Genomic DNA, 236,868 nt, shown 5'->3' with positions numbered 1-236,868 from the left:
TTTAAACAGTATGTGAACTAGTATTGAAGATTTTGAAACACTTAGTAATAATGAGCAATGCAATAAGAATGTAGAAAAAAAGTATGATAGGAAGTCTCAAAAAACTTGTTTGATTGTTTTTTATTTGTCAGACATGGGCAAATATATGTCTGTATAATAAATGTCTGGGTGTTTGTGTGTACTTGCTGATTTTGATAAATATATGATATGATAAAACATGTCCATTGTGAAAAATCACGAGGTCTAGCTATGAAAGATCCTCAAATTAACTTTGAATATTGTTACTATTAAGATTATAATAGGCGCAAGTTGATGATGCTGCCATGAACATAAATCTGCATTTATGCAAAGTTAAAAAGGAGCTCCTCTACTTCCTGTCGGTTAGCCATGCGCATGTCTGTGATTCCTGAATTTCAATCAGATTAAGTTATGGGTTAAACTTTCATTGTGATTGGTTGATTTGGGTACTAAATGTGCGCTGTATTATAAAAACATAAACATGTGGTGTCCATTCTAATGGCCACAGGGTCTGAAGGGGTTAACAACAGGCTAGTGAGATCTTGTGAGTGTAAGTATAATTTTTGACCACTTGGTGGCAATGTCCCCAAACTGCTCAATGCCAAGAAATGAACATTATTCTGCCCTCACTAAAGTGTCTCTCTTCCCTAAGTTAGACAGATAAACTCTTTCCAACACATAGGTGGGGAAACACATGTGGTGGGAAAATGCTGCTGTATTCCACACCACGATGAATATGTTGAAACTACAGAAAGGTGTTATGGTTTGTCTTTGTTTGTTCACTTTATTGTTTGTTTTTTAGGCCTATCTGTTCTGCTCGTGTCTATTTCCAGGTTGTGTTTCTCCCTGTTTGTCACTATTTGCCTAGTAAGTTTAACAAAGAACATAATTGAATCAAAACAGAATGCTTTCTACATAGGAACTATGACCAATAGCAAATATAAAACATTAACATATGATCCAGAACAAACATACACAGTCTTTATATATTTCTTGTGAATAAAATAATTCAGATGCTACATCCCATTCAACCTACTTTTATCTGAGTGTTTACATAACTTTTTTTCTTTCTGGGCACATATGAATAATGTGCTCTGTCAACCCGATCTCACCGGCCACAGCAGTTCGTTCGAATTTTACGAGGTGGCTAATTCGTACGAATTCATACGACCTCACACCTCACTCGTACGAATTGGTACGATTATTTGCTAAATCGTAGGATTTTAAATTTTCCTATGACCGAATGACCCACGCCCACCCCCGCCCCTAAACCTAACCGTCACTTGTTTTAGACCAATCGTAAGAATTCGTACGAATTCATCCGAATCAGTAACATTTTATTTACTCGTAGTAAGCATTGGTCTATCTATCTATCTAGATTGGCTCTGTTGATATATTCTAAAAAACAGAAACAGTTGCGGCCACAAGAGGGCTTTCCATGACCACTATAATTCGCATATTGTCTGGCAGATTCCCTTTTCACATTGTGAAATAGCTCTTCATTGTTAGTAACAATTAATAGTATAATAGTAATTAATAGTGTGTGTGTGTGTGTGTGTGTGGCTTGGTTTATTATGCATTGTGGGAACCGAATGTCCCCACAAGGATAGTATAACCTGAGATCACCTCCATTGTGGGGACCAGCCAGCGGTCCCCAAGAGGGGAATGGGTTAATAAACATACTAAATTATATATTTTTGAAAATGTAAAAATGCAGAATGTCTCCTGTGATGGGTAGGTTTAGGGATAGGGGCAGTGTAAGGGGATAGAATATACAGTTTGTACAGTATAAAAACCATTACGCCTATGGAATGTCCTCACAAGGAGTGTGTGTGTGTGTGTGTGTGTGTGTGTGTGCTTGTTTATGTGATTTATGAGGACACAAATTTGTATAATGACATGCGTATTACACTGGTATTACAACTTAAACCTGGTTTTAAGGACATTTCATCAGTCCTCGTAATTAAAATAGCTTAAAAAATAAACAAAAACACAACGTTTTATTAAAAATGTAAAAATGCAGAATGTTTCCTGTGATGGGTTTAGGGATAGGGGCAGTGTAAGGGGATAGAATATACAGTTTGTATATGTTTTGTTCTTTTAAAGCTTTCATCTTTTAAATCTTTACTTTTTGCAAAAGAAAAGTGTATGCATACGTTTGTTTAATTTCTTAGTCTGTTTTTGTCTTTATGCATCTCCCTCCAGTCAATGATGAAAGCAAACTTCTAAAGAGGGAAAGAGAAGAGCAGACATGTGATTTGTTTAGTCTTCTCTCTTTTAAGTTTTATAGAGATGAAGTGATGGAGATCTCATCTCTCAGATGTCAGGATGATGTAATTGCTTTTAAACGTATTAATATGATGTCTGCGGCTTGTTTTATTCATAATACAGTCCAAATGTCTCATTCACTGTCTGTGTGTATCTGGTAAAAGTGACTTTTTGTTTAGCCGACTTGATCTGTTTTATATGATATGGCTTACCATGTATCTCTGTTTTATTGCATAGCATATACTGTATAGCCATGGAGTGCATGTCAGTGTGTATTCCGTCTGTGAGGACAATGAGTTGGCATTCAAATGTTTGCACACTGCACACGCAAGAACGTTTGCATAAATAAAACAGTGATTGTGCTATAGGGATAAATGATCAACTCCAGCCACAACAAATGGCATGATTGTACCATGTGACTCTTTTAGGTTGTGGATCTGTGTTTCATTTGCAGCTTCAAACTGCATTACCACTTTAAATGGATGCACATTTGCTGTGTGTATTTCTGCTGATATTACCTCAATGATCTGCTTCCCCCATTGTCAGTGCTTCTGATGAGTATCCAAGGCTTTTCTGGTGAGTTAAATCTTCCGCAAGACTGACTCCTTGGTGACTGGTTCAAAGCTGCTGACATACCAGGCTTTTGTTTTCCACTCACTGCACAGTGCCTGCTCCAGGCACCCATATTAAACCCAATTAAACCACAATTTCTCAAGCTAATTTGAGCAGGGCACTCAGCAGAAAGCTGCAATAGTGGAGGCACAGGGGTTCTATCCCCCTTTTTTTTTGGTTGAGTGAAATTGCTTTTGATGTTCTTGCATGTGGCTGTACTTCTTCTTTATGATTTCTGCTGATGTAGACGTTATTGAAGTTCCAGTTTCAGCATCCTGTATGACTCAAGTGCTGTTTTCCCTTTACTTAGATTCTACAATCTGGAGAAGAGGGTCTTGTCCTCAGATTAAATGGATTTCTGTGCATATCTTCTACCTCTGGATATGAAACATGAACATAGCAACTGTACCACAGTAAATGGACCTTCTTCTTTTAGCACACTTTTTTTTTTAATTGCTACAAATTTCACAAATAAAATGGCAATCAACACATTGACTTATACGTGAAATGTTGAAGTAGAAAGACTGAAATAGTATATTCTTGTAAAACATATAGGCTACTCCAATAATCGCCTAATTTACAACCAAATGTTTTTTTTTTTTTTTTTACAGTGCACCACTACGGAATTACAGTAATACATTTCCTCATTCTGCATTAATGTTGCGGCTTCAATTAAATTACAGTTATTTATTTGAAAGTGTGTAGATGAATATTATTGCATTTCGAGTTTTAGTTTGTAGGAGTTTCAAATTAATAACTATTTAAAATAATAAACCAATTTTTGGAACATCTGATCTGATCCTTTAAGAAAGAAAGAAAACCGAATAACCGAATAGCCTTCATAATTCAGTGGCTCAAGGCTAATTTCCCAAAGCTTGTCAGTCTGTCTCACTCTCTGTCTGTGTCTCTCCCATGACCTGTCCATGACAGGCAAGATCTCTTTGGTGGACAGCCAAAAGAGAAAGAGAAAGAAGAGCCTGGAGCCCGCATGCCGACATGTTATTGTTCATCCTGGCCAGGGAACAAGGTTGAGGAAGGCTGCAATTCCCTGCCTGCCAAAAGGCTTTGACCAACAACCCACACCCTGTCAGCCGTTTCCTGTGTTACTTAATAATAATAACTGGCCCATGCCAAAACTCTAGTTTGGACAAACAGACAATAGGGCCTCTGTCAGGTTGTTCATCACCTAAACACCTTTGTTTGACACTCCCACTAATATTACAGACCTGTACCAGGTCAAATGCTGGCAGAGGTTATTTACATCTAACCAGATGCACAGGAAAAAAACATATAAGCAGCATATGAATTAAACACTCTATACACAAAGGACTGCATACTTTTCCCCTTACTTATTTTTCACATTCAAAAGTTCAAATTACAAAAGTATAAAAAAGTGAAGAAAACAGATGAAAATGTTGCCAAAATAGGGAAAAAGTTGTTCATTAATGCTTTATATTTCAGTATAATTTTAGGTATTTTAATGGTTTGAATTAATTAATTTATATTCCAAGATTTAAAATATTCTAGTTTCAGTTTTAGTATAGTTAAGGAATCCACTGAGGAACCAAGAGAACAACAGTTTGTATTTTCTTCTAAATTAAGCAAGATCTCACACTTCTCAGGAAGAGGAAGGAAGCACCGCATTAGCCCAGTGTGTCTGCCACTTGTTGGTTCTCGTAAAGCAAACAAAAATAAATACAGTAAACTATACCACAACGTTTAAAAAGAAATTCTCTGCCAGTGTAAATGCTTTCCTGTTTGGACAACAGTATGAGGAGAGCAACTGCAAGGCCCTCAGCGATAGGCTCGTGCTAATCTTACATGGGCTTACATTGGAAACAGGAGTCACGGTTTGCTCATCGCTAATGAGGCTCATTTGGAGAATGTTTGTCAGTGTGGCCGCACTATGACGCAGTTGGCTCTTTAAAACACTGCGTTTGTGACTGTGACCTGTAACATCTGTGTGAGTTTCCCGTTAGTAATGTGACCGCTCAAATTCATAATGAGTTTTTTTAAGAGTGCACCAAACTATTTTCAAAGTCAACATGCTTTATCTAAGTTGTATTTGGGCATGCTTCCGTTCTCCCACGTTTATACTGTCTGTCATGGGGACAGTGGCTCACAGAGACCAGATACCATGACGACGCTCTTCAGTAACCATATACAGTGTAAACACTGCTGGTAGTGTTTACAACACAATGAGTCTCTAAAGCAGTGATAAGAAACAGTGGCAGTTATTATGTACCACATACATTTTTTCATAAATTCATTTTATAATAATTCTGCAAAAAAAGAAGAAGTGCATTATTGAAAAATAAAAGGTTTAAAAAAAAGCTTTTTTAATGTTATGATACATACCGTTAAATTCACCAAAGAATCCAGAAAAACAATGTAGGGCCTAACTGAGTTTCCACAAAAATGTTAAGCAGCACAAGTTACTGATTTCAACATTGATAATAATAATAAGAAGAAACGTTTCCTTGAGAACAAAATGAGCATATTAGAATGATTTCTGATGGACCATGTGACCTACCTCTTACTGTGACATAGGCAAAATAAAAAAATGTCACATATAGTCTGTGTGGGCGCCATCTCAGAGTCAGACAGCTGCCTTCTAAAAACCAGCATCCTTAGAAACGCTTGGAACATCATAGAACGTCAGTGGAGAAAGGCATAGTTCATCATAACATAGTAATATACATCATATACATAATTCACCCGCTACATTGCTAAATCTACACGATTTCATACCAACAGAAAAATATACAGGGATAGGCTTCTCATGAGACGCCCCTGCTTCACAGCAGTTAATGATATGCTAAGACCGCCAGCGCGGTGTTGTGATTGGTTATAATATGTTTGTGACGTACAGTTTCAAACTGCGTTTTTGAGACTCTTTGGTAAACTGAAAATACTCACCAATGGTGTTGATTGATGAATTTGCGCATGGTTTGTCTTAAAGAAAATGCTTCTCCGCTCCTCGTGAATCATTTGCCTTTATGTATAGCATTTTTTTGAGTAAAGAAAAAACAAAGAAGTTCTTTATTTACCCTTGCAAACAAGCAGAGAAGGTCCAATTTGCGTGCAGCACTTCATTCACAATAGAGGCGGGGTGGAGTTATTTGGTTTGACCAACCCGATCTCACGGCAATTTGTACAAATTCATACGACCTCACTCGTACTAATTCGTACGATTTTTGCTAAATCGTATATTTATGCGTTGCCCAATTTGTATAAATTCGTACGAATTACCTATCCCTGACCCCGCCCCTAAACATAACCGTTACTGGGGTTTAGACAAATCATACGAATTTATACGAGTGAGGTCGTACGAATTAGCCACATTTTACTCACTCGTACGAATTGGTCGTGAGATAGCGTTGGTTTGACCGACAGTCTGAGGATCCAATGGAGTTACGAGGTTAAATCGCAAGTTCTTTTAAATACTTTTATTGGTTAAATATTTACAAAACCCACAGATGTAAAGTGTGACCAATAGTATAAAATAAAAACAATAAAAATGACAAAATACGGAGATACAAGCTTATGCCCGACAGCAACAATATTATAATTTATAAAGCAATTCTCGTACAGAGTTTTAGCATTTAAATGAAAAAATAATAACAATGATTATAACCATAATAACAATAATAATAGCCTATATATTTCTCCTTGTTGAAATTGTGCCTTTTTAATGACTGCCCTGCACACATATGCATGTGTATGCACAGGTAATGCATTAGCCGTCTATTTTGTCACACTGACTATTGAAATGATTGTCTGTGGTAATTGACAGTGATATCACAGATGCTGCAAATGGAGCTTAACCCAGAACATCCCTGGGATTCTAATTGTCATTTGTGAGTAAACAGACAATATTTAAGAACAGTTTGCTCTAGGACATGGTGATAAACATACTATATACTTTATGTTAACATTGTTGTTGGCCTGAAGCAAATATCCACCTAACTGCTTCATGATCCTGAGCAATTATAAACAGCGATCAGAACGCTTAGTACAGGGCGAGCGGCTCATGGTGTGAGATATTCAAGGGTGTGAGGGGCTTCGTGGAACAGGACACTGAAACCACATAGGGAGAGGGAGAGATTGAGTTGCCCCTGCCTGACACTGACCTTTGCAGGCTATGGCTTATAGTGCTAACTCAGATCGGCTGGTGCGGACACACGGGGTCCGGCTGTCATCCATCTGACTTTGAGATATCACACTTAATGAAAAGAGTGGTTGAAAGAACAAGAGAGACAGGGAAACAGAAACAGAGGGCAATGCACTGTGAGATAGGGAATGGGTGGTGCCTTAGCCGGTTCTGGCTAGTTTCGTGCGTAATGCTGCCTGGGTGCCTGTGTGGGAGAAGTGCTGATGACTCATGTAATCCTCATGCTCGGGCCTGTCCCTGGATGCTGAGCGTGTGTGTGGAAGTGTGAGGAAACACAAGCTGTTGCACTTGGTGCTGTGCCAGTGGCCACTCTAGTGTGTTTTACCCTTGTTGACCAATTATACACCCTCTCTGGTTATGCGTGGGTTATGCAAACTCTGGGAAAAGAGGATTAATCAGTTATTATTGTGTTGACTGAAAATCATTATGGATTATTTCAGAAACATTTGAAGCTTTTTCCAACAGATCCAATAATATGGCTCTCCCTCTCATATTAATTCTGAAGTCACCATGAAATCAAAATTGATGCATGATGCATCTTCTTCTTTGTCCTAGCGTGTGTCCCATATTTGCTCAAGGTCCGCTTTTTCACATGCCTTTCGCCACTTGGCTCGATCCAGGGCATCATCAGGGGCGATATTGACGGCGTGCAATTTTTATTTCATGGTGACTTCAGAGTGAATATGAGAGGGAGAGCCATATATTATGCATGATGCATGTTCATGGTTTTATTGTCATTTAATTCACAAGTGCATGTTATTTCAAAAATATCTGCACTCTCAGAAAAAAAGGTAGGCTATACAAAAGCTGTCACTGGGGCGGTACCTTTTTAAAAAAAAGGTACATTTTTGTACCTAAGTGTACATACTAGTGCCTAAAAGGAACAAAAGTGTACCTTTTTAAAAGGTACCGCCCCAGTGACAGCTTTTGTACCCTTTTTCCTGAGAGTGCGCAGTCAAAATGTAATAACTCGCTCTTCCTCTGAAACAGAAGAATTCATATAATGATTAACCTTTTATGATCCAATCTATTCCCAATATAAAAATCAAAGTAATGAGATTGAGACACACAGTAAGTCAAAATTATGAAAAGAATTTTGTCATACTTTTTTACTTTTTTATCTAATAGTTTTGACATTTTTAATGTCAAATGTGTAATGACATTATACTTTTTTTTTTTGGGGGGGGGGGGGGGGCTTTTTTATTTATTTATTTAAACCATTAAGATTAATAAAAACAACAACAAATGTCAAATTCTGAAAGGAGATTGGTTTATAAATGGCCAATCCTATAGGCTTTTTGTTAATAGGCATCCTTCTTCGAGGTTTAGGCATTTTGAGGGTCCAAAATAGGGAATGTGAAGCACTTTAAAAATATATTGTTCATGTCTGAGTAATATTCCCTCCAGTGGCTTTTCTCTCTTAATATGGTCAGGATATTTCCGGTTCCGTAGTCGTTTTGGCCAGGCAAAGACAACAGGGGAATGTGAATGGTATTTGGGCCAAGATTTAGCAGCACTGGCGGACTACCAATAGTTCCTTTGGTGTTAGATGCCTGTTTAATAGCTTTTTCTTAAGAAGTTGCCCTTCCGTGCTGATCATGGTTTTGCTGTTTATGATAGGTTAAGTCAAGACATGAGTGTTTGTTTAAAAAACTGTTAGATGCCAGCTCTCTGTCTTTTATTGTGGATCCATGAAGCACAATGCCAACACTGGCATTGCAAAACACAGCACTTGAGTCCCGGAATCAGGCTGTCATAAAAGACGATTACCGTTAACCTTACATCTTCCTGAAAACGGCCTCCAGCAGGCATTATTAAAAGGTGCCATTTGTAAGTATGTGAACTAACAAATGCAGAGTTATTAGATTAAGCTGCATAGTTGTGGTTTTGGAATGACTGAGGCCTGTGGTTTGAGTGGTTGTGAAGGTCAGTAAGTTCAGTTCCAATTTCCTTTTAAAACTTTTAAAACGGTTTCAATGTCACCCTTGATGAAAGTTTTTGGTAAAAAAATAACAACAAAAAACACTGACTTGCTGACTACTTTGACAATATGTTCAAATGCTGAATCTCTACACGCAGATGCAAATGATATTAAAAACAAGTCCTTTAATTAAACTGGAATCTCCTGCCAAAGACATTCCCCTGTGGCCAGATTTGACTGCAGTGCCCGGATGTCATTACACAACCACTATTATAGCAACAGTGCTAATGTTTCTGAGAATTGTGTCAAAGGTTTGTGTTGCTGAGTATGCATGTTGACATTTTATATATTCGAGTTTATTCAGTTCACAAAATATGACAACACAGTTTTGCAAATAAACAATGAAACAAGCAGTTTAACATAGGCTAAACATATTTATCAAAACCTTTAAAATGCATGCATATTCAGTTACACTATCATTGTTCATTTTTTCCACTCGCTTGGCTAAAACAAACAAGTTAATACGTCAGTCTAAACGTACAGTCTGCACTGAATGTCTGATATGTCATGTCTAAGTTATTGTAGTGAATTTGGTCAACTTAAATTAATTAATATAACGGCTACAGATGATCCCTTTGTTTAAGAAGTGTCTTAATGCATTTTCTTGTTTCAGACTTTTCTCATAGGCAAAAATAAAACGATGATGACTGCATTACAACATTTGATCAATAATTCATGGTCAGAGTATAAAAGTTAAATGAAGTTTGGTAATGCGCTGTGTAGGTCTGCTGGAGCACATCAAGTCATCTGCTCCAGGGACAAATGTTGTCATATCCGACAAGATGAAGACTCGGGCCCCACAGTGCTGAGTTAAGCAAAGCACGCAGGAAGGGCCGAAAACAAAGCACAACATTCTTTACTTCATACAGCACACTGAGGTAAATGCTATTTTATTTTTGAAAACATCTTCACAGCTGCTTCCTTTGATTTTTTGCCATTCAATAATCCTTACGTTCAGTTACATTGTGTTACTGTTTGTTTTGTTGCATGACGTCATTCTCTACAGAGATAAAAGCTGAAAGCTTATAAAATATGAAATAATGAAGTGATGATTCTATACACACAATAAATCTGTGCAGTTTAGCCACAATGAATGTTAATATCTGTTAACATGGCAATCCTGATCTCTATTTTGAACATTTATTGAGTTTGACTGCAAATTGCATAACGTCAGTGCAAACAGCACAGTAAATGAAATGCCTTCATGTGTAAAACTACTTCATTTTCATTTATTTTATTGCTCTTAGTGCTTACTTCACCTCTGCTTTGAAGTTTTATGGACTTGAAAATGGACAGCAAATAAACAGACTGGCAGTGTAGTCAGAAAGTGATGGATGTCGGTCTCTACGGAGACGATTATATTTTAGAAGTTTGTTTGTTTATTGTTTATTTATTAATTGACATTTTATTTGATATAGCTACTATGTTTTCCAGATCAATTTATTGAATTTAAAACATTTAATGTATTTCATAATAATACAAGCATAATAAACACTGACTTTATTATGTAAAAAAACTTTTTTAAACCACATACTCTATCATGTATTTGCACAAATTTGTCTCCAATTCAAAGGAGTACAGTAATGTCTGTGTCAGTATGGGTTCTCAGTGTTAAGTGGGTTTCCTCTTTTAAATCAGCTATGGCTCCAGGAGTGTGTAGGGGAGGGAACTCTTTATCCTTCAGACAGACCAGCTGACGGGACCTTTGACCTGAGATAAATTTACTTTTCCCATTGTTAGGATTGATAAAGTACACTCAGCTTGTGTTAAAGAGGGCAGGGCTCTCAATCCAATGCTTCCTTTTCCCTGTCAAAAGGTCATTTTGTGCTCTATATGCAAGACTCCGGAGAACTCTCTGCTTATTTTTATGACATGTTCCTGGCGTCTCCTTCTCCACATTTCCCAACCTCCTTGACCCAGTCATAACTGTGCCAGCCTGAGAAAGACAAGTATCCTGTTTCGCGCCAGACTCACAATGAATGCCAAGTACCAGGCATTCCACAAGATTATTGCAACAATGGCACATTTTTGGGGGGTCTCTGGTGGCCAAATAATATGTCACTACAGTACTTGGTATTTTGGAAATCCCTTTGTCTGACTCGCTTGTTTTCCACCAAGACTGCAATGAAGGTTCAACAGCAAACCAGAAAGAGAGTAAATAGAGTGCATGTGAATGTGTGTGTTGAATTTTGTTTTACTCAGAGAATGCTAAAATGAGTTCCTAGTTATGTTATCTAAAAAATCCTCAGCAATTTAGCAATTATCATTCCTTTCCAGCTATGAAAAGTAGAAAATGTTGAAAACGGATATTTATAATTATCGTTTTACTGGAAAGCCTAAAAATGAATTCCCAAAAAATGAATTCCCAAACTTATCTTAGTTTTACATATAAAAAAGACACAAAGATGAGTTTTACTGGATAGATGGCTATGCTATGGACAATGTAATACTATTAATGACATCAGTCTTTTAAACAATCATGTGGATATTACCTAAGTCATGGCATAGTTATAGAAGAATTTGTTATGTTAATATATTTAATGACACCCATTAGAGCACCATTGTGATGACACTATAATTATTCAGAATTCTAAGAGTCAAGTGAGTTTTTGTCACGACAATACAGTACAGTCATTTAAAGTGTTCGCAACAAGAACACTGTGTATCAAATGGCCATTTAACAACACACTGTCAAACAGTATTTTCAAATGTACAATATCCATCTCCATTTGCTTTCAAGTAAACACAAAATACAATGCAACCAAATGTGAACCCATGTTTTGTTCTCTAGCAAATAGGCCTAGTATATTGATTTAATACTAACACTATACTATTCTATTCTATTCTATTCTTATATATAAAAAAACTTGCTATGTGTAGTCACACTGGTATAGTGTTGCCCTTTTGTTGGTTTGATTGCTTGTATTGTTCTCATTTGTAAGTCACTTTGGATAAAAGCGTCTGCTAAATGATTAAATGTAAAAGTACATTTTTAGTAAAGGATATTGGGTAATTGCTCTAGGTCAAAAGTTTGGGGTCTGATTGTTTTCTTAATTTCATTCTTTGATGCATAGAGTTAAAAAATTAGATTTTTATTTATTTATTTAAAATAGATTTTTTTGTAACAATGTATAATTCTTCGCTCTCATGTTACTGTCAATTTAATGTATTCTTGCTGAATAAACAAAATAATTTATTTTAAAAATATCTTACTGACCCCAAACGAATGGTAGGCCTAGTGTTTTTTTATATATATGTTTTGTTTTTGTTAGTTTGTTTCAGGGGGTGAGGTCAAGTCATCTTGCATCGGACACCAGAATCACCACCAGACTTTAGGGTTCCCATCCAAAATCCCAGTTTAAACCCTACAAAATGTGCATCCCGTGGTAAAATCTAAAAGTCTACTGATTTTATAGTCTATTGTTTTACAGGGGCCTGGTTTCACAGACCGGGCTTAGATTAAGCCAGATTAAGCTTTAGTTCAATTAGGACATTTGAGGAGCTTTTATAAACGTGCCCTAGTAAAAAATATTATACTGGTGTTGTGTGTGAATCTTGAGACAAAATGGCACATTTACACATTATACATTTTGAGAATTGTCAGTCAGTGCAAATTGCTTTCAGTTAAAACAGCTCAAACATGTATTTTAGTCTGGGACCAAGTTTAAGTCTGTGAAACCACCGTGGGAATGGTCAGGTAGAAAAAAAACTCTTTAGGTTGAAATTACACAACTCTATGAGATAAACATTGCGCACTTATGTCGTCAGCATTCTCATCCATAATTACTAGCATTTTCAAAGCTAGTGGCATGTTGGCGAAATAGCAGTTGAAGGCGTTTCTCCAGGGAGGCAGCTCGGGTGATGTCATCTCCGTATGCGGGACATGATGAGCGCGCTATAAAGAGCAAGCCGTCACTACAAACTCCTCACTCTCTCTTCTCGGTCACACTCACAGCCATCAAAGCTGCTCAACTCGGTCGAGTTGGCGACTCCAGCGCTGCTAAACAACACAATTGCCGCAAGATGTCGACCGACATGTACTCAGAATCTCGCCGGGTCTGCCCTTCGATCCACGGCAACAAGTTTGACACAGCGAGCCGCAAGCGGGCAGTGGCGAACATCTTCGAGAACGTCAACCAGGACGCGCTCATGAGACTCTTCCAGAAAACGGGAGACATGAAAGCCGAGGAGAGAGTGAGAAGCATATTCTCCTTCGCGCAAGACCCCGAAGAGACGGCCAGAGCTCTGATGGCCCTCAAGCAGAGGAAGAAGGACAAGTTCCTGCGGATCGCGGGGATGCTGCGACACTTTCTGAAGCTGCGTTGAGCGTTTCCACGCGGTGACTCGCGGCTGCAGGGTCGTTCATTTCAGACCGCCGGTGTCATTTACAACCTGGCGATGACGGACACGTCCAGAGTGGACGAGAAAGGACCACACGGACATGAAGGAAAGCCTCGTCAATGACACGAGCCCATTGAGACAACTCAAGACATGAAGGACGGGACGCACAATATCTGGAGCTGTGGAGGAGCTCAGTGTGAAGGAGTCCCCTCGTGCATCATACCATGAAGACGCGCGAAAATGTTTCTCGTGAACTATGCATTTTAAAAATGGACTTTTTCACGTATTACTGCACCTTATAGGTGTATTTGTTGGAGCACAAGAACTGTGATAAGAGACAGAAGTTATTGCCTGAAAACTGCCTATAAATATTATGCCTTGTCTCTATGCCACTTTGATATTGTGATACGTGTTTTAACACTCAATGGCCACTTATTTATTTGTCACAATGTTATAATAACACCAGTTAATGCATTTTTCACAATATTATTTTTCATTATTTGTATAATAAATTATTAACTAAACGGTGATTCTTCTCTTTCTTGACTTTACATGTGGTTTTAAAATGACTGACATGGTTATTTTGTTATACAATGCTTGGGGTGGAGTTAGGTGATTTACAGTCAGGTCTCTGGGGTGCTTAATTGTTCATTGTTTTAGGCACTTTCTATTTAAAATTATTATTATTATTTTTTAAATTGGGGGTCCTCCTGGAGTTGTTCCCAAATTTAACTTAAATAGATACGGCCTTGTTTGCAGTTAAGGTCCCATATATTTACTCTACAAAATCAAGTTTGACACATTGATGTGTGAAATCTGAAAACTACAGCTATTGCTGCAAAGCGTAACCCACAATCCCACAATTTCAGTTGTGCAGTACAAAAGATAATATAAACAATACAACTTTTATTAGATATCGTATTACACTTCTTTTCTTTTTACTTTCACTTTTTGTGAAATAAGGCTGAAATAAGGATGGACGGTCACACCTGTCACTCATCACTTGGCCTGGTACATTTTCATCCAGGATCGTCTCTTTGCATTGCAGCTTAGACCAGCGTGAACCAGTTTCTGGTTGATTCAGCCATTTGTTAAAGGTGTATTGCATTACCATGGTGTGTAGATAAGAAGCTTTAACAGGGGCTCATCTCTTTAGATCTTTCTCTGCCAGTCTTTTTGATAATTTGATACATTGAAAAAAGTTGCTGCCTTAAATTTTTAAGTATAACCAACTTGGATGTTTAAGTCATTTAAACTTAAATGACATAAAACTGACTTTTAAAAATTAATTGAATATCGTATAATTTATGAGAAAAGTAAAAAATTGCTTAACTTATTTTGGTGAGTTAAAGCAATGTAAAACATGTTGTCATAACTTATTGATCATATCATTTTTTACAGTGTAGCGATAAGTAGTTTAGCACATTCAGGTGCTTTGTCAGACTTTTGGCATGGTTTAGGATTAGGGCTGCAAGAGGGGAAGATCAGTGGATGCCTGTTAATCTTAATGCTCTGATCAGTCGCCGTATACTGGCTCAAACCAGTTCTGATGGGCTGGGAATGCGTCACCTGACATCTGACTACCTTGCGGTCGTGTAAGGTCTAGACAACAGAGAGCTCAACCCCCTACCTTTGCTTCATCGCTTCCAAGAGGGAGTTCCCTATGTAAACATTTACCTGCCAAAGGTGAATGTGGTGAAGACGAACACACACACACACACTTAAAGATGATTGTTACAGGCGGTGTAAAGTGTGAGCTATTATTAAAACCTTTTGAACTAGACCAGCTGGGAGTTTAATAAACTAATGACATTCAACATGACATTGTTAGAACGCATGATGCAATGTGCTTAAGAGTTATTTGCTGTCAGCTTGCAGCATCCAACTTTCCGTTTAAGCAAATCACTCTTTTTTTTCAATTTGTCTGTCAGCATTCATTTCTTTGTTTTTTCCTTTTACGGTAACATGCTTGTTTAGGTATACTACTGCTAAATATTGAAGCCAATTGTCCTGTCTTGTGTGCTGTATGATATGCTTGACACAAGATTGTCCTCTTTCTCCCACCCATTTCCTGTCTTTCACTGTGTTCAGAACAAGGAACTTTGAAGTGAATAGACTGCGTGGAAGCATGTGTATGTGTGTGTGCGTTTCTATAGTGACAAAAGAAGGAAGCAAGGTAGAACTGACAGCAAAGCTGCTTTTATCAGTTTACACTGGACTCATGCCTGTCCAGTACAAACTGGTTCAGAGACTGACAAGTGATAAAAGAACAAAACTGCTTATGGTGTTGCATCAGAAAAGTGAAAAGAAAAAGGTTAATTTAGGTGAACAAGAAAAAGTGGCATTTTATGGACTTAAAGTAAAGTCCACTGTTCTGTTCTGAGTTTTTTTTTTTTTTTGTTCCAGTATAAATGAATGTCCCAGGTCAATTTGGTGTTGACATGGTTTCCAGATAGTGGAAGTAGTGCAAGTGGAATATTTGAATGTTTGCATTAACATATTATTTATTTAACCTGTTAACTGTCACCCCATTTTTTCAGCATAGATCTGAACTTAAATGGTTGTTATTCATGAATGCTTTGGAATACAGAAATAGATTATATTACATCTGATGCAGATGTGGTGTAGAAAAGTTATAGTAGTTTACGTTTACTGTAAAGCAAAAGTACTGAACTAAATTTTTTTATTATTATTTTAACTAAATATTTTGGACTCTAAAGTTGCTAGAAAATCAAAGTCATTTGTCTAACCAAGTTGTGCACCAAATTTGAAGTCGAACCACTAAATGATTTAAAGTACCATTAATGCAATGTCCAATTGCATTACCACAAGCGGTTTGTCGTGCTTGTCTCACATTAGCAATTGCTCCAGCTGCCTCGTTCCGCTCCAACGGCTTTTGTAACGTTAATAAATCTTTAATACATGACCGGTAATCCATGAATATGAATTCTGCCCGAGTCCCGTCATATTCTCCACCGGCTGTAGAGATGAAGACAACAACTCCCATGATTCCGCGAAATCAAGGCGTCATCAAGCTATGCCTTTGTTTTGAATAAACGACCTCTAGTGGTGAAAAATTACATAGTGTTCCTTTAAGCTTTCGAATTACCCAATATATGATTACTAAAAAAAATGTGATGGGTAAAAAAGTCCATAAAAAATAGCACGGCAAGTGTACACTGACAGGCGATACCAAGTCACATTAAATTCTCAAGTTTATATGTTTTTAGCCTATTGTTTTTTAAATAATAACCAATACCAATAAAAACAATTGTATCTTTAATTTATTAACAGCTGTTGTTTGGCTTTTATATATATATATATATATATATATATATGTTTTTTGTTTTTTTGTTTTTTATAGTCACCTATTTTTTTCAATATTAGTCAGAAATCCTCCAGGTGAAGTTCTCAGCGTGTCCACCTTTTTACTGAAGTGACTGTTCACTTAAAAGTGCATCTGATAACTAGGTGATCTAAAATAGTGATGTCAGCGTGGTTGAGTTTGTAATTAGTCTGTCCATTTCCAGCAGTTTAACCCTATCAGGGAATTTTGTTGACTGAAAATTACTGTTTAAAAGTGCTTGATTTTTCATCTGTATTTTGTGGTTATCTTTTAATATATCTCTGGTTTGATTTTTGTACTTTTGATTATTTAGATCTGAGAGAACAGGGTATTATTGTCACATATTATTGTCACAGACACATATTGTCCTCCGGGGTTTAATGGATTTCTGCATGCGCACGTAATTTCAGTTTGCAATTGCAAGAGTTTTTCCAAAATACTGTATACCTTTAGGCTGAGAATGTAACATCTGGGTGTAACATTCAAATTTGTTCCTAAGTTGGCAAGCATGCCATCGGCTATTTTTGTTTTAGATAAAGCTGCGAACAGTATAAAAGTGATTCCATTTAATGTCTTCTGAAACAAATGCGGTTGTCAGAAAAGCAGAACCAGACAGCTTCACCCAGACGCGTCTGTACACATTTCCCTCAGCTGAGTAAGAAGTCTAGTTTCTGTCATGTCACCAGCCCAGCTCAGCTGCTGACAGAGCTTACACACGAATGTTCATTTAATGCTCATTGTGACCAGGTTCCTCTATTGGCATCAAATACCCTATAATGAAAGTGGTGAAGGGAAACATCCACCACACCTCAGCCGTCCAACAGACGTCAAGCAGGATGAGAAATGCTTGTTTTACAGGAAAGAAGGGGTTGCAAGTGAGGCAGGCATGAAGTGGTGTGTTCAGACTGCTTTCCGCTACGCATGCGGACATGATTCTCTGTTTCCTAAAAGCACATACTTTATCTGTAAGTCACTTCAAGCCTAGATGGCGCTGAGTGAGAGATGGCCCACAATGTTGATGAAAAGCCCATTGTTACCAATGTATGAATCAATTCTTTGTGTTTGTTTGTATGTGTATGTCTACATTTGTGCGTATATGTGGTACGTCAGTGCAGTATATTATATCTGACCCCTACAGCCCCGACGTCACTCGAGACCAGCTCTGCTGACTTGTGTTGACGCAAAGTCCACATCCCAAGCAAAATATTTGGGACATTTCAGACATATTTCTGCAATTTCCTGTACACTTATATCCATCAAAAGTGATGATTTGATGATTTTTGCTGTCGATAAATGAACATGTAAAATAAAAAACAAGTGTACAAGACCATGTTTTTGAGAATGAAGGAAACAGTTTAAGCCTATCTAAATGACTAAGTGACACAATCTTAAATCCCATACATACTCTGTTCAAAAGTTTGGGGTCATTTAAATATAATTGTCTTATATAATTGAAAATACTGTGTATCTGCTACTGTTGATGTTGGAAAGTGTTATTTTCGAAAATGAATATACCTCGCATTTCATTATTATTTTTTAACTCTTTTCTCTGAATTGTTTTTGAGGAGACACTGTAAAAGCAACCCTTTGTCACACACAAGATAAATCTTGAGAGAACATTTTACTAAAGAAACATTGTCCTCCGGTCTTCTATTATGATGTTCTAATCGTATTAAGTGTTTGTCTGTGTTAAATCTGCAGGCTGAGAAAATAATATCTGTGAGTAATATCAAAATGTATTCTTAACCTCAAATGCTCTTGGCTTTTTTTCTTTCTATGGAGCAATATGAACTATAAAAAATGATTTCAACTAAAAAGGACTACTGTGTACAAAAATGACAAATGATTTCTTTCAGATTTAGCTTAAGCACAAAATATATTTTTTAACTTAAATTTTAAAATTGTAAGTACTTGAACTAAATTACCTTCCAGCTAAATCCGAAAGAATAATAATTTGCAGCCTGCAATAATTTACATTCACTGTCCCATATTGCACTTTAACCTTGAGTTTCTCCAGGACCTCGGATAGACTCAGTCATCAAATGCGTTCTCTCTGGAGGGGATCTCCTCTCTATTGTTCTCTATCTGTCGTGTGTGTTCTGGACAGAGGAGTGAAGCCTCTTCCTGTGTGGCTCTTCTGGCTGCCCCGGGCAGGGCGGCTGTCTCGGCCCGCAGACTCTCTGTCTCGTTGCAGTTCCACTGGCCGGCCTTGCCATTGTTCTATCCCTCCTCTCCTTTGTCCTGCTCCCCTCTCCACCTCTCTCCCCACTCCCTATGTCCTCCTTTTTCTCTGCAGGTGTTGAGAAGGAAGCCCTCTCAATACCACACAATGGCAGAACAGCCCTCCTATTTATATATCCATTTCTCTGCTTATTTATTTATTCTCCTGGGTATTTTTGGAGTGCTGTTAATTGTGCTCAGAAGAAGTGAATAATGGGCTTATAATTACTTCATATAGAGAGACAAACAACTTTTATATAGTTGGTTATATTGCAACCATTTAGAGACTTTTTCTTAGAAATTAACAATATATTGGCGGTTACTGTATAGCTATGTGTCATTTTGATAAATGTCATACAGATAAATGTATGAATTTTTAATGTTAGGTATTGGTCCTCTACATAAAATGTATTTAAACAGATGTATTATTTGTAGTTAGCCCACATTTGATCAACACAATATTAATTTGTTCAACAAACACATTTAATAATTGCTAGTGAGCAAAAACGTTTTCTGCAGATGTATTCCATATATATATATACATATATTATACATACATACAGGTGAAACTCGAAAAATTTGAGTATCGTGCAAAATTTCATTTATTTCAGTAATTCAACTTAAAAGGTGAAACTAATAGACTCATTGGCAAAGTGACATATTTCAAGCCTTTATTTATATATATGTATGTATATATATATATATATATATATATATATTTAGTGTCATTTGAAGCATGTAGGGATCTAGACTCTTAGGAAAAATGGTTCAATTGGCTCTTGACTCAATTTTAAATGGTTCTGAAGAAATTTCTTAAATTAAACTGAAGAAATCACATATGACGTAAGAGCTCTTGATAATATTATTAAGAGTTACTAATACTTAGCCTACCTGTATTACACAGAATGAAGGAGTATAGAGTTAGACACGTCACAAAATGTTTCAGTGTTTCATCAAGGCGAATGAGGTAACAGTCTGTTTCAAAACTGATGACAGGCTAAACATCGTCAGAATGGTGTCTTAATCTTTTAAAGACTTTTAAGCTTTAATCTTGTGGTTGTTGGCAAAGTGCACTGTGTCAACCGTGCGTGTGTCAGACATAAAGATGTTGGAGTCTTCACTAAACACGTTTTCTGTTGACAGACAGTCAGTGTCTATAGTGGCTTAGTTAGACAGAATACTAGAATCCTGGTTAAATCACAGATGTCATCACATCATGATTAAACAAATCAGCGAGGCTGTTCTTTGGCCCTTGTTACGTGGCTTGTTCAATGACTCATTGAGAGTTGTCTGGGGAACCTGGTAAATGCTGTGCTACTTATTTATCTACAGTAAATGATTTAATAGTATGTCTGTAGTCATCTCAAAGTCTGAGAATGCTTCTTCAGAAATTTACCTGCCATTATCTGACTCATGAGTCATTTTGCGTGAGGTGTTTCCCTGAGAGGCCTCTTTAAAATAAAATAAAAAGTCACGCAAAATATAACAAAACATGAGATTTTGTCAAATTATTTTATTTACTCAGGGAAAACACGTCATACTCATACATTCAGATAATTGTAGATAGAGAGAACAGTGCATTACAGAAATGTCAGTACAGGTGTGTTTTAATGCCTTAAGGAATATTTGCTTGAAACACTGACAATCGTGTATTTCATAATCGAGTTCTTGGCTACAAAGTTTTCTCAAACAAAAGGTGCGACTTCTGTAGAACTACACAGCTGGGCTCTGTTTAATATACTGTAAGAGGTTGATAAGAGAAACGCATGCTGATAAGATCCTAATATACAAGGTTTGAACCAATGACTGGGCAGGAAGTGAAAGGAGCCTGGCGTTGTCACCTTTTTCCAGTCAGTCTCTCGCCACATTGAGGCCCTGCAAATGCTCTTAACTTCCTATACATGATGTTATCGCACCTAGTCATGGGAAGGACTCATTGTTGTAGATTCAGGTAAAGCGTTTATGATAAAATCACAAAGAAAAGCTATCATAAATTATGTCTGCTATTGTGGGCCTGCCTTTGTGAAGTGCTCGGCCGTTTCCTCAGTATGTCCTCGGAAAGATGTAATCAGTGTTGATACTGAATCGGAGTTACTCTTCTCTATAAACTCTCACTCCCGTCCCTTTCCAGAATCATCTGCCTTTTCTTGCATGTAGTTCTATGTCTTTTATATAACTTGTGATATTTTAAGGAACAGGGGGTTATTATTTTGCTCATTCCATCCATCTGGGCTTTTTATCACTGCTTCTGCGTTTATTCTCACATCGAAAAATCGGTCCAAATAGATAGTGAGGAGAGAAGAGAGAAAGCAGTAAGAATGCAAAAGATGAGATGGATGAAGTAGTATGTCGGGTGATGATGGTGAGGTGGCAGGACAAGGAGGCCACATGATGGGAGTATGACCACTGTAGTGGGAAGGATTAGAATGGGTAACCAATGGCAAATGAGCCAGGTCACATCAGGGGCACCAATAAAACAATGTGACCTAAATAGACACCAGCTGACTAACTCCTCATATTTGTAACTGGAATGGAACATCTTGAAAGCATCTCACACAGGTCTAGTTAGATTACGGTTTCAAACTAAACAGACTCACTTTTTTCAACATTACTGTGAACTTCTGGAAAAAAGAAAGGACAGATTAAAAAGGTCATTTGCATCTAATTTCTCCACTCTTCTGTGTAGCTCAAACAGAGCATTGTACTACAGCAAAGTCAGGTTCAATTCCCATGGAATGTAAGAACTGATAAAATGTATGCTTATTAATTGTAGTTTGAGTTGCATTGTTTACAAGCCACGTACTGTAAAATATATACATGCAAAATTGTTTCTGTCTCAAACAGAAAAGCATGGTGCTAGCAACGGCAAGGTCATTGGTTCGATTCCTGGGGAAAGCATGAACTGAAAATGCATTGTCAGTCACCTTGGATTAAAAGAAAAATACGTAAAAATAGGGCCCAATGTATTGTGCTAATATGAAGGAATTTTCCATATTGAATTTGCGCAGTTGTTTTCCACGTCTTTCATCGCATTGTATTTTGTTTTAGGGTTAAAGGAAATGTCCGAAAAACTTTATTGTTATCTATAAGTAAAGCTTTTACGAAACATTGTTGTTAATTGAATAAAGCTAAAATAAAATACAATTAATGAAAAAAACTAAACAGAATTTTTAAATGTTGCATAAAACCTCAAAAATTACTAACTGAAAAATAAAAGTAAAACTGAAATAAAAGTGAAATAAAAATACAAAAACTAAAAAATTACAATATTACTAAAAATTAAACTAGTTACTTAAAAGCTTGAAATAATACTGAAAATATAAATATACAATTTTAACAGTATATAAATAATAAAACAACACTGTAATGGACGGTTTTAGTTGACAAATAAGCACATGCACTAAAAGTCATGAAGTGTATATAAAATGGAGTTGAGGATTTCACACGTCTTAAATTATCAAAATGTTTTTAACAATTTTGGCCATAGATTGTTTTTGAAAAATATACACAACGTAACTCTCCTGTCATTCACAATAACATTACTGATTGCATAAGTCTGCAGCGCCTTGGTTTAGTTTACTTTTTGTTCAGTGCTTGGGAAGAGTTCCAGCATAACAAAGCCCTGCATTGACTCCTATTATAACATAACATTAACAGAAAAGACCACACTGAAATGATCAAGTGTCAAAACAACCGACGCAGCCCCACACCCCATGACACTTTTGGAGCCATCCGAGATCCAAGACATCTGGCTGTATTTCTATAGTGGCAGCATCAATATAAGTGAATGCTGGTGCTCTGGGCCTGTGAAAGAACTGGTCTCAAACCTGTTCAGCTTAACCACAGCCAGATCAGTCCAGAAAGAGTAGAAACGAGAGCACATGGGTTTAATGCTGCCGCCTGGTATCTAAAGCCATTAAGCAGCTCAGCTCTCCGAGCCGTGCACTGTCAACTCCACTTCACACCCAACCTTTGCTGCGATGTGCACGGTCAGCATGAAACCAGTTGCTTTTTCATACTTTTGGTGGGTTTGTTTGGTGTAACTCAAATAAATATGAAACATTTTGGAATCTGTTTTGTGCAAAATGCAGTTTGTGAGACTGGCCAGCTTTAGGTTTCTTCCAATGGCCTCTAGGCTAGTGAAATCTGCTCATGACTGAAGCTTGAGGTCACCTGAACACTCGGCCTTACCTCTGCATTCCTGCTGGAACCTGATTAGCTGGTTTTGAATAACCTCTCTTTATGCTGAGATTATTTGAGGTATCAATTTTAGAGAGAGAGGTAATAGTAAAGATACAATTATATCCTATACATCTCAGCATAAGTTGCTCGGCAGAACTGTAAGATCCTTACTATCCAATAGAAAACAAAACAAAAAATGCTAAACTAGACAAAGTTTAGTTGTGTACTAAATCACTCCATGCCCTTCAGAGAGAGTGTAAAGAGAATTAGTTTTTTTTTTAAGTATCTGGCTCTGATCCGGTAGGGGCCAAAAATAGTGTCTTAAGATTATTTATCGACTTTTTTGCTCTTTTGTATAGCTACCCAACTGAATGTGCCAAAAAGACAAGAGCTATTTGTTTATGTAGACTGCTTCTCCTTCAGCTAAGGGCAGCCAGGCACGTGGCGTCTGCTAAGAGCATCCCGTGTGTGTGTGTGTGTGTGTGTGTGTGTGTGTGTGTGTGTGTGTGTGTGTGTGTGTGTGTGTGTAGAGGAGGATGAAACATTAAGCATGCTTAGCTCAGGTCCTGCATGCACTTTCTAAAATTGTTTTTGTGGACCCGTAAAGGAATGTGTACACAAACAGAAGAGAAAGGAGGGAATTAATTTTGCAGGCATTCCAAAATAAGACTGATCTTTCGTCTAATTGGCCTGAATCCTTGGTCTTGAATGCTCTAGTTTTTGTGTGTGTGTGTGTGTTTATTTTATTTTTTGGTTGCTATTGTTACTCAGTGATGATCTTTGTAACATTATTTTGTTCTATTCTGCTCAAACTTACGCGTTCTGTGCAAATAAATGAAAACACACTTGTTGCTTTTTTATTTTATTTGGGAAATGGTCAGGGGAGCCATCTAGTGGATAATCAGTGAAACACACAAACATTATGTATTTTGCATCAATATGTAGGTTATACTTAATAAAAACAATTTGTCCATTTGGAATTTTGTGTACACTTTAAATAAATAAAAAACACCAGTATTGTAGTATTCTCCTTCCTCATCTTGTTTGAAGCTCTCTTGTTGTATAGAGTAAAATAACTCCAAAAAAAGAAGAAAAAAAAGAAAAGAAAAACACTTTCAGAAATGAAATTCAGAATGAGAGATGAAACTGTTCAATTTCACAAGACCATTTCTGACTAAAAGTGATATGAAGGCATGTGATATATATATGTGTTGAATATGTTTGTGATACTACCATCTTGTGGTGAAGTGTTGCATACACAAGAGTTGTGTCAGGTCAAAGGGGTCAAGGTTTTGAAGGCTTGGTCCAGTTAGATGAAGTTTCTATTTTGTCAAAATACACAGATATTTTTTTTAAATGGCAGTCAGTGCGCTTTGCATTTGTCTTCGTCCACAGATAAATTCTAATTATACATATTTTTGTCCTACATTTAATAAAAATCGTTCATTCCTTTCAGGAGTTATAACCATTTTAATAAATTATGCCATGTCTAATACTTTTAGTTGCTGGTATGTGTGATTAAAAATTCAACATGTTTTTGATAATTAAAGGGACCCCAGAGAATCTTTCTGCACTAGTTTTATTTTAATTAGCTGAAAATCCTTTTCATAAAACTTAAAACGGCCAAGAAAAAAAAAATGGAATAGCACATGGCCTATAGATTTGAGCCCACTTAAAGTAATAAGTAAATGAATAGTTCACCCAAAAATGAAAATTATCCCATAATTTACTCACCCTCAAGCCATCCTAATGGTGTAAGACTTTCTTCAGCCGAACACAATCAGAGTTAGAAATATCAATAAAAAATATAAATATATGAATATCCTGGCTCTTCTCAACATTGTAATAGCATTGAATAGTGTCAGAGTTTTGAAGCTCCAAAAAGCGCATTCATCCATCATAAAAGTAGGCCTAATCCATACGACACAAGTGGGTTAAAAAAATGCCTTCTTAAATAAAGCAATGGCTTTTTGTATGAAACTATCCATATAAACCATATGCATTAGGGGTGTAACGATACACATATTCGTATTGATTCGTTCGGTACGAGGCTGGATTGTGGTTGGTTAATTTTTACTGACGGTGCGACCAAAATTTTGTTAGCACCACCACAACGTTGCCCAACATCAAATGGCAAACGTATTTGAAAGCGGAACGAAACTGCGCTACTCGTTTGTGCTTAAAGAACCGTTTATTGGTTTGGACACCATTGTCAGTGCTGTGCAGCGCGAGCCGACCTCGGCGACATACAGCGCTAAAGAGATCCAGTAAAGAAAGCATTTGAATTCGCCACAGAAGTAATAACATCGCTGCGACATCTAAGCATTACAATTTCTCTGTTATTACCTACAGTATTAGATCAATCTCTATTAGATCAATCTCTATTAGATCAAAGAGATCTAAGCTTAGCCTATGCAACGCCTACGTCATTCGTCGGGTCAACTTACTTAAGATGAACTATGATGCTATTTTCTTCTAGATCTGCTGTACAGCAGGAACACACTTTGTTGCATTATTTTCCTGTTATCACTGTAAAGCTGCTTTGAAACAATCTGTGCTGTAAAAAGCGCTATACATAATAAAGGTGACTTGACATGACTTGATTTGAGAGGTCACGACTCTCTCGTGAATGCGCGTTCGGCCGTTGCCAGAAGCCAGTGATTAAAGTTTATAAAGATTTAAATACGGATATTTTACAAAACAAAAACCCATCGCTTCATTTCAGACTGCATTTATGTGCATAATCGTATGGATTACTTTTATGATTGATGGATGCGCTTTCTTGAACTTCAAAAACTCTGACATTATTCAATGCCATTACAAAGCTGGAAAGAGCCAGGATATTTTTAATATAACTCTGATTGTGTTCAGCTGAAAGAAGAAACTGGCTTGAGGGTGAGTAAATTATGGTATCATTTTTATTTTTGAGTTAACTAATTCTTTAAATAATGAAAAAAAGAAAAAGCTTATTCTGTATAGGTCCTGAGAAATTTTAAATGGCCATTTTGTGGCAAAACTTTTGAAGGCACATCCTTTCTAAAATTTCATGACAATCTTTTATTTACAACAACAATTTACAAACTTTTATTTTACTAAAATAAAATGAAGGAGTTACAGGGATGTTTTCAAGGGGTCAAGGTTTGACTTGTTAGCATGTCCTATGACTAAATGAGATTTGCAAGCAAAAAATATTAAAAAAAATGAAAACGGTTTAATTGTTTACAAAGAATTCTTGTACGGTTTTCCCCCAGAAGGCAGAAAACCTAGGACTAAGTAATTTTTTCATAAATGGCAAAACCTTTTTTGCAGGGGAAAAAAAATATGTGAAAAGTAAAAATCAAATTGTGCTCATTACAGCTCAAACACCTTATGTTTCGAGAAAATATGTGCATATATTCACATATCAATGCTTGAGTAGTGCTTGGAATTTGGGACCATCCTACCCAGTTTGCATCCCTGTGCTTTACATGCTGTGACGCCCCGAGACATTTGAGGGCAGAAAAACAAGATGATGAAGGTCAGTGGTTACTGAACATTTCATGTCAAAAATCCATTCCCAGTAAAATAAACAGAAGTTTTTATCCATCTTTCGGTTTGACCTTAGCTCACTTCCAGCACTGCAGCTCTTCAACCCCCAGTCCATCTGTCTCCTACCATTAATCTCAGCTTCATTTTGCCCTCAGCAACGAGACATAATTGTACATCCTCCCCCTGGTTCGGGTCACCTAATCAGGGCAGCACTCTAAAACCTCCTACATCTTCACATCTCACTTCCACTTCCATTCTCTCTCTGCACGAAACTATAGTGAGATGACATGACTGCGTAAGTGGCCACATGACAACAATCAACGACTTGACAGCAATATAAGAATTATTCTATGACTATTAAGGGTTTGTTTTTGTAAAGGTAATTTTTGTCTTTTTAGCTCAGTTAGACAATTAAAACCAGGTTTTGCGTCAGGACCCATTGTACATTAGGCAACCCTATGTTGTCAAACCATGTTTATTCTTGTGCAAGTGAACCTGTATTTAAAAGTCTAGGTCTATATATGTTCTCTTACCTTGCTTATTTTTTTTAAAGAGGATGCCAACTAGTTTCTACAAAGTGATGAATTTGTGCCAAAATATATTGTTAACAACAAAAGATACAGGAGGCATTTTTTTGTACAGTATTTATATTTACTATGCTGGTTAGTGTATACTACCGTTCTAAAGTTTGGGGTCATTGTGTGTGTTTTTTATCACATTAATACTTTTACTAAGCAAGGACGAATTAAATTGATCAAAAGTGGCAGTAAAGACAGTCATTACTTTACAAAATATTTATATTCCTAATAAATGCTGTTAATAATAAGAAAATGCTGCTATAATAAGAAATGTTATGTTTTTTATTGTAATGATAATTTACATAATTAATGTCTTTGCTTGGTGAGCATAAGGGACTTCTTTCTAAGTCAATAAAAAAATCTAACACTGTAAAAAAAAATGCTGCCTTAAATTTGTATTTACAATCAACTTGTTTAATCAACTTTAAGTCATTTCAACTAAAATTACATTCAACTGAATTGCTTGAATCTTGTATAACTTTGAAAAAGTTGAAAATGTATTGTAAAAATGTATTGTCATCACTTATTGATCATATATATTTTTTACAGTGCACCAAATTCTAAAGATTTTAACTAGATGGAACATTTGTCACTTAGGAAGTCACTTGTAACAAAAGTCCACTGAGTTGCAGTGAGTACTCAGGTACAATTTTATTAACCAAAACGTGAACAAATTCAAAACAGACTAGACTAGACTAGACTAGACTAGACTAGACTACTCGACTCACCAAACAATGGGTTACACGGACAAAGCAAGACAAGAGACAATGGTAACAGCTATATATGCACAAAGAAGACCAATGATTAACAAGACACACCTGTGAATAATCAAACAATGAACCAATGACAAACAGGGCAGAGTATCACATGACAAGACAAACCAACAAAAACACAACACAGGAGGCTTGTTCGACTTGACCCGGCGCTGCACAGACCGATCGGTTTATGACATCAAAGTACCGCGAGAGCGATTCAAAAGCACAAGGAGCCGTCTGCTCTCTAATCGCTCCCGCGGTACTTTGATGTCATGAACCGATCGGTCTGTGCAGCGCTGGTTCAAGTCGAACAAGCCTATGAACTAAGGGAAGCACATGACAAGATCACATGAGGGCAAGGGAAACACATGACTTGGAAACCAGCCCGGTCTCACCCCAAAACGTCATATACTGACGGGTCTTGACCATACGTCAACGTACGACGAAAAGGGTACCCCTATAACGTCAATATGAGACGCAGACATAAGCGCACCAGCAGCGCCTCCTAGCGGTACCCTAACGCATACCTAAACCCAACCATACCCGAATCGTCACACATGGACGTTAAAGGGTACCCTTTTCGTCGTATGTTGCCGTATGGTCAAGAACCGTCAGTATGTGACGTTTTGGGGTGAGACTGTGTTATGGAAACAGGAACTTATTTACAAAATAAAAGACATGAAACATAAAACAAAACCAACCGTGCATCACTTATGCTCACACAGGCTGCATTTTATTTGTTTAAAAATAAAGTAAAAACATTCATATTGATTTGACTTATTATTTTGTTATTATTACAATTACAATTTATTTTTTCCTGTCAGAACACATCAGATAAGTTTTGGGCTGCAATCACGAGTCGAAGGCCACTGATCTAAAGATGCAAACTAAAGACTTCCTCTGGACTGGCCATTTTGCACCAAGAAGGGCAGCCTTTCTGCATGACAGCGAGTGAAGCAAGGCCAACAATCTTGATGTATTCCCCAGGGCCCGATAACTATCAGAGACCATTAGCTTTTAACCATCGGCTTGCATAAATCATGCATTCATTTAAACCACCTGGCTTATCGAATGCATGCATTTGAGAGTGGCACAGCAGTAAATGGCATGCATTTACTGTAACTGCAGGGTTTTTTTGTTTGTGGGGAGAAAACATGAAACTCAATTAAGCCTCACACAAGGGCATGCAGAGAATGTAAAATGGGCTGTGTATAAAAAGCATCTGTTTTTTATCCATTCTATCCATTCACCTGTCCAATTGCATAACTTACTGATTTTCCTTTTTGATCGTCACTTCTGCTGGTAAAAAGTGGCTAGTAGGCGGCTAGAAGAATATATTTGCACGTAGTGTTGGGGATAATGTTTCGGATAATAATCTAGTCTCCTGGTGATTAATTATAACAGTAATTCATCCATTCACTCATCTGTCCATTAGCTTCACTTTCTGATTTTCCCTCTAGATCTTTAATTCTGCTTATTAAAATACCATAGCACAGGCAGGCAGATGAACACTTTCTTCAGTTTGCACATAGTGCTGGGGGATAATGTTTCAGATAATAATCCAGTCTCCTGTTGATTAATTATAAAAATAAGAGGATTTCGTTCCAGACGCAGAATACCGGGATAAGATCGAAAGGAAGTCTCAAGTTCTTTCTCTGCAGTGTTAACGCTACAGGGATAGCCTATTTTTTTTTAGAGATTGATTGCCTCAGGTTAGACTTAAGCTTGTGGTAATCATGCCTCAAATTTCTGTTTACTGGTAATAATTGAACCTGCTCCAAACTGTGAGAATGCTTGATTTGTATTTTTGCTCCAAACAAGTCCGAATTCAGATAATATCTACTTGTAACCTCAGAAACAGGTCAGCAATTGGCTATTGGATTTTTGAGAGCTGGAGAAATGTCAGGTCACTGCAAAGTGTCTATAGCAGTGTGTAGAACGGTAGCTGTTTCTTCTCATTCTTTTCGTCTCTCACATTCTCACTGTGTATTTTTTAAAAATCCCTCTGACAGAGTAGCAGCATTACCTCTAAATCATCGTCCCATGAATAGCAAACAAAGAGTTGACATAAAATCATTACGGAAACACTGTTTGCTTGTGCTTCTTGTATCTGTTTGTAGTACAATTCCAGGCAGTCCAGAGGCAACAAAGCAAACGGTCAAGACAGCAAATCTCTGCGGGAAAGAAAGGAGTTGACTCTAAATGTCTACAATCATCACCTTTTGCTTGTACACTACTATCACTAACTGTGTGACATGTTGTTGAATTGCACCCGCGATCCTTGTGCAATCTATTTTCCGTGATCTGTCTGCTTGAGAAATGGCTTGTTTTGTGTGGTAACTGTAGTGGGACAAAATGGATCGGCTCAGCATGATATCAGTTATTATTAGAGTATTCAGTTTGTGATAATGAGGCACTTTGTTCATAGAGCAAATAATCATAGCAACTTAAACTGGTTCTCTGAAACAGTTAATAATTCAGCACACATGTCTCACTTTAAGAAAGATGACCTTTTGTTGGTAATATTAAACATAATGACTTTCTGCCATACATTATCACATTGCACAGTCTAGACTTCATTTAATAGCATATTAATAAGCATCATGCTCGCTCTTCTTTAGTATCACATTCTCTGAAGATCCTGTGGCACAAGTTGTGTTAAAATAACTCAGATTTTTGACAGAGAACCTTGCATTTGATTTTCTGTGCTAAACAGAAATTGATAAATAGCTTTAGCTTGCTAGTATGGCAGTGTCAAAGTGCTTCATTTGAGTTTTTTTGACCTTTTGACTGACACCAGACCTTTTCAAAAAGTGTTCACAGAAGATCAATACTTTGTCATTGTTTTTATCCTTGTCACTGCATAGAATACTTGCATTGTGGCTGTGATACAGTACATGAGTCAGTGAACCACATCTGTATTTATCTAGAGGATGAAGTGCACATTATGGTCAATTCAGAATGTTGTTAGAAATAATTGTGAACATCCATACACCCAAACGTGGATAATTTAGTGCATGTAATTTATGTTTAAAAAAAAAAAAAAAAGTATTCAATATTACAAGCAAAACTGCAAATAAACCTGACAACCAGTGATCATAATGCATTCTTGTTGCATTGAAAGAGCAGCTTTGATATTTTATTCCATGGGTAAAAAGTCATACGAAATACGAAAGGCTGACGTGAGGGTGGGTAGATGATGACAGATTTTTTTGTGTAAAACGACTGACAAAATGTACACCTTTTTCTTTAATTCTTATGATAATAATAATAATAAAATTGTATAATAATTCTATACAATAATCATGCAACGGAAGTTTCAAAGATGCACATCTTTTTTAGAAGTTGCATTTAAAATCCACTTGGCTCAAAACAAAGTCAGGTTGAATGGGCATGATGCTTCTGGCCCTGCTGGCACTTTTGGAGTTAGTGTAAAATGCTCTGTTCAATGGGTTCCACTGAGAATAAAGTGGGGAACAGCCAGATGGGCCCCTACAGCACATAAATCAAGATTAATGGCCATGCACTATTGACTGCCAGATCCATCCATTATTTAAATTATGAAAAGCCACAAATCAATTGGCTCTATGTAGGGGGAGGGAAGAGGCTATAACACCACCACACATGCTTTTTATTCCTTTTGGATGTATAACGTTTCAACAAGATTTATTTGCAGGTGTATAACATGAGGAGTTTTGCTATTGCAGCAGCAAAATAGATAGGAAACTCTTTCCTTGCATGTTAAAGGGGTGGTATATCGCCCTTTTCACAAGATGTAAAATAAGTCTTTGATGTCCCCAGAGTGTGTATGTTAAGTTTTAGCTCAAAATACCACACAGATATTTTTATATAGCATGTAAAAGTTAACACACAGTTTTTGTGTCTGTCCCTTTAAATGCAAATTAGTTGCTGCTCCCGACACAGAGGGCGGAGCTACAACAACTTGTGTCCTTTTACCTCACACACACATGCACTGCAAATTTAAACAAACTTTTAACCTTTTATGTTCAAACCGGAGCCAGACACTGATGGAGAGACTCAAGTAGGCCTTGAAGTGACAACATGTAAAATGCAACAGGACATTTCTGAATGGTTAGTTGATGCATTTATGTAGGCTAGTTTATGTGTAGTTATAGTCAATGATTAGCATATTCTGTCATGATAATCTATAAATCGCGTTCCTGGGGGCAGGGTTTATGTACATTTTAGGGTTGGTGATCTCACTAACCCAGGAGGAATGTCAAGTAGCCCTACCAGCCGTTTTGTTGTAGTCCTTAAAAAGCAATTTCTTTAAAAGCAAATATCTCCCTTTGCTTTGAACTTTGAGCGTTGTAACTTTACAGATGTTGCTTATAGGAACATTACACACCAACTAAAGTTAGAAAAGTTAAATCATAATCAACCACCCCTTTAAAGTGTAGTCAATTATTTTATCCCTTAAAACTCGTCTTTGATCACCAAAATGACGTGTTATTTCCTTGAAATTTGTTTATGCCTTAGCTGGAATGTAACCCTTGCCTCATTTAGTATATGCGCGGTTCTATGAATATGCAAATTGGCCCCGGCTCCACCACTCACTCAAACCATCTCAGAGATCAACTCGTTGAGGATCATACATTGACGTGATTGGTTACAAGGTTGGACAAAACCGTGTTTTTAAGACTTTCTTTGGTTCATAAGGAGAAAATACTCAGCAATGGTGTTGACTTGTGAATTTGCACATGGTTTGATGACATGGGTTTATTATATTATTTTATAATGTGTCCTGGGTTGCCCTTATAATGTTAGTATGTTTTTTAGATAGAAAATAGTCATAATTTAGAAACAAAAGGCATTTTTCCTAGCCCAGTTTTAGCCTCTGATTTGAACGCTCTGTTTGAAGGGGCGTGTCTGTGTGAGACTTCAGTGTAACCGGCCACTGCTGTGATTGGCTGACATGCTTGCATATGAAATAGCTACTTATTACATGTGAAACTCTCTCGAATACGTTTACTACAGTTATTATACGTTTTTACTATTACAGCTATCGAGATGAACAAATCGTCAGAAGTTTTTAAAGTATTTAGATCTATTCCCATCACATAAAATGTTGCCGTGATGAGCATTGCGCAAGCAGATGAGTCTGTTGTTGATCGCGAGAATGAAGATCTTATCATTGCAACGCAGTTTCTGCACTCTCTCTGCTTTCCCCAATGCAAACACGATGATGTAAATACAGTAAGAGCTTCATGTGCAGTGTAACACCGTCATTGATTTCATAACGAGTTTGGCAAGTGTCAGATAAACTCGATCGCGCTGTGTCCATGAGAAAATGAGCTAGGAAGTAGGAACGCGTGCGCGCGATTCCTACAAAGATTGTTCTTTGATCGCTTTCTGTATATAATTTATTCACAATTTAAATACGATTATTTTCATCCTACTAAAAGAAACGATGTGAAGTTGATATTTTAGTCACTGGCTTGACTTACTGAGGCATAAACAGCAGTATTGAACGATTTGAGAGAAAGATTACCTGTCTAAACTTGAACAATTACACATCAGAAATTGTTGCTCGGCTCGATCGATTTATTTTCAGACGTTAGTCGAGGCCAGCTCTGTAGTGATCCAAGTTGAGGAAACAGTCGTCGGTGAAATGTGTGCCGCAAAAAACTTTGGGGAGTTGTGTCAGCGCATTTCCAGAGGAAAAGAAATGAATCCACTGGTTCTTCTGGGGCTTGGATGAAGGAACTAAAAAAAGGCTTCGGTGTTCATTTGTACATCCAATTATTGAGCAATTATTATACTTCGCTCGCTCAAAAGCCATGATATCTCCGTGGACAAACTAAAGTCGCGCGCACGCGTTCTGGGTCATTCTACAGAAACGTCCACTTTTGGTATGGCAAGATGTCTTAAAATTTATTTCTTTTTCTAACATTTAAACTTACACCACATTATTAGATTACCCTTTGACTTTATGAATATGCATAAATTACAGCTTAATGATTTTTTATATTTTTTGTACATTTATTTAAAGACCGCATGTACCATTTTTTTTGTCACTGGTGTTACCTTACTTTTTTGGCAATATTAAAGGTTTTTATGACATATTATTTCAATTTTTTTTTCAGCACATGTAGACAGAGCTAGCGAAAAATAATAATAATGCAACAAATAAGGAGATTATGTTTTATTTATTTTAATCAGGTTTGTTAAAAGTGTGCTTGAATGAGGTTAGTTCATCTGCGCTACCATCTACTTGCTATAACAATAAAAAATATTAGAAAACCAGTTAAAATCAAGTTAAAATCAAGTAATGATGCAATCCTTTAAATCTTAACTTTTGAGTGTAGCAGAATAAAATGGATGTAACATTATTACTATGTCACATGTGACATTGCATTTAATGTGACAGAAAAAAAGACAGTAACACCAGTGACACAATAAAGTTTATCTATAAATGGAAGTCACTGGTGTTACCGGTGTTACCCATAAGAAAGGTGACACCAGTGACAGTAACACCAGTGACAATTTTCATGAAAAATTAATTTTACAAAATGGCTGCTGCAAGGAAACAAACCACATGTTGTCAATCATGGTATACTAACTAAATTAAGTAGTTTAATCAATTTGTATTCTAGTTTTTTTACAATTACCTAACAGTAAAGAAGGTCATACCAGTGACTTCAACTAAAAGCTTCATATGAAATCATGAGATAAATGAGAAGATTTCTGATAACTGAAAAGAGACAGTGGATCTACCATAGGCTTTTCTTCATAGATATTCAGGAAATTGGAAGAAGGAAGTCAAGTGATGTCATCAGTGTGATTTTTATTTCAAAATAAGAGATTTTTGTTTAACGGTAACACCAGTGACACAACTCCAGGGGACCATACTTTCATTATAAATTTTATAATATTTATTCAGCATTTTTTTATATATATATCATTCACATAATATGTTTGATAGTTATGTATACATTATTGTATTTTAAATGGTGTAAAAATCTGTTATTGACCTCAAAATACAGCATTTTCCCTCTGTACATGACTGTGGGGACGGGCACTTCTGTGGTGCTTGAAATTCTATATAATTAATAAAAATCAAATATTGCCACATTGATGGCTCAAGACGGTGTAATTGTTCAAATAACATATTGTTTTATTTTAAAATGTAAAAAAAATTTGAACCCTAAAGTGTTTTTTAAGTGTAATATTTCTGTAAAGGCTAGGGACAGAAAAATGGACATTTTCATAGAATGACCCTTCTACTGCCTAGCTCATTTTCTCATGGACGGGAAATATTCTCTGGGCGGGCAAAGCAGAGAAAGGGGAGGTAACATTTCCTCCGTATGACGTCATACGGAGGAGATTCAAGATCAGCCAACCCGATCTCACGGCAATTCGTACGAATTTTACGAGGTGGCTAATTCGTACCAATTCATACGACCTCACTCGTACGAATTTGTACGTTTTTTGCTAAATCGTACATATTTTACGATTTGCCAAAATCGTATGAATTCATACGAATGACCTACCCCTGACCCCGCCCCTAAACCCAACCGTCACATGGGTTTAGACAAATCGTACAAATTTGTACGAGTGAGGTCGTACAAATTCGTACGAATTAGCCACCTTTTAATCACTCGTACAAATTCGTACGAATTGGTCGTGAGATAGCGTTGGATCAGCCCGATTGAGCTTCCACTTTTTCAAAGGCAGAGAAAGATAGCAAAAGCTCGATTTACACCGATTGAAATTTCTAGAAACTTGGGGACCATATACAGGCTAGGGGTACTCATATTAATGTTAAAAAACCTCAAAAAGTGAAAATTTCATGTCATGGGACCTTTAAGGCATATTGAAAACAAAAACAAAAAACACATAGACATACAGTATAAACAATATGAAAACCTTGATTTTCACCACAGGGGGACTTTAAAATATGCCTAAAATTTTGCAATTGTTAACGTTTTCTAACCAATCTAACCATTACAAATTACTGTCATGAGTATACGTTTTTGTAATTAAGTTGATTTGGTCATATAAGAATTTTGACTTTTTTTTTGTTTGTACAAAAATATCTATATTTTGCTTTAAAGCCTCCAGTCATAAATCTCACCTTATATGAATATGACCTAACAGTATGTTATTGTGTGTGTGTGCACCTGTAAATCCCTGATGTTGTACATGGACAATTGTTAATGAATGATTTCAAAATCAATGATCCTGCATCAGAGTCTGCATCAAGTTTTATAGCCCGGCAAACTGCACTTAATCCCTCTCACGGTCATTTAAATCACTAATTCTGACTGGTATTGTGATGTGTAAAACAAAACCATCTGAAAAGCGAATGCGTTTACCATGCGTTCAAAGGCAGAAATCACTGTTCCCAGAACTATGAGTCAAGCAAATGCGAGAAAAAAAAAAAAAAAAAAAAAAACAGTGTGGTGGACCAACACTTGGGTTTTTGCCCCGCCATCTCATTTAGCACGCATTTCCTCTTCGCTGCTAGATTATGCTGAATCTTCAAAACATGATTAGGATGCTTGTGACACAACATTCCTCATCTTGATCTGCATTGCAATTGCTCTGCCTTTCTTCTTCTCTCTCGCTGCAGCTATTAATTTCACAGTCAGAGTAGATAAAGAACCCCAGTTCCCAACCAATCATTATGCTTGTAAAGTGCTAGTTTGGGGACACTAGAATAAAATGAAATGAAACAAACAAAATGGTGTCTCTCTTCTCTACTCCGTAATACATGTGACCAGTTAGTGATCAAACACACATGGTAGAAAGGAAATGGGACTGACTGATCCTCATTAAATATGTCCTCATTAAATATGTTCCTCATGATTTATGTCCTCAGGAATATAAAATCAGGGGGGCTATTGGCATCAAAGGGAGGCTGGACTGAACAGTCTCTTTAATGTCTGTTTGTAATTCACTTCCAAGGATATTGAAGGCTTAATGTCATTAGTTGATGCATATTTCCCCTTTTTCTACTGACGCATGTGGTTTCATCTAACTTTTCAAACTGGAGATAATTTTTAATATTTAAATAGCATTTTACTTCTGACTATCTTATTGAAAAGACTAGCTTAGCAGGCTGGTGTGTGCTATAATGCTGGTGTTGTGCTGGTCATAGCAATGAGTCGCAGTGAGGCTGCTTGACCACGGAAGTCTCATCAGGGTCAATGGTCTCTTTTCCCTTCATGTTCTTCGAGAGTGAATTTAAATGCTGTTTCCTTTATAATTCGCCTTCAGCGCGTAAAATTGTATTTCAATTACTTAGGCTTGAGATCAGTGGAAAGGTGTTTTAAGTTGCAGCCTTTGAAGTGAGAGCTCAGATATGTGGGTATCAGCACAGTCCCGTTAGAATTTTAAAACCCCACCCCATCCTCCCACACTAGAAGAGAGAAATGAGAGACACATCAGCCTATGGAGCACTGCAGGGTTCGTTGAGACTCAATGTCACCCATGACTAACTGTAGCATAGCCGAAGATGCTTTACATTCAATCTCTCAGAAAAACTGATTGTTTCTGCTTTACTGGGGATTGTTTGCTTGCATTTTATTTTGGCCTTTGTATTGCTCTTTAAATACATTTAAATTAAACGTGTGCTTTTTTATTTTAGGTTGGACACACTTATTATCTCTTGCATTTCACACTTTAACTTGTATTTTTTTTTGGAAAACTTTGAAAATCAACTCAGTTGTCTCTGAAAAGGTAAAGCTAAATTGTAGAACAGTTACATGGCAATACTTTACAGTTCGGTTAGCTTCTTCCATTTGTTAACATTTGTGACCCTGGACCACAAAACCAGTCACAAGGGTCAATTTTTGAAATTGAGATTTATACAGTACATAATCTGAAAGCTGAATAAATAAGTTGATATATGGGTTGATAGGACAATATTTGGCCGAGATACAACTATATGAAAATCTGGAATCTAAGGGTGCAAAAAAAGCGCCTTTAAAGTTGTCCATTTATGTCCACGCTTTTGCTGCATTCACTCACAATTTTTTTTTTATATATATATATTTACAGTTGGATATTTACAAAATATCTTCATGGAACATGATCTTTACTTAATATGATATAATGATTTTTGGCATAAAAGAAAAATTGATAATGTTGACCCATACAATGTATTGTTGGCTATTGCCACAAATATACCCGTGCTACTTGTTACTGGTTTTGTGGTCCAGGGTCACATTTGTTAACGCATTAGGTATGAACTGAAAATAAACAATACTTTTACATTGATTCATTTTGGTATTAATCTTTACATATACATACTGTACATGTTTTTAGCATTTCAAGTTGTATGAATTAGCATTAGTTGTAGCTAATTTAGCATAGCATACATTAGCATAGCATTAACCATGAATTACCAATCCTATATACTGTGTGTGTGTGTGTGTGTGTGTGTGTGTGTGTGTGTGTGTGTGTGTGTGTGTGTGTGTGTGTGTATAAATGCTGTTAGTGTAACCTTCCTGGTCTAAGTAAAGGACGGTTGTAAAGCATAAACATTGTTTAAAATAAAACCTTTAAGGTGTAAGGCTGAAACTGGTTGAGGAAGTGAGGGGTTGTAGGTAATGGAACTTTAACTGGACTTCTTCAGCCGTGACTTTTTAAAGGTCAGCGCAAGCGCGTTAAGAAGTCCCTGAGGATTGTCAGTACACAGAGACATCTTTGTTCTTGCCTTCTATAAGAAGACATGCATTTATATTTCTATTGAGTCCAATTTTGAGAGCGTGTGCTGAAAGCTTATCTGTAAAAGATGTATTAGCTGATCCTGCTGCATGTATAGACTTGTAATTTCAAAACTATTTCTAAATCAATCTCCCTGTGTTGCTCTCTGTGATCCCTACAGCAAACAAATAGGCAAACAACCAAAACTTTAAAATCATGTGACCACCTTCTCCCACCAAAATGCCCACAATTTACAGAGAAAAACTTGCTCTTGATCAGATCACAATAACCAAACCCCTGCTCCACATCACTTGTTCATGTTATTCAAGCAAACATTGCCCACAGTTCTCAGACAAAATTAAATTCACACCAGTGGTCCTTTGTCACAGAAAATAAACACTAATGTGAATCAATTTCATTCCTGCACACTAATTTAGGAGTCGTAATTACTGCTTTCCTCTGTGGTTTCCAACCGAATACAAGAGCCTCCCTGGCACTGGTTTATTAGCACAGCATTTGGCATTGAGGCCACATCAAGAGAATAACTCCAGATGTGCTTTTGTTGCCTGGCGACGGAGATTATGTCACTAAAACCTGACAATTCTGACAGTGAGCCACATTTTCTTTACAGTTTTCCGATTAAAAATTTAGAAAATAGTTTTGAAAGGAAAATCATATTAATATATTCATATAGAGGATCTAATAAATACTGTACATTCAATCATTTTTTTTTGTAAAGCTTCTATTTCAGAGATGTCTTGCTGGCTATTTTAGCATAATTAAATTGTTTTGTTATTTGTATATATTCAATATTCCTAATTTATTGAGATATAACAACAAGCAGTTTGTTTCTGAGGTTTCCATTATGGCCCAGGCTCCTAGTGTGATATCAATAACAAAAGTATCAATGGGCCGATCTCTCCCTAGAGGCTCGCTGGTTCCAGCACGAGCGATCTGCATGCTCCATATTAATCCATCCCAGTTTCCGCTGGATCAGAGTGGAGTATAAGTGTGTGGATCAGCTGAGCCGTGCCCTCCATGCAGCCTGCTTGTATAGGTCATCACCAATGTTTGATGCAATTATCTGCCAGCAGGAAGGAAGTGGGGTGCAGGGAATGGTTAAAAGCCCAAATGTCAAGTGATTCCACAGCGAGATGATGTCTATGAACCTGCGGACAGAGAAGCAAAAACCTTCCCTATGAAGCCTCCTGAGAGAACTTGTCACCTGTCCAACAAGTTTTATTTCACACAAGAACTGCGCTGTTACTGAGACTTTGAATAGCAAAGCTAAGAAACAAAAAGGTCTGATTATTTACGACAACATTTGCTTTTTGTGGTACCCTGTGTTGTGCCATGCTACCAGTCAGTGACATCTGGTAAAAGGAACATCCAATTTGTTTCATAATGTGTGTAAAGGGTAACTTATACTTCAGTAATTGCTGAATCATTCAGCTGATGACTCTGTGCTCAGGATTGCGATTGATCTCAGATATGATTAATGGAATAGTCTGCTTCCTAATAAAGTGTTTCCCTAGGTTCTGTCTCATTTGTTATCACTCTGCACTACTTATTCTAAGCTGCCGGAAGTAGAGAACAGTGTCTGTGAACTCTCAGTCATAAATCAGTTTGTGTTTACATTTACTGGAAAATGAATTGGTTTCAATTATACTATCACTAAGTAAAATATGGTAAAAATCATCACAGTGGCATCCATAAAAACAACATTATCTTAATCACTGGCAATAAAGTTTAGTGCACTCTGATGGAGCAGGGGTGATCACTTACAATTTAGCATGACACAACCCTCTAGGAATTCCAATTTTTTGCCACACTTTATTTATTTATTTTGTCATTTTGTATATGCGTGTGCGAGAGAGAGAGAGAGAGAGAGAGAGAGAGAGAGAGAGAGAGAGAGAGAGAGAGAGAGAGAGAGAGAGAGAGAGAGAGAGAGAGAGAGAGAGAGAGAGAGAGAGAGAGAGAGAGAGAGCCTAAGATGCTAATGGCAGAAACAGTGCCAGGTTTTGAAAATGTTCAGTGCTACATAATTTCTGCCTGCAAAAGTCCACAGAGATCAGTAGCGATTCTATGCATGTGAGTGGATTTAGAACAAGGAATCACAGATGAACAAAACATTTAAGTATATAAGCTTAGAATTAGTGGTTTAGATATTTGGTATAGGATTTGTTAAAACGGTTCTTTTGCGCCGATGCATGTTGCGGTAGCGCCGTGATATCTGGCTATAATATGTCATATTGCCTAGAACATGCTCTCACACGTTTATTCACACGTAACATTTTGGGAGGAGTAAAATTTACATACGAAATGGTTTCAACAACCACTTGCAGACTTGTCCAGTTGCGTCTGGAATGCGGCCCAGACCACCTTCTGATGTGGTTTGAGCGATCGGATATAAATTCGTCTCGAATGCGTTTTTGAGGGCATTTAGGCTACACCTGGTCTACATCGGATCTGAGAAAACGCATTAAGTGACCAGGTGTAAACAGGCCTACAGTATGTAGTGCTAAAAAAAGTGACATTATTTTAATTGTATTTTATGTATGTTATCAATTGCCCATTGACAGCATCACAAAAAAGCTTACATCAGTACCACTGAAAAAAAAGAATTCCTCTTTTTCTTTTTCTCTCTCTCACACACACTTTCATCTTCATGTCAAGCTGACATTTCTTTGGTGATGTGCAGGAGGAACATTATAAGTGTGTGAAAATCCATCTTTGACTCTCTCCTCACCTCTGTTCTCATCACACATAGAAAAAGCCTCACTTCCCAACCCCCTCTACGGGCATGTCTTTTAAACTGCAGTCAGGGAAAAACCCACCAATGTCAAATCACCACCACAATGGCACTTACTAGCTTCCTGGCATCATAACTCATTATAAGTCTTTTCCTGACACAAAGCTGCTGCCTGACGGGCTGTGTAAAGTAAAGGCTGACGTAAATGTCAATCAAAACGATTACTGAAACAACCTTCATGTCAAATAGAGCTGGGTGAGTGGCCCTGACCAGCTATAACCTATTGCATAACGACATCCTAGATTAAAGAGCGCAAGCAGACCATCTATGGGACAAAGTGTACGTGCGTTGTGGACCCACCTAGGTGCATATTACTAGCGCGCTCTTTAAATAACAAAATAAGTATAGCGCCATAGACCTTAGACCAGGTTTCAGTTGGTCAATGGCGCAGTCTATTTCAGTTGCCTCAAAATAGCAACGCGCCAACAATGCGCCTGAACACACCTCGTTTTCAGACCAGCACGCCCATGGTCGCACAAATGGGCGCAAATGCATTTGCTATTAAACAACATGGCGCAGGACGTGAAAATTATAACTGCGTCAGGCTGAAACTAGCAAAAAACACTTGCATTGATGTGTCTGAATTATAGCTTAATGCTAAAGTAGTTCCAGGCAGATCTTGACCGCATTACAGTTCCATATCACTTCACCAAATTATTACAGTTCTATTAAAGGTCCTACAGCAAAAGAACCAAAACAAACAAATACACTGACAGTCAAAAAAGAAAAGAAAAGAAGAAGATGAAAAATTGGAGAAGATGATACTTAGTTTGGAATCATTATTCATAGTTTTCCCAGCAGATAAATCCTCTACTTTAGAAGAAGTTACTCATGTTCCCTTGGGTCTACTATTGAAATCAATCATCAGTATTTGGCTCTGATATAGCAGTATGGTGTGCAACCTTTTAGAAACAATGGGTATTTATGGATGTTTATTTAAACATAAAAAAACATCTTTATAATATCACACTCAAATATTTCTCACATTGCTCTAAGGTCATGCCTCCTTATTTAAAGGCATAGTTCACCCAAAAATGAAAATTCTGTCATCATTTACTCATCCTCAAGTCGTTCCAAACCTGTGTGAGTTTATTTCTTCTGCTGAACACAAAAGAAGAATATGTAACCAAACAGTTGATGGGACCCTTTGTATGGAAAGAAATACTATGGAAGTCAATGGGGACCATCAACTGTTTGGTTACTGAAATCCTTCAAAATATCTTTTTTTATGTTCAGCAGAAGAAAGAAATTCGTGCAAGTTTGGAACAACTTGAGGGTGAGTAAATGATGACTGAATTTAAATTTTTGGGTGAACTATCCCTATAAGAATCATTGGCATCACAAATTTTGAAAACGTTGAAGTTGTTTCTGCAGGCATAATTGTACATTAGCAATGCATCGTAACCTGACATTGCCTGACCACTCAGCTGAATCTGATATTTTGTTTCAACTGCAAACAGATCCAGCAACAGGTTCTGAACCTGGCCGCAGTCATGTGTCGTAGCAAGGTTAACAGGGGTCAGTGCATGTATTGTCTCCTCTCACATCTGAAGACCACCTGATACTTGACGCAGTCTGTTAAAAAGGTCTGATAGCTCATATCAGCTATCCAACGTGAGAGTGAATGCCAGCCGGTCAGCTAAAAGCATGTCGAGATGTCCTTTCCACATCACTGCTGGGGACAGTAACACGGCACTGGTGGTGAGAGGAACTGGGCTCTGGGGCCTTTGTCCTATATTATACAGAGGTTATGACCCATCTCTATTTGAAAAAACAAAACAAAAAAACAGCTGTAACTTCAGAGATGTGTCTTGTTCATCTAGGCTATGCCTCTGAAAAGAGCAAATAAGTAACAGTTGTAAATTATACTCGATTGCGTTAGAAAAATTTAGATGCAAAAGACAAACTTCTGGAGTTAATTTACTATCATTTAGATACAATTAGTTTTGTTAAAATATTTTAATAATATTTATTAAAAAAAATCTGTCTTTTTGTCATTTTTTAAATGTTGTAATTTTTTTAATGTCTATATTGTTTATTGTTTTCATAATTGTTTATTTCAGTTTAAGTTTTATTCATTTAAGTACATCAAGTTAAACTAAATGAAAATGATAATTGTTGCTTTGCCAACCAGATGAAATAAAATGTACATTTTTTAAATAATATAATTTTTTTTATTTCAATAACGTTTTTTATTTTTTATTATTATTATTGTTTTAGTTACGGTAACTGTAATAACCTTGGGATATGTAATTCTTAATCTCGTGTAACTGGAAGAAAACGTAGCCATGTTTAGTGTCGGGTTAAGCTGTGCAATCTAATAGTAACTTAATTGTTGTATTCCATATTGTTGATGTGTTGGATTGAATGTCTATATCTTGATTGTAACCTTAGGAAAGAGTGATAAATATTGCTTTGTTTTTGACCCCTGCAGAATTAAACAGAGTTAGTGTTTAAAAGTGCTTTGTTAAGCTAAGGGCAGAAAACTATTGATAAGCAGCCTGATTACATTTGGCAATTCTATCCAGAATTGTGATAGGTTTATTTTAATGTTTACTAAGCAGAAACAGAAATACAAAATATTCTAGCCACAGATTGAATCAATCACATCTCTAAGTGAAACAAGCCATTATAATAGCCTCCGTTATTTGAACAGATATAATTTTCTTTTCCATAATGGTTCAATATTGTGGCAAGGGAAAAAAGACAGCTGCTGTAAAGTGGTAATTTGAAAAAGAAAGTTGCAGGGAGGACTAAATGTGAATGTGAATGGATGTGACCTAAATCTATTACAATAACACGCTGTAATATATATATATATATATATCTGTGTATCATAACTGTATTTCATGTCATTTATAATGTGGCTCCTTAATGGCCCATGTCCTCCCCTTTATTGCTGATGCGGATCCACTGAAAAAACCCATTTAGTTCACAACATTGCACTTAGACAGTGTACTCTCTCACTGTTGAGTGGAAAAATAACAACCATTCAAGAGTAATCCGTGCCAAATGCCATGATCCTCTCTTATGCATCATATTGCAATTAGAGGATATTTATTTGTTTGATATAAGTAAGGAATAATTGACGACAGACAGTTGTATTATTAGAAAAATAATGCACACCCGTAATGTGGCTAAGACTGTCAATGTCTTTGTGTGTTTTGGGTCTTTTGCTGTAAGGACCTTTGAAAGAACTGTAATAATTTGGTGAAGTGATATGGAACTGTAATACGGTCAAGATCTGCCTGGAACTACTTTAGCTGTGCATTTACTGAAAAATAATTGCACACCTTAGAACGTTTGTCAACTGATCAGAATCAAACATTCAACAGCCCCGCAGTATAAAACATGTAAATGGAGCCAATATTTGTTATGCATCAGTTAAATAGCTTTTAATAACTGAAGCATGAGCATATGGCATCTACACACTGTGCACTAATGATTAAATCTCTCTTAATTTCAGCCAATTTGTGTGAAATTCATAATCATCCTGCAATCATGACAGCCTGATAACTTATTTTTGTGTCACTGTATAAATGTACAGTATCTGCAGAGTATTGGAGAGAATCATGTATAAATGAAGGATTGCCACAGAAGAACCATGGTAAATCTTTGAGAAATGGAGTATCCGTCACTGCAGGGTTATAAATTAAAGGCGGATTTCATATTAATGAAGATCATTTCCTCTTTCACAGGAGACGAAGATGTAAAGCTTGCCCATATATGATGAGGCACAATTTTATTCATAGAATATTATATCCATGGGAGTGATATTACAGCAGGTCAGGTGCATCTGATGTTAATCCTAGCTCTATCATTTATAAATTAGATCCATTTTAAATGTTAACCCCTGTGAATGTCCAGCAGAGCTCATTTACAACAAACTGCAAATGCCTTTCACCTGTGATTAAGGGTCAATGACCCGCTAGAGAGCACTAAGTCAAAGATCATTTTACATTATATATTTTATATTATATATGTGTGTAATATCCAATGCCTATAGCTCTGCCTTGGACTGCCAGCAACCAACCTTTTTATATGAGCTGTAATATCCATCCATCCATCCATCCACCCCACCCATCCATCCAAATAAGCTTATAACAGTGCAATAACTATACGTGAAAAAAATCAGGATGCAACTTTAGGGGTGTAGTTATAGTATTTTTTTTATTAAAATCTGAATATTTACTTATCCCCCTTAATGTCTGTGGTGGTTATGGCCCTGACTCTAATGTCTTCATTTCATTAAGGATGAATGAAAGTAGAACTAGATGTGGGTGTGATAGATAGATGTAGACACATGATGACATTCCAATTTTTGCAACATACAATGTAATATGCACAGACTAAGTTCATACTACATTTTGATGCGAGTAGACCTTCATTTTTATCCTGAAAGAATGACTGATGTATTTTGTCTCGAAGATGCAGAACTCAATAAGTCATACGAGTGCATTATTAAAGTCTAGAGAACATAAAACCTTTGTACTGTTGTTGCACTATGCTCAACGTTCATCTAAACGCATACAGTAAATGGGTTGAAGCAGTGGCGTATAGCGCATGTAGGGTATATATGCACGTGTATGGGCCCGGGCGGATTTACATATATAATGTTTGATCACCACCAGCAGAGTAAAAGAAGCTCAATCTGACAGCTGAAACTTGCACACAAATTATACAATGGAGGATTATGGCCCTCATAATTTAAAAAAAATGTTTGATAATATTTACCTTTTAGGTGAATCTGTTCTTGAATGCTGTGAATGGAATACTTGACTAGACAGATAGTTTGACCTTGATTTGAAGGCCTCTGGTCCTCTCCTCTGATCTCTCGCTATTATGCAGTTGCGATAGCAGTTTGTGAATGTCTTGTGCTCTTCCTCAATTAGACCTGAAATGAACTGGGAAATGTTATACAGAAGACCCACTGCAGCTTGAGTTTGTGTAAGACTGATCCCGCAGAGATGAAGGAAAGGAGAATGAGGAGAAGGAAGAGCGGTTGCACTCTGGAGTCGCTGCTGGCCTTTGAACTGATGAATAATGGATGAACAGATGAATTTATTCTCTGAAGCTTGAAGAAAAGTTTCATAGTACAAGCTGAATGTTTTTTCCTCAGTGATTAAGAGTGAGTAATGTACAGCTTATGAAATCAGTAAGTGGAAGTCTAATGGAAAATTTTGGGAGTTTCGCACACATGATTTAGTTGGTAGTGTTGAACTTTCGTGAACTGCCAATGTTGGGTTTGCAGTAATCTAAAAAGTGTTTAATGAATGATGAAATCATGATGACTAAGTTGAATTGATTTAAAAACATGTTCATAAACTGCAATACTATAATTAATTCAAAGTAAAATAACTGAAATATATAATGATCAACTAAATAAACATATTAGTTTTTGTTCCATTGTTTTGCACAAATCTGTTGAGTAAATTATTCAATTACTCATTCATAAAACTGGCTTTGAATATGCATACTTCCCAAATATTTACAGTAGTAGGCAAAAAACAGTTTGTGTCCAAGATCATAAAAAAATAATATGGACACTTTTAACTGTCTCACAGTTATTACTGTACTTATTTAAAAAATGTACCCACTCAGCGAGCACGTGATTTTGGATATAGCCAAAGTCACGTTTCTTTCCAGAATCAGTTAATTTAAACAAATCGGTTGAATGAAGGACTCAGTCAATTGTGCAGAAATCGTAAGGGTGTTCCAGGGACTGAAACTAATTTATTTATACTGTGTAAAGTCATTTTAAATACGGTATTAATACAATAACTTATTTGAAATGCAAACCTTGTTCTATACAGTTATATCTTGATTATGTATGCACAATTTCCAGACAAGCTTCCCTGCTTTTCATCACAATCAGCAACAAGTGAATACATGGTCAGTTCTTTAATTACACAATTTAATAATTACATTTAAAATCAGCTTCATATTATCGTCATGCAGAACATTTCATCCGGAATAAATTGTGGTCTGGTGGAGCATTAAAAAGATTATTAATTCATGTCAGAAAGCCACAGCACATATTATCCTTAACATTGAGGATGAATTAGCTCCCTGCGCTTCCTCACATCGGGAAATTGCAGTGCCGTGTTGATGGGGTTAGGAGTCACGGACGGTCACAAAAAGCTTGGGGGAACAGGGGTTAAATTAAGTCGCCTTTCCAGGAAGGTGGCCCCGAGCTGGGGATATGGGTGCCAGAGTATACGGCTCTGGCTCTCTGGAGCTTTGTGATGCTGACTGGCACAAGTGCGGCAGAAACATTGCTCCGATTTAGCCTCTGACTGCAGGCCTTGACTGGTGGTGAACTAACATGCACTGACAGACATTCCACCCCCTCTGCCCACAGCATAGTAATGTCAGAGCAAGCACGAGAGAGATGGAGCTGTTTACAAACACGCACTCTAAAAGCAAATAACCACTCTAGTGCCGCAGCGAATAGATGCACATGGCAGCGTGGGGGACGGGCCAAGGGCCGGATTTACCTCATATTGTGACATACGCAAAATACATTTTTGGGCCCCACCCCAACCCCGGTAGCTGACATACATACTAATATCTGACTGAACTAAATAAACTAAAATGATGAAATATGGAGATACTAGTTTTACGGTATTTAAATTGTATTAATTTATATAGTAAATGTCTTAATTAATGTGTTTTACCATTAGTGAAGAAAAAAAAGAAGTTTTTCCTCATTGTAATTGGGCCCCCCTGGAAGTGCGAGCATAGACACGTGCCTAGAATGCCTATGCCGGGCCGGATGGATGTACCTTGACAACCTGGATGTCTCCCACTGGCTAAAGCCTGGGCTTCAGCCATGCTGGTGCTAACGGGAACAGACAGCAGCTAATCTATTCTGCTCTCTCCTCATTCACAAACCTACTCTATATGACTCATTCCATTTATGTTCGTGACTGTGTATGAGCATTAAGGTTAGTTGTTAACAGTGCTTGAAGAGGGAGAAAATAAGTGCCAGAGGTTCCCCCTCGGTTGAAATCGAGCTCCAGGAGTGGGGGGGGGGGGGGGGGGGGGATGTTGGACCTTCAACATGCGAGAGAAGTGCCTGTACACATAGGTGTGGGCAATTTTCAGGTGCCTTGAGGCAGTTTATCTGATCGGACCGAATACATTTCTTATCATATATGGAGATTGTAACCAGGTTTGTGTTCAGGGAAGTATAGGAGGCGGGAACCTGCAAATGTTTAACATAATCTTTAATCCAAAAATAGCTTTTCGTCAACTTGCGAACCCCCTGCAGTTCTCTTACAAACCCTGCCCTATAATCTGTTATTTATTTATAAATTCCAGAAATTATGCGTAAAAGAATGTATTAATGCGTTGTTAATTGGGATTCATTTTTCTTCTGATGCTTTTTATCGATTTTTATTGTAATGCCCAAAATCAATTTGCAAAAAGGAGGAATTATAATAGCATTAAAGTTTTAAATTAACTTTCATTTACAGTGGAGAAGGTTTTTCCCTGATAGCTGGGCCAGTAATTCCTAATTTTTTACTTGCCTTGTATCACATACGTATGATATGTTTATTTCTGGCAATGCATTTTCATTATTTGCTAAAAATATTTATAATTTCCATTAAACATTCCTTTTTTCTTTACAAACCTGGAAAAGTATATAAAGCTATAAAGCAACTCCATGAATTCATAAACACACATCCTTATAATTAGCCGTGCACTAGAGCAAGAATAGACACTTTCCATCTTGTTTTCATATATTCAACATCTTCACATGCAGTTATTTAGTAGTGAAAACCGGAAGATTGTTTTCGGAAGATTGTTGATCTCATGTACATCTACAAAAACATTTGATCTCTTCACTGAGTGGATGTTCTTAGAAAACACAAATGTGGAAAAACGGATATCCCTGATCGTTTCATGCCTCCAATGGATCTGCTTTTCCAGTGCAACGACACAGAACAGGGGCTTGGAGGATTAGATTATTTATGGCTCTGGTGAGCTGCGGTCTATGGGGCCTAAAAGGCACTTACCTGTATACCAAAAATAACAATCAGGCGGACGTAGATAGCTCTGCCATCCTTTAAGCAAACCCGAGTGAAACTGAAAGCACATCAAAGCTTTCACATTGAACTTAGGGATGAGTTATATATCTTCTTCTTTTTTCAGGCCAGTCCCTGGACTCTGTTGGGGTGGACAGAGCTGCTTTATTACACACTGTCATTTGCTCACATTAACATCACCCCACAGACAGATCCCTTTTGGGAGCATTCCCCATTTACATTCCATTATTTAAATTTCCTCATGAGCAGAATTAATGACTCAGGCCTTCTGATGAGGTGCCGCTGTTGCCGGCATCACTTAATTAGAATAATCTATCTCTACGGGTCAGGATGCATGAAAGGGGAGCACAGCAATGGAACGTTTCATTAGAAAAGTTCATTATCAAATAAATGGCTTTGACTCGCAGAGAGACTGAAAGTGCAGAGGTGCTTGGGATGAACATGGTTGTCTGAATATCTGTGCTTTGAGAGGGAAAGAAGGACAAAAAGCACAACAGCTGTTTGAATTTTTTTTGTACACATTTTTTTATCTAAGGTAAAGTATATGAAGCATAGTGGGATTGTGCCAGGCAATTTCATGTCATGCTGCAGCTTAATTGGTGTCGGAAATGGGACGTCTGAATGTTAATTACATTTTATGAAGGCCTGTGCTCACTGCAGAGTGAATTATGAACCTGTGTCATTCATTGCAGTTCAAATCGGGAAATAATGATGTCCCAAAGAGAAATGACCCACTGAGCATATAAAAAAAGAATATCTACTGTAAATGTCTTAATAATGAGTGAAGGTGAAAATCAAAACACTGTATCAGAAGTGATTTTAAGTGTCTTTTATTTTTTTTAGACACAGTAGATCACATGACCCAGAGCACAAAGAGGGAGAGAACAAGAGGTTGCTCTCTTTAAAGGGAACACACACTAGTTCCAATGAAACAATGCATAAATGAATTCTTCCATCTTTGCGACAGAGCAGTGATTATTTGTGCACTGAATTGTTCTTGGTTAATAATAAAATCTTTAATTATATACATTATGACCGATTACATCCGACCACACTTGGCTAAATAATATGTTATGTTTTGCTCAAGAGATCTGGCTTTGATAAAGTGTTATGTCATGTGTCAAATATATTTAGCTTTTTCCTGATTGTATGAAGGGACAAACTTCTTTCTATAAAGAGTAAAATAATGAAGGAATAATGTACAGTACATTAACATACACATTTTTGAGTTGATATTGGTTGAAATAATTCTATTAGCTCAATTGCAGAGACAATAGAGAAACCGAGTAAAGGATTGATGGATTCCAAAACTACCGTTATGGAGAAATATTTGACAGTTGACAACAATTCACCAATCAGAATCAAGTATTCCAGAGAGTCATAAATTAATACATTTTTAAAGTAAACTGCCATTTTTACTCTTAAAAAAACAAAGAATAGAAATGCAGAAAGTGCAAATTAATAATGATCATTGAATAATTATATTTAGTATCTTTTAAAATACGTTATTAATAATAACAATAATTTTCAAGTATTATTAGAATATTATTAAAAACCAATTATTACAGTATGTGTGTACACATCTTCTAACCTGTTTTCACAGTGGCATGTAAAAAGAAACAGGCATGTAAAATAAGTGATGGATAATGAAGGATTCGCTGCTTGATCTGTGTTTTCTGGTCTTCTTTTGAAGACTTATAACTTCATTTTGTCCAAAACTTCAAAAACGTATTAAAAACCAGACCAGAAATCCAAATAGGCTCACATTAGCTTACAAATATTCTCAAATGCCCATTCATCAAACAGCTATCTACAGATCACACATACACATACAACAAACACATCTAGTAAAGTTTTGTTTCTGTAGAACCCTGCCCCGAATGCCCATATTTTTAGGCCAAAAACACATAGATATTTGTATAACGTGTATTGTTTGCACACAAACAACAAATAGTGCATAAAAATGAGAGACATAAAAGTAAAATTGTGGACAATAGTTTCTATAGAGTGCATTCTCTTTTTACGTTAATTTTTGTTATGATTTTAACGATTAATTTGGCAGATTTTTCGATGGATATTGCTTAGCTGAGAAAGTGACCACAAGTACGGTATTCAGTCATGCACACAACAACTGACTGAGTTTAGCTATATAAACTTCTGGCGCAATAACAGAATAAGTACCAGATGGGTGTCACTGGATGAAGTCACATCTCCTCCAGAGATTCAGAGCCTGATGTCTGTGTTTGAGTCATGAGGAGGAGAGCTGCTGTAGAGGAGGCTGGGAGGTAGAGAAAGGGTTCGGGATGACTAAAGGCTGACTTTAAGAGGATCTTTAATCTTCTTTTGCAGTCAAGTTGAGAGTAAGACAACAGAGTTAAAGAAGGAGAGAGAGAGAGAGAGAGAGAGAGAGAGAGAGAGAGAGAGAGAGAGAGAGAGAGAGAGAGAGAGAGAGAGAGAGAGAGAGAGAGAGAGAGAGAGAGAGAGAGAGAGAGAGAGAGAGAGAGAGAGAGAGAGAGAGAGAGAGAAAGAGAGAGAAAAGAGAGAAGGGAGGACAGAATAGAGGCAGAAAATCCCGGGCAAGCTGATCACAGCTTGTCTGACATCAATCCAATCATCTAGTTTTTCCCACTGGCTCACTGGACACACAGCTGATTTTTTAGGCTAAAAAGAGAAAAAGAAAGTTCAGAAGGTCAGATGATACCTTATAATGCTCATCACTGTAGAAACCTTTGAATTTTCACCTATCCAACCCTGTAATCTAATCGGAAAGCTCAAGGACAACGTTTTAGATATCCGCTTTAGGGCTTGGTGTTCAATCCCGTGTCTCTATCAGACAGGTTTAAAAGCTAACGTCAAAACACAGTACATGTACCCCGCACTCAAAACAAAAGTACCCATCCATTTCTCGCTGTAATGACAGGGCTGGGAAAATCTGTAAAAATTTCACTGGAACAAAAGATAATAATGTGCTGTGTAAAAACATGAGGGTGTTATGTCATTACACATTACCATAACCCGAACTCTAATGCTTTACACCAGTGCAGCTATAGGGAGAGAGAGAAAAAATAGATCTTGCAGTAAAATATAAGGGGGAAATTTAGCTTGAGGTCTGTAATTTGCCAGCAGAATCATTTCTATATCCTGTAAACCATGTTCACGTCTTATTAAATATTTACAATGAAATATTGACAAGTGGCTTTTACCCTTGAAAAGGACAAATCTTCAAAAGTAACAGCAAAACGGTGGAAAATTGGTGATATTTGTCTTTTAGTTGTCAAAACATATTCTATTGCTCAGACGGTTTTACACGGTAAAACTTGAATCAGGTTAGCAATTCAAGGATCAAGCCATAGCCATTAAATGTTGTCATTTAGTTCAGGTCGCTTATAAACTAAGTAGAATTTGTCGAATCTTGCAAGTTTCAAATAAGAAGTTTCAAGAAAAGCTGAAAGCTCAAGAACATTCTATAAAGTTAGAGATTTGTGGCAAAAATATTTCAGTTATCAAGAAGGAAAGGCTGTAAATACCCAGATGTTGCTTAGAACAGGTAGTTGTTCAAAACTTTCCACACAAGCAAGATAAAGACTTGGTAGGGAAGCCAGAAAATCAGAAATGAGTTGTAAGAGCTATTAAGACTGAAGTTAATGCGCACCAGTAGACTATATCAAGAGCTCTGCAGAACACTTCTGAATGGAGGTGATGGTGAAGCTATTACTCAGAAAGAACCATGTCAAACGATACGGATTGTGTCTGAGCTGCAATGTGAGGGATACAACTGATTCAATGATCAACAGCCCTCTAAACCTTAAAGAGGAATGGATGGTGAAAAACCCTTACCATGAATTCAAGCTTGCAGGACAATGACCTTAAACAATAGATCAGATTAACACTGGAATGGCTCAGAAAAATGCTACAAAAGTCTGATGTCAATCCAACTAATATGTAAATCTGTATTTGAAAACACAATAAACTGTTATTGCTTTGGATAAAAGCATTTACTAAGTGACTGAATGTGAAAGTAACCACTTTAAAACACCCATGTTTTTTTTTAAATAATGTGTAATTTTTCCAGTTCCTTGAAATGAAAGTATCAAGAAGAGACTCGATAAAGGTTCTGATTTATAGTGCACCGTATGTGATTTGTAACCAAAAACCAAAGCAGAAATAACATGTAGATGGCTCATTATGTTGAATTAAGCACACAATTAGAGTAACGCTAGAACTGATCGCATGGAGCAATGACAGCGAGAGCACTAACTGCAGCCCTAATCTTTGACGCGCTCCACTATTGTTACCACATGAGCCAAAGAACGCACACAAAATCCCTTGCGAAAACACCACTTCATGTGACATTTCGAAGGACTCTGCTGAGGTTCAGGTCACTTGATACAGTGAGAGGGAGAGGACTGTTTATCTTTGCCATAGTAATGAAATACCCCAGATGCCTCTTCAAAGGGCAATTTGCATTCCAGGCCTCAGCACTAAAACCATCCTTCATTTCCAAATGCCAGGACTCAGAGGATTATACACATAAATTCTGTAGCACACAATCTTTTTAAAACAGCCCAGTAAAATCTAGGAAGACCCTTACCCCCAGTTGTCTAAAGTAAATGAAAAGCCTTCAATCAAGACTCCCTCTTTGACCATCACTTGAGTGGCTTATTGTTTCATAATTGCTTGAATGCAGTAAAACTTTGGCATTCATATTATAATTTTGTTTGTTATTTCCTCAGAAACTTTTCTTTCACAATAAAACAAAATGAATGTATGCATTAAGCATTACAGCATATCTTTATATTTGACTGTTTTCATATAATAGTTAGATACAGGCAGGTGAATTGTTATCTATTATATATCTAGTAATCCTGAAAACATTGATTGCCTTGTTCAGGTGTGTTTAATTAGGGTTGGAGCTAAACTCTGGACAGTGGCCCTCCAGGAACGGAGTTGCCTATCCCTGGTTTAAGGTATTCGCATGGTTGCCTGTGACCATAGAAGAGCAGATCTGTCATTCTACACAAAGACCCACTGACATTAAGAAGAAAGTCCTAAAGTCATATAAGGATGCAAAAAAATGATGCCTGAGCAAGTAGCATAAACTGCCAGTAGTACATTTTACCTAAAAAAAATATCTGTAATGCACCCTTAAAGCAGAACAAAGCAAAAACATTGAATGGGCAATAGGTCATTGGATATCATTCAACAACAACAACAACAACAAAAAAAAAAAAATTCATAACACAAAACATGTATTTTTGTATTAATTTGCGAGTTGCTGTCAGCGGGCAAAAATAATCCAAGCACTGAAATGCATTTTTTTTTTTTATTTTTTTTTTTAAACTCTTGTCTTTTAAGACAAAAGTAAGCTTTATCTTATTTCAGATATGTTTCTGATTACTAAACAGGTCAAGCTCACAAGCTGAAATTTGTTCTGCAGAAGACAAACTGTAGGCCTACCTTCATCATGATGTTTTCATACAGCATTTGAACTGGTTGCCTTTCCACTTAAAATAGCTGTACAAAACATGCCATCCGTAGTTAATAATTTACAGTTCTCACATCCCAAATTAAGCAAAACGAGGTAGCCTGGAGCAAAATATTACATAATAATCTTCACAGCTTTAGGTCCCACGTTCAAACTAAATTGCTGTTGCCAAACCAACGCTGACCTCCATCCACCTTCTCCCTCCTACCTTCCCTTCCCTTCTTCCCTCCCTCCAGTGTTATTTTCAAGTGCTGAGCTTAAGTACAACGTAATGGTCCGATTTACACCCGTGCAGTGTTTTATGGTTCTACCTTGCAGAGTAATTGAGATTCTGAACAAATACATTTAACAATTTTATACTTTAGTTTCGTGAAGAAAATAAAGTGTTAAATGAAACAAACATTTCATAAAATTTCACAGTGACACAGTACATTTGATCCTGAGACCCTTTCAATTCCATGGACTGACACAGGGTCATTCATGTGTGATTTCAATAACACAGACCTCTGTATGAGCAGGACTCGGGTAGCAGGACCCTGAAAGTAAATGAGTTGCAGTTGTGGTGATTCATTCTTCTCCTAAGGCAATGCTCAAGCAGCTTCCCTATTAAGCTTCTGAGTGGAGGGTGGGTGTCTCAGGATAGAGACATCAAAGAGTCATGGTCTGATCTTCTGCAATCGCAGCTGTGATGTAAAATGGAGGAAGCACTTGGGGCATACAATTTGCATTGACGTTGTGGGATTGTGTATGCTAAATTCTGTTCTTCATGCGTAGGGTCCTCAGAATGGATCTGCCCACTATAGTGATTTTACAGTAATTTACAGTACATAATAAAAGTAGTTAAAACTTATTTTTTAAATGAAAGATTTATTGAGTCAATTTCTGTCGTGGCAACTCTGAGTGTTTGACACGGTAATGGATATGACAATGTTTGATATGTTAGATCTGCTACGTTGCTGCTGTAGGTTATTGCTGTTGCTGCAGAGCAAGTACAGGACTTGCTGCTGCCAATACACACACGACACGCTGCTGTGAGCATGACAGACATGCAGCTGCTGTACAATATAGCATATATGAATTACCCATAGCAGATCTATACAGGTGGAGCTGGGGAAGGTGGAGGGTTTCTGAAAGCGCGCTGCAACTGCTACAGCAAATGCTGAGTATCTGAAGGTTAAGCAGAGAGCTCATTGGCTACAGCAGGAAGCAAATAGCTGTGCCCTATAAAAAGGAATGATGTGACTGCAAGCAGATCGAGTAAAACACCTATCAGCCTGCACCATCTAGAGTTTCATGACAGAACTTTGTTTTTAATAGAAATTCAGCTTTGGGTTAAATGAAGAGGCTGATGGCAATCTACAGGCAAACATTAAATGTAACAGTTTAATATGAACAATAAATTATAAACAAAAGATAAACTTTTTGGCCCCAAAAAGAATCATTCAGTGAAATGTGAAAATAACCTTTCTTCTTTTCTTAGCATGAAAAAACATTTAAAGAATTGAAAACACCATTTTCACTACAGGACAAGCAGTTGAATGGATTGGATGAGAGCAAAAATGGAAATTCTGTCATTATTTACTCACTGTCATGTTGTTCTAACCTGTATGGCTTGCTTCTGTGAAAAAAGAAGTCAAAGACTCTCCACACAATGAAAGTCAATGTGGGCTAATGATGTTTTGGACTCCACTGACTTACCTTTTATTTCTTCAAAATACCTTCATTTGTGTTCCACAGAAGTAATAAACAACATGAGGGCGAGTAAATGCTATACTATCCCAAGAGAGTTGATCAAAGTCACTATTAAACATTTGTATTCACCACATCGTAATTTGTCAAGACAAGAAGCAAATTAGTTAAGTGGAGAAGAAAATTATTGTTAAATGTATCAAATTAATTTCAATCTCTCAAAAGGCGATACTCATCTGACATGATATAAATCAAGTCAAAGCAACTGGGATATACATTTATGTTAATTAAAAAAAAAAACTTTTTACTGTGATATAATTTTGGGATTATTTGGACTTAAGCGCAATGTAAGACTGAGAAAAAAATACTACTAAATTCACACACCGCTTCTGTCTCTGTTTTTATCCTCTGTCACACATAATAAGTCCTCATCTTGTCTCATCACAATATGAAGCCAAAAGCAAACAATTTTGTTTGAAGACTGTCTTAGGCTATTTGTTCAGACTGTAACAAAATCAATACTTCATGTTTTATCGCTGCTTGGAGTGTAGACATGTTTATTTTACACAGAAAAATCAAGATTACCCTAGGGAGCTTACTTCTTGTGTGAGACAAACAAATCAGCCAAGATGGTGTTTGGAAAATGGGGCAAGCAAGATTGAAGGCAAATAGCTTGTTGCAGACAGGATGAGACTGGAATCAAAGAGCTGTCAGGTGGCTGAGCGCACGGAGACATATCTTCCCGGCTGTAAGGTTGCTGAGCAGGAGAATTGTAGGGGGAATGAGATGACGGACAGGAGAGGGACCAGGGTGAAAGGATTTCATTAACCAGCAGGGTTAAAAGTGGCGGTTGGGGTAGAGGAACATTGATGAGAAGTTCATAAGGGAGGCATTTTATTGTATACTGTTCAGTTTAATGTACTGAACATCAGCTTTAATAACTTCAGCTTAAAAGCAATGGGGACAGACGAGATTCCTAATAGATTTGGCACTTTCATAATCTTTAAATTGTCGTTTGCGACAGCTAGTAAATTGAGATTTGTAGTCGCCATGTATGTTCTTTTTATTTAAAGGTATGGTAGGCAAGGAGAGGCTAGCAACAGCAAGCTAGCATAAGATCAAAGCACATAGCATTACAATAATAATGATTGTAAACAACTTGTAAACAAAACTTGTACCACGCTTGTACCAACTTGTACGACAAACTTGCTCTGACTTGTACCACCTGACTGCTGCCGATTCATTTCCATGAAAATTGCGCATAATTGCGAGTCAGGGGACATTAACAGCTCTGAGTAGAATGTCACGGGTTGCCTTCTCTTAAACATAGCATGAAGGCAGCATAAGCTCATTGGGTCACATTCACTAATAATTGCGTGGATTATTTCGTATTTGTTCGCACAGGAGAAAAATCTCCACCTAATTCACAACACACACACATGAATTTGTTCTTAACATCATTCTGATGTTAGTGAATTTGGAATATTCTAAATGATCGGCCGGGTGCAAAAGCTCAGTAATTTGCATAAAACACGCCCAAACCATCTCCATATAAGGGCTTTCCACACACGCTTTCGCCACTCTCTTCAAACTTGCCGCTGTTTGCAGACGCGCTCTCGCCCGATCCTCGAGCAGCGTCAAATGTGCCATTCTCACCAGTACTCACAATAAACACCTTTTATACAGACCCAGATTACAGACCTCTCATTAGCCAGCTCGCAGCTGAACACATAATGCAGATTTTCCTACGCTTTAATATGATGGAATGCATTTAAATGAAAATGAAAATAATTGTATTACCTAATTTTCTATGGGTTATATAATACAGTTAATGAAACATACTTCAATATAAATATAGTCGTGTTAGGATGAAATATAACTTCTTAACACGATTATAAGGCAGTACAGAGTAAGTGCTTTTTGCGTACGTGTGGTGTTAGTTATATTTTTTCGTACATTTGAATCAATTTTATTACGAAATTTCTGGTGAATCGTGATTTGTTCTTAAAAACGTCCAGACGCACATTTCACGCACACATTTGTGCGTACGCATGCTTAGTGAATGAGATCCATTGTTTTGGTTCAGGAGGAACTGTAAATGGTGGCTGCTGTTTGTTTGTGGTGCTCAGTGACTGTCGGTCTACAACTCTGCATAGCTTCATGGAACACGCTGTTGATGTCTGATGTCTGCGCGAGCAGGGTGCGCGGAGGTACCAAAATACATACAGTACATTGACAGGCAGGTAGGACATCCTATATATATATATATATATATTTTTTTTTTTTTTCTATAATTGTCATTGTTACTGTTTTCTACAGTTGATATAATGTGATGAAAGACTGACAAGCAAGGCAGCTGCTTTCTGATAGACTCATTAAATCTGTATTATTAGGTCTAACAATATAAATGCAACCTAAAAGATAATCAACTGTCCATTTTGTCATTAATATAAATATACAATATAAAAAAAAAATTCTACATGCATATGTTTTATTTATTATTTAGAACTATTAATTTGCATTAATATTTAACTATTATTATAAGTTTAATAAAATGTGTGTGTTAAAATTAGTTTTGGCTGCGGTATAGAATCGATAATCGTGAAATTTGTTTATTGGTACCAACTACTGTAAGTCTGGTAACAAATGTGACTAAAAGCTGTAAAAATACACCACATACAAACTACAGACTGATTAAAAACTGAATGTTGGTGGAAAGGATTACAATGAATGGACAACATTATGGTGATATTAATATTTTGTACTGTAGAGCAACAAATATTTTCCATAAGAATGTTGTTAGTTCTTAGACATACTTTATGACAAAGGACATGAACACCGTGGGAGTGCAGTTACCAGTTATCAATTTTTAGTGAAACCTGTCAAAACACCAATCAGAAGTGCTGTACACTGCATAAGAGAAAGAGTGATTGTTGATGGGATTGGAGGAAGGTGTGATTTTGCATGTAGGAAGCATGCTGTTGCTGTGCACATGCTTTGATGGTGGGACACTGACGGATGGTGCTACAGGAGTGTAGTGATGTCATGGTAATGAGCCTGTCGGCCGGGCTTGACCTATTGATACTGGAGTTGAGGAGTCTTTTTCTTCTTTCTTATTCTGTCCATATCCTATAGCCTCTATGTCCTTTCTTCATCATCGGTCCTCTCTGTGTTAATCAGAAAATCACATGTAAGCCTACATAGAACCCTGGTATCATTGGCCACTTGCTTATGTGTGTGTAATGTACTCTGAACCTTCCATTTGATGGGGGGGGGGGGGGGATACAATATATAATATTTTTATGTGTGTGTTTGTGTGTGTATTATTACACACTCACCAGCCACTTTATTACCTTGCTAGTTCCTTCAGAACTGCCTTAATTTTTCGTGGCATTGTTGCCTTTGCTTTTGGCTTGCTTAGTTGGAGACATTATTATTGATCTGCCTTAAGGTGGACGATGACACATTTTTTCTTCTAGAAACAAACTTTGTCGTATTATTTTCATGTTATCACTGTAAAACTGCTTTGATACAATCTGTATTGTAAACAGCGATATATAAATAAAGGTGATTTGACTTGAGTTGTCATATATTCAACAAGGTGCTGGAAACATTCCTCTGAGATTCAGGTGAGGAATCGTAGATGAGGTCTGAGATGAGGTCCGACATGATCGCATCATGCAACTGCAGCAGATTTGTATTTATATATGCAATTGTGTGTGTATTATATATATATATAATACACACACAATTGCATGTATAAATACAAATTTGCTACAGCTGCATGATGCGATCATATCACACACACTAGAGATAATACATTCATCAGCAATGCCATGCCCTCAAATAAACCTAAGAAATGTGTTCCTCTAAATTAAAATACTCCAATGAAGAGTGGATAATCCAGAGCTGAATTTAATTACTCAATATAAGGTTGATCTCAATTTGGCAGGGGAAACATATTTGGCTTGTTGGCTAAGAGTGTGTTTGATTGCATGGAGAAAGGAAGAGGGCAGGGGGGTTCATTTAGTCTGTTGGAGGACATGCAGTGTGTGTCTATTGATCAGCAGCTTTATCAGTACTCTTCAGTACTGAAATAGACCTCTGTGTTCAGCTCAGGTCATGACCAAATATCTGATACAATTTCCTGTGTGTAAGTAGCTTTAGTCTTTTTTTTCCTGTCAACCACTGCAATGATCAGTGGTTTATGGAAATCATTTTCAACCGTCCGGCGCCTCAGGAGAGGGAAGGAGTGCCCCACCAACGCTGTTTACAGTGGAGGTGGGCAGCTGTTGACCTTAACTGGGGATGTCGTCGGACGGTGGAAGGAATACTTCGAGGATCTCCTCAATCCCACCGTCACGTCTTCCATTGAGGAAGCAGAGGCTGAGGGCTCAGAGGTGGACTCGTCCATCACCCAAGCTGAAGTCACCGGGGTAGTCAAGAAACTCCTCGGTGGCAAGGCACCGGGAGTGGATGAGATCCGCCCTGAGTACCTCAAGTCTCTGTATGTTGCGGGGCTGTCGTGGCTGACACGTCTCTGCAGCATCGCGTGGCAGTCGGGGACAGTACCTCTGGGATGGCAGACCGGGGTGGTGGTCCCTCTTTATAAGAAGGGGGACCGGAGGGTGTGTTCCAACTACAGGGGGATCACACTTCTCAGCCTCCCCGGGAAAGTCTATGCCGGGGTACTGGAGAGGAGAATACGGCCGATAGTAGAACCTCGGATTCAGGAGGAACAGTGCGGTTTTCATCCCGGCCGTGGAACACTGGACCAGCTCTATACCCTCTACAGGGTGCTGGGGGGTTCATGGGAGTTTTCTTTTGCTTCAAATTTACTGACTTAATACACTTATTGATTTAAATTATGATTTCATCGTATAATTTAATGTTTAATAAATTATTTTGGATTTAAAGGGGTCATGACATGAGAAACCAAATTTGCTTTGATCTTTTGGTATATAAGAGGTCTTTGTACCATTAAAATGTCCTGCAAGTTTCATAGCTTAAGACTTCCTCCCCATTATAAACGAATCCTTTATTTAATCAAGCTTTAAATACAGCTCGTTCTGGATCCATGGTAAGAAGTGACGTCACGGTACGAAGTGACGTACCAGCGTTTGCATATAGACCGCCTCCAGCACAAGACAACTACGCTTTAAGCGCAAGACAACTACGCTCATTTCGTATCGTTGTCGCGCCCGCGCGCTGCGCGCCTCACAAGTGTTCAGTCGACGGACAGCGAGTGGGTCTCTGTGTACAGGGAAATTACGATGCCATGTGCTGTTCCTGGCTGTGGACAAACAACATCTTTGAATACGCTGCGAAAGATCCAGTCGTCAGGGAAAAATGGATGCACTTTATTTTTTGCGGACGTCTCAGTCACGGCAGTGTTAGTTTAAGCGTTTGTTCTATACATTTGAAGGATGACACTTTTGAGAACAAATCCCAAAATGATGCTCGCTTTGCCAGAAAACTGTTGCTCAAAGATAAGTCCGTGCCGACTATTCTGGGCTCAACAACGACGACGCAAACTGTAAGTAATGTATTTAAAACTTTAAACTACTTTTTAAATACGCTGAATCCGCAAATGTTCTGGCTGGGGGTGTTAATAATTGATGCAAAGGCACTGACGTTAGCCAATCATAACAGTGGGCGTTAACACTGAACTCTTAAAGGGGAAACACCCCCAAAACAGACTTTTTGAATCAGAGGATGAGAAACAGGGTGGGAAAAGGTCATAAATCACTACATTTTAAAAGTTTTTTGTAAAAAAAACTATAGTAATACTATAATTGCACCTAAGGGAACATAATAATAATAAAAAAAAAAAAAACATGTCATGACCCCTTTAACTAAACAAACGGTGTGGTCTCCCCTATGTCATTGCTACTGTGAGCCAGGTAGCCGTGACACCAACCAATCCACATGTGCTTTGTGGATTTGGAGAAGGCATTCGACTGTGTCCCTCGAGGTGTCCTGTGGACGGTGCTCCGGGAGTATGGGGTCCAGGGTTCTTTGCTAAGGGCTGTCCGGTCCCTGTACGACCGAAGCAGGAGCTTGGTTCGCATTGCTGGCAGTAAGTCAGACTTCTTCCCAGTGCATGTTGGACTCCGGCAGGGCTGCCCTTTGTCGCCGGTTCTGTTCATAATTTTTATGGATTTTTAATTTTTCTAGGCACAGCCAGGGGCCGGAGGGTGTTGGGCTTGGGTACCACATGATTTTGTCTCTGCTCTTTGCGTATGATGTTGTTGTGCTGGCCCCTTCAGACCAGGACCTTCAGCATGCACTGGGACGGTTTGCAGCCGAGTGTGAAGCGGCTGGGATGAGAATCAGCACCTCCAAATCTGAGGCCATGGTCCTCAGTCGGAAAAGGGTGGCCTGCCCACTTCAGGTTGGTGGAGAGTTCCTGCCTCAAGTGGAGGAGTTTAAGTATCTTGGGGTCTTGTTCACGAGTGAGGGAAGGATGGAACGGGAGATTGACAGACGGATCGGTGCAGCTTCTGCAGTAATGCGGTCGATGTACCGGTCTGTCGTGGTGAAGAAAATGCTGAGCCGCAAGGCGAAGCTCTCGATTTACCGGTCAATCTACGTTCCTACTCTCACCTATGGTCATGAGCTTTGGGTCATGACCGAAAGGACAAGATCCCGGATACAGGCGGCCGAAATGAGCTTTCTCCGCAGAGTGGCTGGGCGATCCCTTAGAGATAGGGTGAGAAGTTCGGTCACTCGGGAGGAGCTCAGAGTAGAGCCGCTGCTCCTCCACATCGAGAGGGGTCAGCTGAGGTGGCTCGGGCATCTGTTCCGGATGCCTCCTGGACGCCTTCCCGGGAAGACTATGTCTCCCGGCTGGCCTGGGAACTCCTCGGTGTCCCCCTGGAAGAGCTGGAGGAAGTGTCTAGGGAGAGGGAAGTCTGGGCATCTCTGCTTAGACTGCTGCCCCTGCGACCCGGCCCCGGATAAGAGGAAGAAAATGGATGGATTTTCAACAAGTTATTTGCCACAGGAAAAAATACTTAGTTTCAATATGCTACTCGAGTTTTGATTCCGAGTTAAAAATCAACAAGCAAATATATTGATGTTAGAGCCAAAACATTTTTTCAAATTTGGGCCTTACAGAAGCTTAAATCTTTTTTTATCTTTTTATGACCTAGAGACTGGTCTTCATTTCAATAAGGCTTGATTGTTGTAATGCCCAACATATGCTGGTTGTGGAAGAGGGAGCACCCCTGTCTTAGCACATGTACACTGGCTACCGGTCAAATTTTGAATTGATTATAAAGTTTTAACTTTTGTATTTAAAGCCTTGCATGGCCTGGCTTCAGTTTGCATAACAGATCTTATTTGTCCCTACCCCCACAGGAGATCTCTTAGATCTTCTTCTGATAAGTTATTATCTGTTCCGTTTCTCGCTTGAAATCCAAAGGTGACGGAGCCTTTTCTGTATTAAAGCTGTGCAACTCTCTACCTCAATCTGTTAGATTTTCCACTTCACTACCTGCATTCAAATCGTATCTCTTTTCTCAGGCCTATTCATAACTCGGCTGTGTTGGCTTTGTTTCAGGTCTTGTTTTATTGATTGATACCATTGGCTATTGTGGGGTTTCATTTTAAATGTTCACCTGTCTTAAAGATTAATATGTTCAATCTATTTATTTTTAACCATTGTAGTTATGATTATTTGTTATCTTTTTATTGTTTATTTTGAAGCACCGTGGTCAGCTTTCATGTTGTATTAAAGTGCTACAGTATATAAATAAAAATGACCTTGACCTAGCCAAATTTTGTCTTTTCCAAAAATTAAATTTCTCACCCTCATGTTGCTCCAAATCTGTATGACTTACTTTCTTACGTGGAACACGAAAGAAGATATTTTAAAACAAATACACGTGGGAATGTGTATTGATATGTACGGTAGGGCCCTATGAAATTCATAGTTTTTTCCCAAACTCTTGTGTTTTATTTTTTCTGGATTTCATTTTAATGGTTTAATAATAAAAAAGAAAAAAAAGAATGGATAATCAATTGATTCCATGAAACTTTAACAATTCATTATTGACTAAAATTAACAATATTTGTGTTTTTTCCTTCAGAATTTCTGTGTTGTCTATTTTTAGTTTTTCACATTCTGTTTTATGATTCAACACAAATTTAATATTAAAAACTGTGATTATCAAATTAATGCATTTGAAATATAAAACTTAATTTAATTAATCTTTTAAAAAGTAATCAAATGAATGAAAAATTCCTTTAATGTTGTGGCAAACACAACAGATGTTTTCAGTTTTAAATAATAATATGGATGAAAAATTGTGATATTCCTTTAAAATAATGTTTTAATTAACTGTATTATAATTATCGTTATTAGTTTGAGTACATTCTACTTCACAATAGTAATATATCTTAATTTCTTCAAGTTAAACCGAACATGTATTTTAGTGGGTTGTATAAACTGAGTTTTTGTGTAGCTTACATCAATAGTTTTATTAAATGAAATGGTGAAATGCTGGTAAAGTGACTCTCAAAGCAGCTCAGGAGATGAAGTTCATGTCTTCAGTGAGATGGCAGATGGTAAAAACACCATGAATGTCACAACGAAACTGTCGCTCCTTCCCACAGAGACAATCTTTCTGATCTTTCTGCAGTTTAATATTCACAGACACTAGTCAATATTGTGATTAAATTCTGTTCTACTTTCATTCACCCAAATTTTGCCAAATTCTCTAACATTCTAGGTATTTTCACACTTCAAATAGTTAACCCTGGGTCATTATAAACCCCGGGTAAACTGAATCCTGGGTAATCTTGCGTCGAACTGCTCATATTTTACTCGGGGGTTAATCCTGGGTATTCGTAAACTGCCGTTTCACATTGTACATTCCTATTGCCGACTGTACTATCGAGTTTATACTGAATGGATACTTGGGACTATAAAGGTAAGAATTAAAGGGTCTCTTCTTCACTCAAATTGTCATGTTTTCTGTCAGCATTTGACATTTTCCCTCTGAAACACTGAATTGACTCTTTATATACTACTGTACGTGCAGTGTTTCCGTGACTGTGCAAAGCACGCAAATATGTACTCGATTGGTTGTCTGTTTCGAAGCGTCTAGCTTTAACATTTTAAACACCACATCGTTTCACCCTGTACAAGTTTCATAACCCCGGGTAAAAAGCGGAGCTAACCCTGATTCTAAATGACAAATGTAAAACATTACAGCGCAGTGTGAAAAGCCCTTCTGTGTTATATGGTAAAAATTATTTTTATAACTGGATTCCGACATTTCTTCAGCATTACAGGGCAGACTATATGTGCCAATGTCCAGCTCTGTTTGGTTGGTTATACATTTTTGTGTGTCAATATGTATTTGTGTGTCAATCTGTGAACTAGTTGAGGTGGTCCACTTAAAACAAACCACCTGAATACAGATCAGCAGACAGAGAACAGAACACCCCCAAAACATATGCTACTGGACCACAGGATAGAGAACACATCCAATATGATGATGAAAAGGCTGGACATCTGACAGCTACATGTATGTAGATGGAGTCAAGCTGGACTTTTTAAAGGACTTAAAGATATAAAATAGCTTCTTTATAGATTATTTTGAGGAGAACGGTTGAAGGATTTTTCTTAGTGATGTACTGTAGAGCTGACTGAGAGTGAAGTCTTAATGCTAACTCAAATCTCAATTTTGGATGAGCTCCTAATGTTTGCACAGCTAATGACCCGCATGTGTGTGTAAACAGAGGAACTGGGGTCAGCACCAAAATTATAGAGTAATTCATTCAAATACGCTTGGAGCAGAGTGTTGAAAGAAGGGGGAAGCTCCAAACAAAAAGATTAACTGACAATTCAAAGCACTGAAAGCACAAGACTCATAAAGACAAGAATACAGTAGATTTAAAGCAAGCCTTATTCACGGGTATATCAATGGGAACAAAAACTCCACTTTAAGGATCAATAAATTCAAGAGCAATCCAAAATGCCCTGGAGCCTATCACCACTTCCAGGAAATCTATTTAGTACACTAAACTATTGAGTTTAGTTGGTAACATTTTATTTCAATACTCCACCTTAGACATTCTACTAACTATAAATAACTTTGCAACAACATGTCAACTAGCAATCAATAGAGTATTAGTAATCTGTCTGTTTAATATCTGCTATCACTTTATTTTGATCCCCCAACATACAGTCTACTGACTATTAGTAACTTTTCAAGTACATGTCAAATCTACCCTAACCTAACAGTCTACTAATACTCTGAGAGTTAGTTGACATTTAGTTGCAAATTAATTAGAATTAGTTGACATGTAGTAACAAAGTTAGTTATATTTAGTTAAATGTCTAAGGTGGACATTCTAAATGAAGTGTAACGGTTTAGTCTTCTTTTGTATCATCATCATCATCATCATCATCATCATCATCACCAAACCTACTGTGACAATTATAATATCTCACGTTCATTGATAGACATCGAACGGAAAACAAACACAAACACAATGGACTCTATATGCAGAGAGTGCCTATGTAGATCTGCTAAAACCAAATATAATATTTGTTAAAAATGTTCATATTTCAATTAACTGTTGATCACAACTAATTATATTATAATATAATGCATATATGTTTTTAACTATAATAAACATACCTTTTAGTTAATTATATTAAAATAAAAAGTTTTATTTTTAAGGTCCAGGAGCTTTAAATACTATGTGGATTATAGTATTTCTGGGTCTTGTGACATTTCCTTAAGGTTTAATTTTGTGATTAATTTTCCTCACTATTTCCACACACTGCTCCGGACCAGAATTTGCAGTGGCAATAAGTCTAGCTGTGGAAGCGACTGAGTCACACATTCACTGTTGAATTTAATAAAACAAATAAACAAGCAGGAGCTGCCTAATGGTTAGATAGTCAGACTGGTAACCCAAAGGTTTGATTCTCAATGCCCACAATCGCTCCCGAGTGCCAGAGCAAAAATAGCTGCCCACTGCTCCGGTTGTGTGTGTCCATGTTATGCAGTGTTGTGGGTGTGTGTGTGTGTGTGTGTGTGTGTGTGTGTGTGTGTGTGTGTGTGTGTGTGTGTGTGTGTGTGTGTGTGTGTGTACTACTCACTGCTCCTAATGTGTGCGCACTAACTTGGATGGGTTAAATGCAGAGGGCAAATTCCGAGTATGGTTTACCTTCCTTGGCCTTGACCTATTGATGGTTTACCATACTTGGCCTTGACATATCACATTCAATTTCACTTTCACTTAAGAGTACACATTTCACATTTGCACTTACTTATTTTGGTGCTTGGAGCCCTGCAGGTGTGCATGATACTGTGCCACTGAATTCAGTGTGACACTGCAGACATCACATGTGTAGCAGCGTTTTAGACCTACACAGAAAACAGACACAAACCAGTTTGTGTGATTAGCAAGTACAAAAATTCAAATGCACATAACCTAACATGGCAACCAAGAAGATGTGAAATATCATCACGTATGTCATTCTATGACATTATCTTTATAAAGTTTACTTTAGAGGACAAAATATAATCTTATATTTTGTTATATTTGGGTTGTGGCATTAACAAAAAAAACAAAACAAGCACTCTCTTTTTGTCCACGACCTCTCCACCATGCTAAGCTAAAAGCAGAGTGGTCAATAAACCCTTATCATGTCATTCCCGAGGACAGAAGGACTAACTGTGGAATGAGATAACACTGGTCTCTATCTCTCTCAGTCAGCAGAGGCTCACACGGGTCACTGCTCAGCTGTGTTTCGCAGTTCTGCCTGATCAACTCTCCTGATTACCGTACCCTGAGGGAATGTGTGTGTGCGCGTGTGTGTGTGGAGAGAATCAATTATAGAGACATAAATATAGAAATGCCAAGCCTTTTTTATTTATTTATTTGAGTTTTTAAGAACTACTATGCATATACACATGGAAGGTCTCTCCATGAAAAGAGATCAATGTCGAGGGAGGGGGGACCATTTGAGGAGAGGAGGCTCCTGTGGTCTCTTGTGTGTGAGTCTGTGTCAAGTGACATTATAAATAATTGAGAATACCATGTGGCTTGTAATGCAGTTTGGGATACTGATGTTGTCGCACCTGTAAGGGCGAGAGAGGGGAAGCCAGGACCCGGGTTGCTCTAATGCAGCTATGAAGGAATATGAGAAGAGTGAAACTTGGCTGAAATTAAACAATACCTCATATTATTATTCAGTGTTGGGGAAGCTGCTCATAATTTTAAGTATAGTTCATAAACCGATAGATGACACTATTACATTTAGCAATTACAGCACTTATTAGGTTAAACACATCTAAATTAGAATGACAGCATTACATTGAAATAAACTTGAAGATAAGTACAACTAAGAAAGCTAATTTAGTACTAATTCACACAAATACTGTATAGTGTCAAATACTCTAAACAGCATTTACAAAATATTTTGCTTCAAAAAACAACCCTGAATGTGTGGATGAAGAAAATATTCAGGGAATAAAATATATCGGTGAATTGATTTAAAAAAAAAATGAATGTATTCTTTCTTATTGTGAATAATTTATTCGATCAGTGAATTGTATTTATTTACATAAACTGTGAAAAGTTATCCACTATTTATTTATAAAACATAGCCTACATATATATATATATAAAGTATATATGACAGAGGACAGAGCAAGTTTGATTATTGCCTCAGCTCACTTTGCTATACAGTAAAACATGGCAAAAATACAATAATATAGCATTCTGTCACATCACAGTTATACTTGTGGGCACAAATGGTCACTATACTAAAAATGTGGTTGAGTAAGTAGCATCACTACTTATAGTTTGTTACTCCTCTGTCTGCAGTCTACCCGTTTTGTGTTGACTTTGGACAGCAAAAAGCTTGTGACTAACATGACACAGAAACACGTTGGCTCTCCATCAGTGGCGCTTCCTGCCTGCGCCCCCCGTTATGGATTAAGCGTCCCGTGTAATTGCCGTCATGTTGCACTAATGATATTGTAGCTGAAAAATGGCTTTTGCAATCTCCTCCACCAAATTGAGTTAAACCCATAAACAACGTTTGGAGGAGAAGGGCATGCAGAAATTTGTGTCTTACTGTTGATTCGCCATCATGCTTAATTTTACTCGTTCTCATTCATCTTGAGTGTGCTGTTGATATGCACTTGCTGTGTATTACAGCAGGTTAGCCAAAAAAACAAAACAAAAACCTGACACTGACAGACCGGGAACAAAGCCTTCCTTGAGCCCGTCTCAGTTATACCCAAGAGTCTGATTATTTCTGCCACTGGGCAGCCAGCAGGTGTTTTTAAAAGTTGCTAATCATATCAGCAACAGTGAAACTGAAAAGCACAGCAAGAAATGTCCTATCCCTCCACAACCGTTATAAAATATTTTTTGACTTCAGCAGTTTAACATTTGTACAATGTGCCTATGGTTTGTCTCAAACGGATGGCCCATAAAGAATCTGCAGATTTTGGGATTCTTTCCCAAAAGTGTCTTTCCGCTGAGTTCTGGGTACCGATACAGTCTAGTCTGCTGATGACCATATTATTTACAACTACAGTCAGTGTATTTTATTGGTGGGATAATAAAACCCCTCATTATACACACACACACACACACACACACACGCACGCACACGCACACGCACACGCACACGCACACGCACGCACGCACGCACGCACGCACGCACGCACACACTCCAGGATACTGACATTGAGAGGATGTGGCGGAACCGTGTATCTTGTGGTGACTCCCAGCTGGCCTTTTGACAGGCCGCCTCACACACGCTTTTTGAAAAGGTGAAATAATGGAGCACCGCCCAGGCATCCATCAATGTTGGCCATCAGTTCCGCTTGTCGTGCTGCCCACGGAACACATGAGCAATGAAGAGTCGACCAGTGCGTAACTCCTATGAAGTCTCTCTCATCTTTGTCGCCATTGTCTCAGATTTATTACTGTTAGCACAGAACATCTTCCAAGTGGGAATAGAAGAACCACAGGTGGAATAAATTACCTGAGATTGAATGTGGCCTCTTTGCTCTCCCAGTTTACAGCTGGTTATAAATACAATACACACACTTTCACTCACTTCCTTACTAGAAATGTAAGGAAAGGATTTTTGCATACGTTACATTTTGACCATTTGGCTGAGAATGTTATTCAGAATAAAAATGTGAAGAAGATGGAATGGAACCAACAGCTTGCAGAATTCCTGGGGCACAATAAAGTTTAATGATGCCTTCAGGGATATTATCACCTCAGGCTTCTCGTCTCGTCAGGACAGGGATCATAACACTACTGAACTGGGACACTTACTGAGATCCCCATCTGTCGATCCTATAGTTTATCGAACTTAAACTACTTAGAATAATAGTTGGACTATTAGTTACTAACCATTACGCACACACGCAACACACACACACACACACACACACACACACACACACGCACGCACGTACGCACGCACATATATATTTTAATTACTATTTTACTTCCACATGCTCTCTCCACTCTTGCCTCTACATATCTGGTAATGGTAATGCAGTACAGGACAAGCTCTCTGGCAAGTTGAACATTTATGAGCTTTAAGGCAACACTGGTTCATCTATTTTTACCTCCAGGCATCTGCCTGCCTGATGGTACAGTACAGACTCTCTCACTGAGCCAGGAGGCCCAATATGATATAGGGAGAAATGAGAACAGAAAGATTTTTAAGATTGTGCTTACATAATTGTACATGGGCAGTGATTCATGCATGAGCATAAGGACAGAGGTCAAATTCAAAACATCCCATAATGATCAGCACTATGATTATCGAGCACTAACCTGTCAGACATGCTTGAATCAGCATGTTTTTACTGTGAATGAACAATGTTTATGCCACAAAGTTCCATGTGATTACATCATTAGCTCTGCTGTGTGGATTTAAATATGGGCAAAAATATGCTGAACAACAATGAATGAGAAAAATATGCCCATATTTGTACAGCGGCAGACAGATGGCATCTAAGTGGTGGGTAATTCAGCAAACGTTGATTCACTTCTGCTGCAGAAAAAAACACATCAACCATATCAAATTGAAAAAGCCCAGGGCTAGTGCCCATATTTAGCAGTGCAAATATAATACAACAATTCATTTAGCATCTTACCTGATTATTCAAATAGGCTACTAATAATTACAGTCCCTCAATTATGTGGTAAAATCACCTTATATTTACCCAAAATATAAAATTCAGTCATCATTTACCTGTATGACTTTCTATTTTCTGCTGTCCATTGAAGTATGGTTTGTTAGGATAGGAAAATATTTGGCCGAGATACAGTACAACTATTTGAATATCTGGAATCTGAGGGTGCCAAAAAAACGAAACATTGAGAAAATCGCCTTTAAAGTTGTCCATTTATGTCCGCGATTGTAAGGTGAATAGAAATAAGATCACAGAAATAAATGTTTTATATATTTACGGTAGGAAATGTCCAAGTGGATGCTGCACTGGTGGTGGTTGAGGAGAGATCCCCTGATATGATTGTAAAGCGCTTTGGGTGTGCAGTAGTACATATGAAACAATATATATAAATGCCTCTAATAAAAAAAAAAAAAAAAAAAAAAAAAACGATCTCTACTTAATATCCTAGTGATTTTTGGCATAAAATAAAAAATTATAATTTTGACCCATACAATGCATTGTTGGCTATATTGCCACAAATATACCGGTGCGACTTGTGACTGATCCAGGGTCACATATTAGCTATAGTGTATATTTTTCTAAAAGTGTAAAAACAGTTAAAATATTTTTACAAATATTTTCTTTTGAGTTTCACAGACATACATTTTTTTGTTCCAAAAGACAAAAAAACAAAACAAAAGGATAAGTGAATGATGACAGAATTAAATTGTTTGGATGAACTTTTTTTTTTTAAACAGTTCGAGGGGGTATGTCTTAAATGAGATATTTTTCTAAGACAAATAATATTATATAATTATAATATATATTTTCTAGAAACATAATGTAAGGCTTTTTTTAAGAGTAAGATTTACCAAAATAATTTAAGAAACAACATTAACTTCTTGACAAAAACAAAGTATAATTTCAACCAAGACTAGATAATACAGCTAACATGTCACCTTAGCATGAAAACGCATTATTCACCAACGCTCCTCGATCGGTTTCAGAGTGGCACGTGAGGCCAATCATAGACTGAAGCACTAGGCAGGAAGAATGTAATTGCACAGTCCTTCGGAGTGAAGATGCTGATTACCAGACGAGCCAAATTATATCTCCAATCTTGTCTTTCCAATTAACCAGCAGGACAGTGTTAGGATATATGGAACTTGTCACAGGCACTGCCTGATTAGCTTGGTGATGACACTAAAAGAAACTCAGAGAAAATAGCCATAATCACTTCTGAAATCAGATAATTTTGCATTATATCAGCATTCTCTGTTATAATGAGGACAGCTAAGCAGACTTGATTGATAAAGTGTGTGAAACTAAAGCTCTTCTCCTCAAAGGCAAATCAAAGCATCAACATTTATTCCAGTCATTGTGTTGCTAAATATATGGCAATAATAAAACAACCGTCTAAAAACACGACGAAAAGCAAGTTACCATGCTGTTTTGTTAAAAATGTGGTGAAAACCTCAGTTGGATGTTACATATTTGATGGTTTTGTGGAATATGATGTTGCATTGCAACTATTATACTTTGAGTAAATAGAGAATATGTATGTATTTTTTGCAGTAATTTATATTTTGAGAACAAAAAATGTTGTCAGCATTAAGACTGCAACATGATAGCTGTGTGAGACTGATAAATCTGAAAAAAGAGGCCACTATGCATAATTCCAACACATTGCAATGACGGCTCAAATCACAAGGGCTTCCTCCACTCTCTATCAGAGTGTTGTGGAAGAGGAAAATAATCCCCATTTGCTGCCTCTTCTTCAAAATGACTATGGATTGGCCCTCTAATGAGTTGGGTTTTTGTTCAGTGTTAAGTGTTAAAAGGACGTGTTGGATGAGTGCGAGTGTGAAAATAGCAACTACACACTCATATATGAGGAAAACGACTCAGAGTGAAGAGCAAAAGAGGAAGAGACAGAAAATGAGGTCTGCTCTTCAGTTCACTGCAGAAAAACTCAAATGTGACAGGCTTTAGACACCCATTACTGCACACCACAAACACCTCACTGTACTGATGTAGTTTAGTCCAAGAGCAGGACACATTTCTGTGCACTGAATATGAACGTACAAACAAAATTGGGTCCTAAAAAGCCAACAAGGATTAAATGAAAATATAACCTAAAAGGAGGGGATAAAAGGGAGGAAAACACCTGCACAGTAACAGTAATAGCAAAAAAAAAAAAAAAAAAGTTATAAAATACACAAGTGAATCAATCGACAGCTACCCGCTAGAAATTATGATTTTCAAATATCATGCATTAAATAATAGCATTATATTGTATTTTTGTCCTTATATATTATTTCTCCCTATATATTTACCGTAAATAACTTCTGATCAGTACATCATGAAGAAGATATGACCTCCAAAAGGCCTGTGAATTATATAATATATGTCATGAATGTGTATATTATAATTGATTTATTTATCTATACTCCAGACAACTTATTTTAACCCATTTAACTGAAATACATGTATTTCAATCAATTAATATCGTATGTATTAAATCACTTCTATTTATTTATTTTCCTTATCATTTTTTTAATATATTTTGATCAGTACATCATGCTTGCTAGTTACAAAGAAGTGATGACTCCAAAATTATTTGGCAGTGCATCATAAACTGTATAACCGCACCAATCCCTGCATACAGTTGAAGTTCATAGTTGTAAAAAACTTTGTGTATTTGTTATAATGTTGAACTGGCACCCAGATGGAGTGCACCACCTGAATACTGGCCCCTTTTCTACAGAGCAGGAGAACCTCTTGATGTTTACCCTTCTTAAAACCGGCAGAACACAGAGGTAACGGGTAGCCCTCCCTTTGTGTACTTTAAATAGAGAGGTGCTGCAATTCAAAGCCGCAGGAAGAGAAAACGTGCGTTGCACTCACAGATACACACACACATTGATGAGAAACCACGCAGGCATAGTGCTCAACAGAAAATCTATGAATATTTCATGATGTTGCGGTCTTCAAAGTGTGACTGCTGCCTCCCTCTCTGATGTTCTGAACAGCAGACAACACTCAAAGGATGCCCGGGACAGATAAATGCAAAGAGAGGAAAAGGAAGAAAAGTCTAAGGCAAGCAGACAGAAGGAGAAAAAACAAACATGGGATGGATACTGAAAGAGAGACAGAGGCAAGTGTTGTAGGTGTTAACGCTTTGTGTGAAAGATGAGCCTGCCACCAGCAGCTCCCAGCCCGATGAATTAGGCAGCAAGTTCTCCTGCAACATTTCCCTCTCTGCCAAATAACACTCTCTCTCTCTCTCCGGCCGTTAGGGTGATTTGCCACATCATTACTAATTGATAATCACGTTGGAGAGAAGCCATCAGAGGCGTACTCCCAAACGGTGCGGTGTCTGCGCTGACATTTCCTGGCTGGAGTAATGACTAGGTGACATTAGAGGGAGACCTTGCAGGGCAGACCGTGAGAGCAAGCAGCCGAGGGGAAAATTGCAGAGATGGTTGGCCCCATCCATTTTTCCCTCCTTAACCCAGTGAAAAGGACATGTGTATGAAATTATGTATGACAGTTGTGGTGCAGTATACAGACTGGCTATTTCTACAGGTTCATTTTGGTCCAGGCCTGCCTGATACACAAATGACAGTGTGTGCCAGTGAATGCTATAACTGAAAGCATCAGAAGTAATAACTGAAAGACAAATGGATAAATAGGGAAGACTGGGAATAATGGTTGTAACACCATCAGTTTAAACCAATTTCAACTGAAAGAAGTTGTAATTCACAGAGTATTCTGGGTGAAATGTTCACTTGCGATCAGGTTAATGGTAAATGACAGAACTGATATCATCTGAATCAGCAGGTTGTCTGGTTTCATTTGACATTTTAACACTAAAAACTTTCAGCTACCGTTCAAAATTGCGGGGTCAGTAAAATCTTAATGCTTTTGCAAGAAGTGTCTAATGATCACCAAGGCTGCATTGGTTTGATCAATACTATTTTTACTGTATTTTTGTGAAATATTATTGCAGAACTACCTTTTATATCGATGCATTTAAAAATGCAGTTATTCCTGTGATGGCAAAGCTAAATAAGCAGCCACTATTTTAGTCTTTAGTGTCACATGATCCTCTGATGAATAGAAAGTTTGTTTATTTGAAATAAAAATCTTTTGTAAAAATATAAATGTCTTTACTGTAAACTTTGGTCAATTGAATGCATCTCTGCTGAATAAAAGTATTGTTAAAAAACGCACTGAACTCAAATTTTGAATGGTAGAGTAAAAAAAAAAAAAAGACTTATCAGGTCTCAGAAGAAGTTAAAGTAATACTACTTTCCCCATTTACTTTAACTGGACCCACAAATGTCATTTGCAAAATGGGACCGTGTAAGCCGACATTTGATACAACTGTGAAAGTGAATAACATGCACACACTATCTGTTATGATTTTTCCAATCTCTTTGCGGATTTAGAATAAAACGTTCCCTAAATGTCTCTTTAATATTTTTTATGAAATGCGGTGGATAAATGTGGGAAAATTTAATTAAAGTTTGATATAAATAGAGCAAAGATTACTTACAGATGAAGTGAAAGCACTGAAAGGTGTTACAAAAATCCCCTCCCCCACTGTAAAGTATTACCTACTGTACGTACAACAAACAGATATACAATAAAATATAAAACCCGTTCATTATGTGATCTTGGAAAGTGTGAATAACTTCTAATCTTCTCAAAAAGTAAAAATATCCAGTTAATTTTCTCATTCAGAACTCAACCTAATTGTTTTTCTATTTTAATTTTGTGCTGACAGAGTCAAAGTAATAGTCACTGAGCCTGGCCTAGTCTCCAGTGTGTCTTCCATTAACAAGGAATCTCTGAATCCACCATCCATCACTCTAAGCTGGGGATAACCTTCAATCCAAACAAACTAAACCCAACATCAGCTCAGTCTCACAGCGGCAATCTCTCCAAAGCTTTGAGCTGTACCGGAGTGAGTCCTGTAGCTCTAATGAGTGGAAACATCCAATGTTAACAGTTCTGCTAGGCAGTGGAATCCCTTGCAGCAGTGGCCGCTGGCCTGGACTCTCTCGCTCAGCAGAGAACAGTTATTTGTAATTGTTATTGACATAATGCGAGCCATGAGACAATGGGAGATCACACTCTTCATCCCCTAGAAATTAATAGCCTGTATCGGAGTCTCTGGACGCACAAACCTATTGCTTTTATTCTCTTGGAGCCCAAGCTAGAGATGAGGCAAGGGAAGTAAAAGACACATTGAGAGGAAGTTTTATTGTATTATGTGAGCGGTTTCATTAATCTATCAATGAAGTGAGCCCCACGGCACCAACTATCGCTCTGAGCTGGGAATAGCCTTCAATAAAAAACAAAGTGATATAACATGAGCAACAGAGGTTTGTGACCTCACAATTTGGCATTGAGCTCTCATTCTTTGAGTAACAAAGAGGTCATATAAAAAGTCACACAACTCTGAATTCCTTCTTCAAGAGAAATACAGGTTACTTTTAAAGACATCACAGCATCAAAGGAAAATGAGCTGACATTTGTGACATTTCTGTGCTGCATGTTTAAAAAAAAAAAAAAAAACGTAATACTGAAACAGAAAACATGATGTAAAAATTATTATGAAATACTTCAGCTTATGCACTACTTCTAGGTCACTATTCAAAAAAGTATTGTGACATCGATCAGATGATGGCCAGATGCTCTATATTTCTGGGGCGGGTTATTTCAATGAAATTGAAATGTAAATCAGTAATGTAAAACACACTAAGAAAGAGTTAGTGAAAACCACATTGAAAATATTTGCATTCAACCCATTTCTCCATGAACATCAATATCCATATGGCAACGTACCTAGTCATTTCAAGCCTAATTATATGACAGTGTGTAATTTCACATAACCAATACATTTCCAGTCAGCTGCACTACCCATTATCATCAACATGCTCATTCACAGGACAGAAAAGCAATAACGTATCTTTTATCATTCAATTCAGTGCCTGAGCCTGTAATGAACTAACAGCAAAAGTAATCATGCAGCCATAAACAGCAATTAAGACAGGGTTCAAACGTCAGGACAGGGTTTAAACGTACCTTTCATCTCTCCCATGTCTAAAGTCTTCCCTAGTTGTTCCAGCAGGTCTGCACGTGCTGCGTTCTTCTTGTGCTTTTTGCCATCGTAGTGTTGCTGTGCCATTCCAGGGTTGTTGAACCAAGCATTACACAGCTGACAGTAGCGATCCGAATCCCGGTGCTGACGGGTCGAGCTCACAGGTGAAGTTTCTGAGGAGGGTGTTTTCACTGGACTAGGTGGCACCTCTGAAGAAACAAAACAAGACAAGGCTTATAATGGAATTGTCATTTAATATTATTTATTTTATATTTGGTGTATTAAGACTTCGAATTTGAGCGCAATAGCAAAATATGCTGAGGGAAGGTGCGTTTAGTAAGTCTGCAGAGGTTTGGCAACCAAGGACAAGATGGTAAATTCTGTATATTGCTATATAAAACTTTAGTCAGTGGCAGAGAGTCCGTGCTCTGTGTGACACACCCCTACATATTATAGGAGAGATTCACTGAAGGTTGCAGGAGACAACTTTTTTCTCCACATTTTCACTACACTCTCTGTACATCAAGTTTTATGTTGGACAAATTGAGGAAAAAATACTGGTCAATAAGATTTCTTGGCCATGAACCTGTACTTTTAATTTTTTTGGCATGTTTTTTTTTTTTTCAGTTAGCCTTTAGGTTTGATTTGCATTGAGAGATGATCTTATGGAAAGTACCCCATGTCAATCTCTAAGTATGGTGAAGGGTATGTGATGATGTGGGGCTATTTTAATTCCAAAGGCCAAGGGAACTTTATCAGGATGCATAGTATCCTGGATCCATGAAATAACTGGCCTTTAAAAAGAAAAATCTGCCTGCCTCTATGGGAATTTAACATGGGGTGTCCTGACTTATGCACCCTGTATTTTAAGGAAGAACATTTATTTATTTACAATACATTATTATATTCACAAAGAAAATTGGTGTCCTTAAAGGTTGGATTTTTCCTAAAAAAAAATTAATTAAGGCATTAAGATAAATTTCTAAAAGATTATTTTTTATTTCTCTTTTTAGTCAACTTCAGCATGGGTGTGTTCCCTTATTCTAGGCACTGTATATATATATATATATATATTATATATATTATATAAACGTTTTAAATTGTCTTTAATATACTTTTGATTAAAAAAAAGTATTTGTGAGCTTAAGACTTTTTTCAAAATAATTAAAAAATCTTACCAACCCCAAACTTATGAAAAGTAGTGTAAATATTATTTTATTATATTAGCCATTTTTCACTTGAAACATTACTGTCTCCGTCGGTTAACTGCATGCCAGAAAAAAAGTGATTTAGTCTTTCTTGTTATTTTGGAGACTTAATGTAAATAATAATGTAAATAATTAATGTATAATAATACACATTTGTTGCAAAAGACTTCTGGAGGAAGAAAAAAAAGCCTATAGGCATCATATATAAACAAAGTTGTTAAAAGAAGTGAGGGTCAGAGAATGTTTTACTGTTTGTACTTCTTTGTTTTGAATAGCTCACATCACGAGGGGCAGACTATCGGTCTTAAAGCATGTAATGTTGCCATTTCTTATGCAATTACCCACTGGCACTGAACTTTGTTTTATTTACTTGCCAAAGCCAAATCTTACACTCAATTGGCACTTGAAGAATGTGATTTTAGACCCTGGTTTCACTCCATATAGCTTGAGGATGTTTGGACCTCTGTCTCCATAAGTACATGCCCAGAAAGCAAAAGAGAAACTCGCATAAATTATTCCCAGCTGTGTACGTACATTTTACTGCTTGGATAACCCAATGAAACAAACAATTTGTGTTTTATTCGTGTTCACCACTGACTAGTTGGAAACTACTAATCAAAAGTTATTTCTGATCTTGACAGCAACAACACAATTACTGAGATTGTATCTGTCCTTCTGTTTAGATGTGTATTCTGCTATACAACTAACAAGCCGTTGTCATTGACTTTAACAGGATGGTGAAGCTTTGCATTGATTGACCCACAACACCACACACAAAGCCAAGCTTCTTTACTCATTTTGCTGTAAGCTTTTATGCATTCCTATGCATGAATGTCACCATCACATCATCATCAGTTTTAACACCTCAGTGGCTGTCCACTCTGCCATAGACAATGTTTACAAAAGCTCTGTTCACCATTGACATCACATCCTATTATTCAGCAGAGGAGACAATTGGAGAGAATAGACCACTTTGTGTCTCAGTTTGTCAGTGTGCATAGGTGTCATTGAGGGGTGACAGTGATCTGACCCAGTATCTTTTCCAGAGTTTCAACAATTCAACATAGACTTACACGGAACTTAAAGGGAATAAAGTAAGTAGTCATTTACTAGTTAAGTTACAAATTATGGTGGAGTAAATCGAACTCTGTTCTTCAGCCAGCAGCCGTATCACCTTGTAGCTCAAGACAGGACATTTATACCCTGCCAAAATGCGTCTAGTCCTTCAGTCGGGTTTTCACTCTTCTTTCACTTTCTTTCGAGCGTGGTTGATAAAAGTATAATGCATGCTTTAGTTGGGTCACAAAATTTAATTTAGGCAATTAACAACCACTGCTGCAAAACTGAAATGTGATACTGTAAATTAAAAAGCTATGAGATGAAAATTTAATGAAGATAAATGAGCTGCCACAAGAGAGGGCGACAGTACATGAGCAAGCAACTTCATTTCAATAAAGCTTAATTTAGTTTATTTTTAACTGACAGTGATTCTGTTATGAAATGTTGCAGGGCCTATCAGTTCATGTCACTTTAAAAACACAAAGCATTTGGATTAAAGCCATTAAATTAATTAGTCCTTTTTCAACTGTGTACGTGAGTGTTCGCAACTCTTCCTTTAGAGTATGCAAACAAGCATTTGTATGTGTGGCAAAGCTAAGCTGTTTATGAAGAACAAATGTTGCCTTGACAAACCAAATGTTAAAAGTGCAACAGGCAAATACAAATTTAATATAAAAAGTGACAGGAAAATAATGCACATAATGTGTAAAACTCCCTTAAGCCCTGGCTGCAGTTATTGGAGTATCTGACAGACTCTTGCAGTGTAACACTATGGATATTAGCAGAATACGGCACTGAAACATTGGAGTATTGATTTACAAGCTCAGGGGTTTACAGAATGACATCCATCAAAAGGAAAAACAGGAAAGTTTCTAGTTTCCATAACAAGCACAAGAGCATCTCTGTACAATATAACCCCATTTCATTTTACCAGATGTGTCTCTAGTATGTTTATGGCTTTTTTTTTATACAGGGTCAGCGAGCTTTTTGACATTATTTACTAAATTACTTGCACTAGTACTGTTGTGTTCATTGTTCCCTTTGAGTCGTGTGTCACGTAATGTGAAACTTATAGTTTATAGTGTTGTTTTAAGTGTCACTTTCACTTTGTTTTGTGTGGAATATAATATGTGGAGCTGAATGTCTTGATTCATTGTTTTATGTGTGTACTCAAAATGCCATATACTGCACAGATCCTCATTATAAAACACTGTTTGTGAGCAATGCATAGCCTACTTGTGTGACAGTTTACTTATTTGAAGAAATATTGTGAAGTATTATTACAATTTCAAATGTATTTTTATTCCTGTGATGGCAAAGCTGAATTTTCAGCATCATTACTCCGATCACATGACACTTCAGAAATCATGCTAAGCTTATTTGGTGCTCAAGAAACGTTTCTAATTATTATCAAAGATGTGCTTGTTTAATATTTTTGTGGAAACTATGATACATTCTTTTTCAGGATTCTTTGAGAAATAGAAAGTTTAGGAGAACAGCACTTATTGGAAATTCTTTACTGTCACTTTTGATCAATTGAATGCATCCCTGCTGAATAAAAGTATTAAAAATCCGTAGCATATATATACAGTCTACACTGCTGTTCATAAGGATGAAGTTGGTGGTGTGAGGTCTATCTGGAAATATCACGCTGGGCATATTTAAGCATATTAGATGAGCCCCCACAAAAGTGATAAAGGATAAATTAATATATTCCCAGGGAATGTCTCCAATAACACCATCACTCACCATCACTAGTCTCCCAATGCAGACAGCAGTGTCTCGCCCAATGTAATTACGGCAACCCGACTTCTGCCTTAACACTCCGTCTGTATTGCCTAAATTAAATTTCGTGCCACAGGCCTGTGACACTTAAGTCATTCATTACTGCCATCTCAGTTTTACTTAATGTTCTCTTGGTCACTACGGGTGGCCTCAACCTTGTTCTTAACCGTAATTCCTCGCTCTGTTTTTGGTATGAAACTAGATCTTTTACATTATTTTAGAGTATCATTAGCACCTTACTATTCACTCCCCCCACTGTGCCTCTCATTGCCAAGCTCAGGAAGGAGCGATGAGCATGTCTGAACCACAAAAGGTGGATATACCTCCATTCTTCCATTTATTTGCCGCCCTTTGCCTTCTGCAGCATAAAAGCACTTTAAAATCACTTAGAAGGCTCCTGAGTATCCCTAGCTAAGGATAGGCTATATATAACAGGAATGTAATTAGGGACAGAGGAGGGGATATCGGGTCAAGAATAGTGAAAACCTTTGTGCTAAAGAAAACCTTCATAATGCAGTGATTGAAATCACTTCAAGTTTCTTACACTACAAAGATTCATTTCAGGGCCGCTGCAGCTGTAAAAAGATTCACCGGCAATGCGTTTCTGTCTTCTTTATAACAAACAATACTCTGACACCAGCAGGCAGGAGATTTGAAACATTAATGAGATTCTGTGGGAGGAAATAGCAGAGAAACTTCAGGTAATTCCAGGTGACAGTTCAGGCAATAAGGGAAGAGTCATCTATCAGGAGATTTACTGCAGGCACAAAGACAGCTGCAAGATTTGGGTGACATAAAGATGGAGAGGGACATTCTGAGAGATCATTCATCCAAGCACAAGTCATATGCACAAAACTTTGTTAGGTTGAATTCTAGGAGACAATTGTTGCGCCCACACGTCTGCACATCTTTATCACATTCAGTTTGTGGGGGAAAACATGCAAAATATCCGATATGTTTAATAAACGAACATGCAAGGAGCAGGGGATGCGTACAACTATGTGAATGATCCTTTGTCAAACTTTACAGGAGCAGATTCCATAATAGATATGAGGTTTATGCTGCCTTCATGTGTTACTAGAATTAACGTAAATTCGTAGGGACTCAGAAGTTGCACAAGTCGTAATTTCCAAGTCAATGTTGTTAATACAAATACGTATAACCAATTGATGTAAATTGTATATTTGTAACAGACAAAACATGAAACGCCAACATTTCATTGTGCGTACAGTAAGGCTACATTTTTGTAAATGTCTTATTTACATTCTAACTACATACATTATATTTCACCCAAATACACAACTCGTGCAAAAGCCTTGTCAACATCTTTAGCGTGCAGAAAATGGCATGAACCACCGAATGTGCATTCCGCATGCAATCTTATCCTAATGCAATGAAGGTATACAGCTTGAGAGATTCCATTTCTGGATCAACCAGAACAGGATCAAGGCCTTTTCTTTTCTTTTTTTTCTTTTTAAATCCTTGCAGTTATCTGCTTTCCTCTCTAAGTCCTTACTGGAGTTTCTGTACAATTTTCTCACTGCAGAATCTCATCCTGTTCCCTGCATTATACAGTAGAAGACAGGATTAATTTTTTACCAAATATTTGGAATATTTTACAACGTGAAAAGGTCTTAAAAATAAAGAAAATTGAAAGCTTCTTGAAGACACTGGAATACTTAAAAAGAAATTGTAAATAATAATTTATAGTATAATTAGGTAGCAAGCACAATAAACTGCTGTATATCTAGTCTAGACACACATATGCATGAACAAAATAGAATTTCCCTATATTTACAAGAGGCAAAAACATTCAGTAACGGGAAGCATAGACAAACAGACCTGATGGCAAAACACCCTGCTGAGTAACTTGATAAGATGGATGTAGTTAGAAGCCTCAAATGTCATGTATAAAGACAGATGTACATGCAGGTCAATAATACATGCGGCCTTCCAGTGGTTTCTCATTTGTCTTAATGAATTCAGAAGAGGAGGGGGAGAAAGAGACAGAATGTTTTGTGTTATTGGCTGATATCCGGCTAAAACAACAGTGTTTCCCAGGAGATGAGCTTGGCTCAGGGTCAGTGGCTTCACTCAGCCGCGTCACTTTCTGTTATGCAGAAATCAATAAGGGTTGCCTGTGAACGACCTGGTTTTATTTCAACACTGTGGTAGAGCCACTGAGATCAAAACCCATCACACAATACATGTTTACTTCATAAAAGTATCTTCATCAAGCATGAATTAATTGTGAGCACGTTTTTTTATTTTTAATTGATCTATTCAATTATTTAAAGATACATTCAAATGTAATTAAATGTAATACACATCTATGACGAACATAATGTTTTTAATTTCTAAAATTATGTTGCCAAGTCTCAATGTCTAAGTGGTGACCAGAGATTGTGATTTTAAAAGATTTAAAAAAAGAAACACTATAAAAAAAACTTTGGCATACATAATGTCGCAATAAATACATTGTCGTGTTTCTTTAGAAATAAATAACGGACAAATGGAGTCTTTAAACGCTTCAGATGTAAAGTTTTTCGCTGTCAAAGTGACGCCAAAATGAATGGGAGTCAATGGAATGCTAACAGCAGGTGATGCTTGGTAGCCAATGCCGGCCCCCGGGGAAGCTTCGGTTTCCGGCTGATGGATTACTCCCTTGGTTCCTCCATCGTCCGCGGCTGTTCCTCGCTGTGTTGCGGGTCGTGCGGGTGGCCACGAGCGTCAGATTCGCGCGCCGGATTTCGGGATGTAGGGGATTTGACTATTGGTTTCTGCGGTCGCCATTCATTATGTTTATATGCACGCCTTTTGTTTTAATCGGACTGAATTTCCGATTGGTGAATCTGAATGTAGTGTTTACATGAACGCTAAACAAGTGATCGGTTGATGTGCGTTTTAGCATTGTGAAGCAGAATGCATGACCTGCAAAGCTGGCACGTACGTGTCAGTGTCAAATAATGTAATAATGTAGGTGTAGTGAATGGCGACTGTGGAAAGCAGGAGCCGAGTCCCAGACATTTTGGGAGATCTCGAAGTCTGGTCTGGTGCGCGGGTCTGAAGCGCGGATAGTGGTGGAGCGGGAGGAGGACGGAGCAGCTGCTGCAGCGGAGGAGCGAGACCAGTTTGGCGGTCGGGAGGAAGAGCCCGGACAATCCCGGGCCGGACATGTCCGGGAACAAGAGGACGTATGGTCACCCCTACTACAGAGCTTTCTCCACAGAGCAAGAGCCTGTTAACTTAGCTTAAAAAAAAAGATGGCTGACACTGTACATTCTGTGAGTGAAATCCCACCCACTATGGGCCGATTGAAAACATGCGGAACAGCTCCTTCTACTGGCTGTAGTTTTTAGCCTCTGGCCAGGAAATACTCAGATGACGCAAAACAACGATTTTTGCGTCATAGGAAGATTTTTTTCTAGACAAAAAAAATACATAAATATCTCGTCTCAGGGGGACATGAGGCAGGGACGCATGGTAATTCGAAAATAGTACAGGTTTTCTATTGTTTGTATCAATATCAATATTAGCTTAATGCTAATCGGTGAAGTATCCCTTTAATGCTTGACAGTTACTATATTACTCAACATTTTTTAGAGTAATTAAATCAAAATTGAAAATGGTCTAAACATTTTTCATAAATTAAAACAACATGAATACAAAGATTACATTTCTAAGAATGTCACACTTGCGTTTCCTTTTTAAAAAATCCTTTAAGACATCATCATTTGTCATTGATCAGGAACAGACTTTGAGGAAGTCCTTGTCTACATTTCTAATCTAAAAAACAATAAACCACTCATTCAAACATCACCTTCTTAATGTCTTTCTCTCAAAAACACTTCTGTGAAAACACTTTGACATCAGCAGTTTTTGGCTACTGTGAACGAACTTTGAGGAGACACCGCAACATGTTTACAGTTTGTCCCCAGATTGTCAGGGCACTGCAAAGCTTACGGAGTTTAAAGAGAACTCCTCTCTGCTCAGTTAAGCTGGGCCTGAGCTCGTCTGTCTCAGTATGCCACATGTCAGAGGGATTGATGGTCTGCCTCAATCCCCTCAGAGTGGGACACAAGCCTCGTCTGTCTCAAGCCATCAGACGCAGATGGCACAGCTAATGATGGCATCAGTCAGTGACAGGAAACATGGGAGGAACAAGCAGAGAGAGAGAGCAAAGGAAAAATCAAGACTACAGTAGCAATTCATTTTAAGCCAGACATGCTACATGGCCTTGTATTCAAAATCAGACTGTGAAAAAACTGAACCACTGAATATTAAATTAACATGGCACACAAGACCATTAAACAATAATACCCACCATTAGGGTTGATAAGTAAAGGATAAATATGCAATCAGTCTGTCATTATTGCAAAATTATCCCATTCAGGGGTGAGCAGGTCAATGGGTTTATTTTGAATGCAATTTTAATTATTTCAAATGATTATTAAAATGAGTATACACTTATAATTAATAATAATAATTTGTTTTTGTTTTCAAATGTATTTTATTATAATTATTAAAATTATCAAATTAATGTAATAATAAAAATACCCCTAAATAATAATACTAATTATTCCACTAACTGCACAGCCAATACATGGGCATGACATTTCTGAGACCACGGGAGTCCTGATCAACCTGTCAGTTTTTATTCAGTGCAAAGATTTCCCAGATGAATGGTCAGTTATGTTGTGTTGCTATGGACAACAACATGGAACAATCAGAATCAAGTACCCCACAGTGATTTTCATCCACCAGTCTGCCTTGTACGCCCATTAGATTACATCAGTTTGATACACAGAGTGGACAGACTGCGACTCCATCTCAAGCGTTACAATTGTGTAATTGATCCTAAACACTGGATGTGATGTGGTAAGCCTCCTAACTATGCCATATGTGGCACAGCTGTCCATTGAAGAGTGTAATTAATAAACACATTGGGCATTTGGCGGCACAGCCAGTAGGAAAGCTGGTGAGTAATGGATGCTGAACAGAACTGAGAGCCAATGCAGTCTCTCTCCATTGGCTGAAATAGAAATGACACACGAAGCTCCTCTCTACTGTACTGTATTTCCTTTGTGTGTCCTCCTACAGGCAGATGATTTCTGAGAGCCCACTGATCCCCGAGTGTTTCCAGCTCATTCTCGACACAATCTCACACCGCTATTGTGCTCTAAACAGGTCAGAAACCTAACATGCACAGCAAAGCACTGCATGATAGAAGCATAATGCAAGAATGAACACAGACATAAACACAAATATGCAGACAGTGTGATGACTATTCTCAAACACACTGCTTTCAGTTGGCTGCTTCCATAAAGCTCCTTTTATAAAGCCGCAGACAGAAACATAGACCTTCTTCCTCCTTATTTTTAGGTCAATTACCCCTGTAGGCAAGTAGGCGGTGAGCACTGATGTGCAGTGCAAGGCTGAGAGTGTCCGGCTCTTTCAAACGCCTGCCCTGATCCTCCAGCAACACACAGCCTTCTCCGACTGATCTCTTCATATATAAGCACCCTCCCAGAGAACTTGTTAATGCTGTGTGTGTGTGTTGGTGTGTGTGTGTGTGTGTGTGTGTGTTGGTGTGCTTGTGTGTGTTGGTGTGCGTGTGTGTGTTGGTGTGCGTGTGTGTGTTGGTGTGCGTGTGTGTGTTGGTGTGTGCGTGTGTGTGTGTGCGTGTGTGTTGGTGTGCGTGAGTGTGTGTGTTGCGCTTACCTTTGGCTGTTATGGCAGGCTGTTCGCCCAGCAGAAGTTTGAGCCTTTTAGCATGGATCTTGCCTTGGTAATGAGACTGCGCTACCACAGCTGAAGTAAAGGACATGTTACACAGCGTACAGCACTTGTTCTTATCCACATCTCCCTCCTCACTGCCCTGCAACACATCAGACACATTTAGAAAGGTCAGAAGGTCAGAAAGAGCAAGGGCATGGGGTTGAAAGAGGAAATCAAGAGCCTAGATTTATTTATTTTTCCTCACAGCAGTTTTTTCTTCTAACCTCGAAGTCAAACCCCCCAGCAACGCTTGAGGGTAAATATGTAGCAAATATAACAAAGTGAAGAATGAAAGCAGGAGGGGAGAACATGTCTCGGCTACTTTGGGATTGCTTATGTGGTTCCTGGTGGGATGCAAATGGAGGTGATTTTACAGTAATAGGGCCAGTTTGATTGAACCATCACAGGCAGAATTTGAAGACCTCACCCACTGCCTGCAGTAAGATCTATTACACATTTTATACCAAATAGAAGATGTGAAATCTGTGAAGCCATTTCATGACTGAGTTCATTTTCTCAGCGGTACATTCATCAGTATACTGTATGTTTAGGCTGGAGATCCAATAGAATTCACTTTTAGGGATGCATAATTTCTGGCCTATGCCAAAAAGACAGCAACTAAATATGGTAGATATTAAACCTCTATATGATTTTCTCTACAAAAATAAAAATAAACAAGGCATCCCAACATAATAAAGTACAGTATGAAAAATGGATACTAATTTTGAGATTGGTTAAAGATGTCACTAATATAAGAATAATAAATTGAGCACCAAATCAGCATACAATGATCACAGTATTTTGGGGTAAGTAGGTTTTAAAATAATAATTATTATTATTATTAGTAAGTGTTTTAATTAAATTAAATTGTTTAAAAGTGACAGTTAAGACATTTATATATGTTACAAAAGATTTATATTTCAAATAAATGCTGTTCTTTTGAACTTTCTATTCATTAAAAATGCTAAAAGTATCACAGGTCCCACAAAAATATCAAGCAGCAAAAACATTATTAATAATTGAGGACCAATAATAAATAGATCACCAAATAAGAATGATTTCTGGAGAATAAGGACTGGAGTTATGGCTGCTGAAAATTTTGCTTTGCCATCACATGAATAAATTACATTTTAAAATATATTCAAATTTTAATAATATATCACAATATTACTGTTTCTACGTATTTGTGATGAAAGAAATGCAGCCTTGGTAAGCATACAAAAAAAAAATCTTAATTAAACACATTTATCTTATCAGATGATAACTGATACGCTACCAATATTGTCCATCCCTAATCATTTTACAAATTAACTTACCGTATGCCCTCCACCCCTGACAGATACACCAACTAATACCTTGGATACTGGAATGGCTCCAACATCCCAAGAATAGAATTAAGACACCAAACCTGATGTGATGTCTTTCTTGTTTTGTTTGTCATGCCAACTCAAAGGTCTACTCTTCTCTTCCTTTCCCTAAAACATTGTAATTTTGTAAAGCTTCCTTCCACTGTGAACTTTGTTAGTCTTTGGCCTTGTTGGATGTTCCTTACAGGCGTTGTAGCTGTTAACTGTAATTACAGGGAGAGACTTTATATTGATGGTAATCAAAAACAATGGTTGCCCTACAGCTCAGTTTCCAGCTCTATGAATAAAACAAGGAGCTTATTTACATAAATTTTCCAGCAATTTTGTTCCATTGCCACGGAGCCTTGGACTATAGGAAGGGTAAACTGGTGTGACACACGTGTAGTGAAAACAGTCTTAGGTTGTGCCTGGAGGCATTCTTACACAAGCATGCAAACACACAAACTCACTCTGTCTGAGCAGGAAACACATCTCCTTAAATTGCAGAGATGAAGAGACTGCATTTAGAACTGTAATGACAATCTGAAGTACTAGAAAAGAGAGTGAGACAGGAAGAAGGTCAGAAGTATTTTCTATACGCATGCAGATAGTATACTGGACACACATCACAAAACATACTGCATCTGCAATGTTGGTGTTGTCCAAAGTATATTCTTTGACTTATGATGTATTAAAAACCACCATGGAAATTAATTAACCATAAGAAACGACTTTCTTGGTTTCTATAGCACTTACACTTAAAAAAGAGCCTTCAGGCTCACAGGCTTATCATCAATAAAAAAAAACTTTGAAGCTATTTTTCTCCATTCTAATAGCTACTGCATGTTGCCTCTGAATTCAGTATTGTTTACTTCATTTAATATACTGGTTTTGCACACTGTCTAGCAGGGAACTATGCACTTAGACTCGAGATTGGTCTGTAGAAAAGCATTGTCTTCTCTGTTTGTAAGTATCATGGAAGCCAAGCACCCTCAGTGCTAATGGAGGATGCTGAAAAGACAGCACACACAAAATCAGCACTTCTCCAAATGACCTTGCTCTGTGCACTGTACATTCAAGTTTATCCATTTATCCATATATATACCTCAGCTGCTCTGAAAAGCAGAATCTCCCACACGAGTCCTCGTACAGTGCATTCGGTCTGTGTTGCAGCGACATTCAATTCATAATACAGCAAAATGAAATCATTAGCAAAATAAAAACAATGACTTTCCATTAAAAGCAAATTTGATAAAGAATACGGGTGTTAATGACTGTCATCTGCAAAGGTGTTGGAAAGTCAACACGTTGCAAATTTGCATTGGCTCAAAGTTTAATTGTTAAATTACGGTGTATGATTGTTTTAGACACACAATGGTGCAAATTACCATTGCATAGCAAATTTGCATTGGTTAAGAGCATTTTAATTGCTAAAACAATTTTAGATATTGCAAAAATATTAAGTTTGAATTTAAGATAAAATTAAAGGTACAGTAAGTGATTTCTGAGAAACATTGTTGAACACTGTTGATATTTGAAATCAACCCAAACAAACATTGCTTTCATTGCTGCGCTCCTAAAAAGCATGAATACACAATGCAAGAGTGGATGTCTCTTTATCATAGCAGAAGCATTGCAAAATAATTGTTTGCAAAAAATAAAGCGAACATGACTAATGAACATGTCAAGAACAAAAAAAATGAACATACTGTACACAAGAGTGCATTGTTTGTCTAGAGCTTGTATGCTGCTGGCGACTAACAATGACACTCAAAGCCAATGCTATTCATATGGAGCAGAAACAACACAACCTCTGCGTCTGTTTTTAGGCCTTCCCACTTTGGTCTCTCCAGCGCTGGAAAGCTTTTCTAATATTAATGCAGGTCCTAAAAGCTTTTGCCTGATCATAACCCCTTTTTTCCAGTGATATTCCTCTGACAATTTCTCTTTTGTAATGTCTCTCAGCCATCTCTCTTTCTACAGTCCTTCTTCAAATCTCCCTCTTGTTCACTCTCTCTCCTCCCCCATCATGAGTGGATATGCCCCCTACTGCTGATGGTGTTTGGTCCGATCCACTTTCAACAGCATTCTTCAAAAATCACTTACTTAATTTAGCAGTTTTTAATTGCATATTAAAGGTGAAGACTTTATGAAAGTGACTTTTACTTAAAGGCAGGGTAGGCAGGTTTTTTCCAAAAAACTTTTTCCAAAATTTGTTTAAACTGTCTTTAAATACCAAACCATAATTAAAATGCAAGTACTCTGAAAAGGAGAGTATAAAAATCGAGTGTCAGTAGTCCTCTCAGGGCTGCAATAAACACAGCTACTTATTTCCATTCGGAACAAATGAAATGATTGGCTGGGCGACTGTCACTCTCCCTCGCTACCATGACTACCACCCGTGCTGCTACAGGAGCTGCCCACATGCATGCACCCGTTTGACTCGAGCTAGGAAAAATCACAATTATGGCAGAGAAAGAGCAGTCAAAATTCCCAGTACCTGAATATACAGTCAGCGAAGGCAAACAAGGCAAAAAAAGGAAGACAGTATTCGACCCCTGACCTGTCGTTGAGCCGACGATGCGGTACTTGTCTCCGGAGTGTAGTCCTCATCAGAGCCAACAGTGCTTTCATCGTGGAAGCGCTTGCATGCAAAACACTGTATGTGTTATGAATCTTACACGAAATTGACCTTCATCACAGTGTAACTGATGGTAATGGGAAAACGTGTATCAATGCAACCTGTTTTTAGCTTTGTCTTATGTTACTAGCTCGTTACCTGTAGATTCTAAAAATCATGCTTCCACCATAATTGTTGAATCACGGAAGCTACACCTGATATCTTGCCAAGAGATTTATTATTTGAACATGTGTCATGTGTCAGACAGAGAGAAACTCAGGCATATAAGAATAAGGCTACATGAGAGAAGGTCTTCATTCTAGATTTCTCCATTCCCCATTATTCTATCTTCTCACCCCATCATGCTAGATGTAAATGGTTCCTGGGTTTCTCCTCCCTTACCCCATAATCTCTAAGTTTCCTCCTTCCTCTCACCCCCTCATCATGCCTTAATGTTTCTCTGAAGTGGTACAGTAAGATCTAGCTTATATACATCACAGAACTTCCATGTAAGGTAACAAAACATGTTACTTTGAGCTTCTTAAAATTGGAACGTATATGTCATATGGACACGTCATGCTTCAACATGTCACACTCCACTTCCATATTAAGAACTATCCTTGTTGTTTCCTTTGGTGATATACTTGCATCAGTGGAAACATTCCTTTCCCTGCAAAGAACATGTTACATAGCACACATACCTCTAAGCAAAATATAGCCCTACCAGCTCTCTGCTCAGTACACATGTACAAACATAGTCTGACTTCACAAAATACATTATGAAATTATAAAGAAAATTAATAAAGAAAAATAATACTACAAAATAACATTAAACAGTCAAATTTTCAGTCTTCATTACCGAATCAAACTCAATATATTTTAAACTTTACCAGTATCGATATGCTAGCTTGATAGGGAGTTCTAACAGCCATGTAAGTTGTTTATATTCATAATGATAAAGTTAGGTATTTTATTACATGTGATTCTGACATGATGTCACTACATGCACTGCGCTCCTCTCCGCTCGGCGCTGGTAAACTCGTCTTCCAGCTGAGCGGTCGGCATCACGCGTTCATGTGTTTTGGGGGCGTGGCTTTGGAAGGAGCCCAGAAGGCAGGGGGTGGAAGAGAGAATGGAATAAGTAGCTGTGCTTTATTGCAGCCCAACAGACACACTCGATTTGTATACACTCTTTTTCAGACTACTTGCATTTTAATTATGTATTGGTATATTAACCCTTTGACCACCTTGCCACCTTGTTTAATAAAGGGGAATTGGACTTATCAGTCATTAATATTGTTGTGCAGAAAAATATATATACTTATACCGTTACACAGGTCATTAGCGACCCTATACAAATGTAAAAAAAAAAAAAAAAAAGGGAAACTTGGGTATTCTTTTATAATTGTATTATGTTTTACTTGTCATATAGTTTATAATGAATTTATTGAGGAATACTAAAGGTGGTTGATGTCTAACTTTAAAAATAAATGCTTATATCCAAGCATCAAATCCAGAGTCAAAGGCAAAGATTCACAAATACAGTATGTATGTGCATGAACAATATTGTTAGTATGTTGTAAAGAAAAATGACATACAGGAATCTTCTATAAGAAAACGCAACACAAAAACCCCTGACTCAGCTGTATCCTTCCAGATTTAATCTCCAATGTGATTTGTCAGATATGTGCGGCTCACTTATTCTAAAGCCATGTACAAAGCTGAAGATAATTACACATCTGAATATACGTCTACACAGCAATTCACAGCCTGTCACTTAGAAAGACGCATTGCTACCCAGCAAAACGGATTTGTGTCTTTTTCATTCATGCAATAAAATAATCTTTTTTTTTATCTGAAAGCAGTAAATTCATTTTTCTGTCAACACAAAACACTGTTGTCTTCCACAGAGCTTTACTATAATAACTATATTATTGCAACTTCAATTGCTGAAAACAATCAGGGTATAAAATGTGTGCATCGTCAGAAGACTGTTATATAGACTGTTAAAACGCTACTTTCCCTTCTTTGTGAATTTTTTGTAGATTTGTAAAATTCTGTAAAACTGTACATTTGCTATGTCATTAGCAAAGAAAGTAAAAGTTAACTTTTTTAACACTATAAAATCTCAATGTTAAAGATTTAAGGAATAATGTGTAATTTTTAATGTCACTAGATTCACCATTGTTCAGACAAAACTGGGCTGATTCATCAGCAGAGCACTCTTCAGAGGAAGCAACAAGCAAATGTCTTACTTATTGTTGTCCCTACATATTACAGTGGGAGATGAGAGAATATTTTATACTGCACACATTACTAACTGAAAATAAACAAAAACTGCATGTCTAAGAAATGCAACTATGACCTGGGAAGAACGCCCTCTATCATTATTTTTCTACTCACGATTAATGCTTTGTAAATGCTTGTTTTCTAATGCAGCCCATTTACACACAACAATTAAGCTTCTTTGCATTCAACAATCATCAGCTTCAGCGATGCTAATCTTTTCCCATGAATAACCTTCGTCAACTCTACTCAGTTTAGAGCATTTTTCCATTTTGGGTTTTAGCTAATGATAGAGACAGCTGAGAGGAGACCGAAAATAAAGGAGAGAGACTAAAACCAGTACATGACACATGAGCAAAAGTTTTGCGTTCCCCCAAGAAACTTTATACAAAAGGTTTTGAGAACAAGTTTGCGAACACAAAGTTTCTCCTTTTTTCCTCCCATCCCGTCATTTTTCCTCCACCATGACCCTTTGGGGGCTCTGTAACATTTCCTTTCAACAACAAAATCAGTTTTCTTCCTTTCATGATAATCTGTATAATTATTTAGAAAGCAAAATGAGGTTTCGATTCAATTCATTTTATTGGAATGACGGAAAAAAAAGAATGCGTTGCCAAAGCATAAAGCCTCTCATGCAACAAATGTGAATCCATTAATCCATATTAGGTTAATGTACTACCCTTAGATCCTCAGAGCTCTTCTATTGAGAGGGACTTACATGTTTTTGCAAATGTTCCAACTTTTGTTAATGGCCCTGCTATTGTTAATGGTCTTGTTTTTATTACTGGTGTCGGTTGACACTTCATTTTACAGTATAGTATCATTTTTCATACTCTTAAATGAACTTCACTTTGTTCTTCATGCTGTTGTTCACTCATTTCTGACAACTGCTGAGAATAAAATCATGGCAAAATCGAACTACACCGTTGCCTTTTCTCCAATGGATGCATAATGTTGGTTAAAGGGATAGTTCACCCAAAAATGAATTTACTCACCCTCAAGCCATTCTACACTGTAAAAGAAATGTTGCTGCCGTAAATTTTTACGTATAATAAACTTGGATGTTTACTTAAATTGCATTAAACTGACTTTAAAAATGTGTTTAATCTTGTATAACATAAAAAGTTTTCAAATTGCTTAACTTATTTTGAGGAGTTAAAGTAATGTAAAAATATATGTTGTTATAACTTATTAATCATGTAATTTTTTACAATGTAGGTATATATGACTTTCTTATTTTAAACGAAAATAATCGGACTTTAAAAAAATGTCCTGGCTCTTCCAAGCTTTAAAATAGCAGTGAATGGAGGATATGATTTTGAAAGCCAAAAAAGAGCACCCGATATCCTGCATAAAAGTACTCCACAATGCTCCGGGGGGTTAATAAAGGCCTTCTGAAGGGGGAAAAAATGTGTTATCAACTAAAATAACTAGCTTCCGACAGACGGCCGTACGCATCGAAAGAGTAACCCCTGACTTGACTCACGACATATTGACGAACGCGAAAGAGCATAGGATATAGCAAACCAAAACACCGGTCACGAATTAGAAGTCTAAATTTTGAATTTTTAAAGAGAAATGTCAGAGGAGATTGAGTTTGTTGCCCAGCCCTGTGTTTGTTTGAACCACGAGAGGTGTCAAAGCTTGCGCTACTCCAACATCCTACATCATACATCAAGTGTTACTCTTCTGGGGCAAGTCGACTTGTGTAGGCCGTCTGCCGGAAGCTAGTTATTTTAGTTGAAAAAGTTATAAATATGGATATTTTTCTTACACAAACGAATCGCTTCAGAAGGTCTTTATTAATGGAGTCGAATGGATTACTTTTATGATGGATGGATTTTTTTGGGCTTCAAAATATCATCCTCCATTCAATGCCATTATAAAGCTTGGAAGAGCCTTTTTTGATACATCTACAATTGTATTTGTCTGAAAGAAGAAAGTCATATACACCTAGGCTTGAGGGTGAGTAAATAATGGGGTATTTTTTTATTTTAGGTGAACTATCCCTTTAACATTTAAGACACTGACTCATGTATACCCTTGTGCAGATCTTGGTACAAACTTTCCATTAAGTTCATTTTGCGGTTGCCCACATACTCCAGCATGTCCATCTTACTGTGTCAAGGGTCATATTGAGATCATATAACTCAAACTGAGTTTAGAGTTTGAAAGCTAAAATCAGTTTGTTTAATATTTTAGTGCTTAATTTGTGCAATAGGCCTGCATTTTGCATATCTCAAAACTATTGTATAAAGTCGATTCAAAGTGACAAATGACTGCCTATTGCCCAACTAAGCAGAGACAGAACTGTTAGAGTCTGACAGGGTTCATCAGGGCTTTGATGGAATAATCAGGAAGCTGATAACCATCTGATTGGAACAGCAGAACCAGCCTGTGGGGAAAAAAGATGCTGAATTTGTAATAGCTGTTCAAAAACCAAGACGAGAGAAGGATATATGCATGTTGACAGAGGATCAGCAAGTCCCTCACTGATAAAAAATATTTTGTGGTGAAGTAAATACTATAGAAAAAAAAAACAATGTAATTTACATGAAAAAGTTAGTTCAGGCAAGAATAAAAAAAAACTACCAGTAAGTAAATTCTATATTATAACTCAATTCAATCGTGTAGAAATGAAAGCGTAAATATCAACGTTATAAAATTACTCAACTTTTATGATACTGGTGTTCCCAGAATGCATGTATGTGTACATACATACACATACATACATTATAAAACTGGCTGAATATAAAACTGCCACAAATAAAAAAATATTAAAATGAAAAACCATATAACAATATATATATATATATATATATATATATATATATATATATATATATATATATATATATATATATATATATATATATTGTTATACGGTTGTTAATTTTCATTTTAATATTTTTTTTTTGTGGCAGTTTTATATTCAGCCAGTTTTATAATGTATGTATGCATGTATGTATTTACAGTATATATATATATATATATATATATATATATATATGCAGATTAAATGTTTATTTATTTATTTGTATTACTTGTGGCAGTTTCATTTATTTAAAACATATAAAACTGTCACAAGGGCAATGGCAATGATGTATTGGTAACAATGTAAAAAATGCATGACAAAAAACACATAGCATCATATCCTAAATAAACATAGTTCCACGCCACCATAAGAGCAACAATACACCTCCAAACAAAATGCAAAAATGCTTTTACCCTTCGCACATTTCTTTCAAAAGCTACACTCTATGCTATTTTCTCTGTTTTTATTATTTTTAGGTTTTAGATATTGAGGCATGTGTGCCTCTAAGAAAAAAAAAATTGTGAACAATGAAAGACCTCAGTTCAGCAGTGTGTCTGAGGCTCGCAGGCAGTAGCAGCTGGTGAAAGTGCTCTGGGGGCTTTGCGGAGATTGCTTTAGTGTAAAAACCTTTTGAGGTTTAATTCGGTTTACACAATATATATAATTCTACAGTTGTTAAGCATTGCTATTCCTTCATGGTATCAGAATCCTCAAAACCAATGTCACAAGAACAATGTGCTTTTAACTGGATATTCATAATGATTATTCACTTATATTTCTTGTTGTATACATGTTTCTTCCAGCAAGAATGGAACAGAACACACACACACACACACACAAAAGGTCAGAGATCCCATGACTCAATCTGCTCTGCGTCTCCATGAGAACCGGATGCCATGCCAACCATGACAAGCACAGTGCTGTCAGTTCACATCGCATCAGTCAGGTTCCAGCAGATACTTAAAATCACTGTAGTTCTTACAAATTAATCCCTTAAGGTTTAGGTTCAAACTTGTGTCACGTACATCAGCGTCTTGAACCAGTTAAAGTTGAAATACTATACCAAGATACTAGAAAACTGATGGACAATTTGTGTTAGGGTCGCTAAGTACCGGTAGCGACGCTACTAACTTAACCAATTTTTTTTGTAATTACTATTAAAACAGTGTAGCTTTTCAATTAGCTAACTACTTTTTCTAGCAAGTAGCAGTGTAGCACAACCAAAAGTTACATTCCAACTGAAGAACCTGCAATGCATTGAAGCAGCGCAGCATCACAAACTAAATGTGCATTACCGCCATGTGCCATCTATTGTTATATCACGCATCTTGAGGCATTAAGTTGACTGAGATGACTGAGATGATTATGTTAAGGACATACAGAAGTGGGTTGTTATTTCACATAAATCGACTAGTAAAGGTTACACTTTTGTATGTAGTTTATGCAAACCAAAGATTAAAACTCTGTCTCTGTCTGCGTTGAATACTTCAAGTAGGCCTACATACAGGTGAATAATAGCCTTTACAAAAGTCCTGCCTGATAATTCATCAATTTGAATTGATTGATTATCCTCTGTACCAAATGTCTACTTCTGATTTAATTACAATGATGACTTGCAATCTTTTAATCTGTTCCACAACAGTTTTGTAAACCAAAAAAAAAAAAAAAAAGTTTAAAAAAAAAAAACTCTAACATTGTGTTTTGCGCCATTACACTGTAAAAAAAATCCCGTATTTTTTACGGAATAATGCTGGCAACTTTGGTTGCCAGAACAATTCTGTAAAAAATACATTAAAACTGTAATCACCTTTACGGAGCAGCATGTAAGTTTTACATTTTAAACAGGTATATTTAACAATGGATTTCAGCAATATTGACATGGCCATAAAGTTATTGAACAAATTCCTTCAGTAAGAATTGAAGACACCTGATGTTAACAAGCAGAATCACTGAAGGAGAAAACCATAATTAAAGTCACCATTATGGATATCAGTGTGTGTTTTAGTTGGGCTCTTTACCCTTAAATTATTAACATTAAGTTTTGTTTGGCTGCTGTACATGAGTTATAACAGCAGATGATGAACAAAGAGAAAAGGTAATCTGATGGTGTTGGTTGTGTATTAACATAATCATTATTTCACAATCATTTAACCTGAATCACTGAACTCATATGAGTTAGGTTTATTTTATCAATTTTAGCTGCATAATATGTTTAGCCTTTTCAATGAAATTCAAATAATCAAATCAATAAAAATACAAATAAAAAATTATGTATCCATATTAAAAAATGTTTTGGCAACACAGACATCAAGATTTAGCGTATGAATCTCAGCAATGGTGACAAACAGATCACCTCTGATCATAAGCTCATTATTTATTCATGCAGCAATGCATGATGGGAGCCATGAGTGAGTTTTGATTGGTAAAACCCAGAATGCACTGCAACATGCTTTATAAATGTCACCATTGTTGAGATACACAGGCTGATTATTGATGTCTGTGTGTCTCTTTTTTGAACTAGAGACACTTTTTAGAAATTATTTGGATTACATTGTAAAAGTGAATAGTATTATGGTGTTCAATGACGGTACCACTATAGATAATAAAGTAACCTAACTCATGAATTGGACTCTATATGAGTTCAGTGATTCAGGTCAAATGATTGTGAAATAATGATTATGTTTAAACACAACCAACACCATCAGATCACCTTTTCTCTTTGTTCATCATCTGCTGTTATAACTCATGTACAGCAGCCAAACAAAACTTAATGTTAATAATTTAAGGGTAAAGAGCCCAACTAAAACACACACTGATCTCCATAATGGTGACTTTAATTATGGTTTTCTCCTTCAGTGATTCTGCTTGTTAACATCAGGTGTCTTCAATTCTTACTGAAGGAATTTGTTCAATAACTTTATGGCCATGTCAATATTGCTGAAATCCATTGTTAAATATACCAGTTTAAAATGTAAAACTTACATGCTGCTCCGTAAAGGTGATTACAGTTTTAATGTATTTTTTACAGAATTGTTCTGGCAACCAAAGTTGCCAGCATTATTCCGTAAAAAATACAGGATTTTTTTTTTACAGTGTATGCTGCATATGCTAACGAGTTTAACAAAGTTTAAAACTTTCTTCATTATCAATTATTCAGTTCACATTCACATGTCATTTGTAAGACGGTGTGCTGTAGTATTACTGAAAAATTATGATCCTAACCTTTCAGAGGTGTCAAGTAACGAAGTACAAATACTTCGTTACATTACTTAAGTAGAAATTTTGGGTATCTATACTTTACTTGAGTAATTATTTTTCAGCCGACTTTTTACTTCTACTCCTTACATTTTCACACAATTATCTGTACTTTCTACTCCTTACTTTTTAAAAATAGCCTCGTTACTCCTATTTCATTTCTGCTTGTTTTCATTCCGGCTTGTCGTCGTTCAAAAAATGGGCAATTATACAATAGATCTGAGTCCCGCCTCCTGAACACACATCGCTAAACTGATTGGCTTTGTGTTTTCTTTCTAACTTGTGAGAGGCTGTCCGCGCGGCGCGCTGTAGTTACATTTTGTTGTGCGAAGCGGCACAACTCCAACTGAAGGAAACCTACTGTAGATGCGGTAAGCGAGGGAGAAATTAATCAACAGTTTTGTGCTCAAGAATACGGGGCAAATCGCGTCAAATATTGCTTTGGGGACAGCCGTTTTTACAATATTGCCTACTGTATGACAATCGCGGGATAAGTGGCAAACATAATCGTTAGTGTGTGTGTGTGCGCGCGTGTGTGTGAGAGAGAGAAGAGAGAGAGTGTGTGCGTGTGTGTGAGAGGGAGACTGAGTGTGCGTGTGTGTGTGGGAGAGAGAGAGAGAGAGTGTGTGTGTGTGTGTGAGAGAGAGAGAGATAGTGTGTGTGTGTGAGAGAGAGAGAGGAGAGAGAGTGTGTGTGTGAGAGAGAAGAGAGAGAGTGTGGAGAGAGAGAAGAGAGAGAGTGAGTGTGTGTGTGTGTGTGTGTGTGTGTGTGTGTGTGAGAGAGAGAGTGAGAGAGTGCATGCGTGTGTGTGTGTGTGTGTGAGAGAGAGAGAGAGAGAGAGAGAGAGAGAGAGAGAGAGAGAGAGAGAGAGTGTGTGTGTGTGCGCGCAACCATTATAGTGTCAAAATATCCCCACAAAGATGGCAATATCCGGAATCCTTATATGCGGCTGAAACAGGTAGCCTAGTGCCTCACAAGTTTTTCAACATTTACATTTTAATATATATAACATTATAGTCATTATGGCCTTAGAATTTTTTTTTTGGGATGCACTATAGGCCCCTTTTGTCCTTAATGGCATTTTTTGCCTTGCATTACTTTTACTTTTATACTTTAAGTAGTTTTAAAATCCAGTACTTTTACACTTTTACTTGAGTAAAAAGCTTGAGTTGATACTTCAACTTCTACAGAAGTCATTTTAAACCCTAGTATCTGTACTTCTACTTGAGTAATGAATGTGAATACTTTTGACACCTCTGTAACCTTTACCTCCATAGCAGGTTGTCAAATCTCAGTTGGCCAGACAATCTTATCTTTTTATTCTTTTTAAAATATATGAGGACAAAAGAGGCGTTCGATGCGTCTTGACACACAGCAAGTGGATAGAGCATTGTTTCTCAAAATAAAAGTTTGTCAACAAAACTACTAAAACTATATGACAAGTGAGTCAAATCAAAGCGTGTTGTTATTGTTAACTAAATCTATTAAACATATATTTCTTTAAATAAAATATTAGATGTAAACTTAAATGAAAATGAGACATTATCCCCTGGCAACTAACAGAAATACCTTTAATTTGAAGTAATACAATTAAATTAAAGCTAAACAGAAATGTTAAACAAAAGTATTAAAAATGACAAAAGCACATCACAAAATTACTAAAAAAATCAAAACTAAAATGAGAAATGAAAATACACAACTAAAGATAACTCAAATATAGTATATAAATAATACTAAAATAACACTGATCAGAAATTATAACTACTGACTTTACTACAAATATAAATGTATGAATGCAACAGAAGAGCAGGTCTAAACGAAGCCAATGTTATGCTTTATTCTCTGCACACACCCCATCAAGTCATTTCCATTTTTAATAACTTTAAAAAACACATTGTGAGTATTGATGCAATTGGAACCCTGATTACCCATTTATTAAATTAGTTCTGCTAATACACAAAACAGCATACGAATGAAACCTAAACTCAAATGTAAATGCAGGACACTAAACTGCTATAATCAGCCTCATGCTGTCCGGACATTCCACACACAGTCACTGATCTGTCACTAACTGAGTGACACAAAGACTAGAACAAAAGCTGTAGATCGAGGCTCGAGTTCCAGCTCACTTTCTACTCTCAACTTTCTTTCTGGTCCTCCACACGCTCTCCGCCTGCCTCCTCTCCCCTGGAAACTGGAGCCCCAGCAGGGGTTGATTTAAATCACGGCTAATTAAATAGGAGTAAGTATCCAATGGGCTATTCGATCAGTGCAGAAGTTGTCCCAGGCTGCTAATTGTATCCTCCACCACGGCCCCTGCATAGAGTTACAGCGCTGGAGACTTGGGGAGAGATTTTTAGAGTGTCCTTAGGGGACCAATGTAGCTATTAGTAGCTGCTGCCGACAGCTGATTTGTGTTAAGCAGATGGATGTGGTCAGTGATCTCCTGTACGATCTGCTGCCGCTTTATTAGGCGTTGAGAGAGCAAAGGACAGCTTGTTAGAACTTGGCTGCTCAATGACTTTTAATGCAGGTGGATTTTGCTTCTACACACTGGTCAAGGGCCAGTTTACTCTAACACAATCGCTCTGAGAAAAGAGAGGGGAGAAGGGAAAAAAAGAAACCTAAAGAAAATGCAGGCAGCACTTTGTGTGTAGCACTGACTGACAGGTACGGTTGGACAGCTTGACCATATAATTAAATAAGTAAGTTAATTATTGGCATTTCAACATTACACTTAACATTTAAACTGTAGAAAAGTTCTTGCGTGTTTTTTGTTTTTAAAGAATGGCTTAGGGTGATTGATGAGACCAAGAAAAAAAGTGATTGATGAGATCAAGAAAAAAAGTGATTGATGAGATCAAGAAAATCATTAGATCCGAACAAGTAAAACTGCTGGCACAAAACTTTCAGGTGTTTTTCTTTTTTCTTGCTGCAGTCTCAAAAAACATTACAACAATATCTGTGAGCAGCATACACACAACAGCCTTGTAAAGTTCATTGATCTATAAATATCAGAAAGGGCAATGTAGTGGAAAAATAATTGCTTTCAGTTCAACTCTACTCCCTCAGTCCCACTGTGAAAAGTGCTGATTTTGACTGAACGCCTTCCGACTCCTGAGTTTTCACGTTTTTAGGTTAATGACAGCGAAAAGGTAATCACAAAAAATTCCACATCATGCCATTTTTTTATATTGATTTTCAAAAGTACATTAACTGATAAGTGATAAGAGAGCGTAAGAGGATTAACTCAAAATTTAAGTGGGAAAAATGTGAAAGTTTAGGGTAAATTAATTAACTCAAACTAAGACTTAATTTAACAGTTCACTCTCCCCACAAATAAATATATATATGGTTTATATTCACGTGCTACAGCAAATTCCAAGTCTTCTGGAGTCATATGATTGTTTGAAAACAACCCTGAAAGGTTCTCACACCTTGCTCATTTGGAGCGACTGTTTTGTAACCTGGCGGATTTTCTTTCTTAGCCCGGTTTCGTTTGGGCATATATAAATAAGGCAATCATGCTCGGATTCACACCAAAATATCATGTACAAATCAGCTGAAGGAGGTTGTCTTGCCCTGATTAAAAACCACCTCTAGAGCGCAATCCAACTTAATGAACCAACAAACCAAGCTATATCATAATTTGTAATGTAAAATGCATTACGTAAAAAGCAGCAATGTCTAATTCTGTGGGTGAGCACATTAATTATCGCAGTTCAAAAAACCAAAGAGCACCTCTTCATCTTAAAATGTAATCTACAGGTCTGAAAACACCCTAACTTGGTCTCATAAATGTAGTTTTTTTTTTTTTTTTGCACGGCCTATCTTTTCCCTCAGAAAAAAAATGCTAGGTTTTGGCCTTTGATTTGTATTCATTGACAATACATGTCCGTATTTCTACTTCATTAACATCAGCTTCAGTGAGTAATGGCTCATTAAAATGTGCTGTCCAACTTGCAAAAAGTCTAGTTTGTCGGCAGCCTATTGATACACGACATGGAGATCGATGACTATTTGAATGTCTGTTCGTTGTTACTATCGATCTGATACAAGCTAAGTGTTAAAGTTCAGTCGAAAGAGCAGCACATGGTCTTTTGAAATCTGGCCATTGAAGTTGGATGTTCCCTACACAATAATGGTATACTAATCACCTTCATTACGGCTGCGAGTAAGTGCAGTTCTCTGCCAGTGTCCTCACCTCAATGCCTCGTCTAATGATGTATTCAATTACTGTGACCATATGGAATATCAATGAAACATACAGTATACAGCGTTCAATATCATTTAATTCTAACTGCATCCCATAGCCGATGGCTAAGATTTTGCAATCTCTGACTCTCACATAAACATTTAGATGTGCATTTGCCCTCCTGTGGTGAGAGCTTTGTTGGTCTGTTTGGAGGCAGTCTAAATAACATGACATCTGCAAAAACCACAGGCATTGTATACATTCTCTGCACATCAGAGAGTGCAAAAAGGCTGATCCCAGCAACATTCACACAACCTTATGCTTGTGAACGCCTCGTGTTGTGTGAATAGCCCTATAACACTGCAATAAAGAGACTCTCCTACTGAGAGAAGAACTGCAGACTGACTATCATCTCAGTGAGACTCATCTCAGAGGATGGCTGAAGTTGAGAGTTAAGTTAGACTTGAATGAAACTTTCCTGTTTATTCGTTTCTTGAATTTAACTTGCCTTCTTTCAAAATCTACAAACCCAAGCTTAAACACAGCAACACCTTTTAACTCAGTGACAATTCAACACAAAACCAGATCAAAACATCACACTTGCCAAGCTGTTGTCTCCTTATGATGATAAGATGGACTGACGTGCTACAACTCTTGAGTCACCACCACACCACTTATATTCATACATAAACAGGGCACCACCAGTCATAAGAACTCAAAGACAAGCAAACAGCAGGGTTGCCAGAGCTCTCCTATAATCTCTGCAAATACACTTGATTTTAGGGAAACTAGCTATGATTTCACTCATAAACAATAAAATATTCCCAGCTATAAACATTAAATAAAAATAACTTTTGGTTTTATTTTTAAGGTGTTGGTTGTGTAGATCTTGTGGTTTTTAAATGAAAGAACATGTCCTACAAATAATGCCTTCATAATAATTATAATATATATCTATACACTCCAGATATATTCCATGGTAGTAAATGTGATATAATAACAGCAAAACTGTCCACAGATGCAGGGTGCTTTTCTTTGTCATTAAAATGCATTCCTGATTTATTAAAATGTATAATAAATTAACAAAAATAATGATTTTTGTGATATGCATCTTGACTACACAAGAAAACTTGAGTCTATTTAATTAAATGTTTGGATCTGTGAACAAAATAAAGTGTTTTAATGGCTGGGGTTCATGAAGCACATTACTGTGAAAAAGGTTAGCTGTGGAGAGCAATGGCTAGCCTAGAAAGCTCATGAAAAGAAAATGTTCCACACACTGATCTTTTCAAAGAATGGTTCAGGGCAAGAGGTACTATAGCTATAATGTGAATATATGCTGAAGAAGAAAAAAAAAACAAGAGCAGTCATTTATGAACACAAAATATGCGTGTAATTTCTAAAAACAATACTCACATCATCTGTTCTGAGCTTCTTAGCTGGGCATCCCCCATCTACTGGATGTAGCATGTAATATAGCCGCACTTTGTTCGCATGTTTCCGGCTCTGAAAGAGAAGAGTGGGGGGTGGGGGTGTTATTAATTTAGTACACAATCACTTTGTTCTGCAAATCACAGTATTGTAAGAGAATAAGAATGCTGTCTTAAATCAAACTGAAAGATCTGTGCATTTTAATTATCCTTATAAAGTTCTATATTTCACGCTTCACCTATCTGAGTTTACAATCCTTGGACAGACTAGAACATTTATGAATTGTGAAGAAAAACTAGAAAGTAAAAAAAAAAAAATTACCATAGAAGAGAGTACTGGAGCAGACAGAGAGAAGCGATTGGCAGCGCCCATCATATGCACAGGCCAATAAATAATTACTGTGGTTGGCGTTAAGTGAGTGTGGAGCCACAAATCACAAACCCATCAATTACTTGGATTTGACAGCCCAGCTTTCAGAGTGGGCCAAATCAATTCACGGCTCAGTTTACCTGAAAATGATGTTGTTTGACAAGAGTGTAATTGAACTTCATCCTCAACACAAAGGCAAGAGGCAAAGTGTGCAAAAGAAGGACAGAGTGGCACTGATAAATCTGCATTGAAATCCACTCATTTCCTCTTAAAGAAGTAAAAGATTTCCTGTCTGCTTTTCCTAGACTTATAAAAAAAAATGACACATGGACCTGGATGAAACAGATCTGACGAATCAGATGAATGTGGTTAAAAATATGATATGTCACCTTGTGTTTGAAGATTGCCTGAGAGAATCTTATTAGCCCAGTCCTCCTATTTCTCCCCTCAAGAGAGTAAATGTGAAAAAAGACATGGAGAGATCGAAAGAGACAGATGGAACTGAGAATTATTGAGAATGATGCAGCACCTGGACAAACATACATATTTCTCTTCAACAACAATTCTATCCATCATTTCCTTTCAGTTTGCCATAACACCAGCAAACACTAAATATGCAAATTTGTCTGTATAGACTTGCCTGTCAGTGTTTAAATCAGGAGCTATCAATATATTTTGAAAGAAAAAAAAAAAGAATATGTATTGTTGTTCTGTTTTCTTTTATTCAGCAATGATGTGTTGTATTGATCAAAAGCGACAGTAAAAAAAAATATTTTAAATATAATTTTTGTGACATCGTAAATGCTTTTTTTCTGAACTTTCTATTTATCAGAGAATCCTGAAAGGCACAACGGTTTTCTACAGAGCCCTTAAAGTGACATGGTGATGGGGAAAATATTAGATGGGAGGAATAAATATAATTGAGTGATTTTGCATTCGCTCGCAACATTTCTCTTCCCTTCTCATTTTTGGGAAGAAGAAGAAGAAAAAAAAAGAAGAAGTAGTAGTTTGAGATGAACTGCTTTACAGCCACACTCCTCAGCAACAAATAGTGGGTTGCATTTGAAGAAATGACACTTGTGGACTAATCTGACCCGAAGTATACTGTTAAGTACTTTTGATTCCAGTCCTTATGGGAGTCTTGGGTAAGGTTATTGCATGATGGAGGTAGACTAAACTAGTCTCGAAGAGTGAAGTAAACTCAGATTGGGGTTGAACTGTCACAGCAATAGATTTAGAGAGCCACAATTTAGCTCCAAGCACAAAAAGCACATGATGTTCCAAACCCCACTGTCATTTGGCCAGAGGAAAACATCAAGATCTACTCATGGGTAAGCACAGGGGGAAAATAAATGGCAAATAGAGAAAGCTTTCAAGACTCATTACTGTAAAAGGACCCACACTCCACTGGTAAAGGACTGTTGGCGGAGACGTGTCTCCTTCAGGGTTTGCGTTATGTTTTCATATCAAAAGTGAGTTAAAGAGTAGATGGCCCAATCAATACTGAGGGCTGTTCCATGCACCGCAGTTTTACCTAAAACATCATATTCTTACCTCAAAGTTTGCGGCTAACATAATGACGCTGCAGTTTCTAAAACTCACTAATTTACCTTTTTAAACAAGTAGTGTAGTTGTTGGAAAATATTCTCATTTTCCAAGGGGGCTTTTTTTAATGGATTCATCAAGGGAAAAGCAGAAGCACCTTTAGAAATAACAACAGTCTGCATGCCATAAGGATGCACAAATTAAAACCAGTCAAAGACTGTTTGGTAGCACATAGACACTTCCATGCTGAGACACATTTTAGAAGAAGCCCGATGGCAACCGAGCACTGAGTTGAATTTTGTCTTGTATATTTTTCAATCTGACAATGTAATTCAAAGGAAAAATGGTTCATAAGGAAAAGACTAATTTATTCAACATTAAATCCTGCTCATGCTGTGAACTGTTCTTAAGTTGTTCTGGGGTTTTGTCAATAGTGATTTACTGCATGGCTAGCTTGGTAGAGTTTTGACTCCTAGAAGAAAGACAGAATTATGTCATTACCACCATAGGGGGTAATGTTTATGCACATCATACACTATGGCAATTCAAAGTGCTTTACAGAAAGTAGTTAAAATAATGACAAAATTAAAACAAGGAAAATTAAAACAGTTATAAAATGAATTAAGAGAGTAAAAAGATGATAAATAGATAAACTTCTCATCTGGCAAAACACAGGTGTATCACAACTCCCAGTTTTACTTTCCCATGGTGATTACACTGTGTATAGTATAACAAATAAAATAAAATAACAAACAGGGCAGGATTTATGCATAGGCATTCTACCTAGGCATGTGCATATGCTCACACGTCCGGGGCGATTACACATTTATTATTTCACTATATGAACCACTGTAAGATAGCCTAATTTCTTTATATATTAATTAAATGTAAAATATTGGTCACTGTCGGGCAGGAACCGTGTATCTCCTTTATAATTTTTTTTCTCCATAAATCATAACTATTGGTCACCATTCACGTCTGTCAGTGGGTTTTGTAAATATTTAACCAATGAAAAGTATTTTAAAGATCTTGCGACTAAACCTTGTAACTTCATTGGCTCCTCAAACTGAAAGGCAAACCTCATAACTCTTGAATTGAGTTCTGCATGCAGTTTGGACCGTCTCTGCTTGTTTGCAAGGCCAAATAAAATAACTGTTTGTTTGAATAAGAATGTATTCTTTACTAAAGAAACACACACACACACACACACACACACACACGCACACACACACACACACACACACACTATATGGTTATATATATAATATGGTGATTATTATGGTTCAATTCTCACTATTAACACACTATTAAATACTTATTTTGCCTCAAACTCCTAATTACTGCTTATTAATAGTTAGTAAGGTAGTTGTAGATTCATTTTCATGTAGACTATCTGCAGCCTCAAAGCTATCAGTCATCAGTTGTAAACCGTCACATCAACCTGTGTTGCTTTTAAGGAATGTAGAACAATCATGCAAAATAAGGCATTAATATGTGATTTATAAGTATTAGAATAACACTAAAATAACTTTTCCTCTTCGGTCGCCCTACAGGTTGGAAGCGGAATTGTCCATTACCGCTGTCGTAAAAAAATGAGCCAACCGCAACCTACTGTCGCACGCACACTCGCTGTTTATCTAGCATCGGCTTTGGAATGAACGATGTCCACAGGCAAGGTAAAGTATGTTGCATGATTTCATTAAAAAGTGTGATGTATTGCGACATCAGAAATGAAGAAAAACTAAATAATGACTATTGTAACGTAAAGCAAGTCAAATTTGTAGTTTTCTTAGGTCTCATTCGAACTACAGAAGCGTGACCCGGTCTGGCAAACTTACATAGTGTGGCTATAGCAGATATAGGGCTGCAAAGTGAATCCAGAAGTGCCTTTCATCCTGTTACGACTTGATGAACCACTGCTACAGTTTTGGAAACATTATTTTAAGGTAAAAAAAAAAATCTTTAGTGTTGCTTTAATAAACAGCCAATATCCTAGTGATATGCATGCTAATAAGCAAGTGCAACTAATTAATAGTGAGAATGGGACCCAAAGACTAATGTTTCATATACTGTATTTGAGGAGCGGAGAAGAGTATCTTCTAGCATTTTCTGTCGACTCATAGCCAGTACAGTCTTAAACAGCATGTGTGTAGCAGTTTATCTTTTATAACATGAGGTTTTGGACAAGTCAAATAACAGAAAAAACGAATCATACACAGCTACAATAAACTTTATAAGTAAGTTGAGGGGAAAAAAGACTTACTGCCTCAGGTTATTCTAATGACAGAAAAAAGCACAGTCTATGTCTGACATTCGCTAGTCAAAACCTTCATAACTTCATGAGGTTGATTTTGGTCAAATGTTAATTATACAAATCACACATGCAAGAATATGATGATGCAAATATAATACCACAATCTAAACTTTGGCTATAGTGTTTAAATTGTTTTTAAAAAATAAAGTTTTTCCATTTCCTCAAAAGTATTTTGGTCCCAAATTTCTTGTCTATAAAAAAAAATGTTTTGCCTATGCCTCAGCATGAGATAAATCCAGCCCTGAAAATACCAAAAGTTACACCATTTTCCAACACTACTTCTAAAGGTATACCAATATATATATAAAAATGTGTTTAGTTGTAAAAATCCAACAGATGGTGCTGAAAAATACATTTACAGCTATAAATTTAAATTGCCGGTAGCCATCTGCATCAAATAAACTGGGTTGACAACATGCCACAGATACACTGCATATTCTATTCCAAAGCACTACAAATCTTCCCTATTTAGCCTTCAGTTGCTTAGTCATTTTACCATGTTTAGACTCAGAGATGGGGAGCAGGAAGACAGAATGCCAGGAAACAGAGAGGGATTTCGGTTTCAAGCCAAAACTACCTTGCACAGGCATCTGCACCATGCTGACGGAAGATTGGTAGACAACACCTCTGATGGTGGTACAGCACCTCCGTAGATTACAATGAGGGAAAAAAACAAAAAACAACAAAAAATAGGACAGGCTTTTATTGCTTCTTATTGTTCTTCTTGTAACATTATTTAGTGAAAACCTTTCAAACAAACCCTCAGACATATATATGAACACCCTCCAACAAGGTATTTATAGAAAAGAGAAACATGAATCTTGTTGTTATTATTAAAAGGAAAAACATAACCTGAATGTGTATGAACTCAGTACTACTGGGGGGAAAACAGCCTCGAAATAATGAACAGACAAAATGGCATTAGCATAAATACAAGACAAACCAAATACTTCTTTACTGGTAGTAAAAATACTGAGCATCAAACAGTAAGACATTCTGAAAACATGGTGCAGAATCTAATCAGGGATTAAAGTGTGGAAAAGTGAGTTCATTAGCAATCAGTTTTTGTCTTGGGTATGAAAGACTTTCTGTTAGACCCAAGGACTCTTCACATGATATGTGTTCATGTTTTTCTGACAGGCCCTCATCCATATTTCATTAGAGTTTCACAAGCCTTTGTTCTGTCCATTAACACTTTCATCTTCCAATTTGTTTGCCGCTCCTCCCTCCTTCTAAGAGAAAGCATCAGTAAAGACGATGAAGAATTTTGCTACGGCTTTAGTTTTTGCCAGATAATCTGCAAGATTCTCAAGCATAACAACCCATTGCTTAAATCACATGAAGATTTAAAAAGCATTTACTTTCCTGAATGGATGTATTGTGCTTTGTTTCTTCAACAATACAATGTAAATTTCATGCCAATTAAAAAACAAATCTGTCACTCACTAACAATTATTTTGGTAATAGAGTAATCAGTAGATTATTTGGACGATTAATCAAGCAATCAGTTCTATTTTTATTACCACAATAAAATCTAAGTGAACAATAACTATTAAAATGACTTAAAATACATACTGTAGGTATAATTCCAATGAGGCAATACTATTTGGTTCAAATAAAGTATTAAAAGCAATGGAGACAGTTTTTGCGCATTTACAGGTCACCTGACGCGGTGTGTTTGGACAGAACACGAGACCGATTTCTTTATTAAATTCATAAAAGAATTACAGGAATACTGGATTCTAAACCTCAAAGAAATGCCCCGATCAAGACCTCAAAGCAGATACGAGGGAGAAACACCCAGAAACACTCACAAGTATAAGGGTCTTTCCTTGCCATTAATAATTGGATAACACACCTACATCTCCTTCGATTAATAATAATGGCTAGTGCGGTGGCTGGGATATACATAAACCTACCAACGTCCGTTGCCATGATTTTTGGAATGAATTATCGTGAGGGGGGAAAAAAAAAATGACGGCATAACATCGGTTAATGGAAACGGAGTCATTTCGCAAATGGAATGTAATGGAAACGCGTCCACTGTTAAAATACATAATATAAACAATCAACTTAAGTACATTACGTATTATAACAAATGCCTTTCAGAGGGTGCCAATGGCCTGGTGATTGTTGTTGTAACACATACAGCATGATCAAATCCTTGTTTAATAGAGTGGTGCAGGTAGGGCGTCACTTTGTAGGCCAACAGGCAGTTAGCATCACACTGGTTCCCTTGACTAAAACCCAATAGGATTTTTCTATAGGCTTTTGGATTAGACCAAAAAACAAGCTCAGTGATCAACAAAGGTTTATGATACTTGCACATTTTGTCCATCAAGATCATTTTCAAAGATGCAGTCGCCAGAAGTAAAAAGCTAAAAGGTATAAACAAACTACACCATGGTCCCACGACTTCAACGTCACCACCTAAGCTTCCGTTCAGTTTTTATATACAAATGTTTTCCCAGAAAGTTTTAGAATAGTTTATAAGAACACAATTAGAAGCATAACGAGGCTGTAAAAGCGGACTGAGCCTACCTGTTCGGCGTGATGGCGTTTATTCTCCTCGACAGCCTCTGTAGTCCCACTTAACCACAACCTCCTTTTTCAAGACACGTTACTGCCTAAAAAAAAAAAAAAATCACGAGTGGGATAGGCTAATATCGGTGTATTTTATGTCATAGAATAAAACGTGAAAGGGTCTTGAACTTGTGTTCACCACAGACCTTATTTCAGGCATTTAACCAAAATCCCATTGACTTCGGGACGATGGAACCAGAAGTGCTAAAATGGTAACTCGCTTCCACGTTTTGGCCTACAAAGTGATGTCATATCTGCACCGCTCTATATTGGCCAAACAACATTTTTAATTCAAATGTCCGCTTAATGATTAACATTTGGCCACTTCTTTATGTTAGAAATGCTACAGCCACTGTAGTTTTTTTTAACAAGAACATGTGGACATCAAAACAGCTTGAGTAAGGGTTTCAACTTTTATTTTGAAATCGCGATGGTCAACAGTTTGCATATTTAGAGACATATCAATGCATTCTCATGTGTTGGCTTAGATTTATAAATGATTAACGTTACAAATCTGGTGGAATAGCGCACTTTTACCTAGATGAACGTTATAAGAAAATCAAGATGCAGAGAGAGATAGAGTCTGTCAGCCGAGCTGCTGAGATTTAAATGATAACAGTCCGAAATGTTCCACTTTTTTCACAACAGCACAATTCTATATTATGATTTAAAATATCATGCAGCCTTTGAAAATCATCTAATAATGCGGTTCATGGATTCTCATTTGTGGAATGTGCCACTTCGGGCATTTTGACGGTTGATCGACACAGACAAATCAAGGATTTTTTTTTTTAAATCAAGGAATAGTGACAGCCCTAATATTCATACAAAAGTTGGGGGGTTTATGGACTGTTTTTGCTCTTAATCTAAATGACCAAAAACCGTTTCACACTGCAAACAGTAAATCTCCCACTGTTATGGCTAGTTTTGCCTCTAATGCTAATCAGTGACAGAAACAAACATGCATTAAGAACATATAATTCTAAAATTCATCAAGTTCAGCTCATCCGGCCAACACATTTCCCCATTAATGTTTTGCTAGGCTAAGTCCTTTAAAATGGAATAAATAAATAAAATAATAAATAAAAAGAGAGAAACAAATAATAATAGAGATGTTTGATGATACTTCAAATTAGCCTGGTTCTACCAGACTCTCGACTCTCATTTGTACAGAGAGTCTGGCCACTCTCCATTGACGAGCGTTAACTTCCTTGAAGGCGGGTACTCTGTTGAAGTTTAAAACTATTGAATCTGCCCAGAGTTACTCTGGATCTCATCTGCCATAACCAATCGCTAACGTTTTGGTCGTGACGTATGTCAACTCAAACTAGCGCACAACCTCATCGTTCTCAGCCACTCCCTCTGTTCGCTGATTGGACCTGCAAAAAATTGATCGGAGAAAACCCAAGAATATACCCCAATCCCAGACCTAGTACTGAAGGAAAATGAAGCAGAAGTACGTAGGAGGGCGGAGTCAGGCTAACTGCAAATGTGTTTAACAATATTAATATTGCATCACAGAAGAAAAAAGCTTTGTCCTGAAAAGTTACCATAGTTCTTGCTGTTTTGGCATGCTTCTGTCGCGAGCGACAATGCAGGTGACAATAGGATACAGAGATATAGTGGCTAGCATAGTTCAAGTTTGTTGGTTGGATTCCCGGAGATGTTCTTTTAGCTGCTGGAGGATGTTGGCATGGTCAAGGCCTTTCCTCTATATAGGTCAGCCCTCCATTTAGCTTGGTCTAGCGCTGCCTTGGTCCAGGAGTTATTTGGTTTGCTGGAATCTATCAGATCTCTTTTTTTTTTCATTATACCTGTTTGGGTCTACTAGCAGTGTGGGCACCCTCTTTAAGCAAACAGTGCAGAATTGCGTGGGGTATCCGGGTGACACGCCTAGACCAAATGGAGGCAAATTTACCTAGAGGCAAATCATTTTTAATATTACTAATAAGCTTTCCTGTAGCTCAAACAGTCGAGCGTTAGCACTTCGATTCCCAGGGAAAGCAAGAACTGATAAGAATGTAAAATGTGTACTTTGAAATGCAATGCAAGTCGCTTTGGATAAAAGCATCAGCCAAATGTATAAAAATGTAAAAATTTAATAATAAACTATTTGTAATGAAAAACCTCTTAAACACTATAAAACAACCTCTATAAAAGTGACTTGTCTGCCCTTATATTACCTCATTTTTAACGTAGGCTACGGATAATAATAGTAACATTAATAATGAATATATGAATATCAGAATGTCATATTTCTAGAGCTTTAGTATCCTAACTGCATGGCAATTTTTATAGTGGTGGTGCTGTGTTTTGAAAAGCTTGCAATAACCGTTGTGTACAGTTTACCTCAACACTTCAGTTTACGTGGAGCTATTCGATCAGGTTTCAGGTTCACCACAAAGCCTTTAATGTTCGCATATCATGTTGCGCTTGAGTCGAATTCATACGAGTCAAGCGACTTGTGTTGGTTATCTCTCAAATAAAGTGGCAAAACAAGTTTGTCAGTGCTGTGCGGGAAACGGTCCAGCTGCTCACACGCTGCGACTGCTGGATGCGCACGCAGTTTAATCAGGTAGCAGTTTATCGCTTGGCTTTTGGTCTTTCTTTCCCAGGCGTGCCATAATAACAGCGATTAACATGTGGGGGTGTGGTTTATGGCAATCTGCCCAGCGGGAAAAGTTAGGGTGTTCCAAATGGCCATGTCAATCTACTCCACAGCCAATTACGGGCCCCCTGCTTACTCTGGCCCTGAGGCTTCAGCCCTGCCTTGTCCGATAGTTAATGTGGCCCTGAATGTGTGGTGCATTTATCCTTTCTGGAGTAAATAAATAAATAAATAAAAGGTTATCAGGTTGGCTTGACAAACATGCTTTATATACTGTAGCTGCCTTTATTTTTTTCATTTCATTGCTGAAAACAGTCATATCAGCTTACAATGGATTCATTATACTGTAAAAGTGCAATATTAACTACAGTACTTCACCCACAAACTGACTGTGCCTTTTTCAGACGAAAAAAAAAAAGAAAAATGTTGAATTTGAAACACTGGGATGTAAAAAAATAAATAAATCATGTTGAATGGTTAGCCTCATGTAATTTTATTCTAACTTGTTCTAATTACCACTATCTGAAGAAGCCCCTCACAGAGAAATGATTTCTTCTCTTTATACGACTCTAGCGGTTATTAGGCCAACAAGAACATCCTGATTTAGCCAACTGCACAGGAGCTAATTGAGGCAGCTAAATTTAGAGTCAAATTTAAAGACATTGCTGATCCTCACTTAGATAATAACAGAGTAGATGTGTTTAATAGAGTTGCTGAATCAAAGTCAGACCTCTCAAAAAAATTCACATGTAAGGCAGCCTATATCTTTTAACATGAGGGCATTAACCCATGACATATTTCCTGACATTTTGGATGTTGGACTGATTGTGAATGTTTTGGATCACACACTGTAGACAGTTTCCACCTCAAAATTAAAAATGGCAAAAAGATAAGTTTAAAATAAGAAAAATAAAGCAACATTATAATCATATATAAAGTCACATTTACATCATATATGGTCACATTTTGTGATATACATTTTTTTCTTCTTCTTACATTTGCGGCAGAAGCAGGCTTATTTAAACACACAATGAAACTATTATAAAAAATGTTGGGGTCGGAAAGATTTATTAATGTTTTTGAAAAAAGACTTATGCTCACCGAGGGGGGGACTAATATTGTCAAATATTTACGAAATATGTATTATTATTATATAAATAACTTATATTTTAATATATATTTTAAAAGCAATTTATTCCTGTAATGGCAAAGCTGAATTTTCAGCAGCCATTACAGTCTTCAGTAATAGTTCATTGTATATGTTGATTTGTTGAAAACACTTGTCCTCTTTTCTTTTCTCTTTTGTTTTGGAACCCATGATTAAAAATGTCCAGATGTCTTTAATGAACAGTTCAAAAGAACAGCATTAATTTGATATATAAATCTTTACTAACATTACAAATGTCTTTACTGTCACTTATTATCATTTTAGTGCATCTTTGCTCAATAAAAATATTCATTTCTTTCAAAACAAAATCTTATTGACCCCAAGCTTTTGAAAAGTTTACACACACACACACACACACACACACACACACAGAGAAAGGATCACAGAAAAATGCCGAAGCATAAAACTCGGTTGACCACCATTTATTCGCATTAATGTGGATGAGGTGTAATTCTTTCCACATTCATTTTGTAAATGGTAGTCAATGATGTATTTTTTTCTATGAGGAAATTTTACATAAATTCTGTAGAATGTATTTTGATCATCTGCATAGGTCTTGTTGTGTGTCAGGTTAGATGGGGGGAAAATCAACTAGCTTCCAAACAATACATAGTTGTGACTGATTGCTGTGTCGATCTATGCACATTAATAGTTACGTACAGCAAGAATAATTCACCTGTGATTATTGTCCTATTAGTCCTAAGTGTGAATCAGGGGTCTCATCAGAAACAAACTCACATATACCATTCCAATCTTGTAGAGTAGGGTCCAGGACAACGACAGGCCGGTTTGTCCTTGAACACTGATAATATCGCCATGACCAAGCATAAGTAAGGCCTGCGGTCTTCCCACTCTCCGTTATGCGGCTCATACATATGTAAGATTAAAGAAATCTGATTGGAATTGCATGGAGGAAACACATAAGCCAAGGGCACACAAACAGACAGTAAGAGAGAGAGACAACAAAAAGAAATCAAATAGCATAGCGCATCACAGAGATTACACCCAATGGGAGACACAGGCCACAGACCTCGCTTACTGCTTAAAAGACGGCAGATAACTTTTGTTTGCTTTAGGCATTGCATACCTATTGTCAGTGGATATGTAGGAAAAAAAATAAATCTTTAATTTCCTTTTATACCAAAAGCTTGGATTTAACATTAAGAAGATGTTTTCCTGCAGCTCAGCAATATTTCGATCACTTCTATCACACATGTACTTGTGATATTCTCAGTCTTTGGTAATACACATGAAAAGGAATGGAATAGCATTGAGCACATAAAGGAACCTACCGGTGCCTTGAGGACCTTTAAAATGGAATCCAATTCTGTAAGGGCTGTTCCTGTCAATGATTGTCTTTCTGCATTATTAATGTCCCTTTTAATACAGCTGATGTTAATTTGTTCAGTTCAAATGTCTGGATTTTCTCTCCCTCCTCCAATCTGTCTCTTTCTCTCTGTCTGTCGTTGGCTCTCTTTCGTTCTTTCAGTCTTTTATGTTTCAGGGGTGAGGATTAAAAGCTCATCGCAAAGAGAAAAAAAATTGTGCCTCAGCATAATTTCTAAAACCATGACCTGAGCGCTAAAGCCTCTGTAGATGTTTCAACTCTACAGTTCAGATCCAATAAAATGAGCTCCAGGGCAATTTCAATGGAAACAGATTTTTTTTTTCTATATAGAATCTAATGCCTACGCTTTTTGCACCTTATTAGTTCAGGAAAAATGTCTAAGTTTATTTTGAATGACATAAAGGATTGAGTAGACTATGTGCATACTTCAAATATGTGTCATTTGTAATTGTTACAGAATGCAGACGGAGAGGATGATGGGTGATAAACAGGGTATAGAATAACAAGTGGTGAGAATAATGGAAATTACGGTGGGTGACGAGGCAGATGAACACAGGAGGGAATGGAGACACTGTGGACTACTGAAGATAGTCCACAATGTGAAAACGAGACCGGACGATGAGCTGGGGTGAGGGGTCTGGATTTATAGAGGCAGTGATGAGGGTGATGATGAGATGCAGGTGTGAGTGATTGGGAATGACGTGCAGGTGGGAACCAAGGAGAGTGATGGGAGATGTAGTGCAGATCTGTGACAGTAATATGTTTCAGTTTATTGATCGCCATTGGAGTGTACTTGAGACATACCCTTTACGTTCACAGTATATATTTAATTTCAAAAGCATGCTGGTAGGGATGCACCGATATGAAGATATTGGCTGATACAGATAACCGATAATTATTTATATTCGAAACCCGATAACCGATATATTGGCCAATAAATCTAAATCCAAATTTTTGTATAATTTTTGAGAGCCTGATTACAAAAACAAAAGTCTCATCAGTAAAAGCCATGTCCCAGGCACACAAATATAATGTTCTTATTATGATTTTATGTATGATTTTATCTGTATTTGACAGATTTGTGCTGCACATGTTGCACTGAACTGTATTTTCTATTGTCCTTTTTTTGCATATTTCATCATTCAAACAATTTAAAACCATCATGGCAAACAGTGCGCATCTAAAGTGTCTCAGCTGAAGGAAATAATCCATTATTTATTGCCTGTAATATATCGGCCAAATTTGCTTTTGGCCCGATAACAATAACATTGATTAAACCTTGACAGAGATCTGACGATACCGATATGATGTCCGATATACATGCTGGTACTCCTCCTTACTGCATCTATTAAAATCACGATACAATGTTTTTTTAAATAGAGATCACTATACTTTCCCTCTCTCTGCCACTTTAAAAATGCAGCATCATAAAAAAGGTGATATTTGCTGGGCTATAAATAAACACCAATTCTACACTTCTTCTGTATGTTCTCAAGCACTTTTCAAAGCCTCTTATAAAGACTTATTAATTCCATTTCATTAATAAGTCAGACATGTGGCTCTCTAAAGTGGCGGTTAAAATACTAATGTTTTCTAAACTATGGATAAACGTGGATACCTGAGCTCGCATTCAATACACTTTGGAGTTTGTCTGAAGTGAGACAGCAAGAGAAAAAAAAAACTCTCCTCCACAAATCTGGGTCTCCACACAAAATTACAGTTCCTACTGCATGTCTTTCCACATTAGGAGCATGACAGCATTTTTCATTTAATGCCTGTGGAGGTTTGCAAAATTTAAGCCAAAATCATCTAAAAGATTTTACCTCTTTAGCAGCTTTTAGCAATTTACCCAGCTGTCTCAGATGCACTATGGACAGCCTTTTTCCACCGGATAATAAATTAGTAATGCACCTAAATTAATTTTTTACAAAAACACCGAAACCGTAATCGAAAATAGAAACCGAAAATAAAATTTCTGTAATTACATTTTGGGTAATTTAACCTTTCATTGTATTTAACCAGAAGTGGTAAAATTATTTAAGCAATTAATTAAGCAATGAGCATGCCTCTCAATATTTCAGGCGAACAAATTTTACACATTGCTACTCTACCATTTTTGGCGATGAAGTGCATTCACACAGTGTGAACTCTGACACAGTCAAAACGTATCAGAGTAAACAATTTCTGTCAGTGACTGAACCCAAAAGGCCAAATATAAATATATTATTTTTTTTGCCGTTCCGCTCAAATAATTTCGTTTGCTGAATTTTCGGTGCATTACTAAGTGAAATTGTACTAGTTCTTATGCCTGAGCTTTGCTTGACATGACAGTCAGAAGTTATAGTGAATACGATTCATTTAAATCAATTCACACACATGGCATTTGTAAATAAAATCATTTTTGATGGACAGAGAAAAGAAGGTGGTCACTCGTTCGAGACCAAAAGGTTTTAAGGGGTCCATAGGAAGCACATTTTTCTGGTCAAAAAAACAACTATTAAGTTGAAATGCATGGAATGGTTGTAGATTGGCCATTGGCTCAGTCACTAGCACCAAGCACCCATTTGGGGAGGGGGGCTAGATCGTTCAGTCCTCATGGGACAATCTAACTGAATTACATGCTCACACAAAACAAAACCAGAAGGAATATTTTACACTGACCAGCAAACTATCTTCGTGTCGTACTCCATGCCTGTCTGGGCAAATACATTATGTTCCCGCCCGGGCCAGTTCAGGTTACAGCTCTGTTGACGAGTGGCCATATAACTCACAGTTCAGTGACCACAGGGAAACACTCTGCAATACAGCTAAGCTGCTATTCCTCACAACACAGATCAGAGGACATGCACACAGAACCTTCTATGAGCAATCACAGAAAATGTCCAGAAAGCAGGCTAACAGTGTGGAAGCTGTATTTACTAGTTACTACTATCATTGTGTCCTTGAACAAGGCACTTAACCTCTGGTGGCTCCAGAGGGATTTTCCCTATGATAAGTACACTTTGGATAAAACAAAGCATCTAAAATGACTAACATCAAACAAACAAAAAGGCAGAGAGAGATTTATATACAAGCAGACAGAATGTAGACAGAAACCTGGTCTCACCTCGTAATGTGCCACTCTCTGAGACTCTGAGATGAGCTGAGCGCTGCACACTTTGCAGTAACTGTCTGTGAAAAGGCCTTGATCCACCTCTGTTGACTTCATCTAGACAAAAAAAAATGATTTTAATATTGTTATATTTAAGCACTTTATTATACACAATACATACACTTTCATCACTAGGCACAAATTAATTGGAATATGATAGAAGTTGAATCGAAACCACTGCACAGCTATTATAGACGTACTTTAGGGAAAAACAGTGCACTGTCATGAAAATATGTCGCATGAATTATTCATGAAGACATGTTGTTTCTGTCACTTTAATTATTTCAGCATGCGTCACATATTAAAACACTGAGGAAGCACAAGGTCATGACATGTCTCTATTGAGCTGCTTTTCACTCCCAGAACGGATTTTAAACAGACTGGAGCGGTTTTAGTGCAACAGATGTGATTTTCATCTGACGAAATCTGCATTTTAAATGTAGACGAGGGAGACACATACCCGTTTACACCTGGTGTTTTATCCAGTCTCTTTTGTCCACTTTCAACCACTTATGTCCTAATTTCTTCGAGGGGAGGGTCTATGGATGGGTAAATGTATGGGCTTTTGTAGGGCTGGGCGATAAAACGATAACGAGAATTATCGCGATATAATTTCTCGATAAAACGATATCAAGAGTTCGATAAATGTTCGATAATGTTTATGCGCCAAAAGCGGAACGAAACTTATTTGATCCGCGCACCACACGGACCGTTTATCCGCTCGGCTCAAAGTCCAGACGGCAGCGCGAGCTCACTGAGCAGACGCGGTTTACTCTGATCCATAGACATCATATAGATAGTCTCAGCCTCAGACACGGAACGTTGGCTAAACGTCTGATGCATATGGTACACTTAACTGGAAACACTTCAGCAATGTCGAAGTCGTCATCTGATTGGTTGAATTTTATCGGATTTCCGGGGGGCGCGAGTGTCACGTTTATTTTCGGTCCGCCGGGAAACAAAGCGCAGACGTGTGATTGCGGAAGAAAAACTGTTGTGTTTACATGAGTGACAATGAGCATTTATCAAGATCAGCTAAACGTAGAAAGTATGCGAGGTTCACCGCATAGACTCTTTAAGAGATGTCGAGGAGTTTTGTTTGAGGCATTTAGTGGAGACTTGTTGCACGGCGGTCTGTTGTTGTGGGGATATTCCCACGCCCCAAAACGTGACGCTGATCGAAACGAACTGCAATTGGTTGTTTGACATGTCGGTCAAACAGCCTTATGGGCGGGCCTTGGCCAAAGAAAGCTGCTATGAATTCCAGACCTTCAGCCGTCAGTCTGAAGGTCTGGCTACGCGAGACTATCATATAGATAGACGCCCTATCGACCAATACTGCCTACTGGCGTGGTCGAGCCGCCATCTTAGACCGGTCACCCGCTCCACTCAGTGTAATCAGAGCCCGTCTACGGAGAGCCTGTTCACTCCCTATTAAGTCCTATTGTACCAAATTTTGGTTGTAGTTCCACCAGAGTTCCACTGGGGGCGATCACCCCCGAGTGCAAAATGAACGGGAGTCTATGGGGCTAGACGGCTAAATTTGTCCCTTTCAGCCGATTGCCGTTGAGAAATCTCAAATTTGATGGTAGGTTTGGCAAGTTCAACATAGGTTATAGGTCGAAAATTGAATGAACGAGTACTTATGTCCTTTCGATTTCTTACAGGTTGAGTTGTTGTTGCCCATAACACACTAGCATTCTGCTAATGAACGCTGATTGGTCAGTGAATGACTGGTTACGACCAGAGATACCGCTTGATGGCATCATGGCATCCGAAGCGGGAACAGAATGTCTTCTAGCAGAAACTCTTCTAGCACGTGTGTTTACCTGTGTCAGCTGTGCTGGCGATGCCTCGAGAGAAAAGAAAGTGCAGAGCACGAAAGCACCACAGTGACTGAAGGATTGCCGTAAAGCAGTATCTCTGGTCGTACGATGTGTATGACGTCATTGACATTTTGAAAGACTTTTTAAAGCAAATAAGTGACTCTAAAAAATCTAACACCCAGCAATGTGCAATTTCTTTGCATCTCCTTTCGAATACAACATTCAAATTACTAGACAAAAAATTATATCTTGAGAAAGGTGGATTTTGAGGGGTATAGCTCCATAGACCTCCATTCATTCTGCACTCGTCCTGTGAGCGCCCTCATATGGAATCAGAGTGGAACTGCAACCAGTCAGAAGCCGGAAGTGTAGCGAGAGTGAACCTTCTCCCCTTATTAGACATTCTCTGGTGTAATCTGTATGGCAGGTGCAATGAGCTGTGCAATCATACCTCACTGAATACCGAAATGATTTTCAAGCGGGGTTTTTTTTTCTAAGGTCATACATGTAGCTATGATACAGGACACATGGTTCAGTGTATTTTAATATTCATAGCAGGCTTAACAATAATATAATATTCTGATATAAGATATAAAGTGACCAGACGTCCAAAATCAAAATATGTGATGTAGGATATAAGGTATTTTATAAATCACACACTATAAATATGATCAAGAAGCAGAAACAGATAGTTGCAATAAAGTAAGATACAATTGTTAATTTTAATAAAACTCAAACAGTCATAATTACATTTTACCAAATAAAAATTAGCACATGCAGAAACTAAGAAATTATTTTTTCTATTAAGATATTAATTTTGTTAAGGAAAAATGATAAATGTTTGAATGTTCTACCTCAGATTTGTGAATGTTCCCCTGTTTGGCAAGTGTTTGTCATATGTTCTGACAATAAAGAGTAGTTTAAAACCACAATTAACGCTCTGGTTTCTACAACTTTAACTTAGGAGAAAATCTGCCTTTAAACTTGAAAGAAATAAAGATTTGACATTTATTGTGATAATTATCGATATCGACTGATATAAAAAAAAATTATTGTGATAATTTTTTTTGGCCATATTGCCCAGCCCTAGGCTTTTGCCTTTTTCAGATCTTACAATGTAATGAACAAAATAAGTTGGCGCAATTTATAGACCACGCTCTTCTATCAGTGTGATAGAAATCAGGAATGGTGGGAGAACATTGTGCTTGGTACGTTTTTCGTCTTCAAACCAAACTTGGGGTCATCAGCCCAAGTTTAAATCACATGTGGCTGGTGCGCTTCCCATAATGTGCCCTTAATAAAGCTCTTTTGCGGCTGTTCAAACACATTCGACCACATCTAAACTACGACCCCATTCACATCTCATCCACTTGTGATCCAATCGACTACTACAACACATCTTAATATCAGGTGTAAACAGGGTCCTAGGATGCAGTCATCTAATTGAGAAGCAGCTGACATGCTACAGAGTCAGTCACTGACTTAACAGACAACGGTTCTGTATGAAGAAGACACCTCCTAAGGCCAAGGAGGTCTGTAATACCTGGAGAGAGATGTCCGTATCCCTATTCATCTCAAAGGCACGTGTGGAAGTGTGCAGCATGTTTGCTGCCATCTTAGCTTAAGGGCACAATGTTCTGCTTACACACGCTTTCCCACACTCACAAGATTGTGGGAGATCATACATTTATGCTGCCTAAAAAAATAAATAAATAAAAATCACCAGGCATCCAACGGTTGTTGATTGGATGGAGGCAGATCTGAATGTGAGATTACCATCGATTGTAAGAAAGGGGTGGGTTTTAGCGGACTAAATTATTGGAGAAGTCTGGCATATGTCACCAGAGAAAAACTTGTTGATAAAAAATAAAAAAATTATTACACGTTCAAAAAAAAAACATGCATGTAAATGTATTTGTTATTTACCAATAAATGATTCTGGAGGGGAGGTTTACTTTGGTGTTGCTGGTCCCTCTCTTTTAGCCTTGCTCTTTGCGCTTTTTTATTTTTTTTATTTTGTGCAGCAGCTCTTGTTGGAAGCCAGATTAAGACACTGGGATCTCAACATTTTTAGCATGACCTGATTTGCAAATGCTAATGACTGCAACTTCTCTAAAACAGAATAAATAAACATACTGAATAGTTTCTAAATGGAGTCGGTTTGTTACACTAATTCATGCACTCCATTACAGTATTCAAGATATTCAAATGAACTTATTATAATTTTTCATTCAGTGGCTCAAATCCATCCCATGCTAATCTAGATATTTTCTAAATCTGCATCAGATTTAGAGCTCAGGTAAATCTTCAATAGTGCTCAGTTGCACTCTCAACTCTTAGTTTCAGTTTCTGATATGACACTGTTCTCACAGATTGTAGGGCAATTTTCAAAGTACTTTGCCGTTGCAACTTGTGACGCATCTACAAAAACACGCAGTAGCAATTACGGACACTATACGTAGTCTTTCAGCCTCCTTTTGTGTGTGTCCTCGGTTTACCCATCATCAGAGAAAAGGCAACCTTCTCTGACAAACGTCTGTAGATGTGCTGAATTCAAGAAAAAAAAGTTTGCACAGTTGTGTCTGAAGTAGCTCTGGGCAACAGATAGGCATTCCAGCAGCATAAGTTTACAGATATGAGAATAAACTATAAAAGATAACCCAAGCTGCTGCAGAATAGGGGAGGAAGGGACAGAGAGAATAAAAGGAGAAGAAAGAGAAAGAGGGTGTGGGGAGAAGAGCTCACTCTCCCACTCTGAGGAAACTGCATAAATTCAGCAGAACAAAATAGGCAAAATGCTATCACTGGAGCCCAAGCACCATTGCTCTGACGAACACATACACACAAACACATCTAAGAAACAATTGCATTATTAATCAGTCTGAGGCCTGCTTATAGTGAGAGAGATAGGGCACACAGAGTTGAGGAGTTTTCTCCCTCATTTAAACAGCGGAAGTTTTCATTATTGCCATGTGAATGTGATTAAGAGACATAATACAAATGTACCCTATTTCCTTACTTATAGTCTCAGGCTTTATTTTGCATGATTCATCAGTGCATGTTTTTCAAAAGTTTTTCCATAATCTTCAATCAAAAACTTTCTTTGCCTCTGCTGCTGTCAAATGGATTACAGAAAAACAAGCGTAAAGCACTACACAAATAAAAATAACAACTCGAACTTCTCGCCTGGTATATAATAGATAATAGGTATATAAGGTAGATTTTTACACTCCGTAAGATTGTTTTTTGAAAGGTGTTTTTGAAAAGTCTCTTATGCTCACCAAGGCTGCCTTTATTGTATCAAAAATGCAATAAAAATAGTAATATTATTACAATTTAAAACAACTGTCTTCTATTTTAATATATTTCAAAGTGTCAAATAAATTGCCGTGATAGCAAAGCTACATTTACTTCAGTGTCACATAATCAGAAATCATTCTAATATGCTGATTTGGTGCTCAAGAAACATTTCTCATTATTATTATTGTTGAAAACGGTTGTGGTGCATTTTGCTTTTTTATATATATATATATATATATATATATATATATATAACAGTGTAAAAATGTTTACTGTCACTTTTATTCACCAAGGGCGTATTTAATTTATCAAGAGTATTATGTTCTTTAAAAAAAAACAAAAAAAATATATTAATTTTTCAGCAGAACTGCATTTGTAAATGGCGTTTTATGTGGTATTTTACCAAATCATCGTCTAAAGACTAGACAAACCAAGCGAACAGATCTTATCATTGAGCAATCAAACTATTCCAAACCCCTGACCAGTTGCATTAAAACTGAGAGGACAAAATATGATTTTGATTACTGTGCGTGTGTGCTCGCAGTCAGGAGCATGCATGTGGGATGCAGCAGTAAGTGCAGAGAGGGCAGTGCAGTGGGCGGCCCTGACAAATGTTCCGGCTGTCAAAGGTGTGCTGTAATCTGTGGGGGGAGGTACTGCGCTGGACACCAGCTGCTTCAAGGTCTTCCTCTGTCACTTCAGCTGGAGAAAGTCCCGACACTGCAGACTCACTTTTCAGAACTCACTTGCTCTTTAAAACATCAGGAAGTCACAGATGCTCCACTCACAAACTCCTAACCCCTTTGGTACTTTGGCTTCTTTGACCTCAACCCTAAGCTCAAAAATTAATAATCAGCACAACAGCACTCTTCCTCATGTGATATGACTTATGCATATTTGGCTATTTTCTCAAGTGATTTACAAAAGGCTCAAAAGGATGCAACCAAGCAAAAAAGCATGCTAACCAATTCAGTACGTTCCCAATCCCTGCTGGTGCTACAAACAGGCGTGCACACACACATCAGTGCTGGTTGCTGAGTAATGTCCTCATGTCCTACTTGAGCTCATTAGCATTCCGAAGCAACACATCCCAATGCACAGAGAAAAGCAACTGGAATCACAGGGAGAGAGTCTGTGTGTCCTCTATACTAATAAGATGAATTACCATAGGCAGCAGCAAGCACATGCACAGACAGACCCCAAGTGGTGCTTAAGCACCTGCCCTTTTGGCCTCTGACTAGATAAGTGCTCTTTTTGCAAGACTTTTAAAAAATATATTATTTTAGTTTTTGTTTAAACTTGGCCTGTGGCATAAATTCTCAATTAAGTGTGTGCCAGACAAGTTATTCTTAATAATTCTGTGAGACCGCACAAGCCCCTCCCTGCACATCCACGTCTTCCGGTCCTGCCTTTGATGACAGCGGAAGGTCAGAAATGCTACCAAAATTAATAAAAATTCCCAAAAATTCAGGATATGATTTGCCCTTGTATGAGTTCTTGTATTTTGTGTTTAAGTTAAGCTATAAATCACATGAGCAAGAGGGCCATTTTCTCGAATATCAACATGATTGGAAATGTAATATTAATTTCATACAACTATTAAATAAAGAATATGAATTGAGAATTATTAGACGCAACATTTAAATTTGGACTCTTTTTGCTCTATTTGGCCAACAAAAACAGTTCCAAACTAAGAAGAAATGTTGCGTCTCCCAGGCCAGCAACAGTGGTTTCGTTCTTGAATGATTCACCGTTTTTGAATGAATAGGGTGAGTCAATGATTCAATGACACATTTATAATGTCAGCGGACACTTGCTTCTTTCATGAATGAATTAGCCTGTCGGAACGAATCTGTTGCCTTTTTTTCACTTGAGCAACTGACCCCCAAAATATCTGTGCACGGCCCTGGGCAGCAGGTCGTTATGGAGAAACAACTCTCATGGTTTTGTGTTAAGATTTCTTAATGAAAAAAAAGAGAATTAAATGAACAGGATATAAAGAAGTTAACAATGATTGTGCTGTAATCATACATTGTGAGTGTGAAAAGCTTTTCATGTCAGTCTTAATATGCTCTACTGGATTTTAATGAACTGATGCATGAGGGGGTCTAGAACAGGATGCCGTTCATTAAATTACTATAGCAACTCCATAACAGCTGTTTTGTTTGTCAAAATTGACTGTGCAGACTATCAATTGGTTTTAACCCTTTAATAATTTAAATGATTCACTAAAATAAATGATATACACTAAAAGTTTGGGAGGGGGTCGGTAAGATTTTGAAAGAACTTTGACTCTCAATGTGCAAAACATATTTTCCAGTTTTTGACTGGAATCATGTTTTTTTGTACTGTCCCTATATAAATAAACAAAAATTAAATAAATATGCTTACCAAGGCTGAATTTATTTGATAAAAAATACAGTAAATCAGTAATATTGTAAAATATCTGTTGTTTTCTTAAAGGGGGGGTACAATGGTGTTTCATGTATTCAGAGTTGTTTACAGTGTTAAAGAGATGGATTCTCATGCTAATAATGGCCAAAGTTTGAAAAGTTATTTTGAACGAATAACAGATAATTTCTGTGCTGAAAATCATACTTCCGGGTTGCAACACGTTTCGGCTGGTTTTTTTCTATCGTAGATCTAATGACGTAGACCAGAGTGGAACTCCTTATATGAGCATTGCTCTCGGAAAAGCGCGTTCACGCACAGTCGACCAGAGGAGAGAAAGACCGCGCTCATCGACGCGCTACTACCGGAAATCATCATCAGCAGCGCTAAATAGGAATGGTTGTTGGTTGATGTTAAGAATGTCTCCAAAAAAGTGTGTTTTGGGATGTGAGGGAAAGTTTACCTTGTTCAGCTTCCCAAAGAACCCAGTGTTACTGGAACAGTGGATGCAGTTTGTATTTCTGGGACAGCAAAGGAGTGTGGCAAGTGCGGTTTTGTGTTCTGGTCATTTCAGTGACGAATGTTTTATTAACAAGGCCCAGGTCGTCGCTGGATTTGCAAACCGGTTGCAATTAAAACCTGGCGCGGTCCCAGAGATAAAACACCCCATTCATGTAAGTACAACGATATCAGATTTATTTCTTGTGCTGGAAATCCCCGCTTGACTCTATAGCTCCGCCCACGCCCAGAATCAAGGACCTCGGCTTTTTCCGGATAGAATCGGAAAGCTGTATTTTTATTTTATAAATATGATGAAACTAAAGACTTTTTGGAGATATGAAGGACGCAGTATTACTCTATAGGTACTCAAGATTAACATGAGATTGACTGAAACTAAGTATTTTACCCCCCCTTTAAAGTGGCCCTATTATGGATTTTTTAAAATGACCTTTCATGTAGTGTGTAGCATAGCTCTAATGGCGCTTTTCCACTGCATGGTACTGTACGGTACGGCTCGCTTTAAATTGTACCACCTCTATTGAGGTTCGAAGCGTACCATACTGAAACTAAAATGTGACGTGAAAACACTGCAGATCACTGATTGGTCAGACAGAATCGTCATTACCAGCGTCATTGTATTTCCGCGACACGAAACACTAAACCCTCTAGATTTAAATAGACCGTAACAGCCACCACTGTAGCACCTGTTTTTAAACTACTTGCTTGAAGAAAAAAAGAAGAAAAAAAATTCCAAAAAATAAATTGCTGAATCGTGGTCAGTGGATGAAGTGCAGACGTTCCTCTCGTTTGTTGCCGATGAGCGGATAAACTATAATGATCAGTTATAATCCCACCCACTTTGAAGCGGTACTAACTGCAGTGGAAAAGCCAAGTCGTACCACACAGAGGAAAATCAAAGCGAGCCAAGCCGAACCGAACCGTGCCGCGCCGAGCCGTACCATGTTTTGAGTTTTATATTGTGTAGGTCTCCTGCTAACTGGTTAACTCACATTATTACTGTCTTACTGAAATACTTCTGCTAATCAGCTGTGGGCCACTATTAATATTACTTAAAACTGTCTATTAATGCAGATTGTCTGTCGTTCTCACTACTTTGAGGAAAGATTAAGCATGGAGCAAGATTTGTTTTAGCAACGTTTATGTTACATCAGTCATTCACACTAGAGCTTGGCTAATGTATGCACTGTTATTGATACAGTTTACACATGTTCACCACAATTCATTCGAAAAATACTTGGTGAATAAATAAGTGCAAGTAAAATAATCTGTTTGTTGATGGACATGCAATTGTTAATGCTGATGGTGAGGAATTACAGTTGCAACATCTCATAACATACCTCAAACTGAGTAGTGAAAAATGTCCTGCTCGAGTTGTCCTTGCGATGGAGGTTCGGGTTGAATAACTAGTTATTCCAGTTTTTTTTATCATCGGACACGCTCGGATTGATGTGGTAAAATCGTGTATGATAAAATACTGTGTTTAATTTATGGTGTAGGAAGCCTCAAGGTACAACCAGAGCTGACGTTTTTATGGCAATGGGCAATTTTGTTTTCAACACACCGGTACGCGGTAGACCAATAACAACAGACTGAGATATCTGGCTGAGCAGAGTAGCTCACGGAAAGGAGGGATTTAGAGCGATTGATTCATCTGACAAGACGTTTGAGAGTCATTGAAAATGTGGTGATGTGCAAATGTATACTATGAGAAAATTAAACTGTTATTTTACCTTTGATGTAAACCTGTTGTAGGAGACTCCAAAATAACATTAGGAAACTTTATAATAGCATAATAGGGGCACTTTAAAATCCTACTTTTTTAAATATATCCTTTTCCTGTGATGGCAAAGCTGAATTCTCAGCAGCCATTACTCCAGTCTTCAATGTCACATGATCCAACAGAAATCAATTGGTGCTTAAGAATCCTTACTTTTTTATCATCATCCATAATGAAAACAGTTGTGATGCTTAATATTTGACTAAAAAAAATTATAATAATTTTTACGTATACTGACCCCAAATATTTGAACTTTTGTGTGCATTTTTGAAAATTAAAACAAAATTATTAGTCATTTGTATCTAAACTCGACTCAAGAAGATTGAATGAAGGACACACATTTAACTTTATAAGCATGGGCTATGTGTTCATTTGGAAATCGGGACAAAGGACAAGCAAAGTGGAAAGACAAAAGATGTACATCTCTCAGGAGTGTTACTGAACTCCAGTTTATCATGAGATTTTCAAGAGCAGACAGCAGAAACCCATTATAATATCACTATAAAGCTGGATTTAAAAGGTAAAGAGTATAAAATCACAAAGATTATTATATCAAAACCATGTTTCATGAACCTAGAACTTGGTGACACTGACTTTGCTGCAAAAAGATAAGTTTAAAAAAAAATCCCTTAAGTAGGTCTATAAGCAGCCAAATGCAAACAAAACTTCAGGGCAAGAAACAAGATTTGTTCCCTTTTCCCTAAACAAAATAACAGATCCCAAGCAGCTCCTCATATACTGTGTACACAGGAGTGACAGAAGATGATGTCTCAAGAAAATAAGATAAATAATGTAAAAGAGAGAAAAGAGAGCCTTGAACTGCTCAGCGTCTGCCTGTTCTCATCTGCTAATCTTTCTAATGTTGTGTTGTATTCACACAGTTGTTTAGTCTCCCTGACAGGGCTTTGAAACTTCCCTTGGAGTGCTTATGGATAATTCAGAACCTGTGTACAATATGTGCCGGGATAAATAATGAGAGAAAAACGATGCTGCTTGACTTCTCACCAACTCCAGAAACAGCTTCACACGCCAAATGCTGGGTGGGTCGGGTCCACTCCTGACCCCCAAAGGTTTTCCAAATAAAGCGACAGAGGAGATTCTTTTACACAGCAGATGTTTCGATGCACAAGAACAAAGTATCTCTCTCTTTGCCAGACTCATGAATTTTGGATGCTTCACGGACATGGGCTGTTATGGGGATATAGTACAAAATGCTTTTTCCACCATCCCAAAGACGACAGTGGTGTTATGTGTCCAGGGGATGTGGAAAACATCTGCTGTCATGTGCAGAGGAGCAAGGAGATGTGATAGAATTTATTGATGCATGATGAAGGAAAGCGACCTGCTTCTGACAGCAGATAATAAATTTGTCACGGTGGGTGATTATCATGGAGTAGGCCTAAATTAAGATGGCTTTATGTAATAATGTGGCCATACAATAACTCACCGTCTAACTAATTAAATACTGTGTTGGTGAGCTAGGCCTGTTTGCAATCAACTAACAACAGAACCGATCACATTTCTGACATTTTTAATGCCTTCTAGATTTAGCACAACACAAAGCACAATTACCAGTACACTTGGAGGAAATATCTTGAGAAATTATCAACTTATTTCCCTCTTCACCTTTGCAAACGTATACCTTTTCAATGTCGGTCCATTTCTCAGAGCAAAAACATTGCTCACTGCTTCTTCCCTGTGGCTAGCTGAAGGTCAAACATCATTATCCCGTTCTAACACTTTAATTGGAAGTTGTGCAACATTCAGATGGGCCTCCTGTGAGCAAAAGAAACAAAACCAGAGAGACAGGAGGTGTGTGACCCTCAGGGGGCGCATGGCAACACTACAGGGGGTCTGCCAATTATTGTTGGATCTCATGTTTAAAAAAGACAATAATTAATAGCTTATTGTATTGGCCAGAATTTGAATATCAGTGCATCACACGGTCGGAACGTGGTTCTCAACCAGGGGACCTCAAGAAGACCTTCCAAAGGAGCGGATTAAATTCATTTTAAAAGTATGATTTCTAGGCCTAAGTCATGTAAATTTAAGCAGGATTTTGTTTGTTAAATTACTACAGCAAGCAACTCTAAAACAGCTGTTTTGCTAGTCAAAACTGACAAATTGTCAATTGGTTCCTTTTTCTGGTTCAAAAATATATGGCTGAATTAAACCAAAATATTTCTACTTGCCATTGTGTAGCATTTACTACAGCTGTGGCTCAGCTGGTGTGATTGAGTGAAGGCGGGATATCATTTGATATAATTTTATTTTTATATTAAAATTATAACTTGCCCATAAATTATAAATTGTAACAATCATGTCTTTTTCTCTTTTAGTTTAACAGAACATGTAGTGTGAGCAGCTCTGTTCAGTTAAGGATACTCATCTTCTCCACAAAGTAACAGTAACAAAGTAACATAAAAAAATAAAAAAACCTTTCATTGGAGTCAAATAATTTAAAGAACTTTTAAAATCACATTGTGAAATGTTTTTATCCAAAACACGTTGGCCACAATTATTGGTATCCCAAGAATTTGTTACGAGTAAAATATCTCTGAAGTATATTCCCATTAATATTTTTTAGCACACCAGGGTGACTAGGAACATGAAATTGTTCAGCCATGACTTCTTGTTGCACAAGAGTATACATATGAGGAAACAAAAAGGCCAAATTCCATTAATTATCCATAACAATGACTAAAATATACTTCTGATGTGCATCAAAAGATTGTTGAGCTTCACAAAATAGAAAGTGGCTGTAAGAAAATAGCTAAATCATTTAAAATTCCCTTTTCCACCTTCAGGGCAATAATTAAGAAGTTCCAATCAACTAAAGGTGTTATGAATCTGCCTGGAAGAGGACATGTGTTTATATTGTCCTAATGCACAGTAAGGAGGAGAGTTCCCAAAGTGGCCAAAGACTCTCCAAGGATCACAGAGAATTGCAGAGATTACCTGAGTCTTGGGGTCAGAAAGCCTTATAAAAAAAATCTTCTTTTTTTTTTTAAATCACCACATCTACTCTACTACACACCACATCACACTCTACTCACCACATTTGGGAGGGTTTCAAGAAAAATCCTCCCTGCTCATCCAAAAACAAACTCCAGCATATTCAGTTGTCAGACACGACAGGATCGGGATTCTATGGTCAGATGAAACTAAAAAAATAGCTTTTTGGCAGCAAACACACCAGATGGGTTTGGTGCAAACAGGGATAAAAAAGTATCCACGGTTAAATATACTGATGGATATTTAATGATGTCGGCCAATTTTTTTGCTGGAGGTCCTGGACATCTTGTTCAGATACATGGCATCATGGATTTACCAACAGATTTTAAAAAAAATCAAAAATTGACATAATGGGCCGTGGTTGGATCTGCCATCAGGACAATGATCCAAAACAATCATCAAAATCAACACACAAATGTGTCACTGAGCACAGAATGAAGCTTCTGCCACTGCCATCCCAGTCCACTGACCTGAACCCTGTTGAAAATGACTGGGGTGAACTGAAGAGTAGAAGCACCAACATGGAGGAATGGTCTCTGATCTCTTGTCAGGTGTTCTCCAAACTCATCAGGTATTATAGAAGAAAACTCAGAGCTGTTATCTTGGCAAAAGGTTGCAAAAAGTATTTAATAAAAGGGTGCCAATAATTATGACCAACATGTTTTGGAGAAAACCATTTATTTCATAATGTGATTTTCCCATCGCCTCAATTCTTTTACTTCAATGAAAGGTTACATTTTTGCAAATTTTTTGAATGAAAGTTCAAAATGATAAACAATACAGATTTCTTTTCAGAGCCATTTTTGATCAGATTTACCAGTGGTGCCAATAATTCTGATCACAACTGTATATCATTTTGATTTTAAAGGGTATTATTGAATGCAAGGAGATAAAAAATACAGTAAAAAAAACAGTATTATGAAATATTATGACAATTTAAAGTCCCCCTGTAGTAAAAATCTAATTTGTAATGTTGTTTATATGTCTATGTGGTGTTTTAATGTGCTATAAGTCAAACCAAGTGCAATTTCATAAGTCAACACCATTGCTGAGTATTTTTTCCTTGTCGGCCCGCACGGTTTTCAAACGCGGTTTGAAATGGCTGGCGTTTCTGACGTCACAAACTACCTTGTAACCAATCACGTCAACGTGCCGGCGTGCTTTAGCATATTATTAACCGCAAACTAGCAAGCAAGGGAGTCTCGAGAGATGCCAGGTTATCCCGGTATATTTTTTTGTTGATATGAGAAACCGGGTAGATTTAACAATATACCGAGTGTATGATGTATATTACAATATTATGATGAACTACTGTATATGCCTTTCTCCACTGACATTCAATTTGAAATGTTGACATACAGGTTGTTCAAAGCCTTTCTGATGATTGTTAGAAGGCAGACTGAGATGGCGAAAGGGAACATACTGTAGCTTGTGGAACATAACATATTATTAGCTGTTTGATAAAGTCAAGCAAAAGGCTAATCATATTAATTACCGTTATGAGTCCGACATTGTAAAGAGCCATACCATTGTGCAGCTTTTACCTAAAATTGGCAGAGTGAATCTGTGAGCTGGCGTGAGTGGGCTGAAGGCGGTGCTAATTAGCATATTCATGGTCCCTTTTAAACTAAATGAAGCCAGGGTGTAGAGTTGCATTCCAACTATTTTAAGGCATAAATATTTTTTTTTCACATGAAAAAACTTTTAAATATGTAAATTTGGGGATTAAAGATGAGATTTAAGGGATAAAATTGACTACAGGGGGACTCTAACTAGTCTATATACATTTTAAAAATGTAATTTATTTCTGTGATGGAAAAGCCAAATGTTTATATTTTTTCATGAAAACCATGATGATATATTGTGTTTAGGATACACGCATAATTACAGAGGCATAACAAACAGACACTATCATACATTTTTTTCAATACATTGTATTATCGTTTAACAGTGTGACCTGAATCTTCATCCAGTTTCCACTACATAATATGAAAACATCATTCCAATGCTGTAATGTAAGTGAGGTGGAAGAGCATAACTCTCTCACACCTGAGCTATGAATCAGCCGATAGCCCAAAGCCAGAGAAAATAACAGGGTAAAATGTGCCTTTTTATAATTCTACACAAATCTTGTTTTGCATTACTTATTTGTTAAATGGAAAGCAGTTTATAATGCTCTTCTGTTCCACTCTAATGCCCCCGAATGGTGGACAGGCCAACCTGCATTACCTTGGGGCGTTTATCAACCGAACCCTCCCCCTTTCTTTCTTTATTTCAGTTATTTATTTATTTATTTTTCTCTCTCTCCTTTTTCGCCCTTTTTTCTCGAATTCTCTTCGCCCTTCTCTCAAACTTTTTTGTTTGATTGTTTTGATAGTTTGTTTCAGACTATTGTATTTACAATGTCTTTTTTCATTTCATGCAATCTTTGTATTACCATGTCCTGTCCTAGAAGCTAATAAAAAAAAAGGTTCTCAACCGACAATGCATTCACTGGGTATTAAGGACAAAAAAACGACCTTGAACACCGCCACCGGTTATGGACTGTGCCATTTAATTTGGAGCTACCTTTTTGCACCTTTAATATCTGCAGGGTGCTTTCAAAGCCAGCTAAGAATACACACGCTCAGTGTGAAGCCACACGACAAACATGCCTTACTCAGTCACACTAAGGCTTTTCTGTGGAATATGTATTATAAATTAGATTAAATGAGAACACTAATTTTCTTCATCACACTAGGACCCCACGGACTTGGGTTCAAATAAAGGACACAAATACCCAACCTTCCTCACTCCTTCAAACCTAATAACCCTTCCTGTCGATAAACAATATAAGACAATGAGCAGTATGTTGAGACAACTACGTTTTTTCCTACCCATTTTACAAAATAAATGACTACATAACACCATATTTTCAGTAAATAAGAACACGTCTGGCACTTTAGCAGGTTTTTATCAGCATATGGTGCATTGAGCATAGTTAGTATTGCTGTAAGTCTTGCTGTAAATACTGCTGAGAGTCTAAACCTCAGCTCTGCTACTTAATTCCTGTGAGCAGAAATGGAGATAGATGGCGAAAGATAATATCATATCATATCCCTGGGCTTTGGGAAGGCATTTTCCTCAACAAAAGCTTCTCCATAAGTGTGGGCTTTGTCCCTCCCAGTGGAAAAACAGTATTGGAAAGGCAATGGGCTGTCACTTCTGGCTCAGAAGTCCTGGGAGGCAAATTATGATGCTCTTGTTTTTTTTTTGTTTTTTTTTATAGAAAAAAACTTTGTTAAAAGTGTGCCACAAAACTGCTCTTATTATTATAAAAGAGATTTGCTAAGATATACATTGTGATCTGAACAACGCTCTTTTTAAATCTTAATTATTGCAATTTTTATTACTCGGTAAACAAACTCTGAAGTATAAAGCGGCCCATTACTGTGGGTAGGGACAGTCCACAAAAATGAACCTCAATAAAAAAATGCATCTGTAGGGTTAGGCAGGCTTTGCACAGGAGTCAGTGATAAATAAAAGAAAGAAAGAAGGATCCAACCAGAGGTCATTCTGAGCATAGGTGACTCTACACTAACAGAGCCACCTTGTGGTGCAAGGGATGAACATTTTCTGACAATTTAAACCAACCTCCCACCCAGCTGTGCAATTTAATTTCCTCGAATACTGAGAAAAAAAAAAAGGCTTAATTTGAAAAACATGGCATGAGGCAGGGAGGCACACGTGTGAATCCTGACAGGAAATAATGGTCAAATGAGCAAACTTTGAAGTTGTTCTACTCCCTTATCGCTGAAAAGCACACTACAGTGGAACGGTTCGGAATATGACGCATCTATAATGCATGGACGCAATAAAAGTGATGCTGTTATATCTGGTATCCCTCTCTCTTTGTACTGTTTCCACTGGCTAGCTTGAAGGCAGAGAATGTTAATTCGTAAACACGCCATATTAACAGAAATTAAAGATGAGCCTATTTTCTCTGCACAGGAAAAACAGTGTCAAGAAAACATCAATAATTCACATCTTACTCTCACTCTACTCTCTCCTAACAACTGCTTATTAGCTAAGCTTGTTAGACAGTACCGCAATGAATGACTAAGACTGAAAATTAATGTGTCACTTATCATCATGTATTCTTCATCTTTAACCCCAATACTATACTTTAATATAAAATAGAGGAATAAGATCTGGCTCTTTAATTGACTGACTACAGCAAATATCAACTGAAATCTTGGGCCGACAAAATACACATCCAAGTTAAAGAAGAGGGAAGCTACTTATTACGAAAAGACATCTGCTTTTGTGTCACATATTTGCACTCCAAGGAATATGAAAGAGAAAATGTTATGCTACCATTGTTCCAAAAAAAGATGATCTAAGTAGCACCTGGAGGAGAAACTTTAAAGGGACAGACTCGCTTTCAAAGGCTAAAAATAAAATATAGAATAGTTTAATACTTAAATGTAATTTACTTAGAATAAAAATGTCTGCATGTGTTATATTAGAACAATAACTAAATAAATGCAAACAAGTCAGATTTATTAATATAGTGCTTTATAAAATACAGATTATTTCAAAACAGCTTCACAATAAACAGTAAAATAACAGTGTCAAAAGTCATCAATGATGATAAAGTGCATGCATTTAATTAAATAAATATGACTACTTATTTGGGCATAATGCTTTTATGAAAAGATCACAAAACGTACAAAGGCTGCAAAAAATGTAAAAGTTTATGAAACATTTGGCTCCAGCCCTTCTGTACACTGAATGTGTTTGTCTACTGTACACTGCACACTGCTTAAGCAAGATCATTCAGCCAACAAGGATTCTGAAAAATAACTACTTTTAAATAATTGTTGTCATTTGATCCCTATTAGGCTACATAGTAAAGCTGTACGTTTTATATTATAAGTCAAAATCAATTGGTCTCCCAGTTAACAAGATATAGGACAGGTAATAATCCTACAATTGCCCAGGGCACACTAAATCCTGATATTCAAGGGTTGACGCTACAACAATCAAACAGCCAGATCACAACAGGTGAAAACGAGGATCAAAGCGCACTTGACTGAAAATTGACACTGTCTGCATCAACAGGGTTCCCGGGACTGTACGATGATATATAATTGATCATTTGCAGTAAATGAAACAGCTGTGAGATTGACGAAACCAAGAGCAATGTCAACAGTGCCTCGTGCCACCAATGTGTTTTTTTCAGGGTCATCCTTGCTTCTTGTTGCAACAAAGATCATACGAAAATGATACTGGTAAAATCTCTCACAATCACGATACTATGAAGTGCATCTACAACAGTTCCTACGTCCCTTAGCATGTAAACATCACAGCACGCGGCACATTCATCGAGCTCGCGCTAAAACTGGCGTTTAGCGTTCAACAGCGTCATGAAATCTGAAAAAGTATAACACATTTTAGAGTACGAGATATCTGGTCGGCAATGTTGCTCATGTGTTTGACAAGTATCTCCAAGAGTGTCGAGAGCATGGTTCGTTTGGATCCGCGCTCATCACCGCGACTTTGACTTCATTTTTTTTTTTTTTTTACATAGCCTACCTGTAACTCCAAGCTATAGTCCTCGCAAAAGTGCGTCGGGTACACGGTCAGATGGTGTTGCACTTGGAGAGAGAAGGTGTAATCCATTGACTGTGTGATGTGGGCGCGTGTGTAGAATAGAGGATGCTCGTGTACAGATGCCTGCGGTCCTTTAGTTCAATTGCAGAGCGTTCTCCGCCCCACCGTCCTCTATTGGCTGGGTTGCTGGAGTAGTTTTTTTCTGCAGTAGGCTACAAGCTGGGATAGATAATAAGACAACAGTGCGCGAATAAGAAAGATCCGAGAGAAAATAAAGCTGAATTAGATAGATTAAGTCAGGATTCAACCAGGCAATGGAGTATTTTTAAATTCTTTATTATGAAGTAAAATTATTTTAGAGTGGAAAAACATGACTTCCTCAAGATGTATACTTAACTATCTTATCTGATTGATTATCTTTTAAATAGCCTAGATATTGAAAGGTAGCCTACACTATGTATTTATTTTTGAACAAAATGTAAATAATGAGTCAATACATCATCAATCCTTCCATCAAAACGTGTTTTGTCTTACCCTGATTCATAAGGTAAGACTATTAAAAGCATTTATACTTTAGATCAATGGTTTTCAGGGGAAATTGCATTCAGCCATGTCCATCTGGTCATTTCCATAAAAAGAAATGTTGCTTCAGCTACTCTTACACCTGTATGGTGTAGGGGTGGCATGGATTTTTGTCACAAAAGTGAGAAAGATTGACATGAAGCATGCTAAGTCTTGAGAGAGAGAAAATGCAGAGGAGAGTCTGCTAGCAAAAAGAGGACACAACAGTCAGAGCTCATAATAAAACTAGAATCAACATTGGCTTGGCTTCTCGGAGATGGTGAGAGAACTGAGGGATTTAAAATGTTGTAAAGACGACGTGGAGATTAAGTTTTTATTACTTTTATAAAGGTGTTTAAGGTATTTTATTGATAAATTCCCACGTTGTTCTCTAACAGAGTTGATTGTAAAGCATTGTGATTGTGAAGGGTCGTTTGGTTATGCTGTGCTGGAATTTAATGGTAAACTTCAGCTAGTCAGATCCTTTCCATCTAAACTAGTTATATCTCTTAAGCCTAGTAGTGAATGTTTTTTGAGCAGTAGGATCTCTCTCTTTTTTTAGTTATGAGAAAGAACCATATCATAGTCATGACGAAGCACAACCAAAACAATGTTCTTCTGCAAAATGTTTTTTTTTTTATCCGCTATAGGGCCAAAAGTTATATGGTGTTCCTTGAAATAGTTTTGCGTGTTTTGTTACATTTTATGTTATTTAGTTAATGGTTAAAGTCACAGTGAAATCAAAATTGAGAATATTGCAAATATTATAAATATCCTCATAATCTCTTATCAATGTAACTTCCCTTCCCTCTTGCAACATTTCTTCTCTGATGATGTGTTTACTGACAAGGGGGGGACAACCTGTCACACACATGAGATTACATGATTTTCCTAATACCCATAATTGCGGTCTTGGTCATCTGGCACATGTACATAACAGGAAGTATAAGTGCACAAAAAAAAATTCAACGTATGAAAAATGCCAAAGCTCAGTGACCTTAACATACACTAAGACTGCATTTGAAATCACATACTTCCCTAAAACAGTAAAAAGATGCAGACAGATAATTCAAATCTATTCAATATGTCTATCTATCTATCTATCTATCTATCTATCTATCTATCTATCTATATATTTTTTTTGTGATCCATTTACTAGCAAAATGTGATATATTATCACAGTATTTTAATGTGAATGTGAATTTCTGAGAACCACCGCTGCAAGGTGTTTTGATTGTTGTTGTTTGCTTTATTAATTTAACATGATTTTTTACAGTGCAGGTCTATAAATGAAGTCCTTTTCATATCTGACAGCAGGCTAAACTAAAAATGCATTTCCTCTTGGGGCTTTCGAAGTTTACTGCATTTTCATGTGCAAGTGTTTACCTTGAAAAGGTCCTAAAGAAAACATATCACGTGTTTTTACTCTGAAAAATCCATTGACCTTAGAGTGAATTTTGATTATGATTTGAAGTGATGCCAGGCTGTGTGGGGAGCAGTTCATCAGGATGACACTAAATAGAATGTGGCCTTAGGCTAAACTCGACTTAGAGATCCTTTGCAAAACAGCAAATATTCTCTTTTCTACAGAACCATTCATAAGATAGATTGCCACACATCTGTACACTACACATCAAATAAAAATTATTTTTAAATAAAAGACAAAGATTCATATTGTGACCCCTCCACATTTATAACATGCCCGATTGGTTTTGTTCATTCTGCTCATCATTGCTTATGTTATGACATCAGCTCATTACTGACATAATTATCTCAATGAACGATATTCTGTCATTAGCGCTTCTTGTCTACATTGTTTATTAAAGCATAAATGCCTAAAAGACTGTGTTTATCATTGGGTTTAAATAAACACTTAAAACCGTTCCACTCACTTCCTGTGACTGTAGAGTCACTCAGCATCAAATCTCATTTTCAGGTAACAAGCCATTTCAGACATTCAGGCCAGTTTTTTTATGAGCTGTCATGCTCTGAAAATGTGTGAGCATTCGCTCAAGATTCACAACCCCACTTGAGAGGCCATGCTCCAAATTTGTGAGGTGTATAATGTAGGCAAAAGTGTGACACTAAATGATTAGAGGTTTTTAAATAAAATGTATAGAATTTTTCCTCCCTGTAGTGTGCCAGTTTTTTTATTTATGCGCCTGATATATTTGGACTTTATTTCTTGATTGGCGTTTTGGCACTCATGCTTCTGTTTGAATAAATGGCGTGACCACTGAAAAAGGGATGTATTTGAATGAAAGAGACAAACGTCTTGAGGATTTTTAAAAAGGAATAGATTTTAATGGAAAAGAGACAAACATCTTATGGATTCATTTGTGGACAGATTAAGACCACAACGCCATTTGCAACTGAATGACCAGCTGTTGTTGCTGTAGTCTGAGTCTCAGAGACTGATAAAGAACTCCCTGAAATGTATTTTACTTGATTTACGTGTATTCTAAATGATTTGTATTCAAATGTATTACATTTTATTCTATTTCCTAATTTATCCTTTTTATGAATCTTATGAATCTTTTCTGCATGGTTTCATTGAGAGCTGTATTCATTTAAACATGAATCATTCGATTCCTTGTGTTGCATGATTATATTTTACATGTTATTGATTTATTGAATCATTTACATATTTTCTATCATCTATGATTGATTATTCACAATTATTATGTTTGATTATTCACACACAATTTTCACGAGTTCACACTTACATATAATCAGATAGAGTAAAGGTTATGCGTATTTGGCTTGCTGTCTGATGGGAGGTCTCCGATCTCGGAATTTAGCCAGAACCCAGAGTACTCCCCAAAAAAGTAAATGAGCAAAGGACAGCTGCCAGACGGATTGACTAAAAGACTCCCCAAAACTGAGGGCCTTAAATTGGCAGGCTGGCGTTTCGGAAAGGAGTCTGGCCGTTTGACCAGGAGGTCTACAGTCTCCGACAGGAGCAGCTCACGGCTTTGTGAGAGTGGGCCCTACTGGCCGATGAATGGGCTCGAAATGCTCAACCGGGAGGGCCCACAGCCTCTGATGGGAGCAGCTTATTGTGTAGGGCGATTGTGCCCTGTACTGGTAGAGGAACATGGTGAATGTGATAGGAAACGCCCGGGAGAGCTCTTACAGCATCCGATGGGAGTTCAATACTCACAGCGTTTGGACAATTAAGCCTCCGTAATTTTTTCATTTTTGGGTGAATTATCCCTTTAACTTCAGCTGATTTATCAATACACCAGCAATGACTTGTTTGACCTACTAACAAGAATTTGAGCTGCATATCTTAAAACATAAAAAAAGAGCTTTCCAAAAATGAAAAGGGCTCAATTGACCCTTCGCAGGGAGCTTGATTGACAGGTGATCTGACCAATCATACTTCGCCATCCCCCATTTTGTCGGTCAAAGCAGTCAGGAGAGTTTGTAGATTAACATGGGAGAATTTGAACTTGAAAAATGGAGTGTGGGCTACTGACGCCTTTCTGCGGTTAAAACAACATTCCTTCTTGTTCATTCATGTTTATTTGATGCTATAAATTAACTAGAAGGAAGAGATGATCGGTTCATGAGCAGCTTTAACTGGTGCTCTACAGCGATCTGACTGACACATTAAAGAGCCACAAAACAGTATTTATTGTTTAAATTTCTTTAAAAAAAATTACCAAATTTGAAAGGTGAGACTTTGTTTAATACGTTTAATATCAAAAGTAACCGAAAAGTAACCTGGTAGGCTATGTCCTGTCTGTCAGCGTGTTGTCAGTCTCCTCTCTGCGTGAAAACATGTTGTGGCATGAGAGCGGCGTAGCTTGTCGGGCATAGCGACAGTAACTAAGGGGGGCGGCGGGTCTTTGCGAACGGTCTTGCATTGATTTTAAAAGATTTTGGTTTGTTCATTTTCAGTGTACACCAGAATACTTTAATTGTGATACAAATCCATCATGTTAAATATAATAATACAAGTTCTTATTATATCACCCTAATCATATAATAGACTCCCTTATTACATTAAAAAAAAAAGAACCTACTTATCATTCTCACAGACTATTCTAAGATTCCGGTGAATGCCTGGAGAGAAAAAAATCTCCTGTGGATATTCTTCCCTTTTCATTCGATTCTTAGTCTTGTAGCTGGCTACATTCAAATTCCCAACAGCTCATTAACATTCTCTTCAGGAATTCTGGGTAAATAGGCATCTAGAATTCAAAAGTAGAAGCTGCTGCATGGTTACTGTGTGACTTTCTCTGTTCAATTGCCATTTCATACCAGCATAATAAATCACAAAGGCAATCAAAGCAGCCATGGCAGATTGAAACAGTGGTGCGGTGTGAGGAGGCCTAAATGGTTGAAACAATTAAAAACTATTTTAAAATTTAATGGCAATGCCCTCTGAAAATAGAGAATGTGATATAATGTGGCTCATAACTTAGGCTAAAATAAATATTCATTAAATGTACTGAAGTAGATACAGCTTTGCTATATAAATGTGATTTGTCAGGACATATAGCCTTAAGCCCAGCCTGGGGTCCTGCACAGATGACACCCATGACCCTGTCTCTTGCACTTTTCATTTGGTTATTTATTGGCTGGCTGGCTGGCTGGCTGGCTCACTCACTCACTCACTCACTCACTCACTCACTCACTCACTCACTCACTCACTCACTCACTCACTCACTCACTCATTCATTTATTCATTCATTAAATTTAAATTCTAATTCAATCTAAATATTTTCTGGAAAAGCATGATTAATGACAATAATATACTAAATAAAACAATTATATATATATATTATTTTTTTTATGTCAATTATTATTACATGGTTTATTTTAGATCATATTTTCTGGTAAAGGAGTAAAACAGAATTAAGGGACAATAATTGCCAGTATTTGATATACTGTGGTATAATAGGTTGATTAGGATGAGTTTAATTTCCTGTTTTATCTTACATATATACTGTACTAAAAATAGAGGTTTTTCTTACTGACAATATTGATGCTGAGCTCTGTGGCATTTATGACAGTTTTAAAAGTATTTATGTTATGACACAGTCAGCCACACAGGTTGCAGCTTTCTCCATAAGACAGGAAAAATAAAGAAAACCAGGTTTACACCTTCATTCAGGCTTTAGGCAAATGCACCTCAAAAGTTAAGCTAATGTTCTGCTTCACAGCCACTGCACAGCTCTATGCCTGAGCACACACACGTTTTCACACATGCACGCACACACTCGTACCAGTTTCCATACGGCTGTGGCTGACGGGGAACCAAGGTCACCTACAGTAATGTCACAGCTTCTTCCTTAGGCAACTCCAATCCCCCTACACAAACACAAAGAGAGATGGGGGAACTAATGGGCTATCAGTCCACTAGAGAAATGTTCTACTTAAAGATGGACATGCAGTGTGTCACAATTGTAACAGCAATGCATTTGATCCTATTTTTATCCTTCATGCTTTGTAAGGCAGGATGTAATGCAGGATTTAGTAATAAAGGATTCAAGACACATTCAACAAATTATGCCATTTTGAACTGAATGTTACACAAAGTTGTTTCTATACTACATACATCTGCTAGAACATATTGGTTCCCCATCAGTCGCTCACGTTCGACGTAACGTCAACGTGGCGACATAACGTCAACGTGACGATGTAACGTCAACGTGACGACATAATTGGGATCACTTCAGGGAGCCCTGTCATCTTCGAGTGTCTACAGAACGAACCAATGAATGTTGGCGTGCGTGAAACGCGTCACGCACCCCCGTCCAGCAGCGCGGGTATAAACGGGAAGCGGCCGCACGCACTCCTTGTCTTTCACTACGGAGCCGAGCTTCCTGTTTGTCTCCAGCAACAAGACTCTGTATGTTGAAGATCTCTTCGTTCTCCCCTCTACTGCAGTGTTGGTGTGACGGCGCGTTCAGCGAGTGGCCGCAGGCTGATTACAGCTCAAACAAACTACTGTTTTTACAGCAAAAGAATTATGTGTCGGTTCGGTCAGCGTTCCCTGAGAGTGCACAGCAGATCTCTCTGCCGCAGGAAGTCAGCATCATCCGTCCAGGCCGCTGCCAAACCAAGAGACAAGCGAAGGTGCAAACGACCCGGAGACGGGCGACCCAGAGGTGGATCAGACAGCTCTTCAGGAGATGGTGAACGCGCCACTCCTTCCTCCTGTGTAGGGCTGGGTGGAGAATCTTTTGTTTCCTTTCGTTTTTGTTCCGCCCACAATTTCAATAAAGAGCAGTTTCTGAAACGATTCAGTTCACCTGGCGCCTCTATGTGTTGAAGTGGAACCTGTTCGTTGAGTGGTGTTCTTCTCACGAGGAGAACCCCCGAACTTGCTCGATCAGAGCCGTGCTTTCCTTCCTTGGAGCGAATCCTGTCTACCTCCACTGTTAAAGTGCATGTTGCCGCTATAGCCACACATTACGATGCAGTTGAGGGTAAGGAAAAGCACAACCTGATCGTCAGGTTCCTGAGGGGGGCGAGGAGACTAAACCGCCTCGCCCGCCTTCTATACCCTTTTGGGATTTGTCTCTGGTCCTTTCGGCACTTCAGAGACCACCCTTTGAGCTTTTTCAGTCAGTGGAGTTAAAAATTCTGTCCTGTAAAACAGTACTCCTGGTTGCATTGGCTTCCATCAAGAGGGTAGGGGACCTGCATGCATTTTCGATTGACGAATCGTGCCTAGAATTTGGCCCGGCTAACTCTCACGTGATCCTGAGACCGGATACGTGCCCAAGGTTCCTAGCACTCCCTTCCAGAACCAGGTGATGAACCTGCAAGTGCTGCCGTCGGAGGAGGCAGACCCAGCCCTGGCTTTTCTCTGTGCCGTTCGCGCTCAGCGTCTTTGGACAGAACGCAAAGCCTCAGGGCCTCAGATCAGCTCTTCGTCTGTTACGGAGGCCAGCAGAAGGGAACGGCTGTCTCCAAGCAGAGGATGGCCCACTGGATAGTGGATGCCATTGCCTTGGCTTATGAAGCCCAAGGCGTACCCTGCCTGCCCGGGTTTAGAGCCCACTCCACTAGGAGTGCCGCTTCTTCTAGGACGCGGGCACACGGCGCCTCGCTGACAGACATCTGTAGAACTGCGGGCTGGGCGACACCTAACACGTTCGCTAGATTTTAACACCGCTAACACCGAAGTTCCCGCTCTTGTGTCGGCTTGCTGCGCCACTCCCCTCCACATGGAGCGGATACGTGCACTTTTCTGCTCTAGTCGAGTTCCCCACTAAGGCATACCCTGTTAAGTACCTCCGCACCCCTTCAGCAGTCAGACGTTGCGGAGCGTCTGACGCCAGGCCTAGTGCTCGTATGCTTGTGTAAATTGTGCTAGACTGGGTTCCATATGTGACGATCCCTGCAACGATCCCTTATGTGTATTCTTCCCCGAACAGCTCCCTGCGGTGAGCCTGTGTCTCTCCCGTGTCTTTCCACCATCACTGTCCGGTGTAGCCTCCCCCTTCTCAGGCTGGAGCCACCCCAGTGACATTCCCCAACCGGCCAGTCCATATGTGAATCCTCCACATGTTACCTCTCCCCTGGAAAGGCACGCTTTCCCAGTGTTATCCGAAGAGTTCCACTGTGTGTGGTATAACGGAACAGCAGTTTAAACTCCTTCTACGTAGGCCCTCTGCCCCAGCCAGTTGCGGGTCTGAGAGTCTTGCGTAGGGCGCTGGATGTGGCAGCAACCGTGACGTTTTCCCATAGGATCCCAATTACGTCATCACGTCGATGTTACGCCGAACGTGAGTGACTGATAGGGAACGTCTCGGTTACTAATGTAACCCTCGGTCCCTGAAGGAGAGAACGGGAGACGTAACGTCCTGTCGCCACCGTTGCTGACCATCGCTGTAACAGCAGTCACGATCTCGGCTACTCAGTGAAAAACAATGAGTGGGTGCACCCGCTTCCTGTTTCACGCACGCCAACGTTCATTGGCTCAATCTGTAGACACTCAAAGATGATAGGGCTCCCTGAAGTTATCCCAATTACGTTGTCACGTCGACGTTATGTCTCCCATTCCCTCCTTCAGGGAACGAGGGTTACATTAGTAACCGAGACGATTTGCTTTCCACTGAATGGAAAATTCTCAATATAATTGACCAATATGTTTCCCCGAAAATATTGCAAATGCCTTATGTGAATACACCTGTGGAAAAGTCAAGAACCATTAATAAAACACTTCATTTATTTAAAGCATAAAAACTGGTGAATGCTATAACCTCATTCACAGTGATGTCATATTCGATGTACCCACAGGTGTCAAGACCTCATTCTTGGTGATGCTTGAAATGGTTTCGGGCACTTCAAGACCAATTTTGCCATTTCCTTTCCAACGCCCAAGGCCAGGATAAGAGAAGCTATAGTCTAAGATAAGCACATGTAGGCAGCCTCAACCTGAAACCTGAAGTGAAATAAATTCCGTTTTCAATTTAAATGTAAGATGTCTTATCAATGCATGGTTGATTCTGCTGGACTGTCAGTCACTGTACATAGTCATTTTTAAAGTTTGATAAATGGTAAGGGTGAATGAATACGCCCAAGGAAATGATGTGAGGAGATGTGATTTTTCTTCCTCTGATACCATTCCAAGTGTGCACCAGTAGTGTAGCAGAATCAGGCCCTTGTGAAATTGAGGTCACTCACGCAGCTGCAAGCTCTTGTGTGCCACCACTGGTGATGCTGAGGGTTGTAAAGGGCAAGGACAGCTTGTAGCACTCTGTGCCAGTGTTCAAGGCTAATTTAATAAACATTCCTGTGTGCTTACTGTTAAAAAAAAAGAGCATTCAAAAGTAAACACTTCTAGACATTGTATTGTATTCTTCTGGTTAAACACTTGTTTAGAGAAATTTAGATAAGTTCAGAGGTCAAGGTAAGACCAATTGACAGCACTTGTGGCATAATGTTGATTACTACAAAAAATTAATTTCCTTGTTCCTCCTTTTTTTATATAAAATGCAAAAATGAGAGTTACAGTTAGGCACTTACAATAGAGGCGAGTTCATCTATTCCTTCCTTTTTAAATTACTACAAAAATGTAGTCACAATACATTATACAGTCGCTTCAAGTCGAACACACCTATCCAACTTTTTCTGCAAACAATGAATGCCGCCATTATGGATTCTAACATACATTTTGATGCTGTCCTGTTCTGGTCTCATAGGATCACATTGATAAAACAGGTTTAAAAAGAGTGACTAAATTAATTAAACAGAAACTTTTTGAACATTACTAATACTTGCAATGAGCGCATGGTTAAGCTTAAACGTACTTTCCAGAAATCTCTTCAGTTTATTGCTGTTGTTGTGGCAGTCAACAACAGCAATAAACTGAAGACATTTCTGGAAAGTACGCTGAAATTCGCAGGACTCCAGGCAGCGAAACGTGGATGTATAGATAGATTTAAAAAATAGGAGCACAAAGGAGTTTTTTTAATAGATTCAGTTTACACCACAGAACTATGGTCTGCCTGACGGTAAAAGCTAACAGTTCCAGATAACTTTAAAAGTTCTACCAAATATATTGAAACAACCAGGATATCAATTGATGTCCTCATCACTTTAATTTCGATATGATGATATATAACAATGATATAAGTAATCAGTCAGATTTAGATACACCTTGTATTTATAGTGTTGACTATAAAGCATTAAAAGAACAATATGTAAGATTTTTCTAATAAAATATTCAAAAACCACTTGCACAGTATATATATATATATATATATATATATATATATATATATATATGTGTCATGCAGTTGTGTAGCCTACATTATCCCAAAAGTTCCCAAGTATTTGTAAATCCAGAGAAATTTCGATTTTAAAATAATGGCTCGTCCCTTGTCATTGTTGCATATCAATGACGTAACATCCGCATTATCCTCTATTCCCGCTTGTAGAAACCATAGATTATTGTGGCGAGCAGGTCGAGGGACATGACATGAGAGAACGTAAGACTGGTGGCGTGATTAATGAGGAACGACACCTGTGTCTCGTATCTCGTGTCTGTGTCTCGGGACAAGTCAGAAACAATTAAGTTCCACGTACGAGGAAGTTCTCAGGAAAAAAGCTTTTAAAATAGCAAACGATCCCTCTCATCCACTCAATAGGGAGTTTGAACTTCTTCCCTCTGCCAGACGTTACAAAGTACCTAGGGCAAATCGTAATATTTTTAACAATTATTTTATTTCTAATGCAATTCGGACGTTGAACAACACGTTGATGTATTGTAACGTAATTGCTACTGCTGTACTGCATTTTGCCTTGAAGATGTCTGTGTGTTAGTCTTGTTGTTCTTGTTGTTGTTTTTGTTGTTGTTGGTTTGATTGTTGTTTTTATGAGACCGAAGGCAAATTTCCACATTGTGGACAATAAAATAAAATGAAATGAAATGAATGAATGATCTCTCACGGAGGAGCAGAAGCAACGACTGTGAATATTGAGAGAGACCAGGCCTGGATTTTATTTGATGTGTTGTTTCTGTTTTATGTGGCCAGCAGTCGTCCACGAGGGATACTTTCATTTTTGTAATTGTTTATTTATTTATTCAAGTTGTTGAATGATCGCTGGTTCCCGCCTCCTTCTTCCCATGACAACGAACTTAGTTACAATTAGGCTACATACAAAAATACATAGATTTAAAGCTTTTGAACGTGTAAAACTGCACAGCATTAACCCACCAAATAATTTGACAAAACAGTCACAGTAGCCTAACAGGCTAATAGCATTACATTTCTCGTTCCTTGCAGCTAATTCATTATGATGACATAAAATAGTGTGATCAAACAAATATTTATTAGCTGATATATAATATAATATGAATTCCATACATATCTGGATGGTCTCCCATCGCTCCACTCTCCTTCATAGCGTCAGCTTTGTCTTTGTTGTTGTTTTGAAAATGCGGAAAATGCGAACTCTGGCGGTGAAAACTTACAGATTGTTAACAGGCTTTTCCTGATGTATTTCCCTGGTTTCGAAGGAAACATAATTCCATGACCTCTGGTTCTTTGGTAAATTGTAAGGATCACTGAGTTAAACTGCTTTTAATTTAAGCAGATAATCTGATGTTTACTCATTTTCGCAGTTTCCCCTATAATGTTGCAGGAAGGCTGAGGAGGCGTCCGTCGGGATGTAGCCTAAATGCATACCCTAAAGCCAGCATGAAATGAAATTTCACCCTATCTTTTTTATAAATGCATGATCCATTGTGATGAATGATCCATTCATGCAAATGTTGTTGTTTTTTTTTTTTATTGACCTTGCGATTTTTAATCAAAATGTCATAACTTGACACTCCGGAATTTCCGGCAAAACGACAGACTTCTCTCTGGTGACGAAGGCCAGACTTCTCAAATAATTTAGTCCACTTAAACCCCGCCCCTTTCTTACAATCGCCCGCAAGCTCGCATTCATTTCTGCCTCCATCTAATCATATAAAATAACCATATAATTGACGAGAACAACGTTAGCTCGAATAACTAGCTTTAATGGAATAATTAATGTTTGTGCTTTCGTAAAATTGGCCCTATTTACTTTCATTGTAAGTGCTTAACTGTAACCGTTGTCAATTGAACTTGTATTGAACTGAATATTCCCTTAAGATATAGGCCTATTGAGAGGGGATCTATGCTGCATTTAAAAAAAAAAAATCGAGGCATTTCCTCACATGCTCTACTTTTAGTATTGCTATGCAACAGAGAGTAAGATAGGCGACCTATTTGTTTCAGTAAAAATGATTGTAGAACCAGCAAATGAGGCACAAATCCTCCCCTAACCTTATTAATAGCCTGTTTTGATTGATGTATTTGCACCAATACAGTGAATTAGACAAACTATACATTATTTTCTTATAGCAGTAGCCTATCTCGCATCATTGTCTGTCAACTTAAAAAGAACATAAGAGATATGAGAACACTGTGGCAGAGAGGGCTAGGGATATTCATACAATCTGCCCACAAACACCCACAGATCAATGTGCCCGAGAGCAAATGCAGCATCCATAAAACTACACACAAGGGGCTGTGCTGTTTATGATGGAGGTAGAATATGCATAAAGAAATCAAGTACCATTTACAAATTTTCATTGTAGTGCCTCTATTAAAATGTATCCCTGGGAAACTGTCGGTTTACACCAGTATTTTCTCATCTAAATGGTTAATGATTTAAAAATTCTCTAACACCAAAGTAGGCTGTTTCAAATGATTTTGTCTCCCTCTTGTGGTGGTCTGTAAAATATTGATTGACTACAGAAAGTTATAAAAAGTTGTTTTTAAAACATATATTTTTCAGATGGGAGTCAGCGGCTGAGAGCAGCAAAATTGGAAGGAAGTTTGTCGTTATTGTGGATTATGACAGCAGAGTATTGGGGGGGGATATGAACTGGAAAACTGAGTGAGGCATTCTGGGAATGCGTGGTGCTTGCAATTAGAGAAGGCGGTCAGAGCCAATGAGGTTCTGGCAGAGAAGTGCATGATGGGAGCCAGTCTTGCCCAGAGGGATGGAGAAGAGCCAGTGACTGCTGTTAGTCTTGGAATCCCTCTTCATCACATACGAGAAGTCCCCATCTTCCTCCCAGACGGAGTATCGGGTTGGGGTGTAAATGTCCAACAACGTCTCACCTCCTTGCACACTGGAGCTCACAGTAAGTGAATCGTAGTGAACAATGGCTACCTTGCCTGCTGTGCCAGAGAAGACAATTTTCTTTTCCCAAGTAAAAATGTATGAAAAAGTTTAGGTTTCAGGTTTGTTTCAGGCCCGGCCGACCCTTGAATATACAGTTTACAACAGTATATGATGAAAAACAGTAACATTAATATGTATCTGCAATTTACATCATGGGTATAGAAAGTTGCTTTGATGCATCACTGAGTTATAAAGATGTTTCTGTATACATTAGTATTACTATATATTCTGTATAGTTAGATTTTATCTGTATACATTAGTTTCAGTAAATTCTGTTTTAGAAAATATAAATGTTGTCATATGGAAATAAAGCGAAGTTTTTAGGAAATGCATTATAGTAATTTTGCCTTATGAATTGCCTAATTCATATTTTAATTAATTCATTATTAAAACAGAATTTATTTAATGTACGAATATACCAAAACATGAATTTAATTAGTGAAACTGATAGATGAAAAATAAAATAAAATAAATTAGGCTACAGGTACAGAGTTGCCATATGGCAGATTATTGGATCTATTATTATGCAATACATACATACATTCATACATTGCATTCCAGTGCTGGTGTCTTTTAATGAAGTTTATGACTTAAGTTCAGGAGGACCTTGGGATCCAAAAGCTCGCCCTCAATTTAAAAACAAACTTTACCAGCTTTATATGGACAGCACGTCAAACATTTTTTCGTTACATTTTTGCCCTATGATTATTTGATCAAGCGAACTCATGAATGTATGTGTATTTCTCCTTGACATACATAAACAGGCAGAAGAATTCCTATCAAATAGCAACACATTTAACAAAGGCGAATGTCTAGCTTCAGAAATAGGATTTTTTTACATTCTGTGATCTGGTTAAAGGCTATAATGTCATTTTCCACTTTTCTCCAACAGGGGGAGACTTGAGACAGACACGATTGTGGGAGTTTGGGCAAACTTCAGGAAAACGGATTCTCCAACAGATAAAATAACTTTATCTTCCTAGCATTATATGTTGCTCTCCCTCTGCTTTTTACTTTCTTTCTTCTCTTTTTTTAAAGTAAGGTAACATTCTGTAAATTTTAGAAAAAAAATAAGGTCTTCTGAGATGGGTCTCTTTCCCCAGTCTCTCTTTTTCTCTCTCCATCTGACTAGCCATAGGCCAGTAGTTCTCAAACTGGGGGGCGCCAGATGGCGCCAGGGGGTGCTCAGAAGTTCTAGAAATTATTATTTTAAAAAAAATGTAATAAAAAATATGTCAATAAAATGATCGATATTTATCTGCATTTACTGTGAATAGTACATTAATGTTCAAAATTATTCACTTTTGTTAAGGGTAGCCAGCGTGATAACTGACCTACCACGTGGCCGAGTAGGCTACCACTGGCAGTGGTAAGCCAAAAAAAATTGTGTCTGTGATGCCTGTGAATGCTATTTTACGTGGATATCAGGACACGAGTGAAGTAGCCTACAAAGTTTTGTTTACAAAAGAAATGGTTTAGCAACCAAATGTTACATTGCGACCATGGAAACATTTGGATTTGTGCCAAATGAGAGAGGGGTAGGCCTACGTGAGAGCCCATAAACTATATGCTAGGCCATATGTTAGTTTATTCTGTTTTGCGATTTTACACAAATTTAACAATAACCTATTCCATGAATTAGCCTGTTCCAATGGACATTAAATCTTTTGTTTCTTTTCCCAAATCGTAACTCACGTCTCCTTTCAGAGGGGATTAGCCTACTTTCTTTCGTTAACTTTTAATCCCTGTATTCGCATCCTTTACTATGGCAAAGGAGAAAAATACTGTATCTCGTTAGTTTCAATCTTTATCTCACGTCCAACAAATCTTTTTTGTGCTTGTTGGACACGCTATAAGGCACGTCAAGTTATTTGTATAGCACATTTCACACACGCAGGTAACGTTAGCCTAATGCAGTTTAGTTTTCTTTGGCAGCACAGTATCAAATAGCTAGGCTATTCATATCTTGCTCGTGTGGAAGATGAAATTCGCTCTTCTGACCTTTTACAATCAGTGTTCATTGCTTTGTAACATTGGAAGAAAACACAAAGATATTATGAGAGATGGGCTCTGTCATGGTCGTGTTCCACAGTCATCTCAAAGCGCAGAGCGGGATATATACGATGAAACATTTAGCTAGGCCTATCTTTGTGGGGAAATAAACTTGGCTTACTTTCAAAAATTTCTGGCATACAAAAATGTCATGTGATTTTAATTTTAATTTCACTTTTAAAGTTTAAATCACAATTATAGGAACACTCCACTTTTTGGGGGAAATATGCCCTAAAGTTAAAAAGTTGAGTTTTACCGTTTTCTAATCTATTCAGCCGATCTCTGGGTCTGGCGGTAGCACTTTTAGCATAGCTTAGCATAGATCATTGAATCTGATTAGACCGTTAGCATCTCTCTCAAAAAAATGACCAAAGAGTTTAGATATTTTTCCTATTTAAAACTTGACTCTTCTGTTAAGATACATTGTGTACTAAGACCGACAGAAAATGAAAAGTTGCACTTTTCTAGGTCAATATGACTAGGAACTGTACTCTTATTTCTGCGTAATAATCAAGGAACTGTGCTGCCGTACCAGCAGGCGCAATGATATTACGCAGCGCCTGAAAATAGTCCCAAGCTAGGAAACCTCCAACGTGACCGGCACTAAGTTTATAATATCATTGCGCCTGCTGGTACGGCAGCACAGTTACTGATTATTACGCGGGAACGAGAGTATAGTTCCTAGTAATATTGGCAACTTTTCATTTTTCGTCGGTCTTAGTACATGATGTAACTACAAAAGAGTCAAGTTTTAAATAGGAAAAATATCAAAACTATTTGGTTTTTTTTTTTTGAGAGATGATAATGGTCTAATCAGATTCAATGATCTATGCTAAGCTATGCTAAAAGTGCTACCGCCAGACCCGGATATCGGCTGAATGGATTCAAAAACGGTAGAATTCAACTGTTGAACTCTAGGGGAGATGGAAAATGAGCCTATTTTCAAAAAAAGTGGAGTGTTCCTTTAAAACGTAATTTCGGCATTGTTTATTTCTGCATAACATTCTGCATAACCGTCGGTGGTTGGCCCTTGAACACCGCGGTGGTAAAAAGAAAAATCGTCAGTCGTTTTGTGCACTTTTCCAAAACCATAAATTTCAACGCAAGACCATTTCTAACTGTCAAAACAGTTTTATGACAATTTGTTCCATTTTATGAAATATAGAACTTTAATCAAACATCAGAGAAATAAGGCTACCAACCAACATTATTGATGTTCCAGCATTGTATAATTTAATATGATTTTGCTTTAATTAAAATTGTAAGTTTGGGGCTGAGGCTGTTTTGTGTCATGAATTGTCTTTGGGGGGCCCCAGAGTGATGCACCCTACACAAAGGGGGCCTTGCGCTGACAAAGTTTGAGAACTACTGCCATAGGCACTTGGAAAGATGATAGTTCTCCATCTCCAAGTCGAGCACAAAGACACATTGTCCAGGAGAAAAACACAGGTATGACTCTAGCTGGAGCTCATTAGCTTGAATCTAATCTCAGCCCATTCTTTAATTTGGCAATTTTCTGTGGTGCTTTACATAAGATGTGTGTTCAAAAATTCTGTTTTAGTGTGTTCTGGATCCAGAATACTGTACAGTAACTTTGCATATATACGAAAGTAAGAGAAGACCTCGTAAAGAGATAAAGTTTGCCCAAAAATCAACATTCTGCCATCATGTAACATCATGTCATTTTAAACTGTTCCTTTGCAAAGATAGAAAGACCATGTGAAACTTAATAATGCATTAAATTTTATAGCAGTTACATATCAGCAAAACATATATTTTCAACATTTAAAGGGATAGTTCACCCAAAAATGAAAATTCTAACGTAATTTACTCACCTTCAAGTTGTTCCAAACCTGTATGCATTTCTTTCTTCTGCTAAACATTTTGAAGAATGCCAGTAACCAGTTGATGGACCCCGTTGACTTCCACTGTATTTTGTCCCATACTTTGGGAGTCAAAGGGCTCCATCAAATGTTTGGATAACAATCTTCTTCAGAATATCTTCTTTTGTGTTCAGCAGAAGAAAGAAATGTATACAGGTTTGAAACAACTTGAAGGTGAACTATCCCTTTAAATGGCAGAAGTGAAACTGGGCACCATTCAGTTATGATTTTTTTTTTTTTCAGTTACAAAGATACAAAATCCTCTGACCAACAAAAAAAAAAAAAAAAAAGGAAAAAGAAAAGGAAAAGTAGTTTTTCTTAAAGGATCTGTCTATCATTTTTCACCAAAAAAAAAAAAAAAAATCTGAACATTACTATAGTGATTCTTGAGAATGTGCTGTATACTTTACCGGCACTACACACACAAACTAATGATGATTGAATGATGGAATGAGCAGTTTGTGCATGGACATTTATGGCTCTGTGTGTGCATGAGTCCGAGTGGGTTAAGTGTGTTTACAATATGAATAAATGTGGGTGCTGTGTATGCCTGGTATAAAACGCATTCTAACCATGACTCACCTCCCAAGCTCCACACTAAAATGAAAAATCGAGCCACAAGTGTGTTTCTGGTCAACGTTCTGCAGTCAGTTGTAAGTGGGAGCTGGGGGAGAATAATAAACAATAGTGGTCTGAGGTGCCTCAGGAGTAAGCTCCCCTTGGCAGATCTGGGAGGCGCTTTATAAATTAGAAATGAGTCTTGTGGCCAGGTGCACCAACAATAGCTGCCTGAGCTGCTTAGCTGGCAAACCCTGTCCTCCCACACCCCCACCCCTACAATCTTTCAGTCCCCCGTCTTCTCAGAGTGTGAGGGGTCTGGAAAGCTTTGCATATTTCTGTTCATCTTAGTCTCGTTAGGAGACACCTTGAAGCCAGAAGAAAATTAGGGAGAACTGCAAGCATGTCTGTTATATTTAAACCACTATAAAGTCGCTTTTGTATTATCACGTTTTGTTCTCGTGAACCATGAATTAAATGGCATATATGTAATGTACCATTACTGGACATTTCCCTGAGGCTGAAAGCTTTAGAGCGACATGTTTCAATAAAACACTCAGCTAACCTCTACATTTATTTCTCTGCAGTAATGCTACTATTTTAATTTCCCTGGTCACTTAACACTTCATTACTCAATGTAATGTTTATGGCTAATTTCAAGAAAGTTCAACCCTTAACCTTCATTTGGTTCGTCTGGTTTTTGGAAGGCTTAAAGGCGAGCGTTTAAGGCTGTAAATTACTTTTACATTCATGTTCCCTTTAGGGTCTTGCTATACCCAAAGGAATCCAACAATAGCAGCACAGAACACTGAACTTTCAACTGAAACTCCTGCACTGAATACATTTATTTTTTCTTTTCTTTTTTTCTCTCGTTCAATTGCAAACTCTACGCCAGCACACGGGAACCTGTTAAATAAAACCCTGGGTTTGCCAAATTGCGTCCTTTTTTCCAGCAACGAGAGACTAGAGGCTTTCATAAGAGCTGTAACAAATAATGGAACATTATGAAAGACTGAAAACAATATTAAATAGATATTTTTCCACAAACTATTAGGTTTAAGTTGATTTTATAAATTAGGTATGTGATTTTTAAGTATCAATGCACTTTGCATGAGGATTTGAATGTTAGATAGTAAGATTGAGATGTTTACTTATTTCATTTTATGCTCTTGGGTTTCTTATATTATTAGTAGGTGACCTACATTGAAAAGTAAAGAGTGATGTGATGTTTAATCTGTTTTTGAAAGCTAGCCCACAAAGCTGCATTTTAATTCAAAGTTATGTATAAACATCAGCAACAAATCATGGATATTTCATTCCTATCAAGCAATAATAAAAGTTTAACATAAAAGTGATTGATTCAAATATTTTTCACTTGCATATATTTGTGATGACTGGCAATGTTGCAAATATTTTAGTGAGTTGCATTAATATTTAACAATTAAAATGTCCTTATATTCACTTGCCATGGGTTGTTTGCCTTTGCTTCACCACAAAACTATTATTGCTAATCTAGGTTCCAGCCACCAAAGATTGTCTACATAATTTGATTTAACAAATATGTCAAAGCGTTGTCCTAAAAGTTTATATGATATACTCAGGGGAAAACTTTTTTTTCTCTCTCCAGTCAGGTCACCAAGACATGAGCAAAATCTTAACATCTAGAACTACAGGAATTCAGCCAGGTCAGATGAGTGTGTCCACTTATCAAATATCAGACTTGCTGGAAAGACCAGACCTCCCACGTTGCGCCAGAGTGTCAGTCTTGGCCACTGCATGAAGATAAGTAGCACTTACAGTTTATATTACGCCTTTAAAAATTACAGAGGCTTTTTCCCCAGCTTTATCAGCATTTATTTAATCAAGAGGTTGCTTGTTATCTATTCCTGGACATTATGAAGCAAATTCCTATGCAAGTAAGAGAGGAGTCAGAGACAAAACGGGCTAGAGGTGACTGAGAGATGCAAAGCACCTTAGCATACTTTGATGCAAGCATTTTACAGAGTAATCATAACATAATATGTGTAAGGAATCTAAACGAGCATCATCAGACTATCTCATGAAAATTCCTTTCAAGTGTCATTTTGGTTTTGTTAATATATGCAATTCAAGAAGAGGTGTAGGAACAACCTGAAATGGGTTTTTAGTTTTAAATTCCACCAGCTGCTCTTCAAAATACAACACAGTTTTAAACATCTTTAAAAAAATAAATTAATATGGGACACAATTTGAAAGCACGAAAACCGGACAGGTTTAAGAAACATTAGTCAATCAAGCATCATGTATGAATTAAAAAGCTAATTTTCGTATTAAACTGCCCAGTAGCTGTGTTGAGACATTATTAATCATTCTCTGTTTCTGAGAGAGAAAAAAGTGATAATGAGGTCCGTGATTAACATTATAGTTTAAAAAAAACTACCGTTTCGCCTTTAACCCTTTCCTTAGTGGGGTACAGTATTCCAGAAAGAAAGGTTAACTTACCGTCACATATATACCCTGAACTCTCGGTTGATTAACCCAAATTTTGCATTCAGCCACAACTGCGGTCTGGAGTAGGGCCTAAGTTCAGTCAACCTGGAGTATCTATAGTATGAATGTGTGTTGTATTTGGATAAATGTATTCTGGATGTACTACATTCACCATGTTGCATATCATGTGACCTATCAGCGTCATTGAGTCACGTCACGCCATTCACAAATCCTCCCCCGTGGCCTCATGATAGTAAAGTGTCCAACGTTTGCACACTTCAGAATCTCGTTGGAAGAAGTAGTTCCGGTTACTTTTTGCCTACTCTTTTGTCACATACTGTTTTTCGCCCACTATATACAGTAGTGGGGATGTATGCGATTTCGGATGCAGCCTATTGCTGCGCTCCAATTCGCCTACTTATACTATGCCCTACAAGTGTGTACTGTTTTTGTAAAGAAAACGTAAATACTTTTGAGTGTATAGCAGAATAGTATGCAAGCTTTGGGACATACTACTTTGTCATAATTGCGTCTTTACGGATGCTCTGTTGCTTATAACGTGCATCCTGTCACTGTTTAAACTGTCCTGTCAATCATCTTGTCACAGTTAAAATCCCCCACAAATTGAATTTAAATTCCTACCGTTTCGGAGAGAAATGTTGTAGCACGTTGATCTGTCAGTCGTGAGTCTTTCAATATAATATAATGTAACGTTGAATAAATAATTTATTTCAGGTTTTGTTAGGTTACTCTGAACAGGAATGATATTGTTTGTTTGATGCTAAATATAGAAATTAAAAAGAAGAGATGGGTTGACCTAAAAAACAGCCTGAGCTTTCAAAGATAATATGGCTGTATAAGTTTTGTTAGTTTGTTTAGCCATTTACTGCCACACTTATTGTGAGATGTATAACATATGCATTTCCTGGTATAGATCTCAGCTGTGTGTCTGACACTATGAATGTTTATCAAGTAGTTTGCACTTGTCCAAAATGATTTTCTGAAATCAAAACACTGATGGTGAAAGGTGAGCACTAGCCAATGGGATTACCACTTGCGCATTAGTCTCGCCCACTTAGCGCCTGAGTATAAGTATTATAAGTTAGCATTGCTGCAAGAACTCTAAAAAATGGCAGAAATTAACCTGGAATGTACCACTTATAATGGATGTAACTGATGTGTATTCAAATGTATGGTGTGTCAAGCTTTTTGAATGCCAAAATGACTTATCTGATCTACAAAAAGGTAGTTCAGTCACTTTTCTCTTGATCAAAATGATGTTTGTCCATATTTTCATAGCTTTCATTATTATTCAAACTCATCTCACTGATGTTTTACTATCGTAAACTCCAATAAACCCCACTGAAAGTATGCAAACTCTAATTAAAAGCAGAAGGTGTTGTCTGACCTTTGGAAAGAGAGAGAGAGTTTAAATCATGGATTGTTTCCTAATAAGGCAAAGTTGCATCCTGACTCTTTCCCGGCTTTTGAAGACAGCTGCTTTGTCTATGACAGGGATGAAACCACATCTGAAATACATTTTGCAATACTAGGTCATTTTCTAAAACCATATGTCCAAAGATTGGCTTTGGTATTATTCCTGCATTTTTCATTCTTTTATGTTTTTTTTCTATTGAGATACACGCCAAAGTAATTATCTTTTTATTCATTACCGGTGTTAACAGGAACTCTGCATTTGCTGGCATTTTAACAATAGTTCTGTGTTTGAACATCACACCAATCAATCTTGTTTCACTGATTGATTTAACATGTTAATTGATCTGTTGATGTGGTTTATTGTTACCTGAAAAGATGAGTCATTGTGCCATAATGCTGTTTTATGAAAGGCAAGGGCGCTAAGCTAGACCACAAACAAGGACTATTCAAATGTCATTTTCAGAAAAATGTTGAAAGGTGAAGAACCATTTCCAGCCTTAAAACTTATCACAACATTGGCATTATTAAAACCGCTCTGTCAGCAACGACCGTGCAATATATTTGGCGTGTATAGTTGGTATGGATATGCCATCAACCAAGACCAAGTCTGTGAAATCAGTTTGACAGCTGGAACATAAGAGATTTGTAAGAGGTAGCATTGCATACCATAACCAAATTTAAACAAATACGAAAAGCATGCCTATGGTTGGGATTCTTCTTAAAACACCAGACTGAGCATAAAAACAACAACTGGGCATAAAAACAACAATTAGCTGTATCTGGCAGTCATCTCTGAGGATGCAGACAGTTTGATTAAATCTGACAGTCTATTGTACTCATCCATGCAATCGTTTCCAGAGCTGGCTTATTTATTTTTTTACGTAGAGCATGGCCCATAAATCATCTGAAACATGGCAGTGAAATTGCAGTTTATTGAACTTGTGCTCATTGTTGATATAAGACTGTTGCAACATTCCAGACAGGATTAGCATGCTTAAAAAACATGCGACTTCAGACAGTAAGAATGAATACTGTTATAAAGTATATTGAAGTAAAATCACTTTGTGAATAATTTATCTTGGCCAGCACATACTCTTTTCTCTGTAATTATGTACCAGTGTGTGTGTCTGGCCTGAACTTTTCAGCTGCTACCTGTCATGGCATAACTCTCATTATAAAAAATACCTCATAAATCATAGTGCACCAAATTCATATTCTTATATCAAGCAAAGTCAAAAAGAAAATAATTTTAATGTTCCCAATGTGCAAACTGAATTCTAGTATAAATAATTTAAGTGTTTTTTAATGGTGTGACCATACTGGTCAGGATGCTCGGTACATATTACCACAGAAAATCGCTGTAAATGGAACAATGACTGTATGACAACATAAATGTTTAAGAAACATTTTCTGCCTAAAACTATAGTTTGACAAAGACTGGAAATAACATGGTGTGCAGAAGACAACATTTTTATAGTGTTTATTTTATATCTGTGCTAGAATTTTATATACAAAATGATTTCCAAAAAATGGGAATTGAGGAACATTGAAACTAAGAGTTCTACACCACAGTAAGATCATTTTAAGGAAAGAATTAAGAGATGCTTTACATAATGCACACTATGCATTCTTAAATGATTACTTTAGACAAAGCTTTTGGCTAAAATGTCAAGAGTTTTGCAATTAATAAAACCACCTTTGCAAACAGCGCTATACACTAATAACAGCGAGTTGTGGGATTACATGGAAAAAATGTTCTGTACCAATGAACATTTTTAGCAGTATTGTTGATATAATGCTATATGCTGTTGAGTACTGTTCTTTTATAATCATTTTACTAGTCAGAAAGCATAGTTTGTTCTACAGCAGATAAAGTATAGGCCTATGTATACAGTATTCTACCATCAAAAAGAATCCATTATCATCCCAATCATATGGGACTGGGCAATGTAATTCATCACATACATGGATTGAGCAGTGCAATAAAGTTATGCATATATATCTTGTCAATACTTACGGAAAGCAGACCTCTTATTCTTCACTGGTGTCAACAGAGAATTGCTAATCAAGTTTGATGACTGATTGCTTGATGATCAGTACAGGTCACAGAAAAGTATGTAACCAATGAACAATGCAAAATAATATTGTCTTTTAAATTTACGGTAATTCTAGCAACTTGGAATAGACTCAATATGCTTAAAGAAATGGCTTATATGGTGTGTGTGTGTGTGTGTGTGTGTGTGTGTGTGTGTGTGTGTGTGTGTGTGTGTGTGTGTGTGTGTGTGTGTGTGTGCGTGTGCGTGTGCGTGTGCGTGCGTGTGCGTGTGCGTGTGCGTGTGTGTGTGTGTTAGAAAAGAAAGGTCAACAATCAATTGCAGGTGAATTCTGATAATTTCACAAGATATTATCACAGTTACATATTTGAATATATACAAAAGTGATCAGTTGGTTGTGGTGGAGAGTTTGTCTACTGTTTCATTCATTATCTTTTCAGTCTTAAACAGCACAAGTGTTTGATCTACAAAATACATGAGAAATATATATATATAGTATATAAACAATGAAAAATAAAACAATATTTTGGGTTGCCTGGATGTGCAAGTTCATAAAGTAAGTGGGAGCTCTGAGAGTGTTTATTTAAAGACATTCTCATAAGCAGGGCACTTGTGGCTTTTGAGTTTTTTCATGGTCTTTTTGAACTCTTTGCTTGATTTGTCCCACTTGTGAATACCGGTGAGAAGGTACTGTTTGTCCACCTTGCGTCCCATGATAAGATATGTGTTTCCCATATTTTCTAGCTGCGTGCAGGGGCAGTCGGCTCCGTTCTTCAGGTACAGAGTGAGTTTCTTCAGGTCTTTCTTCTTTAACGGGCCCAGCTTTAACGTTTTTTTCCTCTTCTGCAGGATCACCTTGCGATCCATGTTCTCCCGTTTGACCTCCTTGATCTTAGTCTTTATGGCTGTGGATAAAGAGAAAAGAGAGAACTGCGATCAGCTTTCTGAAGTTATCTTCTTCGGTGGGTGGAGAGGAGACCGAAGATTACATAATCTTGCCAGTAAATATTAGCATTCTGTATTTCTTCAAATAAGCCATTGTGTTCATTATAATGACATGGAGACTTTGAGAGCTGCCAGGAAAAGCCCCCACAGTGTTTTTTTCTTTAAAACACTGCTCCCACCTACTGCATCTGTTGTGGTCTATGATATTCCAAAGCTTCATTCAAACTTATGTTGTGTCCTGGACTGTGCAGCGCTCTCACATCTACACAAAGTCATCTAATTTCCTCAGGCCATGTGCTGGGTTCAAAGAGGCAAAGAAGGGTGTGGGTTGCAAGGGGTATCGCTGGCAGTTCCCAAACGTCCAAGGTCATAAAAGAGAGATTATGCTGCCAAGTAATGCAGGGGGCAAAAGAGAGATGAAGGAATGGAAGAAAACATGAATAGAAGGTGTAATCAAGATCAGGCCTGTCTTCTCTGCCAATGGTCTCAGGGCAAAGTCATAATGATACTGGTCTCTCTGTCATGAACTCTGTCAAGTTCAAGAGAAAGCATCGATATCCATGCAAACCAAAACCGCTCTCATTGCTGTATTCTTTTCCCAGGGGGGCAAGAATGTCCCAAATTGCAGCTTCACTGCCCTCTGCCCCTCCAGATGTAACAGGATACCAGGTTTTGTTCCTTTGAATACCTCTCTTATAAGCTTAAGGCAATTAGTCAAAGGTCAAACATTTTCAAGATGGATATATTGGCTGTGGGTGAAATGGGTCCCATTCAACTGTTACTCCACTGGAGAAAACCATCAACATTTATCAAATATCAAAATGATCCATACACCAGTAACTAAAATTCTGCTTGATACCTTGATAACTATTTTCCTGTTATGGCTCATAAAAACAATAAATGGCTGATATAAAAATTCTATACCATTTTGCCTACAATTTATATAATATATAGAAAACATAAACTAAAAAACTAAAATCAATCGTTTTAAATGCTAGAAGTGAATTTAGCATCGTTATAATGTACAGTATAAATGGATATTCATTTAACTTTAATATTTGCTAATACATCTAACTGCTAAATTATTCGTTTTTAAAGATTAAGTGATTAATAAAGAACATGAAATATAAATTGGGAGGAATTAGCCATTTAAATGAGCTAGTAAATATCCAATATTAACTGTGATACAGATTTTTAAAAAACTAATATTGGCCAATAAAATGTTTTATTTTAAACATTTTTTACTGTGGTAGATAACAGATGTGTATACCAATATACTGTGTAATCCTAAAAGTAACTGACAACCATTGGTAAAAACCAATGCAAAGATTTCATTTAAAAATGATGTACCTTGCTGGCGAGTTTAATTGTCAGACTCTTATGAATTTTACTAGGGCAAACTCAGTCATGACCACTATGTTGACCATTAAACTCCTGGTTTAATCTTATGCCACATTCTTAGATTTGTCTTAATCTGTCTGATCTGTTAGTAAACTCTCTTTAACCTGTTAATCTTTTCATTTCCTTAACCTTCCTATGCACAAGTCAACTCCACGGTGGTCCTGCCAGAGAGTCAAAACTTCAATGGCTGTTTCTCTTTCACACCGCCTTGCAGGTGATTTTTTTTTTCGTCCTGGGTTAACGATGGAGAACCATGCAGAGCGTAACATCTTATCATCTTTAGCGGTCTAACATCAGTGACTCACAAGTGAACTTCGGGCCACCTTCAGAAGAATTTGGTCCAATTAGCAGGCAGATTCTAAAACCCGTGGAAAAGAGCAGACATCAATTGAGATTTACTGCTAATTGTGCTTTAACAACCTGATCAGTCTCCACTGGCTGTCAATGAGCAGACCACAATGAAACTAAATCCTCCCCATATCCTGTTGAACCTTGACTTATATATATTCTCTGCAGCCTGAAGCGCGAAAATAAAATGCGTGATCATTGCCAAGGAAAGTTAAAATCCCCATCGAGACCCATTTTAAGTCAGAAGAGTAGCTCTTAACACTTTAAGACATACTGTAATTCAAAAAGCTACATGATGAAATGTGTTCTATTCTGCAACCCATAACCTCAAATCTCACACCTTCTCACTTCTAATGACTCTTGCAGAAATAAGCCAGAGTCTTCCCAGTATTATAAGTGCACATGGAAGGGATTACAGCTTGATCTGAAGTCTATAAAAGGGCTTAGTGTTTGATGAAATGAAAAAAAAATGGTCTGAAGGTTAAAGCAGTATCAAGTCAGGCTAGAAAGAGTGTTGCCTACCTCCCACAACCACTTTATCTTAGCTTAAATCCCACTTTAACCCCATGGTGAACTTATTTTCCACATTGTGTTTGTAAATGTAATCCTTTCAAATGCAAGGACATGGGTACAGTCGAATACCTTCAGATGTGGCTTTACAGCTAATATATGTAACGCCACACTTTTATGAACAATAACAATGGGAAAGCTATAATAGGGTTAGACTCTCTTGTTCACTGTAATCCAGTGTCTCGAAAAGGGCACAAAAAAGTGCCACATAAATCAAGCCATGTGAGGTGCCTTTCTAATCTCCCTCAAACTGATAAGACAATACTAGTTGAACAGCACACCACTAGACTTCACAGATCTACATCAGCAGAACTAGTTTACTGAACCATGTGAGGGTAATAAGCAAATATTGTGCTCAAAGACTCCACATGCAGATGCTGCATCTATATCGCACACCACAAAAACATCAAGCAGGCATAATAACGTTAACATTTCCGAGCACATGCGGTAGATCATATTCTAAACACAAAACCCAAGCAGATAATGTTTCAGTCTCAGATGGTCCAAATAAGTACTTCATGCTTGAAAGCTCTGGTAAATATTTGATAAATAAGATATAAACAAAGAGAGCATATCTCAGAAATCGTGCGGTCACAATCAGTGTTCTTTCCAAAATGAAATTAATCATTTTGATAAAAAACAATGAAAGCATTCACATTTCTTCTGAGATAAATATTACTTAAAGAAAAAAACTTTTAACCTTTGTCCCTGATCTTTGACCTCGCTTCCTCTGTCATTTTGGAGACATGTCCGCAACCAGATGTAACGATGCCATAAACTCAGTAGGGAGAGTTTGGGCTGAAACAATTCACAAACATGGCACCTGTGGCTCGGGGCGAGCTCCGGTTAAAACAGTGCTACACCATACAGTTTTACTACAGGAAAGCTGCATGCATCACTGACCACAGGATAGACAGCCAACTAAAGTGCGCTAATGCTGTACTGTTTTGTCGGGCAGGAAAGATAGAAGAGCAAAGCTGGGATGGCAATAAAACTATATCCATACTTTGTCTTCTGTTTCCATAGTCTTCAAATATATTCAAAATCTGGATGGAACTTAATGCTTGATAGGAGTATCCAGGGCCGTTCGAAATGTCTAATAAGACAACAATATGTATTTAGGCTGGATGGAGAAACTATTCCTTGCATTTACTTTAATTTAATACTTCACAGCGTGAACCCTGTCTTCCTTCACTGTCTGTCTTTTTCAATTTCCTGGATTAGAAATGTAGCACCGAGGTCACAGAGAGAGTGTCAGTGGTGTTGGTATACATAAAGCTGACCAGAGAAAGACGGCAGCTTTCCAGAGATAGCTTACCCATTTCAAACACTAAATGAAACTTTATGGTTTTGTCAGAGGCTAACCAAAACCAGCTTTTGTTTTCCTCTCCAGAGGAAAGCAGGAAGTCACTCTCACACTGCTCTCCTTTTGTTGAGGTTAACTCCTGCTGTGATTGGCCTTAATGGCTGCAGTTATAGGATCATTTAACAGTCATTGTTGTTAACCATCCTCAAATCTAAATGCTCAGTCACACTGAAAATCGAATAATTAAACCCCCTTTTCATAACAGTAGATAATACAGACCACCAATGTATCAATGCCCAACTATACAATTCAAATCGTTTTTCTTTTTTTCAATAAGTCTCTTATGCTCACCCAGGCTGAATTTATTTGATCAGAAATACAGTAATATTTTAAAATATTATTACAATTTAAAATAACTGCTTTCTATTTTTATAATGTTAAAAAAGTAATTTATTTATACGATTACAACACAGAATTTTCGACACTGAAGACATCCAGTCTTCAGTGTCACATGATCCTTCAGAAATCATTCTAATATGCTGATTTTCTCCTCAAGAAACATTTATTATCACTATCTATCATGTTTTCTCCTCAAGAAACATTTATTATCACTATCTATCAATGTGAAATTATAAATACAGTGATACATTTCTTTCAGAATTTTTTGATGAACATAAAATAGAATAAAAAACAGAATAAGTTTGAAATAGAAATATTTTGTAATATAAATAAATGTCTTTTGATCAATGTAATGCATCATTGCTGAATAAAATGATTCATTTCTTTTTTCTTTTCTTTTTTTAACTCTACTGACCCTATTACCCCAATGACCAAAGAGTAAACTCAGACTTTGTCAGATTCTGCCCAGAGGTCAACCCCTGGGCTGTTGTCACATCCAGACAGAAGAGCAAACATCCCAATTTAGAGCTGTTAGTAACAGCCAAATAAAGACTTTAGGGCCGCTGCGAATTACCTCAATTCATTAGCTAAACAGTTGTGGCCTCTCAAAGGGTAATCCAAACCATGACATAGATTTACAAGGGTTAAAACATTCTGCTGCTGCTGTTTTAAGTGTTTAAAACCATTGCATTGTTCTATTAAAAGTGGTTTTGGCAGTCAAGACAACCAAATATGTGCAAAATAACAAAATCTTGATCCAGTGATTCTAAAAGTGCTTGAATCTGTCCCAAAAGCAGTGTTAATGGCCATGAAATAAAATATCATTCTGGCACTCAACATTTATGGCTAAAGAAAGTTATGACTCAACATGATGACTTAACACTGGTGAAAGGTGGACCTCATCTTTAAACTAAACTTAACTGAAATATTCAATATAACAATAAGCAAGTCATTATAAAAAAAATGCATTGCTATGGTTTCCACTCCTGAAAGAATAAAGTTTTCCCTCATTATTCAAACTTAAGACATTATAAACTCAATTTAAGATGAGCAAAAACATCTTTATGAGCCTGCTGGGGAAGCTGAAGGAATAGGTGAGTAGTTCTGGTTCAGGACTGTGTGGTTTTGGCTGTTCTTTCAAACTAATATATAGCCTATCAGTCTTGGCTGTCTTTCATGCCTGCTTCATTTCCAGAATACAGACGATGAGAGGGGAAGATGGGCTGCAGTCTTGGCAAGTTCAGTGTGTGAGTGCAAAATAGCATGAATGTGTGTGTGTGTGTTTAATGTATTAGTGTTCTTACCAAATTCACTGGCGCACATGTGCTCCAGAATCACATCCGTTTTCATTTCATTGTCACAAGGAGGACAAACTGGAGAGTATCCTAAAACAGAGGACATGCTGTCAGTGAAATATCAGATACATTTGCCATTGGTATCAAAACCCTGAGTGATTGTGACCAAATATTTTATTTTTTATTTAGGTTTTGTCTTCTTTGGTTGTCCCAAGGAAAAATGTGTGTGCCTCTCTGGCAAGTTTGCAATTGACTTTAAACAGTGGGGAACCAATCACAGAGCAAAAAGAAGAGAATTCAAACTTCTTTAACTTTCTCTAATTATCTACCCGTCAGGCGAGCTATGGGATTTTCTTCCTGGCTTTCTTCTAAGGGCCTGAAATACATCCTGTGCTTTGAATTGTTAGTATACTTGTGTTTTGCTTTGCTCTGCTCTTCTGACAGCAATAAAGATTAAAGTAAAAACTTTTTAAACATAAAAAAAAATGTTAATGCTTTCTTTGCCTGTCACGTGGGAATTTGAAGTAAACATAATTGTGTTATTTACATTTGTATATAACTATTGTTACAAGTTACGCAGGTTAGAAAAAGGAGGCATGGGACAACACCCCAATAACTGGGGCTGACTGTAATTAGAACAACTATTGTTCCATGAATGCCTCCCTATAGTCATGGAAACAGGGAAATTAACCCTTGAATGAAAACTCTTAGTCCCTTTCTTAGATTTTTGATTTAAAATCTATTCAAATTCAAGCAAATTATCATTAGAATGTATTTTTCAACAGGATAAAACTCCCGTCTGTCTTTAATTATGCTAGACTTAGATTTAATTTCGGTTAACTAGTTGTTTTTTCATTTGAATCTATTTAACAGATTATTGTGGAAATTGCACTCAGGTGAAAAGAGCTTGTAAAGACAGCTGTTCACAAGGAATTCCAGAGGTAAACGTTTTTATGTCACAACTTTTCTGCGTAATGTAAATTATCACCCAATTACAAGCTGCCAGTGGATCAAAATTGTGCCAAAACTAGTATTTTAAAGCAACGCTGCATTTTTTGATGATCACATCAGCTCTAAACTTAAACTGTCCTGCAGAAGATAAAACAGTTCAAATTTCAGTGGCTCTTTTTGAGCGTTACTTTCTCCACAGGCATTATTACCATGGAATCACAAGAAAATAGTGGACAAATGGTTAGGCTTAACCCCTTTGTAGAGAATAGGAAGTCCTTTCTTGTCTTTAACCCGGCACTGCTTGAAGCTTAACAGTGGGTCGATATGCGAGGGAGGGTCTAATGTATCAGTGGCTTTGGGTTCATTTGACTGTGATGCTGACAGCATGTGATAACAGCTGACAGGATCTCTATGGGGTGTTTATTAATTGAACTTCTCTGGTATTCCAGCTTCCAAGCCACCATGCTAGTGTTCTCTCACTCCGTACTGTGCGTCACTAACAGCAGGCTAGGGCAGATGGCTGAAGTCACAGAAGTATCTTCGCTCAGTGTGGTACATCGTTCTGGCACACAGTCTGTTCATACACCATGTTGTAACTTTGGAAATGGAAATTCCCTTGTAATTTATGAGCCATCTACATAAGCTAGTTTGTACTTTCCCTTGTCTGAGACATACAACTATAGGGCTCAAGTGTTTCCATAGGGAAAGTTTGACTAGTGCCAGATGCCCTGACTTACCTGGTAAAATACTCCACATGACGACAAGAAGATATTCTGCGATACTCTAACCTACATTTGCTGTAAATTACAGGGGAGGTTTTTAACAAGAGTCTCTAAGAGTGTGGAAATTTATTTCTTTATTTTCTAACCACTGAAAATTAAAATTTTCTGCTTAAGTGCCACCAGTAAATAAAAGCAGCTGTTCAAATCTCTCTGTGTGTCTGAACTAAGAGTACTATCCTCCTGCATTACCTTATGAAAAAAAATGTGTTAACAAGCACAGCAGGGAAGCCTGGAAGAGGGTTTTACAGAAATAAAATGGTTACTCATATACAGTAATTCATTTTAAGTCATGTTTACCTTCAGTGTCTTTTTTGCAAAGACAATTATCTATTCCAGTTGCGAAATAACACCAAATAAATAGATATGTAATGGTCCGTTTTTGGAACACATCCCAGTGTTGTCCTGGAACTCAACTAACACCCTGAAATCAATTGCTACCAGCTGTTAAACAAGCAAAAACTTAAAAATTCATTTATCAAGCTTTACAAAAAGAGGCCACGTCCCCTGTGTCTTCTACACATTTTTTTTAATGACCATGTTACCTAGAAATGTTCCCAAAACTGAATCATTTGTCCAATCGGACACAAACATGAGGTATTGAGAGCCCAAGAGGCAACAAAAGGTGTGATAACTCTAGATGGAAACCCCCAAATGGACGCTAGTCCCTGAAATAACATTGCAACTGCTTTTAAGAAGTTCAGGTGTTACTTCTCACACACAGCAAAAGGTGAAAGGTTGTAAACTGGGTAAAATAATACTAAATGTATATAGTATACATTGAAACAGTCAGTATACCCTTACAGTACATGATTTTAAAAAAGTGCCATCGCTGAAATATACACAGGCCTATGTAAAAAATAATAATAATATTTTTTTCATTTTCCCCCAAATTTTTTTGTATGTCAAAATGCATGCAAATAAATTTACGAGAAATGTGTTCGGTTAGCTACACATTTATCTTCACGATTTAATGAAATTACACCTGATAAAAATGAATGTTTTCATAATTAGTCATTTGGACTTACCACTGGGATTGGAGGCCTCTGTGGCATTGGGCGCACTGATGCACACATCATCGTCAGGAAAGTTCTTGCAGGTGAGCATCTCAGGCCAGGGAAACCCAAATGCTTCCATGATGGGGGTGCACCCATCACGAACATTTTCGCAGAACCAGCGGCATGGGTAGATGGGCCTCTCCAGGCACACAGGGGAAAAAAGGGAGCAGAGGAATACCTGAGTGCCCGGGTGGCAGTTCTTGTGCACCAGGGGCACCCAGCTCCCCGCTTGCTGCTTGATCTCAGCCATAGTCTCGTGCTCCAGCAAGTTGGGCAGCAGCATCCGGTTGTAGCCCACACCATGACAAAGCCTCAGGTCATCTGGGATGTCCACACACTGGGGAGGCTTGTCGTAGATGCGGCCGCCGTTGTCTGGCTTCCAGGTATCGTACACATACTCAGATGTCTGGCCCAATGAGACCAGTGACATAATCAAGATGATGATCCGCCAAAGGAACAAAGATGCAAGGGACTTCATTGTGACTCCTGGTCAGGATCCCCCAGTCAATGCAGCCCCCAAAAGTGGTGAGCCTTGAGTGAAATGAAGTCCTCTTTGTCTAGAAAATGGGGAGGGAGAGCCAAATACCTCTAAATTTTACAAGACTCCGAAGTCAAAGTATTGAAGTTGTTGAAACTCCACCTCTGAACTGAAGCCCCGTAGCTGTTGCTGACTCACACGGCTGAGTTGCTTGAAATGCGCAGCGCTCGAGAACAGGGGAGACTGAGACAGCCTCGGCGACCAATAGGAAACTTTCCGCACCTTTTGCTTCTCGTGTGTCAATCAAAGTATTCAATGACCCAATGAATGAGCCAATATCCCCGCCCGCGCGCGTTTCTCTCACTCTCCCCTCTGTGGAAACAGATCCTTAATAACTTCATTTTGATAACATTATTCGAGGCATTGAAATGCATGAGGATTTACTCGCTTAAGGCTTGTGATAACTATATTTAACATATTCTAAAAAGAGTTACCTGCAGACTAGTAAAACATTCATGCATACCAGGCAATGAAGTCTCTTTAAAACGTGAGTTAACGTTACCTACTTTAGCTGTAATATATTCTTGTTAAGCAGATAAGCGATTTCTCCACGCATCGTGAACGTTTAAATGTGCATTTAATACCATAAGACATTATTTGCGCTATGTTCATGGTCTCATTTGTATTTCAATGAACCAAATTAAGTTAAAATGTGAGGTGTGAAATCGCCCAACGCATGTTAGCTCTCCTCTGCGCAGTTGTTTTGCTAATCACATTGGTGAGATAATGAAGTCTGAAGATAGCTCAGAGCTCATTACCACCAACTCCCGTTGTCAGGACAATTTAAAGCAACACGGCCATTACAGAGTGCAGAGTTTTAACTTACTCGAATATAAAAACAAAACATGTTACCATGTAGAATACACGCGAAATGTTTCCTCAATTTAGTCCTTTGTGTTGAAAATTAGGAAGCTTAAAAAGATGCTGATGTGGATGCCACTGAAATGGTGTGTCTGTTAAAACACAAGGTTATCTCTCTTTTTCCAGTTTATATGATTAAATAATCAGGCTACTTTGAAAAAAAAATTTAAAAAAAAATTGAAGTAAAAGGTACAATTCTAGAAATGTCCACCTTTTTTTTAGCTGTGAAATCTTTAATGATTTTATAAAGTAAATATAAGAATGATATAGTAAGTAATATTTCAAGATGGAATATCATCTTAAAATAGCCTATCCCCTGGTTTAACACACAAGGCTTAAGCTAGTCCCAGACTAAAATGCATGTTTGATCTGTTTTAACTGAAAGCAACTTGCACTGCCATCTAAAAATGTCAATGCCATTGTTTCCTCTCAAGATGCACACCTCTTCCCCTCCTCGAGTGTGAGCTACTCTCACTATATCATTCTAGAAACTTTTATTATTATTATTTTTTACATGATTTTGTCTAAAGGTTAAAAGAAAATAGATTTTTTTTAGGCAATTGTTTTAGGCTTTACATGTTTAACTTCCACTAGGTTTAGTCATTTACAATTAGACATTTATTTGGATATAATAAAAAAATAAAAAAATGACATCATCACGAATATCATTATAACATTTCTGCAATCAAGTGAAATTTGTTTAAATAGTGACACTTTTGATTTTGTTTAGATTTGTTTAGATTTGTTTTGATCTAATTGATCTATTTTTCTATTTAATTTTCTATTTATTTATTTCAGTATGGCTACAAGTAACTAAGGAAAACTTAACTGTAGATAAAGATAATAAATAGCTGTTTATAATAGTTTTCTAAAATTAGAAATATGATTATGTGTACCATGCTCCATGTATTCGAATATTTTTGACGTGGTTTGGTTTCCCAGTGAATCACAATATAGCCTAGGCTTTTAGACACCTTAATTAATATAACTCACATTTCCACAAACACACTTATGCATTAGGTCTTCTATCATGAAAGACTATATGTTTCTATGAATTTGGTTAAACATACGTCAGCTGAAATTGTATTTCATCTCTGCTAAACTAAACAACATGAAATGGTCTACATGTGGGTGAACATATCTTAAAGATATGGGGATAAAAAAAGCAATACTGTCAGTAAAAGGGAGTGCTAGGCTAGCTTATCGGAAGGAACAACGTGAATCCCTCAACAGCTCTCGACTGAAGCATTTTTCAGCCAGCACCTTTCCAGAGAATTTCTTGGCCGGCTGGCCGGCCGGCCTGGGAGTTTTACGGAGTCTCTTAAGCTGAATAAATGAATGCCTTTTTCTGTTTGTATACCCTCTGGTATAGTCAGAGGGAAAAGGACTGGATCAAGCTAATATCACACTGAGAGATGCCTGCATGAATGCTAATTGAAAGGCTGTGAGTGGAAAAGTGACCCAACAGTAGGCCTCTTAACATAACATTTAAGCTAACAAAGAAAAGCTGTGGTTGTTGTATTGACTGCCCATTGGACCTTATGCAAAGTGGTTTCCTCAGCCACAATGGAGATCATTATCAGTAAAATGCGCATGCAGGTACACGAAAGGTCTAATCTTATACTAACCGCAGTACCTAAACACATCAACTTTTCCTGATTTAAAGGAGAATAGAGGGCTAAATGCAGGAATGTGATGATGCATAATGGGAGGTCTTTGTCTCCCGCCGTAGTTCCAAACCATGTGTGAAAAATAAGAATTCTTAATTAAGTTACTCAACAAATTGCGTCAGTACTAATTAAAGTGAATTCCAAAGTAGCCTGCATATGTTCTGTTGAATTGGAAATATGCATGCCATTTAATTTACTCACTTATCCCATTGAAGACTATCCTCATTTAAAATAATGTTGTCCTGACACCTCCTGGGAATTCACAAGACTGTATACTGCATTTCCACATCTTACACCAACCTGTGAGTGCTTGTCTGCATGTGTTGCAAAGCCAATGACTAACATTTACAGACAGCTTGAACTTTCATGTTGGGATGAGGAAACAGAGAGAGAGAAGGAAATTGTCGCTCCCTTTCTTACACTCCTGTTGATTTAGGCTAAGAGCTAATCTTTACATGTCACATGTCAAGTTATAAAACATGTTCACACTCCATAATCACTCAGAATAGAGAAAGAAACTGATTCTGGTGTATTGCATGTTTCTCAAGATTGGTTGCTTAATTTGTGTCTTTGTTAAGGCTTGTCAAGACACTATAAATGAGATGAAGCAGAGTGTCATCCTTGTGCCTTTTGGGGGTTGGCTGCTCTGTAAATCTTTAATTTTACGGTTTAAACTAGACCCAAATTACAAATTAATTATAGCCAACTCTGTCTATGTCACATTGATTGCCAAGGTGGATCATAGCAACCATTATGTTTCTAAACAAACAACTAGTTTATGTGGGAGCTATGTGGGAGTAGGAAAAAGTAACAGTGAAAAACTTTGACAGTTGAAAGTTCATGCTCATTAAACCCTTCATAAGGATATAAATTGTGAAGCCAGATGAATCTGTTGAAGAGGTCTCAGCACCCTAAAGCTGATTTTGGTGATGTATTTTAAGTTGATATTAGCATGAGACAATATTTAAAATATTCACATTTAATTGGGCATAGCAATTCAATCCTTTTTTGTAGACCACCATAACATCTCCAGGGCTTCTCGGGATAAAGAGACAATATATCCACCATGCTGCACCGCAGGCCTTCAGAAAGTTTGCCAAAAAGTAAAAGATGGACTCTTAGACATTCACAATGTTCTCTCCAGCCCGCCGGCAGGAATGACAGATTGATTTGCACCGAGGAGAAAAGAGGAAAAAGTGAGGAGCAGTAAAACAAACATGCTGTTACTTTTCTTTCACAGCTCAAAGCCAAGGAAAGCAGAGAAAATCCCTTTGCCTCTAAAAGACCATTTAGGAGACTGTCCCATGACGGTAGTAACATTGCAACTGATAACCACTCTACAGACCCCACTTTTTTGCACACCAATGATATCATCATCTAACCTCACACACTATTACCAGCTTGTGTTCGAGTAAATCAGCTCAGATCTGCTGCCTAGTTCTCATTTTAATGTATGTTTATAATCACAATATGACAGCATGCATTAAACCACTTATGACATTTTTCAAATTTGAGCAAAATGGAGGAGAGCTGCATAGCAATCTTCTAAACTTTTTACTACTAGTTTATTTCAATATTTATTTGTAGAACCATCTAACAATAGTGGCTTTCAGACAATTTACTGTTTATTTTTTATAAATGTGCTTATCATAAAAAGGGAGGAGGGTTATTATCTCTAAATCACAGGAGGCAGTCATATCGAAAAGGTTTAATGTTCCAGAGAGGAACACCGCAAACTGAGTCTTTACCAAATCCATGTCAGAACATCTTAATAAATATGGGGAACGAGAAGGGAATACTGGAGCTCAGAGCCATTTTGACATCCATCTGTTTATAATTACAGGAACCTCTTGCCACCAAAAAAACACACTTTTTCCTCTTCAGTATTTTACCACTGAAACATACTTTCAATCAAATCAAATTCAGCCGGTTTGTCGGTTCAATATTCCTGAGGGGTCTCTTTTTGGTTCAATTTGATATAAATTGGACAAACTTTAAAAAGAGAATAGACTATATATAAACTATAAAAATATAAACTATAAAAAAAAAATAGACCCTGACCCCCCGCACACACATAATTAGTTTGTCTTTTTTAATTCTTTCAAAAAATCTGTTTTTGATACATGTACATGTGCTGCCAGCTGTAAAAAAAAAAAAAACAGACAGTAAATAATCATTATGACCTATAAATTAAACAGCATAATTACATAGCTTACAACTCAAAACCACAATAGTTTTTCACCCATGGCTCTGGGAACTCCAGCACAAAAAACGACTAAAGTATAGGAATTAGGTCAGCTGATGCATGACATTCACCAGACATAGAAACATGTGTTGCGGTGGCTCTGCGACTTCATGCATGGGCAGAGACATTTGTCCAGCACTGCAGCCTCGAGGCTCTTGTCTTTCTTTTGCATGATGCTAAACAGGACTGTTGGGACACCCTCTTTAACATCAGCACAAATAAACCCTCACATAAACAACATTTCACAGCCATGCTAGCTAAAATGAGTGCCAGACATATAAACTGTCATTTCAGTTCATTCAATTGTGAATCACTGTTTGCCTGAGACTATTAGCAAGTAAATTACAACATCTACCACTGCTAACTTCAGTGGATTTATTATTTAATCAGTGGAGATGTGCTGTTAAATTAGTGCCTAATTAAATAAATTATGGTGTTGATGACCCTAACATTTAGTGGCTGCTGATTATTGCAGATAAGGCTATTTATGTGGCTTGTATACAGCAGCTGTTCATTGTCCAGTGAACTGAACAGAATGTAACTAGCATTGTGTTTTTTACAACAAAGAGTTTTTACGTCATTGGCACAGAGAGCAACACTTACACTGGTGACCATTTGTAAACAAAATGGGAACCTGTCCAGCTCGAAGGATTTCTTTTTTTCACAAAGCAGCCTTAATGTGGTCTCATCAGGAACTCATTGCATTTAAACGAGGAGGGCATGGTGTGTTGCATTTAGTTATCCCAACCACTGAATAATCTGTCCTTCCAGAACCTTCACATTTTACCCACAAGTCTTTCCCCTGTTTATACTGCAACATGGCTTTGTGTTCTGGCATATGTGCAATAGTTTTACAGTAGTAATACATTTGATCTATATCCTAGATAGCAAGGAACATTGTCAGAACATTCTGTAATACTTCTCTCAAAGTTACAAACAAAAGATTCTACAGAATCATTAATATGACTTTCTTTCAACATTATCAAGCTTGATAAACGTTCACCAAAATGATAGCATGAATGAAAAGCATTAATCACACTTATATATAACATATGTAAGCATCATTTTTGTTTTAAAAATCGATATATTTCTAAATATGTTTCTAAATTAATATATCGGTTCTGTTGAGATAATGTTGATCTTAATAGTGTGTGTGATTCCTACGTTAATGTATTTAAAATTGGGCCGAGGATTTCAAGTTCCCAGCATGCTTTGTATAAAGGACTGGATAAGGAATATAAATGTTGAAATAATAAAAATAAAAATGTATGCTTATGCTGCAAATTATGAAGTTCTTCTAACCTTCTAGAGCAATGTAGTTTTTTGGTTGAACATAATTTAGTTAGAAGTCGTAATGACTCAAAAAGATTGATGCAAACTGTTGCAAAACATTTGCATAATCATTCATAGAACATAAAGTTGTTAGCTCGGTAGAAAAAGTGGTTTCAAATGTGCAAAATAAAAGCACGTTTATATATTCCAAGATCTGTTTTTGATTTCAGACTTACGTGTATGGTATATCAGCATGGACGTATGATTAATGAAAGGTCCAACTGCTGCTAAGAGTGAAGTACAGGCCAAGAAGGTCACCTGCCTGGTGGCAAAGTTCCCAGAGAAAACAGCGTTCAGTTCAGTTCCTTGCTTAAGGAGACAGGCTGGATGTGACAGGAAAAGGGAGGGTTTTCCAGCCCGCAAGCTTCATGGGAGTGCTGCCTCCACCGGCGCGCAGTAGGTCATCCCGTCGTCGTCTCAACTGACTGTCAAAATAATGTGAGTTTTGGCAGCCCATGGGCAACTTGATGCCATTAAGTGTGGTTCTAATCGGACTTGTCTGGTCAAGACCGTTCCAATGATTACACTTAATCATGGTCTGTAAATCTATAGGCTACACAGGAACCTAAAACTGTTAGGATATAAAATGTTTGGCAGAGTAATTTCATATATTTCTCTCGCCCCTGAAAGCTTATTCCAAGGAGAGCATTTCAAGGCACTGGAAAAGCAATTAAATCAAACATGGGTGAGTGACTACAGGACAAATGCCTTGTCAGCACTTCTCAACAGCAAGGGAAAGCTAGTCAGCTTTTTGAGGGAATGGGCACTGAAAAAAATGGTCGAAGGAAAACCCAAACAAAGAGAAGGAGAGAGAGACTCAGAGAAAGGGAGAGAGTATGAAGAGATAGACAAGAGGTCAGTTACACGCCGCCTTCAAATTTGGGGTCAGACACAGTGTTTGACCTTTGACCTCACAGTTCACATCACCCCATAATTGCCTTTTTGCAGCAACCCTCCTGCCTTCCATGGCCAAAGACAATGTAACAATTTGTCTTTTCAATTGTCTGTCACTCACTCAAGCCTAGAGCCTTTCAGAGGGCGTATATGGTTTCTTTCTCCATTCCTATTTATTTATTTATCTTGAATGGCAAAAGTGGGGGTCGTCTGGACCCTGGAAAAAGGGGCTCTTTGTCTAAGCTCACATCTACCCCCTCCACTGTTCACTACCTCTCCATATTCAATCCTTTCCACTTCATGCCTGTAGGGGTCTTTAAGAGGGCTACACAGGCTTTACCCCTGGGCCATTTCAAGGTGGATTTCCATCCTCCCAAACTCATCAATAAGGCTTTTATTACCCTTAAAACTGTGTGTTGTAATGGTCAGGACTGCAGTATATACCCTTGTCTTTCCCTCAGCATTTTCTAAATAAATGAACAAATTTATTAGGCTATTTTTTGTTCATCGATTCCTTGTATATAATCAAAATGTCTTGATTGCATCATAAGGACACTCCATATTCATGTATGTGCCAAAATCTACAATTTGAACCTTTGCTTTGCTTGTTGTTTTAGTCTAAACATGTACCAGAATTCAAAAATATTCATTGATCTCACTTGATCCTAAATGAAGGAATTCTACGAGACAAAATTGTTTTCGTCATTGCTTCATAAGAAAATATACTTGTCACCCAGGCAGTTGAGCTTGAGATGAAAAAGGGAAAGCATTTTTCTTTTGTTATTCCATTTTCTTTGCTTATATCAAAATGAGCGTTTTCAAGTGAAAGTAATTAGAAGAGAATGAAAGTCAACATTGTTTGCTTGCTTAGGAACAGCTTGACATGCTGCTTAAATTGAAACAAAATATTTATTGAGAAATTTCAGTTGGGATTAAAATGGTAGGATAATAGAACAGGTATTTGTGAGTCACGAAATGGAGACGTCGGAAAAGTTCTGGCTTCTTTCTGTCTTTCTTATATAATCACTTGTGCCGAGATTAGCTATCTTCAGCTGTCAGGAGTGTGATATCCCTCTTTCCTTTTTTCTCTGTTCCATTTCCCCCCTGTGTTGCTTGTTAAAATGTCCTTGGTTCTATTGTTATCCACATCCTTCCATTTATGGGGATCAGATCATACTGTAAATATAATCAGAAGATTTAAAGGCTTTGGAAACATGCTACATTCCTTTTACACTAGTTATACTTCACGGAGTGATGTAGCTTGTCTGTTACTTTCGAATTTGGAGAGGCTGTTTGTATTTTTAGATATGAAACTTCAATTTTATCTCAGTGTCATCAGCTTATGGTGCTGTACTTCTTCCTAAAAAGTTACCAATCCAGCATAAATCATATTTTTGGAAAAAGCCTGCGTATATACGTATTTCCTATAATGAAAAATGAAACATATTTTTTATAATCCTGATGAGGTCTCGACAATGAGCAGAAAAATGCTGTGTCCTTGTTTGGAGAAGAAATGGCTTTACGGAATATAAAGGCATTCCAGAGAAATATCTGGTACAGATACTGTTACAGCGGAGATAGAGTGATAAACGCACTCTGAGACATGAAGTCTCGTTTCTAGATACCTCAATGTTTAAACACAGCATATTCAAAATGAAAAGACTGTACTGAACATATCTACAACCCTAATGCCTTTTTTTCAACACCTCCAGCCTTGTTTCTCATGAACCATCAAATTTGAGAAGAATAAATAAAAAGATGATAGTTTTGTTAGTTTTTTGTATGGGAGAAAAGCCAAAACCCAGTTAAACAGCCCTTATTTATCATTTATAAATGATAAATAGTCTAAATTTCCTAAAGCACACGGTTATTTTAATCACTAATGAACTGTGTCAAACATGAATGTTGTTGGAAACATTGGTCACCATGCTGAAAAAAGTCACTGAGCAGCAAATCAGCATATTAGAATGATTTCTGAAGGATCAAGTGACACTGAAGACTGGAGTAATGTAATGCTAAAAATTCAGCTTTGCCATCACAGGAATAAATAACATCTTAGAATATATTCAAATACAAAACAGTTGTTTTAATTTGTAATACATTTCGCAATATTGGTGTTTTTATTGTACTTGGTGAGCATAAGAAACTTCTTTCAAAAACATAAACATTTTTAATGTTTCCATAACGCATAATTGCAGCATTGGCCTCTGCGTATACAGTTTTACAAATAATCAAGTAAGGTATACTCAATCAAGCACAAGTTTACACACATGCACAGCGTGGGAGAGAGAATAATAAAACTGTCAAATTTCACAGTATAACTGTTTGATTAACAGCTTTTATAGAGATGAGTGCAACATGAAGTAATTCACCTCTGGTTCAAACATGCAACGTAAATTAAATTCACTTGTTGGGTACAACTAGACATGACCCCACAGAGCCAATGAATGTTATCAGCAACATGCAAACCCTATAACTAGTCCAAGTTTGCCACATGCTTTACAACAAGGCGGGAAACCTTACTTAATAACGCAAGTGATTCATACTCCATTTCTATTAAAGAATAGAGACAATTTGGTTTGAAGCACAAGGGTTATTATAAATCTCTTTTGATAGTGGCAAGACTTTGACCACAGGTTCATTGTCACAGCTTAAGCTAGAATAACAAAACTTAATGTTACCCTAAAAATGTGCTTGTGAGAAACGGAGAGCAAAAAGAGCTAGTGGGTTGAACTGGAATGCAATGAATGAAAAGGACTCAAATGTAACCCGAAGTATAAAAGAGACTCTAAGCAGGATATTAAACAGCTAATAAACATTAAGAGACACACTTTGCTTCTCTTTAATGCTTACCAGCTTGACAAAACAACATGGCTCACTAGGAAAAGTACAATTAATGTGTTTAGGGCACATTTTCTAGTAGCCTTCCATGTGTTGCAAAAACAAGGCCTCATTAGTTACAAACCAATGTTTGAGACTAGCTTAATTCAGGATATGTTGAACACATGTTTTTTCTTTCTTTAATTTTTTTTTTTTTTTTTTTTTTTTGTGGCAAGTATGTGTGTTTGCAAAAAAAAAAAAAAAAATTATTGAATATTGTTTCTGTTACCACTGGACGGCATGCTTGCTGTGTTAACACGTTTCATACATCAGAAGATGCAGCTTAAAACAATTTATCAAAACACAAATTTGGAAGCCAGGAAGACACTGAAATCCATCAGAACGTAAAACATACTTTTGGTTTATATTCTGGTAAATAAAAGTGAAAATTTGTTCCAGTTGTATGTCCATATTTATTAGTCTCACAGTTAAAAATGGCATTTTAAAAGAAACCAGCTGGCACATCTACAAGGCAACGGGGCAGCTGCCAAAAACCAGGGTAACCCTTGTCTAGAAATCTATCTATACTCACTCTGAATGATGTCATCTATAAACAGTTGGATAGTTTAATGCTTGACTATGTATGGCTTAGTCAAGTGTGAAAAATGCTGGGCAGGGAGTGCTCCAAGGTTGCACATGTCAGAGTTGCATGCACAACTGGATGAGATGGATTGAGCTGAGATTATACTCTCTTTGGGTCCAGACCATAAAATGACCAAAAAACAAAGGCTGCATTGAAAGTTGATATTGTTCCTTTTTAAACTGTCCTAGAAGATACATAAAATCATATTTTTGTAAATAACTGACAGGCCTCAGCATTTCTCATTTTGAAACTCAAAAGAATGTTTTAGTTTTAGTCTCACCCATTTTTTTTTTTTTTTTTTACTTTTCTTGTACAGCTGGGCCATCCTGACGTTTGGCATATTGTATTCTGCTGATGGTAAAAGGAAGCTTTTTTCGGTGCCTCAGATTCACCACATCTGTTGCCTATTTGTTTTTATTTCGCCCATAACGCTACCATTTTAAAGTGCACATAGACATCACTGTGTTACTGTGATGTAAACAGTAAGTTCTCTGCCTGAGTTACCCAGATATGAGATAACATAAGAACAGATATTTTGATTATTAATTTGATTTGATATTGTGTTGTTATATTCTGTCATGGTCACTCTAACATCTGTTGTTTATACCAATTACCAATCATCTCAATAGAATGCATGCGTTTTAGTGTAATGGGTGCTGGAATTGTGACATGTGAGTTGCACATATACAAATCAAATGTGAGTCATATTGTAATAAAATCAGTTTAACCAATTTTGATTTTATCTTTGAGATTTACATCAGTGCACTGCATTATTGCCACTATTTCCATTTTGCACATTTCTCATACATTTACATAGCACTTACTGCCATCTGTAGCATAGATAAGGTACTGCTTCAATATAAGTCACATCCCTTAATAAAATTATCAATTTGTTGAATTATTTACCATTTATTATACAAGATTGCTGTGTTGCCATAATTATGTAATTTCACCTTAAGTTTGTATTGCAAACTGTAGCTTGACCATTACTCTATAGGGGAAAATACCAGAAAAAATAACAAAAAAAGCTGATTTACTTTTTAAGAAACATTCATAAGCCTCAACTAATGTTATGCATTTATTTTATGTATTGTGTTTCTTCTAATCTGAAAATGGATTCTATGTGTAACAGTAAATGAAGTGCTTCCAACTAAAAATGCTTTGCGCAGGCTTGAATTAATAAGGATTTATGAGTACAGGGAAGCTGTGTTACTGGCCAAAAGTGGGTCGCACAAACACACACACACACACACACACACACACACACACACCACAATAATACTTGGCTTTCTTGTGAAACTGTATAGTTCACATGAAATACTTAAAATTCTAGACTGCATTTCAGTTACATGGCTTGCAATATATTATATCCCTCCGATTCCAAAAACACACAAGCCATTTTACACTCTGACAAATATAATTGGACTGCTTTTGAAACAGTGAATATTGGTACAACAGTACTAACATTGTCTTTAATTCCAGCAGGGGCTGTGGTGGAAAAGGTTGGTGAAATGCTGAATACTTTTACTTGTCTCTCTGTGTTTTCCATTGGCACATCACTGGTCTGCTGACACAAAATAAAAATATAGCAGGTTATGCATATAACCATGGTTCCCTGAGAAGGAGAATGAGACACGGCATCCTCTAGAGCAGTGGTTCCCAAACTTTTTGAAAGCATGGTACCCCTTTGTAGTGTTTTTTTTCCCCACGGCACCCCACGTACATGTATACAATTCAATGAGCAAACAACAAATGAAGCAGAAACATCAGCATGAATTTATTATAAATGCATCACAACAGACATAAGCCTAACACCGTGTCCGAACCAGACGTGACGCGACGCCGCAACACACGCTAAAAGGTCTATACACCGTGCTATCCTCTGTGGAGACTCAGACTGTCAGCCGAAGACGGTGCTGTGTGGTGTTTTGAGAATATCAGCTCTGATGGATATTTGTAAAAAAAATCATCTTAGTTACCTATGATCACGCGCGTGAACTCGACAGTCGACTACTGTGGACTTCGACCGAAAACAGGAAGTAAATACAGGTATGTGCGCTTGTTTAATTAACATCATTTTTATTCATATCTTTCACATCTAATGCAGTCAGATTCACCGTGTTCACTCTGTCATGTCAGTGACACTATTCCCAATGGCCACCGCCCAGCCTTCAAGCCCTAAGACGGGTGGTGCTCAAGGTCTGGTAATGTCAGCCGCTATGCCAGACATAATCTTTAAGGGGATACTGGCACAGGAAAACAATGGTTCCCTCGCCTGTCACTCGCTAAGTTCACTGTTCACTCCCTGTCACCTAAGGGAGCTGTCTACTTAAGGTATCTACTTACGCTATCAGGTGGATACAGCTTCAACCTTAGTATTGACTCATAAAGGAGACACCTGCATGGAAATCCAACCTGCATTTTACTAGCAACATGCTTAACCCAAAATCTGACGTAGGATCAGCATCTTGTACGGCAACCACTCCTGAGTCAACCAGTAAGAAGGAATGCAAAGCTCAAGGCAAAAATCCCTTCTCAACCAGTTGCCCAGAGATGGGTTCTCTGGGGAGCTGAGGACTCAGTAGAAAGACCCTCTGAGTGACGGGAGTCCGATGCTCACCCAAAACTGTGACCCCCAACTTTGACTAGGCTAGAACCAGGGATGATAGACCCTAATAAAGTCTCCCTTGTTTCTACTTCGCTGCTTACACAAGGGAGCCGCCTACTTTATAAGCCATTATAGTAGAGGCAGCTTTGACCTTGCGAATATGATAAAGTTTGCATTCAAACTGCCTGTTGAAGAACCCTAATAGGACGGCAGTTTCATCTGGGTAAATGAAGGAGCCTCCAATTTAGGGGAACCCAATTCTGGGGGAGGTAGCCACGACTTCTGCAGGAGCTGCCTGCTTATAAGACCCCAATCAGGGGGAGGCCGCTGCAACCTTGAAACCTCAACACATAACAAAAGGGATATCCGGATAACCGAAGCCCTGAATGAAGGTAGCTACCATGAGGGAGCTCGAAAGTCAAGTAAAGTCACTTTATTTTATATAACGCTTTATACAATACAGATAGTTTCAAAGCAGCTTTACAGTGATAAAAATGCATTTCAGCTGTTGTTCAGCTGAAGTCAGTTCAGTGTTGATTCAGTTACGTAAAGCTCATCAATTATTAAATTAGTTAAGTTCATCTATAAATTTTAATTTATAGATGAAAGTGGTCATCTATAAATCTATAGATTCTGGTCGCGCCTATACAGGACCACTGTGCATTCCTGAAATGTCAGCAGAGATTGTGTCAACTAGACTCTCCCCTGTGAAGGCCTTATCGGCATGACGGCCTCATCGGCATGACAGCCATCGGCACTGATCCTCAACTTACTCGTCTTCATACCTGCGTGATGACTCCGATCTTCAACCAGATGGAACTGGATAATATTCTGAATGTTCCAATCCAATCATAATCATACACTGTTCGTTCGTTGGCCAGAGGAGAAGCAGTAACAGTTTCAGAGGTAAACCGCCCGCATAATAGAACCCACCTGTGGACCTATTTTTAAGCCCACACCACGGAAAGCAGCCTCCTTCCACATCGCACCTCAAGCACACCAACACATAAAGTCCTTCTACCCATAACATCCTTAGTTCAGTTTCAGGAGCTGTGTGTTAGGCGTGGAAAGCCTCTGTTACCACACCCTCCCTGAAATAAAGGGGGGAGAAGGAGTGAGGGGTATGAGAGGAGGGAGGATGATAATTCACTGTAAAGGTGGCTGTTTACCAGCATGCTTACTCTCAATGATTTTCCTCAAATCCCTCCTCGCCTTCCTCTGGTCATAACTTTTCTGCGTCCTGCTCCTGAAGGAGGAAGTGTATGGTTGGTGATGCTCTGCCTCTGGGCCTGTCAGTGGTCCTCAGACTCAGACTGCCCAGGACCCCCGAGGTTTAAGGCACAGATCTTGGGCGGCACGGTATAAACCTCTTAAATGCTGCAGACTACACCCTAACCTCTCTGAAACTCTCGACCACCGAAAGATGTGCCGAAAAGCCCAGAGCATGATACTAGTGCTTCGAGGAGAAAGCGTTTGCCAGGTTAACCCACAGATGTCTCTCTGTGGTCACCATTGCCACCGTCAAATGGCCGACAGTGGCAGCTGTTTGTTTGGTGGCCCGGAGAGCAAGATCTGTGGTTCGGCACAGCTCAGTGATCGCTTAAGGGGACAGGCCCTGGCCGTCATCCAGATCTTTAAGCAGGTCCGCTTGGTAGGCTTGCAACATAGCCATTGTGTGCAAAGCCCCACCGGCCTGACCTGCAGCTGCATATGCCCAGCCATTTAATTGAGAGGTAACCCTGGCTGGAGTCTTCAAAATCAATGTTTCACCCATAAAAATATATCACCTTTCATAGGAGGCATCGATGCTCAAACCTGCTCAGGTATCCCCACTACATTTGCATAAAAGGATGATTACGAGTATTCAAGAAATATAGCTTCTTCCACTCACAGTAGCTGCATGCTTATGGCTACTCATCTAAACGCCCACGAGCAATCTGCAGCGTCTGGTGCTTCCAGGGAAGATCTAATCTCTCTGCGAGGGCTATAACTTCCAGCAGCTCATCGTACGTGGGGCAGGCAGGGTGGGAGGGCTCCATAAGCATTTATTCACCCTCCACAGCCACATCCTGCTCTTCCTGTCTAGAAGCCAAAAGGGCACTGTCTGCTAGATCGGATGACTCAAGAGAAGCCATGTCCGCATCTAGCAGCTCACTAGAATGAGCGGCAGGGGTGTGACAGAAAGCCATACCTCGATCGAATTTCCTGACCTTTGATCCCCACAATCTGAGTCTCTGGGGGTTGCAGATGCCTGTCCTAATTCCTTTGAGAAAAGGGACAAACGTAAACGAAGCTTCTTCATGGAGACGCCCTTGCAATCTGCACATTCGAGAGAACAGAACGCACATGATCCTCTCCAAAACAAATGACGCAATGTAATGTAATTATAAAGTAATGTGTATCGTCCGGTGTAAGATAACGCTGACATAGAGGCACACACTTCCTGTAACGCTTGTCAGAGGATGCAACCACTATCGCCAAAATCACGATTCAAAACAAACTGTTTTCTTCTTTTCTCTCCTGAAGACAAAAAAGCTGATGACGTCTAATATACAGGTGCCCTTTTATACTCACAGTTGCACCAGTCAGGGACTGTCGTCGGCCAACGACACTGTCGTGTTTAAACACATGCTTCAGACACCAGTCACGCTGGAGGCATTCCTCAAAGTGTCCTCTAGAGCATGCAGTGCAAGTTCCCATTCGAAAGGTAACAAGAATGTTGTTCACTTAGCGATTTGTTTAATGTTATCCACTCATTCAGACTGGATTCTACAATTTGCTAGCTGCTGTACTGGTCAGTTACCTTGATCCTTATAAAATTTTAAACTCTTAACATGTCTTTTCACTTTAAGTTTCAAATATTGTTAAAATTAGATTACTATTTACAGTACCAAGATAGGAAATAAGTTACTTATTTTAAATATACTATAATTTCTGCCAAAACTGTGCAGACTCAAAAGTGCTGAGTCACTACCAGAAGAGTATATTTAATTAAAATACTTAAAGTCATAACTATTGATCCATATGTCTTTATTTGGCTACCCACCAAATATATATGAACAGAAAAAACTGACTTGACATTGTTTTAATAATTTAAATTGTATAAGCTATTATCTTAAAGCTTCCACTAAGAAAATAAATGTATCCAAATGCAATGTACAAATCGGTCAATAATAACAATAATACTGGTCTGTTGAAGTCACTGCAGTCAATAAATGAATGGCAAAATGGTGCTAGTTGCTTTATATGAAACGAGAGAGCCAGTATGCGCTGTGATACAACATGGTGATCGGATGAGCAGACTGATGCAATCAACTCTATTTCAGCTGATATACAGCATGGCTATGAACAACATGGAATTTCAGGAAATATCTGACTGCTAAAAGCTGCGAATGACCAATCATCAAGTATAGAGGGCTGTGTAATAAGACTATCTAGAATGTACTTCATCATCGGAGGATGAATATGAGTTAATCCTGTTCTATGAATATGGGTCTGCTGTGAACTAGTCAGACAGTAAAAGAAAAAAAAAAGATCTTTCATTGCGTCTCTCGGGGCTTCTTTGTCATCTTGCATTCCTTCTCCGGTTAAGCAGACACGATTAGACAGGCCTCTAACAAGCATCATTTTGGGTGGCCATTTAGATGCCATACAGCTAGTGGCTGGATTTATTGCTCAGTCTGTATTGATGCTCTTTCATGGAAGCAGCATACATCTTCACTGACTGACCAGTGTGGCCCACAGCCTTGATTTATACTGGGACAACACAATCGTATAGCACCGTAAAACCTACTCTTGAGGGGTCATTAAGATCTATCCTGGGGTGCGTTTCCCGTACAACTACGTAACTTGCTGCTTCACCTCCATAGTACGATGCATCGTTGGAGAAATCAACTTGCTAGTCACGACTGTTTCCCGAAACCATATTGTCGCACAGTGGTCCTTCAACCACCTTGGTTTATGACGTCATGCACATGGTGGAGTAATAACTTCTTTTAATGAAACTGTTTGAGATCAAATTAACGCTTGATGTTTTGATTTAAATTACAGACATGGCATCTGAGGACTATTTCTCATTTATCTCAGTTATTTTGCTTTATTTCCAGATTCAATCATAGGCTCGTTCTTACATAGTAGAGCACGTTCAAACATGCGCAGTCTTCAAAAACTGAGCTTTAAATCTCTTGACAATCTAAAAGACGTAAATTACATTTGTATGTATTCTAAATAAAAAACACGAGTTGTACTGAATGTCAGCTTGCTTATTTGGCTCAAGATAAGGATTTATTTAGTCCACATGTCATGTAAACTAGAATTTATGCTTCTAACTACCGATCGAGAGCTGTCGTTCCAATCACACAAGTTTTGGATGCTGTTTGCGAATGGTCATTGGAACGATGGTTTCGGGAAACACCGAGTCGTTGAACTATGCTGATAACGATGGAACTTGCGAACATAGTAGGCTAACGATGCTTTTGGGAAACGCACCCCTGATTGTTCTTTTTATTTGTGCTTAAAGCTAAGATGTGCAATGAATCAAGAAAAAAAGGTATCACGTCTAAAGGGTGGTCTTAACACTTAATAACATTTGACAACAATTAGGCCTACTCATGGGAGCTGTGCTAAAGTCACTCTGTAAATGTATTTGTAGCCTGATGTCACGGGGTGACTTTTCCTGGGGCGGAACCATAGTGGCAGAGATTGGTTCCGCCCGGATCAAACACCACCACTTCCGGTTTCGCTTCCCAGCTCTAAAATCAGGGTTAATCGGCGGCAGGTGCGCCAATGAACAGCGCGATCCCCGGATTGGATGAAGGGGAAGCAGGAGGAGTATAAGGAGGGCTTCCAGAAATCAGTTGGGACGGGAAGTTGTGGCGGCAAGTTGTGGCGGCAAGTTGTGGCGGCAAGTTGTTACGGCGGGTTGTTGCGGCGGTCGCGCACCGCCGCGGCTGTGGGTTCCGGGTCGGGTTCAGGCCAAACGTGGTGGTAACCGCTTTCAGCCGTCGCGGCGAGAGGATCTGGGCATCTGGGCAAAACACGAAGGGCAACGCCTGGTGAATATTGTGGACTGAGCGATCAAGGATCCGAAGAACTGCGAAGAGAAAGGAAGAGACGGGGTTGAGTATAATGCAGACCGCGTTTTGCATTGTGATTCAAGTGTCAAGTGTGTGTTCCGCTACTGAGAAGTTACATGCAGGACAGCTTCCCGGAAGTGTGGATAAACGAATCCCTTCGGGAGAGAGAGCACAGCAGCCAAGACGCGAGCCGAACACTACAAGAGAGAATAAGACGAGAACACGGGTTGGTCAACGTGTGAGTACCCTGAGAAACTTATGCAGTAGAAAACTCATTGGAAGTGTATCATCTGTGAGCTTTGTGAAGTTGGATCTAGGAACACGAGTGGCCCCACTGCGGAGAGTGAGCGTGGGAAAGCCAGCGACAGTGGACAGGAAAGACGCCGGGGTGGTGCGGCAGCGACGTTCTCCCTTGCTGGTTCTTCGCTATAACAGCGCTTCAGCGTTTCCCCCCCGAGATAAACAAAGTGGTCTCTGGACCTTCAGTGCACCTGGACTGTATGTGGAGTGCCGTGGGTGAGTCAGTGGCTTGACTGTGAGTGTACACTTGGAATTTGCTGTGTTGTGTGCGTGTTGTCACAAAGACCACTTTCCAGGCCGACCCACCCTCTGGGGAGGACAAGATCCCGAAGCTGGCGGAGCCACTAGCCCATAGATTTACGCTGTGAACATCACCCTACCCTCTGTCTCTACGACGATTGTACGATCGGAGCCAAGTAAGAACCCCTTGAGGAACTGCGTTGATACGTGGCTGTGTTGGAGGAAATTGTGTGTGTGCAGTGCCTGAGTGGAGAGGAGGGAAACGCTACCGCACGCTCTGAGCAAACGTGTCCCGGGCGGATATACTTACCTGCACTTACCTGTGTGGAGTCGCCTGGAGAAGCGTCCGATCCAGCATCACCGCCGTGTTCGAGCCCCCGAGCCATCGCTATCACAGAGCCCGAGACGAGGAGAGAAACGGATGTACCGTGCCTACGAAGTCTGTGAGTGATATCCAGTGAGCAAAGTTATACTTGCCTGTATACCAAACGAGAGTCCCAGTGTTGACCCCGATCCAGCGGATGCCCTGGAGTGGTTTACCGTTATACCGCCGGACCACTGACCCATCCCTAAAGGAAGCCGCCGAACCACGCCCGAGACAAGAGGTAATCCTGTCACCCCTGACCCCAGTACTTCTTTGTTATATCTCTGTGCCCAGGAGAAGGAGCGCGCCGTGGCGTGAAGGTCCAGGAGGTGCTTACCTTTATACCGCCGGACCACTGACCCATCCCTCAAGGGAGCCGCCGAACCACGCCGGAGGCAAGGAGAGCGACCTGAGAAAGAGAAGGAGAGACGAGTCAGCAAATGGAAGGACATTGAGGCCAAACATCGAGTCCAAGGAGCGAGACAACTTATCTGAGTTTCCCCTGTGCCCGGGAGAAGGAGTGAGCCGTGGCGTGGACGCCTGGAAGGTTCAACCTAGGAAAGAGAGGCGAGTAAGCCAACAGAAGGACATCGGAGCCAGACATTGAGTCAACGAACGAGACGACTTATCTGAGGTTCTCCCGCGACGGAGACAGCGGGCTCCGAGGCGGTGTCCTCACCCTCCAGTCCCCCTGGATTTTAGCCCCTTCACCTCCCCCTCCCCTATTTTAAGTAAATTAATAAAGAATTGTATTTTAACATTCCATTCCAGTGTCCTCGTTCTGTCCGGTCGTCTGGGGTATCCCTGGGAACCTCCCCGAGGTGGAGATCAAGGGAGGGGCGGTACTCACGTGGTTCGCTCCGACCTGTGACACTACTAGGGTGACCACCTGTCCCGCTTTGCGTTGTACCGCACAGCATTTTCACCCCTTGTCCCGCACGTCGCATATTGAGAAAATGTCCCGCATTTTCATCAGTCTGTTGGTTTTTAATGATCATATTAAGAGAACGTGCATGCGATCTTTTGCCTTTTTAAGAAAGCATTTTATTTATTCTTTTTGTGGCGTAGTTTTTCACCTATATTTAACAGCGCTTCGTCAGAAGTGCAAATACAACAGCCGTTTTTAAAATCCTATCCAATGGTTGAAATGAAAGGAGTAAACACGGTCACTGGTAGGTTGTGGCGGCTGTCAATCAAAATGTGGAGCGGTGATTCGTTCCATGTGTTCCCTGTCAGAAAACAAATGGATAATTCGGTAAATTAAAATGTGAATTTAACAGAGTTAGAACTTATTGCCTGCTGTGGTTGTTCTAATTCACATCCTTTCTAAAAATATAAAAGTTTTTGGTTTAATAGATTCTTAATATATAAGACTGTCAATTAACTAATTTTATGTTGTTTTTTATTTTATTTGATCTTTATTTATTTTGTTGGATTTTAGTTGGACTTGGTCAGAACTATTTCAATAGTTATCTGCATGATGCCTGCTGCCTTTGGGCTCAGTGATGTTGAACTTAAATGACATGTAAAATAAAGACATGTTATGTTACATTGTAATGTAATGGTGTTTTCTGGAAGGGACTAAAGAACAAAGTATTTTAATCAGCTGAAAGGCAGAATACAAATGTTTTTATTAAGTTAGATAGACATTATATAACAGTTTCAGGTTTTTTTTTTAGTGTTGGTAACATGTCCCACATTGTCCCACACAAACTTAGTAATCGTCCCACATTTGGTTTGTTTGATGGTGGTCACCCTAGACACTACTATATTATTTTAAACTATTTCCTGAATATTAAAATAATTTAAAAAATATATAGGTAGGTATTATTTTAGGAGAGGTATTTAAATTACACTTATTAACTTAAAATAAAAAAGTAAAATAAAAAAAAAGGTAATAAAATACTTACGTATGGACTTACGTTTACCTAAATGTGGACTATTGTTCTTAGGATATTACTTTTGGATGCATATATTTTAATAAAAAAAATGTGATTCATTTATATTACATTTTTTCCACTTGTAAGGGTAAAAATCAACCATTTTTGCTTCTTCCATTTCTCTTTTCTCACACTTTTCTAATTTCCCATTTAAGTTAAAATTTGACACACTTGAACCAAAGGCAAATGAAAAGCCCATTGAATTATATGAACTGTAGCTTAAATTCTGCAATACAAATGTTTAAAAAAGATGTTCTTACCCACTGAAAACTAAGACTTTTGAATTTGATGAGGATGAAGTTCTAGCATGTTTTTATCTTCTCTAAACAATGTCTGATATTGTATAACAAGCTACTTTATATTCGCACACTGTTATTTCAAGTTGATTTTAGAATGGCCTGCTGTTTATTTTTCTCCCAATTTGTCCGTCATCGTCTAATAAGGCAAATACTCAACTGAGACATTTTGTAAACCATAGTTAGTAAAAATTGTCTAGGATTAGGCAGAATGGTTTCTTTATCAGAAATCAGTCATCCAAGTAGAGTAACAGTGAAGTCTGCATGAACGTCATGTCTTTAGTTGAGAGACATAATTAATCTTATCAAGTCTGCCTGCTATGTTATGCAACACTACACTGTCCTGCCTTACACTGTGCCTAAACAATGCTGTAGTAGACTACTGCTTCATTTATGCACATAAAATCACTATCTATCATTGTCTTTCCATTTAGGCCCCTATGACTTAATTATTTTTTATTTAACATTAACTTACCATTAATCATACAGTTTAATGAGGACAGAGGATGAAACCCATATGAGTCAAACATCAAATTGATTGTGTTTTAATTACTTATTTTAATGATGTATTTTATTTATATTATTTAGTGTCATTAATGATGTGCTGTGGCGCTACCTAATATCCCTAAATATATAATCAAATCTAACTTCTAATCTAACATCATCTTCAGAGAATTAATAAACAACAGATAATCAATTTATCTTTTTTTTTTTGCTGTCCTATAATGACTGTCAACATTTTTATACAGTTAATAAACAGCCATTTAATTCTAAATTAGACTAAATTAGTTTTCAATAAAAACTATTTTTGAATCCAGAATATACAGTATCATCCCACAAGGTCAAAAAGAGAAGACGAAAAGATCAAATGTTCCTTGAGATGAGTGTCGAACTTCACACACAGAGATGTTCTTCTGAATACTGAATTGAGAGGTTTTCAAACTTGTGAAATCACAGAGAAGCATAACTTGGATTTTGACAAATCTTGGCTACTTATATACCCAAATTCCAAGTTTCTGCAAGCGCTGTTTTTGTTGTTTTTTTTCCTCTCTCTCTCTCTCTCTCCCTATAGAGACCAAAGCCTTGAACTGACACTTCATCAAAACAAACATTGATTCTCAGTCTGTCTGGCCATCATCTCTCCAGCACAAAGTTGGCTTGCAATTTTTTAAAAACTGTTATTTAACACATCCGTGAAAATCTACTCTTGACTGTATGCAGCAACAATTCACATTTTTCTATGAGCAACAAAAAATGTATGCTGACGAGAAACTGAACAAGTGAAATCAATATATTGGTTGTAATTGTTAATTATTTTACTTCTTTTATTTTGCTAATCATTTTACTAAAACACTTCTGTTAAAATGTGTTCAACCGCTTGGCCGTGCAAAAATATCCTGAGGTTTGAAAAATACTGAAAATGAGACCAGTCCAGAGGGGGGGGGGGGAAGCATGCAGAGAGACATAACCGATATAACAGACATAACCATTTATTCAGCATGTCAGATTTGGAAGAAAGCCTGTGAGAGAAGCAAGCATTAAATCACTTCTAAGGTTTTCTAGATTCCAAGACAAAACATGAAACCTTTTGGAAGAAACTTTTGGTGATCTAATGAGGTGAAAATAGAGATGTGTGGCTTGAAAGAAAAACTCTATGTTTGATGCAAACACAATAACAAATATAGCTGCAAGCAGCAATTATCGGGGCCAAGCGCAAGAAGACGATAAGTATGGCAAAATTGGTATCTATGTTTTTGGCATAACCCTTGGAGACCAGTGTCATTACAATAGGCAAATTCATTCAAAAGTTGTTAGCATTTTTGGAAATTTTGTTATACATTTTTTAGCTCAAGGTGGCGCTGCCCCCAAAAAAATGTGAGAACATTTAAGCCATGGTGCCGAATTTTTTTTGAGTACCTTTAAGGCATGGTGCCGAAGAAAACATACAGAGTTTCGTAATGGGACACCAATGCATTCGTAAAGTGTAGCATTTAATATCATGGTATTTTATTGTAATTAATGGCAATTTCCTTGTTTTGGTCTATAATAGCACCCACTATTTTTTTCATGTGTCCTCAGAGTGAGCCCATGTGTGTGTCAAATTTTGTGAAAATATCTCATTTCGTTTTGTTATAGAAATTTCATTTAATGATCCACTCTTGACTTTGTTTGCATTTTTTTGCCACTTACTATTAATATTTTGACATTAGGGCAATGGCATAGAGCCAACAACCTATGTTTCCAAACTTCCTACGGCGATTTCGTCTCGATCCGATCGTCTAACGGTTTAGAAGATATTGGCAAATTATTTTTAACCACTAAATTACAACACTACACAAACCGTAAGGCGAAAGCATGTTTGATATCATTGGACTCGGCAAGGATTGAAAATTTAATTTTAGTGGCTAAACCTTACTGAGGTGCGAGACATCACCAAAGTTCGCTTTCGCGATGCTCCCATCTCACGAGGTGGTCTTTTTCGGCGACACTGTTGGAGACTGTGCCCAGCGGTTCTTCACCTTTCAGAGGCAGGCTGAGGTAACCAAGAGGGTGTCCCGATGTGCTACCATAGTCACTCGTGGGCTTCCCCTCAGTCTGTTTGTCACCAAGAGTGTCAGTCCCGTGCGGGGGGGAAAACAACAACTCTCTAGCCAGCTCTACTGGGACATTGAGCTTTCGCAGGAAGACGGCACCACCTGTCTCAGGACAGGCGACCCAGAGTCAGCTTCTCTTCCCTGGTGGAGGGCCGGGCAGAGAATCTTTTTGTTTATTCAAATTCTTATCCGCCGCTGAACAGCGGTCAGCAGTGCCCAAATTCTCAGTAAAAGCAGCTTCTTTATCTCTGGGTCTCAAGAGGGCTCGGATGGTAGTGAGCGACGCTTCCATGCCTTGCCACTCCCATCCCCCTCTATCGCTAGGGGGCAGTAGTGTGCGGCAGGGGGCAGTAGTGTGCGGCTCGGGGACGCCACCAAGCCTTCCCACGCACCCTCTGCCCCACCCTGGAACCAGGTAAGTGTGGGACAACACACTTAGACTCCGCTTCGGGCCGCCTCAGTGCCTCCCAAGCCGAGTCCCTGTTCCACCTCGCTGCCCCACCCCGGGTATGTCTGTGGTCCCGCTTGCACAGTGTCTGGAAGCCTGGCTGGCGCTTCCCAGCCTGTCTTGCTGGCTCATCCGTACCATCAGACTCGGCTAATTGATTCACCCGGCGCCCACTCAAGTTCAAGAGCATCCACTTCACCTCCATGCGGGGTTGCGATAACCCTGTCTTGCGAGCAGAGATCGATGTCCTACTGGGGAAGGACGTGATCGAGCCGGTCCCTCCAGCCGATATGAAGACAGAGTTCTCAGCCCCTACTTCATTGTACCCAAGAAAGGCGGTGGGTTATGGGCAATCTTGGACCTGCGAACCTTGAATCGGTCCCTGTGCAAGCTCCCGCCCAAGATGTTAACGCAGAAACGCTTTTTCTAATGCATCCGTCCCCAAGATTGGTTTGCAGCAATCGACCTTAAGGACGCGTACTTTCATGACTCAATTCATCCTCAACACAGACCATTTCTGCGGTTTGCGTTCGAGGGACGAGCATACCCTTCCTTCCCTTCGAGCTGTCCCTGTCGCCCCTTGTCTTCACGAAGGTTACGGAGGCAGCCATTGTTCCACTCAGAGGATCATATCTCGACGACTGGCTGATTCTGGCTCAGTCTCAAGAGCAGCTGTGTGAACACAGGGACATGGTGCTCCATCACCTCAGCCTGTTGGGGCTTCAGGTCAACTGGGACAAGAGCAAACTCTCCCCCGTGCAGAGGATTTCTTATCTCTGTGTGGTGTTGGACTCACAGAGGAGCGCGTCCGGTCAGTGTTGAACTGCTTGAGTACAATCAAAGGCAGGACAGTGGTCCCACTGAAACTTTTTCAGAGGCTCCTGAGGCATATGGCATCCGCAGCCACAGTAACGCCGCCCGGATTGCTTCATATGAGACCGTTTCAGCACTGGCTTCACGTCACCGCACTGCCTCCAAACCTTCAGCCCGTGGTCGGACCTTTCGTTTCTACGTGCAGGTTTTCCCCTGCACGAAAACAACGCAGATGAAAGTATCCAGGCATACTGTGGTCTTCACAGGTGCCTCTGCCACCGGCTGGAACCACCCCAGAGACTGCCACACGTTGTACTACCCTGCTTGGCTAGTCCATATGTGTCAGTGCCTCCCTCCGGGGTAGGATGTGGCTTCCGCAGCGTTCCCTTCCCCAAGGGCACACTTTCCCAGCGTTATTCAATAAGTCATACTGAGTGGGTCTTGCGGAACAGCAGTGACTGTCCCTTCTCTGCGGTCAGGCCAGGAGGCTCAAGCGGAGCGGTGGAAGGGCCAGCAGCCGTGGTGTTTTGGTAGATATCCCCATTCGTCAGCAATAACGTACGTCACAGTGACGTTGACAAAGGGGAACGTCTCGGTTACATATGGTAACCCTCGTTCCCCGAGGAAGGGAACGGAGATGTACGTCCCCTCGCCAGAGCTGCTGAGCTTCCACTGGATGGCTCGAGTCACAAGTCCGGCTCCTCAGTGGAAAAACAAAGGATGCGACGTAATTATCGCATGCCAATGTGCATTGGCCCGTTTAGTTTCACTCGAAGTAGATAGGCTCTCACAAACGATCCCCATTCGTCAGCAATGAGGTACGCCTCCGTTCCCTTCCTCAGGGAACGAGGGTTACCATACATAACCAAGACGTTTTTTTTTTTTTTTTATCAAAAATGGCAGAATATTTTTCATGACGGAAAATTACGAATCGAGTCGGCTTGAGCTAAGGAATCAGAGGATTTTTGTTAGGCCTTACAGTTCAAAAGTTATTACAGTTCATACGTGTGAAACTTTGGACAGTTGGTGGCGTTAGAGGGATTGAGTTAGAGACTCCAAATTTGCTATGGTGACAGTTCAGACTATCCTCTATCTGTGTGCCACATTTCATAACTTTCCGGCAAGTGGTTCTAAGGGATGCCATAGACTTCCATGACGAAAGAAGAAGAAGGAGAAGGAGGAGAAGAAGAAGAAGAAGAAGAAGAAGAAGAAGAAGGAGAAGGAGAAGGAGAAGGAGAAGGAAAGAAGAAGGAGGAGAAGAAGAAGAAGAAGAAGAAGAAGAAGAAGAAGAAGAAGAAGAAGAAGAAGAAGAAGAAGAAGAAGAAGAAGAAGGAGGAGGAGGAGGAGGAGGCGGAGGAGAAGAAGGAGGAGGAGGAGGAGGAGGAGGAGAAGAAGAAGAAGAAGAAGAAGAAGAAGAAGAAGAAGAAGAAGAAGAAGAAGAAGAAGAAGAAGAAGAACGTTTGCAAGAGGTGCCTACACACTTTCAGTGCTTGGCCCCTAATAACCAACAAGCACAAGGTAACAGCATGAGCAATGAGGTTTAGCAGGAGAAACTCAAAAGTGTGTTACCATGAAAACAACGCAGATGGAACCACTGGTGGAACCACTGGTGTATGTAAAGGTAAAGATAAAACAAAAACAGCATGTTTATAAAACAATCTCTCTGATAAATGTTTGCTTGGTCCATTCAAAGATATCAAATGTTAAAAAGTACAAGTAAAAGAAAGTGGAAATGGGAGCAATAGTGTGACTAACAGGGTTTTTTTATTTATATATAATAAGCTTAAAGTGAGCAAAGTGTGCTAAACAAGTAGTGAACAACATGACTCTAAAGTATGTTGCTTTAAAAATTATTACAAGGACATACAGACCCCTGTGAATCCTGCAGCATCCAATTATCTCCAGTGTTCAATCACACACAAATCACCTTGAATGAGTCCAGACAAGCATGTTAAAAAAGGTCCATATTGTTAAAAAGTCATTTTTACAAATAAAAGAGTTTAAAAGCATCATATAAGGATGACAAGTATTTACAGCAAGCAATAATTAGTCAAGTCTGTTTGTGTTGGACTGCAGGACTGAACCCTCTAACCTTATCTTGGCACTTAAAAAAAAAAAAAATTCCCCGTTTTTTTCCCCCGCTGGCTGTCTTCTTACAATTATTGTCTAAAAAGTGTAGCTACCATTAGCATAACATGTAATTGCTCTAAATAGACAACAAACCACAAAAAAAAAAAACAACTGTGTATTACTGACTGGTTTCAGAGAAAGTGCATTTGAGGTTTAGAGTGAAGGTCTGCAGCCAGTCTCCATTGTCCTGGAAATGCAATTCATTATAGGCTAATTCATTTATTTACATTTATTACATTTACTTACTTCATTCAATGTTGTTTATGAACATGTAAGCCACATGTTTTCATATCCTGTGGGTGGTCTTTGTACATTAAACAGTTGAGGTTTAACCAGTAAGAACAATGACCATTCTCTCTAAAATAGACCTCCAACATCTAAAAGATAAATCTAGGAAAATGATCTGTCATCGAGAGGAAATGGCTCTGTTCCCACGTTCTGTAGCAATGAATATGAACTTTAATCTCAAAACTGGCCATCATTAGTTTTAATACATAAACAAAACAGAAATTAAATACACTCAGATTCATTGACGCAATATTACTGATACATAAGCTAATCTTGAGTTATGTATATTGAATGTACTGTATGTAATTATTAATATGAGGTCCTAGATTAATCTTCATATACTCTGTATGGAATGTAAATTGGTGACGTTGTGGTGGCCATGTAAAGTTTACAAAGAGTTCTGTTGTTCCAAATGAAATAGCCAATTGGACTACATGTACGTAGTAGAGATGCACATAATCAGTATAGGCCGATAAAAGCTATTATTTCTTTAACAGTTACAAAAAGTTAAAAGCAGTCTCTGTTTGACCCTATGAATACAAAACCCAGGCCCACGGTTTTTCCCTACAACAAACATTATTTGTAGCCCGTCTCCCGTCCAATAATCGCAAAGAGATTTGAGCTTTGTTACTTATGATAAGAAACATATCTTAAATTCTGTCCATTTTATCACGAAATTCAAACAATGAATGTAATCAATTTAATCAACAATAAATGGCGTTTTGATGTTCTTAAATGTGACGTGACAGCAATAAAAATCACTAGAGATAATATACTTTTATATATTATATATATTTGAATAAATTTGCCATGAAGACAAGTCCTTATGAAAACTATGTGCAACTGAGTTGTAGCCTTGCCTAGCCTACAAACATTTCAGTTTTTACTTTAGTGTAATTATTATATATGAAAATAAAAAGTTGAATAATACCCGTTGTTAATGTAACCTCTAATATTATAGTAATGTACCAAATTAGAGGGTTATATAGTTTGCAGCAATATATTTCTTTTTTATATACATTTTTTTTCTGAGGAAAAGTCAAACTACGAGTATCAGCATCGTCAGATATCATTCTGAATAATCGGCAGTCGTTATTGGCTGGGAGAATTAGTATCGGTGCATATTTTCTACTATGTAGTATACATGCTGCCTACTAATTAAAAAATTAAATGTGAAATAGTATACAGTATGCAATGATACAATTATTCAATCATTATATAGTTACATAGTTGTCAGGGTACATAATGCACACTGTACAAAAAAAATAAAAAATAAAAAAAAAAAAAATAAAGTACTGTAGAGTCCAGAGGTCTATCTTTTTTCATTTTGTTACTAGAGTACACTTTAGTGGATGAAGTGAATATAGCATCTGTGTTTCCCACCTTGGAAAACACCACAAGAGGGTGCAATGAGGTGGAGAGGAAAGAATGACTCCTAGAAAACAACTAGAAGAATAAACAGGCATACTACATATTGTTTTTTTTTTTTGCCAAATAATGCATGTTTATTATGCTACATCGCATTCATCCATGATTTTTACATCCATTCAAGTAAGCATAATATAAAAGTAGCCGATATGGTCCCTCAAAAAACAGAGGATAACACTATGTTAGCACCAATGACAGACAACAAATGTAAGACATTCCACATCGAACAAAGAAGAAATAACGAAATAGAATTTGAAATCCCTGTCTTAAAATAAGTTATTTAAAACTTACATGATGAAATACTATGAATTCTCTTGTATGAATGCTTGGAAAGGATCAGACTGCTAGTGACATTTTCAGTCAGCTTCATAAGAGTTACAGAATGGAGGGCATAAATAATTCATAATGATTGTCCACAAAACAAATAAAAACGTTTAAACAGGGTCACCTGCTTCTGGTGTGCCAGTGTTTATGAACTTCGGATCTGAATTGGAATGCTTAAGGCTACTGGCAATATTTAAAGTATTCATACATTACAATTCATAATGTAATATCATTTCTAATAATACTGATAAAAGAGGACTTTGGTGGAAAATATTATAGGTCTCATCAGTCATCATATCTTTCTATCAGTTGTTTCCTCTACAAACCCATAAGACACTTAAATTATAACCAATAATATCTATAAGCTATGGTTTTCAAAATGCCAAAGTATATACCTGAAATGCATGTGACTAAAAAGGAAAGGAAATGGTCTCTTCAGGCCTTTATTTTTTGTAGATTTATGTAATATTCTTTCAGAAGACTCATCTGAGGAAACTCCTCTCACCTTGTCCAAACGCTTACAAAAAGACCTAAACCACAGATCCTTTTTAAAAGTTAAAAAGTGCACCAGAGTTCCTTTCATGTCTGAAGTGAGCTCACTTGAGAGTTATCCACAGTTTCATCTTCAACACCAGCAGCAAAAAGAGAAAGAATGAGGTTTCAGAATTGCTACTGGCTCAGCGGTCAGGAGGGGGGGGGAAACAGCTTTTCAGTCTGTTAATCGAGTTCTCTATTGAAAAAGTGATGTTCAGTCCTGTAATACAGTAGAGGAATGTGGTGACACTGAGCATAGTTGAACGAGTACCATGAAATTGCTGAGATGAAAGGTCCTCTAGAGAGGTGTAGTGGTTCAGGGCTCTTGATAATCTCACTGGTTGGCCGGGGTTTCTAGACGTTCTTTATCACCTCTCTTTTACCTATGGGTCACCTGGTTGTTGATCAGGCCAGGGAAAGTGTCTTCTGTCTCGGCACTAAAGGAGCCCCCTTAAAAGAGACACAGAATCACAGTGACGTTCACTATACAGGGTTCTACGCATGTTCATTCTAAGCATGACATTTCATGCAAGTATGGTCCCAAAATATCTGAACACTTTAGATTTTACTTCAAACATGTTTATTATTTGACTTTAAAATTTGAGAAGATATATAACAATATCAAGCCAAGCCTCTTTTTTACATTAAGACTACTATTCAAAATGTTGGGGTCTGTGAATTGTTTGAATGTTTTTGAAAGAAGACTTTTATGCTCACCAAGGCTGCATTTATTTGATCAAAAATGTTAAATATTATTTTTTAAATATTAATAGAATTTAAACTATTTTCTTTCTTTTTTTATACATTTTAATGTGTAATGTATTCCTGTGAATGAAATTATTCAAATATGATTTCTTATTATTATTATTATTATTATTGTTATTGTTAAAAACAGTTGTACAGATTAATATATTTTTGTGGAAACCGTGATACATTTTTGCAGGATTCTTTGATGAATAGAATGTTCAAAATAAACAGAAATCTTTCTGGAAGATTCCTGGTCAGGAAGCTGGTCAGGTACAATATTTTCTTTCTATTTTTTTGCGGTCCGAGTTGCGGGCGGGTTAGTTGAAAACGTCGGTCGGGTGCGGGTTGTTTATACATTGACCCACGCATCACTGCTGTGCACGCAGTGGTGCTCGGGCACGAGACATGAAGGCATCTGATTGGTTCTTTACATTCGCACCGAATGGCAGTGATTGGTCAGAGTTTTTACTGTCCTACAGCTGCTACAGAGGTCAGATTTGTTTCATTCCTTTTTCTGAACACATAATGTATTGACTACTATCAGAATGGAAGGACCATTTCACCCAGTATAAAAAAAAAAAATTCTGAACAGGATTACCTACCCTAGCTTTAATGCATTTTAATTTAGCTGAATAAAAAAAGTTCATAAACAAATAGACCCTAAATATTTGATTAGTAGTGTAAAAGAATAAGCTAACTTTTCAGGTAAGATAAAAAAAAATCAAATTATAAAATAAATAAAATATTCATAGTTAGCATGAAGGGACTGGTCACGAGAAATAAGACGTATTAATCAGTGTCACTAAAGCGTCCAAAAGTGAATCAATATTGGAGCCAGTGTATGTGAAAAAAGTAAGAAATGTTCATGGCAAGAAGAGGCAGTCATGACGTTTTGTTTACCTATATGGCAATTATACATCCATATACGATGACCATCATATCGACATCTGCATTTGACAATGTTATTGGTGTAATCCGACTCAGCAACCTCATAATTGGGGTTAATTACAATCTGTCAGAGAGAGTGAAAACAGTCAGCTCAAATATCTAATCACAATGTCAGTTTCCAAGAATCAGGATAATATGATTAAAAGAATTTCTTTGGTACTAAAATTACTACTATTTCAGAAATGTCATTATTACCTGGAATGTGTAGTCTCCTGGTTTAACATCTGTGATGTCCACCCACTGGCAGTCAATATCATGCCTGTATGTATCCCAGCAGCCCACTGTGATCCCCTGCTCACCAAAGTTTGCACACTCGTATCTCTTTTCAATTCCTTAAAAAAGTCAACAATACAAAGAGCATATCATCAAGTTGATGGCGAGTTTACGCTACAATAAAAAAGGAACAGAAAACATAACTATGACTTCAAAACCACAAAGTTAGAGTGAGGTCAACTTATTCGTACAATTGGCAGCTACAAAAACATGCACATTCTTTCATACCTTCATCACATTCTGAGTCCTCCAGACAGAAACTTGCTTTGTGTCCTTCTGCCACCTTGGTGCCATTGTTGCTAAGTAGGTCATAGTGGGTGAACACTTCCATACTATGATAGTGCCTGTAACAGTAAAAAAAAAAAAAAAGATTTTAAAAACCTTTACCTACAAGTAAAAGCCTACCATACCATTTAAAAGTTTGTGGTTGGTAAGATTTTTTAATTGTTTTGAAAGTAGCATCTTATGCTCACCAAGGTTGCATTTATTTGATCAAAAACACAATAAAAACAGTAATATTGTGAAATATGACTAATTTAAAATAACTGTTTTCTGTTTTAATATATTTTCAAATGTAATTTTAAAAGCTGCATTTTCAGTAGCCATCACTCCATTCTTCAGGGTCACATGATCCTTCAGAAATTATCCTAATATGCTTATTTGCTGCTCAAAAATATTTATTTTTATGATCAACATTGAAAACAGTTGTCCCGCTTTAATATTTTTGTGGAAACCATGATAATTTCTTTTCAGGATTCTTTGATTAATAGAAAATATTAAAAAGGACAGCATTTATTTAAATAGAAATCATTATAAATGTCTTTACTAATGTCTGTCACTTTTGACCAATTAAATCTGTCCTTACTGAATAAAATCATTATTATTATTTATTTTTTTTAATTACTGACCCCCAAGTTTTGAACGATACTTGGGGCTAACTGTATCAGTTTACATTTTTGTAAATTTTTGTACCCATCTCTGCTGTTTACCTATTTAGTATATTATTCTTGTTCATGACATCAAAACATGGATAAATGTAATATATTTATGCTCTTATGAATGATATCTGAATTCTACCTCTATTGTCTCCAGCAGTTATCAGACCCCCCTCACCTGTGGCAGTCATGCCAAACCCAGGTCTCTCTGGAGGCTTTGGGTCTGAAGTCAGATTGTCCGTTGTTGTGGATCTGGGAGGAGAAGCGGAGGAGTCGGCGATAGGAGTTGGCTGGGGTGGCACCGGAGGTTGAGCCCAGGCAGTTCTCCTCATAGGCACACTGCAACATGATCATAGGTCGGTCCTCTAAGTATGTGGTCTGTTCCACCACCTGGGGGTTGAGCACCAAATCTGGGGCAGCTGGAAGGAAATAAAAACCTCTTAGCTTATGTTTTAAAACAAGTGTTCCTGTCAGAGTTCTAAAGAAAGGTTTATCCAGTATGTTTCATTGTTTTTAACTCCATATAACCTGAAAAAGAGATTTGTTTTAAACACATATTATACCACAAACTATATTAGTAATCATGTAGTAGTATGCTAAGGGCCCTATCATATACCCGGTGCAATGCAATGCAAGTCTTTTTTTGTAGTTTCAGCCTGACGCAGTTATCATTTTCACGTCCTGCGCCACGTTGTTTAAATAGCAAATGCATTTGCGCCCATTTGTGCGATCATGGGCGTGCTGGTCTGAAAACGAGATGTGTTCAGGCACATTGTTGGCACGTTGCTATTTTGAGGCAACTGAAATAGACTGCTGGTCTAAAGTCAACGGCGCAATATTTTTTTGTTATTTAAAGGGCGCATTAGTAATATGTGCCTATAGGCGGGTCAACAACGTGCCTACACTCTGCTTATTACACACACAGGGACATGCAGCAGCACACAGACATGCCAAATATTACAAATAAAAGGATTATAATGTAAAAGATTAGTATTGTGTACATAAAGATATGGTGGAATCCGGTCTGCTTTAACTTCGCGCACGAAAATATTTGATTCCTCTCTGGAAATAGCAAATCCGCCATGGCGCGAGCGCAACTGGCTTTTAAAGGGAATGGGAGATGAGACTCTGATTGTTTTATTGCACGTTATGCCCAAAACACACCCATTACTCATTAAGAGAATAGGGATAACCCTTTTAGAACATGCGCCGGGTGCGCCAAACATTTATCCCGTCGTTAAACTAGCAAAAGTGGGCCCTAAGTGTTGATGACACAATACAAACAGACTTGCATGGTATTTTCAAAGAGAACAGTAGAGGTCAGTGTTTCTCCAGATATTAGAAAGAAAGAATTAGTTGAAGCTAACAGAATTACATACATAGGGCCCTATTTTAACGATCTGAAACGCAAGTATCGAACGCGAAACGCAAGTAACTCAAAAAGTAAACAAAATTGTTTAAACAACATAAACAAACGTAAAATAAACCAATCAGAGTGTCATCTCACATTCCCTTTAAGAGCAGGCACGCTTGTTCCATGGCGGATTGCTAATATAACGGCAGATTTGCCAGGCGAACGCCAAGAGCGGTTCACAGCCGAGGAGACCGACGTTCTTGTCAGGGCCGTAAAAGACAGAGAAGTGACATTGGGGATGGGATAAACCCACCCAAATTAGCTTCGGTTAAACAGGCGTATATTAATTTGTGTAAATGTGTAAGCTAGATTTATTTTTTCACATCTTCATGGACACACAACAAATGATTTCCCTCGTGTGTTAATATTTTTCCTTGTAATAATGTATGATTTGCAAAAATGAAAACTGCTGCATCTGTTTAGATTAGAGAATCAAAGTGTATGCGCGTTGTTCACACGCTACATTATGGCCAAGCATGCGCCCTTAAAATACCATATGAATAACACACGCAAGGTTTTTCCTAGTCAGTGGCGGAATTGTTTCCTGGAACTGCAAAATAACACCAGGGACGTTTGCGCCGGAACACGCCTCCTCTTTTCGCTGAACAAAACTGGAAAACTTCCCGAGCGCAAGTTCATTCACTAATTTACCGACGTGCGTCTGTGGAGGAAAAAGTCCGCTCTGTGCGGGTGCAACATAGGAATGATACATGCGTTGGTGTACTAAGTCAATTGCGCTGGGAGCAAGATAGGGCCCATATAGTAAGAACTTATAACATATACGATACATAAAAATCCATAAATATAAGAATAACTGTATTTGAATATTCTGATGATAAAACTTACTCTCAGAGCAGGAAACTCCAGCAGCAAAGCGTCCTCCACCTTTAGGACAGCTGAGATATTCTCCATGATGCAGACAGTGGGAGAGAGACATCTCTGTTCCGGCACACCTCACCCCACTCATAACCACTGCATCTGCATTCACTGAACCGGGCCAATACCATGTCTCCTATACAAACACAAAATCCCACATCAGTTCAAGTGATTCATCCATCGCACAGGGGAAATTAAAGGTAGTGCAAATACACTGAATATAAAGACACCGTTTATTATTAAATGGAGCGAGTTGCATGCATTATGGGAGCAGACATGTTAAGGTGTGTGTAATACTTATAAGACGTATATAATACGTGCTTATCTCAGTACAGTGATGTTATTGTTAACTAAATCTATTCAAGTAAGCTGAAATAAAAATAAAATACAAATATTAGATAAAAAAAAAAAATGTTGCCTTGGCAACTTACTGATAAGTTTAAGTTGAAGTACTAAAATTACTCAAACTAAAAACTGAAATAAAAAGAAAATTTGTTTAAAAACAATACTAAAACAACATTGTCTCAGTAACCTGTCTGTTATTGGTCACTCTTTTAATAAAGGAATCAAAGCTTATCCAATGGCATTGGTAACTGAAAACATTTCGTCATGCTACATTCACATCGCTAGGTGTCGCTATAAGACTGCCGTTAACTTTTTTTTTGCACCAGTCTTATTGAATGCACCTTTATGAAAGGACATATGTTAGATATTAAAATGAGAGAACACAAAGTTGAGGCAAAATGTCAACAGAGAAAGAGAAATCACTAACAGTAAAATGTAAAATAACCACAAGATGGTGCTATTTCCTGTCACCTTATCAAAACCTCTGGGACTTTTTGTTCTTATCGAGAAAAGTCCTCAGGAGCCAGGAACTAGCTCAAGTCAAAACACTAAATAGTAGCCAAAGGAGAATGAAACGTAATACCCAGAGCAACAAAATGTTCTCTTTTATGTCACGTTTTTATAGTATGTTACCTACACTTAAGTCCTATCTGTTTCATATAGGCTAATTGAACCATTTAATTATTTAAAATAAAAACAAACAGAGTCTGTATTGTTTAACCATTTCCAGACATAATTTACTTGTCGACACAACAGTAACATCTTCAAAAGCAAACCTCTCCTTCCCTGCGGCAGTCAACTGTTTCGTTCTTTCTTATCTATTTAAGATCCATTTGATGAAGAGATATAATTTTCTCTTGGAATAGACAGTCTCTAACTCTCTTAAAACACTTCCCAGGTGTAACAGTTTATCTTCAACGCTGTCAAACCAGAAGGGAGTAATGGTTTCTCTTGGCAACCGTAAACACAGATCTATAACTGTCAGTAAGCATGTATTTAAGAAGGTTAACCTGAGGAAAAAAGACATGTCTTAACAGCTGGTTGTTCTACTAATTACCATTAGAAACATCATTCTCACAGGACGACTTCAAGCTGAGCTGTGCCTCTAATAAAACTGGGATTCATTTTAGACTTTAAATATACAAGTACATACGTTTTCTTGCAGTAACTCGTTTTGTCTAAGGCTATTAAAAGAAAGAATTCCACCTTGGACATGGTACAAGTGAGTAGAGAGTCAATTGCCCTACTGAAGAAGAAAAAAACTGTTTCTTTGTGGACATATTTGACAAATAAATCACAATACATTCATTTAGAAGGTACACCAGTCTACTCTGTTTACAAAATCCCTTCTGTGAATTGACATTAGACTAGACAACGTGCCTGAGTGTTGGAATGCTGCGATTTCTTATTAACAACCAGCAGGGACAGTTAAAGGACACCGCAGGAATCCCATTGTCACAAGATGGTCGATAAAAATCGAATTGAACTGAAACATTCCAGAACTGATTTGGTTTTAATAAAGTTCAGAAATCATAGTAGGACGTCACTAAAAAACTTTCAGCCCACACAGAGCTTTCATTTCACTAACAGCAGTCCTCCACCATCCCTGCTTATGCAAAAATAGCTGAATAGTAATGCGAGTTTGGAATACCATGAATTTCTTCAAAGGGCCAACATCCAATTTTCTAAGATCAAGGGATGATCCGGCGAGAAGGATAGACATACCTTACCAAAAGCCTGTTGAGGTATCAGCAGTGTAAAAGGATCACATTGTGAGACTCATATGTCCATTTCGAGGAGTAAACATACCTGGAAAGCACTGCTTGCAAAGCCCAGGCCCAGCTGTCTGCAGACCACCATGGCCTCCATAGTGCCCCAGCCCTCACCGCACACAGTCCCCCACACCAGAGAACTGTTGCGCTCAATAAGAACCTCAACGCGGCCTTCAAAGGGGTTATGTCCTCCACTCAACCGCAGCTGCAAGAATAAAGAGCAGACTTGCCATGTTATATGACAGTAAAAATGCATTTCGGTAGTCAGTCAATTTGAGTTCTTACCCTCTGTTGGAAGCCCATGGCAGGAACATTGCACCTCACGCCTGCGTCCTCCTCGTGACTGCAGCCTTCAGAGTCTTTATCCATATTGAAGGGACACTCAGTGACAGACTTCTCAAAGCCAGAACATTGAACCTCATTCATATGTACAGGGCCCATTCCTGGAAAATACATGTTTTTATCCAGACACACCCATAAATGGTCATAGACACATGTTTAGTCCTAATAATAAAATCCCTACCTATATACACATATCTAATAATCATAGGAAGAAAACATAATTTACCCCGAAATTTAAGTACATTTTTGAAAGTATTTGGGAAATTGTTGTTTTCGAAAGAGAGAATAGGTCTTCAAAGAATTGAACCTATCAATCCAGCAATATGCAAATGTAACCCAATCATAGCAGTTCATGACCCCTTTAAATAACTGGCTTTTATATTGTTTATATTTATATTGTACTAAGACCAAAATAAATAATTCAAATATTATCTGAAAAATATTATCTGTAATGTCAGACCAGAAGAGAAACATTTTCAGCTTAATTCATTTTTCCCACCCCTTACTTATTAAATGACTTTCATTATAACAATGTATTCATTTTAGTTATAATATTTGTATCAACTCTCTAGAGCACTGTGTGCTATGAATCCATAAAAAGGGCACAAGTAAATAAATGGAAGTCAGGGAGGTTGTAGCATTCCATCTACTGTTGAACTTTCAGATCAATTCAACTATACGCACCTTGTCCAAGCTGACCTCCAGAAATCGCCTCCTTGGCACTCCCTAATCCAAGCTCACGACACACCACAGTAGCTGCTACGAGATTCCAGTTGTCATCACAGATCGTGCCCCATTCTCCATTCTTCAACACCTCCACACGCCCCTCTCCAATTACAGCGCCACCTCTGAGACGCACCAGGGGTTGCTGTATGTGAAGGAAGAGGAAGACTGAATGAGAAAGACCTTTTAGCAGAAAAGCTAAAGTGCTAAACTCAAGTAAAGGAATTCATATTTGAGAAGTTTTACAGTAATTCAGGCAACGAGTTTACATCAGATGTGCATGACAAACTTTAAGACATCATAATTAAGATGCTCATTAAAAAAGTTGGCAAAACCATTATAATTATTAAATTAAAATACACTGTTGGGGTAACGCTTGGGACCAGTAAGATTTTTTTCTCTTATGCTCACCAATGCTGCATTTATTTGAACAACAGCAAAAGGAATAACAGTACGGTAATATTGTCAAATACTATCACAATTTAAATTTGAATACATTTTAAAATGTCATTTATTTCTGTGATGGCAAAGCTGAATTTTCAGCATCATTACTCCAGTCTTTACTTAGTTTCACATAATCCTCCAGATATTATTATAATATGCTGATTTGGTGCTCAATAAACATTTATTTTTATGATCAACATGAACACAGTTGTTTCGCTTAATATTTTTGTGGAAACCATGATAGATTTATTCCGTATTCTTTGAAGAATAGATGAAAAGTTCAAAGGAGCAGCATTTATTTAACATATATGTTTTTTGTAACATTATAAATGTATTTACTTTAACTTTTTATCAATTTGATACATCCTTGCAAAATTCCAAAACCTTCATCATTAAAAGAATGGATATATTCTGCCGGAATTCTTTCAGGAATACACAACAGACACTTCAATAGTGCAGATATACATCATCCTAATGAACTCACTGACCTCCCTGAATGGTATGTAACAGGCAGGCTTCCACATGGACTACTTAAATATGTAATTTGGAAAGAGTGATGTCATTTTCGGGTAAAATGTCTGTCATCATAGGGCTTTAGAGATTTAAAAATATCCTTTTCTCTGCTCTCTAACATTAGTATTCATATAATCACACTTTGCGGCAACTGAAAATACTGGACTCGAAAACTGCCACTTTTGCCATACATTCTTCTTTAAATAAGTAAGAGACGATTCACTTTAAAGTAGCCGCTTAGTCTAGATCAAGATTTTCTATAACCATGGTGATAAAGTGTATTGAGATCTGTTCCATACTTAATAGTCTTCTCGAAGGTGAGAGTCAGAAGTTCAGTGCAAAGCAATACCTCATGTAGACATGTGGCTTCTTGTATTTTTGGAGAAAATGTATCATCTGGCCTCACCTCCTGTCTGAAGGCCTTCCTGTATCCTGACATGGGAGTCGGGGCGAAAGCTCTGCCAGGGACGCAGCTGACTACCACAGGAGTGCCCAGCTCACACGTGCTATTGGCTTTGATGGTGAGCGTGTGGCCAAGCTTACAGCTAGACAAATGAGCTTCATTTCCGGTGCAATTTATGGAGTAATCCCAGTAAGTTGGTTTTCTCCTGCGGGCAAACATCCTGAGAAACAAAGGAAAAGGAATTTGAGAATTGAGTTTAACAAACATAACTCACACAAAACCCATGTATAGGCCCAAGTGGAAGATTCCAGCCATAATAGGGCTAGTAAAGATTCATGACTGCATTAAACATTCGATACACTTTGAACTGGAAAAGGATGAAGCGCAGCTGATTGACGTCATATATTCCTGCAGGAAAAACAGTGCTAATTCAAACAGAATATTTAACAAGCTCCCCTGTCAGAAGTATACTGGCCATCATTCACAAAAAAAGACAATTTACATTTGTTTTTTATTTAGACTCTGAGGAAGAGAATGTCTCACACTAGACTTGCTCCAAAGTCTATGTCAGATCCCTACTATCAGGAAAACAAATGTAGACAAACACACATAGGCTTTGAAAGATACAAAAGAAAAGGTAGACATAACATTTAACTCACAGATTTGATCTAAAGTTACAACAAAAAATGTTACAAAATCTTACAAAATGTTACAAAAACATATAACCTGGTGTTTAATTTATAGTGTTTGTGAGAACAGCTGGGAGAGCTGTTATACTTCCACGCTTTATCATCTGAGAACATCATCTGCTTGTTCCAGCCAGGGAAAGACCCATATTATTTACAGGAGCCATTTATGCACGGTCCTCTGAAAGGATTGTCCAAGTTTTCTTATGAAAGCACGGTATAAAGGCACAGGGCAGACAGAGGTAGTTGAAAGGAAGCCCATTTTGGCTCCGCGCTGAAAAAACTACAGTCTTTGGCTACGTGTCCCCCCTCCCCCCAACATCAAGCACAGATTTTAAAAAAAACAAAAGTGCCTGCACATTTCATAAGGCGCAGCATGTGCGGGGAAGCACGTAGCTTAGCCGAACAGTCCGAGATCATACAACCAATTATAAAGCTTTAATTTCTATTGTGCCTAAGTGATTGCTCATAAAGCACATTAATTACCATTAATTACTAACTAGGCATTTTAGTGCTGATTTCCACATAGTTATGAAAGTACTTATGGAGATTTATGCAACTCTTGAGAGTCATTACGAACACAGTATGGAATGTAATAGCTTAGCAGCAAGTATGAGTTCAAGACTATGTTCTCTGCAGATTTTCTCATTTATTTGCAGATTTTCTATCAGGCATATACAGAGATTAAAAAGTCTTGAAGACTCGCTAGAAACATTCTTCATAATGTGATTCCAAATATCATGTTTCATTTGCCTAAACTAGCTTGAAAGCTAACCAGTGGTTTCTCTGACCAATGCTGATGGAAAAGCTCCTTGTCTATCTTTTTTTATTTCCATGGGAGTATTTTCAGCCAGGCCTCCTCCCAACAGTTAATGGATTAAGATTTATGTCTGTCACACACAATAAATTACTGCTATTGTTGATGAATCTGTCAGTCTGTTTACTCTAAGAGAGTCTGCATATATTTAAGCAAGATAGCATGTTAAATGAAGTTATATGATGTTTACATATAATAAAAAAAATGATGAAAGCATCAATTCAAATTTAAAAAGCAACGCTATAGCTGAATTTGGGAATACACTAACAGTGTGAAATGTCATGAGATGTATCCTGGTATGATATATTAAAATATATTAAATAAAATAAAAATAATAATTAGTTTTGTAATATCCAGTGAGTGTAATGAAGTAGGATATATTATCATAAGGAGAGTATTTTAAAATACTATAATCTTCCATTTTTCTGAGGCCAATAAAAGTTTCTTTAGCTTTTATGCCGAGAAAACCTATAGGTTATATTCTAAAGAAATATCTGCACAAAAGACAGCTCAACTTAGGGGAAAGCGAGCACTCACTTGTACACACGGGTATTGTATCTCTTGTCTCCTGGAAAGCCGAACATGCCGCAGATGACCCTGCTGTTCATCTGAGTCCAGTCATCATCACAGATCTGCTTCCATTTGCCTCCATCCTTCACCTCCACGTAGCCCTCTGTCACTGGGACGCGCTTACGGTATGATGACAGGATGGGGCGAATACGAACATCCTCCACCTGAATGTTCAGACTCTGAAGGGCAAAAGAAGTCAAGTATTGTTACTGAAGTTGATTTATGAGGGACATTGATTCTTGTATTAGCAATAAATATAATTGCAGGTGGGTGACAAACTTCAGGCCAGACAAGAAATGCCCTGTTAGTACGGTTACTCCATTTTCATATATATATAATAAGGCTCCCTCTGAATAGCGGAAAGTTTCCATTTGTTCTGTGTTAGCATTATTCAATGTACCCATGTTGTGAAACTCGTAACTGGACACTTTAACCACAGCCACTATAAAACTAAACCAGTTTTACAGTTCCTTACTTCATTATAAACATCCTATCAGCAGGACTTGTTGACCTGCTCCACCTCTGAAAAATCTTCCAACTGTGTTTACCCTCAGGCCAACAACAATTCACGTCCGTGGCGAGACTATTAAAATGCATTTAATGGCTTCTGACGTAGATGGATAAAAAGGCAAACAAGAGGTTACTGCTTTCAAGCTCACATACTCCCAGACACCTCGATAATCAGGCAAGGGTGTGTGGTTGAAATTATTTCCCCAACATTTACTAGAAAGCCTGGAAAATTGAAGCACATGGAGAGCATCTTATGCAACACTGAAATAACAGAAGGCACTTCAACATACTATATGGCATTAGAATTACATAGCAGCATCCAAATGCAGCTCATCCCATTTAATTATTTATTTATTGTTAAAATTTTGAACAAACATCAAACTAGTCCACGGTGTATCGGCCTACATGAACTGTAAATCCATCAGGAGGAGTGAAGCTAGATCATTTCAGTAGACTCCAAGACTACATGAAGGGCTTTAGCAGCAGATTTACATTCCTGTGCTATACCATGTGGGTTGAGTTTTGAGAGACTGTGTATTGCTGTGCTCAGCAAATACAGTGGCCTAAACATTCCATTGCCCTCTGAACCTCATGCTGTAGAAGAGTGGTGGGACTGCAGTGGATTTCTGCCAATTAGTGTTTGACGTTGAACTCATATTTGTGAAATTTACACCATTCAAATGTTTGGGGTCAGTAAGATTTTTTTGGAAAGGAATTAATCAATTGACATTTAAAACATTTGTAATTTACAAAATATTCGGTATTCATAAATAAATGCTGTTCTTTTGAACTTTCTATTAACCAAATAACCATTTAACATTGATAATAATAAGAAATGTTTCCTGAGCACCAAATCAGCAGCATGTGGATCATGTGACACTGAAGACTGGAGTAATGGCTGCTAAAAATTCTGCCATCACAGAAATAAAATACATTTTAAAATATACAAATAGGAAACCAATATTTAAAAAAAAATCATAATTTTACAGTTTTACTGTATTTTTGATAAAATAAACACAGCCTTGATGAGCATAAGAATCTTTTTTCAAAACAATAAAATAAAAAAAATCACCAACCACAAACTTTTGAACAGTAGTGTATGTGTTCAAATACAACATTAAAGTTCTCCCTCAGTACAATTGTATTAAGTAAAATTAAAAGGGAAATAACTGCAATGACCATTATGGGGCTCTTTGGCCTGAAAAAAAGTCTAAGACCCCTGCTGTAGAATATACATTTTCCATGAAATGAGTAAGAGAAAATGAAGTGGTCACCACTGGAAGACTCTTTCCTCTGATGCGCCCGACAACATACACCGAAGAAAAGAAGGTGTCTTTCATTAAAAAAAAAGTCAAGCAAGTAATATAAGCTGAAGTCAGGGATTTCAAACTAGGAATGAGAATGTGGTTGTGAATAAACACGTGGTAAACTAAAAAGGTATCCTTACTGTACCAAACTGGAAATGCAACCAGTGCAATTATGTGGGTTTATTCCAACATGGATACACTTTGGATATAGTTCTAGAATGATACATGTTTATTTATATGACCTAAGGGCTATTATGTATTTTAAAATGTCTAGCATTTTCACATGAGGTAAAACTAAACAGATGAACAACCAAACACTCAAACACAAAATAGTCATTTCTGTAAATCAAGAGACTTTTTGTGAATGGAATGGTCAGTCATTTTCCCAATGTCTCTGACCAAGCTGTTACAGCTGCAGGTTGGACGGATTTAATGAAGAACTGTGTGTTTCCAAAATCTAAATTGGACACTGTGGTCAACAACAGACTTCAAAATATATAAGTGGTTTCCGTGTCATGGCACAAAACCAAGTACATTTTTCACTAACAGTTCTTGTTATCCAAGCTACTTTGTGATGCAACAAAGCATTCCCATCGAAGGTTGAAATAAAAAAATTTTTTTAAAGCAACGGGAATACACCAGCTAAAACGGCATATACAAGCAACAAAACGATCCTTACACAGCATCTGAACAAACAGCTTCATGAATTTTTAAATACGTTCCATAAAACATAGTTTGATGGATAATAAAAGTAATTTCCCATGCGCCCCAAGAAAGTAACTCGGTAGTCTTGGTAAATGGGTTTTTCCAATAAGTGAGTGAAGTCATCATTTACTTTGTGACTGGATCAGCGAGTTTAATGACCAGTGCACATATCTGCAGCTACAGGGTTTCCATTAACTCTTTTCTAAACAGGCAATGTGCAAGGTTTCAAAACAGGTTGGAAGAAAAAAAAAAGAACTGAGGTGAGATTTATTAGCACAAAAGAGGAAGAAAAAGATTTCCTAAACATGTGTGGCTGGCTTCTATGGTAACTGGAAGAGGAGTGGATTCTGCAGTTATAGGAAAGAAAAATAGAGCAGCTGGGATAGCGATTTCTGAGGGCTTGTCATTCAGTAGATGTAAGTAAGCATCTCAGGAGATTAGTCTGTCTTTTAAAAAGAAAAAAAGTGAGCCCTTCTACTGCTCATACAGAAGGAGTCAGAGGCACATGTGGTGAACTGACAGGCATTCTTCTACTGGCCGGTACACAGACTGTGCAAAGGAAAATGTCACTCAGCCCACATAGTTTTTCCCCTTAAAACGAGAAGAAGAGTGAGAGAGCATGTTCTCTTCAACTAAACAGATAAACCAACGCTTTCAGACCACAAAAAAAAGGCAAAACACATCTTATGAGTGTTTTCTGTTAAAGGAATAATTACATAAAAGAATACAAATAACAAAACTTTTCCACAATTGCCATTCAAAAAAATAATGAAGCAACATGAAGCTCAAATGTCCGTTAAAATGTTCTACCTAAAAACTTTAACAAAAGTAATGATTGTATTATTCTTTTTGACCACTTTTAATGACTTTACTCAAAGTAATTTGAGATAAATCTCGGATAACTAAAATTGGTACAAATGGCATATATTATTATCACAAGAAAACTGGATGGAAACAAACACAACAAAAAAAATCAATAATCGAATATAACAATATTCTTTCTGATTCAAAATATGTTCCTGTTATGTGTGAAATGCCCCCAGAAGAAACTAAAGTAACTAAACATGGTGCCCTCTTTCAAAAACTCTAGTGACTCTTGTCGTTAATTGTTTGTGTTTTTAACTCTCTCTTTGCAAAGACATGTTAAAGAATGCCTCCCCTACAGATGGAGCCCATTTCCAACAACCCATTTCCCTCCCCCAACTCATAATAGAACAGTGTTTTAGCAGTTAGCTCATAGTTTTTGAATGCAGGTCTGTTACTGAGCTTTTCAAAATAGTCTAGATCGACAACAGTTAACAAAGAACACATAGACCATTGCTGGACAACAGTCCTTGACTGTCTTGACCTGAGCCATTGCACAAACTGATGATTATCCGTTTCTTAAAATAGCAGGATTAGAGTAGCGTGGTCCATTCCACTTATCTGGTGCCCATGTTTAATTGGCTTTATTTCTTTTTCTGACTGCAACTCTTTGACCAGTTATTTCTGACCAAAGAGTCTCCTACAAGAACACAGAGGGAAAAAAACATTGAAAATCAGTGTCAGTTTTCAAGGAAAACTTTTACATCTAGACAATCCTTTCTTTGAATCCTCAGGAATGTGAAAAATGTGTTTTTCCACTTGGGTCAAAAGCTAAATGTACTATGGAAACCACAAGCAATGATCGCATGCTGAATGTGGACAACAAAGCATTAAAGGCCAAGCTATAGACTGAGGAACATTGAAGAACGTCAAGTCTTCCCACTATAGTGCAAGTCACATTAGATGTGGTTTGATTGTCATTTTCAGAGATTCCACTTGCTACTTCATAGAGATAAACATCCTGTTAAATGTAGGGAGTGTCACTAACCCAAAAGTATGTAACTTGAAGGGAAGGAGAGGCAGATAAATAAACAAGATGAAATTTGTCTAAAAGACAGAGAGAAAGCAATGTAAGTAAAATCCCTGCATTACAAGTAAATGCAAGTGATACCTTGTTACTAAGCAAATAACAGATGAGTAGATCGAAATGTAGTAGTTTAAGAATTTGTGGGTTATTTTCAATCTAACATCCATCAAGCATCTGTGGCATGCAATTCATTACCACATACTGTAATTTTGACTCATTCCTCAGTTTTTAAAAGCAGGGGAAAAAACATTTACAATGAAATCATATAACCAGAAGTATTACTTTTTACTATATACATCCAAGTCATTTTTAGCCATTTGTGTTGTAACACTGGATGTTCAAGAATCCTCTATAGAGCTGAAAGAAACGCATCAACTCTTCAACAAATAAATAATGTAACTTCCTCTGAACTCTGTAGTTTCTCATGCAGGCACAAACCTGTGATTGTAATTAAGGTATAGCATAACATGTGTCTATATGACACAGGCTTCCAGCTGCTTCTGCGTGTCCCACTCTCCCATGATAATGGTGGACAAGACAAATTATGATCATTTTATCCAGGACTTGGACTGTCTAGATTTATCAGAATAAAGAAAGTTGGGTTCATTCAGCTTTCCGGTATAGCGCAAAATAAATGGACTAAAAGGCCTGGACACAATAAAAAAAACTTATGACTGCATGGTTAACCAACCAACATTTTCTTTCCAAGCAGGAAGAACATCTTGTTCACTTAAATTAAAATTTGGTTGTGAAAAAAAATATTCACAGATTTGACCTGCTGATCCCCTAAGTCTTGCTGTAAACAAGTCATGCAAAGCCATGATTATAAATATTTGTGGCATTTTTAGATGAGCTCAAAAAAGTACATAGTATCTTTGATCGGGTTTTGAGTCCAAAAGCTACTTTAAAGGGATAGTTCACTTTAAAATGAAAATTCTGTCATCATATACTCACCCTCAAGTTGTTTCAAACCTGTATCAATTTCTTTCTGAGACAAAGGAACACAAAGGAAGATACCAGCCAAACTGGTCCCATTGACTGCCATAGTATTTTTTTTTCCTACTATGGAAGTCAATGGGACCGGTTAACTGTTTGGTTACTGACATTCTACAAAATATCTTCCTTTGTGTTCGGCAGAAGAAAGAAATTCATACAGGTTTGAAACAACTTGAGTATATGATGACAGAATTTAAATTTTAAAGTGAACTATCCCTTTAACAAATAATTAGATCAATGTATAAGATAAAGTGGATAAGCGACCAAAAACCAGGAGTCTCATCTTTGGCCTCTCCTCTACATCTCTCCACCAGTTACATTACATCATTTTTCCCATTTTAACCCAAGGAAGGCTACAGTGGGTTGCTTATGAACATTCCCAGATGACTTGAATGTGGCCAGCATTATGGTGAACCTCCCTGTGATTTAACTGCTTTAATGTGGAGCCCGTGCAGGCTATCAGTAGATGGAAAAGCTGACTCTGGCTTTCTCTCCAGGTTTCTCAGCTGGAGACTAGTAGAAGCTGATCTAAGATGTCTAGACTTCCCCTAGCCCTTGCTTGACTCATATATTCCATGTTGTATTAGAAAAGGCAATAATACTTGGAAATGAAATTCAGACACAATAGGCATATTTTTGAAGACTGCGCATACTTATTCAGATGTTTTTTTTACTGCATATTATAGTGGTGAATTCTGACTGCTCAGATGGGCTTTCATTGAGGTTTCCATTTGGCATTACACTGAGAATCACAATCAGAGTTTACATCTTCTAAAGTCTGTTTCATCATTACACTTCCCTTTGTTTACAGGAGCGCCTATCATGACATATTTCTTTGATTGCTTAATGCATTCTTTCTAGATGACACTGTCGGCTCAAAGCAGCTTGTGTACGGAAAGAGACAGGGGATGGGGACAAATCCTGTTATTACTCTAACTGGATAAAGAAATTAATTTAGACAAAGCCAAGCAGTATAAATATGGGTAGCGTAAAAAAATGTGTCAAGAGGGTGTTTGAACATTCCATTGCCATATTCCTTGCAACCAAAGCCACTTAGCTCTGGGTGGCAAAGTAAATGGAAAAGAATGCATTGAGCGATTGGAAAAGTGATCAAAAGGAGAAAAGCAACAATAGTTTCAGAGGTGTTATGCACCTAGTTTTTCCAGCCTGGAATGCAATTTTACGGGGGGCTACAGCAACAACCTGCACCTGGTTCCCGGACCCTGAACTCAACTGCCAGTGAGACCCAATTATATGCTTTTGAATTATGAACCAAATTGAGAACACAAGTTATTAACACCTTTACTGTTGCAATTCCAGAATATTAACTTTGTACCCGCCATTGACGGAATTTTCCGGGAATCCATGGTTTCACTTTTATATGGTAGGAGGTGCTATTACGCATCTTCTGAAAGAGGACAGAATCTCTACATCAAAACACATGTGGAAATGAAGCAGAAACAAATGATAGAAGCATTGCTTTTGCACATGTTGTAGTCTCTGCCCAAAAAAAATTTGTTTTAAAATGTTGCTTTTTATAATGGAACTTACCACATTCAAGTGTTGATAAAAAAAAAAGAATGCATGAATGGGCCATGACATTTTTGTGAAAATGTAATTATCAAAAATGCTGGTGGTGGCTGGCAACATTTTTAAAAAATGCTGGCGGAGAAAAAAAGTTACGAATATTAGGCCTATAAGTCTTGCATCAATTCAGTCTTCCACATATTCTGTAGCTTACAGAAACAAATGAATTGAACTATCAGCACTGGACACCACAAGGCTAAAATGCACCTTATCTCTGCGTTTGTGAATCAGAGGCTGGATGTCCTCTAAGCGACAGATTGCATCTACCACCTCTCAACCCTTCTTCCACCACGGCCTGTCAGCCCCTCAGCTCCTCTAACCACCTTTGGGGAGGTGGAGTCGCCGTGGGTCTGCCGGCCTACAGCTCCAGCCTGGTCGGTGGATCCCGGTCTCCACCTCGGACCTCCGCGACCAGGACTCCGCCTCAGCCCGACGGTCCATTAGCGTCACCTTGGCTCCTACCTCCCTCAGCTCCACCGTGGCCCATCAGTTCCCCAGTTCCGCCAGGCTCCCTCGTCCCTCGACCTTCCCTCACCTCTGGACTGCACTCCTCTGGCTACGCCTCGTCCCTTCGCCCCCCTGGCTCCATTGGACTCCTCACTCCCTTCAGTTCCTCCTTGGTCCTCACTCCCTCTGTCTCCACCATGCCCTTCTGTGTCCCCGCCTGCACCTCAGTCGCCTGAGCCGGCGGCCTCGCCATGTCCCGCCAGATCCTCTGCGTCGCCTGGGCTCGTCGGTTCTCCGGCTCCACCCTGGTCTCCTCTCCCACCGGCTCCGCCCCCGTCAGTCGGCTCCCTGGAGTCATCAGCCCTGCTTCCTCCATGGCTCCTCCCTCCGTCGTCTCCTCCTGCCTTCTGTCTGCCCTCACCTGCTTTTCGTCCTCCTCCTGAGTCCCCTCCCTCCCTCTGCAGTTGGTATATCTATGGCGCGAGGACGCGCCTACCGGGAGGGTGGAGTAATGTCATAGTTATGTTCTGTTTAGTTTGTTTTCATTGGACTTGTCTGCCTGTCTTCTCATCACGTGTCGTCTTCACAGTTATTATTTGTTCATCTGTATCACCTGTTTTCAGTTAATCAATGTTCATCAGTGTTTGTATTTAGTTCCTTCAGTTCGGTCAGTCCTGGTCCATTCTCCATTGTATTTAGTGTGTGTGAACCTTCTGCCTTGTCTGTACCTATTTGAGTTATATCGTTAGTAAACCTTTGCATTGGAACTTCTGACTCTTCGTCTTCTTCTGCCTGCACCGCACCCTGACAGTTATGTTGCCAACATTTTGGAAAGATTCCACCAACCACTTGCACACAAAAACGTCTTGCTTCTGCATAAACCACATAGGGCTGAATGACATATTTTGGCCTCAAAATGGCAAAATTCACTAAAATTAGATCATTTTGGGGGACTATTCATTTTGTACAAAATAATAATAATCAAATGTTTATTTTTGTCTTTTGGAAGTTGCATCCCAATTGGAAGTTGCGAATCGCCATGAATGGGCATGACGCCTCTGAATAGTTTTATACAATTGTTTAATGTGCTATAATGATAACGTAAATCGTCACTGGTAGCGTATAGCCTACTGTATAGTTGAGACCTTACAGTCTAGTTTTTGCACTTATATAATCATTTGCACTTTTTTTATCTTAGTATGTTAGCGCTCATTTCTTATTTCTTGTTAATTTTTATATATTATTTATTTTTAATTTTTATATTGTAGAAATGACTTGTTTGTTATTTGTGGTGCTGTGTTTTTGTGTGTTGAAGCTGCTGTGACAATGCAATTTCCTGTAAAGGATCAATAAAGTATCAACAATAACAATAACTGTGGAAACACATCTGTGCTGAAATTACTTACATTGATGTTGTTGGTCAGGGTGTTAACAAACTTGAATCCTGGGATTCTCTTGTCGCTGCAAACCACCCCGACATCCTCAGTATGCTTGCAATCAGACACACCTATGCCATTAGACTCACACTGAGCCAAACTCCTCTCCTTCCCCGTGCAGTGGACATTGTCAAACCAGATACGGCCTAAAAACACAAGAAGTCAATCCATATATATTCTGACTAGTCATCAATTCTCCATTGAAGAATATTATATTGAATGATTAAGTTTAACAATATAGGATGTAAACTGGCATTCACTTATATTTATGTCATATATTACATGCTATACTATACTGTACTATTTACTGCAACGTCGTTTTAGTTGAGAAAAATCCATCAGTTTCAGATTATATCAAAAACATTCAGAACACAGCAAGCTTACCTTCTCCCTTCCCATATTTAGATGATGGAAACCAGGAGACTGCTTCAAAATAACCCAGTTCTCTGCATACAACTTGGGCTGCGTGAATGGTGAAATCATCATCACACACAGTCCCCCATTCCCCTTCATAGAAGACCTCAACGCGCCCTTCGTTGTGCTTGCGTTTCTCTCCTGCCAGACGTAGCTGTATCCTGGGCGTATCGGCAGGAAGCTCTGGAGCAGTGTAAAGATCATGGGAAGAGTCCAGGTAGCCCGGAGGGTAACCCAAGTGCTCATACTGTGCATAGCTCTGACTCCATACACACAATAGTACAAATGATACAGACCAGAGGGCCAGCATATTGATAGAGGCTCAGGCGGTTTTTATGGCCTGCAAAAAAGCACAAGTAAAGGTTTTTTTTTCTTGTTATTATTAAGACAGCACAGAAGGACATGTTTGATGAGAACAGACATAATTCATGCATTTTAAGATTTCAAGCCACCCATTTATCTGTACTTTTTCAATCAAAAGAACTTTTATTAAAGTCATGAGCAGAGGGAGAATAGCATGTGATTCTTGTACATCACCAAACCGGCCCACATCAAAGCGAGCAATAATGAGAACGCAGAGGCTTGTTTAGACCCCACTGTGGCAGACTATTTATCTACATTGCCCATGACCTAAGCAAAAATTCACTTTGAATACTAGGGCTGTGCAATATTGAAGAAAAATGCGATATGCGATAACTCCTTAAATAATGCGATATTCGATATGCGATACGATAATGCTTAAAGTGTGTAAAATAAACTTAAATTATCTTTAAAATATATTTAAAAATGATATAACCTACATGTGTTTCACATTCTTTTTATGACAAGAAAACATCCTTATAACTTCTGAAAGTGAACATCAGTGTTTTACTGTAGCATAAGAAGTGTTATTTTAACATCAGTGTAAACCACAGGGTTTCAGGTTTTCCTACATTAGGTTTATTTAATAAAAGATACTGAATCATAAAATATAAAAATAAAACATTGCTTAGTTTTCACTGTATGAATTAAAGCTAAAAAATGTTGTCTTTTGTTCATGACCCCATTTATTGCAAACTGTTGCGATATGCATATTGCGATATATACATTTGCGATATTTCGATAAATTCGATATATTGCGCAGCCCTATTGAATACCAAGGAAAAGAATCATGTTCTTAAAAGAAAATACAGTTTAATTGAGCGTAACAGTTTGCCAGATGTTTAAACACTTTGATTAGGATGGTAGATATTCTCTTTCAGTGACACAAGAAAATGTGCTGATGGAAACATGGGAAGCATGAGTAGATGAGGTAACTGCTTTCCTGACTGAAAAAAAATATATATATATATATATATATATATATATATATATATATATATATATATATATATATATTTATATGCAGTTTATATGTAGTACAAAAGTCCACATTGAACATCTGGCATTCACAATACATAGAATCGTAGGCTTTTGAAACATGCTAAACAAATAAATGTTAGGATGTAAAATGAATAATAAAGTTCTTTTGACATTGAGAAAAATGTTTGTGCAAAATGTCATTTTCAAACAATGCTGGTTGTACACAAACATGTGCAATGCTGTTATTTTTCCAATCCAGTTTACTCAAATGCATGTGATGATAATATAATTTGACTATAAAAAATTAAGGATAGAAAATTTGAAAAAAGCAAAACACAACTTAGGGTTCTCAGACATAATTAAATGACATTCTCAGTGCAAACATATAATGTGTTATAATGTGATAAAAGCCTTCAAGACTTTTCTGTTCTCCAGTCTGACATGTAAGCTGTTTTTTTTTCCAAAGGCAGAAAAAACAATAATGTAACCTGCTTCAAAGGACTCCCTTAAGATTGCCACTCCAAGATAAAAGAGGCACTTCTACAAAAGCACTTTTTTAAAGACTTCCACTCACTCACTCACTCTCTCTCTCTCTCTCTCTCTCTCTCTCTCTCTCTCTCTCTCTCTCTCTCTCTCTCTCTCACACACACACACACAAAATGGTATTGTCTAAAATACATAAAAATGGTGAAGCTTGCAACCTAAACTAAAACTAAATGTGAAAACTAAATCCCACAAACATTAATATATCTTTCAGGATTATTAAAACAATTCATCTTAAAAATGAATTATCCAACATTTCCATCCTCTGCTCTACAGCAGCCTAACATCGCATTTCTTTAAAGATGTGCTTGGTCTGAAGTGAATCTCTGCAAATCCCACCTCTCAGTACAGATAGTTCAGAAATTTATTTGTGACATGCTTCATCTGGACAAAACTTATAGCTTTGTCTTCTACAGCTTTGGAAGTCACTCACATTCCTGTCCTAAAGACCTGGTTTTTGTCTATTAGCATTCTGCACTTCCAGACAGTCCCTTGACCACCATGAATAGGATTCAGACCATAAGGGTTCACAAGTCAAAGGGTGATGTGTAATACCAACTGAACACAAGTAGCCTACCCAGTGTTCTGCCTGAACTATTAATAATGAATTATATAAAAATGTGTTGTTAAAACATTTAAGTTGATCTTATGCAGTCACAAACCCACGCCACAACTTTCATCACACAATTTAGAAATAAAATGCGTGTAGCCTCAAGCATGACGTAATACGTAGCCATTCGAAACATTGTTTCCCCCCCCCCCCCCCCCCCCCTAATATCTTACAAGGAAACGTGCTGTAGGCTACTGTAAAACAGAATGAAGCCAGAATGTCAGATATTTAAAAACTGAATATTCAGTACAACTCTCATGCCTTTTCTTTGAAAGAAGCCAAACGAGATTATAAAATACAGCTTAACAATGCAAAGCAGATGTGGTTGTTAGCTTACTTTTGCTGCGAGTGCAAATTTCACAGTAGAATACTCCTCCGAAATGTGAATCTCTGCTTCTCTCAGCTGTTGCACATCCCCTAAACTTTCACTGGTTGATCTCTTGCAATTTCAGGAAAGTCGAAACAAAGTTACGCCTAGTTGAACTGCCCCCTAACGCCCACAACTGTGAGCTGGTGACCTCATGGACCTCCGGTCGCACGTGCACATAAGTGGAATTGTTTTTTAGAAGCAGACATTATGTACGTGTCCAAAAGAAGAGGGTTGTTTTAAACAAAAAAAAAAGTATATTAATAAGTATGACCTATTAAATAATCCCATTGCATGACGAGAGCACTGGGTGACGTGAAGGGTGGGGGGTTTACAAGGGGAGGAAAACAAAACTTCCCTAATTTGATAGTGTAGGCTTCTTAGGTTTGTTTTGTTGGATAACGCGTGGTTGTTGCGAGTGTGTTCCAGTAAGAAGAACGTCGGTCGAAAGATCTTTTCGGATTCACAAAACCCGATTGAAGGATTAATTCACGCATCAGACTGAATTGGTCCGAGCAGTTCACGAGTCAATTGGCTGAATTCGGCACAGCACAGCATAGGCCTGATGCCTAATTTCTTTCTGCACAACGCTTGTTCTCCTAGCACACATACATCTTACTATTTCTGCCACATAAGGTATCAGCAGAAAGGGAAATAATATGGTATTCTGAATACAGCCATTGAACTAATAAACACTAAACTAATAAAACATACTGGAAATATAGCTAAAGTAGGCTAGCCTACTTTATTTGACCGGTAAGGGTAGGCTATGCGAAATATTTTACAGCAAAAATACAGGCTAGCCTATATGTTCTAAATAAACTGTGAACAATGCAAATTATTATTATTATCATTATATATAGCCTATTTTTTTTTTTTTTTGCAATGCAAATTATTTGAAGATGTAGGCTAATATTCCTAGTTGCGATGTCAGATACCACGTGATGACGCGATTACGCACAGACGTAAAATAATATTAGCTGAATCCTGGTTCTTTGAAATGAACTGTTTGAAGGAATTGTTTCGCCTGGATTTGTCGGACAGGGACCTGTCATCACTTCTAGAACCTCTGTCTGTTTGCTTGTGGGACATTAATGTACGTATACTGCCATCTTGTGGATAATGGCGCACATACGGGAGCAGAATTGTAAATTAATCCACAATCGCTAATTAAACTCCATTAGTCAGACAGCAGCTGTCTTCAAAGAAACATGATTTTCCACTTATGTTGCTTTATTTCTTTAACTATAAACATTACAATTATTTCTATAAAGCCTACTACCCAATTGAAAACATAAAACATATTTAAAAAATAATAATAATAGGCTAGGCTAATACATAGCCCATAATTTACATGACATGAGTCACATTTTCCCCCTCTCCGTTTTTTTCTTAGGCTCCTCCTACATCCAATATCATTAGTCTCACCCTCTGCACTGTATTCTCACTCACTTCTCTGGTTGAAGGAAGGAGGGAAGGTTATTTCAGAAATGTTCAATTATCAGGCAACTCTCTTATTAATGGACGAATTCCTGAAGTCTTTGGATATTAAACTATCGGCAAATGTTTCCCAGAGGATGGATGCTTGATCAAAAGACATTTTTCAGGTTGCAGCCATCAGGGTAATAGGGACATCCCAGAAGATGGTAAACCAGACTGAAGGTTATGTCTCAGAGCTAATAACCCGCTCCACGACTGCTTGTCTGCTTTTTATTTTTGTGCTGTCCACCTTTCTAGGGAATGCTCTGGTGTGCACCGCGGTGGTACGGTTCCGTCATCTGCGCTCCAAAGTGGCGTACGTGTTTGTAGTGTCTTTGGCTGTCTCAGATCTCTTAGTTGCCTCTCTTGTGATGCCATGGAAGGCAGCAGCTGAGATTATGGGTTTCTGGCCATTCGGCAGTTTCTGTGAAGTATGGATAGCCTTTGACATCATGTGCTCCACTGCCTCCATTCTTAACCTGTGCATCATAAGTGTGGATCGTTACTGGGCTATTGCCATCCCGCTGAGCTACGAGCAGAAAATGACAAGAACAGTGGCGTTTGTCATGATTGGAGTGGCATGGACTCTCTCTGTTCTGATCTCATTCATTCCTGTGCAGCTGAGTTGGCATAAGACTCCCGGCCATAAAGAAGACCTGGTAGAAATGTCTGAAAAATGTGATGCCAGTTTAAACCGCACTTACGCCATCACTTCATCTCTAATCAGCTTCTACATCCCTGTCTCCATAATGATTGTCACCTACACACGCATCTTCCTCATAGCGCAAAGGCAGATCCGAAGGATATCAATGCAAGAGTGCACCATTAAGCATGTTCAGTCCTGCCAAAGCTGCAATAAAGCTCCTGAAGAGAAGTTAAAAAGCTCATTCAGGAGGGAAACCAAAGTCCTGAAAACTCTGTCGATGATCATGGGTGTGTTTGTCTGCTGTTGGCTTCCTTTCTTCATTCTCAACTGCATGGTGCCATTTTGTGACCCTGGCCTCCACAATGCCGGGCAGATCCCATGTGTCAATAAGACAACCTTTGACGTGTTTGTGTGGTGTGGGTGGGCGAACTCTACCTTGAATCCTGTAGTTTATGCCTTTAATGCGGAATTCCGCAAAGCGTTCTCCAGTCTGTTGGGATGTGGGAAGCTGTGTTCTCGGAATACTGTTCAAACGGTTGACTTCAGCAACGAGCTGGTGTCGTATCATCGCGACTCCACGAACCTTCGAGACGTTCACCTCTTCGGTCACCCCTGTCTGCATCCGCACGCTGTCAGGGAGGGAAGTGACAAAGACATGTGCTTTGATACAGTGTCACAGATGGCTGAAGTCCCTTTTGAGACTGATTGTAACTTTGTTTATGGGGAAAGGCCTACTCTGCTAGATCATGGAGAAACAGAATTATCCTTGGATAAAATCATACCATTTACAAAAGCAGACGAGTTAGTGTCTCTTGAACATGTGGTTCATAATGAAGGCGAATCTCCTATCTCTGGAATACTGTGATCTGTAATAAATATGTTTAGGTGTACTTTGACTGAGTAATTATTTTGTATTAGACAAACTGAGAGAGATGACTGAATTGAATTGGCTTATATAAGCCAATATTCTCTATAGAGAACAGATTTTGAATGCTGTTTCTACATACTCTGCTGCTCATGAATCTTTCAAAAGGTCACTTTCATTATGAGATGTAATTAAATATCCTATACATTTATTTTACCAGCTAAAGCTCATAATATTAACTGTTATTTCTCCTTGAAAATGCCCAATCTTTTTCAGTTAACTTAGTGGATTAAAAAATAAACATATTCTGTCATGTTGAAAATATTTGTTCACTTTGCTGAAAATGAATAACCCCTGACTTTGAAATGTCCTCTATTCTCTCTTAAAGGGAAAGGCACTGACAGATTTTTTGTTTATTTGTTTGAGCATAGCATATGAGATCAATGGAAAATATTAAACAGATTCATGCAACTATCTTGAGAATTATAATCTGTCTGGCAACTCTTTTGTCCAAACAAAGCTTCTGTTCATTGAATCGATTTATTCACAGTATGTCCAACCTGTTGGAGGCTGGGATTTTGTTTTAAAAAGATATGGATGTATAAAATGATAGTTTACATGAAATCCTTTAAGGAAGTTGTTGTCTTGCAGTGTGAAATGCAAAAAAAAAAAAAAAACAATGAAGAAGAAAAAAAAACATTCACAATAGACCTTATTCAGAGCAGCGCATTAGGTATGAAATTGTGTTTTTAATGGCATCCGCTGTAAAAAGCTTTATAGGCTCCTATAGATCACTTATAATTTTCCACAGCTCATGTTGTCTGTAGTGTTTTTTTTTTTTTTTTTTTTTTACTGGAATGTTTTTGCAGTGTTTCGTGAGCACAACAATAAATAAATAAAAACACATTAAATAATTGTACAACCCACTGAAGAGATGTATGTCTATCCCTGCAGGCTGCTAGCCTGGTCCTACCAGACTCTCGTACATTTAATTTGTACAGAGAGTCTGGCCACTCTCCATTGACAAGCGTTAACTTCCTTGAAGGCGGTTACTCTGTTGGATCTGCCCAGAGCCACTCTGGATCTACCAACCAATCGCTAACGTTTGGTCGTGAGTCTCGTGATGTATGTCAACTCAAAATAGCGCACGACCTCAACGTCATCGTTCTCAACCACTCCCTCTTTTCGCTGATTGGTCCGGTAAAAAATTGATCGGAGAAAACCATAGACAGTGGACACAGTGACCCCATAGATTTCAACGGAGAAAAGTGAAGCCCATTTGAAGCATTCACTTCCTGATCACCAGGCGTACTGCGCAGGCTCAAGCTGAGCTTGACGACGTAGATGTGACGTGACGTGAGCAACCTGTCTGACAGTTGTAAGTGTTAGTAGCTGTGCCGAGAGAAATCTGAATCATTCCCTTCCGAATCTCGCAGAGACGGAGAGCGTGCCGGGAGTATTAGCTGTCCATGAGCTAGCAGCGGGAGCAACTTTATCACTCTCTATGGGCTTCTCCCTTGACTTTATGCCTCCCCGTCCCCCCGATTGCTTGCGAGCTTCTCCACCGGTCTATATGCGGTAATTTCTGGTCTGTGCGACAGAGAGTCGCGTGGTTATGATGCAATCGTTAGCCTATTTTTACAAAAACAGCTTCTACGGGCCATAGCGTAAGGTACAAGGTAATGGAGCCTTTTATACATTGTCGTGTTTCTTTAGAAATAAATAATGGACAAATGGAGTATTTGGACGCCTCAGATGTAAAGTTATTCGCTGTCAAAGTGATGCCAAAATGAATGGGAGTCAATGGAATGCTAACAGCAGGTGAAGTTCTGCTACAATGGCGGCCCCTGGGGAGGCTTCAGTTTCCGGCGGATGGATTACCCCCTTGGAGAAAACCCAAGAATATACCGCAAGCCCAGACGTAGTACTGAAGGAAAATGAAAATAGGGGTTATGCGCAACATTCTTCCGGGTTCTACAAAACGGGTATAACTACTTTCGGCTGTCAGCTACTGAGGTAAACACAGCGTAGTAATAGCAACCTTTTATAGCCTGTGTTTACAGGAGCTACCCATACTATCAATTTCCGATGTACACCGTATTGCCAAACGGACGTCCAGAGCCCCGAGTACTCTATTAGACAAAGGATTTAAATTTTACGCCTCTAAAGTTTGATCAGAAATAAGAATGTTATTATAATAAGCAAAAATTAACAGAAAATTAACAGTTACCTCAGAGATCACCGCACCTCAGAGATAAAATACCGCTGCGGAAGTGAAAAGCGGAAATGCTTAGACCTGTTTTCCGGTTCGAACGCTGGGCTCTCCGCATAACCCCTATTGAGCGGAAGTACGTAGGAGGGCGGAGCCAGGCTAGCAGGCTGCAGCCTCACTTTCATTCCCGTTAAGAATCAAAGATGGCGCTGCTGTGAATAAGGTCTATGGTCAAACTTTGAAATCATTCAGTAACAGGATATTTCCATATACGGTACTCATATATAGTTTATGAAATTCACAACTTACTTTTAATAAGAAAACATTCCCCTTAATAATAATTTTAAAAAAAAATAACAATAGTGTAGTAGCCTTTTAGCAGAAGACAAATGAGCACTCATATTCTATCACATTGTTTTTATTAGAAGTTTTATAACAAATTTTGAACAAAATATAAGTTTATGGATTCATGTTCAGAACAACAGTAGGCTATACAAAAAAAAAAAACACAAACAAGTCATTTCACTGATGGAATGTATTTTGCCTTTGGTAGTAACCTTTAACAAACCATCGCTTATATGAATACATTAAGTGTTTGTTCTGTATTGCTGTATTTACAGGAAAGTCTCGTATAATCCAATACAAAATATAAATATAACGAATCATAGTGATAAAACACACTCGTCACTTTTTCGTCACATACGCACGTGCACTCACGCACGCACACGATGAACTTTTCAAACTGTAACGTTATTTATAACGTTATATTTTAACATATGCACATTTTGGACACTTTCCAACCAGCACTCTTCTGTATAATCTCTGAAGGGTTGAAAATCTACACCAAGTAATCGGATTTGTGTATCAGGTACAGAGGTAGAGACTGTCGTGTGTTTAACGCTATACAAGTAAACCGATCTTGATAAAAGTCTTCCACAGCATCGTGCTGCTCGCTCGCGTTGGTGATATTTTTAGAAGCAATGAGACTCTAAAACAAGACAGATCAAAACAGCGTCACATCCAACCTAAAAATCATTTTCAGTCTATTAAAAAAGGCATTGGCCTTCTTACATGCATCAGGAATTTGCACTTCTGTGAAGATGGGGTGGCTCTTACAAGAGCCTTTGGTTTATGGAGTGAAGTCTGTCAGTCTACTTCTTCCTGGCGGATGTCTTCTTCCCCTTGGCAGCCTTGGGCTTTGCGGCTTTAGGCTTCACTGCTTTGACCTTCTTAGGACTCTTTGCAACTTTCTTCACAGCCGGTTTCTTCACTTTCTTCGGACTTTTGGTGGCTTTCTTGGGCGCTGCCGGTTTCTTCACTTTCTTGGGAGACTTCTTCGGGGCAGGTTTCTTTACTGCTGCCTTCTTGGGCTTCGCCACCTTGGCCGCCGCCTTCTTCACGATTGGCTTCTTCGGTTTCGCCACAACTTTCTTGACAGGTTTCTTGGCGGCTGGCTTCTTGCTCACCTTGAAAGATCCAGATGCCCCCGTGCCTTTAGTTTGAACAAGCGCCCCCTTTTTCACCAGAGATTTCAAAGCAATCTTGACGCGAGAGTTGTTTTTCTCAACGTCATATCCACCACCTGCCAAAGTCTTCTTTAGAGCCGCCAGGGAAACTCCTTTGCGCTCGTTGGAAGCGGCAACCGCCTTTACGATAAGGTCTGACACGCTTGCTCCAGGCTTTTTCGCCTTTGCCGCCTTCTTCTTCGGGGCTTTGGCCGGAGCAGCCGCGGGAGCAGGAGCAGTTTCTGTCATAGTTGCAGTAAACTTAGAGTCGATGTCTCGTAGTAGAGAGCTGTCAAACAAACAATGTTTACATCCAACAGCTGAGGGCGGGATTTAAACGGGAGATGAGAACCATATAGACTCAACGGTCTCAACCGACGCTCTCAACAGGACCGAGTCGTTTGTAGATGTGCTTTCTGATCTTGAAAAACGCAAGGTTTCCCGCAATACAGAGTGATGGATTGCAGACTTGAAACCACGTCCAGATAGCTGAGTCTTTCCTCTTTAAGGGCAGCTCATGTTTTGTGCAAAACATCGGTCAGTTTATTGTACAAAAATAAAAACGCGTCTAAATTCAGTGCGAGTCTCAGCGGTAAACCTCGCACTTCCTCTGTTCTTTTGTAGATTATATATTAAAATTCGAAAATCACAACTAAAACGATAGATGTTTTGCATAAATAAGACCCTAATCTACACATTTGTGGTCGTTTTAGACAAAGAATACTCACGGAATAAATAAATTAAGCGGTTTTCTTTAGTGGAGGTAACACAGATCAGCGCTGTCGCCATTTCAACCTCCCCTAATCTCTCTAACACTCTTTCTACAAAGATTTATCAATAATCTTATCTGTACATCCAGTACATTATTCAAGTAACTTATTTATAAGCAAGTTTCCCAACATTACAAACATTTAAATACCCTGTCCGTCATTAATAAAACGGGAGTAGGCTATGTAGGCTATTGTTTGTCTGAAGAGAAAGTGTAGTCGAGGTGTGCGACAACAGCAGAAAGCCATCTTGGAGTATAATGTTGTATTGATGTATTTATTACCATTTTGCAACGTTTAAATACGTATACACCAATACTATTAAACACTTTACTATTATTCTAATTATATTTAGTTGTTGTAAAAAAGTAATTTAGCCACTTTTTCTACAAAGAGGCATAATAACAGCGAGGATTTTCAACACGTTGCTTCATTGGCCAGCTCTGCACTGCAGGATCATAAAATATTGCATTTTGTGTATGCTACTGCGATGTTGATCGACTTTAAACAATAAAACAATTTATCACAGAAATGTATGAAATGTTTCATAAATGTTTGTGACAGAGACAGTCAATTTTAAACGTAATTTGAGTCGAGTTGTATAGGCTAGCTAGCCTATTAAACATTAGGCTAACTGAAAGCATGTGGACTCAAGCATATCATTCATTAAACAGCAATACTATCAAACATCAACCATGGCACCACAACAGATTTCTATGATAAATTATACTTTTATTAACAGTTGATTTTCACTGAAAACAAATCACAAAACGGATAGTTCCGGCCCTGGATGCTTATGGGTCAATAAGTCATTCCAGCAGATGTGATGACTCTGACCTGTTTTCTGTTATGTCTGCTTGCGGAAGAATAAAACTTAATGAAGTTGCTTAATGAAAACGTCCTTTTGTTTTAGTGAATATTGGTGTTCTTAATCATCTTATTAAGCAAATGCATTAATTGTCATTCATAGACCACAGAAAACTGCTAGGCACAACAAAAAGTAGCCTAGGCTTTAAATGAAAAGTTGTGTTATATGGCTATTAACAATTTAGCAGACCTCTTATATTAATTAAAATACACCAATTACAGGCCAGTCATTTTATGACTACTCGAGTTAGTTGTTAAAGGTGAAAATTTCATTAAAATTGTATTTTACTAAACAAATTCTTCTAGTGCCATAATTCCTCTGCTTGAAGATAAAGTCCATGGCTTTAACTATGCAACTAAATAACCATCGTTGTGTAGCCAACTCTTACATATCGCTACTAGCCTACTATATATCAGCGCTGAATAGGAACGCTTTATGATGTCTGTGACTATCTTATTGAAAAGATAATAGGCCTAGTGGTTGGCTTGTTTTAAATTGTGTCCATAATATTTGTATTATGGTGTAACTGTTTTATAAAAGCAATAAAAAAGGGCACAACTTCTGATTCACTTTTTGTGCTTATTTTGTTACTTGTTTTTCTTAATTTATTAAAATTTAAAAAGTACCCACATTTTTATTATAATTAGTATTTTGTATACATTTAAGAGTAAATGGTGAAAACATCCTCACATTTCTGTCCGAGCACCCATTACATTTATGAACTGTTAGTCATCTTTATGTTGTTAAAAGAAGTAGCCTACTGTTAATTCATAGCCTGGGTGCCAGCCCGAACCCCGCCCACAACAGCCTAGAATATGAGTATGACGAAGTCATGCTAGTTTCATGTAGCTTGCTTTTTTTGTCGTTCCGTTTTAAAATATGAACACAGTATAAACTAATTAAAACACGACTTAATATGTTGTGGGAATCTTAATGAAGAAAAAAATATTGCAAAAATAATAATTAAAGAATACATTAATTTAAGACAGATTAATTTGCTCTTTTGATCAAATGTTTGGGCGGCTCTTAAAAGAACCTTTTGTTTTTAAAAATCCGGTCGGGGTGAAATCTAACCGCCAAAACCATACAGGGTACGGCCTTGACGCTTCAGAGCGTACACTACGTCCATAGCAGTAACAGTCTTGCGCTTAGCATGTTCGGTGTAAGTTACAGCGTCGCGAATAACATTTTCAAGAAACACTTTCAGTACACCACGCGTCTCTTCGTAGATCAGACCAGAAATACGCTTCACACCACCGCGACGAGCTAGGCGGCGAATAGCTGGCTTTGTGATTCCTTGAATGTTATCTCTCAGGACTTTACGGTGACGTTTAGCACCACCTTTACCAAGTCCCTTACCGCCTTTTCCACGACCAGACATGGTAGCAAACTGAAATTTCAAAGAGCACGAATGGAAATGGGCTGGGCGTACTGGGGAAGACTGACAAGTATATTTAAAGCGGACCTTGTTGAAACCATGCTTGTCACACCTCCACTGCGGGCGGGGCTCATAATGTAACTGCGTAACAAGAAGGGAAAGCTTGTTTCTTTTCTTTGAGTATATATCATGGAATGATGGGAGAAAATGTATAACAAAGAAACCATAGACTGTATAAGAGAAAATAAACATGTATCAAGCGTGCTATGCTTTATGTTGGGTATTCGCGAAATTTCAGTAATCAGGATCCTATCCTTGTAATATGCTGTTTGCTAGTTTGTCTGAGTACTATAATTACATTACTTTTGTGACCTAATATAGTATGGATTTGCATTACATTTGTGTTTTAGTGCGTATATGTCAAATTCAAACACTAGCTGAATGGTTGTAAATGACTGAAAATGTAAATATTAAACACCTCTGCCTAGCGCTGTGATTGGTACGAGACTGTCTCGGTTTCCTATTGGTTATTCGCTGATGATGACGCGTGGTGGTTTGTCCCCTGTTTGTCCCTGCCTGGTTTGAATGCTCTTCCCAGCCGGTTTGAACCGGTTTGACAAACAAAGAGGAAATACCTTCATCTGTTTTTCCTTAGACACAATCATCGATGTTTCATAAAATGAATGTAATCATTTGTTATATACAGAGGCATTCTTTAATAATAAATTAGCACAAAACACTGACAAA

The 236,868-nt window shown here is 37.9% G+C and overlaps 8 protein-coding genes across 18 annotated transcripts in view; 2 read left to right on the top strand and 6 right to left on the bottom strand.

The window, feature by feature from the left end:
* Positions 1-12,868: 12,868 nt before the first annotated feature.
* On the top strand, positions 12,869-13,922 carry tcima (transcriptional and immune response regulator a). Its single transcript, XM_079606337.1, has one exon. It carries the CDS (start codon positions 12,915-12,917, stop codon positions 13,377-13,379), a length of 465 nt encoding a protein of 154 aa, XP_079462463.1. The 5' UTR covers positions 12,869-12,914; the 3' UTR covers positions 13,380-13,922.
* A 36,452-nt stretch (positions 13,923-50,374) lies between these two features.
* Positions 50,375-139,489, bottom strand: zmat4a (zinc finger, matrin-type 4a). 2 transcript variants are annotated; one of them, XM_079605705.1, is made up of 7 exons: positions 139,281-139,471; positions 120,828-120,929; positions 105,772-105,861; positions 87,782-87,938; positions 77,993-78,217; positions 68,008-68,104; positions 50,375-52,201 (listed from the first exon to the last, which is right to left on the bottom strand). In XM_079605705.1, exons 1-7 carry the CDS (start codon positions 139,365-139,367, stop codon positions 52,174-52,176), a joined length of 786 nt encoding a protein of 261 aa, XP_079461831.1. In that variant the 5' UTR covers positions 139,368-139,471; the 3' UTR covers positions 50,375-52,173. The 2 variants fall into 2 exon arrangements, with proteins under 2 accessions (XP_079461831.1, XP_079461832.1); XM_079605706.1 differs by lacking the exon at positions 50,375-52,201 and adding an exon at positions 59,312-59,881 and having other exon boundaries at positions 139,281-139,489.
* A 22,374-nt stretch (positions 139,490-161,863) lies between these two features.
* On the bottom strand, positions 161,864-173,351 carry sfrp1a (secreted frizzled-related protein 1a). Of its 3 annotated transcripts, none has more exons than XM_079608792.1 (4): positions 173,099-173,306; positions 172,025-172,904; positions 169,276-169,356; positions 161,864-163,907 (listed from the first exon to the last, which is right to left on the bottom strand). In XM_079608792.1, the coding sequence occupies exons 2-4, from the start codon at positions 172,530-172,532 to the stop codon at positions 163,582-163,584; spliced, it is 915 nt and encodes a 304-aa protein (XP_079464918.1). In that variant the 5' UTR covers positions 172,533-172,904; positions 173,099-173,306; the 3' UTR covers positions 161,864-163,581. The 3 variants fall into 3 exon arrangements, with proteins under 3 accessions (XP_079464918.1, XP_079464919.1, XP_079464917.1); XM_079608793.1 differs by having other exon boundaries at positions 173,027-173,292; XM_079608791.1 differs by having other exon boundaries at positions 172,025-173,351.
* A 28,821-nt stretch (positions 173,352-202,172) lies between these two features.
* loxl2b (lysyl oxidase-like 2b) lies at positions 202,173-229,099 on the bottom strand. Of its 2 annotated transcripts, none has more exons than XM_079605693.1 (14): positions 228,962-229,099; positions 223,511-223,880; positions 223,097-223,272; positions 214,215-214,426; positions 212,178-212,394; positions 210,776-210,959; positions 210,035-210,192; positions 209,787-209,954; positions 207,603-207,768; positions 205,521-205,761; positions 204,636-204,751; positions 204,330-204,466; positions 204,087-204,198; positions 202,173-202,889 (listed from the first exon to the last, which is right to left on the bottom strand). In XM_079605693.1, exons 2-14 carry the CDS (start codon positions 223,848-223,850, stop codon positions 202,819-202,821), a joined length of 2,298 nt encoding a protein of 765 aa, XP_079461819.1. In that variant the 5' UTR covers positions 223,851-223,880; positions 228,962-229,099; the 3' UTR covers positions 202,173-202,818. The 2 variants fall into 2 exon arrangements, with proteins under 2 accessions (XP_079461819.1, XP_079461818.1); XM_079605692.1 differs by lacking the exon at positions 228,962-229,099 and adding an exon at positions 226,372-226,486.
* drd7 (dopamine receptor D7) lies at positions 227,917-229,519 on the top strand. The gene has a single exon (XM_079605694.1). The coding sequence runs from the start codon at positions 228,045-228,047 to the stop codon at positions 229,389-229,391; it is 1,347 nt and encodes a 448-aa protein (XP_079461820.1). The 5' UTR covers positions 227,917-228,044; the 3' UTR covers positions 229,392-229,519.
* Positions 229,520-232,005: 2,486 nt separating this feature from the next.
* On the bottom strand, positions 232,006-233,493 carry histh1l1 (histone H1 like1). The gene has a single exon (XM_079605703.1). It carries the CDS (start codon positions 233,355-233,357, stop codon positions 232,755-232,757), a length of 603 nt encoding a protein of 200 aa, XP_079461829.1. The 5' UTR covers positions 233,358-233,493; the 3' UTR covers positions 232,006-232,754.
* Positions 233,494-235,351: 1,858 nt separating this feature from the next.
* Positions 235,352-236,454, bottom strand: LOC306994817 (histone H4). Its single transcript, XM_079605704.1, has one exon. It carries the CDS (start codon positions 236,371-236,373, stop codon positions 235,813-235,815), a length of 561 nt encoding a protein of 186 aa, XP_079461830.1. The 5' UTR covers positions 236,374-236,454; the 3' UTR covers positions 235,352-235,812.
* A 359-nt stretch (positions 236,455-236,813) lies between these two features.
* cyb561a3a (cytochrome b561 family, member A3a) overlaps positions 236,814-236,868 on the bottom strand; it is a 3,484-nt gene continuing 3,429 nt past the window's right edge. For all 7 annotated transcript variants that reach the window (XM_079605697.1, XM_079605698.1, XM_079605700.1 and 4 more), the window contains one exon: positions 236,814-236,868. This exon is cut by the window's right edge and continues 272 nt beyond it. The gene's annotated coding sequence lies outside the window, so the exon portion shown is untranslated.

This window comes from Phoxinus phoxinus (genome assembly GCF_949152265.1).
Source record: "Phoxinus phoxinus genome assembly, chromosome: 3".
NCBI classification, from domain to species: domain Eukaryota; kingdom Metazoa; phylum Chordata; class Actinopteri; order Cypriniformes; family Leuciscidae; genus Phoxinus; species Phoxinus phoxinus.
The sequence above is the reverse complement of the archived record's forward strand: the minus strand, read 5'-3'. Positions and strand labels throughout refer to the sequence as shown.

Coding starts and splice junctions, on each gene's coding strand:
- drd7 (XM_079605694.1), top strand. CDS start 228,045: ATGGTAAACCAGACTGAAGGTTATGTCTCAGAGCTAATAACCCGCTCC.
- LOC306994817 (XM_079605704.1), bottom strand. CDS start 236,373: ATGTTTATTTTCTCTTATACAGTCTATGGTTTCTTTGTTATACATTTT.
- histh1l1 (XM_079605703.1), bottom strand. CDS start 233,357: ATGACAGAAACTGCTCCTGCTCCCGCGGCTGCTCCGGCCAAAGCCCCG.
- tcima (XM_079606337.1), top strand. CDS start 12,915: ATGTCATCTCCGTATGCGGGACATGATGAGCGCGCTATAAAGAGCAAG.
- loxl2b (XM_079605693.1), bottom strand. CDS start 223,850: ATGCTGGCCCTCTGGTCTGTATCATTTGTACTATTGTGTGTATGGAGT. Junction 207,769..209,786: donor TTGCAAGCAGTGCTTTCCAG/GTATGTTTACTC, acceptor GTGTTTGTATAG/GAGACATGGTATTGGCCCGG. Junction 204,752..205,520: donor GTTTGGCATGACTGCCACAG/GTGAGGGGGGTC, acceptor TTACTGTTACAG/GCACTATCATAGTATGGAAG.
- zmat4a (XM_079605705.1), bottom strand. CDS start 139,367: ATGGATTACACCTTCTCTCTCCAAGTGCAACACCATCTGACCGTGTAC. Junction 105,862..120,827: donor AGAGAGTGGCACATTACGAG/GTGAGACCAGGT, acceptor CTTCTCTTTCAG/AGCCGGAAACATGCGAACAA. Junction 52,202..68,007: donor GGCTCCAAGCACCAAAATAA/GTAAGTGCAAAT, acceptor TTCTCTTTTTAG/CCTAAAAAATCAGCTGTGTG.
- sfrp1a (XM_079608791.1), bottom strand. CDS start 172,532: ATGAAGTCCCTTGCATCTTTGTTCCTTTGGCGGATCATCATCTTGATT. Junction 169,357..172,024: donor AGAGGCCTCCAATCCCAGTG/GTAAGTCCAAAT, acceptor CCTCTGTTTTAG/GATACTCTCCAGTTTGTCCT. Junction 163,908..169,275: donor CATGTGCGCCAGTGAATTTG/GTAAGAACACTA, acceptor CTTTATCCACAG/CCATAAAGACTAAGATCAAG.